Source organism: Dermochelys coriacea, chromosome 6 (assembly GCF_009764565.3).
Source record: "Dermochelys coriacea isolate rDerCor1 chromosome 6, rDerCor1.pri.v4, whole genome shotgun sequence".
NCBI classification, from domain to species: Eukaryota; Metazoa; Chordata; order Testudines; family Dermochelyidae; genus Dermochelys; species Dermochelys coriacea.
Window position 1 is genome coordinate 91,461,844 of NC_050073.1, and position 288,358 is coordinate 91,750,201.

The 288,358-nt window shown below is 42.2% G+C and overlaps 1 protein-coding gene across 1 annotated transcript; it reads left to right on the forward strand.

The window, feature by feature from the left end:
- The first annotated feature begins 131,024 nt into the window (after positions 1-131,024).
- LOC119857808 (cyclic GMP-AMP synthase-like) lies at positions 131,025-135,999 on the forward strand. Its single transcript, XM_038407238.2, has 3 exons — positions 131,025-131,246; positions 132,773-133,004; positions 135,628-135,999. The coding sequence occupies exons 1-3, from the start codon at positions 131,025-131,027 to the stop codon at positions 135,774-135,776; spliced, it is 603 nt and encodes a 200-aa protein (XP_038263166.2). The 3' UTR covers positions 135,777-135,999.
- The last annotated feature ends 152,359 nt before the right edge of the window (positions 136,000-288,358 follow it).

The following is a 288,358-nucleotide window of genomic DNA, read 5'->3' on the forward strand; positions in this document are numbered from 1 at the left end:
TATTGTAGTTGTAAGAATGCATGATAGAGATCTTGTAGGTGTTTGTCTCTGTCTGAGGGGTTGGAGCAAATGCGGTTATATCGTAGAACTTGGCTGTAGACAATGGATTGTGTGGTATGATCTGGATGAAAGCTAGAGGCATGTAGGTAGGAATAGCGGTCAGTAGGTTTCCGATATAGGGTGGTGTTTATGTGACCATCACTTATTAGCACCGTAGTGTCCAGGAAGTGGATCTCTTGTGTGGACTGGTCCAGGTTGAGGTTGATGGTGGGATGGAAATTGTTGAAATCCTGGTGGAATTCCTCAAGGGCTTCTTTTCCATGGGTCCAGATGATGAAGATGTCATCAATGTAGCGCAAGTAGAGTAGGGGCATTAGGGATGAGAGCTGCGGAAGCATTGTTCTAAGTCAGCCATAAAAATGTTGGCATACTATGGGGCCATGCGGGTACCCATCACAGTGCCGCTGATTTGAAGGTATACATTGTCCCCAAATGTGAAATAGTTATGGGTAAGGACAAAGTCACAAAGTTCAGCCACTAGGTTAGCCGTGACATTATCGGGGATACTCTTTCTGATGGCTTGTAGTCCATCTTTGCGTGGAATGTTTGTTTAGAGGGCTTCTACATCCATAGTGGCTAGGATGGTGTTTTTAGGAAGATCACCGATGGATTGTAGTTTCCTCAGAAAGTCAGTGGTGTCTCGAAGATAGCTGGGAGTGCTAGAGTGGTAGCGTATCCTTGCAACAAAGCCCATTGCCAACTCTGTCCACATATCTATTCAGGGGACACCATCATAGGGCCTAATCACATCAGCCACACTATCAGAGGCTCGTTCACCTGCGCATCTACCAATGTGATATATGCCATCATGTGCCAGCAATACCCCTCTGCCATGTACATTGGTCAAACTGGACAGTCTCTACGTAAAAGAATAAATGGACACAAATCAGATGTCAAGAATTATAACATTCAAAAACCAGTCGGAGAACACTTCAATCTCTCCGGTCACTCAATTACAGACCTGAGAGTGGCTATCCTTCAACAAAAAAACTTCAAAAACAGACTCCAATGAGAGACTGCTGAATTGGAATTAATTTGCAAACTGGATACAATTAACTTAGGTTTGAATAGAGACTGGGAGTGGATGGGTCATTACACAAAGTAAAACTATTTCCCCATGTTATTTCTCCCTCCCACCCAACCCCCCATTCGTCCTCAGACGTTCTTGTTAACTGCTGGAAATGGCCCACCTTGATTATCACTACAAAAGGTTTTCCTCCTCCCCCACCCTCCCGCTTCCTGCTAGTAATAGCTCATCTTAAGTGATCACTCTCCTTACAGTGTGTATGATAAAACCATTGTTTCATATTCTCTGCGTGTGTATATAAATCTCCCCACTGTATTTTCCACTGAATGCATCCGATGAAGTGAGCTGTAGCTCACGAAAGCTTATGCTCAAATAAATTTGTTAGTCTCTAAGGTGCCACAAGTACTCCTTTTCTTTTTGCGAACACAGACTAACACGGCTGCTACTCTGAAAAGAACCTTGATAGTTTCTTTCTGGTGAGCCACAGACTAAGTTCAAGCCAAATGGATGATAAAATATGTGGTGGGTGACCTGGTGCTGTGTTATTCTTTAGTGTGACATTTGGGGAAAGAGCCTATACTAGAGTTCAAAATGTTAAAGTGGTTCTGCTTTGAAAAGTGACTGTAAAAATGGCACCTTCTTATTCACCAGATTTGTTCCTTGTGTGTATTCAGAGTCAGAACTTGGGGGAGCTACAGAGGAAGCGCAAGTTTCTTCCTTACGAGACTAGTGTGTGTGTGTGTGTGTGTGTGTGTGTGTGTATCATCCTGTGATGATGACATATCTACACATTTAAGTCTGTTATTTCCATTGTTACTCTTTGATAACTTATCTCTGGTCTTGCAAGAACAGCCTAGGTTTGTGTTGCATGGTTTCTATTTAGACTGAAAGCTCCATAGGGCAGGAAGCAAGCCATCCTCCAGTGGCTTGTACTGCACTAAGCACACTACTGGCACTTAAACAATAAATAGTAATTAAAAAAATGAAAAGGACTATCCTAGAGGTATTATACATCAGATACCACTGGAACCAGCAAGCCAATAGGGATCCCAGAATGAAAGGAGTGTATTATTATTAATTATTATTTGTATATAAACAACCAAATTGGGGCCGTTGTGCTAGGCATCTAGTAAGAGACAGTCGCTGCCTTGGAGAGCTTACAATGCACATAGACAAGAGAGACAAAAGGTGGAAGAAAGGAACTATTTTTATACCCATTTTACAGCTGGGGAACTGAGACACAGAAACATTAAGCAATTTGTGTAAGGTCTCACAGGGCATCTTTGGCAGAGCTGGACATGATCTCAGATCTCCTGAATCCCCCAACAGCATCTTAATCACAAGAGCATCTCTTCCTCCTACAGAACTGTAGAGCATTTTCTTAGATATCAAGGTACTATAGAGACTATTTAGATTAGTATTGTACAAACCCAGGAGATTTCAGAGCATAGGAGGCTAACAGAGAGAAGGTAAATCTATGTCAGACAGAAAAGCTACAGAATTAGGATGTGACAGTGACAGACTGGTCAACTGGTGTCTGACCCATTACAACTTAACAGAAGGCACTGAAATGGTAAAAAGGGCCATTCCTTGTAGATAGTTATCAAAGCCATGTTAAGTAGACTAGAATCTTTAATATGTTTGCCTGTATTCTTAGAAAGAAAAGGAGTACTTGTGGCACCTTAGAGACTAACAAATTTATTTGAGCATAAGCTTTCATGAGCTACAGCTCACTTCATCGGAGCTGTAGCTCACGAAAGCTTATGCTCTAATAAATTTGTTAGTTTCTAAGGTGCCACAAGTACTCCTTTTCTTTTTGCGAATACAGACTAACACGGCTGCTACTCTGAAACCTGTATTCTTAGAGAATCAAAGGGTAGGTGCTAATTGTCTTTGTCTGTGTTTACCTATATCTTGTTAGAAGTTAACAGTGTAACCAGATTAGCTTTTAGATGCTAATTCCCTTTCATGTCTTAAATTGCAATAGATGCATGAGGATGAGTTAACCTTAATATCAAAGATGTAAGATACTGCAGGAAATTTAAGATACAATTTCACTGTCTTCAGTTTAACTGTCTATGCCATAATGAACTACCTTTGAGTGCCTTATCTTAATGAATATAACTAGTTACCTGTTAAATGGATCCGATGAAGTGAGCTGTAGCTCACGAAAGCTTATGCTCTAATAAATTTGTTAGTCTCTAAAGAAAGCTTTGGATCTGATTCTTTTTTATCTCAACTCTGCTTAAACTTTGACAGGGAAATTCTAAACCACAAGACTGAGGTCTCCAGGTTTACTCAGGATTTATCCAGGAATTCTCATAGGACAATTTGAACAAACTCTTCACCTGAACTGCCTATTAGACTATAACCTTTTAAACTGATTCCAGAAAGACTTTTACAAATCAGCAGCCTCACCATCTCTGCTATGAAATTAACCCAAGGACTTTACACACATTTGTATGCATATTGATCTCTTTAGCATACATAAATCTCTCTTTTTTCTTTTATTAATAAATCTTAGATTAGTTAATAAGGATTAGGTCTAAGTGTGCATTTGGGGTAAGAGCTGAAATATTAATTGACCTTGTGGGCAATGTGTCCAGTCTTTTGGGACTGGTAGAACTTAAATATGGTGAATAAGGTTTTCTGTAATCTCTCAATATATTAGACTTGGCTGGTCTGGATGGGAGCCAAAGGCTGGATAACTTCTTGTAACCAGTGTGGTATTACACAAGCAGTTTGGTTACTGGCTTGCGAATCTAATTATATAATAAGCCACCAGTTTGGGGGATTGTCTGACCTATTCCTTGCAGGTTTCCCTGAATAAGCATTCTCAGTGTGGCCCCTCCAGGCACCCACGGTCACATGTTTCCAAGAAAAAGGGTAGTATTATTTAAACAAAGACATAGGCAAACCTGGAAAACATCTGGGGACTTAGAATATCAGAATGCAGGAGTTGCTCAAACCTAGAAGCAAAATGAAGCAGAAGGAGGGATGACAATCTTGGAGAGAGATGATTATTGAGTCTGTAGAGAGAAACAGCATAAATATTTTGACGGACACAGTTTGAACAGAAGTTGAGGACATTAAAAGGAGTCAGATTATGTCTCTGCAGAGCAATTAGAGAAAGGAGAGGATCAGGAGATAAGTTTACAGATAAAAGACACCAGTAGGAAGGCCCAGGACATTGGTCATAGGATTTTAATTACTTCGATATTGATTTAGATAACAACCATGCAAAAGCTGAGGGTGCATGTTTGTAGAAGTAGTATTAAGGATTGCTTTCTTACAGAAATTTGTTGAAGGCTATCTGATCTGAAGCAACTCTGGAACTATAAGAAATAGCATTTGATTAATGATAACTTAATATCATACATGTATGTATGAATTTTCTTTGTAAACCTTACATACTCCAGATCCTGAAATTTTTATTCGGAGCCCTCCACCCTTACTCACCGTGGATAATAATCTCCTTAATTTAAATGGGACTATTGGCAGAGTAAAATACTGCTCAATCTGAATAAAGGTATCAGAATTTGACCTTCAGCTTTTACTTCATGTTCAGGAACAACTCCCACTGATTTGTACCTGAGTAAGGACCGAGTAAAGTGTTCAAGATTTGGCACCGAATATATAGGGTCAATACACATATAGGCACTTCACTCACCACTGAAATGCTTTCAGCTCAGAGATGGAAGGCAGTTGCTGTTCAGCAGTGCTGCAAATTCATCCCTCCTTTAACTCCACTGCATGCAGAGAAATCCATCTCTGATATGACCCATCATTGCTAAATAGCAAAGTCCTTTAGGTACTTGCCTCCAATGAAGTTAAATTTGGCCTGAAGTCAAAAAAGAACCCTGTATCCAATTATAATCACAAAGGGCGTTTTAGGTAGGTAAAAATATAATCCATAAAACTGGCACTTGGCCAGAAGAAATTTGTAATTGCAAGTCCTAACACTTGAAATCTGATCCTATCAACTAAGTTTATCCAGCCTGGGAAGAGAATACCATGTTACCTATGTGTCCAATCAGAACATTTTGAATGTCAAACACTGTGTTCTCTCAACAAACTGCTCCAAAAACAGGCCATGGACCAAGAAATATTCATCCATATGTTAATAAGTGACTGGATTGTATTTTAGGTTTGACGGAGCAAAGCCAGAGCAGAGGGTGAGGGCGGTGCTGGGAGGCTGAACCAAATGAGCAAGTTTTGAAAGGGGATTTGAAGGAGAAGAGTGAAGCTGAATGGTACAAAAGGATGGCATTGCATGCATGGGAGGTGGGTGGCAAGAAAGTGCAGAGCACCTCTTGTGTGAGAGAAATGGGAGTGCTCAGGGGATCTGAGCTGGGTGTGAGGGGGACTAGCAGGAGGGAAGGGAGATATAGCCAGGAGCAGAGATGCTGCTATTGTTTTCAGTATACATACAACACAGCATTTTACTCTCACATGTTTCCTTTCTAATTTAGGCCCAGTTAGTGTCCCCTGCATGTGGTAGGCAGCCTGGTGGAAGGAAAATTCTGGAAGTTTCCTCTAAATTCTTCCATCTTAGATGCAGGGCTTTCTTTCCCCTGGGTTAGAAGCAGGGCATCTAGCCCCCAAACCGCAGAATCTGAGGATCCAGCAGAAGCCCTATGCCATTTGAATGGCTTATTAGTAGACCCCTATTTCTTTTCCCATTCTCCCTGACAGAGCGGCTGCTTCTCCCACTGGCAAATGCCCCTAACATCCCATGTGAAGCATATTGCAGTGTGGAGGAGAGTAATAGCAAAGATAATACAGCATGGGGCTTTTCAATAAAGTTCCAGGAATCATTGCATATCAGTCCCAGCTCTTCCCACCAGCTCCACAGTCACAGAGCCCTGGATCCAAAGAAGGTTCTGTGCAGGGGCTGGGATGGTGCAAGAGGGATGGTGCTGTGACCTGAACCTCACCCAGGAGAAATGACATCTAAGAGGGTAGCCTCAATGCGCTGAGTTAGGGGGAGTGGAAGCCCCATCCCCTAATGATGTATTCACTTTAAAATGTTTTCCATAGAGAAAAAAAGATGGGTTGTGTGAGAGAGAGCTGGGCCAGATCCCCAGCTTTACTGCAGTAAAGAATAACACAGCACCAGATCACCCACCACATATTTTATCATCAGTTTGGCTTGAACTTAGTTTCTGTCTGGTGACCCACAAACTATAAATCAACATAGCTCCTGTAATAACCATACAGTTAAGGGTAGCCTAGAATTCCTCCTTACCTGTAAGGGGCTAAGAAGCTCAAATAACCTGGTTGGCACCTGGCCAAAAGGACCCATAGGGAAAGAAGATACTTTCAAATCTTGAGGGAAGGTTCTGTTGTGTGTGTTCTCTTGGGAAGCAGAGAAGCATCAGGTCAGAAAACTCCTTCTCCTATAAACCATCCTAAAAGTCTCTCATATTACAAAAATTGTAAGTAAAAGCCAGGCAAGGCGTGTTAAATTATCTTTTGTTTTGCTTGTGAATTTTTCCTTTGCTAGAGGAAGGTTTATTCCTGTTTTTTGTTACTTTGAAACCACGCCTAGAGGAGGTTCTGCTGTGCTTTTGAATCTTTTGTTACCAGGTAAGGTTATTTTCCATCCTGATTTTACAGAGGTGATTTTTACCATTTTTTAAAAATAAAATCCTTCTTTTAAGAACCTGATTGATTTCTCTATTGTCTTGAGACTCAGCGGTTTGGGTGTGTGATCACTTTGTAACCAATAGGTTAGGATATTATTCTCCCCAGGAAAGGGGATGTAAGGGCTTTGGGGGATATTTTGGGAGAATAGGAACTCCAAGTGGTCCTTTCCCTGATTTTTTGTTAAATCACTTGGTGGTGACAGCATACCCTCCAAGGGCAAAGAATTTGTGCCTTGGGGAAGTTTTAACCTAAGCTGGTAGAAATAACCTTAGGGGTCTTTCATGTGGGTCCCCACATCTGAGTTCAGAGTGGGAGGGAACCCTGAGAGCTCCATTGCAGTCAGTGGAGCTCAGCTAACTCACCCCAGCTGAGGCTCTGGCGGAGAGTGTGCATATAAATGTCAGGAGAGAGACTTGTCAGATGCAGCAGACTTGGGGAGCTTCGTATTTAGGACAAGTTTGCATGTTGAATTTAGAAGCAAGAGATATCAGGACAGCTAAACAAACACAAATCTCTGACCTCCTCTCTTTAATTGGTGCTCCTGTCTGATGAGCTCATTAAGAGAAAAACTGTTAACACTTGCTTCGTGTTGGCAGAAGACTAGTGTGCAGTGCATGCTGTCAACTCAACAGGAGATCAAGAGGAATCCAGCTCGGACATGACCCATCGTTGCTAAATAGCAAATTCCTGTAGTTATTTGTGTTACGCAAAACGGCTTGAGGCACATTAAAGGGGTCCTTTTGAACTGCAAGCTCATTATTTTTAATTTTTTATTTATTTAATTCTTCAAATGCACAGGCAGGCTGCTGTACAGCCTGGCTCTCTGCGTTTTCCTGCCAGACACCTAATGAATATGGATATTGTTTGTGCTTCTCTTTTGGGGCAAGGGGCCAAGTCCTGCTGCCTGTGCTTCTCTTGACTTAACAAAATTTCCAACAATTAGGGCCCAATCCAGTGAGGTGTTGAGAGCCCTTACCTCCCATTGACTACAATGGATTGGCACCACTCGCTAGTACTCAGTCCCCTGCAGGATGGGCCCGTGATGCGAATGGAAACCTTCAGAAAGTCCTGGAAGGGAATAGGTCCAAGACAGTCAGTTTTCCAGCTGTCTGCATGCTCTGATTTCTGCTCCTAAATGAAAACACACCGATAAACACAACTCCTTTCCCTCGATGGACAAATGGACAGCAAACAAACATACTGGGTTTTACTGTGTGTGTGTGTGTGTGTGTTTTAAATTATGGATATAAAAATTTGGGTCAAGAATCTTAGACCGGGGAGAAATGGTGGAATTTGACAGTGCAGAAGGGCTGAAGATCTCAGAGGATTGGTGACAGGAGCCTTAAACCTCCTGGTTGCCTATTCATATTCACCCCACCTCAGTAACAACCAAAAGTGTTACTGGTTGCCATATGGTGGCCAGTATGAAATGACATTTGTAAGTCTCACTCCAGTTTCCAGGAGACAGATGCCTTCTCTCCTCAGGGCAGCCTCAGCAGACAACCAAACGCTTGAACAAAGTGGTGACTGAGCTTGCATCACATTCCTAGATAATAAATCACACTTTCACTGTGGTCTCTTAAGACCTAGGGTGCATGTACTGTGGAAGGACAGTATAGGGGAAAATTGTATTGCCACTGCCCATGTTTTATTCTAGGTAAAGGACATCATATCACATGAGATATCAGTCCAGTACCCTTCACCAGCACTACAATTCATTAGTAAGGAAAGCAAGAAAACTGAAATACAGATCCCCCTTCTGCAAAAGATCTGTTCTATATGAACTAGAGGAAAATCTCTTGAGTTTTCAGCAGTGATGGGCCTCTGATGTACAATTAAGCAGTTCTGATTCCTTCCAGTAGAGGCAAATGGTTTGCAGGCACGCTCCGAAGTAGCACATTACAATACATTAGAGGTAGACAGACGCTTTGTCCTTGGGAAGTGCAGAGTCTGCAGGCACCACCAGTCACTCTCCTTTCACATTTCACATATCACAATGGACATATGTGGTCCCATGTTGGTTCCTAATTTGACAGGACAGGAGTGTAATGTATTGAAGACCTAACATTGATTTGATATTTGCATTGGTGATTTATGCCTGTGCTGGACTGCCCTAAAAGGTCTGACACTACTATTGGATACCTGTACAAATTGATGGGAAAGATCAGATTAAACCTGATGGTTTCTTTAGGACCAGATTTCCTGGATGATACTGTCTGACATGCAGTATCTGAGGGTCTTAGAATGGTTTTCATAGGGCTATAGCACATGAGGTCACACAGCTAAAAGCTAGGTGGCAATATATGAGTGCCCTTATCTCACACCTCAGTAGACATGAGTGCTGAGTCCCTTTGCTGTTTGCAGTTTTTGCACATCACTAAATACTCTGCCACAGCTCATCAGGGTGGGCAATACTTGTTGCTCTGGAGTGGGCCCAGGATTGAAATAGACATAAGAAATAGAAATAAGAACAGGCATGGTGGAGGATGAGAGTGGATTCCAGGTCAGCCAGAGGTAGGTAGGGGTGTTTGTGTGTATGCATGTGTGTGCGCACAGCTTGGGGCCCAGGACTGGAATATCAGCTGGTTCTGGCACTTCTGGACTGAGTAAACTGACAGAGCAGTTGGGTAGAGGGAACAGGAGCGTGAAATCTGCCTACATGATGCCTGGCAGTAGCCTGTGCTATCAGAACTTCTCTTTCAAGAGCTTGTAATGTCACTTGCAGATTAAAAAAAGAGAAATAAATAACATATAGTCCTGTGTGGTGTGGACTTTTCTTTAACATGTTTGAAGAGTGAGCACAAATCAAAGGCTCCTACACGTTTTGCTGCCCAAATTCCAGATGGTCTCGTGCACTGTGAATTATTTTTATGATTGTTCGTATTCCTACAGAAATACCTTAAAAGAACCTTAGCCAGGGATAAAGAAATGTCATACATGGATATTTATATGTAGAAGGGTTATTTTATTATAAGCACCTTAATCTATGAGCTAATAGCATGTAGTAATTTATCAGAGCTGACATGCTGCCTTTTTATATCATCTCTTCCTAGGCAGAATCTGATCTAATATAATGCAAAGTAGGAGCAGCTTTAAAATACTTTGCATTGACATTTTTCTTCACACTGAGATCATGTGATAAAAAGAAAGTATTTTAACAGCAAAGAATACAAGAGAGGGTGGTTTTATAAAGCTTCTTGTAACCAAGGAGCTTCCAGGCACTTTACAAAACAATGAGTAAGATATGGAAAACACGGCACCTGGGTGAGATGAACACCAAAAGCACGTGCATGGAGCAGCCTCAGACATTAGAACTGGCCTTAGCAAGAGAGGAAAGCCGAATGCTGGCATGTAGCTGTAGGTACTAGGTGTCCACAGCATGCTTTATTCAAGCAAAAAATGAAACAGCTCTGCCATTTTGCTGTTCTCCCTGACTCCTTTATTAAAAAGAAAAGGAGTACTTGTGGCACCTTAGAGACTAACAAATTTATTAGAGCATAAGCTTTCGTGAGCTACAGCTCACTTCATCGGATGCATGAAGTGAGCTGTAGCTCACGAAAGCTTATGCTCTAATAAATTTGTTCGTCTCTAAGGTGCCACAAGTACTCCTTTTCTTTTTGCGAATACAGACTAACACGGCTGCTACTCTGAATCCTTTATTAAAGTTTCCTCTAGTGTTCTCAAATGTGTAACGGACTTACTCACCCCATATTTATTAAATTATCAGGTCCAGAGGACTCAATCACAGAGAAAATCTCTTTTTGACACAGATTTTACATACCCATCCCTTCTATTAGGGGCTGAGAACTCACAATTCATTGCTTTCAGAGATTTTTAAGGTGAAAAAGGACATTATGGTCATCTAGTCTGCCCTACATATAAGCCAGAGAATTTCACAAAATCCGTAACTTCTGGATGAGGTAGAAAATATATTTTAGAAAGACATCCAATTATTTAGCGATCTCAAATGACAGAGAATCTACCATGTCCCCAGGTAAGTTGTTCCAATGGTTAATTACCTTCTTTCTAAAAATGTGCACTTTATTTGTGGTCTGAATTTGCCTAGTTGCAGCTTCTGGCCACTGGATCTTATTATGTCTTCTTGGGGGGTAAATTAAAAAGCCCTCAATCAGAAATCTCTTCCCCATGTAGATACCTGTAGACCTTGATCCAGCCAACTCTTAACCTTCTCTTTGTTAAGCTAAATAAAATGAGCTTCTTTAGTCTCTTGCTGTAAAGCAGATTTAGACTTCCCCAGAGGTCCTCTACAAAAACAGAGAGGGGCTGATACTCTTGATACTTCAAAGGTAAAAATACAAGAAGGCCAAAAAGCTGGGTATTTTTTAAAAAAAATCAAAACTTTCCAGAACTTATTTGTCAAACATAAATAGGCAAAAAAGACCTTTGTAGGTCACCTTTCAATCCCACTTAAAACTCTGCTTTAGTGGAGCATAAATCTTTGTTCAGGTCCTCTGCACAGGGATGAACTTAATCTGCAATGAATTAACTCAAAACACTCCATCCAGTCCAGACAAGATATGAATATATTCAATGCCTCCCCTCTCAAATACAGCATCCAAGGGGATTTTAAAAACATAATCCATGTATAAAGAGGCTTTTTAAAACCTTTGTTCTGACATGACAAAAAGGCTGGTCATGATACCTGAGATTGCTAATATCATTTCAAAACAAAACCACTGTTCTTTTCTATACAGGATAGCTTCTTACATTTAATTTTATTTGCTGTAAAACACATCAGAGTGCACTGGCAGTTATAATAAAACATATTTTTTTAATTTTTAAATACACCAAGGAAACAGCATTAACAAAAGGCCCAAAGCCTGCAGATCCCCGCCTGATCATTAACACGTACATCACTGTCTTAATTAGAATTCAATTTAATGAAACATTTTTCATTGCTCATTCTTAAGTGTTTTTGGGATAATTAAAATCATCAATTAAATTTTTTTTCATGCTTCTGGTTGCTTGGGAAAGACTGAGCTGGCTTTTTATTTTTTAATGCTGTGAAATGCAAAAGGGAAGCAGCATTGAGAGATAAGATCAAAATGTTCCCAGCGCTTAACCTATAAAAACAACAAGAACTATTGATGATTTTGTGTGTGGTATTGAAAATACGACTGAGGGGAACAGTGTTTTATAGCTCGATAGACAGAGTAATTGATCAGATACAAAAAAGCCTCTCTCGTATTCCTTTTTCAAAGCAGACCTGTCAAAACTCACACTGCTCACAATCAGCCTTGGTCTTATGGAGAATCCAGAATCAGTTTAATGGAGAATCTGCTCCTGTGCACACTCTGTGGTCTGTCAAAACTTGCAGCCCTTCCCTCTAGCCTCTCTCACCACTGGCTTCCCCCTTGGAGTCTCTTCACCTTGGCTTTCATGTAGCGGTCTGGGGTCCTAGAGTAATGTGAGGCAGACACTGCTTTTGCAGTCTTAGTAGAGACAGGTGCTGAGACAGAGAATCCTGACACAGAAAGCACCATGCATGGGATATCCAGATACTGCAAACATAGGGCCACATTCTGCTCCATTAGATAGGTGGTACCCGTCAGTGGAATTAGACCCAAGGGCCCAGTTACACAGGCTATTTCCCTTGTAAGGTCATCTCCTGATTCCTAATGGGTACAATCAAGCATCCAGCATGGTCATTACTAATACCATGGTCATTAGTGGGGACTGAATTCAGATCCAAAACACAGACCCACTTAAGTGAAAGTACAATTCCTTTTAGCTGTCCTTGGCAGTCTGTTATAATCCCTGGGGACAGCCACTAGCAGCTGACAATCACACACACTAAATCAGTATATTGCACGTACTCATAAGCTTATATCAATTATCCATTTCAACCTACCCGACTTTCCTCAAACTGCCAAATCTCTAGTACTCAATGGTGGGTGGTAATGTCCATCACCCATCTACCCCGCCCCTTTCTTAACTGCTAAACTCTGTCTCTCCCTTTACCAGCATCTCTCCCTCAGCTGCTTATACTTCCTCTTCATTCTTTTCCCAGCACAAACCCTACAAGGAGCTGCCTAACCTTCCTCCTGCATTGCTACGTGCTTCCTCCACCAGCTGCCAAAACAACTGCTTTGTGCAATAGGTAACTTCTTTTTCCCCAGATATTCACAAACACTGTTGCTATTTGTTCCAGATCACTTTATGGCCCTGGACATGTCATAGTTCCCCAAATGAAAATTTCTGCTTTGAAATCAGAGGAAACTGGAGATTTTTCATGTTTACAGTGCAAACTGATTTTCATTGGCAATAAAATTTCTGAATTTTAATACTTTGAAAATTCTGCATTTTTTTCCCACTTAGAAACAAGACTATTTTTGGAGTGAAAACCTATAAAATTTGAGTACTTGTGGCACCTTAGAGACACAAATTTATTTGAGCATAAGCTTTCGTGAGCTACAGCTCACTTCATCGGATGCATTCGGTGGAAAACCAAATGCATCCGATGAAGTGAGCTGTAGCTCATGAAAGCTTATGCTCAAATAAATTTGTTAGTCTCTAAGGTGCCACAAGTACTCCTTTTCTTTTTGCGAATACAGACTAACACGGCTGCTACTCTGAAACCTATAAAATTTGAGGCTGCTTCCCCACAAAAGGGTCATAATTGAAATTTCAACATCAAATTAAAAACCCATATTTAAGCACATCAGTAGAATCATTATAGATGCTTATAAGCCAGGGCTTTGAATAACTTATTGGCCTGTTGAATTCTATAAAAACTGATAAGCCTTTTATAAAAACATCTGTTAATGATCTATTATCCATTTATAAACTATTTATAAATGGAAGCTTCATATAAAATGTGACCAAGTTCAGCCATCATGTCCCTTTTAGTCCTGGTCATCTCTGTGTTTCTATGATATATATAGCCACTAATGATCAATGCAACTTGTTTCATATTGGTCGATAAACAGCTGTCAGATGGGAATGATTTTTGATTGCTACCATCTGGAAGCAGATCTGAATTTCTCCATGGTAGCTCGTGAGGTCAAAGCAACTGTAGGGGATCTTGGTATACATTACATTAGTATGATGAATTATTCTGCCAGAGACAGTAGTTATTGCTTTGCTGGGTGCCATGAATTTATTAAAATAATGTTCTGACATATGCTATGCCTGAATGAATCATGATTTCAGCAGTATGCTATGAAGTTCCAATTTGTGTTATTCCAAATGGCTACAAATGGGACTTCCTAACGAGTCCAGTGATTAACAAATCAATGCCTGTAAAGAAAAAGTTCATATGACATTTAAAAAAATCTCAGAAAAGTATGGAGTGATGAAAGATTGCAAAGTGCTTTGAAGGTTACTTTGCCCACCAGTGCAATACGGACACTTCTGGGATGGAATGTAACAGCCATTTGTGCCAGCAACCTGGAATAACAGTTCTCTTTGGAGAGAAGCAAAGACTAACTTCTCAAATTGAAATGTAAGATTGAATTGATATAGGCAGGTTATAATTATCCATATTGCAGTTGGCCATGACACTGGGATTTATACACATGAAAAGTGTAAGAGGGATACTGAAATGACCAGGAACAGGGGGTGGTATCGATGATGCTGAAAACTGTTTTTGGACAGGCAAAACAGCGAGCCGAAAAAGAGGCTAAGTTTGTGGAAGACATTATAATCAATTGTTCACTCATTTTTAGTCACCTTCTTAGAGGGTTGTCGTCTAAAAGGGGATGTGGGTTCAGGGCAAGATGCCCTAGGAATCCAGAAGGCTATCAGTCCTTCCCTGAAAGAAGAGATCCCCAGATAGGGTTGAAGTGTGACTAGACGGGGACACGTGGCCTGGCAAAGTCCTATACATGTTGATAGTTTGAAGACACATCAACATCTAGACCTTCTGAGGTTCCCCCCTCACTAGATATATATGGAATTTGGCTATGTAGTGGCTGGATTATAATATGCTTCCTCGTATAAATCATGCCATTATGTCAATATTGGGATTTACACTGTTTTTATTTTATTTCCATTGTAGTCATTGTGTATGGGTCATTATAGTCACTGAAGTATTTAAGACACCAGTGGAGATCAGGAAACTTGTGGGAAACACTGGTGAGATCCTGGTGGAAAGCAGTTGGGTTTATCTGGTGTCACACATAAACAACAATAATTAACATTATGGTTCAACATCAACCACAAGTTTACCTCTCTCATTCTAACTGCCCTAAATTCTGCTTTAAGTGTTCTTTGACTAGAAAGGAAAGGACCAAGTTGCCTATCCTCATACCACTTCCAAGGGTGGAACCAGAGTATTTACGTTCCTGGCCACTACCATTCTCACCCAGTTTGGTGGGTGAGTGCGCATGTATGTGATATGTTATAGATGACTTCCACATATTGCTCTATGCCTCCCTGTGTTCTCTCCACAAACAGAAATTGTAAAATATGGCTGCCAAGCTGTAACACCCAGGTAGTTTTTACTTCAAAGGGTGTACTGAGGGGTACTGAGAAGAGATTGGCCCAAACTGCAAAGTTTGCAATGACTGTAGAACCAACACTTCTGAAAGTTTAGGACTGTTTGGACCTGGAACGTTGTTTTGGACCTCTTTCTAATTGTGATCTTTAGTTATTATGCAGAGGATAATATGCTAACCATTAATAAAAATTGATAATAATCATAATAATTAATAAGAAACAATTTCTGCTATGGTGAGAAAGGGGGAAATTGTTCTGCATTGAAAGCTGAAATATCTTATATGAAAAGTGGAATTGACATCCTGAATCCAACCCATCATCCAATTAGTACAGTATTGTGTCTCCAGCAGTATCTAGCACCAAATGCTTCAGAGCAAAGTGCAAGAACCCTCCTAATCCTTAGTATTTAGAGACTGGCTTATACCCTGAAGTATGAAGTTTAATCTTTCTCTTGAGATGTATGATACCATGTTATTGGTCTGTATATTCTTGTTATCCATATAAATGTCGAATCTGCTTTATGAATTTTGCTGGTTTTGGTCTCATAACATCCAGTGCCAATGAGTTCCACAGTTTAATTACATATTGTCTTCTCCCTCTTAAATGTGCTCATCACTGGGGTAACTGGGAACCCACAAAACAAGGGCAATAGTTGGTCAAAAGGACTATATTCTCCAGTCAACACTAGGGAGTTGAAATTGCTGATTGTGTGACTCTGTGTGTGTGTAGTTTCTTTTAATTTGTGGGGAGTGTAACACATTAGCAATTCATGCTCAGTATCTAATTTACACCCTGCCCACCTGCAAAAATTCAGCCCTAACACTGAACACTGCTGCTTTATCATTTTCTTTATTATCCCCAGTGTTTTTGGCATCAGTGGCAAAGGAAATGCTTTTCAAATGATTTTTTCTATGGTGCTGATGCCACACTCAAAACCAATCACCCCCGAAACTCAGGTTTCAGAGTAGCAGCCGTGTTAGTCTGTATCTGCAAAAAGAAAAGGAGTACTTGTGGCACCTTAGAGACTAGCAAATTTATTTGAGCATAAGCTTTCATGAGCTACAGCTCACTTCATCGGATGCATACAGTGGAAAATACAGTGGGGAGATTTATATACACAGAGAACATGAAACAATGGGTGTTACCTAGTCTCTAAGGTGCCACAAGTACTCTTTTTCTTTTTGCGAATACAGACTAACATGGCTGCTACTCTGAAAACTGTAACAAGAGTGATCAGGTAAGGTGAGCTATTACCACCGGGAGAGTGGGGGGGTGGGGAGGAAGGAGGTGGAACCTTTTGTAGTGATAATGAAGGTGGGCCATTTCCAGCAGTTAACAAGAACATCTGAGGAACAGGGTGTGTGTGTGTGTGTGGGGGGGGAATAAGCATGGGGAAATAGTTTTACTTTGTGTAATGACACATCCACTCCCAATCTTTATTCAAGCCTAAGTTAATTGTATCCAATTTGCAAATTAATTCCAATTCAGCAGTCTATCCTTGGAGTCTGTTTTTGAAGTTTTTTTGTTGAAGAATTGGCACTTTTAGGTCTGTAATCGAGTGACCGAAGATATTGAACTATTCGCCGGCTAGTTTTTGAATGTTATAATTCTTGACGTCTGATTTGTGTCCATTTATTCTTTTACGTAGAGACTGTCCAGTTTGGCCAATGTACATGGCAGAGGGGCATTGCTGGCACATGATGGCATATATCACATTGGTAGATGTGCAGATGAACGAGCCCCTGATAGTGTGGCTGATGTGATTAGATCCTATGATGGTGTCCCCTGAATAGATATGTGGACACAGTTGCAATGGGCTTTGTTGCAAGGATAGGTTCCTGGGTTAGTGGTTTTGTTGTGTGGTTGCTTCAGGTTGTGAGTATTTGCTTCAGGTTGGGGGGTGTCTACAAGCAAGGACTAAAATTGGCCCAGTGGGGCAGCAGGGAAAGGGGATCTGCCTTTGGAAAATATACATTGGCTGGAGCCTTAGTTGAGAACAAAAAGTCTGAGATTCAAGCTGTTCAAAATCTGTCAGTATTAACAATAATAATAATAAAAATCCTATCAAGGTTTTAATGTTTCTCAGAGAAAATAAGGACAGTGGATCAGATCAATGTGCATATAATTCATTCTTTAAATCAGACATGCAGGAGGAAAGAGCATCACTAGGAAATGGGCTGCAGCAGCATGTTGCCCATTATAGTGGTGTTTGCTCATGCTGAGAACTCAGCTGGACTTTGCAGTTATGCTATCACTTCCTTCCTGAGCTCCCTGGGTTAGTTGGAGCCATTTATCAGTGTGCTTGTGCTAGTCATTTCCATTATGTACGTTGCAGTGTGAGGCATGTTTTGGAGAGTAAGATTTGGAGTGTTAGAAAGGGGAGGGTGGGGAACTGGGCACAGATGGCATTAGTAATGCAGTGGAGCAGCTGTCGATGTTATCTGGGAATAAGTTATTAATGACTAGCTCTCTGACTCGGTGTGCTGACAGAACCAGGCTTGCTGTTAGAAGTGGCACTAACTTGCATGCAAATCAGGAATAATATGGCTAACAGGAGAAGAGTTTCTAGCTCCTCGGAGGTGCTGAGTGCCATCAGCTCTGATCGGAACTTTCCTCATGTGATCAGCTCCTACAGTTCTTTGAAAAATGGAGAGACGAGAAAGAAAAACCGTAGAACAACATTATTTTACAATTAATTTTAGATTTTGAATTAGGCTAGACAATTTCATGAGAATTAAAAACCTTTTTGGTTTATACATTTGAAGATGAGCATGCTTCAGAGCATAATCTGACTGCCTTTGGGGTTCAGGAAGGCATTCTGCTACCCTACAGAAGCACCTATTTAGCGAAGAGAACTATTAGCATTTTCTCCTTTCTCTGAAGCACACAGTGTTTGACCAGTGCTTGTAGCAGGATATTGAAATTGGTGGACTGCTGGTGAGACCCAGCATGGAAAATCCTATGATTGGTTGAATTAGGATGCATTTTATTTTGCCCCCCCCACATTTTTCTTCTATTTCTGAAATGTTTGATAGTTTGATAAAAAACTTCAGGCAGCTCTCCCCATCTGCCCCAATTCCAGCCACCTTGTGTTGTATGTGATGTACAAGACATACTGTACTGCCTCGTGTGTGATTGTACATATTGCATTGCCTCCTGTGCCTGACTCACAAGAAAACTAGATCAGGGCTCTGGAAGCAAATACCCCTAACACATGAAAGGAATCAGTGTCCCCAAACACCTTGTGATTATGATTAGAAAGATAATAAGTGACCCTCAGGTCATTATATCTTGCATCCACCAGAACAACTGTGAAAGAAGTGGAAATGAGCAAAGGAAATGTTTAACCTTTTGAGGGAAGGAAAGAAACCCCAAAACTCGCTCTTCATTTTTAAGGAATAGATTTAGTTGAGCTGGTTTGTGCTATGTGTTTTGTTTTGCTTTGCCTCCCCAGAGGGTTTTTAATATCTGGAATTCTCCAAACTAAAGGTGGAAAATCCACCTTGCTGGGGGAGGGGAAGGACTATGCCCGCCTTCACCCAGTGCTTTGGTTTCATTTGTATAGGGGAGATTTATGATTGTGACAGTGTTGGGACTCTGTCTTGTCCCCAGTATACAAGGGATTGATTCTAGTTCCACTTACCATTCCCACCTTGCACTGCTCTGGGGGAAAGCTATAAGAAGTGCTGCTGGGGAGAAAGTAGGGGGAAAATGCCTTGGGTAAAATAAGGCCAGGTTCTGGGTCAGCCCCAGATAGAGGAAACTTTTAGTTATGTATGTTTTGTTTTGGATATGGTAACTTGCTTTGATTTATGCTGCTTAAGACTTGCTCCTGCTGATAATAGCTGATTTCTTCCTGCTGCCTCACACCTCCGGCTGACAGCAAGATCAGGAATTACTAACAGTTAACTCACATCTTAAAATGAAAAGCACCAGACATCAGCCATGCAGGGTGTATAAACCATGTCTGCCTTTTCCTGGAAACCCTTGCAAAGTGCCACAGAGAAGTCTGCCTGGTGTCCCAGGTCAACAGAAGCCCTCAGTGTACTTTACCTCAGTGTGACAATGAAGGAGGACTGAGTTTTACTCAATACATTCAGCTTTGGCAACAATCTCCCTGGAAACTCCCCAAATGTCATGTCCCAGCACATGCTGAGCCTCTGGAAAACCTAGAGTGAACTCTCAGGGGGGCTGATGGGGAGCTGTTTCTGCTGCTGTCCCTTGCAGGAAAGAATTTTCTGTAGTATCTGGCTGGTGAATCTTGCCCATATGCTCAGGGTTTAGCTGATCGCCATATTTGGGGTCGGGAAGGAATTTTCCTCCAGGGAAGATTGGAGAGGCCCTGGAGCTTTTTCGCCTTCCTCTGTAGCATGGGGCACGGGTCACTTGAGGGAGGATTCTCTGCTCCTTGAAGTCTTTAAACCACAATTTGAGGACTTCAATAGCTCAGACATAGGTGAGGTTTTTCGTAGGAGTGGGTGGGTGAGATTCTGTAGCCTGCGTTGTGCAAGAGGTCAGACTAGATGATCAGAATGGTCCCTTCTGACCTTAGTATCTATGAATCTATTAAATACATAATCCCTGTTAAATCTTACTCTTGAATCCTGAAGGGCTGGAATGACTCTCTCATCCAATAATCTCTTATTAAACCTTCACTCCTTAATTGGGTTTGTACCTGGATTCAAAGCCCTGAGCTAGAGCTGGGTCTGAGCTGCAAAGTTAAGAGCTGAATCAAACAATTCCTTAAACTTGTGTCTGGATCTAGGGTTTTAGTGCAAGTCTCTGGATCGTCCCCACAGCCACCTATTTCCCTTACGGCCTTCTCTTTTGCTGCTCTTTGATTAATCCATGTGCTCACATGGTAATATGGTTGGTGCACCCATCACTGAGACTAGTTTATGCCCACATTGGCTATTCTTTGGAGGAAGATCACAACCACTTCTGTTCCCCATCCCCAAGTCATCTTCATCTTGCTCTGGCTCCCTTTTCTGCAGGCATCAGCTAGGAGCCATCCCAATTAAATTTGATAAGTCAATTCAGCATAAAAAACGTTTTTATTGGCATTTTTATAGAAATAGAAATGCAGTAAGACCGTAAAACAGGTGCCTACACAGATTCCCTGAAAAGCAATACTGAGTACTGAACGATGACTTGTATATGCAGGATGACAGAAACTTTGCTAGTTTCTCTGATCCCCATCAGAGGAAACATCAAGGAGAGAAATTTCTGAGAGTGTGTCTGTGTGTTGTCTCCACCTTTCACTTGCAGGCCCTCTGCCTTTCATGGGAAGCTCTCTGCCTTTTCTAAGGACGGTTATTTCTTTTGATGTGATATCCACTCTCAAACGTTGTATTAAAGAACGTAGTCAGTGCTGGATAACAGCTTCTGCTACCTAGATGGTCATTTGAGTGCATTTTATTATCTGGAGACATTCATTTCCAGCAAAGTTCTGCATCCATGTCCATTGCTGCTCCTTTCTATCCTTAGTGAGTGTGAAGAACATCTCAGGGCAGGCATTGATTAGAATGTTATTTAAGCAGCGCTGCTGGGGGTGACACCCAAACTCCAGCAGTAAAAGCTATTCAGGTAAACATCGCAGGTACAATTAAAACTGGGACAGACTGGATTTAGAACAGCACTTAGCCCAATTGCAAATTCAACAGTCAGATTGAGTTCACCTTCACAGGCCCTCATCCAGCTCTCAGTCTGTTTTTTAAAACACTCCCTTCGCCCCTTATGCTTTATGTTTAAGAACGCACATACATTGACACTCCCAGCTGCTCACTAGGCTTCTCTGTTAAAGTCTTGGCCTTCTCTTTCGGTTCCTCACCACAACTCTCCACATTACGTTTCACAGTGTACACACAGAGAAGTTAGCTAAAAACATAAACTACTCTGCTGGAAGGTTGCAATGTAACTCTACTTATTTCTTAAAATTCAGAGTGATAACACACAAGAACCCCCAAAACAGAGAGGCACAATGCAGGCTGTGCCCTACAAACAGAGAGGCAAAAGTCATCCCACCTTAATCTGCAGGCTGGCTGTTTGCAAACCGACTGCTGATCAATCAAGACTTTCTTACAGAGGCCTGCAAGCAGGACCAGTGTAACCCACATACCTTCTGGGTGTGGTCTGTCCCATCTAGTCGCACCTTCTGGGTGTGGTCTGTCCCATCTAGTGGCACCATAAAATGAGTCTGCTCTATAGCCTCAGCTAACAAACAGTTGGCTTTTAGCTCACGTGGTAGAGGCTCATGCACTAAGCTCCAGAGATCCCTGCTTTCATCCTGCCTGCCAACGACCTGGAAAACCTCTGAGAATTTTAATAGAGAGTTTGAGAGCTCAGTCTCACTTGCACTACCTCAATGAACATTCATACCTCTTTCCAAGGACAGTTGAGTGAATGTGACAAGAGGTTTCCAGGCAATATTCACTTACATTTAGAATAAATTCACTTTGCCCATGCTCACACCCCTGTTGTGTTGCTTTTGGTGAATATCCATGAGATAGTGTTTGACTGGCATGAATGTTCTTGGAAAGTCAAAGTCACATGCCTGTGCATTTGAAACTGAATTTTAAATTTACTCATGAAAATGTTTGCTCTAGAAGTGCATGAATATTTATCCAGTCAGGAAATAGAAATAATTGCATGTGATATGTCTGAATAATTAGCTAACCCACACACCTTGCGCCAAAATCAAAAAAGTTCAAAATTGTCAGTGAACGGGAAAAAAAATCTTTTAATCAAACAAAACATTTTGTTCAACCTGAAACAAAGCACTTTGTTTTGATTTTAACCATTTTAAATATTTTAAACTTTCTAAAATAAGATCAAGTTAAAGGAAATTTGGAAACAGTAATTGTGAATTGAAAAATTGAAACATTTTGAGTTTTTCAGATTTTTTTTTAACTGAAGCAATTTGGCAAAATCAACATGATATTCTGGTGTCAACGAATTTACATTTTTTGCTGAAAAAAAGTTTCAGTCAAAAGATTTCACCCAGCTCTACCAGGAAATATATTTTATTATTTAGCAATGTACTAAGGTATTGGTGAGGGGACCCAATTGAGATCAGGGCTGCATTGTGCTAGTGGCTGTACAAACGCACATGGTAAGAGAGAGTCCTTACCCCCAAAGAGTGAACAATCTAAACAGACAATGGATGGGAGGGTAAAGAGAGATGGGAGTCACTTGCTCAAAGTTAGGCACCTAGTCAGTGGCAGAACCAGCAATAGATCCCAGAGCTTCTGTGTCAGGAATCAATCTGCTGGACTACACTGCCTGTCATATTGTAGGTTTCAGAGTAGCAGCCGTGTTAGTCTGTATTCGCAAAAAGAAAAGGAGTACTTGTGGCACCTTAGAGACTAACAAATTTATTTGAGCATAAACTTTCGTGAGCTACCTGTAGCTCACGAAAGCTTATGCTCAAATAAATGTGTTAGTCTCTAAGGTGCCACAAGTACTCCTTTTGTCATATTGTATTGGCTTTATGCACAAAAATGAATTCTGAGGGAGTCTTCTAGTGACTCCCCATAGTAGGATTTGCTACTAACTACAAAAAGCTTCCTTTAGTTCAGGTGGTAGCGGCCTCAGTGTGTTTTGAGCTGAAGGGCATAGGTTCAAATTCTGTTTCCTTATGTATGTGTGTGAATAATATAGTAACTGTGGCTGTTGTCTGGCTATGGCTGGATGTATTGTATTGTTACAACATGGACATCAAAACCAACAGACCAATCAGTCACCAAGCAGGTGACTAGACAAAAAGATTTCCACTGTTATCCATGCTGCAAGGCATTAGCTGTTAACCAGGTGGATGCAGAAAGCAATCTCCCCACGTTGTACAATAGTATTATGGTATATTATGTCAGTGGCAGGGCTTCCACTTTCTTCTGAAAAATCTCATATGGGAAATTGCTGGACACATCATACTAGATTAGATGAACCATTGCGTTATTCTGGTGTGGCAGTTCTTAGGCTCCTAACCTGCTTCACCAATTACAGGGATTGTTTCCTAAAGCTTTTTTAAATACCTTGGACTGATAGGTATGATCATAGGCCTTCCATCCTTCTGATGCATTTTCACAAATCAGTTGTCAGGGCTTTCCTGAAAGGGGTAAATGTTCTTTTTAAAATGCTTGATTCTGATGCATTTTTTGTCTTCTGTTAGGTTATAGGTTTCCAGCATGAATCAACATGATACATTGCCAGCCACTCATAAATAATGCACAGAAGGATTACATGGAGTGATAAAGGCTAGTGATTTATTTCCGGCAACTTTTATGTAAACCTTGTAAAGAGCACAAACTACAACTGGCAAGCTGTAGACACAGGGTTGCACTCCCCCAGCATCAGCTAACACTTGCTATGCAAAAGCAGATACATGTATACATAGACAACAATTTACTCCCTTCCCTGCCTGGAGCAGTGAGAAAGCTGTGTGGTCTCCACTCTGTTTTTTAAGCAGAGCTGAGAAGCATGAAATTAACAAAAAAAGATGGACCTGTTTTTCTCAGGCAAAACATACAAAACAAAAAGAATTATCCTTAACTAGAAGGAAATTTATACCTGTCAATTAGAAAACCAACAAAGCTGGAGATTCTGTGTATAGCTCTCTTCTCTCCAAGTTAATGCTGAACCAGTGCTCAGTACAATGCTTAGGGGCACTGCATTGGAGGAGGTGTCTTTGGCAATAAAGGTTAAATCAAGGTTTGACCACTTGGGTTTAAACAAACATCCTATGGCATCTGAGGTTTTTAGCCCTGGTGTTCTGGGCAGATTCCAGTGCTGTTCATTACGTTCTTTTCCCCTGAATTCCAACCAGTTTTTTCAGCTGGGTACAGGACTTGTCTTCATTTCCTGTCCTGCACTGGTGTGTACAGTTGCTGTTGGGTTGTGTTTTAAGACAGAAAAGCTGATTAATCCCTCTCCAGAGGTTGTTGCATGTTACCAGGGATTACTGTATCTCTCCTAACTACTATAGAAGGATGTTGTGAGACTTAGGTAGTTAAATGGAACTCACCCTGTAAGCAAAACTTTAATAGGGCCAGGAATTTGCCCTAAGTGCTGAACTCCCATTGAAATCAATGGACGAGGGGCCTTGTCTTCACGGTCTGGTAATTCCCTGTTTAAGCATCCAGCACACTTTTGGCACTAAGGAAATTAATAAGTGCAACAATATTACCTGACAAGGGTATGGCGAGGTCTTGGGATCACAGGTAAAAGGTTTTATTATTGTCCATTTCCACTTATGCTAATGTGCTTGAAATACAGTTGGAGTCTAGGTTAACTGTGCATTCCAAAGTCAGAGCTGATTTTAAATGCCAATGGCTGGGGCTTTGACTAGATTAAAAAAGTCTGTCTTTTTTAAAAAGTTCACTGAAACTCACATTCCCCAGGGAAATTAGTCCATTGGCTGGGAGGTAGAGTACATTTTTGTTCTCCGTACTATTTTTCAAGAGCATACTTTATTAGTTAGGTTTTCTATAATTATCTGTTAATTATCTCTGGAGGTAACGATTTGGCAAAGGTTAATGACTCTCCTCATATAGGAAAAATTGCAATTGAGTTTTAAATGAAGGTGTTGATTCTTGTGGGAAAAAATCTTTTCAGCTCAACTGGACTTTAAAGAGATATTGCAAAGATTGGGACACCCAACGTTTCACTTACGATATTTACCTGTGTGTTCATAAGGTCTTTGTAATTATTTTTTAAAGAATCAGTTTGTTGAAATGTCAACTTATGCCTCACACAAGAAATATAGCTTGGTTGCTTGTACATAATACTTCTTTGTCTTTCTACAGCAGTTTTCAAACACACCAGGATTGCACAGCACCTTCCAAATATTAATGACATAAGCTTCACAACACGGCTGGGAGATAGGTAACTATAGTTAGTACCATTTTACAAACAGGGAAACCAAGGCACAGAGAAGTGAGTTGTACCACTTGTGCTCTATGCCTAATCTAAGCATGTTACAGACATAAATAGTGCATTTTATGAGTGGTTATAAGCACATCAATAGCTGATGTTATAGATAGATAAGCAACCGACTGACATGCTGAACTCGAACAGTTGCTTAACCATTTATTAAAACATCTATTAATTTATTAACCTTTTATGAACTATTTCTAAATGTACACTTAATAAAAAGCGTGAGCCTATAGAGTTAATAACACAGACTTTATTTTAATGTATTCAACATTTTGACTGTAGAATGTAGATGTAGTACAATGTATAACGCTAGTCTTCCTGATTAAGTCTGACAATAAATACACCAAAAGATTCTTACAAAAAAAGGAGTACTTGTGGCACCTTAGAGACTAACAAATTTATTTGAGCATAATCTTTCGTGAACTACAGCTCACTTCATCAGATATTTTTCACCGAATGCATCCAATGAAGTGAGCTGTAGCTCACGAAAGCTTATGATCAAATAAATTTGTTAGTCTCTAAGGTGCCACAAGTACTCCTTTTCTTTTTGCGAATACAGACTAACACGGCTGCTACTCTGAAACAAAAGATTCTTGTCTCTTTTTTAAAAAGTATGGTACAACCATCTATACTTTATTTATTCAGCATCGTATAGCATTTTGACAATATGCTATTTCTTTATTTATTGATATGTCATGAGACAGTTATAAATGTATGTGACCCAATTTAGATTAGTACAATTTAAGACATTTTTTAAATTGAGTTTCACTTTTCTACTTTTTCTACTATACTCAGCTCTGACGGTTTAGTAATTCCCTGTTTTATTTCTAGTCACTTTTCACACTCTGATTCCCTAGCCGAGGCTGATTTCAAACACTGTAGGGGAAGTTAACATTGTTTTTCCAGCCTCCCTGTTTTCATAGCAAATATAAAAGGAAATTGTGAAAAAAGCTTCTGTTCATAATAGATTTTCTATTTTTCAACAAAAGCTAATTTAGGTTTGAGCTACTTGACAGTTGGTGTACTGTAGCTAACTAGGCATTTAAGGCACACTCATCAACATGGTATCTGCACCCAATATAGAATATCGCTTTCAAGATTCCAAGAGGGTGTTTATAAACCATGTTTTTAAAATGATGAAATAAAAAGAACCCAGCCCTTCACTGCTGCTGCTGTACATCAAATATCCTGCTTCCTCCTTGCCTTATTGATTATCTGGCTCCCCCTCTTCTCCTTTCATCCTGAAGGGAAATAAAAAAACCCAGCCAATAAGGTACAGTATGTTTTCATTTCAACTTGTGCTTCATACACAATTTTAGTGACAGTTTTATATATATTACCCAACACCAAATACATCCAGAGGTCAAATCAGTATTTAAACAGACATTCTAAATGGAAATGAGCTTCGAGACATTTAGAGGTGTTCGCTATGTGCAGATTCCACTCCACTCAGTAATCAGTAGTGGAGAAAGAGCCTGGAAACAAAGCTATAAATATTTATTCATTTGCCCACTCAGAAGCAGAGCTTGTCTGTTCCTCTCAATGGCCAACACAGACATGGGAGTGTTCCTGCAGGATGTTTGTCCAGTCTTGCTTTACGTTTCTCAAGTGACGGCACTTCCACCATTTGCCCAGGCAACATTTTCCACTGCCTGATATATCTAATGGTTTGGATGTTCTTTCTGCTGTCCAGCTTATGTTTTCTTTTGTTTAATTTCACCAGGGAATTGGGGGCAGCCTGGGGAGTCTCCCACTGAGGAGCAGGGATCTTAGAAGCCCTCAGAGCCTAGCTGGAGCTAGGGATCCCCCGGCTTTCAGGGTCCCAGCTCTGTGGCAGGGATTCTGAAATCCTTGGGGTCCCCAACTCTGAGGCAGTCAGCATGGCGGAGCTGCCCTGGAGCTGCAGACCCTGGAAGCTAGGGCTTCTCAACGGCTTGCCAAGTCATCTGGCAGGGAACCAGGCAGAAATCTGCCCAGGCAGATTCTCCCAGGTTTCTATTGAAACCATACCTATGTTTTGACAGAGGTTTGTTGAAACCTAAAATGTTTCTATGAAATGTTTTTGTTTTTGATGAATCTGCATTTTCTGATTTAAAATGGTTTTGTTTGAAAATTCCTGACAATCTTATTCAGATTACGAATACGACACTCACACCCCTCCCAGCAGCCTCTGCAAATTTTCATTCATATTTTTAGACAAATTGGCACTGGATATGTTTCTGCTCCTTCTGTCCTTGCTTTCCAATAACAAGTAAATTTGTCAGCGGAAATGCTCATCCGATTAGGGACAAATACTTGCCATGTGATTGATGCAGCCAATCAAAACTGAACAACAGAGCTAGACTTTCCAATAGCAAATCTTCACAGCTAAATGCTCATGGATGAGCTACTCAGAATTTATTTTGGCAAATAAGTTTGAATAGAAAATGAATTCAAGAAAATTGTGATTTATGTGCAGACAACTTACACACACAGAAACCCAAGCAGAATTTGTCAAATAACTTATTAATTGCATTTGATTTTGTCTATAACACAATTGTCCAGTTCTGATTCCATCCAGTAAAAGGCATTAACATATACACACAAGCTCGTTCACCAAAACTTTGTTTTAAATCTGTTCCTCCATCTACTTTGTAACTTTTGTTGTTCTTCTCTGGATTTTTTTCATTGTGGTATTGAGGTGGCCAGAGCTGGATGCAGCATCCTAGTTGTGCTCTCCCCAGAGAAGGAGAGAGAGAGAAGCTGCTCTGTGATACAATGTGTGAGCTTTCTTTGCCTCTCTCATATTCCTGTTTTTCATTTTTGGCCTCCGCAAGTGAGAATTGTATTCAGTGACAGCAAAGAATGACAGAGACTGCTGTTGCCAAATACATTTCCAAATCACTAAGGGCTCATTTTTAGATGTTCAGAGGAATTCACTGGAGCTTCCCACTTTCAGAATGGAGTTTAGGAATTGGCTGTAGGACTCACTCATTATTCAGTTATTACCTGATGAGAAGGTTTTCAGCTGGTCACGGGCCAAATGAAAAAACTCAAACATCTTCTCACAAACAGCCTGGAAATTTTCATTGCTCTGCTGTACATCTAATACTCAAAACTCTCTTCTTACAGAGACCATATCCTGAAGCACAATTAGAGAGTGTGTATATGCAAGCCCATCACTGCTCTGTGCTTCATCCAATCAGAACTACTCAAGTATGTGACATGCCATAAGCCCTTTACTGCCAGCAGCATCTCCTTTAGTTTGAGTGGTCAGGGTCTGATCTTTTGGAGCAGGAGGCCCTGCATTATGGCTGTAGCTGTGAAGAGCCATGGGGATACCTTGTGCTACACAATAACCACCATGAAGCCCTATGTGGCTGTAGATTTGTTGCATATAAAAATCATTGGTGAAAATAATTGTAATGAACACAGTGAGGGTGAAATGTTCTTGAGCAAGAACCCTAAAAATTCAGCTCTACTATCCAAAGTACAGTTTGGGAAGTCACCACATATAGAGGAAAGCAGAGTACCAGAGCTGAGATCCACCATGTAGATGAGGGAGCAGAATTCTGCCCTAGGATTTCTTTTGGGCATTACCCCCCACAACACCAGATGTTCAGAGTCAATAAGAATTCATTTGATTTTCGTCACTTTGTTGTCCGGTTGTTATTGTATTAATATCTGGGAGCTACTGCTTAAAGAACTACCTGATTTTTTTTTGGTTTCCTACCTATATGCCTACATGACCAAAAGCCCATTACAAGTCAAATTTAAATTGACAAAATAAGCTCCTTAAACCTGCTTTTCCAACCCCCTTAAGTCATTCACTAACTGGTAGGTGAACTGGACAGAAGAGTTTTTTATTTTGCTTACCAGGACTTTTCAGTTGTTGATTCAGATTTCCGAGGCTCTTCCTGTCACTGCCAACAAATGCAATTAGCCTCATTTGCTGTGACACTGTCAAAAATGTATGGGTCAAAAAATGCAAAGTGATTGCCCTCATTGAACCTATCTCATGCCCCCCAGGGTGAGTCTACAGCAGCTTGTCAAATGAGATCCATGATGGTCAATACATGCTACATGCTCAAGGGCTTCTTGTGTGAAAAATAAGAAGGTACAGGAAAGATCAAAATCCTGGCAAAATAATCCGTCCTTTATTTATTTTTTCATGCAGTGTCAGTATTTAGATAATACATTGAAATAGCATCTTCTGGTCTACAATAGAATCTAAGATAAATGACAAATGACAACTTTTATTTATCTATTTTGGGAGATAGAAGTTCAAACAAATATGATGACATGCACTAAATTTTACTAATGAACAGCATGTTAAAACATAAAAGCCAACTAGAGATGGACCCAAACCAAACCCCCAGATTCAAACACCCTAATCTTTGAGGTGTTCAAAATATGGATGCAGATTTTGCAGTGTGAACTGCAACTCTTTTGTAAATTAGGTACAGCTCTCAGCTTGCTGCCAAGTCAGTTAGTGTTACAGGTTTTGTGTTTCAGCCTTGATTTAGCCAACTGGAAATCAGATTGCTTATAAAATAGCAGAGAGGCCAAGATTTTTGAAAGTGTCTAGCGATTTTAGATGCCACAATTTTTGGGTGCCCAACCTGAGATACCTTACAGAGACCTGGGTTTTCAGAGAATGATGAGCAACCACTCTCTGTAAAATCAGGCCCCTTTAAAGTACATCATGTTGGACATCAAAAGTCACTAAGCTCTTTTGGAAACCTTGTCCAATTAATTTGATAGGGAAAGTATTCTACAGAGTCTTTGACTGGTCTGTAGTTGATTTCAGAACATCTACCTCTGTAACCCAATCAGAATGTAGCTTTTCAATGCTGCTGTCACTAACAAAAACCATCAGGTAAAATGATTAAATCTGTATCAGTCAATTAGTATAATTAATCAATAGGACACAGAAGATCAAGGTGCGGTGCTGATTAATTTGTATTTTAGGTGCTCACATCTCCCGCTTCCAGCCCTCCTGAGAAATACATTAATCAGTCCGGTTATGCAAACCAAAATGTGTTATTACAGGTTTGAAATGGATATTCTTTGAAGGTGATCACAAAGGGTGTCACCTGCCAGTGCGGCACCGGGCACACAGATGGCTTTAGATAAATAATAACATTGAAGCTGATCTGTTCTGCCTTCAGGGCAGCAGAAGTCCTTGGCAGGAGTGGAAGCAGATCTGGATTAGCGAAGGAGGAAAGATACTAGTATTTCCCTCAGGGTCCACATTGTGCCAAGAAGCTGTGTTTGAGATGTGGGCTTTCCTGGTACCCAGCATACAGTGGGTTTTGGAGGAGCTAGCTGCCATTATGCATCTAGGTGCTTTTCAAAATGGATGCCTATCTGTTTCTTTAGGGGCCTAGATGCCATTGAAAAAAAGGTCCTGAGCACTTACAATCTTCACTAATGCCAAAGGAAGTCATGGATGCGCAGCCCCTCTCAGAATCAGGCCAATAATTTTCTAATGTTTTAATTGTAATTTTACATTACTACTACAATAAAACTTGCAATTATTTCTTGAAATGATTAAAAAGCACATTCTTATGTCATTTTTACTTGTTATAAGTGTTTAAACAAGTCTCTTAAGATCAGGTTACACAGTCACCTGTCAGGGATGGTCTTGATAATAATTAGTCCTGCCTTGAGTGCAGAGGACTGGGCTAGAAGACCTCTTGAGGTCCCTTCCAGTCCTATGATTCTATGATCTTATCTTTTTCCTTCGACCCACATTTCTAGTATCTGAGGACCTCATAGTTTTTAATGCATTCATCCTTACAAATACCCCTATGAAATAGGAAAGTTCTATTCTTTCCATTTTACAGCTTGGGAATTGAACTACAGAGAGACTAAGAGCTAGATTAGGGATTGGCACCTTTGGCCTGCAGCCCGCTGCTTTGTTTACCTGTTGTTTGTTTACCTGCAGCATCCACAGGTTTGGCTGATCCCACTGGCTGCAGTTCGCTGCTCCAGGCCAATAGGGGCTACGGGAAGCGGTGGCCAGCGTATCCCTTGGCCCGTGCTGCTTCCCGCAGCCCCCTTTGGCCTGGAGCAGCGAACCACAGCCAGTGGAAGCTGTGATCAGCTGAACCTGCAGACATGGCAGGTAAACAAACTGGCCCAGCCTGCCAGGGGGCTTACCCAGGCGGGCCGTGAGCCAAAGGTTGCTGATCCCTGGGTCCACAAAGGAACTTAGGCACCTAAGTACAAAATTTAGATCAATGATTTGCTGCTATCTAATCCTGTAGGCACCTAAATTCCCTCGGTGCCTAAGTTTCTGCCAGTGGGCATGTGCACAGTCCCTAAGTCTTGATGCCTAGTTCATGCCTAAGCCCCAGCGGGATTCAAACATTAGTCATTCTCCTACCTATCTGGCCTATGGGTCCTGATCTGGTAGTGTACACTGAAGATTGGGTCCCCCACAAAACACAACTGGAGGAGGAAGTGGCTGTGGTCCCATTACACGCTCTAGCCCAGTGCTTAAAGCACTCACCCAGGATGTGGGAGAATCAGGTTCCCGGCCCTGCTCCAGTGAATGCTTATTTTACACAAAGTGGAAAAGCTTCAACAGGAGAGATTGAGAGAGACCTGTGACAAATGCGTACCATGGAAACTTCAAAATACTTTTGTATTGAGACATGTTAGATGCTGTGGGCTCAGTGATTACGCAAACATTTGCAGCTATAAATTTTATATGTATCTCTGAGCTAGGGATTGTATTCTAGCTCCAGAGGGCAGGGTTACCAAGCTTTCTTCAGGAATTAAAATCAGTTTGAGGAGGAGGGAGGTAGAGGCGGGTAATTACTCCAAGTCCCAGAACAGATAATCAACTCCACAGAAGAACCTTAGCAATAGTACCTCATGTGTGTCCATGCTAGAAATCTGCAGCTCTAGAACTCGGTAAAGATATCAGCTGCTAATGTCACCATCATTTCCTCACCCAGAGATTACACACCCTGTGACTGCATGATCTGGTTCAACGTCCCCATTTCATTTTATATTAAAAGAAACTCTCCTACCAGGGAGCTGCTTAGTGCTAATGTTTCTCAGTAAAGTGTGCAGTCCAAAGTGAAATATACAAAAGCCGGTTGGGCCATGAGGAGTGAAGGGAAGGGGCCCACAGGGAAAACTAGAATTTCAAAGCTTTAAATCCTTCAAAGCACCCCAGTGCCATGGCTTTCCTAGCATTTTGTGCAATGCATAATAAAGTAATACACAGTGTTGAAGATGTTTTGGTTAGCATGGGAATTAATGACCAGTGAAGCCCAAATGATTTGGCACTTCAGGTTGGATAAGCACCCTAAAGCTTGAATGCATTATCCAGACTTGCCAAGAGTTCATGAGTCTACAAAACTAGCCTGGAAGTCTCACTCTAGCAGCTTAGCTTGACTGGTGATATTAGGGCATCTGTGCTTCCAGGAGGTACCAGCAAAGGCAGAGACTCTGAAAAATGAAAGATGATTTGAAAATATTAACAGGCTACTGCTGCCTAGCAGTAAATATGAGGCCAAAGAGGAGGAGGTATAGAAAAGTGTCTCATTAGCATGAGGAGGAATTAGTGTTGACCCTAGGTCTTCTCAGACATGCCCAGTCTCCAACCACCCCACTCTTCTTTGACCCTGTGCACTTGGGAGGATCTGTGTGGGGTGGGGAGGGAAGGTGGAGAATTACTGCTGGGTGTAGAGAACCACACTAATATTTTGTCTCTCTTGTGTATTCTTCTTTTGCACTGGGGGGTGGCTGCTTTTGACCTCTTTGTAGGACTTACACAATCAAGTCCTTCATCCATAAAACATGGATTTCTGCACATACAGCAAGGAATCAGGGACAGCCCTGTGAGGCCTGGATCAAGTATAAACCGAGCCCATGAGTAAGAGTCCCCCCCAAGAAGGGGACAGTATGAAAAGGGCTCCATCAAAAACACCCTCTTTTGGCAGTGATAACAACACAGAGCTTCCTATTCTATTCTAGTCTGTTTCAATTCTTATACTTCTGTCATCACCAGAGTATCTGGGCACTCCCAACAGTGTGTGTGTGATATGTGGCTCAAGCCTAAATGCAGCCACTCTCACTCCTTCCCCCATCTTCCTCAATCCCAGACCAGTCCTCCCATCTCCAAGCTGCCACCCCCTGACCCAGGCACTGAAAAGAGCATGAGAGATGGCCGGTTTATGGCCCTGCATTCTGAAAAATGAGAGAGCAGCTGACAGGAGAAATAGAAAGAACTTTCAAGACCTCACCACCCACCCCCACCGCTCCTGACCATGGGTTTTGATAACTGCTCATAAAGCTTTGACCCAGCAGCTCTGAGTTTCATTGGTCTCTTCTGATCTAATAAGCCAAGGATAATACATATGCTGTGGAAAGAGCCAACCACCCGACCTCTCATTAGGTCATGGAATCCTGGATCTGCTGGTAATAAATTACCATTCCTGTTCACATCATTTTTTTTAATAGCAAAGCACTCAAGCAATTATCCTTCAGCAATTAGTCAGTACCAGGAGTCATTAACTGGTGTGTAGGTTAATGACCTAAGACCCCATCTGCCTGAGATCCCTCTGAGAATGGAGCAAAAGGGCTTAACGCTTCCTTCCTGATAGCATATTAATAAGTACACAGAGCCAGCGGGAAGGGGAGGCAAAGCTGTTAGCAGCCAGAGAAACTGGCTCCTGCTCTCTTTCTCTCTGTAACTATTACAGTATATTTCAAGTGAGGGACTGGATAGTTCCAGTGACTTAATGGGATATTGACTATTTCACATCTAGGTCACCGGTTCTAGCTCAGGCCAAACAGTTGGCTGAAAGTTGTTACTGTCTGATGACCAGGCAATTGCCCCTGTGAAATGAACTGATGGTCTCAGTTCAGTTCCTAATAGATGGGTGTCAATGAGATCACAGAGCCACTACCATTAGCATTCCAGTCTCATCTGGGTTGCCTATGGAGTCTCAGCTATGCCAAGGTGGTTTGCCCCTCTGGAGCTGGGATGAGATTGTAGGTGAAGCATACACTGCTGCTGAACTTCTTCTGCAGATCACTATAGGACTTTAGTGCTCAAGGAAAAGGCCAGACCTGACAGATCTAAATCCTCAGACCACCCCCTATCCTCCAGGACAGAACAATCCCGCTTTCCAAAATCAGATGGTAAAATTGTATTAGAAATGCAGCAAAACTGCTAATTAGCCTGAGCGGTTCCAGTGCTGTCATTCGTTTCCTACTAATCAGTACCCAGAGCTTTATGCTGGGGTATATTTATATTTGATATATATTGATTCTGGATTTACTGTTACTGTGCAATAGTATTGTAGAAAATAAAGTGCTTTGCTGGTTGCTCTTCCCCCTGAGTTGTCCCCAGGATGCCCTTGTAACTGAAAAGACTTAATAGGTTTTGTGGCTGTGAATTATTTCTATGCATACTTGAGTATATAACATCATGTGTATTGGAACTGCTGAGTCTATTCAGCTAATCAGTACAAGCCCATATAGCTTATTAAATAATTTGTTCAGCTTCACAATTTATTTGTCTGTTATTGTTTGATCTCAGCCCATCCGGTATTTGCAAGCCTGATACATTAGATGCTGGCAGATCTAGGCACCATTCAGCCTGAGCATCTCCACATTGGTAACTGACGGTCTTTCAGCTACCCGTTTCCTGGAGAATTTTTGCTCTGTCTGTTCTTAACCAAATGATTAATCCATATGGAAGGGCAGAGTTAAAAATCAAATATGTGATTAGGAAGACTGTTCTTTGCTCTTGCCAATCAGGCTACGTTCCATGTACTGGAGCGGCAGATGCATCATTTTCCCCCCTCAGAATCACAGTGGCTAATTTGATGTGACTTGGACGAGACAAGGTGGGTGAGGTAATATCTTTTATTGGACCAACTTCTGTTCTGTTGGTGAAAGCCAGGCTTTCAACACGGTTGCAACAACACTGCAAACGACATTGGAAAAGAAAGAATTTTCCATAGCTTGAGTCCATAATTACAATCCCCCAAAGAGGGATCAAGGAAGCAGATTTGGTATATTGAGGGGGGCAGTCATGGGCGATGGGTGAACCCCAAGCTCCAGGAGGCTAGCCCCTGGCCTGACCCTCCCCTCCTGCCCGAGGCCCTGCCTCACCAACCAAAGCCCAGAGCCCCCGCCCTGCATATAGCTGCCGGCACTCCCCGGCACCCAGCATGCTGGGCAGGCAGCGCGGGCCCCTGCCCAGCCCTGGCAGGTGGTCAGTGTCTCCCCTACCCCAGAGTGCCAGGAAGGCAGCATGGCCCTCCTCCCCCAGCCCTGGAGCACTGGGTGGGTAGGTAGCATGCCCCCCCCAAGTCCCAGAGGGAAGGTTGGCCATGGTGGGGTGGGAGAAGAGCCCTCACTGCACAGCGCTGGGAAGCAGGAAGGAGCGTGGGGGCAAAGCATGGGTAGGGCCATGAAAGGCTGTTTGGGGAGGCTCAACCTTTGATATCCACAGCCCACAGGGACAATGGCTGGGAGGTAGTGAGGGACAGGGATTCAGGCACATCTGATCAAATTATACTTTACTTCCAGAATCCCAGTCATAGAATTATGAATAGCTTAAAACTGAACACAGCTCATAACCCTCACTGACAAAGGGGGATCAAATAACCATCTACACTAGTGATACTTGAGCCACAGGAGGTCCTTCCTAGTCCTGCAAAGGCATTTCATCACCAGAAAAACAGATGCATCCTTTTACTTAATGCCTTCCAGGGATTTAGACACCCAGTAAACCCAGTCTCTGATCCTGCAGGCTGTTTCAGGAAGGTGGATCCTGGTCCCTGAGCAGAGCCCTTGACGGCAATGGAGCTCCATGTGAGTGTAGCACTGGTGTAAATTAGATTAGAATCAGACCTATTGTCTTGGTGACCTCAGGCATCCTGCCACAGGGCAGGACTCCATTGATTTTACACATTTGGCTCTATACTGGGATGTCTGGTTTGGGAGAGTGATTTGTTGTTTTACACGTGATTGAGGAAGGTGTAAACATACCGTCGCAGAACAAGACATGCCAGCTTGTTTTATAAAGTTGTTATACCAAAATGCATATTGAATATATATTTTCTTGCTTTTAAAATTGAATAACAACTATTTTATACTTTCCTAAGGGAAAATAAATTTCTCTTTATCTGTCTAGGTACATATAGGTTCCCTACCACAACAGTATCTGAATACCACACACACATCAATGGATTTATCCTTACAATTCATACATGATGTAGGGAGACATTATCCCCATTCTACAACTGGGAACCAAGGCTTATAGGGAAAGGGATTTGCCCAAAGCCACACAGTGAGACTATGGCAGAGCTAGAAATCAAACTCCAACCTCTCAAGTCTCAATCCCATTCCTTAACCACATCATCATTCCTCACTAAGCTAATATTAAATTAAAATACACTGTGCCAGGGGTGCTGGAACAATTTGTATAGTGCGGGTGCTGAGAGCAATGGAACCAAACCAAACTGCAGCACCCCATAACCCCTAGTTCCAGCACCTATGCACTGTGCCGGGGTGTTTTTGTTTCCAGAAATATAGTCCCATTTTATATCATGACAAATCCCGGCCTTATTATAAAACATTAACTACACATGCTAACTAAATTGTGTAATATAGACACTGCAGGAAGATTAGGCTCTAAGCCTCATTGTGCTAGATTCTGTACACATATTGTGGCAGACGCTGTCCCTGACTACAGTACATTCCATGATGCAGCATCCTTGGTTTGCTTTCTCACTAATTAGCAAAGTTCAGCAATCTCCAAAAGGTCATTAGTAACTTAACCGGGAGGCTGCCTTCTAGCTGTACAGAATTGCTCAACTCTGACAGACATAACATCAAAGAAGATAGAGATGCAAAAGGCAGGATTGTTCCCTGCAGTCTAGTCACCAGTGCTTTTCCAAGCCTAGTTTTATACATCTTAAGACCCAGCACTTTTCCACTATTAGACCTCCTTAAAATCTGCAATGCTGAGAGAAAGATTCTGCCTGCCTAAGATCCACCTTTTTGAATTTGTTGCTTACAAGAGCCCCAGCAATATGCTGCTTCCTAAAGCTCTAAGCTGGCCTGATTGCAGGCCTTTTAAAAATGAAGAGCAGCTCAGATGTGCTAGGGAAAGAGTGCTAATGACAAGCAGGTGTTTGTTCCTTTCATCTTACTGGTTTAAGAGGAAAAGAGTGGGAATTATCATTTTGTGCTGGAAAGGTGCAGAATGGCTTTAAGAGCACTATATGGACAAAAGGCCCCTTCTGAGGGAGGGAGATTAAGAGGGTCGTGATGGAGAGCAAGAAACAATCACCAAGCAGGCTGATTATCTGGAAACCTTGTAAATAACCAGTCCCCCTTTGAGAAGCATGTAACCGAACAAAAGACTACCCCAAAGGGCCAATTCAATCCAGCATTACTCAAGTTCTGCAAGGCTGTGACTAGTGCTCAAGTGGGGCTGGAATGGTGTTCTAGCATTTGTTTTGAGAATTAGAATGGTGTTCCCGGGCCTCCCTTGCTGGCTGTGAAAGAACCCAGCTGCTGCTACCTCCCCTCCCTGCCATGTGTGAAACAGCAGCATGGGGTAATCATATGGCCAGGGGCCTGGCCACCACAGCAGGTGACAGACTGGGGAGACCTGCGTCCTTGTTGGGTGAGGGAGCCCCTCCCGGTGTTCTGCTGCTGCATACTGGAAGGGAAAGTCCCGGCTTTTCCGCGAGCCCCACAGCAGCGGGGAAGTGGGATGGTGGTGAGCCCTGTATCACTGAACAGACTGAAAAGTCCTGGAAGGAGTAGAGGCCCCCTTCCCTCCTTTTGCTGCCTATAAGCAAATTAACCTGCTCTGGTGTCAGCCGGGCTCCAACAGAAAAGTGAGTTCCAGCACTTGTCTTTTTAGAACTGTGGCTGTGGCTCCATCAAAACTGGACTAACGCAGTGGTGAGTCAGGCCCTAAAGCTGGACTTCAAGGGGGTTGAAATCCACATGGGAATTTTATAGAGGAGGTCTGTTGTATAATTGATCAAATCAATCCCTGGCTCTGCACTTATTGGACCTGAATGTTTTAGTATGATCCCCCATTTAGTCCACATGTATGCTAGGTAGTGTAGTCTACTGCTTATAGCAAGGGACTAGGAGTCAAGACACAGATCCACAATGGGACTCAGGAACCTAGGCTAGGCTAGGGTGACCAGACAGCAAGTGTGAAAAATCGGGACAGGGGCTGGAGGGTAATAGGTGTCTATATAAGACAAAGCACCAAATATCGGGACTGTCCCTATAAAATCAGGACATCTGGTCACCCCTAGGCTAGGCACTTAGGTATTGCAACAGTGACCATTGTGATGTCTAACTTTTAGGCATCTAGAAAATCACAGGAACAACACTCTGCTTCACAGAGCTGAGTTAGGTGCCTAAGGCCTGCTGTACAATGAATGGGGTGAGAGAGGCACAAAGCCAGCACACTAGGTGGCTAGCCACCTAAAGTAGCCAATGGGAGATGCTGATCAGAAGGTTGTGTCCCAAGCCCATCCTCCTCAGTGATAGGTGCCTAAGGAGGTGAGCTTCCCTTGTAACTGTTAGCCTTGTAGCTAGGGCTCTTGTGTAGTATGTGAGATGTCTATGGTTCAAGTACCCCCTTCTCTGAGTAGGGATCTATTATCTCTCAGGGGAGTGACCTGATCACTAGGCTATTTTTTTACACTGGCTCAATGATATTTAATTAATTAAATGGAACAACTTCAATGGGACAGAGAGCGTGCCGCACATCAGCATGTTCTGTAGCTTAGTAGTTAAGACACTCACCAGACTGGTGGTCAAGCACTGTTCAGATCTTTTCTCCTCTTAGGAAGATGGGGATTTCAGCTGGAGATCTGCCACATCCACTAGGCTACAAGATATAAGGGAGCACCTTTCCCTTCCCTACCTCCATCTGTTTTATTTAAACTCACCTGAGGGTCCCGATCTGGTAGGTGTGCTTGCTCAGAGACCATCTACTGGATCAGGCCCCTGCACACGACTTAGGTGGCTGAACGCCTATCTTTCCTGGATTGTGAATTGCTCTAGGCTGGTTTAGGCTGAAGAGAGGTGTCTGGTTACCTAGAGTAAGACTGCAGTGCACATGCCCAGAGGAAAACACTTAGGCGCTGAGTGAGTTCAGGCTCCTACAGGGTTAGGTGCAGCTGAGTGGGAGTTTTGTGGATCACATGGTGCCTAAAAATGGGATTTTATGTGCCCAAGTACCTTTGTGGATCACACTCCTACATCCCATCACTGCAATCCACGAACCCTCTGAGTGGCTGCTGCCTAACCTTGTAGGTACCTCCATTTTATCTATAAAACTCCCACTGGTACCTAAGTTTCTGCCTTTGGGCATGCACACTGCTGCCTCAAGCAGGTGCCCAGATGTTTATTTCCCAACTAAGATCCAGCGCGACCCTCAGACCAGCTGAAATAGACTATCTCTCGCCTATCTCACCTTTCCAGAGCATGGCTAATTCCACACAAAATGTCCTCCCTCATAACTTTTTAGCCCAGTGGCTCAGGGACTCGCCTGGGATGCAGGAGACACCGGAGGTGAGGGTGAGGGCCCTAACCACTGGGGCTATGGCCTATTCTGATATGAAGCTCTCTTAGTCGCTTTTGTTGACACCATTCTACTACATATAAATAATTAAATATAGATTGGGCAAGACTGAAAGTGAGAATGACTGTGTAGTCCAGCAATTAGGGTAGTTGCCTCAGAGGTAGGAAATGCCATTCAAGTCTTTCCTCCTCAGGCAGAGGGGGGGAACTGAACCAGTATATCCCACATCGTAGGTGAGTACCTTAACCACTTCACTAAAGAGTATAAGAGAGGCTGGTAGCTGCTTCCTTCCCACTGCTCAGACCTCTACTGTGCAGATTAGAAACCAGAGCCTCAGAAATGGCCAAATGGCCTGCCTGGCATACAATGGCATCTCTTTAGACTTGTATGTGCTATGGGGAAAGGATCATCTTTTTGCTCTATGTTTGTACAGTGCTTTGCTCAAAGGAGGTGGGGCTTCTAGGCACTACCACAATACAAATAGTAAATAGTAACGCAATAATAATTAGTGTATTGGGTGTCAGTGTAATTTCATCCTGACACTGATTTGCTGTGTGGTGACCTTGGACATGCCATTTAAGTTCTCTTATCCCCATTTTCCCTATGTACAAACTGATTTTGACCTACTTCATAAGTTAACAATACTTTTGAAGAGAAGACTTGAAATCAATTAATTAATGGTGGCTAGGGTAAGAGGACAGTTTATACTTTTTGTTTATCAGAATGATTTTAAAAGCAAATGTATATCTATTTGATCACTTCCCCTGCCTTTAATATGTCATTTGTGTTCTGAGATTGTGAGCTCTTTAGGGAAGGGACTATATCTTTGTATGTGTTTTTCCAGCACTTAGCACAATGAAGCCCGTAATTAAGGCCTTTGGGTGCTCCTGTAATATGAATATTAAATACAAAGAAGGACACTGTGTTTTGTGGGCCCAACCAGTGGCTGAGGTGGGACTAGAACTCAAGATCTCCTACCTCCCTGCACTGATTTTTTTTTAAAAACTGAAACCAGCATTTCATATTTTCACAAACAGTCAGCCAGCAAAGACATTTTGTCAAACAATTCTGAAGATGATTCTGTAATTTTGCGGAAGCTTGGTGAGTTCAAAAACCTGGCACATTTTAATGAAAAAGCTTCAGTTATGAATATTTTTCTCAGCAACTGCCAAGCCCACAAGTGGCTGTAGAGGAGAGACAGTGGTGCCCAGTGGGCAGGGCAGTGGACCGGGCATCAGGAACTATGGGCTCTACTTAGTGGTGTGCCACTGACCTGGGCAACTTCACCTTCCTCTGCCTCTGTTTCTCCATCTGTCCTGTCTGTTTAGGTATAAGGGAGTCTCTCTCTCTTTAACTATGGATTTGTACAGTGCCCTGAGCTGGGCTGGGGTGTCCGGTACCTATAACCCAAATAATATGTATCACCCAACAGCCATATTAGCCCCATGTTACAGGGGACAGCCAGTATGGATGCCTCTCCTTCCATGATCATGGGGAAGGCATTACTTCTTCCTATACTATGTTGCCCTTAGTCACAGGTGTGGAATGTGTCAGGGTGAACACCGCTCTTTCTGGAGGCTGCTTCTCTATGTGTTCAAGAGGGAAGGCATAAATTGAGCCATTAGCTGGAGAAATGGAACCTGAGCGCACAGCAGCAAGCGTTTTTTAATGAGTCTATTTGTACTGGGCCAGCGGGTAGAACTGACGTTGAGACAAACCTGAGAGAGACCAGAGCTGGCAGCCAGCCAATGTTCTGCTGAGAAGGAGCTAAATTATGCATCTTATTTAGTACATTTATTCAAAGATCTTCTAACGTTTCCAGGCAAACATCCCAAAACAAATGCTACTATCAGTTAAGAGCCTCACAGTCCTGAGCTACATTTAATGCATTGCGATTCCCTCATAATAGCTTTCTGGTGTTTGCAGAGCTTCATCTCTTAAAGGTGCTTTATGAATTGATATTGTGTGGAGATATTAAAGGGAAAGAATTCTCCCTGGACTGGGAGCAGAGGGAGATGATTAGTGCCTGTGATAGCAAAAGATTAACAGCACTGGTTATAGGCAGACCCCATGCAAGTTTCCGAGCATCCCTGTGTTAATACACCTCCATCCTGGGGCTTCTCCAAAGCACAGACTGCTGTCAGTCAGGTAAAACTCTGCAGAGGTTCCTGTTACACAACTGACATAGACTTATACCACTGTGTCTATATTTGATCACATCAGCTCTAACCTCATAAACTTCCCCAGCTTGCAGCTCTCTAACTAGCGGTGTTGGCAGATGTCTCTCCATTCATTCCATTTACATAAAGCACCGTATCTAAAATCTCTTGGTAGATTGTTATTAATAATCATAAAGTTATTGTACAGAGCCGATAGTGTGATCAGAAGATAAAGTCCCTGCCCTGGGGATTGTCCTGGTTCCCACAACTCCACAGGAAGTCAATGGGAGCTGTGACTGTTCACCACCTCAGGGGATTAGGGCTGAATAATAGATGGACAGTATAAAATGCACTTGGAGACTCAAAAGGAGGCTCAAACTTGAATAATTCAGTAATAGAAACATAGTCATTATTATTATTACTTAATATTTGTATTATCATAGCACCTAGAAGTCATGGACCAGGACCCCATTGGGCTAGGCACTGTACGATCACAGAATAAAAGGATGGTCCTTACTCTAACGGGTTTAAAATCTAAGACAACAGATTACAGATGCATATAGACCAGGGATGGGCAAACTACGGCCAGTGGGACAGATCCGGCCCACCACCCATTTTAATCCGTCCCTCAAGCTCCTGCTAGGGAGCAGGGTCTGGGGTTTGCCCCACTCTGGCACTCCAGCCAGGAAGCAGGGTCAGGGGCCTCTCCACGCAGCTCCCGGAAGCAGCAGTATGGCTCCCCTCTGGCTCCCACGTGTAAGGGCAGCTAGGGGGCTCTGCTCTGCATGCTGCCCCCGCCCCAAGCACCGCCCCCACAGCTCCCATTGGCCGGAAACTGCAGCCAATGGGAGCTGCAGGGGTGGTGCCTGTGGATGGGGCAGCGTTCAGAGCCACCTGGCCGCACCTCTGCATAGGAGCTGGAGAAGGGACATGTCACTGCTTCCGGGAGCTGCTTGAGGTAAGCGCTGCCAAGAGCCTGCACCCCTGAGCCTCTCTCTGCACCCCAACCCCCTTCCCCAGCCCTCTTCCCCTCCTGACCTCTGAATCCCTTGGTCCCAGCCCAGAGTACCCTCCTACACCCCAAACTCCTCATCCCCAACTCCACCCCACAGCCTGCACCCTCAGCCAGAGCCCTCACCCCCTCCCGCACCCAACCCCAATTTTGTGAACATTCATGGCCTGCCATAAAATTTCTATTCTGAGATGTGGCCCTCAGGCCAAAAAGTTTGCCCACCCCTGATATAGACAGATAGTAGATAATAAGCACCAGAACATGAGAAGATAGAGACTCCCTCTGCATTCGGTCCACCTCAATGTTAATAACTTGCGTAAACTGACAGGACTGAAGGTCAGCATTAGAACTGGTGGGGGGGAAAGGTGTGTCAATTTTTCATAATTTTGTACAGGAATTTTGAAATGTTGATGACCCTTTTCTAAAATTTGGGTAGCTCTATAGCTGGTCAATTTTTAAAAAAAATGTGGATGAAAGTTTCTTTTAGAACATAGAACATAAGAACGGACATACTGGGTCAGACCAATGGTCCATCTAGCCCAGTATCCTGTCTTCCAACAATGACTGATGTCAGATGCCTCACAGGGAATGAACAGAATAGGGCAATTATTGAATGATCTATCCCCTGTTGTCCAGGGGCAGCATCTGGCAAGTCTGAGGCTCAGGGACATCCAGAACATGGGGTTGCTAAAAAGCTAAAATATTGAATTTTGAAAAAAATTGACCAGCTCTAGTCAGCGTATTGTATCAGGACTCTCCCAGAGCAAAATCTGAAAAGAGTTCCACAGATGGGGTTTGCCACTGAGAACGAGCTGCCCCCAGCAATCTCCCAAATTGCCTGATGATCACAACCAGCACATCCCTCATCCTACACTTCCTGCAGCCCATGTTGGCCTGGAGCAGTGAACCGCGGCCAGTGGGAGTTGTGATCAGCCGAACCTGCGGACGTGGCAGGTAAACAAACTGGCCCGGCCCGCCAGGGGGCTTACCCTGGTGGGCTATATGCCAAAGGTTACCCATCCCTGATTTAGATACAAAAAATCCTGCATCTTAGCAGGGGGTTAGACTAGATGACCCTTGCTATCCCTTCTAACCCTATGGTTCTATGATATTGAATTACATCCAGTATTAAAGCTGGATATTGACCAAGTATTATGCAAAATTGAGACCAGGTTTAAGGCTGGATTGGCTACCGGATATTTCACCATCCTACATTTAATTTCTACCCTGGGTTGCTTGGTTGGGTTATTTTTAACCTTTGCCTTGTTTTTTAATATAAACATATACCATTATTGCTGTTCTTTTACCCTACCTGAATTATCTTTGGAAGAGCACATTAACGCAACATTTCCCAATTCTGTGACTTAAAGGGACCTCCACACTTTTCTTTGGCCAGAGATATAATATCCTGGCTTCTACCTTGTTTCATTGCTGGCATTTAAAACCCCTCAGGATATTCAGAAATTCCAGATGTGACCCAAACATGATGGCAACCATGCAGGAAAAGCTACCATTTGTGATTTTTCATTGAAAATTGGGGATTAAAGTATGGCATCAGCCTGTGGAAAAATAATATTCCATAGTTAGCTGTACACTGCTATTCACTGAATCATCAGTCTCTCCATATGGCTCTGGATGGGGAGGGACAGGTAGCCTACAGACAAACTGACTTTTTGTAGGGGTATACAGAGGATTTATGGGCGTCATGTCCCAGATTCCAACTGCACAGTGTTTCTGGTATTTAAAGTTCAAATGTGATTATTTTTTATATTCAGTGCTTTGATCAAGTGATAAGTAAGTCATGTTAGGCCCAGAGAGAATTAAACATTACCAATTTGCATTAAATATTAGCCCAGATTTTATGAGAGCCAGATCTGGTAGCACCGCTAATTATTAAGTTTGCCATTATAAGACCCTGTTTCCAGTTGCTTATAAATTTTCCAAAATATAACAATTTGGGATGAAATTTTCCACTCCGTGTGTTTGTCTCAGTCTGAATTCTTCTGGAAAATTTCAGCCAAAACAGTTCAGCTTGTGACAGATATGGTAATTTCCTGCAATAAGATCTTACTGTATTAAGTTCATGTATCATTGTGGACCAGGGATTGTATCTAATTCTATGAGGGAGGGTGATCACAGCCATCTATGAACTAGGAACAGTGCGGTGTGATTAGGCAAATTCACTCAGGTTTTAACACCTCCAGAGAGATACCACCACCTGGAAAGGCTTGCATAAACTGGTTCAAATTGGATTCTCCAGAGCCCAACAGATGAAGGAAAGACTTTTGGATAAATACCTTGAATTTAAACTGACTCAGGGGCTTCTTTCTGATCCAGTACATTGACAGGACCTTCTGTCCAAGAGAGGGCCCCAATTCTTAGGGAAGTGTTGGAAGGACCAGCCAGAACCTGAGACTGAAGTTGAGGTGACCTCTGGTAAGCTTTTTAGTATATGTGCAGGTTCTTTCATTGTTTTGATGTGTATTCTCTGTAATGTTTCACCTTAAGAATAAATGTGCTTGCTTAGAAAGGGTTGTGTGGTAACCTATTACAGTGGGCATTTACCCTGTTTATAGCCTCTGAAGGGAAAGCAAAGTGTAGGCACTGACCTGTTTAGGCAGTCTGGCTTGTTATGAATAAGAATATAGACAAGGAACTGTGCAGCCTGGAAAAATCCTAATCAAGAGGGCAAGAGATGTGGCTCTCTGCCCAAGAGAGGCGATGGCTGAGGAACCAGGAGCCCAAAGTGGGTCCCCTCAAGGGAGAATACAGATGCATTTGCTGTGAACTGTGACACAGCTATTTCCCAAAACAAAGTTAGGGAAAATTACATTCTTTTGCCAATGCACCACCACGATGGTGACCTTTTCTTTGAAAACTCTAGTGCTTCCATGCTTTGGAGCAGGGATTTGAAATATGGCAGGGTGGGAGGTGGCATTTGTGTCAGGGATGTGCCTTTTGCCTTCCCTGTCAAACTCTACTCAGTAGAGCCTTGCTAGAACTATACAGCAAAGTTCCCCGAAGATTCCATCCACAGTGGGCATGTTCCACTTCTGGGCTCAGCAGGACCCTCCCTGCATTTGCAGATCTGAGCTGCTAAACTGAGAGAATGGAGATTGTTTCTTCTGTGCTATCAATGAGCCCTCCGTTGGGCCCATGCAGGGTGGAGGTGGAAGGAGTCTGATTCTAATGAAGAAAAGACAACAGCTGGTCCTGCCCAGGATGGAGAGAATGAGGCAGGGGGAAGGACAGGCCAATTGGATGAGGAGCAGAAGTGTGGGGGAAGAACAAACACTAGCTGGACAAAGATACTGGGACATTTGTGGGTGTCAATATGATGCCACATGATGGAAACCGTTTTAAGGTTTACTTTGTTTTAAAAACTAGGAAATTGCACACAAAACAACTATGTTAAAAAAGAGACAAACACCTACAAGATCTCTATCATACATTCTTACAACTACAATACCCACCTGCTGAAGTGAAGAAACAGATTGACAGAGCCAGAAAAGTACCCAGAAGTCACCTACTACAGGACAGGCCCAACAAAGAAAATAACAGAACGCCACTAGCCATCACCTTCAGCCCCCAGCTAAAACCTCTCCAACACATCATCAAGAATCTACAACCTATCCTGAAGGACGACCCATCACTCTGACAGATCTTGGGAGACAGGCCAGTCCTTGCTTACTGACATCCCCCCAACCTGAAGCAAATACTCACCAGCAACCACACAACAGAACCACTAACCCAGGAACCTATCCTTGCAACAAAGCCCGTTGCCAGCTCTGTCCACATATCTATTCAGGGGATACCATCATAGGGCCTAATCACATCAACCACACTATCAGAGGCTCGTTCACCTGCCCATCTACCAATATGATATATGCCATCATGTGCCAGCAATGCCCTTCTGCCATGTACATTGGTCAAACTGGACAGTCTCTACGTAAAAGAATAAATGGACACAAATCAGACGTCAAGAATTATAACATTCAAAAACCAGTCGAAGAACACTTCAATCTCTCCGGTCACTCGATTACAGACTAAGAGTGGCTATTCTTCAACAAAAAAACTTCAAAAACAGACTCCAATGAGAGACTGGTGAATTGGAATTAATTTTCAAACTGGATACAATTAACTTAGGCTTGACTAGAGACTGGGAGTGGATGGGTCATTACAAAAGTAAAACTATTTCCCCATGTTATCCCTCCCCCCCACCCCTACTGTTCCTCAGACGTTCTTGTTAACTGCTGGAAATGGCCCACCTTGCTTGTCACCATGAAAGGTTTTCCTCCTTCCCCCCCTCTCCTGCTGGTGATGGCTCATCTTAAGTGATCACTCTCCTTACAGTGTGTATGATAAACCCATTGTTTCATGTTCTCTGTGTATATAAATCCCACTGTATTTTCCACTGAATGCATCCGATGAAGTGAGCTGTAGCTCACAAAAGCTTATGCATAAATAAATTTGTTAGTCTCTAAGGTGCCACAAGTACTCCTTTTCTTTTTGCGAATACAGACTAAGACGGCTGCTACTCTGAAATCTATCATTAAGGTTGCAACGTCAAGCACTCCAAAGTTAGGACATGCCAGTATTAAGCTTGCCTGTGCAGCCTGAATTCTGTCCTCATGTGTGTATGCATTATGACACAGCCTTTAATTAGATGAAAGCATTTGATTTTTTCCCCAGGACCCCGCCTCATTCAGTGCACAGATGGACTTGCCCTGGGAGTGAACCAGGGTTGTGGAGTGAAGCTGGCTGTTGTCTGTAGACCCCTGCCTCATTTGTTGCAGGAGTCTGAAGGTCTGTAGTGGAGGAGATAGGGAATTGCAGGAAGAGAAAGAATGGTCTCATGGTTAAGGCAGTTGATTGCAGTCCTGGAGAACTGGATTCTAACCCAGGGTGTCCAATGTCTGTAGCTCTGGGGCAACCCACCATCCTGGGGAATTGAAGGCCTCTAGGGTCCATGGCTCCAGGACAGTTTTCCAGGTGCACTGCTCAAGCTCCAATCCCTTTTGTGGAGAATTTCAAAATTTGGGGGTATTATTAAAATTAGAATGAAAACAAATTTTGAAATATCAAAACTGGAATTATGTTTTCCGGACCAGATCTAAAGGCAGCCACTGCTTTATGGTTCTCTTTTATTTCCCTTCCAGTGTTGATGGCAAGTCTCATGTATCATGGAATATGTTTATTGATGGTCTTCATTCAGCCACAATCAGGGTGGATGGGGCACTCCTTTACTGTGAGGCTAATCTATTTAGATAATCCACTCACCGCTTCAGCTGTGCTGTGCAGTTCTCTAATTGCTTACTTTATTAACCTAAAAGGAAATGCTTTAGAGAGAGTTTTAAAAAAAACCTCCTAAGTGCTTCTTGCAGAGATAGGATTCACTGGAGATTGAAAATGAAAACTTTGAATAGAGGTTTATTTAAAATCATGGCACAGACAAATCCCTTATGGGAATGTTATCTACTCTATTACTATGGATGGGTACTGAGATTACCAATGATCTTTGTCTTCTCTTTACAGAGGAACCCTGAGTTATTCTGGGCTGCATAGGCTCCATCTTGTAATGGACTGAGCATTCTGTCAACTCCTAGCATGACCAATAGGAATTGAGGATGCTCAGCCTCTAACAAATTTGATTCCTAACTACACCAACCCTGATCGTCCTCGCGTGTAGTCAGTAGAGCTATGCCACTTTACACCGGCTGAGGCTCACCGTTCCCATATTCTATTATTGCATGAAGAATACTTTGTCTGCCTTTAGGAATGTAAGACTTGTAGACATTTTGTGCGACTGCAGAAATGCAGGTGCAAGCCATGCCACGTTCTCGTGTGCCTACTTAGTAGTCATGTTGCTTCCCAGGCTTACACACAGCTGCCTGTAACTTTGTAGCTATAAAGAAAATGCTACAGGGCAAGCATTCAAGCTCTTTTTGATGTTTATTTCTGTCACGCAATGGATCACAAGGTTCTTTAATAATCGTGTAATCCATCAAGACACAAAACACTGAAAGGGATATGCTTCATAGAGCTGCTTGGGTCATATATCAACTATATCTCCTATGAAAGTTCCCATGCACTGTTGCCCTGTGTGGTGTGCTATGGACCATCATTTAGAATTGAAGGATGTGATTTATCATATGGACTTTGACTCAAAAAGAATTTCTCCAGGTTTTAATATTATTGTTGATAAATTTGTGCACAGTACTTTTTGCAAGCCTCTTAGTGCTTTACTGAATGCCATGCTATGTAGATTATGTAAGGGGATCCTTTCATGCTACCTCCTACCAGAATGACGGAACATAGAAACAATAATAATTGCACCGTTCATTCATGGATCTCAAAGCGCTTTTCAAATTTCCACTAATTGATTAATTAACTAAAGTGCTAATAGGGTGCTTGCACCTGTACAAGACCAACATGTCAAGATAGTTCTTTGCTCTGGGGCTCTTATACTCTGAAAGCCTCACAACACACCTCCAAGGTAGGCAAGTCTATTTTAGCTGTTTTACAGATGGGAAACTAGGGGACAAGAAGTCAACAATTGAATGTCTTGTCCATAGTCACCCAATGAGTTGGTGTCATTCCTGGGAATGGAATGCTGGAATCCTGACTTGCATTCTCCTCCTATGAGTGCTAGAATCCACAGCCTTTTCTGTCAAAACCTCTCATTGACACAGAAAAAGAAAGCAACATTCATTCATGGTGGATATTATTATTCATTCTGCTTAGCACTGGAATGATAAGTATTGCCCTAATCCTTAAACCATGACCTCATTTGACTTTGTCCCAAAGGGACACAGTGTTTCTTTTCTAGAGACTGCCAAATCCTCTCCTCCTGTGAACTGAAAGCCAAGATGAGGTGTCTAACTTCTCATGAAGAAAAGGAGTACTTGTGGCACCTTAGAGACTAACAAATTTATTAGAGCATAAGCTTTCGTGAGCTACAGCTCACTTCATCGGATGCATTTGATGGAAAAAACAGAGGAGAGATTTATATACACACAAACAGAGAACATGAAACAATGGATTTATCATACACACTGTAAGGAGAGTGATCACTTAAGATAAGCCATCACCAACAGCAGGGGGGGGAAAGGAGGAAAACCTTTCATGGTGACAAGCAGGTAGGCTAATTCCAGCAGTTAACAAGAATATCAGAGGAACAGTGGGGGGTGGGGTGGGAGGGAGAAATACCATGGGGAAATAGTTTTACTTTGTGTAATGACTCATCCATTCCCAGTCTCTATTCAAGCCTAAGTTAATTGTATCCAGTTTGCAAATTAATTCCAATTCAGCAGTCTCTCGTTGGAGTCTGTTTTTGAAGCTTTTTTGTTGAAGTATAGCCACTCTTCAAATCAGCGGCACTGCGATGGGTACCCGCATGGCCCCACAGTATGCCAACATTTTTATGGCTGACTTAGAACAACGCTTTCTCAGCTCTCGTCCCCTAATGCCCCTACTCTACTTGCGCTACATTGATGACATCTTCATCATCTGGACCCATGGAAAAGAAGCTCTTGAGGAATTCCACCATGATTTCAACAGTTTCCATCCCACCATCAACCTCAGCCTGGACCAGTCCACACAAGAGATCCACTTCCTGGACACTACGGTGCTAATAAGCGATGGTCACATAAACACCACCCTATATCGGAAACCTACTGACCGCTATTCCTACCTACATGCCTCTAGCTTTCATCCAGATCATACCACTCGATCCATTGTCTACAGCCAAGCGCTACGATATAACCGCATTTGCTCCAACCCCTCAGACAGAGACAAACACCTACAAGATCTCTATCATGCATTCCTACAACTACAATACCCACCTGCTGAAGTGAAGAAACAGATTGACAGAGCCAGAAGAGTACCCAGAAGTCACCTACTACAGGACAGGCCCAACAAAGAAAACAACAGAACGCCACTAGCCATCACCTTCAGCCCCCAACTAAAACCTCTCCAACGCATCATCAAGGATCTACAACCTATCCTGAAGGACGAGCCATCGCTCTCTCAGATCTTGGGAGACAGGCCAGTCCTTGCTTACAGACAGCCCCCCAATCTGAAGCAAATACTCACCAGCAACCACATATCACACAACAGAACCACTAACCCAGGAACCTATCCTTGCAACAAAGCCCGTTGCCAACTCTGTCCACATATCTATTCAGGGGATACCATCATAGGGCCTAATCACATCAGCCACACTATCAGAGGCTCGTTCACCTGCGCATCTACCAATGTGATATATGCCATCATGTGCCAGCAATGCCCCTCTGCCATGTACATTGGCCAAACTGGACAGTCTCTACGTAAAAGAATGAATGGACACAAATCAGACGTCAAGAATTATAACATTCAAAAACCAGTTGGAGAACACTTCAATCTCTCTGGTCACTCGATCACAGACCTAAGAGTGGCTATACTTCAACAAAAAAGCTTCAAAAACAGACTCCAACGAGAGACTGCTGAATTGGAATTAATTTGCAAACTGGATACAATTAACTTAGGCTTGAATAGAGACTGGGAATGGATGAGTCATTACACAAAGTAAAACTATTTCCCCATGGTCTTTCTCCCTCCCACCCCACCCCCCACTGTTCCTCTGATATTCTTGTTAACTGCTGGAATTAGCCTACCTGCTTGTCACCATGAAAGGTTTTCCTCCTTTCCCCCCCCTGCTGTTGGTGATGGCTTATCTTAAGTGATCACTCTCCTTACAGTGTGTATGATAAACCCATTGTTTCATGTTCTCTGTGTGTGTGTATATAAATCTCTCCTCTGTTTTTTCCACCAAATGCATCCGATGAAGTGAGCTGTAGCTCACGAAAGCTTATGCTCTAATAAATTTGTTAGTCTCTAAGGTGCCACAAGTACTCCTTTTCTTTTTGCGAATACAGACTAACACGGCTGCTACTCTGAAACCTGTAACTTCTCATGGGAAGATAAGAAATGATAGTAAATAAGGCAGTTCCTTCCTGGTGTAGCCTTGGCCCATCAAGGCCAAGAAATGTATTGTTCATTTAAATTAAATTAATTTTGCTGTCACATTAGTTCTGCTTGAAGATTTTATATGTAGCTGAGATGCTTAGGGACATGTTCCTGGAGCAGTGAACATGCTAACACAGACAGACAGGCAGGTCCCAAACTTTAATCAATACTGGAAATTTGGACTGGAGAGGTGGTGTGAATTGTATGCCTCTCTATCTAAGAGAGATGAGCCTGAGCCCCAACTTCTGCAGCCAAATTTCCCCCAGGTTGGCAGGTGTTTGGATCCAGGCTCTTAGTTCAGGAAAGAATAGAGCAGGGGGACCCAGGTCTGGATTAAAAAGTAAGTACTGTAAACCTGGGCCTAGGGCTCCAGCTTCTGGAGTCATGTGATTATATTAAAGTCTCAGCTTTTGTTAAAAAATACATTTCTGTCTCTCATGATTGGGAAGAAAAGCTTGAAAATGTGAACTGGGTGTAACTTATGCAGTGATGTCTGCCTGAGTCACCAGAGAGCCTGCAAAAATACCTCTGAGAGGTGTTAACTTCCTCATTCATTTGAGTGGACTGGGGTCTCCAAGATCCATTCCTCTGGAAGCCCAGCCAACATGATGCCAGCAAAGGAGAGAGGAGAAGAGTGGAGTAGACCTCGCCAATCCACTGAAGCAAATACATCCCAGCTGATGGGGTAAGTACTTGGGGTCCCCCATGCTGCTGGCCCTACCTCTCAAGGACAGGGATGGGCAGAAATGACTCCTGCTGCCCCTTGCTGCTCTCAGATGGGATAAGAGGCTCCATGCTCCTTTTCCTGCCCTTCTGAGCGAGGAGATGGGACCTTGCCACTGTCACTCCAGTGAGAGGGAAGAGACATGGTGGAGTAGGGATTCCTTGGTGTGCCTACAGTCCTAGATTGCCTTAATGTGCTGCTGTGGGGACCAGCTGTAAGATTTAGATCTGGATCCAAATTGACCGAGAAGTCAAGGTGATCCACACTGGGATTGGTTCAGGAATATCTCTACCATCTGTGATTCTCAGATATTAGCTAGCAAGGCACAAATATGAATAGTTTACCCTCCATTTACAAGTCATGTCTTTGTGATTTATATGGAACCTTCTATCTTTTTCTGATCTCTGGTTACGGGAGCTCTTTGCGCTGATCACAATTTAAATATATGGCTATTAATCACTGAAGAATGAAGGAAGAGCATTACAGCCTCTTTCTGAGACCAGGCTGAGAAAGGATCAGCTTTCTTTGACTGAGTCTCAGGACAACAACCTCTAACTCATTTCTCTTTCAGGATGCTTCTCTTTCATAATGCTAGTCCTCTGCTGAAGCAGTATTGTGACTGTGGCAGCGGTGAGATGCTACAAGCTACAGCTGCACAAGTTCAATGCTGCTACCTTTCGACACATCTTTTTGTTGCACCATGTGACTCCAAAAGCACTGTATGCTGCTGCTGCCATATATTTGTCCCACTCACCTCCCTATGGAGTTATTCAAGTCAAAGGGACATTTGGGTTATAAATACAGACTTCCTCTGACAGCATCTGGGCATCCAGCTTCTCAGAGTGATGCAGAGTAGCCCTACTGTGCATTAAATAAATGACTAGATCTTTCTAATGCCAATGAAAGTTTATGGGCAAGGGTTATTTATATTTATAGCATCAATAAACCAATCTATAGTCCTACTGATGCCCATTATTTTCTGCTTGTGTGCCGAGCGGGTGATTGCAATGCTTTGGAATGCAACTCAAGGGTGCTTCAAAGGCTGAGAGGCTTTCTGGGTCAAAGCCAGTGGACGTGAATGGCAGTAATAACTACGCTGTGTTGTTACCTTGCATTTATAGTGTGTCTTTGGTCAGTGTATTTTACAAATGATAATTAAGCCTCACAACATGCCTGTAAATTAGATTCTCATGTTACTCCTCAGAAAACTGAGGTGCAGAGAGGTCAAGTGATTTGCCCAAGGTTACACAGTTTCTCAACTGCAGAGTTAGGACTAGAAATCAGGATTCCTTCTCCTGCTCTAATCAATGGACACATGTCCGTCTTGTAATTATGCTGCTCTAAGGAAGTGAGAGAATGGGGATCTCCATATCCCATTCCTGATTCATTTATCTGAAAATGCCAGAGTCAGCAATTTACAGGAAGCAGATGCCCTGACCTAACAGTGGTGGACAAAAGGGATCAAGCCAACAGAACACAATGGCAAGTGCTGAGGCATTGCAGTGTATGCAAATGAGTAAAGATATCCTTTAATAACACCCCTGATATATTTTGGGGAGTGGAGGGGTCCTTCTCCCTCCACTCATGATTGGAGTGGAGACTTCATTTCTCTGACCCAGTCTCTAGTCAATTCTATATAATTATCATACTACAATGATGTATCTAAAGTAACTCCTATGCTTCTCAAAAATAATCCTATCCATGGTCTTAGCACTCAGATGCTATGTAGATTGTTGCTACACACCCGAAGTCAGACAGATAGTTCAGTCTTCCCACAGTGCTTCACACAGTACTTTGAGATCTGCGGATGAGAAGCAGAACTATACGGACGGCAATCCTACACTAGTTGAAGTCAATGAAAAGATTACCATTGACTTCAGTGGGCTGTTGTTTCTAGCCCCTTCACAGCAAAGCAGCAACGTTTTTGTTATCAGTGCTTCTCCATCCTGTAAGCATATTGAACAACTGGGTGACGGAATGTGAAGGTGCTGCAGCTAACCCTGATAACCCTAGAGACTGGTGTCTAGAGTCAGTGGTGATGGACACTTTAGGAATGCATTTCTAATCATCACCATCCCTGATCTACCTCTGTGTGCTTGATAAAAACCTGCAAATGATGGGAGGAAAAGAAAAACCTGTTGAACAAACAGTCAAGTGCAGCTGGAAATTAATGGACTGAATAGCAGCAGCATGACAATTTCCCACTTCTCCTTGATACAGATTTGCCAGGATTGCATCCAATTGTTTCAGTGAACGTGATGGCAGAATAACTTCTGGTATCAGGGAGTATCAAGCTCTCTCATTTTAGCCTCTCAAATGTGGTACCCAAAGCATCCAGACTCTTGGGAAAAATAATCACACCACCATTAGAGGCATTCTAAAAGAAAGTGCCCTGCAAGCATCTGCCGTTGTTCCAGAAACCAGCACTGATCCAACCACTAATTCCTACCTGTGGGTCACTTCAATTTACCTTCTCAGCTGAGGGACATTTGTCTGAGAAGAAAACAAAACTGCTGTGACAGTGATTCAAGATCTGAAAAGCTACAACAATGGATGAAATCCACAAAACTGTCTCTTGGTGAAAAACAATCCCATGCTGTAAAATCAGTAGGATTGTTTCTGGAAGTATTGCATTCAGAGGACATCCATGGGTCTTCTGCACTGGAGCAGTCTACATTGTAAGCAAAATTGTCTGAGAAATATCATCACCATTACTGTAAATTTTTCCTCTTCTTATTATGAGCAGGCAGCAAAGCAGACACTCATATCTGTGGCGTCTGCCTCATATAACTAATTTTTCAATTTACATAAATAAATAACCTGCCAAAACTAATCACTTCTCTTCAGAATCTAAATATATCATTTCTCCTTTTTTCCCCCATCTGTTTTGGTTTAATTATTTTTATATCAGTTGTCATTTTAGGAGCTGGTGTGGACTAAAAAGGGATAATCGGATGTGTCTTACTGTTTTAATTTAAGTAATTAAGATTTCTGCTTTTGTCTAGGTATCTGGACAGAGAAATGAAGGCGCTGATCATACTTTGTTGTTGTTTAGATTACAATAGATTCTTTAGTAATCAAAGTAAACTAAAAAAAACCCAGTAATAGGCCAACATTTACAAAATCGGTGATGAGATTTTTTTTTAAAAAAATGCCTAAAGGAGTTAGGCACTGAGTCCCATTGAATGTCTATGGGACGACTGCATCTTAGTCACTTAGGCCCAGAGCCTCAAAGGCATTTAGTCTACTGGGAGATAGGTGTCTACTGGGAGATGATACCTTTGAGATCTGAGCCTTAGGTACTTTTGAAAATCCTACCCCAGTGCCTAAATTTAGGCTCCTAAGTGGAGATTTTTAAAGGCACAAATAGCAGTGAGGTCTCCAGCTGCTATTGACCTTCTGTGGGCCTTAGGTGCCTAACCGCCATTTCTCACTTTGAAAATCTCTTCCCAATTTCAAATGTATGCACCTAACAGTAACAATTGAAGGCCTAATTTAGGACGTTAGCTACCTGTTTTAAAAACTTGGTCCTGGCCCTTTTTTTATTTTGATATAGTGGATCAGGTCAGAAAATTTAAAAAAAATTAAAAATCTTTCAACTGAACTATTAAAATGAGCCAACAATAAGTGGCCTCCCGACTCTATTGCTGCAACCCTTGATATTCCTACCCAGTGTCTGTTACCCACACTCACTGTACCAGAGCTAAAATCAGATGATCCTGCAAACACTTATGACAAGATGTGATACTGACCACTATGAGCTTTGACTACAACAAATGCTACTCACAGTAGTATGTGCTAGATGTTTAGAGAATTGGGTCTGTAAGTTCCTCAGGGCAGAGAATGTGTTTTTCAAATGATTTTTCTAGCTGCTTCTCTCTCTCTCTTTTGGGTGCTTTAGATATACATTGCTCTTATTATTCAATAATTAATTAACAGTAGGAATTTCAACTCAGGAGCAGAACAGTGGTTTATTTAGTTAAATATCCTGCTTCCATCAATGATCCAATTGAGGCTCAGGTGATCTTTAGTGGGATCCTGCCTGTTCCTAGAGAAGGGCAACAAAGATGTGACAAGATTATGACTGTCAACATAGAGCAACATGTGAACTAGAGCTACTTGTCAACAGATGGCTTAGGCAGAGGTGCTATAAGGAGGGCTTTGGGATGTATGCCCACTGGAAGGCATTCATGAACAGAAGGCAGTTCTCTCGGGATGGACTTCATCTGAGTAGGGAAGGAAATAGACTTCTAGGATGGAGGCTGGCACAACTGATAAAGGGAGCTTTAAACTAGGAATCTGGGGGAGATGGTTGGGAGATGTCCAGGTAAACTCCACACCAGATTTTAGCATTGAGAGGGAAGAAGATGAAGTAAGAAAGGATACAGCCGTGGGTAGGAGAATGTATATAAGGAGCGAGGGCAGTGTGGATACCAGTCTAATAGGTTATACTGGCTGTAGAATGACTGTGCCTAATACTGTACAAAATGTGAGCAAGGCCAAACAGCAAAAATTAAGATGTTTGTACACCAATGCGAGGAGCCTAAGTAACAAAATGGAGGAACTAGAGCTACTTGTGCAGGAAGTGAAACCAGATATTCTAGGGATAACAGAAACATGGTGGAATAGTAGTCATGACTGGACTACAGGTATTGAAGGGTATGTGCTGTTTAGGAAAGACAGAAACAAAGGTAAAGGGGGTGGAGTAGCATTGTATATCAATGATGAGGTAGAATGTAAAGAAATAAGAAGCGATGCAATGGATAAGACAGAGTCTGTCTGGGCAAAAATTACATTGGGGAAGATAACTAGTAGAGCCTCTCCTACGATAGTGCTTGGGGTGTGCTATAGACCTCCGGGATCTAATTTGGATATGGATAGAGCCCTTTTTAATGTTTTTAATAAAGTAAATACTAATGGAAACTGCATGATCATGGGAGACTTTAACTTCACAGATATAGACTGGAGGACCAGTGCTAGTAATAATAATAGGGCTCAGATTTTTCTAGATGCGATAGCTGATGGATTCCTTCATCAAGTAGTTGCTGAACCGACTAGAGGGGATGCCATTTTAGATTTAATTTTGGTGAGTAGTGAGGACCTCATAGAAGAAATGATTGTAGGGGATAATCTTGGTTCAAGTGATCATGAGCTAATTCAGTTCAAACTGAACGGAAGGATTAACAAAAATAAATCTGCAACTAGAGTTTTTGATTTCAAAAGGGCTGACTTTCAAAAATTAAGGAAATTAGTTAGGGAAGTGGATTGGACTGAAGAATTTATGGATCTAAAGGTAGAGGAGGCCTGGGATTACTTTAAATCAAAGCTGCAGAAGCTATCGGAAGCCTGTATCCCAAGAAAGGGGAAAAAATTCATAGGCAGGAGTTGTAGACCAAGCTGGATGAACAAGCATCTTAGAGAAGTGATTAAAAAGAAGCAGAAAGCATACAGGGAGTGGAAGATGGGAGGGATCAGCAAGGAAAGCTACCTAATTGAGGTCAGAACATGTAGGGATAAAGTGAGACAGACTAAAAGTCGAGTTGAGTTGGACCTTGCAAAGGGAATTAAAACCAATAGTAAAAGGTTCTATAGCCATATAAATAAGAAGAAAACTAAGAAAGAAGAAGTGTGGCTGCTAAATACTGAGGATGGAGTGGAGGTTAAAGATAATCTAGGCATGGCCCAATATCTAAACAAATACTTTGCCTCAGTCTTTAATAAGGCTAAAGAGGATCTTAGGGATAATGGTAGCATGAGAAATGGGAATGAGGATATGGAGGTAGATATTACCATATCTGAGGTAGAAGCAAAAGTGAAACAGCTTAATGGGACTAAATCGGGGGTCCCAGATAATCTTCATCCAAGAATATTAAAGGAATTGGCATCTGAAATTGCAAGCCCATTAGCAAGAATTTTTAATGAATCTGTAAACTCAGGAGTTATACCAAATGATTGGAGAATTGCTAATATAGTTCCTATTTTTAAGAAAGGAAAAAAAAGTGATCCGGGTAACTACAGGCCAGTTAGTTTGACATCTGTAGTATGCAAGGTGCTGGAAAAAATTTTGAAGGAGAAATTAGTTAAGGACATTGAAGTCAATGGTAAATGGGACAAAATACAACATGGTTTTACAAAAGGTAGATCGTACCAAACCAACCTGATCTCCTTTTTTGAAAAAGTAACAGATTTTTTAGATAAAGGAAATGCAGTGGACCTAATTTACCTAGATTTCAGTAAGGCGTTTGATACCATGCCACATGGGGAATTATTAGTTAAATTGGAGAAGATGGGGATCAATATGAACATCAAAAGGTGGATAAGGAATTGGTTAAAGGGGAGACTGCAATGGGTCCTACTGAAAGGCGAACTGTCAGGTTGGAGGGAGGTTACCAGTGGAGTTCCTCAGGGATCGGTTTTGGGACCAATCTTATTTTATCTTTTTATTACTGACCTTGGCACAAAAAGTGGGAGTGTGCTAATAAAGTTTGCAGATGATACAAAGCTGGGAGGTATTGCCAATTCGGAGAACGGTCGGGATATTATACAGGAGGATCTGGATGACCTTGTAAACTGGAGTAATAGTAATAGGATGAAATTTAATAGTGAGAAGTGTAAGGTTATGCATTTAGGGATTAATAACAAGAATTTTAGTTATAAGTTGGGGGACGCATCAATTAGAAGTAATGGAAGAGGAGAAGGACCTTGGAGTATTGGTTGATCATAGGATGACTATGAGCTGCCAATGTGATATGGCTGTGAAAAAAGCTAATGTGGTTTTGGGATTCATCAGGAGAGGCATTTCCGGGAGGGATAAGGAGGTTTTAGTACCATTATACAAGGCACTGGTGAGACCTCACCTAGAATACTGTGTGCAGTTCTGGTCTCCCATGTTTAAAAAGGATGAATTCAAACTGGAGCAGGTACAGAGAAGGGCTACTAGGATGATCCGAGGAATGGAAAAGTTGTCTTATGAAAGGAGACTTAAGGAGCTTGGCTTGTTTAGCCTAACTAAAAGAAGGTTGAGGGAAAATATGATTGCTCTCTATAAATATATCAGAGGGATAAATACAGGAGAGGGAGAGGAATTATTTAAGCTCAGCACCAATGTGGACACAAGAACAAATGGGTATAAACTGGCCACCAGGAAGTTTAGACTTGAAATTAGATGAAGGTTTCTAACCATGAGAGGAGTGAAGTTTTGGAATAGCCTTCCATGGGAAGCAGTGGGGGCAAAAGATCTATCTGGCTTTAAGATTCTACTTGATAAGTTTATGGAGGAGATGGTATGATGGGATAATGTGATTTTGGTAATTAATTGATCTTTAAATATTCAGGGTAAATAGGCCTAATCCACTGAGATTGGATATTAGATGGATGGGATCTGAGTTACCCAGGAAAGAATTTTCTGTAGTATCTGGCTGGTGAATCTTGCCCATATGCTCAGGGTTTAGCGGATCGCCATATTTGGGGTTGGGAAGGAATTTTCCTCCAGGGCAGATTGGAGAGGCCCTGGAGCTTTTTCACCTTCCTCTGTAGCATGGAGCATGGGTCACTTGAGAGAGGATTCTCTGCTCCTTGAAGTCTTTAAACCACGATTTGAGGACTTCAATAGCTCAGACATAGGTGAGGTTTTTCGTAGGAATGGGTGGGTGAGATTCTGTGGCCTGCGTTGTGCAGGAGGTCGGACCAGATGATCAGAATGGTCCCTTCCGACCTTAGTATCTATGAATCTATGAATCATACTGTATCCTTCCAAAGAGTAAGGAGTAAAACCTCCATTAGGCAGCAGCTGGGAGAGCTGAAAAAAAAAATGTATAGTGGGGTACAGAGAGCCTTTGAATCAAACTGTAAACCCTATATATGATGAAAACTACTTCAAACCAGGAGTGGTTGTCGCATCCCCAGGACACCTAGTTCCAGCACCTATGGGTTTTAGTGATCATTTTATTCCCTAAAGTTTAAGGGCCGCAGAGCCCTTTGAAGTATAATCCTAGGTAGTGCAACTGTAGATGATATTGATATTCATATGAATGTTCTACTCCTTTTAGTGAAACTCACTAAGCTCTTTGCCTCAAAAATAGTCAGCAGCAGCAAGTTCCACAGGTTAATTTTACATTGTGTGAAAAAATATTTTTTTTATGCATTTTATGTCCATTGCCTTTTCATTTTGTCAGAGCCCTATTGTGCTCTAACCAGAAGTTAAATATAACTGGCAAGTAATACAAATTTAAATTCTGAATTTCCTCTTCTATTTTGACTCCAAAATGTGGTACCTGGACTTCTTAAACTTTTTGAAAGGTCCAGATTTTACTGATGATAAATGAACTCTCTTTGTGTTTTGGATGCTGCATTTGGTCTTTGCTTTGCCTTTCAAATTCAAATTCCTCTATCTAAATCTGGGAACAATAGCTGATTTGCAATGTGCTACTTAGCTCAGTCTCTCTAGGGCTTCTGCACTCCGTCTTCTGACAGTTCACTGCGCCAGACTTCATCTTGACACTGGTAGCTGGAGTTCTGTTATGTTTGTCGCTGTCATGCAGTCTGCAATACACTCCATGGGAGGCACCATCCATTGTGGGTCTAATTCTGCTCCGACAGAAGTCAATGAGAGCAGCACTTTTGCAAATCCCACCCCATGACTGGCTAGGGCTCATGAAGACTCTAATGGCAAAACGCTTGTTGATTTCAATAGGAGTAGGATCTCATTCACCCTGTGGTGACACGAAACAATGCAGGCTGTATTCATCAGCTTTTGAGACAGAGAGCACAATGTCAGTGTGTGCTCAGTATGCTAAAAAAAGGGTTGCCAGTGATTTTACTACAAAGAAGTATACACAGGCTGTGAGAACATTACCATCTTTAACAGCTCGAATTCTCATTCCACATGCTTTCTTAGGAGCTCCCTAACACATATTTTTATTTTCATTCAGTTTATATTTGAACCGTGTTCATTTTATTTATGTTTGAAGGCACCTTGGTACGTTTGCTCAGTAAAGCACCTTGTAACACACTGTATTTTTTAAAATAACAATTTGTATTGATTTTCATACGTACCATCATACATCATTTATCCTTCACATCTATATTGTAAACAAATGCATCCATCACTCTGCTTCATCCCCTGATATTTCCCAAATGCACAGAACTGATTGCTTCAGACCAAGCTAAAAGGCCATTAAGTAAAAAATCATAAATATTTAAAAGACAAATTTCTTTACCCATGTTATCAATACCACCTTAGATTATTAAAAAATGAAGCATTTTGAAAATCTAATTTATATTTTACTTTTTATTTTGTCTATTTTCTTTTCTGCATTTCATTCAGCTTGAGCAATGAGAATAAACTAGTCAGTTCTACTTTTAATTTAGTTGTAAATTATTATTGTTATTTTATTTGTATTGCAGTAGTGCCTGAGAGCCCCAGTCATGGACAGCTAACCCATTATGCAAGGTGTTGTACAAACACAAAACAAAAGTTACACTTAGTTTTATTCATTGCCACCTTTAGGTTCTCATGCACGGTCCCAGTGATACACTGTTTGGGCATCCGATGAAGTGAGCTGTAGCTCACGAAAGCTTATGCTCTAAAAAATTTATTAGTCTCTACCGTGCCACAAGTACTCCTTTTCTTTTTGTGAATACAGACTAACACGGCTGCTACTCTGAAATCTGAGCTCTGAAATGTTTACTTTTAAATCACCCTATTCTCCTATGAAGTTCATGCAAATATACAATATGAGCAGCAACCAGGGGGCATGGTTTCCAAAGCAGGCAGCAGTGTATTTAATACACTGGTGGTTTGTCGGTCATCGTGTTCTCCTCCCATGGTTTGCCCCAGTGATTATAACAGCCTGCTACTTTTTAAAGCTTCATTACTTCTTGCTTAGCTCAGTGGGTAGGGACCTGTAATCAGTTCTGGGTTCAATCTTCACTGATGATTATTGTGCCAGATATGGCAATTTCCTGCAATATCTTTGGGAGATCCCAGGATATTAAATTTATGTATCATTGTGGGCCAGGGATTGTATGTAATTCCATGGGGGAAGCAGCTCCTCCAGGAACTCAGAACAGAGGTGGAGGAGTGATTAGGTAAATTCTCTTAGTCTGACACATCCCAGGAGGTACTATCACCTGGAGAGGCTCGCATATACTGGTTCAAACGGGATTTTCTGGAGACCAACAGACACAGAAAGAGCGGATAACTGAGAGCAATAACATTGTTCATAGCCTTCAAAGGGTAAGCAAAGTGCGGACACTGGCTTGTTTTGGGCAGTCTGGTTTGCTGGGAATAACACACTATAGGCAAGAAACCGTGCAGCCTGGAAAAACCCTGGTCAGTAGGGAGAGATTCATATCTCCGCCTAAAAGAGGTGATGGCTAAGGAGCCTGGAGCCCAAAGTGGGGACCATGCTGGGGGAATGCAGGCACAGTTGCCTTGAACTTTGACAATTATGATGTCTCTATTTGTTACATTTGCATTAACGCTGTGAAAGCATCTTCTGCTATGTCTCCTGGAGACCCAAAACATGGCAGATTTCCTGTCTGTTAATATGCTTCTGCTGATACCAGCAGCTGCCACTACCTCTCTGCTGTGCATAACAGGGAGTTTGACATGTGAACTGATTACAGGCAAAGTGCTGAAGGTCAGTGGGAAATGGGATTACAGTTCAGAATGCCAGGAGAGAGAGAAACACAAACAAACAAGGTAAATCTGAGATGACAGAAGGAATGCTCAGCTGACTATATATGCTGCCATTCTACCTATATTTATTGACCGTTAAGTACCTGCAACATGGTTGGAGCTGTATAATACATAAAGGAAGACATGGTCCCTTGTGCAATCGAAGGCTGATGTTGTCTCTTGCCCTGTTTGTCCATGCTTGCATGGGAGAAAGGGAGTGCAAGGGCCCTCCCTGCCCTGGCTGTGTGCCTGGCAGGTCCAGGCATGGTGGGGAGTGCGACCTCTGCAGGCTCACTCTTCCCACTGCCATGCAAGTGGGTGGGATGTGCTCCCCCTCCTCCCACTGACTGGTTAAACACTGTTGAGCCAGCATGGAGTGGGGGAAGTAATATAGTAATAGATTACAGAGCAAATGGGCAGTCAGGGAGAGAATTGTGACTTTTGGACTGATCTGGTCCTGAGGCAGCCTAGTGACAGGCTACCTATTACTCCGAGTGGATCGTAAACTTAGTCTAGCCTTAAATAGATAGGCAACAAAAAATGCACAGGAAGCCCCAGCGGATGGTGTTTGCTTAGAGCTCTTTCTTTGTTTTCCTTTTCAGAAAAAATCAATGGAATGGTAATAGCTTTCAGTGACATGGGTTAGCATATGTAGTACGTCTAATAGTGCTGCCTATGCAATATTAATTTTGCTGTACCTGTACTTTCACTAGAACTGAGCAGAAAGTGCTTGGTCAAAAACACTGGTGAATTTTTTTCTCAGTTATCTAACTAACCCTACTGACTATCAAAGCAAGGCAGTAAAATGAACAGGCAGGTGTCAGTCCTAGACAAAGGCAATTTAGTGACATAAACAAAATAAATCTGTAAAGAACAGTGTGTCTCCCCTCGCTCCCCACTCAGTTACAAACATGCACCTGATACCAAAAAGCATACAGCAGTATATCAGAGAGACAGGTGAGTGAGGTAATATTTTTATTGAACCAACTTCTGTTGGTGAAAGAGACAAGCTTTTGAGCAACACAGAGCTCTTTGTCAGGTCTCTACATATATACAGCAGTATCTATCAGTATATGTACATCAGTATCACCAATCTCAGATGTTCAAGAGTCAGAAGTCTGGCACCCCAAAAACCAGGGTGTTGGCTTCAAAATCAAGAACTAAACAATACATTTATAATTTTAAAATTATATTTGTATGTTTTATTTCCCTTTTGTTTTTGAACCCATAGGATATACCTGCACCACGAGAGCTAGAAAGTAGTTGGTTTTTTTTAAAAAAAAATGAAAGCTGAGATTTTCAAGTATTCACATGACTCCGGGAGCTGAGGCTTTAAGAAAAAGACCAATTATCATGAGAGTTGGCATTACTATGTAATGCATGTAGCTATATTAAGCCAAATCCTTCTCACTGAGTTTTACTCAGGACTTACTAATAGAGTAAAATTGAGTAAGGACTTCAGACCTTGACCCCTTATCAGTGTGGCAGCACAAACGGGGCTTGAATGACACTTGTCAGCCAGTCAGTCCTGCAATACTAGAGGATCCCAAGTAGTAAGGATCCCACCCCATCTTTACCAGCAATGGTTCTGCGTATTCAGTGGAAAGTCACTCCCATCTTTTTGAGCAGACCATACGCAAAATAGCAAAGCACATGTATCACATTGTGTCCCTAGCTTGCTCATAGCTGGACATCATCTTTTTAATGTAATTTACATGATTTTAAGGTCCAGTGCTTAGCACCTACCTTGAACTGAATGGGAATTAAGGGCAGTCAGGACTTCTCAGAGACACTGAGCATCTCTCAGGAACAGTTGGCTTGGATGCTACCTTGCACCTTTTGTCACATTCATGCCATGCATCAGATGAGTAGAATAGAGTCCATAGATTTGGAGCCAGTTTGACTTGAGAATGTCCCTTTAAGTCTTGGATCCTGAATACAAATATTAGAGGGAGCGCTGGTGTCCAACAAACACATGATTACTACAACATAAAGGTGAGCAGCTACACAGCAAGGAGAACACAAATCCCATGATGAATCAATTTTTCCCCTCTATAAAAATCCTCTGTCGTATTAATGCATGATGCATAAGTCCAAGGGGCTTGTCAGACTTCCCAAGGTTGGTCACAAGCAACTCTCTGAGAATCATAACAGGCCTCTGCTATTCTCAATACATTTCACAATAGGTGCCAGATGTGCCTGAAACCTGACAGCTGTCAGGGTCTCATTGCTAGATCCAGGACAGACCATTAATAACACTTGCTTTATTACTATACCCCCCAGGCTCATATTATATGCTCCATCTTCTTTATGGCTCCACTGAACAGCAAAGAGAAAATAAACAAAGTGACTGAATTAATCCAAGAAAAAAATCATATTACAATACAGTCATATGTTATTTTATCCATATATATCACAGTATTTAACTTATGTTGTTCTGGGCTAAAAGCTCATGCTGCCCTTACTGCCTTTCTTCTGAGATTCAGGGAGCCATAACAAATCTCTCTAATTCTGATCCACCCACCAGGAATATGAGCCACGTCTACTGCTTTGGCTCAGTTCATTGGGGCCATGGAAGAAACAAACTCCTGGAACTTAACTATTTATCATGTGGCTAACCAACAACTAAAGAGTGGGAAAGACATGGCAACCATCTATGGGTGTCAGTAGTTACACTCCCCACTGTAGCACCCCGTGGCGTCAGGTCATGGCATCGCAGGGGTCCTCATCTCTAGTACCCCATCATGACCACTTCTTTGGTCAAACAATGACCTGTTTATATCTTCTGTGATCTATCCCCCTGGCTAGTCACTAGGGCTGCCAGTTTTGGTTGGACGTATTCCTGGAGGTTTCATCACATGACATAAACTTTAATTAAAGATAATCTTTAATTCCTGGAGACTGCAGGACAATCCTTGAGGGTTGGCAAGGAGGTCACATATTAGTCCAGTCCCTTTCCAGGGTAAAGAAGGTCAACTAAAGAATCCAAAATAAATGTCCGAACATAAGATTCTTCTGCCTCTCTTGGGCTATGTTGAAATATCCTGCTCTTCACCCCTACTCCCAGGCACTGCTGAGTTCCTTCTTTGTTCCTTAGACTGAACACTGCCTCCCATGGCATTTTCTCTATTGACCCTTCTTCCCAGCAGGTTTTTCTACTGCCTCTCCTCCCTGGGAATTCTGGCAACTTTTCCCAGGGACCTCCCTACTTTTTTACTGGCCCTATCTCTGAGCCTTCCACAGGAGGCTAAACTGCTTCCCATGGTTCTCAACAGCCTTCCAGAGAGACAAAGTTCCCCTTGCTCTCTCTCCTGGATATTGTCCTCTGTCTGAGTTGTCTTCCCTCTCTATGTAGTTCTCCCTGACCTTCCACAGCGGGGATCACTAATGGTAATTAAATCCAGATGAGGATCAGCTGGGATTAACTATTAGGTTAGAGACCAGGCTGAGCCTGACTCCCCTTAAAGTCTCAGTCAGTCTGTGACAATAAGGGTACAGTACCGACTTCAATTTTACTGGACTGAATGTTTTTCTGTTGGAAAATCCTGATTTGTCAAAACAAAAAGTAACAGAAATTCCCATGCAATGGCAATTCCAGTTCCTGCATGGCCCTAGAGAACAACCATAACCTTACTGAAAATACACTGGGTGTCACATCCAGGATGAGGGTAGTCATATCTAGTGATCAGAGCAGGAGTCAGGCCAAGTCAGGTACCTGGAAGTCAGGCTCTGAGGTGGACCAGAGAGTGAAATGAGAGTCAGGCGTCAGGATGAAGGAAGGGTCAGGTTACCAGTAGATCAGCGTCAGGCACCAGGTTACAGACAGCAATCGAATGGCAAAGTTGAGGACAAACCTGTGTCAGAAGCTAGAGTCTAGGGTCTATCACAAGCAGAGCCTGGAGCAGAGATAGGCAGCTAGTCTGTGTTGTTGCTCAGACAGCTCTCCTTCATGGCTTATTGATTTAAGAACTGGTTTTGGCCAATCAGGGGGCTTTAAGGGGCCACCTTTCAGGTCCTTCTGGGAGGTACTTCCTGCTGAGCCCAGCTCACAGGGTTCTCCTGTGGAAGCCCAGCCTAAGCCTCTCATGGCCATGCGGAGATAGCAGCAGCCCAGAACTCCTATGCGTCTAGCCCAGCAGGTTCTAACACTGGGATCTTTAATGACAAGTGGTCAAGGACTCTGTTTTATGGCTTAGCTAAAAGATGGTTCCTCCAGTATTACAGGACCCCCTTGCATCATGTTCAGACAAGGATTCAGCACTAACTCAGAGGGAAGCCCAGCTCTTTCTAAATCACCTGCTTAGAACATTACAGGTTAAATTGTGCCATTTTCAATTTAAATTGTGCATTGGGAGCAGTGTGGAGCAGAAGAGTCCTCTCACGGGCTGTGAAGGCTGCCCCTTCCCTTGAGTGCAACTCTTGTTCACCGTTGCACAGGGAGTGCCAGGGCAAAGAAGAAGGCTCCTTGGGCCCACTCCGCCCTGCCCATCTTCAGCAATGCCCAGGACATTCTGGCCCTGACAACCTATCAGAAGGGGCTCAGAGGATTGTGAATAAGTTATGGAGCCATTCATCAGTTTAGGTAACCCATTACAATCCTGCCCAAGTATTATCGTTTGAAAGTCAGTACTGTTCTGTGCCCTCTGCAAAACTAATCAATGCTCTCAATCCAGTTTATAGTGATCAAGTGTCTATATCCCAGTTGGCATAACTGTTAGCAGCTTCTCTGGAGATGCCAGGGATCATACCGGCTGTGGAGACAAACTGCAATCACACCCCAGATGAGGGAGCTTTCTTGGAGAGCTGAAGGGACAGCCACTGTGGAGGAATGGTGCTGCCCAAGCTGTTGTCTGGAAGAACAGAGGGTTTTCGTTTTCAGGGTTGTCAGTCCAGCACCATTCACCAGCGATAAATTCGCATAAAAATGGTATCAACTGTGCAATCAGATGTTCCTGCAACAGAAAGTGTAATAACTCTCTTTACCAAAGGAACACCTTGAAAATTGTGTACACATTTGTGTTGGTGAATCATTCATGAAGGTGAGATTTCAGCTCTCAGCTGTTTTAACACACAACAGGTTATTGATACTTTCAGTTTGTTTTACTTAGATTATAAACTCTTTGGGACAGGGCTCCTCTTTTTTTTTGTTCTGTGTTTGTACAGCTCCTAGCACAATGGGTCCATAACTTGGGCTTCTAGGTGCTACAGTAATAAAATAAAATAAAATAAAATAAATAATTTCTGCCCACACATTCTTTTATCACCAAAGAATGCCAAGAAATCACATGAGGTCTATATGCCTTGTTGGAATTGAAGCTATAAATGATAGACATAGCTACCTCTCCTTATGTTTGGTATTTTCATCCCCCACTTACACTTTTAAATGAAGCCACAGACTATTCTAAACTAGTATGGAGTTGAATAAATGTTCCTTTTCCCTGACTTCAGATACTCAGGAAAGATATGGACTCCAAGAATGGGTTATTTCTACAGCTGGTCAAAAAGTAGGTGGACTAAAAAAACCCCACAAACACTTTTTTCCTGTTTTTTTCCCCATCAAAATCTGAAATTTGAAAAATGTTGAACATCTCTAGTTATTTTTTGGTGTTTTCTGAAACACTAAGTTATGTGAGTCTAAGAGAAGCTGCATTAGATCCGTGGTTTTTGTTTTTTTCTGAAAACATAACAAAGAAGAGTATTGATGTTTCTTATTTGTGCACTGTTACCTTCATATTGGTGCTGCTAGAATGCACCCCAGCTAAGGAACCTTCCCATCTCAAGGACTACATCAGATCGCTTTTCTGAACAGTGACTGAGAATGAACATGTCATCATGTTCATGGAGAAAGCAGAAGGAGACTCCGCTGGTTGGGAGGCATGAGATGCGATGTCCTGAGGTTGGGGGTTCCACGACCACCACTCCCAAGAGGAGAAGGCGGGTGGTGGTGGTCGGGGACTCTCTCCTCCGGGGGACTGAGTCATCTATCTGCCGCCCTGACCGGGAAAACCGAGAAGTCTGCTGCTTGCCAGGGGCTAAGATTCGTGATGTGACGGAGAGACTGCCGAGACTCATCAAGCCCTCGGATCGCTACCCCTTCCTGCTTCTCCACGTGGGCACCAATGATACTGCCAAGAATGACCTTGAGCGGATCACTGCGGACTACGTGGCTCTGGGAAGAAGGATAAAGGAGTTGGAGGCGCAAGTGGTGTTCTCGTCCATCCTCCCCGTGGAAGGAAAAGGCCTGGGTAGGGACCGTCGAATCGTGGAGGTCAACGAATGGCTACGCAGGTGGTGTCGGAGAGAGGCTTTGGATTCTTTGACCATGGGATGGTGTTCCATGAAGGAGGAGTGCTGGGCAGAGACGGGCTCCATCTTACGAAGAGAGGGAAGAACATCTTTGCCAACAGGCTGGCTAACCTAGTGAGGAGGGCTTTAAACTAGGTTCACCGGGGGAAGGAGACCAAAGCCCTGAGGTAAGTGGGAAAGCGGGATACCGGGAGGAAGCACAGGCAGGAATGTCTGTGAGGGGAGGGCTCCTGCCTCATACTGGGAATGAGGGGCGATCAACAGGTTATCTCAAGTGCTTATATACAAATGCACAAAGCCTTGGAAACAAGCAGGGAGAACTGGAGGTCCTGGTGATGTCAAGGAATTATGACGTGATTGGAATAACAGAGACTTGGTGGGATAACTCACATGACTGGAGTACAGTCATGGATGGTTATAAACTGTTCAGGAAGGACAGGCAGGGCAGAAAAGGTGGGGGAGTAGCACTATATGTAAGGGAGCAGTATGACTGCTCAGAGCTCCGGTACGAAACTGTGGAAAAACCTGAGTGTCTCTGGATTAAGTTTAGAAGTGTGTGCAACAAGAGTGATGTCATGGTGGGAGTCTGCTATAGACCACCGGACCAGGGGGATGAGGTGGATGAGGCTTTCTTCCGGCAACTCACGGAAGCTACTAGATCGCATGCCCTGATTCTCATGGGTGACTTTAATTTTCCTGATATCTGCTGGGAGAGCAATACAGCGGTGCATAGACAATCCAGGAAGTTTTTGGAAAGCGTAGGGGACAATTTCCTGGTGCAAGTGCTAGGGGAGCCAACTAGGGGGAGCGCTTTTCTTGACCTGCTGCTCACAAACCGGGTAGAATTAGTGGGGGAAGCAAAAGTGGATGGGAATCTGGGAGGCAGTGACCATGAGTTGGTTGAGTTCAGGATCCTGACGCAGGGAAGAAAGGTAAGCAGCAGGATACGGACCCTGGACTTCAGGAAAGCAGACTTTGACTCCCTCAGGGAACAGATGGCCAGGATCCCCTGGGGGACTAACATGAAAGGGAAGGGAGTCCAGGAGAGCTGGCTGTATTTCAAGGAATCCCTGTTGAGGTTACAGGGACAAACCATCCCGATGAGTCGAAAGAATAGTAAATATGGCAGGCGACCAGCTTGGCTTAATGGTGAAATCCTAGCGGATCTTAAACATAAAAAAGAAGCTTACAAGAAGTGGAAGGTTGGACATATGACCAGGGAAGAGTATAAAAATATTGCTCGGGCATGTAGGAAAGATATCAGGAGGGCCAAATCGCACCTGGAGCTGCAGCTAGCAAGAGATGTCAAGAGTAACAAGAAGGGTTTCTTCAGGTATGTTGGCAACAAGAAGAAAGCCAAGGAAAGTGTGGGCCCCTTACTGAATGAGGGAGGCAAGCTAGTGACAGAGGATGTGGAAAAAGCTAATGTACTCAATGCTTTTTTTGCCTCTGTTTTCACTAACAAGGTCAGCTCCCAGACTGCTGTGCTGGGCATCACAAAATGGGGAAGAGATGGCCAGCCCTCTGTAGAGATAGAGGTGGTTAGGGACTATTTAGAAAAGCTGGACGTGCACAAGTCCATGGGGCCGGACGAATTGCATCCGAGAGTGCTGAAGGAATTGGCGGCTGTGATTGCAGAGCCCTTGGCCATTATCTTTGAAAACTCGTGGCGAACGGGGGAAGTCCCGGATGACTGGAAAAAGGCTAATGTAGTGCCCATCTTTAAAAAAGGGAAGAAGGAGGATCCTGGGAATTACAGGCCAGTCAGCCTCACCTCAGTCCCTGGAAAAATCATGGAGCAGGTCCTCAAAGAATCAATCCTGAAGCACTTAGAGGAGAGGAAAGTGATCAGGAACAGTCAGCATGGATTCACCAAGGGAAGGTCATGCCTGACTAATCTAATCGCCTTTTATGATGAGATTACTGATTCTGTGGATGAAGGGAAAGCAGTGGATGTATTGTTTCTTGACTTTAGCAAAGCTTTTGACACGGTCTCCCACAGCATTCTTGTCAGCAAGTTAAGGAAGTATGGGCCGGATGAATGCACTATAAGGTGGGTAGAAAGCTGGCTAGATTGTCGGGCTCAACGGGTAGTGATCAATGGCTCCATGTCTAGTTGGCAGCCGGTGTCAAGTGGAGTGCCCCAGGGGTCGGTCCTGGGGCCCGTTTTGTTCAATATCTTCATAAATGATCTGGAGGATGGTGTGGATTGCACTCTCAGCAAATTTGCGGATGATACTAAACTGGGAGGAGTGGTAGATACGCTGGAGGGGAGGGATAGGATACAGAAGGACCTAGACAAATTGGAGGATTGGGCCAAAAGAAATCTAATGAGGTTCAATAAGGATAAGTGCAGGGTCCTGCACTTAGGATGGAAGAATCCAATGCACCGCTACAGACTAGGGACCGAATGGCTCGGCAGCAGTTCTGCGGAAAAGGACCTAGGGGTGACAGTGGACGAGAAGCTGGATATGAGTCAGCAGTGTGCCCTTGTTGCCAAGAAGGCCAATGGCATTTTGGGATGTATAAGTAGGGGCATAGCGAGCAGATCGAGGGACGTGATCGTTCCCCTCTATTCGACACTGGTGAGGCCTCATCTGGAGTACTGTGTCCAGTTTTGGGCCCCACACTACAAGAAGGATGTGGATAAATTGGAAAGAGTACAGCGAAGGGCAACAAAAATGATTAGGGGTCTAGAGCACATGACTTATGAGGAGAGGCTGAGGGAGCTGGGATTGTTTAGTCTGCAGAAGAGAAGAATGAGGGGGGATTTGATAGCTGCTTTCAACTACCTGAAAGGGGGTTTCAAAGAGGATGGCTCTAGACTGTTCTCAATGGTAGCAGATGACAGAACGAGGAGTAATGGTCTCAAGTTGCAATGGGGGAGGTTTAGATTGGATATTAGGAAAAACTTTTTCACTAAGAGGGTGGTGAAACACTGGAATGCGTTACCTAGGGAGGTGGTAGAATCTCCTTCCTTAGAGGTTTTTAAGGTCAGGCTTGACAAAGCCCTGGCTAGGATGATTTAACTGGGACTTGGTCCTGCTTTGAGCAGGGGGTTGGACTAGATGACCTTCTGGGGTCCCTTCCAACCCTGATATTCTATGATTCTATGATTCTATGATTCATGTCATAGTGACGAGACATGAACATTTTCTCAAGATTCTTTATTTGTTTTTTCCAGAGAAGCTGAGACCCTGATCTTTTCTTTGTTAACAAAGTAAGGGAAGTAATCTTTCCTAAGTGTATATACTGGTGTCTTTTTGTTCAGTTCAATGGCAACTTTGGAAGCACTGGCTAGTGGTAGGACTTGCTGGCTTCTTATTTAGCACATACAATTGTCTCTTTTTAGTATTTTAAATCTTAATAGGCATACTTGGGATGGTAGCCTAGCAGCAATAAAGACAAGCTGTAATGGGGGGGGGGTGGAGATTGAGCCCCTTGAGTATGTACCCAGGGTCCCAGGCAGTTGAGGTTAGCCTGTGCAGATGCCCGCACTGCCTCAGCTCCACTGTTATTGTTACTCGAGTTTGCTTTGATCTAGCTACATCAAAGCTAGCTCAAGTGTTTCTACAAGTGTTGCAATCACATATCCCAGCTGCAGTGTAGTCATACCCTAAACTCAGGTGCTTAGAAAGGATAGACAAACCCTCTCAGAAGACCTACACTTTGGTCAGAACCTTCATCCATTTAGAGCATTGAAGTCAAACTAAACCTGTTTCAAGGATTCAGATCATTCTAGGTTTTGGCTCAGGCAGAACTGCTGAAAATGTCTGTGTTATGATAGGTTTCAGAGTAGCAGCTGTGTTAGTCTGTATTTGCAAAAAGAAAAGGAGTACTTGTGGCACCGTAGAGACTAACACATTTATTTGAGCATAAGCTTTCGTGAGCTACAGCTCACAGTGGCACCACTGAATGCATCCAATGAAATGAGCTGTAGCTCACGAAAGCTTATGCTCAGATAAATTTGTTAGTCTCTAAGGTGCCACAAGTACTCCTTTTCTTTTTGTGTTATAATGCAATTTCCAGCTGAATTTTGTAAACTCAGGGGTTCTGATAGCTTGCATCAGCATCTGAACTTTTTGCTGTTTTCTGTGCGCTGAATGTGACTATAGACTCTTTTGAGGTCTGTTCATCACTAGCCCCGAGCTTGCTCCCAGGCCTGCCAGAGGCAGAAAATGCACAACTATCTCCCAAAGCAGAGCTCAGACTGAAAGTGTGTCTACACTGCTGTAGCGCCATATTGGAGCTGTTTCCTACATTGACAGAAAGGGTTTTTCCATTAATGTAGTTTATCCATCTCTCCAAGGAGCAGTAGCTAGGTCTATGGAAGACTTGTTCCATTCAGGTGGCCATGCCTACACCGGGGTTAGGTTGACCTAGCTATATTGCTCAGGGCTATGAATAAACATGATGCCTAATTTTTAAGTGTGGACCAGGCCTGAGTGTAAGAAAATTCTGTGCTCTGTTTTAGGCAGGATAACCATGGGTACCTGAAAAACAGGAGGGTCACTGTTTTCATGTACTGTCAATTTTACAAAAAAGCGTTTTTGTCCCACTTTTTTGTAAACAATCCCAGCAGTCTCAGTCACCTGACAAAGCCACCAGCCAGCTAAACTTGTGAAATTGACAATAGGTTGGGCAAGTAACTCAAAAGTCGGATGTCATTCAAAGTGTCAGTGACGAGAGAGGTATAAATACCTAGATTAGCTAGACAGAGAACTCATCAAGCTCCTCGCATATTGAAGCCCTATCCTCTCCACCCTTGCAAGGCCAGTCCTACCCTGCACATGGGAATGAGAAGATAGGGGCTGGCTTGGCTTGAGAGTTGGGGAAGGAAGAAGAAGTGGAAACCATTTTAACTTTCTCTTTACTCATTGCCAAAACTCCCTTGACTAACCACCGCCAGTCTTAAGACAGCATTCTGCATCCTTTCCTTACATCACTTCTGTAAGAGCTATAACACTTTTCTGTAACAGTAAAAGTAAAAGTGTTTTATTTTTCAACTTATGGCTTTGAGAGCTGCTGATTATGCACACAAACTATCCAATATGCAAATTGAATGTATAGTGTATGAAAATCTGGGGCCTTTTAAAATCAATGTTACTAGTTCATAACAGGACAAAGGGCACTTGGTTATTCAAAGGTTACATTTTTAATACTGTGGATTTGATGCATGCAGCTCCCGTTTCTTGCTAATCATAGTGTGTCTTATTCCTTGTACATCAGTGCTAAAAATGTACTTTACATCTCAGATTCTAACTTCCTCTCAAATGCTGTAATCATTCATTAGAGCTTTTCTTGGCTCACAGGTGAGGAATATTTTTTTAAGGAACCAGCCTTGTTTATTGAGGAGATCAAAACTTCAAAGTTTTCCTGCCTACATTCTTTTAAGGTAGTTTTCTCAGGTCCATGTGATTTACAAGTGCTGGGGATGTGTGTATTTCTCTGTTGATCTGGGGAGGGTTTTTATATTGATCCCTGCAATAAGATTTTAAATAGCTTTGTTTTGTGGTCTATGTATAGTGGATGGTTTGGTTACCGAAATCCAATCACTGTCTAAATGTTCCACTGAGCCAACATGATATGAACCCTCTATTAGCTTTCTTGCTCCATAACTTACATTAGTAATAATAAATAATAATATGTTAATTTGACCACTTTTATGGTCGGTGTTTCAAAATGAGCAAACTCCATGGAATTATGCACCTGATGCTTTCTTCATGCTATAGAACATGGCTTGGTATGTTCTTTGACTGCTGATACCTTTAACAAATTGAAAGTTCTTTCTCCTCATCAGAAATGATCAGAGAGTTCTCTGCCTATCTTCATTCCCCCTGCTGTTAACAGACATTTGACTTTCATTTATGAGAAATCTCTCTCTTCTTTCTTCATTTGTAAGGTAATATCTCCACAGTGCCCTCATTTCATTCTCTCTCTTGTCTTTTCTGCCTCTCGTTCTGCCCTCTGATCCTGGAGAGGATCCTACAAGGTGTGCTATCACTGTATGTTTCAAAAACCCAGAGCTTCTTGGGTAGATCTGAGCTGCTTGATCTCACTTGTGCATCATTACTCCTTGTTTTGCTTTAACTTCCTTTTATAATCTAATTAACAAAGACCCATTTTCCAGATCCTTTTTACTTCTGTAAATGCTTCCCTTTTATGCTGATGTTTCTTCCTACATCCTGGTTTAAACCTATTGCTGCCTACCAATTTGGAGAATTTACTAGGACAAAATGTCTCCTCCATTTCTTTTCCCTAACCTCCTGACTATCTGTGGTTTTTTCGTAGCATCTGACACCATGGCATTTAGATGCAGCCTCCTAGCTTACCATTTTGTTTTTTAACACACACAAAAAAATGTGTGGACTAATGATGTGGACTAATTGTGGACTAATGATGTATGGAGACCTTTGCCTCTCAGTCACCAGTTCAAATCTTGGTGAAGTTGATAATGACCCAAAATTGCAGGTTCCATTAGAGCCCTAACCCTGACGTGACTCCTTTTCTTCCATACAGTCTAATAACACTCTCTCCAACTGCTCTTTTGCAGTATCTATCTATCTTCTATCTACGTAGACCACACGTCTTCTTAATCTCCTGGCTCTTCTACTTATCTCTGAAAAAGGCTTCCTGCTTCAGGCCCTTTTACCACCTACCCCTCTCCTCTCCTATTGTAGAGTATCTTCCAGGTCTCTCCCTTGCTGCAGTTTCTCTGGAATGCCTCTCCCTGCCACCACTCACTTACATAGGAAAGCAGCCTTGTTTTAAAATGACGACCTTAAAAACAAAGAGTGGCTTAGCTGTTTGCAAATTCCCTACCAAATGGTAGTGTTTACGTACAGGGCAAACTCCCAAATGAGATAAATAAGCATGAAATTTGTCTAGGGGGCTCTGTTTCACCAAATAATTTATGAGAGCATTAATAAAGCAGAGCTAACATCCCCGCTGTGTAAAATACAAACCCAGGATATCATCTGGTTTGCAGACTCCAAAATAATGTTCATTTTCCTTTCAACAAATCAAATACCCCAGTTTTTTCCCCCTTAGGCTGCATTTTCTTTATTGATGTCTCCAGCTGTATGCTGAGCCAACTCTTCAGGTATACAATGACCCAATGGTATGCTGCAGTAAATTCCTCAAGCTTACTCTCTCTGTCTTCAGGACAGTGGACTCAGTGAACCTAGGGGGTCTTTATTTTTATTGTAGCAATAAATTCTCCTGGTGTGATGAAGACTTATTTTACACACTTCCCCTTGATAATGGTAGCACAGTACAAAGCAAGGCCATCCAAGCTGGGAACGCCCAAGTGTCTGAAACAAAAATAGGTTTCAATAAAATACTGTGATAGCTGTAAAAGGAACATGATATTAATTGGTCCAGTTATAGCATCCCAGGAAGGTTAGTTTTTACAATGCTCATATAATCATATAGGCCCCAATTCTGCAAAAAGAACCACACAGATGAACCCCCATGCCCTCAACAAGCACCATTGAGCTCCAGGGAAAAAATTATTTCAGTGGGGTTCCACTATTGGCACAGAAGGTTGCCTGACCCGTTCTCTTTTCAGGATCATTAAGGACCCTAGATACAAACTAAGTTTCCAAGCTGCTTTGCATTACATGGTAGTTAGAGGGGTGAGAAAAAATTGCATATTTTAACATTGTGATGTAAATTTGAACTTTGCCCCATTTCCATGATTTTTTTAATGTTAGAATGAGCCCCTTTCCATCAGAGCAAGATGAATGCTGCAAAATGATGCTTTCAAATGTCCATTCAAAATCTGACAGTCTCTGTTTGACCATCAGGGTCTGTACATTTTTAAGTCCTCTGTTGGTTGCACACACACACACGCACACCATTTCACGCTGTCTTGAACAGAATTTAGAAAAAAATCACACAGCTCTAGTGTTTCATTGAACTCTTACACCAATTGTCCACAGTGTAATGTATTAGGGATGGATCAGAACCAGAACCTCCAGATCCAAACCTTGCTAAACTCTTGGGATGTTCAACTCTGGGGCCTGTTGGCCCCTACTGAAAACATTATTTCCTGCTGCTCTGTTTTTCCTGAACGTGTCAGAAGACAGACCATAGTTCTGACTCATTATGGCCGTTCTTATTTACCTAAGATATTTCTTGCAAAAGGCTCCTTTGGCCTTACACCATCCAACATATTTATTTGTACCTTGCTATTTTTCCTCCTTTAAATTAAGATCTCTCTTTTCTGGTAAAAACAAACGAAACACTCAGTAGTAAACAACACTCTGGTGTCATGTGCTACATTCTGAGGGCAGGTTTTGTGACAGGCAGGTCAACTGCTGTGCAAATGTCTAATTTGTGAGCAGCTGTCATTCCTATCTAGATATGTGACAGTTCATTTGCTAGTTAAAAAAATAAATAAAAAGGAATCAGACAAAGCAGAGAGAGAATAAAGTATGGCATCTTGCAAGGCTCACTGCTAGGGTAGGCCTTTTATTTTTCAGAAGGCTAGGAAATATAGGTGAATGGGATTCAATCACATTTAAGCCCAGTCAGATATACCATTACAGACAAGATCAACATCAGCCGATCAGTATTTTTGGTCCATTTCTGCTATAGAAATGTAGCTTTTTTTTTTTAAAGTCTTCTTTCCAAACAGGATATTTGGTGATTTACCGGTATATGCTCAGAGTATCATATAGCCATTAAAAAGAAAAGGAGTACTTGTGGCACCTTAGAGACTAACAAATTTATTTGAGCATAAGCTTTCGTGAGCTACAGCTCACTTCATCGGATTCATTTGGAAAGGAAAACCTTTCTTCCCCTCCCCCCCCGCTGCTGGTGATGGCTCATCTTAAGTGATCACTCTCCTTACAGTGTGTATGATAAAACCCATTGTTTCATGTTCTCTGTGTGTGTATATAAATCTCCGCTCTGTATTTTCCACCAAATGCATCCGATGAAGTGAGCTGTAGCTCACGAAAGCTTATGCTCTAATAAATTTGTTAGTCTCTAAGGTGCCACAAGTACTCCTTTTCTTTTTGCGAATACAGACTAACATGGCTGCTACTCTGAAACCTGTCATATAGACATTAATTAATCCTCACTACACCCTTTGAGGTAGATGACTCAAAAGGTGAATTAGTTTGCTCAAGGCCACAGACAGTCAGAGGAAGAGCCAGGATTAGAATGCCAGCCCTACTGGTTCATAACCCTCTGTTTATTCCTTCAGGCCCCACTGCTTTTTAAAAACTAAGCCTTATTGTTGGTGAAATATGCTGAATCTAAGGCTCCATCACACAGCTGGGAACGGGGAGTCTGGAGCTCTGGATTCCATTGTTGGTTTTGACGTCAATGAGACTACTCTTGGGCTTAGTATTATGCATAGATAGAGTGATTTGCTGGAAATGCGCCTTAGCGACGCATTGGTGCAAGACCAACTCACTTGTGGCCATGCTGAGTTTAAACTGATGGCTGCACATCCACAAGGAGATGTCAGAATGACAGGTTAAGCTGTGTTATTAGACCAGGGGATAAATGCAGGAGGGGAGAAGTAGATTTGTGAGGCATCGGCTAAAAGGTTCAATCTGCTGCCATTACCCAATTGTGAAACACCATGTAGGCTAACGATCAGAAGCAGAGAAGACAAGCAATAGAACAATATTGGAGCCTTTTGCAACCAGGTGGGTTGTTTTCTGCTACCATCAGTAATATTTGTTCATTACCTATTTACATTACTGATGAAAATCAAAGAACTAAAAACAGGGTGTGAGTGAAGTATGAAAGGACATTTGTAATAAGGGATGGCTGAGAGGACTTGAATCCAGATGATCCTGAACTTTGAAAGATATAACCACCTAACTAATAATCAAAACAAGGGCAAGCCATTTGGTTCCCCTGAATGATTTTCTCGTTTAGACTAGTCTGACTCCAACAGCAGCAATTCACTTGTCAAAGGGCTCTCCAAGGCACCAGTGAACATCACAAGGCTATTCTGGGAGCTGTCAGCTACCCAGCTACTGCTATTATGACTCTTTTAAGGGCCTCATCAGTGACTTTGTCCTGGACTAGCAAGATCTTTAGGATAAAGTCACCAGCTCTTAATGGTGAGAGCAGAGAATGAAACATCCTTTAGGATTTACATGTTAAGATGCTTCAGTGAAGCCAAGCATGGCTGAATTATCACTGCAGTCTACAATGCCTTGTGCATGAAAGGCCCAGGCCTGAGATGAGCCAGACCTCTGAAACTCCCATCAAAGTAAATGGGAGTTAAAGGTGCTCAACAAGGGTTCAGCACCTCTCTGGATCAGGCCCTTCTGGTGTTACATGAATTTGTAGCCAAAGTCTGGAGAAAGGTGAAGACGTTTCAGTCCTTGGTCTAGGCTCAGACTAATGAATAATAAACAGGTGGCTTTTTTCAGGTTAATGCCTGTTTTTAAAGTGCCATTGATGCAAAGGCATGTGTATTAGGACGTCATTCAGGCAAGGTGAATCAAAGGGGTTTGGGTCATGAGGAACAAGAATTAGTGAGCCCCAAGCCAAAGTGCTAGCATGTTACAATCCCAACTGAGAGAGGTCTGGGAGTCCATCCTCTGGAAGCTTGGGCTCTTCATGGCCATGTGATGCCATCCTTATGTTCTTATTAATACTAGAAATGAATGGTAAGATTATCATCTTTAGTCACCCAATGTCTTCCCTTGTCAAATCTAGATGATATGCTTTAGTCAAACACTAATTATTGGACTCAACACTGGGGTAGCGGGGTGGAATTTTATAGTGTGTTATACATGTTTAGATGATCTATTGGACCCTTCTGACCTTAAAATCTAAGCATCTTTGAAAATGAAGTCCTCCAGGTTATTATTAGCCATCTCAACCTCTGAATAGATCATTAACATTTATCATCACCTTCTGTGTATTCAGGATTATGCTTGTTAGGTGAAACCTTAGAAATACTGTAGCCTGGAATAGTCAAAATGCAATTGTGCTATTTGGATGCCAGACAAAGCTTTTATCATCTGGAACTAGACTGCTGTTGTGCCCTGGAAAATATATGTCTGCTCTGGCAGTCAATGAATCTCATCTACTTTATTCAAAGAGAGCAAGAGAGCAGAAAATATATATACATCTGAGTGCTGCATATCTGACCAGAAATATGTTCATATCTTACTAAAAGAAACGGGGCTGCTGCATATTCATGAGACAGATACATTTAACACCTTCTCCCCGACAGGCACAAAATATGTATATCAATATGAAGTTTGTGCATAATTACATGAAAGCAAATGTTCTCCAGACATTAAACACACTAGCTTAGCCAGAAAAGGTCCTGCCTTCTCATGGACATTATTAAATGAATGTAAGGGTTTCATGGGTGTCAATATCAAGGGAAGAGAGGACTTGTTTATAGCTGTCCAAGGGAGGAGTAAGAAGATGACACTGAGAACCCAAGATAGTTCAAGCTGAATTTCAGGAAAGATTTCCTAGAGGTGAAAGCTGTTACAGTCTGGAATGGGAAAACAATGGAAGCTCCATGGGTGGATCATTTAAACTAGGCTGGACTTCATTAGCATCTTCATCCTGCACCATTAACGTCAATAGTGAGACAAACAAGTAATGTAAAGATTGAGGGGATTCAGGTGGTGGGAACTACTGTATTTGCTACAGTGGGTCACATTCAGAGCTGGTGTAAGTAGATGCAGCGCCACTGAGGACAGCAAGACTCAGTGCATCTGTTTACACCAGTTCTGAATTAACACCCTGATTTAGCAAAGCACTTAAAGATTAAGTTCCATTGAAATCAATAGTTATAGTTAGGTGTATGCTGAAGTGCCTCACTGAACAGTGCTTCACTAGATAAGTTCATGTAGGATAGGTCCATCAATGGCTATTAGCCAAGATGGACTGGGATGCAACCCCATGCTCTGAGTGTCCCTAGTCTCTGTTTTCTAGAACCTGGGAGTGGATGACAGGGGATGGATCACTTGATGATTGTCTGTTTTGTTCATTCCCACTGATGCATGGCATTGGCCACTGTCAGAAGACAGCAGACTGGGCTAGATGGACCATTGGTCTGACCTAATATGGCTGTTCTTATGTTATGTTTTTATGGTGATAGATTTAAGCACATGCTTAAGTACTTTATTGAATCAAAGCCATAGCCACTGACTAAGTAAGAGATTTACATGCCAGATTGTCTGCTTGAGGTAAAGAAGTTCTCTGTTTACCCACACAACATGTACAGCAGAGGTAGCAACAGTACAAACTCCCTCTACACTTCTCCTATATGCCTCAGTCTTTACGGAAAAATCCTATAGAGAAATAAAAACAATCAGGTTCTAAAGAAATTGCCTTAAAAGCCCCTAGATTTTGCTAACTGATAACCTTTCTGTAGTTCATTTGGATCATCCTTCTATGATGGCTTGATACCAGCCGAGAGGAGAGGATTCCCCAGCTGGCTGTTTAAACCAGTTGTCCTTTCTCTTTGCCCCTCCAAATCTGTGCACGGTGGACTGAGTGGGATCAGGGATCTAGCCCTGTATGCATATATTTCCATGTCCTTTGTAAATTAGAATTTGTCGAACTCCAGCTCCTTCACAGGTTAAAATAACACCAATTAAATTGCTTCTAAGCCTCTGTATTTCCTATGAGAACATGGTGAACTTTTTCAATTGTGATGACTAATAAGGGACATCAAGAGGTCTAGTGGGTAGCTGGTCATCACCACAGCTATATCCCTAGTGTCTTTGATTTATATTCTGTTCATTTAACACAGCTAACCTAGTAACCTGTGTGACTTTTTCCCTGCAGGTGTGCTGGAGTTCTAAGCCTTGAAGTGAAAACTGTCCCATTTTACCTCTGTTCTTAGACTCAAAGCACCTTTGGGTAGCGACTGTGTCTTGCTCTAGGCTTCAATGATGCTAAGCTCCCATTAGCACTCAGTAAGTAATGGTAGGGCCAGATTGTGACGCGCTGTACCTTGGGGGAACACCCAGCATCCCCATTTTCATCCTTGTAAAATGATTGTGTGGTATCCAGTGCAAAGTTTGTCTTGTCGGGTGTCTTCGGAAGTTTTATGATGCACTGAGCATTGTTGTTACAGTAATGTTATAATAAGGTTATAGGTTATAATTTCTTGTATGTAGTTATGAGGCTGAAAATGCATCCTCATGGCTTAAAATAAGCCCAGGCAAAAACTCTCCAAGAGCTGAGAGGCAGTTCACACTTCGTCAGGGTATGTATGGGACAAACTCAACCCAGCCTCACAGGAACAAAGGACGCTGGCCTAGACAGAAACAAAAGAATCTGTTGGACTCTTGAGGGAGTCACCCCTCTTTCTTTGGTCCGTTTGGAACTGCAATGAGGTAATGCTCACCTGACTCTGAAGGAGCAAAGCCAAGAGGGAAGAAAGAACATGATAAAAGGAAGAGATGTTTTTCCATGCTCTTCCTCTCTCTTCACCTACATCTACAGACACCACCCCAAGCAACTGACGCGCTGATCAACGGGGAGTGCCTGGCTGAAGAGCAACCAGCCAGCCTGTGGTGAGAAACATCTAAGTTTGTAAGGACACTGAAAGTGTTACGATCAGCTTAGAATGTGTTTTGCTTTTATTTCATTTGCCCAAATCTGACTTGTTATGCTTTGACTTATAATCAACTAAAATCTATCTTTATAGTTAATAAATCTGTTTGATTATTCTACCTGAAGCAATATGTTTGGTTTGAAGCATGACAGAGGCTCCCCTTGGGATAACAAGCCTGGTATATATCAATGTCTTTGTTAAATTGACAAACTCATATAAGCTTGCAGCGTCCAGTGGGCATAACTGGACACTGCAAGACGGTGTTTCCTAGGGTTGTGTCTGGGACCGGAGATATTGGACAGTATCATTCAATTGCAAGTAGCTGGGAGCAGCTTACATGCCAGAGGCTGTGCGTGAACAGCCCAGGAGTGGGGGTTCTCACAGAAGAGCAGGGTAAGGCTGGCTCCCAGAGTCAAAGACTGGAGTGACCTAGCAGACCACCAGTCCAGATAACACCAGAGGGAATTTGTCACACAAATCATCACTCAGTTTTTACAATATTTGCTCAGGCCTTCTCCCAGGGGCAGCACAAGAGTTTTGAAGGGAACCTGGCAGAGAATTGGAGATGTTCTTTTAGTGTGCTCCCATATATTTCTGAAAGCAAGAGACATTGAAGAGACAGCTGAAAGGTGAAATGCTCTACACTATTAGACCCAAAGGTACTGGGGATTTGCAATATATTCCAATGGGAGCATAGAGAGGACTATGGATTCCTAGACAATGTCTGTCAAAAATTTAAAAAATAGCATCATCCATGCAAAAATGCCACTTTGGAAAGGCACATTTCCTTTACAAGAAACCAGGTGCCATGTGAGACCATTGAGGATTATAGAACAGATCTGTGCAATAAAGTTAAGTCATGTGAATTTGAAAAGTTAAGAGATGGGCTAATTAGACACCATTATTAGCAATGTAAAACCACATTACTTATAGCAGGTTGCTCAACCTGGGATTGCTCACTGCACAGAAAATGCTCTCTAATTCACTTATATTTAAATTATATAAACTTTTAAAAAGAGAAACAAAGAACTCAAGTTTAAATTATTGTAGGTTATCAAAGCTACTGGATACTGTTATGTCAAAAATATAGCAGCTATTTCTAAAGGGTATATTTTTACTCAAAAAGAAAAGGAGTACTTGTGGCACCTTAGAGACTAACACATTTATTTGAGCATGAGCTGTAGCTCACGAAAGCTTATGCTCTAATAAATTTGTTAGTCTCTAAGGTGCCACAAGTACTCCTTTTCTTTTTGCGGATACAGACTAACACGGCTACTACTCTGAAACCTGTCATTTTTACTGAAGCAAAGCAAAACTAATGTTCAGAAATGCACCTCCAAGCTCCCATGATTTGTTAAGACCATGGTGTTTTACAATATATGCTTTAGTGTAAAATTAGGAGCTCTAAATCCTGACTATTTAAACCTCTAGCTGAGACAACTGGTTCAACTAGACAGGGTCAAAAAAGTGCTATGTGACCCTCAAATTCCTGAGAACATTTAACCTCTAAAGCAGCATAAGAAGCATAGCTCCCTGGTTTGAAACTCAAATCTGTGTACACAAAGCAAAATGATTTTAAAATTAACATTAAACAACAGGGATTTTCTTTTTTTCTTTTATATGGTGACTGACTACGAGGTACACAGTGAGTGACAACGGTGCTAAAAAGTACTACAAAGTACTTAGAAACAGCACTTTTTTTGTAACGGGCATGGCTTGCTTCTGCAGATTGTCTGCAGCTTCTAGTGAATGGGCCTCTGCAGAGTGAATTACAACAATTTCAGCTGGGGAAAAGCAAAAAAAAATTTGGACAATTCATTCTTTTCCCGACATTTTGAACAATATGCAGGGATAACAAACTACTTTGCTCCTGGAGAAATTGGTCTAAGACAGGGATTGGCAACCTTTGGCACTTGGCCCATCAGGGAAATCCGCTGGCAGGCCGGGACTGTTTGTTTACCTGCAGTGTCCGCAGGTTCGTCTGATAGCAGCTCCCACCAGCTGTGGTTTGCTGTTCCCGGCCAATGGGAGCTGCGGGAAGCGACATGGGCTGAGGGATGTGCTGGCTGCCACTTCCCGCAGCCCCCATTGGCCTGGAACAGTGAACCACAGCCAGTGGGAGCTGCGATTGGCTGAACCTGAGGACACTTCAGGTAAACAAATCGTCCCGGCCCACCAGAGGATTTCCCTGATGGGCCGTATGCCAAAGGTTGCCGATCCCTGGTCTAAGAAATTATTAAAAGTTATTATTCTACATTATTAACATGTATTGCTAACTAATTGAATGGAAGATGCTTCGCATTCATACTGCTTTGCAGTGGCTAAAGGTGACTGAAACAGGAGGGGGAGCTCTCACTGCACCAACCAAGATAAAGAGGTTGTGGCTCACTAGCTTGTGGCAGATCAGCTTAGCCAAGCCAGTAAGAGCTTTCTCTGCTTTAACACAGGAGGGGGTTTGGTCCTCTAACTGCCCTCCCTTGTTTTAACCCCTGCCATTAGTGAGACAGTAATCCTTTCTCTACTTGATTGAACTTTAGTGGCATAGATAGACAATCCATTTGAAGCTTTAACCTCTGAATCAGCCACCTTGAGTCACTCCTAGAACTTCCTGAGCATCACCTGTGCCTTATAAAATAATATTCTGATCAGGTAAAGGTAAATCTGTTGGAAATAATTTATGGATGTGACAGCAATGAAGGATCAATCAGTTGTGGAGTGGTGGAAGGTTACACAGGATATGATCAGTTCCCCAGACATCGCATTCTTGGATCACTGATTCAATGCTTCTCACCTTCCACATGGCTTGATGAAAATACAGACCAATCATTCTGAGAGTTCAGTCTTGCAAGCAGGCTAACTGTGCTGTTCACAGCAGGAATAAGTTCTCTCAGAACATCTGGCACTGCAGGGAGCTGAGTGACAGGCACATTTTAGCAACAGGCTCTGTTTCTACGCCAGCCTTATCAGCGTGTGTCACAACTGTAATTCTGTTCTGAATCTATCCAGGGGTCAAAACTGAAATCTTTAGAGAAAATATTCCTATGGAGCTTTGCTTCCAAGGCATGTAACAGAGAGTCAACAAAATAAAATGGTGCCAGGTTAATAATGACGCTGAATATTTATGTAGCACTTCACATCTTCATAGTGCCATATACTTTAGTCCTCATAACACATCTCTGAGGTAGGGAAGTTTTACTGTCTGTAGTTTCCAGCTGGTGATACTGGAGCATAGAAAGGTTAAGCAGTCATTTCTTGGCTCTCACTTCATCACATCATCAAGCTTTTCTCCCCCCCCCCCATGAAAGCTAGAAACTTATTGTTATGCTGTCTGGAGTGGCTCATGACTGTGAGTGTCAACCTCAGGGCAGATTGCCAAGAAACAGGGCATGAACCCCAAACTGGTTGTGTACTCTATACTTAGATTTCACCAACCGAGTAACATTTTTTAACTCCTCAGGCACTATAACAGCTTTAATAAGAAGCCACAGACAGTCCCCTTGTGTTTTCTTATCTATTTATCAAGCCTGACTCTGATAGGTGGTCTCTATAACAACAAAATTCAGGTTACGCCCCAGTCCCAAAGGACCAGTCACTTACCCCAGGTCATTTGTCCTCAGATCTCAAACCAAAGACAAGGCTGTATCAATACTGTAGCAAACTAACAGTTTATTAACTAGGAAAAAAGAAAAAAGAAAGTAATTTACATGGTTAAAGCAGATAAGCACACACACACACAAATGAAGTACAAACTTAAGTTCAAAAGAAAATAAAAGCTTCTATAATAAGCACCCTTTTATGTCCTTTAGGGTGAACCCAAACCAAGAAACTTGGTTGATGAGGGGAGAGCTATGTCTCACTAGCAGGGCTGGATTAAGGCAGGGGTTTTAGGGCTGCAGCCCAAGGCCCCAGCTCAAGGGTGGCCCCACAAAAATAAATCACAGGCAGCAATCTCCAACTCTGGGCCACGAAAAGTCCCGTGGCACAGTGAGGTGCTCAGGCAGGCTGCCTGCATGCCGTGGCCCAGGCCACTCCCAGAAGTGGCTGGCTGCTGGTATATTTCTGAGGCTTCTGGTGGGGGAGAGGTGGCTCTGCACACTGCCCCCGCCCCCAGCACCGTCCTCACAGCTCCCATTGGCTGGAAACCAGCCAATGGGAGCTATGGGGGTGGCACTTGCATATGCGGGCATAGCACAGGGACACGCTGTTCCCCTCCCAACAGGGGCCACAGAGATGTGCTAGCAGCCAGCAACTTCAGGGAGCAGCATGGGGCTATGGCAGGAAGACAGGTAGCCTGCCTGAGCCCTGCTGCATTGCCCTCCAGGAGCCCCCTATGGTAAGTGCCTCCTGGCCAGAGCCTGCACTATGCACCTCTTCCTCCACCCCAACCCCCAGCCCCAGATCAGAATCCCCCTCCTGCATCCAAACTCCCTTCCAGACCCCGCTCCGCTCCTTCACCCCTATACCCTGCCCCAGCCCCCTCCTGCACCGAACTCCCTCCCAGGAAAAAAACTTGTATACAGGGACCCCACAAAATCTAATAGCCCTGGGCCCACAGGAGAGTTAATCCGGCCCTGCTCACTAGATCATAGTTAGTGTCCTAGAGTGTTACCCTACCCTAACTAAATAATGATAATAATGAGGGGGAAGATACTATTTTATATCATAAGTACTGCTATACTTACTTTTAGGAATATTTGCCCTTCAGTGTCCAGACAGCATAAAAATACAAATATCTCCTCAACATGCATTTTTATTTCCTTCCCCCAGCATTCAAGCTGTGATGGGATGTGAACCCTCTTCATGGGTTTGAGGGTATCAACCAAGTCTTTTATTCACAATGGCTTCTCTGATGTCTGTAGACCTCCTTTTGTTGGGGAGAAGATAATACCTACACTTTAAAGTTTTCCTGTAGTTCTGGAATATATCCAAAGGTGCCTGGTGAGTATGTTTTGATCTGAGATAACTTGCCTGTGTAATGGGATTATTATTATCAGCCACATATACCTCCATAGGGCAATCCTGGTGCCCTATGCAAAGCTCAAATAAATGGATTTTGCATATGGGACCAGATTTTCAGATCAGTGCTGCTATGATGATGTTCACCAGCTGAGGTATAGTAGTGGTTGTTGTCTTTTGTATTCCCACTATGTGGAATGGGGGGCAGGGGATCCATGTGGTCACACTACCTGTACCACACATCTAAATCCTGCATGGCCGTGGACAGTTTCATGGCCTGAAGGGATTCAGAGGTCCCCTCCACACAGCCTCTTAACTGTATCAGCTTCGTTGCATCAGCAAGAGTTCCCAGGATCGTTATTCATTATTATTATTATTTATATGTATTACCATAGTGCGTAGGGGCTGTTGTCTTGGGCTAGGACCCCCTTGTGCTAGGTGCTGTACAAACAGAACAAAAAGATGGATGGAGTGGGGGGACAGGATTGTATTATAATGGTACCATATTATACCGCCTGTATTATACTTTCCATTGTAGCTGTGTGAATAATTAATGCTTTAGCTGTTTTACAGATTTAAAACACAAAAAAGAGCCCCAGATCCCAATATTATAAGAGCTAACAAAATAAATATTCTGCAGAGATTTGCATAGTATTAATTCCATCCTGGACTTGTTATGAACATTAAGCACCATTTCTAGGTGGAGCTTTCATGGTTAAGGCTGTCACCAAAATCTCTCAGTGGAATTACTGCTTTGTAATTCTTTATGAACCATTTGTTATTCTTTATACTCTTGCTGGCTCTGTGCCTCAGATGCCCTTAACTTCATTTCTCTGAGAAAATCCCAATGGTAGGTTAATAGTAACTAATAACTTATAGGAAAATGCTTTATTAAAACACTAACCTTGATTAGACAGTGACTAATAAATAAAAATAATATACTCTGTATTAGTGTAGTATGTTTCCTATGAGGATCTCAAAGTACTTGACATATTTTAGCTGAGCAAGCCTTGCACTTCCCTAGTGGGGTATTGTATTGTATTTTGATATATTTTCTTATGTTATGCTCATCACCATGCTATCTGACTGGTAGGTATTGTTATATTAGGTATTGTTATATTCATTTTACAGATGAGTGTGATGGGATTCCTGGGTGCAACCTGGACTGTGGGACCACTGAGCCCTCTGTCCCACCAACCTAAGGTATCTCTCTCACACTGTGATGCTGTGGAAACCTACAAACCTCTGGCAGGTATTACACTTACACAGACATCCACAGGCAGGGACACACCCAACTGAATTACATGAATACTTCTCCCAGCCATGCATGAACCAACAATAGAGAGGCTCCAGCTAATTCACCCCAGTTCACCAGCCCTCTATCCCCGGAATATACTATCTTACCCTGTCAGAAGCCTGACCAATGTAAATTCACTACTCAGTCCACCCCTCCCTCGATGTGGAGAGGACACACACTAGCCTTTGTAAACTGAAGTGAGATTTCCCAAGCACTTCAACCAAAACACACTGTTTTAGGTATAATATAAAACCAATTTATTAATTACAGAAAGATTGATTTTAAGTAATTATAAGTAGGGAACATAAAGATCAAAGTCAGTTACCTAAGAAATAAAAGTAAATTCACAATCTGAGTTCTATAAATTAAACAGGATTTCAATCGAACAGTGTCTCACCTGACAGATAGTACAAACAGATCACAGATCTTCAATATACAGGCTGGAACTCTCCTCCATCAGTTCAAAGTATTTATTCTCCAGGTGTGCTTCCAGGTTTGAGTTCCAGGTTTGAGTCGTGGGGGGAGTGAGGCCAAGTCATGATGTCACTTCCCCTCTTTATAGTTTCTTCGAGCTTGCTGAAAAAATCTTTGCTTTTGACATGAGGGTCTATTCCCATTGGTCAAGCAGCCTCCACTCTATATGTGCTCTCTCTCTCTCTGAAAAGTCTCTATTGTATACAGTTCCTGGGATAGTGGATTCTCTTTAATGGGCTCTTTAATGGCTACTCCATTGTTGTACTTGAAAGGCTGGTTGTAGGTGTTCCCAACCTTACAACATATTTCAGTAACACACACATAGCAAAACTTCATAACTTCACATACAATGATAGCACATACAATCCAACAGATATTAATGTTCAACAGATCAAGACTTTCAAAATACCACCTCACAAAGCATACTTTGTCCAAACATATCATAACTTTAGAAGGGTGTTGCTTTGAGGTACAGAGTGCCACAATGGGTAAACTAAAGCATGGTGGTTAAGTGACATGTTTCAAGGCCTCAAAGTGAGTTGATGGTTGAGCCAGGAACTCAACACCAGCATTCTGACTCCAGTGCACTTTCAGAACAGAAAGCAACTGTGCTCAGACTTTTGGTATGTTATTTGGTAGTAGTTTATTCTGCATGGATGCAAATATCTATACAAGGACTACGACAGTGAAGAATCAGGACCTCTGTTATTATTGCCAAGTCTTGTTAATCTCTCATTTGGAGGGTGGGGTTAGTAATTTTACAAATTTACAATAATAATAACTAATACCCAGCCGGCAGGAGCCAGAAATTGAAACCAGATCTGCTGAGTTTACTAGTGTTTTATCCAGCCTAGTTCTGAATGTTACAAGGAATATTATCCTACACATAATCCAACGTTAATAGACTAATTGAATGACATTTGAAGTGGTGAAGACCACGTGTTCAGTAATTTCCTAAGAATATTTTTGTTTGTATTTAGAGAAGGGGATTGGGAATTAGGATTCCTGGGTTCTCCTCCTGGCTGTCACTGGGTGATTTTGGGCAAGTCAACTTTTTATTATATATATATATATATATATATACACACACACACACATACAGGGGCATTGTAAAGCTTAATTGTTGGTTGTGAAATGGATTCAGATCCTTGAAAGAAAAGTACTGTAAGAGCATTAATATTATTTTATGTAATAAGGGTAAAGAAGGACACCCTTCAAAATAATAAAAAATATTCTAGAAGAAGAAAAATGTGGTTCCAGTTTGTGTTAAAGGCTCGTTTTGGTTCACATTTTATTGGAACACAATTGCACATGCATATGAGTAACTTAGTCCTCATTGAACCAAAGGATACATAATAATACTCTGGATCATGTCTTTTTTTTTTTTTTAATACACAGAAGAAAAGCCCATCAGGTCTGCCCCTCTGAAGTGAACGGCAAAAATCCCACTAACTTTAATGGAGGAAGACCAGGCCAATTTTAGCCAGAACATATAACTTTAGTGAATAGGAGATGCAAAATCCAAGGTTTTTAATAGTCATCCTGGCTTAGTAACTTTTCAATTTCTTTTTCTTATTTTTTATCAGCCCTGTCCTGACGGATTGCTCTGGAATGTGGACACGTGCTCATTTACCTCAGTTTAAATTCATGGAGTCGCTGGATTAGCTCTTGGTTTACAGAGATATTTGAGAGAGCAGATTATGGTGCTTGGTGGGAAATAATGTATTAAATCTAGTTTGCAAACTTTTCAGGTCAGGGACCATCTCTTTATTATATATTTGTATTGTGCCTAGCACAATGGAGCTGTGGTATCAATATTTCTTCTTCTACACTTTAAAGTTTTCCTGTAGTTCTGGAATATATCCAAAGGTGTCTGGTGAGTATGTTTTGATCTGAGATAACTTGCCTGTGTAATGGGATTATTATTATCAGCCACATATACTATACATCAGAATTATTATATTTCTAAATCTCATATTCAGTCAATAGAACTGCAGACTGACATAGTGGTACTCCATAGTTTATGACCTAATTTTATGTGCTTTAATGTTCTGTGTTTGTTTACTTCACTGAGTAAAATTATATGATCCATATATCATATTAGGGAATAGAAAACACGGAAAAATATGGAAAGTTCTGTATATCCAGCATCTGAAGACATTATGATGGCATCTAGAAGGATCTAAGCCGGGTTTACATACATATATGTATCCTTGAGAAAATTATCCTACATGAAATACTGAGACATAGCCACAATATAAAAAATGAATACACTGCACTGTAAAAGCATTAATAATAATAAACAATATTAATACTTTGTATGTCTTCAGTATAGTGCTTTTCACCTGAGGTGCTGAAACTGCTTCACAGCCATTAATTAATTAAACCTTACAGCACACCTGGGAGGAAGATATTAAAGGCAGGTTTATTATATCTGTTAATTTCACATTTAAGTTAAATAGAGGCAGATAGAGGTTAAGTGACTTGTCCCATGTGACACAGCAAGTCAGTGGCAGGGAAGGATTAGAGCCCCAGGGTCCTCATTTGAATGCCACTACATGGCACAGTTAAAAATATGTATTATAATCATACACATCAGAGTGAAAAAAATAAGCTGTGTACTGTAATATTTTATTTAGACTGCAAGTTTCTGGATAACAAAACATTACTGTGATTTAGTGATGCTCATATTGTACAGGTTGAGAAATAAATGTACAGTAATGCATCACAAAAATCATCTCACATTAGCAGCACAACAGAACATTACCAATCCCCTGTGCTATCTGCTTCTGCAAGTACTTACCTGGCTTATTGTGGTAGTGGCTATACTATTCTCTCTTTAAAAAGTGTCAGGGCCAGATCTTCAGCTGGCATAAATCAATGTAACTCCATTGAAGTCTAGGGAACCATGTCAGTTTACATCAGCTAATGTTCCATACTCTTTCCAGTTGAGACCTAATAGTGCTACCTACTCCCTTATCGTCTTAGCTTGAGTGTCCTACGGAAAATCTACTTAAGTGTCATGGGGTGCATTGCTCACTGCTGGACTGGTGCCTCCTGCTGGTCATCTTGGGGATTAGCTCGAGACCAGGGCCCTTTGTCCACAGCTTGCACATTGTCACTGCATCTTCCTGCAGCACCTCTTGCAGCCTCAGTCCAGGACCCGCAGTGTCCTATTCATGACTCGGCCCTCTGGCCATGTCACTGTCTGTGTTTTCCCCCTTCTGGGGGGAGGTTAGCTCCTAGTCCAGCCACTTCCCCAGTGGCAAGTGCGGGAATCCTGGCTCACCCCACTACTCTGGGTCCTGGCCCAGGGATCCTATGGATTGCAGCCTCCTGCTGCACACCAAATTCCTCTCATTGCTTCTATGTCTCCCTGGGCCACTTCCCCACGACCCTAGCACTTTCTTTCCCCTTCCTCAGGTCCTGCAACTACCCAGTCTCAGCAGCCAGCCAGGAACTCCTCTTGTTCCCCTGGTCCCTGCCGGCAGTTGCTCTGTCCAAGGTGCCGCAGGTCTCTCATTCTGCTAAGGACAAAGTCTTCACTCCTTGAGCTCCAGGCAGTGGCTGACCCTGCTGTGTCCTGTGGCTCTTTTTATATGGGCCTGCTGGGCTGGATTGGCTGCTCCTTATAGCCCCTCTCCTATTGATTGCTTACGCGCAGCCTCCTTAGGGAGGTCTAATAACCCCTTCCTTACTAGTGTGGGGTGGACGCCCCATCAACTAAAGAATAATGTGATTGAATCTACATATATTTTCATAGCCATTGTAAGAATGGGTCTCAAAACGGGTGAGATTCTGTGGCCTGCGCTGTGCAGGAGGTCGGACTAGATGATCAGAATGGTCCCTTCTGACCTTAGTATCTATGAATCTATGAATTACAGTAGAAGTTACAAAAAGAAAAGGAGTACTTGTGGCACCTTAAAGACTAACAAATTTATTAGAGCATAAGCTTTCGTGAGCTACAGCTCACTTCATCGGATGCATTTGGTGGAAAAAACAGAGGAGAGATTTATATACACACACACAGAGAACATGAAACAATGGGTTTATCATACACACTGTAAGGAGAGTGATCACTTAAGATAAGCCATCACCAACAGCAGGGGGGGGAAGGAGGAAAACCTTTCATGGTGACAAGCAGGTAGGCTAATTCCAGCAGTTAACAAGAATATCAGAGGAACAGTGGGGGGTGGGGTGGGAGGGAGAAATACCATGGGGAAATAGTTTTACTTTGTGTAATGACTCATCCATTCCCAGTCTCTATTCAAGCCTAAGTTAATTGTATCCAGTTTGCAAATTAATTCCAATTCAGCAGTCTCTCGTTGGAGTCTGTTTTTGAAGCTTTTTTGTTGAAGTATAGCCACTCTTAGGTCTGTGATCGAGTGACCAGAGAGATTGAAGTGTTCTCCAACTGGTTTTTGAATGTTATAATTCTTGACGTCTGATTTGTGTCCATTCATTCTTTTACGTAGAGACTGTCCAGTTTGGCCAATGTACATGGCAGAGGGGCATTGCTGGCACATGATGGCATATATCACATTGGTAGATGCGCAGGTGAACGAGCCTTTGATAGTGTGGCTGATGTGATTAGGCCCTATGATGGTATCCCCTGAATAGATATGTGGACAGAGTTGGCAACGGGCTTTGTTGCAAGGATAGGTTCCTGGGTTAGTGGTTCTGTTGTGTGGTGTGTGGTTGCTGGTGAGTATTTGCTTCAGATTGGGGGGCTGTCTGTAAGCAAGGACTGGTCTGTCTCCCAAGATCTGAGAGAGCGATGGCTCGTCCTTCAGGATAGGTTGTAGATCCTTGATGATGCGTTGGAGGGGTTTTAGTTGGGGGCTGAAGGTGATGGCTAGTGGCGTTCTATCATGCATTCCTACAACTACAGTACCCACCTGCTGAAGTGAAGAAACAGATTGACAGAGCCAGAAGAGTACCCAGAAGTCACCTACTACAGGACAGGCCCAACAAAGAAAACAACAGAACGCCACTAGCCATCACCTTCAGCCCCCAACTAAAACCCCTCCAACGCATCATCAAGGATCTACAACCTATCCTGAAGGACGAGCCATCGCTCTCTCAGATCTTGGGAGACAGACCAGTCCTTGCTTACAGACAGCCCCCCAATCTGAAGCAAATACTCACCAGCAACCACACACCACACAACAGAACCACTAACCCAGGAACCTATCCTTGCAACAAAGCCCGTTGCCAACTCTGTCCACATATCTATTCAGGGGATACCATCATAGGGCCTAATCACATCAGCCACACTATCAAAGGCTCGTTCACCTGCGCATCTACCAATGTGATATATGCCATCATGTGCCAGCAATGCCCCTCTGCCATGTACATTGGCCAAACTGGACAGTCTCTACGTAAAAGAATGAATGGACACAAATCAGACGTCAAGAATTATAACATTCAAAAACCAGTTGGAGAACACTTCAATCTCTCTGGTCACTCGATCACAGACCTAAGAGTGGCTATACTTCAACAAAAAAGCTTCAAAAACAGACTCCAACGAGAGACTGCTGAATTGGAATTAATTTGCAAACTGGATACAATTAACTTAGGCTTGAATAGAGACTGGGAATGGATGAGTCATTACACAAAGTAAAACTATTTCCCCATGGTATTTCTCCCTCCCACCCCACCCCCCACTGTTCCTCTGATATTCTTGTTAACTGCTGGAATTAGCCTACCTGCTTGTCACCATGAAAGGTTTTCCTCCTTCCCCCCCCTGCTGTTGGTGATGGCTTATCTTAAGTGATCACTCTCCTTACAGTGTGTATGATAAACCCATTGTTTCATGTTCTCTGTGTGTGTGTATATAAATCTCTCCTCTGTTTTTTCCACCAAATGCATCCGATGAAGTGAGCTGTAGCTCACGAAAGCTTATGCTCTAATAAATTTGTTAGTCTTTAAGGTGCCACAAGTACTCCTTTTCTTTTTGCGAATACAGACTAACACGGCTGCTACTCTGAAACCAGTAGAAGTTACAGGTTTCAGAGTAGCAGCCGTGTTAGTCTGTATTCGCAAAAAGAAAAGGAGTATTTGTGGCACCTTAGAGACTAACAAATTTATTAGAGCATAAGCTTTCGTGAGCTACAGCTCACTTCATCGGATGCATTTGGTGGAAAAAACAGAGGAGAGATTTATATACACACACACAGAGAACATGAAACAATGGGTTTATCATACACACTGTAAGGAGAGTGATCACTTAAGATAAGCCATCACCAACAGCAGGGGGGGGAAGGAGGAAAACCTTTCATGGTGACAAGCAGGTAGGCTAATTCCAGCAGTTAACAAGAATATCAGAGGAACAGTGGGGAGTGGGGTGGGAGGGAGAAATACCATGGGGAAATAGTTTTACTTTGTGTAATGACTCATCCATTCCCAGTCTCTATTCAAGCCTAAGTTATTTCCCCATGGTATTTCTCCCTCCCACCCCACCCCCCACTGTTCCTCTGATATTCTTGTTAACTGCTGGAATTAGCCTACCTGCTTGTCACCATGAAAGGTTTTCCTCCTTCCCCCCCCTGTTGTTGGTGATGGCTTATCTTAAGTGATCACTCTCCTTACAGTGTGTATGATAAACCCATTGTTTCATGTTCTCTGTGTGTGTGTGTGTATATAAATCTCTCCTCTGTTTTTTCCACCAAATGCATCCGATGAAGTGAGCTGTAGCTCACGAAAGCTTATGCTCTAGTAGAAGTTAGGTTCAGATCAAAACCCAAAAGTTTAGCAGCTTACACACCACTGAGTCTGCAAATCAGGGCTGTACATACAACCAGAACCAGTCTCTTACAGTAGATTTCTGATGCTTCCTGGTACCTAGTACTGGAAATACTAGAGGAGCAGCCTTTGTCATGATATTTTGATATTTCCATTCTCAGTCACAGCAGGAAGCTGGAAATGAAGATACAGAGTAAAGAAAGAAAAGAAAGAAACAAAGAAAGAATAAATAAACAAACAAAAACCAAAAAAACTCATCTCTGGTTAAATAAAATTTAGATTACTTCAAACTGTGCCTAAGCAGTATAGAACCCATATGGGCTATTGGATTTGTATTCACTTGGCAATGCATTTGAAAGCCTTTGAACTTTCTAGCATTTCCAGATGGGAAGGTGCATATTGAATTTGCGTTCTTTCCTCTAAAGTGTAATTCTGGCTGTTTTACCAGCTAGCCTTTAGCCCCTTCTTACGTTAATTACTACTGTCTGCCAATTACAGAGATACTTCTGTTCCCAGCATGAGCTACAGTGGCTTCCAAAAAATAGAATTAACTCATTGTCTTCTTCATTACAAAGATGCTGTAACTATTGCTAGCATTCTAGCCCTGTGCATACAGACTGACTTCCTGGTGCCTCTTACAAACTGTTCCCTCCTGCAGCCTGTGCTCCTCCCTCCAAGTTTCATGAAGGTTGTGATATGAATACGGATACTTTTATAAGAAAATATGGCAAGGCCTGCCATAATATTATATTCATTTTTCATTTATCCTATACAATAGCTACATGATTTGTGATAATATCTTGGAACCTCAATCCTGCAAATATGGCTACTATGTTTTATGGTAGTAGCCCCGTGGAGTTCACTGGGACTATTTGTGTGAGTAAAGTTCAACACATACACAAATGTTGGCAGGATTGGGGGCCACAGATAACTAAATATTTACTAAATAAGAATATATTTAAACAAATATTCAAAACTGCCTTTTGATATACTTTGATTCGTATCTCCATAGCTTTTCAAATGATATAGTTATACCAGTATAGTTAAAGCCGTACAACCCGTAACAACTCCAGCAGTTATGCCAGTATAAATATGCTTATAATGATATAACTTATTCCTGTAAGTTTAGGCCTTGACTACACACAAAAATTGTACTGTTAACTATAATAATACCTAACTCTTATATAATGCTTCTCCTCAGTAGATTTCAAAAAGTTTTAGAAAATAGAGGTCAGTATCATTATTTGCTTTTTTTTTTTTTTAAACAGATGTGAAAACAGGCACAGAGCAGTAAAGTGATTTGTTCACAGTTAGTCAGCAGGTCAGTGGCTGAGCAAATAATAGCACCCATGTCTCCTGAGTCCCAGTCCAGTACTCTAAACTTTAGGCCACACCTTCAGCATGGATACAGTTATACTCCTACAAAAGTGCTTATACCCGTTCTCACTTATTCCTGTATGGGAAGGAGAATAAGTTAGTACTTTTGTCTCTACACCTCTGGGCATCATATACATTTTGATAGCTTTGGATGAATTGGGGTGGTATAGCAGAGGTTTCCAGGTGGTCTCTGATGAAAATGCCATGTCACCCCCCCCCCCTTTTTGACTTGTGACTCCTCCCTAAGTCTCATTTTTTGACATGTGCATTTTCAGTTCCATCGGCCATTTTGGAAAAAGATTGGTTTTTAAAATTTGTATTTAATTCATCCTTATTGAATGCATTAGAACTAAATGGATAAATATATCTATTCATGGCCATTTCCTAATTTTTAGAGGAAAATATGCTTTTCACATGTTTTGTGGAACTCTAAATAAAGTCTAGTAAACAGGTGTGCAAAGCCTGAATGACACAAGAATAAAGGAAAGTGTTAACATACATTTTTAGAGATTTTTTTTTAAACACAGTACATTTCTAAATCAAGTGAATGAATCAATAGCAGAAAGGGCACAAAGTAGTAGTGCTAGAGAAAGAAACAATAACACTGAGCTAGTTACATACAACCTGGGGCAGTCACCTTTTATAGATGGCCATGAATGTTTTGAAACATCAAGAAAGGAAAAAAGGCAGAAAGAAGAGAAAAATATCTCACCCCACAGACTGTTACTGGCCTAATGACACAACCCCTGTTCTGGGAGCTTGTGATAAACCACACGTCACTGGACGAGCCATTCAGAAGGTATTCTTCACCCATGGGGCCTCTTATGGAATCACACTTTCCTGTCAAACTGAATACATCACTTCATGTATTTATCCACTGATGTTTAATTATACCATATTTTCCTGGGTCATGCTGAACACAACACTTTATTCATTGTGACATATTCAAATGTAAATCAGATCTAAAAGAGGCATGCATGTAGATTTCTTTATCATGCTCTTGCAAAACCTGTGTAAATTTAGCAATTAGCCTTATTTGGTTTTAATTCCGTACCAGGAATCAAATACCCTCTTTCTACATAATGCCTTTAGCATTTGTCTTTAAAAAATAATAGACAGACCCTAATGAAAAACATACCTAACCTTTATACCAATTTCCCTCATTCCATTTATTCAAAGTAATGCATTCTTCCTAGCCTTCTATATTTATTAGAAATTAGCACCTAGGGACTTTTGCTGTAACATCAGTTTACAGGATATCATTTATAAAGTGTGAAGATTTTTGGGATAAGTACACTATCCAGAGGCAGATTAAGGTTTTGTGGGGCCCTGGGCCAGAGCAAGTGGGGCAGGGGGACCTCCTCACCCCTTCCACCTGTGGTCCCAGGCCTGTTCTACCCCTTCCACCTGCAGCCCCGCCCATGGTCCCACCCCATTCTGATCCCCCACTGCAGCCGTGCAACTCTTTGCTCCTTTCTGCCCCCTCAAAACCGGAGACGCTCTGCCCCACCCAACCACAGCCCCAGGCCACAGCCAGGAGTGATAGCTCTCCCAGCCCTGAGGCTGTGGCAGGGAATAAAGGCTCCTCCAGTTCTGTGGCCGCAACAGGGGACCAGGTGCTGAGGCTTCCTCCATCCCGCTCTGCTTGGCACTTCTCCTGGGAAGCAAGATCAGGGTGCTGGGGCTTCCTCGGCCCTGCCTGTCTGGTGCTTCTGCCAGAGTGAGGGATGGGGGCGCTAGGGCTTCCTCTGCCCTTCCCAGCACGGTTACTGTGGGTGGGGCTCTGGGGCTTCCCCCACCCTGCCTTGCCTGTCTGGTGCTTCTTCTGGGGCTCTGAGTTTCCGCTGCCCAGCAATAAATTTTTTCTGGGGCCCACCATTTGGCAGGGGCCCCTGGGCATGGGCCCCATCAGCCCCATGGCTAATCTGCCACATACCCATCATTTACAGAGGATTATTACATTGAAAAAATAAAAGTTTGAAAAGCCAGGCTATACTTTTGTAACTGTGTGAAGGAGAGTGATAAAGAATTTCCTCTGACACAGTTATCTGAAGAAATATGAACCCCCCACCCCCATCTTCCCCCCTTTTTTCCTAAAACCGTCATCTTTTGCAGCTTTTTCAGAGAAATAATTTTTTAATAATAGAATTTAAATGAAATAAAATGAGAAGTGTTTGAAAGCTATACTATTCCAGACCTTTAAATATAATGTAAGCAAGTTTTTACATTGAATCTGTACATTATAAGCTAAAGAGATGCCAAGAACAGGAAACTGCTAAATTTACTTCATCTCCATAATTAAATAATTATCATTCTGCCACAGAGAGACAGGCCCTTGTGACACCACAAGTTTAGCAAAGTTTTGCCTAAACAAATTGCATAGTGTGTAAAATCCCCTATAAAAATAGTTTACACAGAAATAGTTTATAAATTGTCACTTGCAAGTTAAAACTGGAAAATGGGTGGGTGAAGTTCTGCGGCCTGTGATCTGCAGGAGGTCAAACTAGATGATCACAGTGGTCCCTTCTAATCTTAAAGTCTATGAATCCAAGAACTAGGGAAGATGGTAGACCAATTTAGAAATGTGTGTTCTCATTTTAAAAGACACAAGTCATAGTTTTCTAAAGGCTTAAAGGGAGAGATTAAAAATAAGGGAATGCCAATATACAAAACCTCATTTACAAACAGAATACACCTATGAATATTAGCTTTACAATAAAAATAAAATTGATCCAGCTTCTGTTTTTTATTGCTTAAAGAACATAGACAAAACTAAGGGCAAAGGACAAAAATATACAACTCATTTACAGAGGAGTTTTATAATAAAAATGAAAATATAAAAAATATTAAATATCAAACAATATAAAATATATGTGTATACATAAAATATACACTTTAACCCCCCTCCCCTCCCAAAGGTCAACAGCACCGAAAATGCGTATATCCAAAAATGAGACCCAAGGGTGGGTTAGAAGACAAAAAGGGGATGTGGAAACCTGTCAAAATGTATATGATGTGAAAAGGTATGAATTTAAAATACTGACATTATTCCAGCATAAAGTACCTGGTAGAATTGCCTCAATACATGAGGTTATCTTTATTTAACTATTTCCTTAAAACCACCCCCCCCCCCAAAAAAAAAACCCAAAAGAGTTACATAGGTAGAAAAACTGTGGCTCAGGCCCCCGCGGATGCTAACCTCAAACTGGTATTCCCCAGCAAGTGCACCACTCTGATGCTGTTCACAAAGCATTCAGCTCCCAATTAAATGCATGACAAAGTAGGAGATTTTTCAAATTAAGGTCCTTTAACTCCTGTTAAATTAACACAAAACTTTTTTTTTAAAGTAAGTGAATGATCTTGGAATGGTTCCTACTTTCTCTCATGTTCAAATGAGACCTACATTCCTGAGTCCTACTCTACAGAATCAGTCTGTCAAGATGACCTCTTCCTAACTGGCTGTCAATTACTCATTTGAAAGGATTTTGTGTGATATTTTGGAATATCTTTTCCATCATGCTGCAGTTTTCCTTTAAGAAAAAAACAAAACAAGTCAGCCATGGCTTTTCACTGGCGTTTTCCACTGATGTCAACAGCCCATCAAAGCACTAATCTTGCAAGTACTAATTTTGTTACCTTTTTTATTGTTAGTGTATTCCCTCACTTCCCCCATCAACTACTGTAGCTCAAAGACATTCAACAATCTGGAGCTACACTCTGCTTTTTTTGTGATCTAGTTGAGATCTCAGCAGGGCATTTGTAATGTTTGTGTAATGACAGAATTAGAGGGAAAAATACAAAATCATTGCTTTTCACAAATGATTTATTAGGCATTCATTACTGCCAAACTCATTGTGAGTCCATAAATTTGCATACATTTTTACTGATGTGACCCAATTAGAGAGTGAATTGAATTTCATTAAAATGCATATGCTGGCTTTCTTTCTAATAAAGCGCTTGTTGCTGGCTGCCTTTCAAGTCTTACTGAAGGGCTTGTTTCAAGGAAATCCGCAAGCTGAAGCACTGTATGTTTAAACTCTCATCTTACCTTTCAGCATTGCAAATGCATTTTTTCCTTCTCTTTCTAGTCAGCTAGATGCTCTGCTTTCAAGTGCTAAGGGTAATCCCTCTAGCTTTCACAGGCATTATTGTCAGATGCTTTGATATGTGATCAGCTGTAACATCTGTGTGTCTGTGTGTGAGTGTGTGTGCGCACGCCCATTCCAGTGCTTTAGAAGTTCCACATTCTTAATCTTCAATCCCAAGGGATCCAATGCTGCCCAGGTCCTGCATATTGTTTCCAAATCTATGGGGTATAGTCTCCTATTGTAAAAGATTTTTTTTAGTGAATTTAGAACAGGTGAAAAGACATTGAATTGACAGCACTGGAGACTAAAGTCTTCTCTTCACAGAACAGGAATAGCAGAAGCAGTATCACTACAAGTGTCTTCACACAGGTTGAAATTCAGAGGCAGCATGCAGTCTACACACCATTCAAGTCCACTAAAGCAGGACATTTTGGTTCATAAGCTTTGGTTCATAAGCATTTCACCTGTCCTGACCTACCAATATATCCCATCCCTCTTTGTAAAATACTCTGTAGAATCAGAATATCAGGGTTGGAAGGGACCTCAGGAGGTCATCTAGTTCAACCTCCTGCTCAAAGCAGGACCAATCTCCAATTTTTGCTCCAGATCCCTAAATGGCTCTCTCACGGATTGAGCTCACAATCCTGGGTTTAGGATGCCAATGCTCAAGCATAAGAGCTAGAAACTTATCATCTGAATCTCCACGGCTTTGCATCTTGAGTACGCATTTCCACCAAAGCAGAGTGAGTTCAAAAGTGGTGTAAAACACATTTGGCAGAAACTGCTGAGGCCACCAGAGAAGTGTTGGCATAGTATGGGACACAACTCAGAGTACCAGCCTTATTGGATTTCTGCCAGCTGTGCAGTCACTTGTACTATACCTTAAAGAATGAGCTAGTATTAAAGGTCCTACACTCCAATGTCATTTTCTTGAGCTTTCCACAGCCCTATAGGCTCCTGTTCAATACAGGGTGAGTTTTCATTAACTGAAGGAGACATACATCCCCAAAGCTTCTTCTGCGTGCAAGAAGGAATAATAATGTGATTTATATTAAATGTTTCCCCAATAAAATGTTGCTTTGAAGTTGCATAAGTTCCTTATACTGTAAACAGGCATTCATATTATGATGAGGGGCATGACCAAAAACTCTTAAGATGGATGGATGGATGAAGAGATAGAACTCATTGTAAATATTTAGCATAATTCATACTGTTCCCCAGTTATATTAAAATGAGACATAGAACAAGCTTCTGCATTTCTAGCCTTCTCTCTCAGTGTCAGTGGCCTCCTCAGCTCCACATGTACTGAGCCGCAGGGGAGGAAAAGAAGCAGCAGCATAACATGATGTAAAAGGCCCATTCTCTCCCCAGTGCTTGCCTGTGACAGGGTGGTCCACTCACCACTTGACAGTGCCTCCTAATAACAGTGCTCATTTGGGGAATTAGTTCTGACACCTGGTCTGACACCCCTTCCTGCAGTTACTCAGTCTGCTATTCCTCTGAGTTACTCCATGGCTTCTCATGCACCGTAAATGGCAGCACTGTCCTTTTCATAGCTTAGCCCTCTCTCTAAGTCACATTAAAGTTCTCCCTGCTTCTAGGGTATTGCAGATCCTTTGAGGCAAACTGTCCCAGGCAGTCTGCTCTCTATTGCCTGGTCTATGCCACTCCCCCAGTAGCTGGTAGGGGAACCCAGACCCACCCTCTACACCCAGTTCCAGTCCAGGGACCCTCAACCAGCAGCTCTGGGCTTTTACTCTCCCAGCCCATACTACTCCTTCCCTGGACTGCTTTCTACTTTATCCTTGCAGCTTCCTGCTCTTTCCCCTTGTATCAGAGAGGTCAACTGCAGGTTTTTCCTCCCCCAGTCTGCCAACTTCCTCTCTTTACAGATCCTGCCCAGATCCTCCCCACAGCTGGACATCATCTGCAATTATGCCCTAGCACTCCCTAGGTTTCCTCCAGGTGCAGCCTATAGGTTATTGGCCTAATTTACCCCTACAGACCTTGTGTGGGCTGTACACTCCATGACATTACTCCTCATACAACTAGTGATAGCAGCTTTGTCTGTAGAGAGCAGAGCAAAATGGTCCATACCAGAAAAGAATAACTCTAGTTTCTTCTAAAATCCATAAACAGCAGCTGGCTGAGAACAATGGGGACCAGAAGCCAGTGTTTTGTGCTTGTTACAGTGCTGGTGAAAGATGCCATACTAACAGTCCTAGAGACTGAGGTAATCTGTTTACAGACAAAGCAAGTTCAGCATGGGAAGCAACATGGGTTTCCCTCTTGCCCCTTATCAGCCATTTCTACATCTCAGCATTCATATCCATTCATTAGCTGGTCTCTGCTAAAAGGGTGAACAAGGGAATCATTAGTAGTAACTGTGATGGTTATTTATGTATTTTTCATGAAGACACCTTTTCAACTAGGAATTGGACTAAGACCTACTCACCCATTTCATATAGGCTACTGAACTACCAGCAGAGGTAAATGATAATGACACTCAACTATCATTCTCCTGGTCTGGACTCAGACACTGAGAGCAAAATTCATCATCTTCATCGCCTCCTCCTATCATCTCCTCCTCCTCCTCCTGAAGTGCATGCTGATGCCATATTAACACCCATAGCTGTTGAAGTCTTTTATTTACTATTCATAGAACATGGAAACGGCCATTGTACCTTCTTGCACATCACTCTGTCATTGAGAAGGTAGTTTATTTGCTGGTGCCATTCAGTCCTTGGTCTCTGCTGAGACTGTCAAAAAGGGGGCTAGTTAGTGGCAGCTCTGATCAGTAGTGCTGGAACTAGGGGTGCTGCCACACCCCTTGACTTGAAGTAGTAATAACAAACACCAAATACATGGTTTCTATCACGAATACCTCCACTCTAAAAATTGTTCTTGCACCCCAGACTCTGATAGTGTTTTTGTGATGGGGGACACTTGTCCAAAGTAACTGAAAGACCAATTAACTCATGTCATATGTTCCACTAAACGTTCTCAGGTAGTACTAGATTTCAATCACTTCCACACCTGGCCCAAGCTGTAGATCTAGAGGTGAGAAGCACAAGATTCTCCACTATATTTTTCTAGCATTTGATTACCCACATATTCCAGACTTCCCTTCTCTGTGGAATTTACAGCTCCCCAGACAGCTGACTGAAATTTTATTATCCAGCTCTTGTGGCAAAAAACAGTGCTATCACTTTTTGTGCTGGTGGCCCTTCTCCTATACTCAAATTATCTCAGACTGTCCTTCTTTCCCCTTGCTAATGAGCTCTGCGTATTGATAGTGGCAGAATCTCAAAAAAGCGACAAAGCATCTCAAAGAACACAGAATTAGTAAAAGCAGGAGATTCTGTAACTTTTTAATCTCATCAGAAATATTTCACACTTATTAAAAATATTCAAGTTGTGAAAAAAAATAGGTTACCCATGTTACATTGTGATTTCTACAAAGAAAATTTTAGGACTAGATAGCAAAGAGGCCAGATTAAATAATCTTAACTAAATCAAGGCTTTACCAAGTATCATGATAATATCCTTCATTTATATACCACATTATACCTTGACAGATTCCAAAGTTCCTTACCGACTGTATATTCAAACAGTCATTTAATTCTCTGCCACAATGCAGCTAACTCTGGGAGTGGAAGATGAATACTGTTTAACCACACACAGCAATACTACAAAAAATGGAATAGGAATTAAAGAATGGTAGGATCTTGTAGCCAAAAGAAATGATTGAGAGAATTTTCAGGTAGGCAGTATGTAGTTAGCCAGGACACTTGGGTTAATACTTCTCTTGTTCAAAGCAGGATGGGCTGTGTAGTGCCTGTAAGTGTTTAAAGTCTGGGTTTCACATCACATGACAAATAGCACTTGCAGCAGCTCAGATCCTGCTGACACCACGTTGAGCATTGTTTTGAGTGCCATCCATTAGCTACCCAAGCCAGGATAAATAGTCATAAAGAATATCAAATGTCCCCATTTCAGGGTATAATTCAGTCACGGATGGCCTGGGGTTAGGCAAAAGCCTCACTTATAGGAGATATTGTTCCATAAAAGTCCATTTTTTACAGCTCCCTCAGAAATCTCTGAGACTGGCCAACAGTAGAGAACACACAACGGAAGACTAGCTGAATCATTGGCCCGCTCCAGTATAACTCGTCCTACATCCCTGTGACGTTATCTGATTAAAATATGACCATGTAGATCATTGTTGCTACCACTGTTATATAATTGCAACAAATATTATACGAAGTGTGTCAAGTAAGGTATCTATGGAAAGGTTATGATTTGCTGAATATGATTATGCTATTTGTATGAATGTATCATTTTTGTATTTGAAGTAATAAGTATTGGCTCTGAACCTGTATTTCCAATGTTTGCTCCTGTGGAAACACCAACAAGGCGTTTGGCCAGTACATTGTGAAGGAACTTTCAAGTTGAATGGCCCAAAAAGAACACTTAACTCACAATGGAAGACACCTATCTACACTTAATGGACTTTCCTTTGAATGTTCTATCTGGAGTACTGGTAATGGCTTCTGCTATGACTAAGCAAAATCACGCTTGCAGTCCTTGTTCCTGTAGTTCAGGGCTTCTGCTCCTGCAAATGGAGACTCCTTTCTGATTCCTGCAGCCAACTTCACTCAGCGTTGGCTGATCCAGCAGTCATACAGTTCCCTCTCACTCAGGAAGCACGCCCCTTTACTCCCCTGAATCTTTGAGTGTTTGACTTTTTAAATACCTGTCCCAACACCTTATTTCTTTGTTACACTTTTCAAAGGATTTTCCATTCCTTCAAACTCTAGCTCCCTACAGACAAGCTAGGGTATCATTGGTTTTACTAAGATTACAGCTACCTGATTGTTCCACTAAGATCAGTTCTTGATAGTCTTTAGTCAGAAGCAGACACTTTAGCACCATTCTCTCTCACCTTACCATAAGAAGTGTCTCTGGAAAGACATTAACTCCTTGAGACTAAGCAGGTCACAATGCAACGAGTGGGTAAACTGAGTCACGGATAGTTTTCATAAAAATAATACAGAAATTTTCATTGTTCCACACACCCAGGCAACTTGACTGAAAATAGAAAATATCCCAGTGAAATTCCTCTCTTCCACACAGATAATAACCTCTCTGCCTCCAACAAAACCACACCACCTTGGGAGGAAACATCGTCTCACAGCTTCATTTTCAAATCCACTGGACCAAATCCTGCTCTCAGTTGCCTGGTTGTTACAGGGATGTAATTAAGAGCAGAATATGGCCTAGTCAATACAGCTTAGACATGGTAAAGTCTAGATTTTATGTCACTGGCAAAAAGTGACAGCCAAATGAAGGCTAGAATTGGACTTTTTCCTTCTGAGGGTATATTGGCAAGGACGTGAGTTTTAATTTTCCTTCCTCTGGAACACTGAGATGGGAACATCTATTAGGATGACTTGGTCATGTCCCACAAAATTAATTTGGCAAGACCAAGATGACACTGGTGGATCTCAGTCCCTTCTGCTATCTTTTCCAGTGTTTTTAATCATGTGCGAAACTAAACAGGGCACAGATGTCTTCCAGCCACAAGATCTAGGATCAATCTGGATTTTCCCTCATGAGGGAAAGCAGAGAGAGAGAAAAGGAGAAAAATCTCACATTTTTAGACTGTTTATTTTCACATTAAATCTTGGCATATATGTTAAGAATTAAAATATTACTTGTTCTCAAATTTTACAACAGACTAGCCTGTGAATTTAAAAGCATTTGGGGAGGGTTGAGGAGTTCATTAGCTTGTTCCTTCAATGACACTGTCAAGTGCTTTCTTTATGGCGACCTCTATTTGAAATTTATGGAATCACTTAAGTGTCAAACAAGCTAAGTGGTGCATTTCATTAATGAAAAATTAATGGAGAAGACCTTGGGCTGGCTTGCCGTACTTGTTTACAATACGTATAATTCATTAGAAGCACATCAGTCAAGCAAGTACCCTAGCATGGCTCTAGTAGTGTTGTAAATGGGACTTTATTCTCTTTTTTCCAGTTAATGAAAGTGTGAGGCTGGGAAAAATACACATAAAAGAGATTTAATGAGTCTTCAGAAAAGTGTTAAAAATAGGGTATACAAGTCATAAATTTCAATTACAAACTCAACTCCAGCCATGCTTGTTAGCCTAAGGACAGGATATCATCTCATTTCATTAAAAATAGAAGCTTTTTTGCCAGATGGGACCAGATGATTTGGAAAAGTTTAGGCGTGTGCTTTATTATTTAGAACCGGTGACCAGGACTCTTTTAGTGCCTCTGCCATCTGAGTCACTGCATGACTTTGGGCAAGTCACTTGGGCCAAAATTTTCAAAATTAGTTGCCTAAAGTTGGACATCTAATTTCATATTTAGACACCTAAATAAAAATGGACTGATGTTTAAAGGAGCTCAGCACTCGCAGTTACTACTCGCATAAATCTTTTGGTTCTTCAGCTAATTAATTGCATATAAAATCAAACCAACCCCCAAACATCAGTTGAAAATGCCACATTTTTTTTTCTGGTTTGGGGTCAAAACTAGCACCGTTCACATGGCTCCAACTCCCACAAAGCTCACTTGCTGGAAAAACAGTCCATGCTCATAAATTATATCCAAATCCTGTGTTTGCAATGCAGCCTGATACCAGCTACGTTTCATTATAAAAGCTTTGCACAGTTTGCGATCTTTCTTTTTTGTCTGTGGGGATGGAATCCAGGATCTTCAGCACCAAAAGCAAAACCTTTAACCCTAGTATTAAAAGAGTAGCTCCATTACTTGTAAGTAGCAGACTTGTCTCCTGTATTTTGGACAGCCACTAGAGAAAGATGTGATCACACATCTAGCCAGCATGCAAAATGCCTCCTAGCATCATGTTGAGACATTGGTTCATTAATCTTAGAAACACAGAAATGTAGGGCTGGAAGGGACCTCAAGAAGTCAGCAAACTCAACCCATGTACTGTGGCAGGACCAAGTAAACCTAGAACCTGAGCAAAGGGTGCCACTTTACTGAGTCATCACTCCACTTCCTAAAGCAACTGTGTGTTCCTTGGAGGTCTCCTGTCCAAGTACTGACCCAGCCTGATACTGCTTGGCTTGTGAGATTTTCAAGGTCACAGCACAAGAGGTGGTATAGGTTTCATTGAAGAGGAACTCACAGCAGGGTACCCATAACAAATCCTAGGAATGTGAAAAAGCTTCTAAATGAGACCAAAAATGTGACCATAATATCCCCATTCAGAGACCATCAGAAATATAAAATTTGCATTCACAAAAACCGCCAAATGCACAGCAAGAATAGATATTTGAGCTTCTTTTTCAAATGCACTATTCCTCCTTCAAAATTAGGAAACTGGTCAAACTTTTGGGTGTTTACCTTTAATGGCAAATAAAGACTAAACAGGAATGCACAGTCACCTGGGTGCAATAGTGCAACCATCTGGGAAAGCAAGTGAGGGGCATTCCATTGAGTGGCAGAACTGTGAATGAATGAGATCTGCAAGAGGACTAACCAAATAGGAAAAATGTGGTGGGACCATGTTCCTCTTCACTTCCTGTGATCAGTTGCATTTTTGTATACATAACTCAGAAGGATTGGTTATGGGGTATGGAACCAGTTCCTTCCAGGTCTGAGGCTCAGACCCAGCCCAGGCATGTAGTGACCAAAAGTCATCCACTATGTGAAATTAGGTAATGGTCTCAGTTCAATTCCTATTGAACTATATCACAAAAACGCTCTTTGTTTGGCGTCACAACAGAGAATCTATATATCTATCCTCACAATAAATTATATGTGTGACACATGAGCTCATCCAGGGTTGAACATGGAATTTGGTGCAATAAGACTTATTTTTATTCATATAATCACATGAGTGTAAGCTCTGTGCATATGTGAATTATACCAAACAAGTAATAAACCCTGCTCTAAACAATGAACAAGTTGAGGGCATAAGTTAGGACAGTATGGTATAAAACAATACAGGCATATGAGTTTTATAAATGCAATGCATCTTGGAGCTTAGAAGGACCTCTAGGAACTCCAGAACAAACCTCCTTTCCTGGTTTCATGCTTACCGAGATCAAATATAGGACAGAATTCTGCTCCTAAATCCATACTGGGGATTTTGACGCTGATAATGATAATAATTTATATCACGGTAGCACCTAGGAACACCAGTCAAAGAACTGGATCCCATTGTGCTAGGCATTGTGCAGCTATTCTTCTCTCTCTTCATCCGTGGAAGTCCAGGAAATTCCTCACCCCAACTTGCAGGGAAAGCAGAATATTGGTGTCGAGATCTGCCAACAGATCTGACAGCAGGAGTTCAAGATCTTAGGACAGTTGTTTAAACATTTTTTGCCTCAGTTTTCCCACCTGTAAAATGAAGATAACAACACCCTTCTTTGCAATTTGTTTTGACACCAACAGATGAAAAGCACAGTGTCAGAGATAGGTGTTGTTATTATTATTATTTTACATTTAACAATGTTTTCACCCGATCAACCCTGATACTTGCTGCGCCATGACAAACATCTCTTCTTTTAGGACACTGCTTTCAAATGTCATGAGGACCTGGCTTGATTTAGACTGACCCACTGTATCCTATGGGCTCCATTCACTGTCTGTTTTCCATTCTAATCAGTCTGCATGGAACAACAAATGAGAAACAACTGGTAGGGTTTTTCTGGTTTTTCCTTGGCAGTGGATTAACAATATAAAATACTTTGCCAGACAAGTTATTTGTTTTTGCTGTGAGATTAAATGGAATTACTTGGAAAACTATGTGGGTTTATTACTATAATAATTTTCATAAAGTGATAACTAATACAAGCACCACATTATCATCCAAATCAGTCGTTAATGGTCACAACTGCTGTTTAATGTTCTTAAATCAGTTAAGGGAAACTGGCTCTGAGGATTATTTTGTTTAATAATACTAATAAAAGCAACAAGAAAATATCCAGATGCTGATTACATTAATCTCAGGGGGAGGAGGAAAGGCAGTAATTATAGAGCACACTGAGGCAGAACTAAGCTGACATTCACATGGCTTTTCCCAACAAAAAATCAGTTTAGTTAATCAGCTTTTAAAACAAGCTTTTCTTTTCTTTCAACAGGTGTGAAAAATATGCTCAGAACGTATCCGTATGTGGGAACATAACAGCGAAAGTCAAGCTGCTATGCTGGAACCTACTACATTTTGAATAAATCGGCATATTTGGCTGTGTTTTGGAAAATGCAGGCTCTCCTGGTGGGAAACTGGGATCAAAGGAGTAGAAAACAATCACAGTACTATCCACACCCTTCCAAAAAAAGCTCTATGACTCACTCATTGCTCAGAGGTTTGGCTTTTATGATACACAGGTAAGTAAGAATCCAGCTGGTGAGTTGCTACTAGGGCTGGTCAGAAATTTTCTATCTACATTGTTTTTCCATGGAAAATTGGGTTTTCAACAGCATGAATTTTTTTGCAAAATTTCCATAGAAAGTTTTGACTTTTTGTCAAAAACCCAAATGTCCCAACTACATCTCTGAGGATGCACCCTCTCCATTATGTACTACCTCCTCTCTTCAAAGGGGAGACTGTGCTGAATCATGGGAGTTGTAGTTTGACCAGGGAGCCTGGCCTGTAGAGGAGACAGGGAACTTGAGGAAACTGAACTAGAGCTCCAGTGAGGAGCATTTTTCAAATAGAAATATTTTGGGTTTTGGCTGAAATTTTAGTTTTCAGATGAATTATTTTTGTATTTGCATTTCTGCTGAAAATTGAAATTAGCCATAGAGAAAAAAAAATGTTCTACAATCAGTAGTATCGGTGACCTCTTATAAGAGCTCTCTAAAGCACAGGACCCCAAGTTTTCATATTACCTTGCTTGTAGTTAATGCATTCGCCTTTGATTCTGATGTCAGAATGGTGGATTGGACCATGAGATTCCTCCCGCTCTGGGTCTGATGCCTGAGGATTGGGGGAAGCCCAAAAGCACAGGTCCCTAAGCACTCACTTACACTTAAGTGCTTGTTTGTATGGCTAGTCCTGATTGCTCAGTGGTAAATGAGAAACAAAGCAAAATAAGTGCTTTCAAATCCTTAATGGTTGGGCCTCATTTCCTGAGTCCAAGTTGGGAATGTGGCCCATTGATAGACCACCATTGGCCACAAAATGAAAGTGTTCTTCCACAGTGCTCCACATAAGGGAATATTCCATCAAGAAGACCCTTTGCTCCCACCCAGTACCTTGGTTTAAAATAAACCCAGTAGTATCAAAAATTTAATGATAGAAAAAGGTATTTCATCTAGCACAGTGGTTCTCAACCTGTGGGCCACAGACCCCCTGGTTGTCCGCAGACTATGTCTAAGGGGTCCATGAAAGACTTAGACTGAAAACTGACTGAACAGAATTCAACTATTTATATGGACAATAGATTTCCAAAGGGGTCCACGCCTCCATTCAAAATTTACAAACAGGTCCGCACCTTCATTTGAAATTTTTGTGGGGTCCGCAAGTGAAAAAAGGTTGAGAACCACTGATCTAGTACCACCCCTTGTCAGACTATTTGCTACACCATATCTTCAAGTGCTTTCTCCAGCTTCATTTTAAATTACTCATGTGCCATGTCCCTTGGGAGTCAATTCCACAGAGTAAAAGATCTCAACGTTATTAAATTAATCCTAGTGAGCAGCCTAAATCTACCTCTTTGTAACCACTTCCCAATTCAGTCCCTTGGACCACCCTCAATGATTCCTCATTTATTTTTAATATTTGAGTGAATTTAATACTTGTGATGGGAACCAGATTAAAGCCCATCCTCTGTTTAGCCAGAGAGCAAGTAGATTGTAGCAGTGGTAGTGCACATTTCATCAAACTGTCCCACTAATATGCCTCATCCCTGATATGGAGAGACTTTTTCCAGAAACAAGAAGGGAATTCAGTTTGGCCTATTCAATCCTTGACTTCTCTTCTCACACTGAACCAGGGCACCCCTTGGTGTTAATTGTGATTCATTTCTTCTTCTCTTGGAATGGGGCCAGCAAAGAGTCTTTCAGCTAGTAATGGCTTATGACTGTTATTGAGTTGGGCTGGACTGCATATGGGGATCTGGAGGTGAAAGACTGTTGCATTACCAGGGTTAAGTGCCATTCAGTTACTATCCAGAATCTTGGCTGACACCACACAGTAGGCAAACCAACCAATATCATCCAGGAGCTAACATAAAGGTTCCAGAAGACTGGAGCCATAGCTGCATCTCTTCTTCATATGTGAGCTAATTGATAGTAAGGGAGTTTCAAAATAAATAATATTGATAGGACAAAGCATCAGAGAATACTACACTGGCCTCTATCCGGAGTAGATGATTTAATAGTTTATGCTTTGTTCAATTTCTAAGATTTTCAGATTCAAGACAGACTCTCAGAGTCATTTGAGAATTATAATGTTAACCTCTTGGACAAACACATGAATGAGAGGAGCTGGTATCAGGCTGCATTGGACAAACAGATGAAGGAGAGGAGCAAACTCTTTCAAGTTAACACGAGGCTCTTTGCATTGATCAAAGATGTCTAGTCTGAAATCAAAGGCACTCTAATATTTTCAGTCAAATTAACCTAAAAAATTTATAAGATTTGAATGTGGCAATTAAATAATTTCTGATTTACAGAAAAGGGTTCTGTAAATTACAACACCAATGTGAGAAGTCATCTTCTTAAACCTTGGCAAAGAATCCTGTGGCACCTTATAGACTAACAGACATATTGGAGCATAAGCTTTCGTGGGTGAATATTCACTTCGTCGGATGCATGTAGAGGAAATTTCCAGAGGCAGGTATAAACATGCAAGCAAAAATCAGGTGAGGGATAACAAGGTTAGTTCAATCAGGGAGGATGAGGCCCTCTTCTAGCAGTTGAGGTGTGAACACCAAGGGAGGAGAAACTGCTTTTGTAGTTGGCTAGCCTTTAACAGTCTTTGTTTAATCCTGAGCTGATGGTGTCAAATTTGCAAATGAACTGAAGCTCAGCAGTTTCTCTTTGAAGTCTGGTCCTGAAGTTTTTTTGCTGCAGGATGGCTACCTTTAAATCTGCTATTGTGTGTCCAGGGACATTGAAGTGTTCTCCTAGCTGCTGGTTTTTGTATATTGCCATTCCTAATATCTGATTTGTATCATTTATCCTTTTACGTAGGGACTGTCCAGTTTGGCTGATGTACATAGCAGAGGGGCATTGCTAGCACATGATGGTGTAGATTACATTGGTGGACATGCAGGGGGGATTCACCATCAGCTCAGGATTATGCTCCAATATGTCTGTTAGTCTATAAGGTGCCACAGGACTCTTTGTCACTTTTACAGATCCAGACTAACATGGCTACCCCTCTGATTCTTAAACCTTATGAATGAGGTGCCAAAGCTAGTGAGGACATTATGTTATAACTGGAGAAAAGTATCCTGTAATCTCTTTGGGTCAAGCTCAGAGGCCCTTATTCAGTTTTTATTCAGTTGTTATTAAGTGTTTATTCAAGCAAACTCCTGTTAAAGTCTATGGGATTTTTCACTGAATAAAGGTTTTGGAGTTTGGTCCATATGTCTTAAAAAAGCTCTCCAAAGGAAATTTTTAAAAAGACTAATAAAATTGCTTGAATTTTTGGGATCTAATTGTCTCCTATCTGTATTGTGGATCAAGTAATCAGACTTCCACACAGATTTTGTTCCAGCTTTGTCTCCCTTGTTTACCAGGGACCACATAGTATCTGGAACTTTGTGCAACCCAGGGCGACATCCAGTGGCTGAATAAAATACTGGAAGTAAATATATCGTTTCTTGCTTATTCAAATTCAGTTGAGAGAAGGTTCATAATTCTTGGACAATTTGTGAACCCACAAAGAAAGGCCATAGCTGATGTTCGCCGCAAATAATTGGACGAGCTGTGTTCCAATGTTTCAGCCATCCTGGCAACTTTCTCAAGACATTTGGAACATCTGAAAAAGTGATTCCTTGGGTATTTTTGTTCAGTGCTTACAAATATCACAGACATTGTTCATAATATGTATTATATAAGTACAGAGTGAAAGGTTTTATAGCAATTAGATAATCAAAACATTATTATTTCTTTTGTCAACTTCCCATTGTCCCCGAGATAAAAACAACTCTCACCCTAATTTAATCTTGTTTTGATCAGTCAGGTTTTAGAGGATTAACCTTCACTCACAGGAGTTTCTGTCTCCCTTTTCTCCTTATGTTCTATCTAGGAAGACTATACAATGGCTTAAATCTGATATGACATTTATCTTCTCAAATGATGAGTTATCATCAGGTATCATCTCCTGCCTAGTGAAGATAAATGTCATTTCAAATCACACATTATTTATTAAGCATAAACAATACAAGTCCTTTTGTGGATTTTTCTTCCATCCAGGGTGTTTTATTACTTTATTTTTTATTAAATAAAGCATTAAAAAGCAAAGCAAAGAAATAACCAAAATGTTCATACTTTTTCCAGCTGTTATTCTATTCTATTCTATTCTATTCTATTCTATTCAACTTCTTATAGTATGCCCATCACCATGGAATCTGGATACCAATAGTGCAAGAGGACTAGCTTCCCAGGCGCACCAAAGCAGCTTTATGACACCCTTTTGTGCCCTCAACCATGGGGACTGCTGGAGATTGAACCAGTTCGCAATGCATATTAGAGCTACCTCTGGGCAACGCTTGCTGGTGCCAGCGAATAGGAGTGTTTAGGAGCTGCTCTACAGGTCAGTATTACTGAAATGGACCATGCTTTGGCCCTGTCCCCTCCCAAACTTGACATCCCTCCCCCAAGCCTGGATTAGGCCCCACAGGATATGGACAGGTGTGTGGGTGTATGGACCTCAATGAGAGTGATTAGTCAAACAAGCTTGTGCTGTTAATTGAGATATTTCTATAGGTAAATCACCATTTCATTCCTTTGGGGGATTTCAGTAGTGCCTGTAGGTTCTCCATCAACTCCAGGTGGTGAAGAGGACTGTGTTTTATGCTTTCTTCAGGAGCATCCAACATTGGCTATGTCAGAGACAGGAGAGTGGAGAAGCTGGGTCATTTTTGCTAACTCTCCTTTCACTAATTTGAAATTACAGTTACATTCCATAAGTTGTGAGACCAGCTTGTAAAAAATTGCCACCTATTATTTGTGGTGTTGAGAGATGCCAGAATGATAGCCCTGAAGTCTAAAAATCTCTTTATCTACAGAGCAAGGGAGCATCCATATAGAATTATCTGCCCCATGAACAGTTCTCACCTGGAAGGGTCAGTTTTAGTAGAGATGGGGCGGATCAGTCTTCATGTTACTCTCTATACTGATCGCAGTCCATAGGCAGCTCCCATTGGCATTAATACCATATGGATGAGTGTGTCAGAACAACAAATACAAATTGATCAGTGGAAGTTCCACACATGGAGTGAAGGTCTTCACTTGCCAATCCTTACTGCTTACGGTTTGACTACCAATTTATAGGTGCTAACGCTCATGATAGACAGTTGTCTATTAGGAAGTGGACTGAGAGCAGGCCACTGAACAATTAGATAGAAGCAGTGATTAGAGGTAAAAGGCTTTGAGTAGCATTATTGATCTCCCAATCCATACAGACCCCATATATTTCTGTGTTTGCCCCTCATATTATATTGTGCCAATCACCACTGTAGCTAGGAACATTAATTTTCACAGGTTTTAAAGACACAAACACATCTGGTTTGTCCTTCTATATGTCAAAGGCCATAGAATTTTTATTACTGCCCTGTTTTGTTTCTGGTTCTAGGTTCTCAGGTGAATTGATTTAAGTGTTTCCCAGTCATGAGACTATGTCCTTCAGTTTCTGAGTGAGCTTTCTCTCCTGATAGGTATTCTCAAGTTTTCCCAGGTGAGAAGTACTCTAGGTATTGGTCGGTTCAGTACAGTATATGACAGCATACCTACAGAGGGATGAAATTGTTTTGGAGGGCAATTAAGAACACGAGAGAGTTCCAGAATGACACAAGCTCATAAAGGTATAAGTAATAAGAAGAAAATATGATTAGCTCTGATCTCATTTCCGATTGGAGCAGTGACAGCTTTAAGGTGACTCCCCCAGGTGAAGTTCTTTAAGTTAAGGAGAATACTCTAGCACATAACATAAGCAAGACAATTTCCCTATACTATCAGAAAGCACAGGAAAATAATCAAAAAATGAGCATCCCGGGAACAGAGTCACAGTGAATGCAATTTCATGCAAGAAGGTAATAAACACATGAAATAAGCTGACATGAAAGGTGACTGGGGCCAGAAACAGTGATATATGTAAGGGAGAACTAGACGAGCTTTTTACACAAGACATCAAGGGGAAAGGAAAGAAAAGAAACAGACAGAAAATGCAGAAAAGGCAACAAGGGACATTCAAAGGGGACAGGAAAAGGTTTATGGACTTGGTCACCAATGGTGCTTTATGAACAACATAATTATTTCATTTTTCTTCGATAATGATAGCAATTTACATTGAAAGAAAGCTGTGCCAATGTTAACTCATACATCCTTCCAGCACCCCTGTGATATGGGTAAGCAAGTAACTAGGCATGTCTGAATGAGGGTCACTAAGCGAGGATGGAGAGTGGAGACTGGTGGGTAAAACTGGGGAATCTGTGGGATGGAATTTGAGGACACCTGAAAAGACAAAATAGCCTATGAAATCATTCTTTGGTACCTACTAGTTGTCCATGCTACCTCTTCTAGCCCTTATCATTTCCCCTTTTGTTCTCTTTCCACACTTCCCTAAGAAGTCACCCTCTTTGGGGTAAGTATTTGGTTAAAAAAATCAAGGAGTGTATCATATGATGGTTAAAGCCAATGATTAGGAGTTAGGACTGCTGGGTTTTCTTCCTACATCTGTCATTGACTCACTGTGTGGCCTTGGACAGATCACTTAATTTTTCTGTGCCTCATTGAGGGTAATGATACTTATTTATCTCACCTGGCAGTTGTGAAAATTAAGGTTTGCTTTGAGATCTTCCGATGGAGGGAGCTAAAGAAGTACAAACTAGCATTAAGGATCATCTTCCTCTCCAGCTGATGCCAATGCTGATCTCTGAACAAATAATTTCGGGCTTGGTACACCTGCTGGGAAGGCTTAACTGCCTCATTTCTCCCCCATTATCCCCAGCCTCTGTAGAGAATCCAGGCAAGGATGCCAGATTCAAGCTCCATGTGACAGTCCATGCTGTAGTCCATACATTAATAAAAACTATTTAAACAGTTCATTTTCAATAATTTGTCTAATCCATCAGTGGACATTTCAAGCAGCTGTGTCAGATCAACCACATCTAAATCTCAGATGACCCTCAACACACATACAGTAACGGTAGAGAGGGAACCAATTAATACATGAAGAGGGGATTTGGAATAATTTTTGTGTCTATTTTTAGAAAATCTTCATTTATGGACAGACTGCATTTCACTAGCTCTCTGCTGTTTCCTCATAGGCACCCTCAGTAGTGTCTCTGTCACTTCTTTATTGCACTGTAGTCCTTATTGCACACACACTCCAGCTAGATCTTCCCAGGCCTAACGTCTCTTACAACTCACAGTCTTATGCCACCTACTGGCTTGGCAAGGAATTTCAGCCTATTGCTTATTACTAATGCCTTGACAGTACGTTAAATGCTTTTATTTTTCAATTTCTACAAAAGGGACAGTGTACTGAAATATATGTATTTTACAGGGAAGCCACAATTAATTGAACTCTTGATATTTAGAGTTATATTCAAGTTTTGTGAGCCCGAAAATACCAATTTTAAGGACCTCATTTTTGTTTTTCCCTCTTGACTATAATAGTTAGTGAGTTAAAGTTTTATCCAAACCTTGAGGGGCTATGACTCATGTGGTTTCACACTCATGTTTAGCTTAGCTTCAAGCCTTTTTTCTCATAACATGACAAATGAAAAACTCAAAACTATTTCCTCCCTAGTTACTGGAAACTCCTTTAATCAATGCACTTAGGTTCAATAGTGAAGTACATATCCTGGAATTTGTCTCTTTATGTCTACACAGCAAAATGAGGGTAACTGAGTCTGATTCTAAATCAATAAGTCTAAGGAAGTCTAAGTAACCATAAGTTGTTGTAACATACTTGGTGAAAGACTTGGGAGAAGTCATAAGTTTAACCAACTTCGACTCCCTCTAGACTCCACTAAACTTACTTTGACTCCCTTAGACTCACCTCTGAATCTATCCCTCAGTCAGGAAGAGTTTTTACTTACATTTCCCCTGTCGACTATTCTCCTGGCTACCTGGGAGGAATGGTTCTCAGACATCAGAAATCTTGGCTGACTCATCTCCTAGCCTTACCCACTTCTGATCTTAAAATATTTTAAAGGCATCTGACAAATCAGGAAAGCCTTCAAGTGGATAACTTATTTCTCCTTTCACCACCACCATTACCTTCAGTGGTCCTTCATAGCTCACCCATTAGAACAAGAGCTTCTTTAAGAGGATTGTCTCCTTCGAGAACAGAAGCAGGAAAGAGACTATAAATAGGCCAGGGAGCTGAGGGGGAAAAGTGCTGGTGGAAGTTTTTGAATTGGCTCTGTTCTGAAATAAAGCCATCTCTTTACGTTTGTGTGTATGTGTGTGTGTGTGGTGGAAGGCTTATGTTACCAACGGTTGAGATGTCACGAATAATTAAGACTGCCAGAAGGCCCAAAAGGAGAGAAAAAAATACAAATCTTTGATAGCCTGATGAGGCTGCATGTGAAATCTTTTCTCCCTCACATCAAAGCCCCAACTGTGCTCTCCAATTATTTGATAAGTTCGGTTTCACCATGGATAACAAGGCTTTCTCTCTCGCTCTCTCTCTCAAACAGTCTCATACTGATGTGCTTAAACTGCTCAGAAAACACAAGACTTTATTAACTCCTGCTTGGCTGTGGATCTTGTGACAATTCACCCTACAAATTGGAGCCGCTATGTGTTATATCTAGAGCTATGCAGATGCAGTATAAGCTTGAGGATACTAGGGGAACTTTAGGGGAGAAGAACAGAGTGGGGGGAGTGGGGACTGTGAATGTGCTTGAATAAAAGATTCAGTTGAATTCTATTGATTCCTTATTTTGGTTAAAATACAACAGAAACATTTCTTATCATGCAGCTGTTACAGAGGGTTGTATGTAAGAGTGTGAGGTGTACCATGTCCTGTGAGAGGGCTGCAATCATCTGCTGCAGACTCAAGAAACAGAAGACGTAGCCTTTCTGGTGCAATGAAATGGTCCCATCCTCGTTCTGTATATGTATAACTTGGGGATTATTATTATTTATTTGTGGTAGCAATAAATCCTGAACAGGAGTGGGGTCCCTCACATGCAAACATAGGAAGAGACAATTCCCCAGTTTAAACAGCTCACAATCTATAAATTGTTCAGGGAAATGGTTATGAAGCATGGTGCTGAAAGGCAAAGCCCTGGGCCCTCGGTGGGGGTGCTGAGGAGCAGAAAGAAAATGGTCTAGTGAGGTGTGGAGGGAGACAGATATGAGGGATTAAAGGAGAGCTACAAAAATAGTCCAGTCATAAAACGGCAGAGCACAAATGTGTAAAGGTCTGATTTTCCCTCACTTACATTGGTGTAAGCAGCAATAACTGTCCATAGTTACACCAGTGAAAAGCTGATGTGAGATCAAAATCAGGCCCTTTGACTCCATTTAGTATTTTGAAAGCATTTGCTGCCTTCCTTTTAATCTGCTACCTCCTGTTCTTGCCTCGGTCTATTGAGGAGTAGTATTGCTACATATATGCGTTCTTCCTCACACAGCTCACAGTCAACCTGTGGAACTCCTTGCCTGAGGAGGTTGTGAAGGCTAGGACTATAACAGCGTTTAAAAGAGAACTAGATAAATTCATGGAGGTTAAGTCCATTAATGGCTATTAGCCAGGGTGGATAAGGAATGGTGTCCCTAGCCTCTGTTTGTCAGAGGGTGGAGACGGATGTTAGGAGACAGATCACTTGATCATTACCTGTTAGGTTCACTCCCTCTGGGGCACCTGGCATTGGCCACTGTTGGTAGACAGGATACTGGGCTGGATGGACCTTTGGTCTGACCCAGTATGGCCATTCTTATGTTCCTATGTATACGTCTTGTTCTGGCTGTATGCAACTCCAAATTAATGTTTGGAGTTTAACAAATAACACGGACACAAAGATGTTCTCAGGAGACCTACCCTGAGTGGACAAGACACAGTCTCGCTACACTCCAGGAATATTGTGTTTTGGAGGAGAACGGAGGTGTAGAAGTCCGTGCCTTTGGATGATGGGCAAGTTTCCGGTGCCTGCAGCGAACCATTTTAACCAAAACAAAAGCTGCTTTGTTCGGGTGTACATTGCTTAAGAATTTCTAAAGGAGGGTGCCAGTGTTAGCCAAGTTATGGGTGTGTCTCAATTTATATAAAGCACACCAAATTCTAGGCATCAGTTCCTACGGCCTTGGGCTGACATAGATTTCAAAGGCCCTGCACTGTGAGAGCAGCAGCAGCAGCACTTTTCAAAATTGCACACGTCTCTGGGGAGTAGCACTGGCACTGCAGGAGACAAGACGTGCACTATAATGTTTATTTTCTCTTTAATTTTTTAAAGGAAGGCCTGTAACAGCAATAGCAATTGCTTGGCACAGAAAAACTTCTTAGGGAGCAAATTGAGGGCTGGACTTAATGATTCCTCTGCTTTGCCTCAAGCCATCATCTTTCCACTTGGTCATTAATCCCCAACCAGTGCCAAAGGCCTGGTGGTGTTGTTGTGTTTAATTCATGGAGGTTACATAGGCTGCTTCCCAGGGAAATGTTCTCATGCAAGTCGAGGGATGGGTTTACTTCTTTTCATTCTTTGCAGGAAATCTCTAGCCTCTGATGTACAGATCCATGGCAGCCAGAGTCTGAACACATACATCAGAGCACAGAAAGGGGAGAAAAAGCATATCTTTTGGTTCACCTCCATGCTGCCCAGACTGAAGTGGTGTGGCTGCGGCTTTCTGGGCTGCACCTGTTCTAGAGTCACTGCTCGCCAGGTCTCTGAACCTGGATAATGTTACAAGCACTGAATTTGTTTGTGTTTTTAAGCAGAAAATTGGAAGCTACTTTTCTTTGCCTCCCAACCTATGGCAAAGATTGGATTTTGTGGTGAGGGAAACGGCAGGTTTCCATTCTGCCCTATGTTGCAGGAGGTGTCCCGGTCATTCTTGGCTGGATTAGATGTGAAGGCAGTAATGGGTAAACTTCTGGTTGTGCAACAGAAAGGAAATAAGAGAGTGAGGGGATGACACTTTGACAGGAAACTGCTGTATAAAGAGTACTACAATCCCCTCTGGGACCCAGGTCAGGAGCGAACCTTGTCTACAGTGGTAACAAGAGAGTGGCAGTGTGTTCCAGGGCTATTTAACAACACACCGCAACACTACATAACAGTTTAGGACTGGAAGTAGAATAGCACAGAATGCCTTAGTGTCTCAGAGCTATTTCTGTGGCAAGCATGATTGGATTCGAGGATACAAACTGTTAATTTCTGCAGTACTTGTCCTTGTTTTCTAGGTGTGATGCTGGCAAACCAAGTGCCAGCTGATGCCAAGATCCCCATGCCCTGGAATCAGCCTGGTTCGGCTGTATGCTAGAATTGTTAAAACAGATATTAGAGTTGGAAAAATATATTTAGTGTTTAGACTTTATGGAACATGTGTAAGTTGCTACCTGCATTAATCTCACTTATAACTTCTATATCCCACATTGTAAGGTAATATTTGAGCATCTGCATTGTAAGCCTCTGTAAATGTGTAAATCATTAGACAGGAGAGAGACATTACTTAGTGCAAAATGCTGGCCTCCAACAGAAGATGTTATGTCCTACCACACAAGGAAGGCCCATTGACACCAGATGAACTATTGTGGAATATCGAAAAGGACTGCTGATTGCTCTCCCCCATCCTTGAAGAGATATACAAGAGAATTCCTCCCATCAGCTGGAGGAATTAACTTGAAGTAGAAGGGGGGCAAGAGATAAAACCCCTAACAAGGAGGAACTGTATCTCTTTGCTGCTTGCACTCTTGAAGGTAAGGTTTTCTAGGCAAAAGCAAGAGATCCCCTGTATTTAGCCTGGGTTAGCCCTAAAGGACATATAGATCTTGCTTATTAGAGAAGCTTCTATTACTTCTTGAAATTTAAGATTAACTAATTTGTGCATATGTATGTTTTCCTGCTTTGACCTTGTATATATCTCTCTTGTTTCCTTTTTAATGAACCTTTGAATAGTTTATTATAGGATTGACGACAAGCGTTGTCTCTGGTGTGAGATCTAAGGTGCAATTGACCTGGGGTAAGTGACTGGTCCTTTGGGACAGGGAGTAACCTGAATATTACTGTGATTCATACTGTAAGGGACCATCTACTACAAAGACAAGCTTGTCTAAGTGACAAGATAGATCAGAGTTCCCAAAGACACTGTCTGTGCCTCCATGGTTAGGCTGTTATAGTGCCTGAAGAGATCACACTTCATTCTTGGTTGGTGAAATCTAAATATAGAACTCACAACCAGTTTAGGATTTGTACGCGCTGTTCCTAAAAGTCTGCCCTGAGGATGGCATCCATGCTCTTGAGCCACTGCAGGACAGTGGGACATGAGGCTGATGATCTTATACATCTTATAAAGATACAGTATAAAATATACCAAACACAACTAAAATATTTTCATTAAAAGGCTGTTACATTACTGTATATTTCAGTTATTATATACTTGTGGGGGAATATGAAAGCAATGACAAATCCCTTCATAGAGTCCCTCATCACCAGCAAACCTCCCCATCAAAGCCCCATACATAAGCATCAAGATTAATTAAAATGACTTGTATGTTCAGTTGATGATGTGATGTGGCCAGATTGGTTGCCTACATGTCAGTGTCACATGACTAGTGCCAATTAATCATGGCTGACTTAATGGGCAACCATCTTGAATTGGGGGACTGGGTAATATCACAATATGAGCAGAGTTGAAGGTACTGTGCACCATACAGTATTGGGCCCTTCAGACATAGAACTGAGATAGGAAAGCATTTTTCTTTCACATATTCCATTTTGCAGTTGGACTCTGATCTGAGGTGCTCAGACCCCTTGGTGATCAGCATGATATAAATGGAGATAGAGAGAGATTTTACAAATTTGAGACATGATTCCACAGCCACTTCTGCAACCATAGCATCATGGATGAGGGAGATGATGATGATGATCATAATAAACAACTTAGCACTTAATAGTGCTTTACATTGCCAAAGTGTTGCATACATAATGCATTAACCAATTAATCCTCAACAGCCTGAGAGACTTTTTCATCCCCATTTTCTACATACAGGAGACCGAGCCTAGCTCAACTGATACGATATCACAGCAGCCTCCTGCTTCTTCTTGCAACAGCCCTGTGCCAAGTAAATATCTCTGGGCACTTTCGTTTCTTACTCAAGCCTCATGAAGATCCGGGAAATGGCATTAGCTTGTGGGTGTGGCCTGGAGAGATGGAGTGAGAAGGGAGGGAGGTGGAAAGATACTGTGTCTGTATGCTGCAAACTGTAGACATAATATCACTTCAAGGAAGGAAAAAAGCAGATACCTGAGACTGTAAGACTGTTCAGTTCCAGACACAGTTATTCTCCAAAAGCACTGACCAGAAGGTAAGGATGAGGCATGCAGGGTGAGTAGTGTGAATGGCTATAAATGGTTCATCACAAACATTTTATTCATTGCTGCTCTCACCCTCAAGGGAACATGGAGGGGATAGGGAGACAAGAGAAAGACGCCTCCTAAAGGGAACATATAGACTCTGTGTGTGTGTGGGAGGGGGGAATTGTGGGGAAGGCAAGAAACACCATGTTGTGCCTGGAATGAGCTGAGATTTGCTTTTTAAAAGGAGTAATAATCATGGAATGTATTTTTTCCAAGGAAAAACCTGCAATCAGAATTAATGCTAGAGAAGTAATTTGAAAACTTTTGGGGACCACACTTAAAATGTCTAAACCAATTCCTTCTGCAAGAACCAAGAAGGGAAAAGTTCCTCAGAGAAAAGCTGGGGACAGTAGAGGCAGAAACTCAAAGCCTGATGAGGGGACAGAAAACCCAGGAGTTATGGGTGCTCAGTCTGTGTCACTAGCAGCAGAATTTGCAGTCACCACATCTGGAAGAAAGTTGAGGGCACCAGAGGCTCCAAGTACTCAAGACTCAGAGTGCTCACAGCAGCCCTCAAAGACATGTCTACAGCTGAAGAGGGCTGGTTCTGCAAAACCAGTAGACGAATCTGGAGGTTAGTGCATCTCATTTCATCTGGGTGCTTGTTGTTAAAGCTCATTTAGAAATGCTGTAGACTTCATATTGTTTCCTTTCTTTAAGGCAGCAAATAAAGCCTATCTATCTATGTCATGATGATCTTATCCCCTGCCACCTGGAGCTTTAGGTAATAGTGCCACTAAATAGTTCAGTTTTTTGTGTCCTCTCTCTCAAGCTGTCCTAAGATCAGGATATTTGGAGAGAGTGTGGTGGATGGGTGAGCACAACCGGATGAGGTGAGACAGCTGCAGCAGTTGGAGATCAATGATGTGGCATTATCTTTGCTTCCCTCCCGTATGTTCTGTACTATACAGAGACAATAATTCAAGGCCATATTATTACTACAAAGATTTGGACTTTCTAGTTGTTGTTACTATGGGTTCCTGCAAACTCTTACCCATGCAAGTACAGCAGGTCCTCACTATAATGCCCTGCAAAATAGGCTTGGGCTATAGTTAGGACCCTACCAAATTCACGGGCCATTTTGGTCAATTTCACAGTCATAGGATTTTTAAAATAGCAAGTTTCATGATTTCAGCTATTTAAATCTGAAATTTCATGGTGTTGTAATTGTAGGGGCCCTGACCCAAAAAGGAGTAGTGTGGCGGGGGGGGGGGGGGGAATCACAGGTTATTGTAGGGGGAGCTGTAGTACTGGTGCCCTTACATAGGGTTGCCAACTTTCTACTCACACAAAACCAAATACCCTTGCTCCATCCCTCCTCTGAGGCCACTCCCCTCCTCTGAGGCCCCACCCCTTTTCTGAGGCCCTGCCCCTGCTCAATCCATCCCCACTCCCTCTATCACTCTCTCTCCCTGCCCTCATTCACTTACTCATTTTCACTGTGCTGGTGCAGGGGCTTGGGGTGTGGGAGGCAGTGAGGGGTCTGGCTGGGGATGTGGGCTCTGGGGTGGCTCTGGGAATGAGGGGTTTGGGTGCACAAGGGTGCTCCGGGCAGTGACCGAGGGGTTCAGAGGACAGGAGGAGGATCAGCGTTGGGGCAGGGGTTTGGGATGCAAGAGAGGGTCAGGCTCTGGGTGCTGCTTACCTCAGAGCCAGCGCTTGGGGCAGGGGCAGTGTGTGGAGCCCCCTTGCTGCCCCTGTGCATAGGAGCCAGAGGGAGGACATGCTGCTGCTTCCAGGAGCCACACAGAGCAACAGCTGGCAGGGAGCCTGCCTTAGCCCCGCTGCACCACCAACCAGATTTTTAATGGCCTGGTCAGTGGTGCTGACTGGAGCTGCCAGGTTCCCTTTTTGACCAGGCATAAACCGGACACTTGGCAACCCTACCCTTACTTCTGTGCTGCTGCTGGTGGCAGCACTGCTGTCAGAGCTGGGCAGCTGGAGAGTGGCAGCTGCTGGCCTGGAGCCCAGTTCTGAAGGCAGAGCCACTGCCAGTGGCAGCATGGAAATATGGATGGCATGGTATGGTATTGCCACCCTTACTTATAGGCTGCTGCCTGCAGAGCTGGGCGCTTGGCCAACAGCTGCCGCTCCCTGGCCGCTGAGCTCTGAAAGCAGTGCAGAAGTAAAGGTGGCACCATGGCAAGCCCCCTAAAATAACCTTGTGACCCCCCCGTAACTCCCTTTTCGGCAGGACCCCCAATTTGAGAAATGCTGGTCTCTCTCGTGAAATCTGTACAATACAGGATAAAAGCACACAAAAGACCACATGTCATGGGGGAAGACCAGATCCATGATGCATTTTTCATAGCCATGAATTGGTAGGGCCCTAGCTATAGTGAATGTTGTCCCTGGATCCCACCTCCAGCCCCACCTGCTGCGGTGGGGGGATGAGATCTCCTTCAGCCCTGCAGCTGCAACAAGGGACTGAGAGCTCCTCTGGCCTTGGGTCCATGTCTGGGTTAGAGTGCTCCTCCAGCCTTGGGGTTGCATCAGGAGGAGTTCTGCCTCCCTGCTATGGCCCTGGGGTTGAGGAGCTCTGTAACTGCCCCAGGGGTTCATTATAGAATGGGTGTACTGTAGTCCTATTGACATTAGGAGGTCTACTCATGTGAGTAAGGGACTGTGGGGTCAGACCTCAGACACTTCCCTGAACATATAGATAGGAACCAGACAATGGTAGATATTTTGCACATATCTCTTAACAATTGAGACAACCTGAGAAGTGTTTGAGCTCAGATACCACATGCTGGGTCCCTGAAATCCATCTTATTTTTCTCTCCACTTCAAATAAACCCAACAAATTTAAGTCTTTTTATCTAGACATTTTTTAAAAAATTATTATTGGACTGGTTTTGGTCCTGTATTTTTAACTATAGTGGGTCAAAAAATATTTTTGTTTTTTTTTCTCCATGGAAAATGTTCATAAAAATGAAAAAAAAAAACCCATCATCAGAATTTTCTGTGGAACATTTTTCCACAAACCAAACCACAACAAAGCAACAAGTGAAAATGTTTCCATTTGGGGTTTTTCACCCCAAATATGACATTTCTGTTGAAAATTTAATTTTATCAAAAAACTCAATTTCCATTAAAAAACAGCTTCAATGGAAATTTTTCAACCAGCCCCATTTATAGCCCTTTTCCAGCCTTTGTGCCTCCTCTCCCCACTAAGAAAAGGAGTACTTGTGGCAAAAAGTACGAAAGCTTATGCTCTAATAAATTTGTTAGTCTCTAAGGTGCCACAAGTACTCCTTTTCTTTTTGCGAATACAGACTAACACGGCTGCTACTCTGAAACCTCTCCCCACTAGTTAGAGTTAAACTTCTGGAGGCTTATTATGGTTGGGTTTTTTTAATGTGTTTTAAATGTTTTTTATGTTGAAGTAATGAAGACATACCCAGAGCTCACATTTGCAGGCTTGCTGCATTTACAGCGGTAGCATCTGAGTTTTGCACCTGCTTTGCCATGAGGTTCCAAGTGTCCATAGAGATAAACATGAAAGCCCAGCTGACCACAAATCTGCCCCACTACTTACATGCCTCACATGTCATTAGCCAGGCTTCATTCATTAATGTTTGTAGAAAAGCCAAGCTTATTAATGATTAATTACTATTGTCATTATACTGCGGTAATAGATCTGCTTTTAGCTAGATACTGCGTAAAGGATCACAGGGAATTCTGGGATGCATCTGCAATGACTTGTAACTTTCTCTATGTAAAGAAAAAAGAATCAATAAATGTGTTTGTTACTAGCAATAAAGCTAAGACCTTGGGCATTCTTTAGGAGCTACACATGAGGTGCCTGAAACAATGCCAGCCAAAAGCCGGAGAAAGCAAAGTAACTGGGCTCCTGAATGTGAGAAGGAAAGAAAGATTCCTCAGAGAACAGCCAGAGGAGGGAGATGCAAAGGAGCACAGGATGAGGAGGGGATAGAAGGCTCAAAAACGGCAGCTATTCTGTCTCCATTAGCCCCAGAGCAGCTCTCTGCGCACTGCCCACATCCCACGCACACTGGATCTGCCCAAAGAAGGAGAGAATCTGCAGATTGGTGCAGGCAATTGCTGATTGGATGAGTAATCTAGGAGAAAGAAAAGGAGTACCCGTGGCACCTTAGAGACTAACAAATTTATTAGAGCATAAGCTTTCGTGAGCTACAGCTCACTTCATCGGATGCATTTGGTGGAAAATACAGAGCGGAGATTTATATACACACACAGAGAACATGAAACAATGGGTTTATCATACACACTGTAAGGAGACTCTCCTTACAGTGTGTATGATAAACCCATTGTTTCATGTTCTCTGTGTGTGTGTGTGTATATAAATCTCTCCTCTGCTTTTTCCACCAAATGCATCCGATGAAGTGAGCTGTAGCTCACGAAAGCTTATGCTCTAATAAATTTGTTAGTCTCTAAGGTGCCACGGGTACTCCTTTTCTTTTTGCGAATACAGACTAACACGGCTGCTACTCTGAAACTAATCTAGGAGAGTGTCACAGTCACACTCATATTTTTTCACCTAAGGAGATGAAGCAAAACCTTGCTGTCTGTGCTGTGATTATGTTATCCCTTCCTGTTTTTATTACTATTACTGGAAGTGCCCAGTCAAGGGCCATGATCCTATTGTGTTAGATGCCATACAGGTAAGTAACCTGGAGATAGCTCTTGTCCCAGAGAGCTCACTGTATAGGTCTATGACAAGATGCAGCAGATGGATGAGTCAAACAAAGAGGATGAAAGAGTAGGAGTAAAATGAGCCCCCTTTGTTTTGCCACTGGGACGCAGGGGGAAGGGGGGACAAAAAAAATAAAAAACCCAAACACCATAAAGGCTACATTTTTCATAGAAAAATATTTCTTCAAAATATTTCAATCTGATCTACTTCCTCTGACATAAAATGTGTTTGTTTTTATTGCTCTTTTGCCTTTTAAGTTTGCTACATTACCTGTCAAACCTTTTCATTAACCTAGGCTGCAAGGGCTGGGGCAGTCTACCTTGTTACGTGTCCATACAGCACCTAGCATGATGTCTCCCTACCTTAGATATTTATATGCCCCCCCAATTACTGTAGTATATGAGCATCTCACCATCTTTAATGCATTTATTTTCACAACACCCCTGTGAGTTAAGGGAGTGCTATTATCCCCATTAGAATAATAACAGGAGGAGATCATTCCTGGAGCTTTAGCTAGTGGGTTGCCAATAGATGATGCAAGTTACTCTCCTGTCTCCCTCACTTGGGCTTCCCTCTTGGGTTCAGGATATTGGGGTATCAAGAAGACACGGCTTTGGTGGGTGAGATGGCTGTTACAGTAACCTTGGCCATCCTAAATGAGCATCATGTTTTCTTCCCACTGGTGGATTGTGTGCAATGGAGAAATAATAAAGACCTTTCTGTTGGTTCAGGCATCTGGCTATTTTTATTGTTGCTGCACTTGTTCGAGGAAAGAACCAGACACAACACTGGAGATGAAGGTGGATGTTGGACACTGGAGAATAATTTCATAATATCATTTATCTGGACTAAGTAAGGGAGGTGCAGCACCTCCTGACAGGGAATGCCATTCATACCAGCCTTGTTTCAGGCTGAGGTAGAGGCATCTATCATGTAAATTAATTCTGAACCATGTCAGCAGGGTGCATATATTGAAGGGATAATGTGTGGATGATATATTTCATTACTCTAGTCCTTATTTATCTACTTCAACATTTTTTTAAAAAACAAGGAGTTCTAGTGGTAATTGACAAATATCTGTACAATAGAAGGACATGATTATCCAAGGGGCTCGGGAGGCACTTGAATCCATTGGATAATCAGGTGCTATTGGGTTAGCTAGGGATCAGGGGTCAGCACTAGAAACTTGCTTGGGACTCTGATCTCTTTTACAGTGCAGTGAAGGCAACACTAAACCTAGGAGATCTGGGACTCAATCCTGCAAGGTGCTGGGACTTTTCCAAGGTGCTGAGTCCCCTCTACCCCCATTCAAGGCAGTGGGAGCTGAGGGTTCTCAGCACCTCAGAGAGGGTACATTTTGGAAAAGCCAGAACATATCTTGTCTCTTGGCCTTTGGTTTCTGTCCTCTCTTAAATGTTCCCTTGTAGGACACCTTGGACAACTGTATTCCAGGTCCGCCTCTGTTGACCTGTGTGAGAGCTCAGAGATGGCAGCAGTTGTTCTCACCACGCCAAGCCAAGATGTTGTTTTCCACATTAAAGAGAGGGTAAAAGCCCTCCCTCTGAAACACGAGGAGAGAACCAAGGCTGCTGGAATAATTAATGGGTTCATTGACCCATTCATTAGCTACCTGAAGGAGTATCCAGAGAGGCCCTACTTTAAGGAGGTGACCAAGCTGACCATGGGCAGCTACTATGAGTTTGTGAAAGTGAGTAACTCTATGCTAACTATCCTAATAGCATCATGAATTGGGATCACAATGCTGTCATTTTATCCAGCAGGACTAACACAAAGGAGAGATAGGTCTAGCATTCAGTCTGGGAAGGAGATCCCTACATTCACTGCTTTTCGGCTGATATGGCCAGTTCCTGCCCTCAGCTATGCCCATCTATCCAAGGTTTTTCTATAGTGCCTAACATTGTGGATTTTTTTATATAGCAACTTTTACCACAGCATGTTTTATATATTGTCTGTCACTGTGGTGATTTTAAGGGATTGCAAGAGTATAACTGTACTTGGCCATAGTTATAGCTTTCTTTCCAGATTTCTAAGGGCCAGAATCTGATACTCTTACTCACTCTGAGTAGCCCTTTAATCCTCAAGTAGTCTCTTTGACTCAGTGATTAGTCAATGGAACCACTACTAGAGTAATTTAAGATACTTATCATGGTGGGTTAGAGTATCAGAATCTGGTCATAAATAGTGAATTCAGTTCACTGTCCAGATGCTTAATAGTGCTTGTGCTGTGTTGGGGTCAGTTTATACACATATTCCATTCATATTCATAAATCTGAGGATCTAGCTCTCTATATACAGAGCTATACATACAGACAAAGAAGAATCAGTTTATCTACTGCCGAAGAGCAGCCTTCTACGAGGCATAAGTGGCAGCTATTTAACTGCTCCCAACTGTATTGCACAGAAATAGTATAGAAGTGAAGGAAAGCTTATATCCATAAGTAGAGGGAGACTTTAGAGCTACAGGTGTAATTAGCAAGATTGGGATTAGGCCAGGATATCATGTCTAATATCCTAACTCTTGCAAAAAGTGACATGGAACCTTTAATGACCACATTTGTGCAGGGCTGAAATGGCACATCTAGCAGCATGGTGACCCACATGCCACATTAAAGCAATGGTTTAATGCTAACTTGGAGGACAATCGTGTATTGAATCACCAGTATCAGCTCCTGCATTCTGGTGACCAAGGGGTGACTTAAAGCTGCCCTAGCTGGGCAGCTGAGGATTCTCCCAGCATGAGAGACTCTTTGGCTGATATAGAGCCAGTGTAGCCATCTCTATGCCATCCACCCCACCCTATAAAGGGGCATCTCAGAAATATGCTGGGGTAGCAGGGGTGGATGGGGGTGTGGCCAGAATTCATGGTGCTTTGGTAATCTCCACTGGCATAACAGCTCCTAGGGAGCTGTTGCAAACCAGCCTAACGTTGAGCTGCTAACTTCTGCAGGGGGCTGAACTGGCCCTTGGCAGCCCCCAGGATCGGTACAGCAGAAAAGTGCTGCCCCTCAGGCCATTATTCCTTATGGATAAGTTGACCAGCACTATCTACAGCCTCAGAATCCTTCCCTGATATGTTCTCTGGAAAAGCTCAGGAAGCTAATGTGAAATAGTGGGGACAGCAAATGAGCGGCCAGGATTCTGTCCTCCCTACATGCATGATGCTTGCCCAGTTATTCAGTTGCACAGCCTCTAATGATGAAACCTTTCCTATAGATTGATCACCCAGATGAATTTGACCTGATGCTGGCTCTGCCAGTTCCAAGATATGTTAAGTACACGGAGGTGGATGACTGTAATGGGCTCTACTACAAAGTTACTTTACCGAGGAAGCTCCGGAGCTTCCCCACACCTTTTCTGCTGGAGCATAGGAGTACCGTGTCACCTGTGAAAGTCCTGGAGGAATTCAGGAAACATGTCAGCCAGTTCATCGCATCATCCTACAAAGGTAAGCAAATGCCTTTGACTGCAGATATTCCTGGTCAACCTTTTCAGCATGTGGGCTGTGAGCAACTTTGCCTGCCATTAATATTAGTAAATAGATAAAATTGTGAATGAATATAGTGGGTATGAAAGTATGGGATGGAAAAGCACTGCCTTGAGCCGTGCACTGGGTAAACTTCACTGCCAAAGCCACCTATCCCACTATTCTATGTCTAGTCAAGCAAATGTGATATTGTTTTTGATGAGATTACCAGTTTGGTAACTGTAACTGGGTAACTGTATTGACATAATATGCTTAGACTTCTTAAAGAATTTGACTTAGTACTTCCTGACATTCTGATTGAAATTCAGCACTATACAAAATTAATATAGCACATAATAAATCAATTAAAAACTGGCTAACTGATGGATTTCAAGAAGTTATCCTAAATGGGAAATCATCATCCAAAAAGTCGTTTCTAATGGGGTTCCACAGGGACTTGTCATTGGCCCAGTATTATTTATTAATTATTTGGAAGAAAATATAAAATCATTGCTTGTAAAATTTCCAGATGACACAAACATTGGTGGAGCAGTAAACCATGCTAAGGCCAGATCAGTTATAGAGAGCAATCTCAATCACTTTGTAAGGTGAGATTGCTTGACCAACGTGCATTTTAATACAGCCAAATGCAAGGTCATATATGTGACAGGTTGGATCACAGAAACCCCCTTTGGGACTGCCACCTGATGTGCTGAGACTACCTCTGAGCCTCTTTTCCCTGCCAGCTTGGGACTTCAGTGCCCTGCCTGGTTGTGCCAGACTCGCTAGCCTGCTACAAACACAGACCCAGATGTGAACCACGTTCAATACAAACTGTAGGCTTAACTGACAACAGCTTAAGAAGTGTACCTGTCTCCAACACTCAGGTACCCAGCTCCCAGTGGGGTCCAAACCAAATAAATCCATTTTACTCATAAATTGTTCATCCTTTATAACACTGACAGAAATATCCACATCCAATATCCAAACATCCACATGTTTGCCTCCTCTAGTCCCCAGGTATTAATACATACTCTGGGTTAATTAATAACTAAAAAGTGATGTTATTAAATACAAAAATTAGGATTTAAGTGGTTCCAAGTAATAACAGAAGTTATTATTAATAAAGTGAATTACCAAGCAAAATAAATGAAAACACACAAGTCTAAGCCTAATATAATAAGAACTAAATGCAGGTAAATATCACCCTCAGAGATATTCCAATAAGCGTCTTTTACAGACTAGATCTCCTCCTAATCTGAGTCCAGCAATCACTCACACCCCTGTAGTTACTGTCCTTTGTTCCAGTTTCTTTCAGGCATCTCCTGGGGGTGGAGAGGCTACCTTTTGTGCCAGGTGAAGACAAAATGGAAGGGTCTCCCAGGACATTATACAGTTTCTTTCTTGTGGGTGGAAACCCCTCCCTGTGTAGAATCCCAGCTACAAGTCTTGGAGTCACATGGGCAAGTCACATGTCCATGCATGACTTAGTTCTTTACAGGGACGTTCTCAGGAAAGCTCAGTTATGGATTGGCATCTATCAAGGACCATTGTTCGCCAAGTACTTCCATTTACTTGAATAACCCCTTCACACTATGTTGATCAAATCTGCCTTAGGTGCTTTCTGCAGCAAACACTTTAAATACAAACACAGAGCCAACACTCATAACTTCAGATATAAAAATGATACATGCATATGAATAGGATGCATACATGCAGTAGAACATAGCCTTTGCAAAGATATGTTACATGGCATATGTAGCATAAAACATATTCCAGTTATGTCATATTTACATTTATAAGCATATTTCTATAAAGTGTTATGGGTGCAATGTCACAATGTAGACCTTGGAACAAAGAATGTAGGTTACACTTATAGGATGGGGTACTCTACCCTGGCAAGCTGTGACCAGGAAAATGATTTAGGAATCCTGGTAGATAACCGGGTTGCAGAGTAGCAGCTGTGATAGTCTGTATTCGCAAAAAGAAAAGAAGTACTTGTGGCACCTTAGAGACTAACAAATTTATTTGAGCATAAACTTTTGTGAGCTACAGCTCACTTCATCGGATGCATTCGATGAAGTGAGCTGTAGCTCACGAAAGCTTATGCTCAAATAAATTTGTTAGTCTCTAAGGTGCCACAAGTACTTCTTTTCTTTTTGGTAGATAACCAGTTAAACAAGAACTCCAGTGTGATGCTGTGGCTAAAAGGACTAAGGTGATTCTTGGATGTATAAACGGTAATATTGCATAGGAATAGGGAAGTAAATTCTATCTTTCTGTATAGTGATGTGCTCTAACAGAGTCTTGGATGAGAACATTAAATACATTAATGAGTTGGGAGTTGAACGTAGATCTCTGGAGATGATTAGAGAACTAAAGCACTGCACTGTATGGGCCTATTCAAGTGACACTGTGAATATTACAGATCTCCATCATCCTGAGGAAAGTTGTGGCTTTCATAGTCTAGAAATCCCTTGGTGGGTTTGTATAGACGTGGTTGCTGGATATTGAATTGGAGATGCTAAAATCAATCAGTTCTGCCTGATATCCTCTGTTTTTGAGCTCCACAGTCTAATTCTGTGTTTGCCTATTGGCTCCCCAGTGCCTTTCCCAGGGTGGAAAATGAAGCTAAGCAGGAAGAAACAGAACAGCCCAGCAGCTACTGTCGTGCTGCTGGATGACAAAGGTGGCCAAGTCATGTCTGTAGATCTCGTTCCTGCTTTGGAAATCTCAACCCCCTGGCCTGATTAATGCAGGGTAGGGAAGGATGTTGAAAAATGGCTGGGGAAGAAAACCAAGCAGAGGAATAAGTCATTTTATTTTGTTGCCAAGCAGCCACGTGGGCACGATGACAAAGGTAATTTAATACCTTTCCTAACAAACTCTATCCACCTCATCAGACTTCTCTGTTATGGTGCTGATATTAAGATAGAGTTTACAACTTTTCTGCTTATGGGAGGGATACAATAAACTAAAGAACCAAAATCTGCCTTGAAGCTGGGAAACCTGCCTAGTCCTGCTGTCCACCATAAGGTCTGGAGCCCACTCAGTCTGTGCTATTTCCTAGATCTTATTACAAATCTAAAAAAATGCCCTCTCTGAGTTATATCAATTTTGACAAATCAGAGAGGTTCAGAGAAGAACTAGGAAAATGATTAAAGTATTAGCAAACATGTCTTATAGCTACAGAATCAAGGAGCTCAATCTATTCAGCTTAACAAAGAGAAGGCTAAGGGGTGATTCAATTAGAGTCTATAAGTACCTACATGGGGAACAAATATTTAATTATGTGCTCGCGTCAGTCTAGCAGAGCAAGGTGTAACATGATCCAATGGCTGGAAGGTGAAGCTAGACAAATTCAGACAGGAAATAAAGCATACATGTTTAACAGTGAGGGTAATTAACCATTGGAACAATGTACCAAGGGTTGTAGTGGATTCTCCATCAATGATCATTTTTAAGATCAAGATTGGATGTTTTCTCTGAAAAAACTGCTCTAGGAATTGTTTTAGTAAAGTTCTATGGCCTGTGTTACACAGGAGGTCAGACTGGATGATCACAATGGTTCCTTCTGGCCTTGGAATCTGTGAATTTGTAAAAGGACATACAGCCAAACCGTCAACACCTGTCTCCTCTCTTCACCCAGTATTTCATACACTAATTTCCTTATTTGTTTTTTAAGAAAATAGCAACGATAACTTTAAATTATCCTTAAATACCTTTTCAATATTTAAGTAGCTTTAATTTGAGGACCTAGATTTAGGACAATGCCATTGATGTCTATTCACACCTGGAGAGCCTGGCATTGTGATGGCTATGTAATGTTGTTCTACATTGCAGAGGTCTGGAGAATTTCTTTTTCTCATATTGAAAAGGAGATTTTGAATAACCATGGCAACACTAAAACCTGCTGTGAATCTTATCGTACCAAGTGCTGCAGGTATGTAACCCTGGGGAACAAGGGCTAGGTCAGCTGGATATAGAACACCTGCTCCCTTGCATTAGTACAGGTGGAATCAAAATCCATACTAGAATAGGGCAAATAATTCGTAACAAACAATTGATTCTACACATTTTACCTCTTTTTCTGTTCATGAATTGTTCATGGAAAGAGTATTATTTTCTCTATTTACTCGTTATTTAAAAGGATTCCCCGAAAAAACATTATTCTGTAGCTGGTTATTGAATTGTTTGCTTTGAGTATTCAGTATTCAAAATACTTTGTTCCCCACTTTTTTTTTGGTTGGACATACAGGTGGCATAGTGTGATTTACATTCCCAAATTGACTAAATGTTACCCTTAAATTGAGGGTTCCACTACAGACTCTCCCAAATACAACCTAGAACTCACAAGGCCTGATCGTACTCTCACTAAAATCAATGGAAAGATTCTCATTGACTTTAATGAGAGATGAGCTGGGCCATGAGTCAGAAAGGATATTACACATACTTTTGCATCTTCTCTCCCCAGCAAACATATTTCAGTCTCGCCCTCTAGAATGAATCAGGAGTAATGTACCGGATGCAAGTTCTGCTCTCACTTACACCACCGTGAATCTGAGTAGCACTGAGGTCAGTGTAACTAAGATCAGAATATGGCCCAATCTGTTTGAACTGTAGCACAACAGAAATATCAGCAATTAGTAACTTTTTAAATGTCAAATGCTATATTCTGTAAAGCACTAGGTCCCCTGCAAAGTGCTATAATGTGGTTAATCAGGAATAATGATAAGTAGTCATGATTATGAATACATTTAACTTTTCCCTCTGCTATACATAGGAAAACCTGTATCCGGCTGATGAAGAGCCTTTTTGAGGCCCTAAAGAAAGACTATCCCAGGCAACTAAGTCACCTGTGCTCTTACTATGCAAAGACATCCTTTCTTCACACTCTGACACAGTGGAAAGAGGACTCGGACTGGAAACCTTCTGACATCGCCTGCTGTTTTCTCAGAGTGCTGGATGACTTTGTTCAGCACGTGGAAAACACCAGCTTGCCCCATTTTTTTATTCCAAACTGCAACCTGTTCTATAGCTTCCCTCCAAAGGATTTGAAATTCCTGCTAGAGCGCTTACAAGAGCAGAAAGGGAATGGGTTGCAAGCATTTGCAGCCCATGAGAAATAGTTTCTTCCCAGCCATGACTTTGAGTGAACATGATCTATTACTATGATTGTTATGGAACCAGGTAGAATTTCTTTCTCTGTGTTTTAATGATTCATATGCCAGACTCTGGAGCTCTTCGACAACAATTTCCAAAAGAAGCCACTGATTTTGAGTGTTTCAGTTTTTAATGTCCAGTTTACGATAATTTGGGGACCTGGTTTTCATAGGTGCTGAGCACTGGCAGCTCCCCATTAACTTCTGTTGCAGTTGTGGGTGAGCAGCATCTCTGAAAATGAGACCCAGAGAATCCCAAGTTGGGTGCTCAAATATAAGACACGAAACCCTAAAGGCCACTTTTGGAAAATGCTCCTTAATCCCTCTGTGCCACATTTGCCCATTTGTGAAATTGGATAGCAATATCTACCTACCTCATAGGACGCTGTGTGGGCTGGGTTAGACAATATGTGTAGAGCAATTTGAAAGTGTAAAATGCTTATAGATAAGTGCCAAGTCTAAATTCACCCATCTGGAATTGCAAGGATAGGAGACTATTTCAGGTAATTAATCATGAGGCAGAGAATTGTCACAACTCTCCCACCTGGTTGCTGATAAGACAAAAATAGTTTTTAAAGTGTTCTGCAATAAGAGGCTGATGTTTTATGTGTTTTATCTTCTTGGGGTGATTTGGGTTGCTATTGACATGCACAGAGTCAGTGTCAGTGTCAGTGTCAAGACGAATCATGCCAGTTTTCTTGTGTTTTTTTCTCTCTTTTTGTATCACAGTGAGAAGTTTACACCTTGGCATCTCAGGGAAGGACTCCTATTGCTGCTCATCCTGTCCCCCCGACATTTGTGCTCAGGCTCTCTCATACCCCAAACCTCTTCTTGACCAGTGTGGTTTTGAGGCTGAGATACCAATGTGAAATCTTGGCAGTTTACAAGCATTCTTTTTTGAGTAATAGATACATAGATACTAAGGTTAGAAGGGACCATTCTGATTATCTAATCTGACCTCCTGCACAACGCAGGCCACAGAATCTCACCCACCCACTCCTGCGAAAAACCTCACCTATGTCTGAGCTATTGAAGTCCTCAAATCGTGGTTTAAAGATTTCAAGGAGCAGAGAATCCTCCATCAAGTGACCTGTGCCCCATGCTAAGGAGGAAGGCGAAAAACCTCCAGGACCTCTTCCATTCTGCCCTGGAGGAAAATTCCTTCCCGACCCCAAATATAGCTAAACCCTGAGCATATGGGCAAGATTCACCAGCCAGATACTACAGAAAATTCTTTCCTGGGTAACTCAGATCCCACCCATCTAATATCCCATCACCCGCCATTAGGCCTATTTACCATGAATATTTAAAGATCAATTAATTACCAAAATCACGTTATCCCATCATACCATCTCCTCCATAAATTTATCGAGTTTAATCTTAAAGCCAGAAAGATCTTTTGCCCCCACTGCTTCCCTTGGAAGGCTATTCCAAAACTTCACTCCTCTGATGGTTAGAAACCTTCGTCTAATTTCAAGTCTAAACTTCCTGGTGGCCAGTTTATATCCATTTGTTCTTGTGTCCACATTGGTACTGAGCTCAAATAATTCCTCTCCCTCTCCTGTATTTATCCCTCTAATGTATTTATAGAGAGCAATCATATCTCCCCTCAACCTTCTTTTAGTTAGGCTAAACAAGCCAAGCTCCTTGAGTCTCCTTTCATAAAACAAGTTTTCCATTCCTTGGATCATCCTAGTAGCCCTTCTCTGTACCTGTTCCAGTTTGAATTCATCCTTTTTAAACATGGGAGACCAGAACTGCACACAGTATTCATCTCTGACCTGGCCACATTCCAGTCAGGCTCCCTAAATTCCCTCCATAATTAGAATGGAATAGGCTAGGACTCGCCATGTAACCCCTTTCTGGGCTATATTCTGTGAAGCACCTCCTGAGAGTTGTGACAGTGCAGGTGCTGTTCAGAAGAAAAGGCAGAGTTAGTTTGAAGCCACTCTGGCACAGCTGGATTCTGCCTGTCTTGAGGTCTGGTGCAGCAACTGATGTAAGCTAGAGTGGTTCTGGGGGATGTTTTAACTTAGATCAGCCCCCTATGGCTGACCTGAGTGCTACTTCCACTCCCCTTTCACTGCTCCCAGGATAGGGAATGGGTTGCAAGGAGGGGATAGTAAAGGGCCATGTGTGCCAGCCCAAAACAGCTGGGATAGCCCTAACATATTCTGGGGTCTATGCCAGCTTCTGGAGCAGCAGTTGGGCAACAGAACACTGGATGTACGTGCTGAATTCTCATTGCATCTTCACTCTAACTTTAAATATGCTCTCCCTTCCAGTCCAGCCTTTGCTGCTGTTGAAATGTGAATGTACACATTGTTTAATGTCTCCTAGATTCCTCATTAACTCTGTGCTTTGGCTTTACTACTCTGTAAAAACTGTCGCTCTGAGGAATTTGGCTTGAAACTGCCTTTCAGTCAGGAGCTTGGCTGATATAGGGTTCAGCAACAAAGGTTGCCATTCAAAGTCTCACCTTGGAATGCAGAGGGCATGAACGGGCTTGATGAGAGGAGATCTCTTCTGACTCAGTTCTGAAGAAAAGAAAGCAGACAATGTACTGCTCTCAGAAATGTACTTACTGGAATCGAAGGCCACCAAATTATGGAGAGACTGGGTGAGGCTAGCTTTATTTTAATCCTACAGGTAGAGGGAAAGAGCTGGTGCTATCCAATCCTATTGGCTGCTGAGCACCTTCTATGAGGTGTCATCCGTGCTAGCACCAGACAGGAATGGGTCCTTAAAGGACACAGTTTTGTGGCTGAGTAGAGGCATAGGCTGAGGCACAGTCTAAGCAGCTGTTCCTCTGTCCTTGAAGGATCTGTCCATCTAGTTCCTCCTCCAAAAGAACACCCTTTCTCTCAGTCATTTGAGGACTTTGGGTTTCAGATTTGCTCTGTCTGATAAGTTGGAACATGCACGTGGACAGAAGCTCAGCCAACAAATTTGTCATGCGGCATCACGGCATAGTTAGGGCTTAACGTAAGAAAGATGAAGAACAACTCCCCTTCCTTTGCTAAAAGCAAAAGGAGAGCTCCCCCTCCTCTCCTGACCTGGATGTGCTCTGTCCCTCCTCCTCAGCTGATGTGATTAGAGCTCTTCCTCCCATTTCAATCTTCATTGACATAACTAAAAGATACATGCACTGGCTTTCTGAATCCCCCAACTGTACCGCACGTAGCCTTCTCTCTTAACTGGCTCCTGGTTTATTGTCTGACTGCAATAGCAGCATCTCCTTTAAAGCACATGGCAGCCATTTAAAGGGTTCTGAGCTGTGTACTGGAACTAAAGCCACCTCCTTCAGACACCTGTTTTGGTGGTTGAAATAGCACAAACAGAAGGCTGAGTGGGTTGCTGAGCTGAGAAGGTTAATGGGACTCAGGCAAGCAGGAGAGCTACAAAGAAACCAATACTGACTCATGGATTTTGGGATATGTGTCTAATTTAGGAGGACAAATTGACAAGTCCTTGATGTCCCCTTGCTGGTGGAGAGTCATGTGAAATATTCTGTGTTGCTGTTGAATGTGCAGCACCTTCAGATAGTGAGCACACCGGATTGTGATGATTCTCTTTTGCTTTCATGTTTCCAGTGTGGCCTAACTGGTGAAAAGGATCGGCCGGAAACCAGGACCTCTGGAGTCTAGTCTCCTTTCTGTCTTCAATTTGCTATGTAACTTTGGACAAGTCTGTTAATCTTTCTGTGCTTCCATCTACCCATAACATGGGGCTAATACAACCTGCCTAACAGGAAAGCAGTGAATCTTCATTTGTTAATCTGTGCAAAGAGCTTTGAGAGTCTCAGATAACAGGCACTACAAGAATGCTCTGTATTATCATGCATCAAAAGCTTTTCATGCTGGTGAAATTAGGACATGGGCAGTTGCTTAAGGTGGAAAAAAAGGAATGTTTGTTTATGGAAACCTCCCTCTGCCAAAATTCTGTCTATTTGACATGACAGAAAATCTTTTGCTTTTGCTTTTGTCAAATCCATGGGAAATATGATTATTTTTTGCTGTTGACGAGAATTGTTCTTGTAACTTCTGTGGATTTTAGAGAGTATGTGAATCCTTACGCTCCTATAACTCACTGCCTGTTAGTACTTACACAGCTCTCTAAAGCTTCTGAGAGACAACAGCCTGGCAAACTTCACACATCTTTCTTTTGCATAATTCCTGCACAAGGTACAGCTCAGCTGAAGATTTTATCTGCCACCAGAGGGTGCTGTAACTATGTACTCTAGCCATTCACTCACCCAGGACAGGGTGAGTGATACAGCATATTTCTTTTATCAGAATTACTTACTTCACTGCTGGCAGCAGCAAGGCGGTTTTTAATGTAAAGCCTGTGCAGGGTGGTGCGGTGCCTTTTAACACAGTGGGGGGTTTGGTTTGGCTTTGTTAATTTGCATTGGCAGTGGCTGAATCACCACCCTTCTCAGAGCCAGGCAACGAGGAACTCTGTTTGTCAAACTGTAACAGGCCATTTATTTAGCACTTTTCGTGCAGCTTAAAGCACTTTATGTTAGACATGGAACACAGATCTAATAGGCTGTATTGCAAGCAGGGAAAATATCACTACTGGCATTCTGTCTACCCTCTCCACAGCCATTCTGCTCTCAGTCAAGTGCCAGGCTGGAGAGAGGGATATGTACCAGACAGGGCAGATGTCCACAACTGGACTAGATAGGTTAAGACATGCCCATCTCTCCCTCTTTTCCCACAAGGCACTTATTGGCTAATTAATCTAATAAGCTATCTGCATTTCTGGGTAGCATACCACCATGGTGCCTAGGCCTCCAGCTGCCCAGAGGGCAAGGTGGTACCTTCTTTGTGCCAGGGAATATCAGTCTTAACCACAGCACACATAGGCAGAGATATGAGAATTATCTTGAAATTATACAACCCCTTTCTTTCCAAGGATCCCAAAGAACTTTACAGACTGGACGTAGGAAACTGTAAATCCATTGCTGAAATGCAGCCGCCTCTGACTGCAATGCAGTAGCTGCTTAACAATTTGACAGAAGGGAAGGTAGGGAGAGAGAATTTAATTACCCAGAGTGGAATTTTGCCAGACTAATATCTCTGTTTGTATGCAAATTACCATGGGAACTTCAAGGCCATATTAAGGTACTCTGCAACACACAGTCTTCTGTTGGGGTGGCACTGGCAGGGCCTCCCAGAGCAGTGGATCTAAGCATTAATACCCCATAGAGATGAATGCAGCAGCTCCTCTCTCAGAGCTATTGTTTCAGACTGTTTGCATACTCAGGCAGACACTATTTCATCAGTTTCACATGAGCGGCTGGATTCCCTAAGCATAGCCCTACAGTGCCTATGTCTTAGTGCCTCAGAATCTCAACAGAGTACAGGTGGCTGGCTAAAAAGCCTCCTTTTGCCATCACATCTAAAGGCCAGTACCTGAGGCCTTTCTCCCTAGCATACCAGAGTGATGGGCATTTTAGTAAAGGATAGATTAGATCGTTAGCACCTGTCTGAGGCACTGGTTCACTACTGGCTTATATGAAAGAGCACTATCCCCAATAATCATCCCCAGCTCCTGCAGCTCCCCTGTATTTCCTTGGAGTGCTTCCATTCAAGTGCTGTCCAGGCCCATCTCTGTTTAATTTATGAGATCTGACAAGGTCTTCGTGCAAAAATTATAAAATGGCTGCAGACTACAGGGTATCGTTTTAATATTTGAAATGCCAGCTTTCTGACAAAGCATAATATAGTGTCACCTTGTATCTGTGTTTGATAGGGAAACCCCAGAAGTCACCTCAGATTAAAAAGGGGAGAGTTTAGACTGCTAAATGTATAAAAACAAGGAGAAAAGCAAACAGTTCAAGCACAAATCTCTAATCTTGCCCCAAAGAAGATTAAACAAAACAGGCAAATGCAGTTTCACTGGAACCCTTTACATTTTTGCCCCAGTCTAGCAGCAATGTACAGTTTGTCTGGGTTTCTGCACAGGCAGACGTACTCCATCCCCAGGATGCAGGCAGCAATTCTTCATGGTCTCTACCAACCCCTCTAACTGGTTTAGGAATGCATGGTTGAATTTAGGCAAGGAGCTGCACCGAGATCCCTCCAGTTCAAGGGACCATCAGTTTGAAAAGGTGCCATGAGGGTGTTGAAGATGGTTAGAAGGAGGACACAGGGAGGCTACTCTGTGGGGCTGGGTCAGGTACCCTTCTCTTCTCTCTGAAAAATTTTAATGATAAAACCCTTAGTATGAAAAGATTTGCGAGCCTCTGCCCTATTCATCGTAGGCTTAGTTCAAATCCTGATTAAAACAATGGGACTCATGCCACTGGTTTCAGAGGGCTTTGGATTAGGCCCTATTTGATATCCTCATTGTATGATTTGCCATCTAAGTCACAAGATATGCTTTTTGTTCTCTGACTGGAGGACCTAAACTGCAGACTAATCTATCTGCAGACTAATCTAAATAAATAATAACTCTATTGCACAAAGAACAAACAGCTTTTCAAAATGACTCTGAGTTTATGTTTGGTACAGAGACTCTCAGGAACATGCAATCTCATGAGTATTTGCATAACCTGTGTTTTTTCTAATCAAAATGTTCAGGACTAAATGGACTGATGAATTACACTAAAAGAAACTGGACAGTTTTAGATGCAAGAATATTCACAAACACGGTGCTGCTATATTTGCCCACCTACATTGTTGGAAACCCCAATGCAACAACGATACTACATGGAAATCAGAAGGTGAAACTGAGTAGTCTTGATTTATTCTCCCATCTAGGCAAAGTGCAAAAACTTAAACTGCAAGTTTGGTGAAAAGTGAATTTAATCTGCATAATTTGTACAATTTGTACCAATCTGAAATGTTAGAAAAGAGGAAAATATTGATATATAGATATAGTTAATGATATGGGGCCAGAGTATCAGCTGATAGCATTGAGTTGCTCCACAAGTGTCAATGGATTTATGAAGTCATGTATACCAGCTGAGGATCTGACTCATGATTTATTTTTTATCCTTTAAATGATGTTCCACTACAGTAACTCTGGACTAAGTAGGTATTCCTCATTCTGCCCAGAGACTTTGAAGGCTGAACATTTAAACTAAAATCCCCATAACTCTTCAGAGATGATCAGAGTTGAAAGTAAGTTGATGTATAGCCATTGATTTCAAATAACGTTATTACCTGTTCCCCTCAGTAGCAGTATGGTACCTTAGTAGGACTTGCTTAGAATAATGTTTGGTGACATTTGGCTTCCTTTATCAAATATTTCATACAGAGACACAGGACCTGATTTTTGCATGGATGTCATAACCATATCTGTCATACCTACAGGTTGTGGCCACCTATTTGTATTTGCCATATGAGGCAAATTAATGATCCTGTACTATTAATGCCTTCTATCTCTTGGGCACATTCCACTCAGATCTCCACAATACTTTATGCTCATTAACGGATCCTGCCTTACAATATTCCAGTGGGACTGTGGAGTATCGTAATTGCCATTTTACCTATGGAGAAACCGAGACTCAGAGAGGTTTAGGATTAGAACTGCGTGGGAAATGGTTTTCTGTTCCCGCAAGAGTTTTTGAGGTTTCAAAACTTTTCCCATCCTAAATCAGGATGAAAAGTCAAAAATCTCAATTTTTTTCATGATATGATCATCAAAAAAATGTTGTAGATTGGGTTGTTCAAAACATTTCATTCTGATCATTTCAAAATGTTTATTTTTATTTTAACCTTTTAACTTTTTTAACTTTTATTATTTATTATTTTATTATTAGAAATTAACTGAAATTTTGAAATAAAAAGTTGTTTCAAACCAGAGAATGAAACTTTTCATTCTGAAAAGGTCATAATGTGTTGTTTCAACAATTTTAATTTTTTGTTTCAAAAAATGTTTTGAATCAAGACATTTCTGCAAACAGAATGCAGATTCCTGATATCCCAAGGAGATGGAATGGTTGCTCTGGGATTTTGGTCCAGCTCTTTATAGAGATGGAGCCAGTGGGGATGGAAGTCAGTTGGGAGAAGGGAACAGGACTGTGATTATCATTGTGAGGTCAGACAAAATGTAGCGATTTCAGGGATCAGAAGTTCTTCAGAGCAATTGTCCTGATCAATGGAGTGTTACAGTGCTTATGATCTCACCTCTCCAGGTGTTTCTGTGAAACCAGACTTTGTCCTTCAGCCTCAGAATATCCAGCTGTGACCAAGAGAGGAGCAGCCAGAACCCTTCCCTTGCTCTACCACTGCTGATACAGAACTAATGACAAAGCAGGGGAATGCTAGGTAAGTAGTGCGGGGGTGGGGGTGTCTCTTGAATGGATGTAAAAAAGGTTTGTTGAGATGACTGTCCATTTTCCAGCTCTCCTGAGAGATCACTCCGTGTGTGTGTGTGTGTGCGTGTGTGTGTATGTGAAGGGGAAAGGTGAGGTTGGAAGGCCTCCCTGACCCCACACTGAGCGATGGATCATTAACAGAGATGGGCCCGAGGGGCAGCATTTGATCTGGGTTAGGATTTCTGACATTGCCCTGGAAAGGTTCTGGGGATTTGGGTCAGTTATTTATAGAGATGGTGTTCTAGAGGTTATAAACCTTTTTGTCCTTGTTCTCCTGCATCCCTTCTGCTTTGGTCAATTGCCTTTGGCTTCTATTTACCCCCTTGTCTCCTGTTCTTGTCCCTGCATGCACCTATTCATGCTATACCCCTCTGCTCCTTTCCCCCTCCCACGGCTCTCTGTTCCTCACTCCTCTGCATTTGAGTCAGGATGCCTCCTCCTTCTATTCCATGATGTCTGGGCATCAGCCAATGACCATTGAGAATGCAGAGGAGACAGTCTCCTTGCTCTCAGTTCTGGTGTTAGCACCACAATGGTCCCTGGTTGCAAGGTGGAGCAGTTACTGTTAAAGTCCTGCTCAGCAATTACATCTCCAGATAGAGCATGCTCAGATGGTCTGGGGGCTTGGCACACGTGCACTCTGGCTAGCATATAGAAGCTGTGAGATGCTGAAGCATGTTCATTGTCGATGGAATTTTTGCAGAATTAAGCTGCTAAACTCTAGCAAGGTTCAGAGTAGCAGCTGTGTTAATCTGTATCCGCAAAAAGAACAGTATTTGTGGCACCTTAGAGACTAACAAATTTATTTGAGCATAAGCTTTCATGAGCTACAGCTCACTTCATCCAATGAAGTGAGCTGTAGCTCATGTAAGCTTATGCTCAAATAAATTTGTTAGACTCTAGCAAGTCTCTACTGTACAAGTATCTACTGAGCTGCAATTTTTTTTTCAGACACTTATTACCTAGCCAAATTTCAGCAGGTTTTCTCTGGAATGGCAAAAGGCACATAAGAACATAAAAACATAAGAATGGCCATACTGGGTCAGACCAAAGGTCCATCTATCCCAGTATCCTGTCTTCCAACAGTGGCCAATGCCAGGTGTCCCAGAGGGAATGAACAGAGCAGGTGATCCTCAAGTGATCCATCCCCTGTCACCCATTCCCAGCTTCTGGCAAACAGAGGGACACCATTCCTGCCAATCCTGAGTAATAGCCATGATGGACCTATCCTCCATTAACTTATCTAGTTCTTTTTTGAACCCTTTTATAGTCTTGGCCTTCACAACATCCTCTGGCAAGGAGTTCCACAAGTTGACTGACCATGCTACCAGCTCTGCTTATAAAGAGTGATTTTGTGTACAGTTTGTGAAACGCTCTGAAATCGTTCAACATGAAAGGTTTTATAAAATGGACATTTCTCCTTCACAGGGTTGCCACCCCCAAAATTAAAAAATCATGAGTCAGGTCCCCCAAAATAATGAATCTGGCCCCCAAATCATGAGATTTTGTTTAATCTAATTTTTCCCTATCTGTCTTTTTGAATTATTGAGCTTCCAATGCCCAACCCCAGTGGGTGTGGGTGTGCGTGCACATCTGGAACAACTTAGTGTTGCCAACTCTTTTAAATATATAAAGTAAGGTGATTTTTGGCTCCTATTGCGGGAGCTCTCTCTGGAGGATCCAACTGAGATCACATTTTAAAAGACTGTATAAAATGACGCTTCCAGCTTTTCCACAATCCCCCAGATTCTGTTTAATTAATCTGCACCTATCCCAGCCCAATATCTGCTCTCCAACTCCACATCTGCCCCTTAGTGCATCTCTGCTCATCCTGCAGCACCAGGGGTTCTTCTCTCCCGCTCTCCCTTCCCTGGGTTGGTGTTGCAGGGATGGAGAAGGAGAGGGAAGGAGCAGGGAGCAGACTGACCCAGTGTGCACAAGAAGGGAAGAGGTAGGAGGGAGCACAGCCACTCAGAGTTGCTGAGCTCTTTCTTCTCCCTCCACCCCACTCCTGTGAGAATGATGTCAGAAGCTTCCTCCCACCCCCAAAATCTATCTGGGCCCCTGACTGGAGTGAGGGGAGAGCCCTCCTGCCGCCTGCAGCAGCCCTGATTGGCTGCTCTTCCCCAGCAGTCAGGGAAGGAATGACAGCAGCCAATCAGAGCGGGTTGTCATAGGGAAGACTGGCTACAGCAGGATCAATATCACCTTACGCATGAAATTGCAGAGCTGGCACTAATGCCTTCATGCTTTTAGGCAGTGTGTTCCTGGGGTGTCTTCTTCTCTTGTGCCCCAGGGAAGACCCAGATGCTCCCAAATGCTGCAGGTTTAGCTCAGGCATTGGTGCTCAGCTCTCATGTTCTTAAGCAATTACTGACTTGCTAACTGGCTAGTTCAACACACAGGAAGGTGGATCTGCTGTGGGTGGGGAATCCTTGGAGGCTGGCGATCCATAATCCTAAACATGGAGGGCCTCTCTAATGTAATCCTAGTGCTCCAAATTACTCCACACACATTTTAGATGTCCATATTTTAATGTATCCCAGAAATCACTTTCTTGGGAGATTTGCTGAACTACCTGATTTCCACAGTACCAGAATTACCAAAACGACAGCCCCTGGAATCATGGTGTTTCAGCCCTTCTCCTTCTAGCTGGTACCTCCCAAGTGTGGAGGGAGCTGTGAAAATAAAAAAAAGTAATAATGAAAATAACTAAACTAACTCTTTAAAGACCTCAACAAATGTTTGATGAAAAGGGATTTTTCTGATGGGGAATTTGTGTTTTATCCCAAATGATTCAGTCATTTCTACTTCAACCCCCGATTTGTAGTGCTGCATGTAGATTTTACCCATGTGAATTTCATTAGCATGGATGCTGAGTTTGATGGGTGCATTCAATCTGTGTGACTATGCTACCCATGGTATTCTTTGAGCACTTAGGGGTTAATATTGGGATAATTTGATTGCTAGGCTTTCAACATGATGTTTGTATGCAGGGAGCTGGTCTCTTTTTAGCATGATGTTCCTTGTGCTCCCTGATCTGAGTCAGACAGTTGGATGTGGAAGTCAAACCTAACTTGGGGCAATGTCTGTGCTGTCCTTCTGTTACTGAGAAACTGGGCCAGCTGGCTAATTAATTAATGATGAGCAACTTGGTGATGCACACCTGGAAATCATTAGTTTCCTGGAGTTTAGATATTCATGAACTTTTCCCACAGAATCCTAAAGGCTGTTACTTTTAGTTTGTTCTCTCCAGCCCCAAAATAAAGTTCAAAAGGCCCCCACTCACCTCAAGGAAAAATGTAAAGGTAGAGATCTCCATGAAAATCTCTAGCAAGATCACATTTTCCTCTGGCCAGGTGCAATGAGTTCAGTCTGTTGGTTCTAACAGACCATTGATTAGACATTGGCTGGGAATTAAAGTGAATGAAACATCTGAGGTCACTCTGTGCAATTCAATTTCTCTTGGAAAATAACTTCCATCAAGATAAATAAATAAATAAATAATAAATGAATTAAGGATCACACCGGCTTTTTTTTAGGTCAGCTTGGAGAGAGAATTGAAAGGTCTATGTTCCGGAGCCTTTCCCACACTTTTGAGTTTCATATTAGAGATGCAATATGAATTAATCACTAGTTATTGGCTTTTGGTTCTTTTTCTTTTCTCCATGACAGCCTGAAGCCTTTGAAACCATAGGATCTGGTCTGCTGCCTCATGATCAGAGTGTGGGATGGGATGGGTAGTTAGGACTCCTGAGTATGATTCCTGGTTCTGCCATTAACTTGTGGTATGATCTTGTCAAATCACTTGTGCCTCAGTTGAATTTACCCAGCTACTCCTTCTATTTCTCTGCCACATGGGGGATTGTGAGAATTAAAGTCTGTGATGTGCTTTGAAATGCCTGGATTAAAAATGCTACATATTGACAGGAAAAAAATTTAAATTTAAAGGATATCACCCCACAATGGTTTGTTACAAAATCATCCATTTTACATGATTATTGCTTGAAAATATTGGATGGCATTTTCAAAAGCGCTCAGCTCTGGCCTAACTCAGTTTCCACTAATGTTCATGGTAAAACTCCCACCACTGTGAATGGGAGCAAAAATTGAGCCAACGCTAGGTGCTTATGAAAATCCCACCTGTACTCTATTTATGTGATCAAATGTTTCTGAGTAGCTCTTTAATGGATTGCAGGATATTAGGGACCAAGGATGTCTTTTTGCAGATACAGACTAACATGCAACATAGCTGCTACCTTTAAAATACAGAAAGTATGATCATCCTATATATAGTGTATTTGCAATTAGTTTTCTGTTGAAATCTCCTTTGATATCAATTTGGAAAAATAATTGACATCAGAGCAATCTTGTCCTATTATTATTATTATTTATTTGTACTGTGGTAGGTAGGAAACGCCATCATTGGCCAGGACACCATTGCTCTGGTCTAAGAACCTCCTGATTCAGAAAACTCAGTTCTTTAAATATGCTAATACTTGAACAGACTTTTTGCTGTAACACGTGAGTTAATAGTTTATAAATAATTGATTATATTAGAGCTGACTAAAATAAAAATATTTTTCAAAAGACTTCCTGAATATTTTTAACTGTTTGTTTTTCAAGTTTTCAAAAATAACTGGTTTAAAAAAATTGTGAAAAATGTTCCTGAAACTTTTAGTTTTTTATGTTTTCTTTTTTCCATTTTACTACAGATAAAGGGTGGGGAGGAAGAAGGGCTGGAGAGGGAGAAAGGTAGAAAAAAAGGAAACACTGAAATTGAAAACTTTTCTACTTTATGTTTTTTATTGGGGCAAAACCACTCAAAAAATCAAGAAAATTATTTTTTCTGCAAAATTTTCATTTTTTAAAAAAGGCAAATTTTCAGTGGTGAGCAGGATCTGAATGAGCTCTCCGCTGACATCTACTGATGAGTTGAGGGAAAAGAATCCAGGAACTGACTTTGTTTGCACAGACATACCTACTCTGCTTACGCGCACAGCATGATGGAACTGCTTTGCCCACTATTGGCTGGTGTTGAATTGAAAATCACTTTGGTATTGGGTGCAGGGGTAATAAAGTGTTGTTACCCTTCTGGTGTGAGTAAAGGGCCTCAGAACTGTGCTTGGCATGCCCTGACTGAGGGAGTTACCCTCAACTGAACTCCATTCTCTAAGCAGGGGATGGGCTGCAAAAGGCCGGTGGAGATAAGAGAGAATCGGGACAAGTGTTTGTACTTGGTTTTGCCCAAAGAGCCCTAGACACAATTTGACCCTCTTCTCTCCACTGTTTAAAGACAGGGCTGCTTAAACTCAGTTGAGAGTCTTTTTTTAAATGTTTCAGAGTAGCAGCCGTGTTAGTCTGTATTCGCAAAAAGAAAAGGAGTACTTGTGGCACCTTACAGACTAACAAATTTAATAAATTAAAAATAATAAATTTGTTAGTCTCTAAGGTGCCACAAGTACTCCTTTTCTTTTTTTAAATGATCACTAGAGCTGAAATCACTGATAACCTGGACTAAGTGCTAAGCCTTAAACCTGCTGTGGGACAGCCTTTTTATTGAGAGAAAGAGACTGCCCAGCCTGCACTAGCAGTGAGGTTCCCCACACTAGCTGCTGAAATCAGTGAGAGCTGTGTTAAGTGAGGGGACCTCAAGACATCACAGGGGTTGCAATAGCAAGACTGGTGGCAGCAGAGAAAGTGCCGATGCAGCAGCCAATGGTAGTGGAGTGAATGATGGAGTGAACAGCAGTGAGTAGTGATGAGAGGGAACAGTGTAGCAGCTGAGGCATTGCTCAATGCTTTGCCCACCCCCCAGGATGGTGGGAGAAGAACTCATGTGAATACAACTTCGAACTATGTGTCTTCGCTAACCAAGGACAGCAAGTGTGAGTGGGGTGCAGTGGAGGTAGAGGGGAGTGGCATGTTAAAGGAACATCTGTTTCTAAGACTTTCACAACTGAGGCAAAAGGCATTTCCCACTATACTCTGCGGTGGGTGTTTTCCTCATGATCATATGTGTCTGAATCATGCTTGTGTTTTTCCCCCAAATTAATGCCCGTTCCTTTACCTTTTTTTTTTAAATAATAAGTTTTCTTTGCTATACACAGACTCAGTACTTGCAAGTACATTGCTTCTTGCAGGTGCCCAGGTCAGTGTTTAATTTCCCCAGATTATTGGGTGGGGGGTTTGAACGAGTTCTGTGTTGTAAGGAACCCCTAGACATTGACCCCAGCCCTTGTTGCTGCCGACTCCACTTGGCAGAAGGATTACACAATTTAAAAAAAAATAATTTGAAAAATTTCAACCAGCTCTAGATTATATCCTTTTCACTGGTTTTCAGACATTAGAGGGTGAAAGAAATTCAATGGGAAACCTCTGAATAGTTATGACCACATCCAGAAAAGGACAGTGGTTGCATGCATGCCAGGCACAACATTACAGCTAAAACTGGTCAAAATTCTTTGAAATTTCCATGTTTTCATTACTTTTTTTTTAATCACAACAAATATTCACCATTTTCAACCAATTGTACTGGCAAGCTCCCATCACAGACTGTAAACATCACAGGAGAATAGGTTGAAGTTTTTGTATTGTCATTATTCTAAGATGTCTCACTTCCAGTATTTAAGAGGAGCTCCATGAAAAATCACTGGAAACCAGACAGTCACCACCTTGACTGAGACACTCTAAACAGAAAGTCCAGAGAGTTTGTCTCTGACGTCAACCACACGAAGGCAAGACTTATATAGAGAACACTACTCATGCATCTGAAAAGTAAGGTGGTGTTGTGGAGGGACTTTCCTTCTGTTATTCCTGCTGGGTTCTATTGTATTAATTGAGATGGAATATATGGGCCAAAGGTTTTGTCATAATGCAGTCACTGTCCAACATTAAACAGTTTCAAACAAAGTTTGGGGGTTGGTACACAGAGACCTCAGCCTGCTTAGTACCATGGCAAACACACCCTTAAACATCCTTTTAACCTTTTATTAAAGAAAATAAGGAAAAACAGTTAAACCATTTGAAATGTAAAATATTAAGTAAGGTTTTCATTTTAACAACATCTTTTGCCTCATTTCCCTTTTGCTGGAGAGAGTTTTTTAGACGGAGCCCCCCTCATTTTACAGACTCTTAGATGGTATCAAAGACGGTAATAATTGTCCTTGCGGGGGAACGAAGTTAGTTGAGATGAGCTGCAGTTGTTGTTGCTGTTGTTGTTAAAGTCCGATCCCAGGTGGTGTTTGGGATTCAGCTGGAGCCCGTATAGGTGGCAGTGGCATCTGTCTCTCTCTCTTTGGCTCAGTTTAGTCAGGACATCTCTCAGGATCATGAAGACAAAAGCCTAGGTTTCAAGGAGATGTGGCAATGGCAGCCAGGATGGTGCAGCTTGCTCCAGTCGCCAACTTTTCTCCCTAAAGTCTCTTTCTTTAAGGACCCACAAAGTGCATGGTGGGCTGAATTGCCATCCACTCACTCATCTACTATTTTGTCCACCAATTAAGCCTAGTTTCTGACACACCAATTTTAGGTCACCAATTTCTGGTTCCACACCTAACACAGTCCTTGAGTTATATCAGGGGGCCTTGTTATTTGGACTCATTCAGTCTGTCTCCCTTTCGTACCTTCTCCCATCAAGATTTGTGGTTATCACAGGCACCGAGTTTCTAATTTGCCAGTGGGTGTTCCCCGCTGGCTCTACCCAGGCCCAGCCCCCACTCCACCCCTTCCCTCAAGGCTCCACCTTTGCCCTGCTTCTTCCCATCCCCGCTTCTACCCTGCCGTGCCCCTTCCCCATCCCATTTTGCCCCCTCCTCTGAGTGCGCTGCACTCTTGCTCCCCCCCAGCACCTCCTGACACCGCGAAAAAGCTGATCTGTGGCAAGCGGTAGGTGCTGGGTGGGAGGAGAAGGCGCTGATCAGTAGGGTCCACCAGTAGGCAGAAGGCACTGGGGAGGAGGGGAAGGTTCTGGTATGGGGGGGCTGCTGGTGGGTTCTCAGCACCCACCATTTTTTTCCTGTGGGTGCTCCAGCCCCGGAGCACCCACAGAGTCAGCTCCTATGGTGGTTATAGGTTATTGCAGCATCTTATGAACTTACACTCTCTTCTTACAGTTGAGTGCACAATTAGAGTAAAGCTGTAGGATCAGTTATCACAACAGTTCTGTGGAGATGAAGGGCAAAATTCTTCTTTCTCAGAAACACGGCATTTCTCTGGTGCATGTACAATACCCATATGTATCTTTGTTTGGTGGAGTATATTTCATAACAACTGTGTCCCTGATTCTGCAAATTGCTAGCACGTCAGTGGGGTGCTGCATCCATGTGAAGCCCAATGATTTCAGCTGAGCTCTGTGCAGTTACAGCACGCTGCCTACACACTGTCAATGGCATAATCAGGTCTATTATTAAATGTAGAATTTAAAAGCCAATTCACACCAGCTGAAGATTTACTCATATATATATATATGTCCTCACTGAAATGTCAACATTCCGGTATGTATGATGGCATTCCACAGTGAAAGGGTTAATTTGGAGGCAAATTTTGGAGGTGTTTCCTGTTGTTGTTGTTTTCTGCACTCAATGCTGGGATTTTTAACAATGCTTTTTTATTCCCCTCTTTCTTTTATTCTGGAGGTTCTACAAAGCTCTCCCATTAGCCTCTGATACCATCTGCTCCTCTGTCTGTTTCAGCAACCCAAAATATCCAATAGATTTATTTGTGTGGGTGCCAATATCATTGAAGAGAGAGAGAGAGAATAGTTGAGAAAGATGCAGGAGGAAAAGCTGCAGAGAGAGAAGCCTTTATGTTTGTTGACAAGTTTAAATGAAAGATCAAATATGCTTTTCTGAATACGTGGTAGTATCACTGCTATGTACCCTCAAGCTGACACTCAGGGTTTCACTTGACTATAGTCACAATGTACATTCCCTTGGTGAGGGATGAGGCGACAGAAAGATGGATAGTAATTGCACACAAATAATACCAGACTCTTTTGGGTGACACTGGTTCAATACTCCCAACCAAACATTATATTGCCTTTTATGTTTTTAATAACACAAGGGAAGAGAGACACAGATCATGAAATGCAAACACTCTGGCACCAGTTGCAACTGAAATATCTGGGTTTTTTTGTTGCTGTTGACTTTGGCCTCCTGGAAGAAAGAAGAAATTAGATGGATATATGACATCAATGACAAATATCAGTTCAGACTCTAATTATTTTATTTAAAATTCTGCACCCTCTAGTGTCTATTCATTAATTAAATGTGATGATTATTTATTATCTGTTAAGCATGGAATTGGCCCTCCATATGAAATAGATAATGACAGGATCTGCCCAGAGGAGCTTAATATCTGTAAGAAAAGATGCAGTGGTGAATCCCAGAGGAAATGCTGACTTAGAATGTTGAATATATGTGTAAATATCTGCTTGTCATGTTGCATTATATTTATTCATGCACTCCCCCCACCCTATCACCATATACTGATCAGAATTAATGTTTTCTCTTCTAAGGAGGAAATAAGTCTTCAGGAGGGATTTGAATGGTATGGAGCAGGGGCCTGATATACTGGGAATGGATAGTCCATTGATAGAGGGAAGCATGATAGAAGACATGAATATGGGAGTGAGATAAGGAACAGATGAGCCAAACTGTCATGCATGAAGAAATCACATCCAAGGTATGGACTGAGGCATAGTTTTGCAGGACTCTGAAGGTAAGGATAATACAGTGGAGGCACTCAAAAGGGAAGTCAACACCGATCTGATTCACGTGGGAGTATGATCTGACTGATAGGTGAGTGCAGGCAATCTGGGAATCAAACTTGAAATCTTATGAGCAAATATATTCTAGTCAGATTTCCAGTTCTTCTGCATTCTAGTTGTGCCGGAAATATGAAAAGAAAAAATCTTTCTTGAAGGATTAGCACCTTCTGCTTCTCATCCTGGCTGTAACTGCAGAAAGAAGAAAAAACCTGAAAAGAAAAAAAGTTAACAGAGCTTGTTCTTCAGACTGATGAAGGGGATGAAATGGAGCTTGGGAAAATTCAGCACGAATGTCAGGAAACATTCTTAATGTCAAGATTTACTGGGACTGTGGAATAATCTCCCCAAAGGAAGCTGCAGCAGCCCATTTGCTTGGATCATTTAAAACTAGACTGCCTGATGCTCTGGGGAATGTACGGCCGGGAACAATCCTGCAATATTAGGCAGGGAAGGGGAAATGGACTGGCAGATCTAATAGGTCTTTTCCACCTATAACATCTGTCATTCTGTGAAAGCCCTTTGTGCTGTCTGTTTGGTTTGGGGAGAAGGCTCAAGTCATTACTTCCTTTGAACTAACCAGTCTGCCCATTCCCAGAAGTCTTCCATTTCATTCTCTGAGAGCAGGTTGAAGCTTGACAGCTGTAATCCATGGATTTTTTTGGTATCCTCTCTCTCCCCTCTTAATGCATCAGGAGAATATATAGGCTTCCAGCACAGCTGGAAAAGAATAGTCCATTACAGTTTCTGCCTCAGTTAATGCTCCTTTGACAGTATGTGAGAAATTATGTAAGGAGCCTTAGGATTCTGATTTCCATTGCCAGCAGCATACAAAAGCCCCATAGACACATGACGGGAAAGATGATTTGTGGGGCCTCACTGTGCCAGAAGAGGAGGGAATCAAACAGTTGACCACTTCTACACTGGGACCCAAAATTAGAGAGAGAGAGAGCTTGAGTCATTAGCTGTAAATCACTTGTGCTTCAGGCCCCAAGCACTCACTGCGGGTTCAGGCCAGATCTGATGAGAATAAATGACTCTCTGGAAAACTGAACCTGCTGAGAGGAGAAAGTTAAGTTTCCCATCTGGTAGTGTCCTGGCTGTGCTCCAGCTAGGAGCACACATGCTTATTCCTCACAGCACAGAATCGTGTGTTAGCAAGGCTTTCGCAAGGAAATTTTCAAAGATGTGCTCAGATACCACCACATTGATGGGAACATTAGAAACACCTAGATGGAGACACTGACAGAGAGCAGAGCTGTTCATATGCTGCCAAGTCAGTGACGTTACTTTAAATTTACAGTGGCTGTTTACTTCACCTGTCTTCCTACTCCTTGATATTCAGGAACTTGCCTACAAATAGGTTTGTTATTTGCATATGTGTTTGAGGAAATGCTCCTCTTCATATGAATACATATTTTACTGTGGACAAGGGCATTCATGCATGGATAAGTCTATTTTTTATTCCATATTCCTTATTTTCTTACTTTAAAAGTTTCATCCATCTAGTCGGGGAACAGAAAAAAATACCATGTGACTTAGGTAACCAATCACACACTTCAAATGACAGGCAGTCAAAGTGAGCAACTCCAAGGCTCAAATTTGTTTGCAGAGATCAAGATCAATTTGCTACAACTGTCAGGTTATGTAATCACAGTGATTATTTGGATCAGATGAATAAGTGATAGATAGATTAGATAGATACCCTGCTCACAGACTCCCTGCAATAATATCTTCAGTCTTGCAAGTGAAAATAATAATCACAGATATTAATATCTGAATGAGTAAAGTTGTGATAACTTATACTGAGAGTGGCATCTTTAATTCCAAGGTATCCAAAAGGCTATGCATAAACATATTTACTAATCATGTTACTATCAGTGGAATGCAACTACCTCTGGTGAGGAATGTGGCTAATCTTTAATCTTCCTGCTTTCCAGCACTATTTCTTTCTATGGGAAATAGATTCCTTTCTCTTTCAATTGAGTCTTCAGATATGTCTATACTTAAGCTGTATCATATTCCCCCTGCCATGGAAAATGTATGAAGAAGTTATTTTCTAATTATCTGAGCATAAAATGCATGCAAAGTGGAGAAAACAAACTCTAAACATTGGTGACAGGCTCAGATACCTTCATTTGTCATACAAATGTGTTGTCAAGTTGTTCACAGTGTTAGCTTTAAAGATGAAACTCCCAAAATACAACTCTAGGCTGGAAGGACTGATTCAGGAGGACAGGCTAACAGACTAAATATGTATAGCTTGGTCAGATGATGACCCAAAAAAGCATATATAGTAACTGTTTTCATTTATTTGAAGCATACATACACAAAGGCTGAAATCCTTGTACCATTTAAGTCAGTGAGAGTTTCATCCCAAGGAGAGAAAGAAATAGTTTAAAGTGATCCTAGGATACAGGGTATAACTAGAGTAATGGGATGAAACTGAGCTTAGAACAACATCTCAAGCTCTTGGAGTTGTCAGAGAAGGGAATTCACTGGCAAGCAGCTTCCCATTTCTATTCCTGTATTGGAGAGGTTGATGAAAATGACCCATGCATTATAGAATATGAGGCACCACAAAAAGCAGGACTCCAATTGTCTCCTGGCTTTTCTTATACTTAAGTGTGGCCCTCAATAGCCCCTCTTCCTGCCAGTCACTTCATTCCATGTCATGGTTCCGCATCATTGTATCCCAGCATAAATTCACAGCTGTCCTGAAATAATACTTGATGTTTTTCAATGATCCTTCCTGAGGAGACTGAAACACCTCAGTGCATGTTGGGTGACCCATACAATTCAGGTGGGGAGAAAACCTTGCTTAGGATGGATCAGATCGGTAAGCAAAATGTGTTAACAGGCAGAGGCAACCATCACATGGAAGAGGCCTTAAATTACCCAGACTGTGTTTGCAGAAACACTACAGGGCACTGGGGGACTGGATTTTAGTTTGCCTCCTTGTAATTTAATTGGTTCTGGATTATGTGAAATAAAGAAAGGAGACTGACTGTTAAATTATCAGCAGTTGCACTATACATCATCTGTCAAGGAAGCGCTTATCCCTTTTAAAGGTGCTGATAATGTAAGATGATGGCATTTTCCTTCTTTTCATATTAACACTTTGAAGATGAGTTTTAGTGCTTTCTGTTGGGGCGGTTGAGTGCTCTGGCTTCAAGAGCCAGGGACAGTGTAGCTAGGAGCTGTGAAAGTCAATTTTGACTTAACATCAACCCTGCTGCTTTAGCCCTGGGCCTCTGCTATTTCTGACACACATTGGTGTCAGATTGATTCGGGGGCGGGGGGTTGTGAAGCAATTACAAGAGCACTTGGATACTTGGCTGAAGCTGCCAAACTCTCATGACTTTCCATCAAAGACAGAAACCCCAGGTGGGACTCCGTAGGTTTGGAAGCTGGCACCTTATCTCCCTCAGACCCCCACACCTCTCCCTGGTCTTCAAGTTCTTTATTCTTAACAGATAGTGATAACCCACTTTATAACGTTTGTTTTCTTCCTCTCCTACTGCTGGAAGAAAACTAAATTATTGACAATGACATTTCTAAAACCATACTGAGGCCAGCATTTAATGTTGTCCTGGGTCCCCTCTTAGGGGTGTATATTATCATTATCCAGTGGCTTCCTGGATAGTCTTATTCAGAGTCTCATTAAAACAAGTTGATGGATTCAGTAATGAATTGGCTAGTATAGATGTGTATCTCTTCTCTCTCCTGACCAGCTATGTGTCATAAACTCTACACAGCTAACAGCTGATGGAGATTCTCAATGTACTTTTGCAGAACACAGATCTTTGTTCTATCCCGGGTGCTACCTTGAAATTCTAGTAGACATGGTGTGTAGCATCATGACAAATATGAAGTCCTGAATAGTCATGAGCTCTTCAGGGAAGGAACTGCCTTCATTTTGTTTGCACTTAACAAATTAATAGTTAATCTATTTGGAGGGGATTTTTATAGCAACATTTACCATTTGTCACCTGCATATAAATTGAAGTCCTTTCCCTGTGGTGATGTGAAAGGGTGACCCTCCCACACCTGGATCCCTCACAGTCACTCACTGAGGGATTTCACTGTGAGGAAAGCTTTGACGCTGCCTTCAGTTGAGAGATAACAAGAATGGATTAGGACATTAATTTATCACAGCCACATGATTTTTTCCTGTGGCTACCTGAGAAGCGAAGTGTTTATTGTCAGAGCAGGAGACACTGATCCTCTGACAATGCTCTATTATGATGTTATCCCAAATGGCTGAGATAATCTCTGGTGAATGTGGCTACATTAGAATGACAGTTGCCCAGTGTCTTATCTTTTTTCTTCCGTAGGAAAGCTAACATTCATTCTCAAATGTTAGTGAGGTACTGGAGATAGCTTCTCTGTTAGGGGAGCCCAGCGGGCTCATATTCCTTATTTATACCTTGAACAGGTTCAGTCCAGGGAACTTAGACTACCTGGCAAAGTTCTCAGCCCTGCTCTACAGGTAACACCTTTAGCGGGATGTTCAGTCTCCCTGGCCTTTACTATTCCATTGAGAAAATACAAAATTCTCACCCAGAGCCATACTTTATGCTGTCAATTTTGGATTTCATCAGGGGGATACACAGGTTAATATGCCATTTTTCTCTGCAATAAAAAATGGTAAAGGGGAAACATGGCAAACATGCATGATAAATTATATTTTCACCCAGGTGTGTGTGAGTGTGTTGCTTTGAGATCCTTAAATAAAAGATCAGTCTTGCCCAACAGAGAGGCAGGATGGCTGAATGGCTAAAGGTGCCAGGCTAAGACCTGGGTCTGCTCTGCCACAGAATCCCTGTGTAACTTTGGGAAAGCAACTTAGACCCAGATCCTCAAAGGTATATAGGCTCCTAGTTTCATGAACCCTAGTCTCTGCACCTCAGTTCCCCACTGTAAAATAGAAATAACAACACTTCCCTACCTCACAGTGATATGGTGAGGGCAGACACATTAAAAAAGATCATGAGGCACTCAGATTCCACAGTATTGGGGGGTAATATCAGTACGTCAGGTAGACACCTAGAATTCCATGGGTATCATTAGGATGCACATCATAGCCACTCAGAATTATTCTGAAAGCAGGGATAGATCTTGTATTCTTCAGCGGCATAACAGTACATTTTATAATAACTAAATAAAGAATAGGTGACAGGGAAGGCAGCCCAGTGAGTTAAAGCTCAAAACCATCAGCTCTTTTAGCTGATCATTCACTGCTAAGAAATGGCCTCTGGGTGGGTCATTATTGCTTGACTAATGTGAAGATCCCTTATAGGTTTTCCTTTAGAGCTGGGTGAAACTCAGTTTATGGTCAGATAGGAACTCAGAGTTTGATATCCAAACATTTGCAAAAGTGGGCCAGAAATCTCATGAAAAGAGGTTTTGTCCTGAGATTTCTGACACCGCTGCAGACAGTCATGACCAGAAATACCTCAGAAATGATCTTTCCACAGTATTTTAGCTCTTTCTGGTCAACTGGAAACTAAGCGGAGAAAATAGCATCTGAATATTGCACTTGTCTTTAAATTCCACTCTCATTCACACCTGTGCACTGCTATTGCCTTCAGCTGACTGTAGAGACACTCAGACCATGCTATTCCTGGAACTTAGTTAATAATTGGGTTGATGATGCACAAGCCAGAAGAGACTCCAGCTCCCACCCCCAGAGCTGTGCTGGCTTGTAGGACTAACAAGAGTAACAGCTGATTTTTGCCACTATGCTGAACAGAGGTTGTATAATTCAGAATGCATAAAGCAAGTAGATCTGTTGAGCTAGGGGATGACATTTTTACATGGTGACTTTTCTAGTTAGAACCACGCTTAGGATAATTGCAGTGACCTGAGCTTTAAGGGTGAGATCCTAGCTTCATTGAAGTCAGTGGACAAACTCCCATTGACTTCAGTATGACTTGGATTTTACCTGAGATTAGAACATGCAGACATCTCAGGTTCATATGTTGAAATCCTAGCAGTGTTGAGTCACCCCGTCCATATTTCCAAGGTGGATACATTGATCTCCATGTAGTATGGGGCTTTGTGGAATAAGAGTGTCTTATATATGCATGTGCTTCATGTACATAAGATCCCGTATCACTTTGTTTAGTAGCTGGCCTTAATATCCTTGGCCCAATATGCACCTTCCTGCTCCCACTCCTGTGCAGATCTTATCTTCTGTAATCTGGTTTGTCCATCCCTAATTTCCACCTTACATTACAAGATTTTTCTTTCTTTCCAGCATTTCTTGCTTTTTGGAAGAGCAAGCAGTTAGTTCCCCCCTCTGTCCTCCAAAATAAAGTTTTCTTTGGCAATCCTTATAAGGATAAATTCAATAACTGTTTCACTCAGAAGAATCCCTAAGGAGGAAACCAAGAATCAAATGCTACAATTATTCACATTTTGGAGAGAGGAATCAAACTCCTTGAGAATCATTTCAAACAAAATGGCAACAGTTTTAGCACTGCTGGGTAGAAGCAGGAAGCATGCTGCAGGGAGCCAGCCAGACTGCTGAGCATGAACAGAAAGAATCCAATGGATGGGCAATAAGAGGAAGAGAAAGAAGCATTAATGAAGAAAAATGTTACATTGCCCCCCCTCCCTATATTAATTGTAAAATTATGTGTTAATGAGGGTGGCAATATTAATTTCTCAAGGTGCTGCAACATGTCCTGTAACATAATTGGTTAACGGAAGGTAATATGGCTGTTGTTACCTGCACAGAATGTGCCATGTTTGTCTTTCTTCCACAGGACAGAAGCGACTTTGTCTGTACAAAGTGCAAGCTGGTCTTCATATTGAAAGAGAAGGTTCAAGATCTGAAGAAACAAGTATCGACCCTGCGTTGCATAAGAGAAACTGAAGATTTCCTTAACAGATGTCAGGATATGCTTCTACTGGCACAACATTCTGAAGATTCAGAGCAGGCTGCACAGCAGGGACAGAAGGATAGTGAACAAGTTTGGCAGCATGTGACCTCCAGAAGAAGAAAGGGGAGTATCCATGCACCAGCAATGTAGATACAGGTAAGCAACCGTTTTCATGTTCTCTCCCAGGTACTAATGCGGAGAGTGGACTAGATGATACATCTGAGGGAAAGGAGCAGAAGGAGACTCTGCTGATTGGAAGGCATGAGATGCACTGTCTTAGAGAAGGGAGTTCCACGACCACCGCTCCTAAGAGAAGGAGGCGGGTGGTGGTGGTCAGGGACTCCCTTCTCAGGGGGACTGAGTCATCTATCTGCTGCCCCGACCAGGAAAACCGAGAAGTCTGCTGCTTGCCAGGAGCTAGGATTCACGACATGATGGATCGCTACCCCTTCCTACTTCTCCATGTGGGCACCAATGATACTGCCAAGAATGACCTTGAGCGCATCACTGCAGACTATGTGGCTCTGGGAAGAAGGATAAAGGAGTTTGAGGTACAAATGGTGTTCTTGTCCATCCTCCCTGTGGAAGGAAAAGGCCCGGGGAGAGTCCTTTGAATCGAGGAAGTCAATGAATGGCTACGGAGAGAAGGCTTTGGATTCTTTGACCATGGGATGGTGTTCCAAGAAGGAGGAGTGCTAGGCAGAGATGGGCTCCACCTAACAAAGAGAGGGAAGAGCATCTTCACAAGCAGGCTGGCTAACCTAGTGAGGAGGGCTTTAAACTAGGTTCACCGGGAGGAAGGAGACCAAAGCCCTGAATTAAGTGGAGAAGTGGGATACCAGGAGGAAGCAAAAGCAGGAGAACGCAAGAGGGGAGGGGAGGGGAGGGCTCCTGCCTCATAGTGAGAAAGCAGGACGATCAGCGAGTTACCTTAAGTGCCTATACACAAATGTAAGAAGTCTGGGAAACAAGCAGGGAGAACTGGAAGTCCTGGCACAGTCAAGGAATTATGATGTGATTGGAATAACAGAGACTTGATGGGATAATTCACATGACTGGAGTACTGTCATGGATGGATATAAACTGTTCAGGAAGGACAGGCAGGGCAGAAAAGGTGGGGGAGTTGCATTGTATGTAAGAGAGCCGTATGATTGCTCAGAGCTCCGGAATGAAACTGCAGAAAAACCTGAGAGTATCTGGATTAAGTTTAGAAGTGTGAGCAACAAGGGTGATGTCGTAGTGGGAGTCTGCTATAGACCACCAGACCAGGGGGATGAGGTGGACGAGGATTTCTTCTGGCAACTAATGGAAGTTACTAAATTGCAGGCCCTGGTTCAATCACCCTGATATCTGCTACAGCAGTGCACAGACAATCCAAGACGTTTTTGGAAAGTGTAGGGGACAATTTCCTGGTGCAAGTGTTGGAGGAACCAACTAGAGGCAGAGCTCTTCTTGACCTGCTGCTCACAAACCAGAAAGAATTAATAGGGGAAGCAAACGTGGAGGGGAACCTGGGAGGCTGCGACGATGAGATGGTCGAGTTCAGGATCCTGACACAAGGAAGAATGGAGAGCAGCAGAATACAGACCCTGGTTTTCAGAAAAGCAGACTTTGACTCCCTCAGGGAACTGATGGGCAGGATCCCCTGAGAGAATAACATGAGGGGGAAAGGAATCCAGGAGAGCTGGCTGTATTTTAAAGAAGATTGGACAAATGACCAGGGAAGAGTATAAAAATATTGCTTAGGCATGCAGGAGTGAAATCTGGAAGGCCAAATCATACCTGGAGTTGCAGCTAGCAAGAGATGTTAAGAGTAACAAGAAGGGTTTCTTCAGGTATGTTAGCAACAAGAAGAAAGTCAAGGAAAGTGTGGGCCCCTTACTGAATGAGGGAGGCAACCTTTTGACAGTGGATGTGGAAAAAGCTAATGTACTCAATGCTTTTTTTGCCTCTGTCTGCACGAACAAGGTCAGCTCCCAAACTACTGCACTGGGCAGCACAGCCTGGGGAGGAGGTGGCCAGCCGCAGTGGAGAAAGAAGTGGTTCAGGACTTTTAGAAAAGCTGGATTAGCACAAGTCCATAGGGCAGAATGCGCTGCATCTGAGAGTGCTAAAGGAGTTGGCGGGTGTGATTGCAGCGCTATTGGCCATTATCTTTGAAAACTCCTGGGGATCGGGGGAGGTCCCAGACGACTGTAAAAAGGCTAATGTAGTGCTCATCTTTAAAAAAGGGAAGAAGGAGGATCCGGGGAACTACAGGCTATTCAGCCTCACCTCAATCGCTGGACAAATCATGGAGCAGGTCCTCAAGGAATAAATTCTGAAGCACTTAGCGGAAAGGAAAGTAATCAGGAACAGTCAGCATGGATTCACCAAGGGCAAGTCATGCCTGAATAATCTAATTGCCTTCTATGATGATAAATGCCTTCTATAACTGGCTCTGTGGATGAGGGGAAAGCAGTGGACATGTCATTCCTTGACTTTAGCAAAGCTTTTGATATGGTCTCTCACAGTATTCTTGCCAGGTTTTAGAGTAGCAGCCGTGTTAATCTGTATTCGCAAAAAGAAAAGGAGTACTTGTGGCACCTTAGAAACTAACAAATTTATTAGAGCATAAGCTTTCATGAGCTACAGCTCACTTCATCAGATGCATTTGGTGGAAAATACAGAGGGAAGATTGATATACACACACAGAAAACATGAAACAATGGGTTTTATCATACACACTGTAAGGAGAGTGATCACTTAAGATAAGCCATCACCAGCAGCAGGAGGGGGAAAGGAGGAAAACCTTTCATGGTGACAAGCAAGGTAGGCTATTTCCAGCAGTTAACAAGAACATCTGAGGAACAGTGGGGGTGGGGTGGGGGGGGAGAAATAACATGGGGAAATAGTTTTACTTTGTGTAATGACTCATCCATTCCCAGTCTCTGTTCAAGCCTAAGTTAATTGTATCCAGTTTGCAAATTAATTCCAATTCAGCAGTCTCTCCTTGGAGTCTGTTTTTGAAGCTTTTTTGTTGAAGGATAGCCACTCTTAGGTCTGTAATCGAGTGACCGGAGAGATTGAAGTGTTCTCCAACTGGTTTTTGAATGTTATAATTCTTGACGTCTGATTTCTGTCCATACATTCTTTTACGTAGAGACTGTCCAGTTTGACCAATGTACATGGCAGAGGGGCATTGCTGGCACATGATGGCATATATCACATTGGTAGATGCGCAGGTGAACGAGCCTCTGATAGTGTGGCTGATGTGATTAGGCCCTATGATGGTGTCCCCTGAATAGATATGTGGACAGAGTTGGCAACGGGCTTTGTTGCAAGGATAGGTTCCTGGGGTTACTGGTTCTGTTGTGTGGTGTGTGGTTGCTGGTGAGTATTTGCTTCAGATTGGGGGGCTGTCTGTAAGCAAGGACTGGCCTGTCTCCCAAGATCTGTGAGAGTGATGGGTCGTCCTTCAGGATAGGTTGTAGATCCTTGATGATGAGTTGGAGAGGTTTTAGTTGGGGGCTGAAGGTGATGGCTAGTGGCGTTCTGTTATTTTCTTTGTTGGGCCTGTCCTGTAGTAGGTGACTTCTGGGTACTCTTCTGGCTCTGTCAATCTGTTTCTTCACTTCAGCAGGTGGGTATTGTAGTTGTAGGAATGCATGATAGAGATCTTGTAGGTGTTTGTCTCTGTCTGAGGGGTTGGAGCAAATGCGGTTATATCGTAGAGCTTGGCTGTAGACAATGGATCGTGTGGTATGGTCTGGATGAAAGCTAGAGGCATGTAGGTAGGAATAGCGGTCAGTAGGTTTCCGGTATAGGGGGTGTTTATGTGACCATCGCTTATTAGCACTGTAGTGTCCAGGAAGTGGATCTCTTGTGTGGACTGATCCAGGCTGAGGTTGATGGTGGGATGGAAATTGTTGAAATCATGGTGGAATTCCTCAAGGGCTTCTTTTCCATGGGTCCAGATGATGAAGATGTCATCAATATAGCGCAAGTAGAGTAGGGGCATTAGGAGACGAGAGCTGAGGAAGCGTTGTTCTAAGTCAGCCATAAAAATGTTGGCATACGGTCGGGCCATGCGGGTTCCCATCGCAGTGCCGCTGATTTGAAGGTATACATTGTCCCCAAATGTGAAATAGTTATGGGTGAGGACAAAGTCCCACAAAGTTCAGCCACCAGGTTAGCCGTGACATTATCGGGGATACTGTTCCTGACGGCTTGTAGTCCATCTTTGTGTGGAATGTTGGTGTAGAGGGCTTCTACATCCATAGTGGCCAGGATGGTGTTTTTAGGAAGATTACCAATGGATTGTAGTTTCCTCAGGAAGTCAGTGGTGTCTCGAAGATAGCTGGGAGTGCTGGTAATGTAGGGCCTGAGGAGGGAGTCTACATAGCCAGACAATCCTGCTGTCAGGGTGCCAACACCTGAGATGATGGGGTGTCCAGGATTTCCAGGTTTATGGATCTTGGGTAGCAGATAGAATACCCCAGGTCGGGGTTCTAGGGGTGTGTCTGTGCGGATTTGTTCTTGTGCTTTTTCAAGGAGTCTCTTGAGCAAATGCTGTAGTTTCTTTTGGTAACTCTCAGTGGGATCAGAGGGTAATGGCTTGTAGAAAGTGGTGTTGGAGAGCTGCCTAGTAGCCTCTTGTTCATACTCCGACCTATTCATTATGACGACAGCACCTCCTTTGTCAGCCTTTTTGATTATGATGTCAGAGTTGTTTCTGAGGCTATGGATGGCATTGTGTTCTGCATGGCTGAGGTTATGGGGCAAGCGATGCTGCTTTTCCACAATTTCAGCTTGTGCATGTCAGCGGAAGCACTCTATGTAGAAGTCCAGGCTGCTGTTTCGACCTTCAGGAGGAGTCCACCCAGAATCCTTCTTTTTGTAGTGTTGGTAGGAAGGTCTCTGTGGGTTAATATGTTGGTCAGAGGTGTGTTGGAAATATTCCTTGAGTCGGAGATGTCGAAAATAGGATTCTAGGTCACCACAGAACTGTATCATGTTCGTGGGGGTGGAGGGGCAAAAGGAGAGGCCCCGAGATAGGACAGATTCTTCTGCTGGGCTAAGAGTATAGTTGGATAGATTAACAATATCAAGTTAAAGTAGTATGGGCTGGACTGTAAGGTGGATAGAAAGCTGGCTAGATCATCGGGCTCAATGGGTAGTGATCAATGGCTCCATGTGTAGTTGGCAGCTGGTATCAAGCAGAGTGCCCCAAGGGTAGGTCCTGGGGCCGGTTTTGTTCAACATCTTCATTAATGATCTAAAGGATGGTGTGGACTGCACCCTCAGCAATTTGCAGATGACACTAAATTGTGAGGAGTGGTAGATCCGCTGGAGAGTAGAGATAGGATACAGAGGGACCCAGACAAATTAGAGGATTGGTCCAAAAGAAATCAGATGAGGTTCAATAAGTACAGAGTCCTGCACTTAGGATGGAAGAATCCCATGCACCTCTATAGACTAGGGACCGAATGGCTAGTTCTGCAGAAAAGAATCTAGGGGTTACAGTGGACAAGAAACTGGATATGAGTTAACAGTATGCCATTGCTGCCAAGAAGACCAATGGCATTTTGGGCTGTATAAGTAGGGGCATTGCCAGCAGATCGAGGGACGTGATTGTTCCCCTCTATTCAACATTGGTGAGGTCTAATCTGGAGTACTGTGTCCAGTTTTGGGCCCTACACTACAAGAAGGAGGTGGAAAAATTGGAAAACGTCCAGCGGAGGGCAACAAAAATGGTTAGGGGACTGGAACACATGACTTATGAGGAGAGGCTGAGGGAACTGGGATTGTTTAGTCTGCGGAAGAGAAGAATGAGGGGGGATTTGATAGCTGCTTTCAACTACCTGAAAGGGGGTTCCAAAGAGGATGTATCTAGACTGTTCTAAGTGGTAGCAGATGACAGAACCAGGAGTAATGATCTCAAGCTGCAGTGGGGGAGTTTCGGTTGGATATTAGGAAAAACTTTTTCACTAGGAGGGTGGTGAAACACTGGAGTGCGTTACCTAGGGAGGTGGTGGAATCTCCTTCCTTAGAAGTTTTTAAGATCAGGCTTGACAAAGTCCTGGCTGGGATGATTTAGTTGGGGATTGGTCCTGCTTTGAGCTGGGGGTTGGACTCGATGAGCTCCTGAGGTCCCTTCCAACCCTGATATTCTATGTTCTGTATTGCTCACACCCACATACCGAATTAATGCACTTAAATGCAAATGATGGACACTTTACTTTAAAAAAAAAGATACTATGACTGTATAAGGCTTTCTTTCACTCAAGAGCTATGTACTGTTTCTAGCACTACTCAACATTTATATTTGATGAAGAGAAAGTGTGTAACTCGGGAGAAAAACACAACCTTGCATCTCTCTTTTTATATAGAACTTTCATTCACTCTCCCCTGATGAAGTTACACTATCTCAGCAAAAGGGATGGAGGATACTGTTGAAAAAGAAATTATCCTGACCTTGCAGGACCTATATTGCAACTGGATCTACAGAAAAAAATATTGAGGCAAATACTGGTGTATATATTAGGCCTGGATGGAAGTAGATGACATTTTTTCCAGATCGATGAATCATTGTATTCTCCTGTGCTCCCCCAACATTATAGTATAGATGTTTTCCTGCACATGAGCTCTGTTTGGTGCAGGGTGGAAGAGTGGGGATCAGGAATCCAATGATGTGACTAGGGTTTGTCCTAGCTCTGATCACATATAGCAGTGGGTAGGCTACTCTAAATTTCACGACTAGAATAAGGTCCTTAAAGAACCCTGTGCCTGTGCAGAATTAACATAGCATAGCTCCTCTGTACCATGCTTCCTATCCCTGGAATGTCTTCTTTGCTAGGTCAGGGGTGGTGTCACAAAGGAAGAGCTGGTTGCTGAACTGGTAAGCCAAGCTGGGAGTTTTCAACCAAAAAGTGAATTGTCAGCTGCTAGGCATTTTCAGATTACAGACCTTTTGTGCAGCCTGAATGGCAAAAAGAGGCCAGAGTGAACTAATGAACCTGGCCTTTACACACAGACACACAAAGAGAGGGAACTCAAGATTCTAGCTATTGCAGTCTCTGCATGGTAAGAAACCCATGAGCACAGAGCGACAATTCCCAAAAAACATAACACTGTTCACTGTATTGAACTCTTCCTTATTTATTTTTCAGAAAAAAATCTTAATCCAAAATGTTTGATTCTAATATATTTTTGTACAACCAAAGCATGACGTGCAGCTCAAATGCAACACACAAGGATGTTTTCTGAATAAGAATTACAAAATCTGGCTCTTTGTAGTTGAATTCCAGCAATCAGAATGCCAGAACCACTGATTCAAATTCCACCATCATTTACTCAGCTCTTCATCTTTGTGAGGTGGAGAAATGGATTTTCATGCAGTTTTCTCTCTCTCTCTCTCTCCGTGTCTTTCAGATAAAAAGTTTTTAATGGCAATATGGGAGAGAAAGGGGCATTTGGGGTTATGTCAGTGTAGTGAGGTGGAATGGCCTCCCACTGAGTCAGAGGGCCACTCTTTGAAGCCTGGTGGGCGGGGCCAGGCTGTGCCCGCCCCTCCCACGGAAAGTCAGGGAGCAGAACAGGAAGTATAAAGGGCGGGTCCTGGAGCTCAGTTGGGCAGCAGCTGCTGAAGGAGACAGATGCTTTCTGTCTGCTCCTGAGCTGGGAGACTACAATGGACCCCCGCCAAGCTGAGGACTGGCCAGAGCTGCTGGAGTCGCCCGCTGACCAAAGCACTGAGGAGCCGCCTGGACTGCTGCTGGCCCAACGTTGTACCCCAACGAAACGGAGGACACCGCCCACACGGATCCAGGTACAACCCGAGGGGAGGGAAGGAAGTGGCTCAGCGACAGCCAACCCTAGTCTGGCTGTGTTGCTGTCAGAGATCCGGTCAGCATGTTGCAGCTGGATTCCTCGCTGACCCAGCGGTGGAATACTCCACCACTGTTAGGGCCCGGGGCTGGGATGCCATGGAGTTGGGAGGGCCCGTGTCCCCCGGCCACCACACACCTGGGGTGGGAGTCCACCCTCTCTAGGCCAAGAAGCCTGCGTTTGTCAGCTGTCTGCTGGAGCTGGGATGCCTGACCCACTCTCTGCCCAGCCCTGAGTATAGGCCTGAGCCATAGACCCTTTGTTACACGTCCCCCACCCTGATTGAGGGTGCTCGTTGCCCTACTAATTCCCTGAATTGGGCAATGCCAGTGACATAGTGAGGTGGAGTGGCCTCCCACTGACCCAGATGGGTAGGGACAACTGCTAATCCACTACAGTCAGACACCAAAGTGTATTCCTGCTAGTAGGGATGAATCTGAAATTAAAGATAAGGTGGAGGTTTGACTGAGGCGAGATGTGTATTGAAGAATCACAAATCATCCACTTGAATTTTCTTAGAGGCTTCACTTTTATTGAACACAGAAAAAAGATTTCAAGATGAAATCAAATAGCATCTCTCTGTTACCAACTTTCAGACTGTACTCTGCAGCCAGCACCCTTCAGCAGCTCTCAGCACAGTCCCTCAGCAAATAAATTAAACATATGTGCAAGATAGAGCATTACTGGCAAAATGAATTACCTTTTGTTATTCTCATTCATTTATAGTCCATATGAATCCATGACTCCAGCTTAGGGCATGTAAATACGCAGTAAGATAAATGAAACATTCAGTTGCCAGAATAAAATATAACACTGTGCAAAATGCATATTGACAGTTTTTTTGTTTTGTTTTAACTGTTAGTAGGACATCAGATTTAGAATGTATTAAATAAAATTGTGGCACAGTCAGACTGCAGGAAAGTAGAAAACAGAGAAAGGGCTGAAGTGAAAGGGATAATAGGTAAGGGAAGCTGTACCCAAGGTTTAATTTAGCAAGCAGGTGGTTAAGGAAAATGAGATGGATAAAGAAGAGGAGGCAATCCTTGGGCAAGAGCACAGAGGTGACATCTGTTGCCAGAGTGTTCATCTCAGAACTAAAACAAACCGCAGTTACACAGAGCAAAATTAAAAGGACAAGGGGCTCAGGATCTGTGTGAAGCCATTACTAAGAAGCTTGACAATATCATCCACGTCAAACTTCTTGATAATGGCCTCTCACAGTTCATTGGGATCCTGAGCACTTTCCCCTCTTAGGCAAATTGCCTTCATTTCAGGTACTATTAATATATAAACATATTAATCAGATATTGTTGTTTCACTCCAATCTCAATAAATACCCCTTGTCCTGAGAATAAGAAATGAGGAGAGTTGATTTTTCATCACTGACTGATGTGATGGATGATGTGCATTATTTCTCATTTGGATGCTGTGTTACTTGATTCATATTCTCATCCCTCTTAAAATCCAGCTCATCCTGGAGAAGCTGCTGCCTTGCATAAAACGGAATGCAAATGTAGCTGGAGACACACCAATGCCTAACTTAGCTGGCTGTGAAGAGCAGCAGAGGCACCGAGACACTCTTGAGGTTTCAGAGGGTAAAGAGCTAAGAGAAAAGTCAGTCAAATTCTCAGATTCATTATGACCCACAAACTGCCTGCCAGAAATGAAATGTCCATTGGAACTCGAAACTCAGCAGTGTGTGTGTGTGTGTGTGTGTGTGTGTGTAGTAGCAGCAGTAGAAGAACTCAGCAGGGTGAGTGGATTTTTGTCTGGGCAGAGGGGAGCAGAGAAGGCGATTCAAAATTTCTCTCTGAGCTTTCCCTTTATTGCTGAATTTAAGGTATTTATACAGTGTGAATAGGAGGGACAATTCAACCGTCCCACCTTGCACCTAGAGATTCAGATTCTGCTGCCTTTACTTATGTGGAGCAGAGTATTACCTTCTTTCTCAAATAGTCCCATTGATTTGAAGGTGAGTAAGACTATCAGAATCTGGTCCTAAAGGCTAATTGTGAGCTATGTTATGCACCCACACATTTAAGAGGGCATACAGCACCCCCTTAGAGTCTCTTGTGCAGTCTGCCTACATCACAAATAGCACAGTGGGGATAGAGTAGTAAAGTAGCCTCTGTGGAGCTACTATTCCCAGTTAGGTGCAGGGCCCAGACGAGGAGTGGGCATTGCCTTAGCTCAGTGGTTCTCAATCTGTGGCCCAATCAGCACACAGCTGCGGCTCATGTGACATTCTCAGGGCCATATAGGTAGTAATGGATGTGGCCTACAATGGTAAATAGGTTGAGAACCACTGCCTTAGCTCAGGTTTCAGAGTAGCAGCTGTGTTAGTCTGTATTTGCAAAAAGAAAAGGAGTACTTGTGGCACCTTAGAGACTAACAAATTTATTAGAGCATAAGCATTCGTGAGCTACAGCTCACTTGCATCCAGTGAAGTGAGATGTAGCTCACGAAAGCTTATGCTCAAATAAATTTGTTAGTCTCTAAGGTGCCACAAGTACTCCTTTTCTTTTTGCCTTAGCTCAATCTCTCTGTCTTGCTGGCAGGCTCAGCTAAGCCAGTTGAGAGAGGGCAGTAATCTGCACCAGGTATAGGTACAGATTGCACAAGTCACTCTTGAGTCATAACCTGTTTGCTGGCCAGTTTCTGGCACAGGGTCTATTGCAAAACCACAATTGGGTTTTGAGATGGAAAATCCCATGCTGTGCCAAGCTCTAGCCTAGTGGGTCTCAACCTTTCCTGACTATTGTTCTCCTTTCAAAAGTCTGATTTGTCTTACGTACTCCAAGTTTCACCTCACTTTAAAACTACTTGCTTGTAATATCATACATAAAAAATGCAAAAGTGTCACAGCACACTACTACTGAAAAATTGCTTTCTTTCTCATTTTTACCATATAATTGTAAAATAAATCAATTGGAATATAAATATTGTACTTACATTTCAGTGTATAGTATATCGAGCAGTATAAACAAGTCACTGTCTGTATGACATTTTAGTTTCTACTGAATTTGCTAGTGCTTTTTATGTAGCCTGTTGTAAAACAAGGCAAATATCTAAATGAGTTGATAGACCCCCTGGAAGACCTCTGCATACCCCCAGGGGTATGCCTACCTCTGGTTGAGAACCATAGCTCTAGCCCATAGTATCAATCCCTTATTGTCATCACCATTAACTTGTCATAAACATTTTCTAATAAATGAGTCTGTGTCTATGTGTGTGCACACGCGTGGGGGGGAATCCTAAAGTAACAGAGCATGTGGAATATTTTAATTAAGAAGCATATATGTCCCTCTCTCTCTATCCAGAGTCCTCTGGAGCAAAGAGATCCTAGCTCGTATCAATGGAGCACTTATGGGCTCAGTGACTGCAATATTTCCACTAGCCCATGAATAATTATCTCCATCCTGAGTGCTTGCCAGCATGACGCATCTTCATTCCATTAAGGGGACAGGCTAGAATGTGCAGTGGCAGAATTCATTTATCACATTTTAATAGAGAGGCAGCTTGGGAAGGGAGGGACTAATGAGATATTTCTAAAGAAATTAGCCAGCTTCTATTACAGGGTTGTCTCCCCTGAGGAGGCTACAGTGATGACGGATGGCTGGGGCCATGGCCCCCTGAAGCTTTCTCCTTGCCTACCGCCTCTCTCCCTCCCCTGCCCCCCCCACCCCAAAGGCTGACTTATGATGTATGATTTCTTTTTGGTTATTCCTTTGCTGCTGGAATATGAATATGGAATATCATTAGTAAGTGATGCCGAAGTCTGACCCAGAGATATTCCAAAGTGCTGCCTTTTGCATTCAGGAGTACAGAGCTCTCTGTGGGGATATCAGTGATCTAGGGGTGTTGCACATATCTAGCACTGAGAAGTTTGTAATCAGGCTTTTAACACATTTCTCACCACAGAGGGATCAAGCTCCAGCTGTTTCCCATCCAGTTTTAGAGGTGGGCTGACTATGGCCAGAGGCCAGCCCCATTTTTGTTTGCAGTGGTGGTGTAGCTAGGTTGGTCCCACATTGTTAGAGAGACTCATCTTGTCCTAGCCCCTTGTTTGGACATTTCCACTGACTCCTCATTCCTTTCAGGATCCAGCTAGAAACTGCTCACAGTTTACTCCCTCTTCCAGATATGAGGTCCACATTAAGCAAAGCACTTAAGCATATGAATTCAGTGAAGCACTTAACCATATGCTTAGCCGTTAAGCATGTCCTGAAGCCCCATTGACTTCACAGGTTTATACGCTTTGCTGAATCAGGCCCTGAGGCTGGAAACTGCTTCCCATAAACTCAATACTTTGCTTCTTATTCAAATTGAAATATTTTCTTTAAAAAAAAAAAGGCTTGTAAACTCAAACATTTTTGTGGAAAAAAATATCTTTCAAAATTTTTCAAATTTTTGTTTCACATGAAAAATTATGTAGTATTTATGTTTAGGTTCCCCCAATTCAAACTCCACCACTAATTTTATAACATTATCAGAAAAAGCAATTTATCTGTTCAGCTGAAACCATATGCAGGTCTTAGAAACTACAGTGGTGGATGCTCTAGAAATTCCTAAAACAGGCAGAGGGACAGATTGGACAGACAGATCTGTGGTTATGCAACTTCTTGCTTTTCTGAATAAACCCAGCCTTCCCTATTTCCTTTGGATACATATCAGCTTCTACTGCATATTCATCAGATCTCAAAAGATAGGCTTTTCCTCAGAGTACAGTATGGCCTTACAGCTTTCTCTTTTTTTACACCACATTGTACATAGCTCTTCGGTGGTCAAAATGAATGGAGTTTTGAATAAATAGAGCAAACAACAAGTGATAGAATGGCCTAATCATCTTTAAAGTCATTAGCTCTAACTCTGTATCAGTCATTCCATATTGTTAGGCTAATAATCCCTAATTATTAGCAGCTCCCAGTGCTAGCGCTATTAACTGCTTTCCATTTAAATGTAGATGTGCACTGACCTTCCACTTCCCTCTGAATGAGAGGGAACTCTATCTTTTCAAAGTCAATGAAAGGGAAAGATGATTGTCACGGCAAGCAGGGAAAGCATAATGTGGTGGGGCAGAAGGACACTTTTCTCCATGTTGTGAAGTGTTTGTTTTGTTTTAAATAATAGATATATGCAAAGTTTTAGGGAAAGGCACTGAAGAATAAGAATGCAGATTGTTTTTGCAGACATCAGGTACTGCATGGTCTGTTTATGGAAAGTTTTCATCATCCCACATTATCAGTGTGGGACCTGCCCCAGAAGAAGCACTTCAAGAGTTGGGAGGGAAGTTCAGTTTCCATGGCCTATTCAGTCCTTGGCCCCCACTAGCCTGCCACAAAAGGCCAATGCTGATGGCATTTCCTGTGACATGGACCCATTGGGAATTGTGCTGAGACCTACTGATTCATTGCACACAGGCCACCGAACAGCCCTTTAGAGATAACAGGTTTTGGTGACTATATGCAACATTCACCATCAGCAAACATGGGAGAAGTCAATGGAGCTGTACGGACCTGCTGTAGCAGCCAGTTTGATCATAGAGAATAGGAGTCAGAGCCAAACCTAGGGGAAAGAGGCTCTGAATCCCACTCACCATTATTTTTTCTATTTGTAATATACTGATAGGATTTTTTTTGTTTTTTACTTTAATTCTTCCTTGGGAGGATTACACATATTCTGAACTAGAGATGTGTATGTGTTTATGTCTTTCACAGAGGAGGCCAAAGCTTCCTTTATCTCTCTTTATTTGTGTCATAATTATCACCCAAAAGGCGGCTGGGTGAAGAAAGCACATTCACCCTGTGCCAGTATGGTCTAGTAGTCCAGCTACAGAAAATGTCCGTTAGAAATGCCTGCGTTCTTATTCCCAACTTTGACAGTGATGCTCTCTGATCCATGGGTAAGTCACTTCACTTCTTTTCATCAGTTTCCTGGGACTAAATTTTGTTTGTTTGTGTGAATGAGAGGAGAATGTATCCCACTCCAAAAAACAGAAGTGCCCCTCATGCAGATCAGTAAGTATTTCTTCAGTTTAAAGAGGTTACATTTGGTGGAGCATCTGAACATTTGGATACTTATCAAAGCCTCTTGGGCTAACGCTGTTAAATCTATAGTAACTGTATTGAAGTCCAGATCTTCACTGATGTAACAGAGATCAGAATTTTGATTCTTGGGTTTTTCATTAGTGAGCTGACAGTCTCGTGAGGACAGGCTTTGCTTCCGTATAAAATTCCTGGTGCTTCCTCTAAGCTTGAAGTACATGAAGAGTTTTCCTGAGGTACAAAAATGAAATCCAATTGGAAGAGGAAATAAAAAAGATTGTGAAACTGGACGCTCCCCAGGGTACTCAGAGCTGTGGGGCATCTTAGTATGATGCAATCTTGTCTATCCCTATTATGGTTCAGCTCCCTGAAATCAATAGCCTCTGGCCCCACAAGCACTGACTTCCAGGTCTCCTCAGACCATGCTAACTGTGGGCAGGCTAGTGCTAAGTACACATGAATCTCCAAGTCCTCAGAGCACTCCCTCCAGTATCTAGCCCCTGTCGCTGGACACTCACAGTAATTACCAGGTAAGCTGCCCACACAGAGGCAATGTGTACACAGCTTGATTGGTACAACTCAGGATTAGGTCCTTTATAACACAACACTGAAGTGTACATGTGTAGTGAAAACAATAAGTTTATTAACAAATATTCAGATTTAAGACACTGAGAAAGGATAATGAGTAGAAACAAAATATGAAATGCAATCCTAGGTCTAAACTTATTAATAGTTACCTTTCCTATTTAATAAAATAGATCTTCTCCCAAGTAGTCAGTCTTTGACAGAGCTGCTCGTTTTCACCCAAAACCAAGATCCAAGTTGTCATGAATATCCCCATGACCTTTGAGGGATTTCCTAAGTAAATGGGTATCAAAATGGCTTTTTGTGTTTCCTTATTTTCTAAAATATCATTGTTTTGGTTCCAGAGTGAGGATGTGCTGGCTTCAAGTTGCCTTCACATCCTCATGTTGTCTTGAAATGCAAATGTACCTCCCATTGTATTTGGTTTACAATGATTAATCTACATATGAATCTAAGCAGACGTGAATATACATCCTTTTGTCTGGCAAAACCTGTTTTTCAACTCTTCTTCAGTGTAATATCTTGACACAAAGTAAAAGGAGATATTTTCAGAATATACAGATAACCTTTTAAATTTTATCAGCACATACATTTGACAGCTATATTAAGGGCCAGCATGATCTTGGATTTCATTTAATAACTCAAAAAGAAAAGGAGTACTTGTGGCACCTTAGAGTTTAACAAATTTATTTGAGCATAAGCTTTTGTGAGCTATAGAAAAGCTTATGCTCAAATAAATTTGTTAGTCTCTAAGGTGCCACAAGTACTCCTTTTCTTTTTTGCGAATACAGACTAACACGGCTGCTACTCTGAAACCATTTAATAACTCGTACAACATTCTTAATAGATAAATATTATCTCAGCACATTAAGTGTCGTGAGTTTGTCAGGCTTGACAGAAGTTGGTGTTACAGAACAGTGAACCCTTTGTCAGTTGGCATTGAGGGGTTCATAGGATCACAGAACCCCAAAGAAAAGTTTGGTCTGGTTCAATATAGGTTTGGGGTGAAGGTTCTGGTCAGTGCCTGTTTTATCCAAACTCGTTTGTAGATCCTCAGGTAAATACTAGCTATGAGTCAAAATGGGAATCTTTATCTAACCCCATCCTCTCATACTTTGTTGGTTTGGCTAAAAAGGAATCAGAATCACACCTCATTGTGGCTTTAATTTTTGTAAACACACAGATGAGATTTTGCAAATCCAAACACAGCCATCTCAATCCACTTCTAGTAAACACTAATATATAAGACTGTGAATTTTCTCTAACTTATTCAGTTGGACTCTCTCCTGTTAAATAGGAATGCACAAAGGGCTGCTACTCTGGGGATCCTTACTTACACAGTCAGAATCTGAATGAGAACCAAGCAACATGTCTGTTTTGTTTATTTCTTGGTTTGGTAGTTGAATTCTGCTGGGAACTCTAGAGTACAAAACATTCTACAGTGGTTCTTACAGAAAACAGTGGTCATTTTTTGTTATTCTTAATGTCAATATGTTGGGTTATTTAAACATAACTCTAGAATCTGGAGGATGCTGAATGTAGCATAGACTCAAGACAGAGCAGAGGAATAAGCCAGTTTAGCGAGGCACTGGCCTGTGATAGGTCAGATAAACTTACAGACACCCTCCAGCAGTGGCTTAGCCGGAGGCAAGGAGAGACCTCTATGTCTATAGCATTGACATCTTGAGGATAAAGAAAATTAGGGCCTGAATCCATTATATTGAACTTCAGTCTCTGGAGGTATCTCTACTACATGAAAAGAGTAGGTATGAACTAGATATCTCCCTGGTATCCTTGGTGGTGAAGACTGATTCAAAGAAGTCATTCATCTTCTCTGCAAAGTCCTTATCCTGCTTAGGTTTCAGAATAGCAGCTATGTTAGTCTGTATTCGCAAAAAGAAAAGGAGTACTTGTGGCACCTTAGAAACTAACAAATGTATTTGAGCATAAGCTTTCGTTAGCTACAGCTCACTTCATCGGATGCATTTGGTGGAAAATACAGTGGGGAGATTTATATACACAAACAGAGAACATGAAACAATGGGTTATATCATACACACTGTAAGGAGAGTGATCACTTAAGATGAGCCATCACCAGCAGCACGGGGGGGAAAGGAGGAAAACCTTTCACAGTGACAAGCAAGGTAGGCTTTTTCCAGCAGTTAACAAGAATATCTGAGGAACAGTGGGGGTTGGGGTGGGGGGGAGAAATAACATGGGGAAATAATTTTACTTTGTGTAATGACTCATCCACTCCCAGTTTCTATTCAAGCCTAAGTTAATTGTATCCAGTTTGCAAATTAATTCCAATTCAGCAGTCTCTCTTTGGAGTCTGTTTTTGAAGCTTTTTGTTGAAGGATAGCCACCCTCAGGTCTGTAATCGAGTGACCGGAGAGATTGAAGACTTCTCCGACTGGTTTTTGAATGTTATAATTCTTGACGTCTGATTTGTATCCATTTATTCTTTTACATAGAGACTGTCCAGTTTGACCAATGTACATGGCAGAGGGGCATTGCTGGCACATGATGGCATATATCACATTGGTAGATGCGCAGGTGAAGGAGCCTCTGATATTGTGGGTGATGTGATTAGGCCCTATGATGGTATCCCCTGAATAGATATGTGGACAGAGTTGGCAACGGGCTTTGTTGCAAGGATAGGTTCTTGGGTTAGTGGTTCTGTTGTGTGGTGTGTGGTTGCTGGAGAGTATTTGCTTCAGATTGTGGGGCTTTGTAAGCAAGGACTGGCTTGTCTCCCAAGATCTGTGAGAGTGATGGGTTGTCCTTCAGGATAGGTTGTAGATCCTTGATGATGCGTTGGAGAGGTTTTAGTTGGGGGCTGAAGGTGATGGCTAGTGGCGTTCTGTTATTTTCTTTGTTGGGCCTGTCCTGTAGTAGGTGACTTCTGGGTACTCTTCTGGCTCTGTCAATCTGTTTCTTCACTTCAGCAGGTGGGTATTGTAGTTGTAAGAATGCATGATAGAGATCTTGTAGGTATTTGTCTCTGTCTGAGGGGTTGGAGCAAATGCAGTTATATCGTAAAGCTTGGCTGTAGACAATGGTTTGTATGGTATGATCTGGATGAAAGCTAGAGGCATGTAGGTAGGAATAGCGGTCAGTAGGTTTCCGATATAGGGTGGTGTTTATGTGACCATCGTGTATTAGCACCGTAGTGTCCAGGAAGTGGATCTCTTGTGTGGACTGGTCCAGGCTGAGGTTGATGGTGGGATGGAAATTGTTGAGATCCTGGTGGAATTCCTCAAGGGCTTCTTTTCCATGGGTCCAGATGATGAAGATGTCATCAATGTAGCGCAAGTAGAGTAGGGGCATTAGGGGACGAGAGCTGAGGAAGCGTTGTTCTAAGTCAGCCATAAAAATGTTGGCATACTGTGGGGCCATGCGGGTACCCATCGCAATGCTGCTGATTTGAAGGTATACATTGTCCCCAAATGTGAAATAGTTATGGGTGAGGACAAAGTCACAAAGTTCAGCCACCAGGTTTGCCGTGACATTATCGGGGATGCTGTTCCTGATGGTTTGTAGTCCATCTTTGTGTGGAATGTTGTCTACAGCCAAGCTCTACGATATAACCGCATTTGCTCCAACAATTACAATACAATTAACTTAGGCTTGAATAGAGACTGGGAGTGGATGAGTCATTACACAAAGTAAAACTATTTCCCCATGTTATTTCTCCCCCCACCCCACCCCCCACTGTTCCTCAGATGTTCTTGTTAACTGCTAGAAATAGCCTACCTTGCTTGTCACTGTGAAAGGTTTTCCTCCTTTTCCCCCCCCCCGCCCCCGCTGCTGGTGATGGCTCATCTTAAGTGATCACTCTCCTTACAGTGTGTATGATATAACCCATTGTTTCATGTTCTCTGTTTGTGTATATAAATCTCCTCACTGTATTTTCCACCAAATGCATCCGATGAAGTGAGCTGTAGCTCACAAAAGCTTATGCTCAAATAAATTTGTTAGTTTCTAAGGTGCCACAAGTACTCCTTTTCTTATCCTGCTTAATTGATCCCTTTTTTTCCTGGTAGTTCAAGAGACCACTGATTCTCTGACAGGCCTCCAGCTTCAGATATACTTAAGGAATCCCATGCTATTATTTGGTTTTATGTCTTTGGTTAAAAAATGCTCTTTAATTCCCTTTTAGCCATGGCGGTTCTAAGAGGCCAGCGCAGGCTAAGCATCCCTAAACAGCCGGCCCACCATCTTTGGAGTGTGCTGCCACCGAAAGGGCCCCTGGGCTGTGACTCTGCCCATGTTCTACCCTGAGGCCCTGCTCCCACTCATCCTCTTCTCCCCGAGGTCCTGCCCTCACTCCGCCTCTTTACATCCCCATTCCACCCGCATGGGGGCTCTGGTGGAGAGGCTGAAGAGGCGTGCGGGGGTGGTGAGTGAGCAGCTGACTGGCCAGCAGGCATGGGGCCTCGGGGGAGCGGCAAAGAGGCATGTGCAAGCAGTGAGCATCCAGGTGGGCAGGAGGGGGCAAAGAGGCTAAATGTCAGGGGGAGGAGCCTTGGGGGACAAGGCCGAATGGGGCCGGAGATGGAGCAGGAGCTGGACTTCAGGGGGAGGAAGCTGAGTGGGGGCAAGCCTTGGGGCAGGGCTCTGATCCAGGTGCACCCAGCCTCCCCAAATGGAGAAGTCACGCATTGCCCATGCGTTTAGCTCTCCTAATTTCAATATGCCATTTACAAGTCTATCTCTGTAAATGTACCAGCATGTTTGATCCCATAAATTAAGAAAAATATTTATTTATAAAGATTTAAAGGGAGGAAAAAATGAACAAAACCCTTTCTTTTATAATTCTCTCCACTTCTTTTTATCTGGTACTGTAAATAACTTTTAATAAGAAGGGGAATAAGCTCTCCAGCAATCATCTACTCTCACCCAGCTATTATTCATCTAAAATAGCCAGTGATTCTCCTGCAAGATTGTTAAGCTCCCCCTCTCCCGAGCTCCCTTGCCCTGGCATGCAGTCAGAAAAAATGTCAGCTGATCAGGTTAGATGTAACATGAATAATGAGAACAATCCTAGGAATAAATATGAGTGTGAGAGCAAAGCATAGCAAATCAGGGGACAGAAGCCCAACCCAGCATCTGACCTCCACCCTGACCAGTATAAATAATAAGAGCTCAGAATCAGAAGACACAAATACCAGGTATCAAAATCATTAATAATGCAGTTGCCATAAATATATTACTTGTACATTCCATTTAAAGGGCATGTCACGCCATTTAGTACAATCCATTAATCAATAGCTTACAGAGAAAGAAACCATCTATCTCAGTCTGTTCCTCAAACCCAGATTTTAAATAAGGAGAGATTTGTTCAAGTTCAGCATTAAGTGTTCCAAAATGGGGAGCTTGTTCCACCAAAGGGGAGCAGGGAGGGATGTCTACTTTTAGCCTGGGCTAATTTCAAGGTAATATGAATCAGCTGATTTTCCTCTCCCCACTAACCACCATGAAAATGTTAGGGATCTTTATCAAGTTACAGTCATGTTTGCCCTGCAATGAAGTTAAAATATAAATCAAAGCGAGTGAATATAAATTCAGCCTTAAATTATATATACACTCCTAAGAATATACTGTAGGAGTAGCCATGGTGGAATAGCCTGATGGTCCATTTAGTCTGGTAATTGTTCTCCATCTATAGCCAATGATGGATTTATTAGAATGTAACTCTTCTGCCAGGTGGAGCCAGCAGAAGCCAGGGCCGGGTTCAATATCTAGAGGTTCTTTTCCATCGATCCAACACAGAACTGGCTCGAGCCCTCACATCACTCCTGGGTGCCTCTGAGAGACAGTGCTTCCCCCAACTTTTAATAAAAGGAGGAAAGTAACTTGGCATTAACTTGGGAAAACACCACAAAGAGGGTTCATAAACATAAACCGTGAATAAAAGACCCATTCTAAGTAGGCTGGACAATGTCCTTTTCCCCTCAGGTTCTTAAGTCCAGCAACCCAAAAGTCCCCTTCACGTGCCAATGCTTCTCTGTACCCTACTCACAGTTGCTGCCGTTGGTCAGTGCAGACCCAGAATTCAGAGGTGCATCTGCAGAGTTCACCTCCCATCCTCCATGGAGGGTAGAGCAGGGGGTAAGAGGCACTTTACTCGCTTATCACGCCTCTCCGCCGCTGCCCTGCTGACTGCTCATCGCCAGCTACTCCCTCCGGCTGTCTGCACACTGCTTCTGCCAGCCGGCTGCCCCATCCTAGCCCGCCCTGCCAGGCCGCCTGCTCACTGCTCCCCCTGGGCAGTCTCTTAATGATTTTAGTTCTGTGTAGGCTGGGCAGAAACACAGTCATGCCACAAGTGATTTTAACTCTCAGTGATTTCAGTTCTGGGCAGAAACACAGTCTCACTGGTTTCATAACTGGTATAAGCATAACTGGTTTCAGCTCTCAGTGAGCCATTTAACATAAAAGTGGCTCCTAATGAAGCCTATTTAGCTCTATTTTTTGAACAGTGGGGAGGAACAGGTTGAAACAGTCTTACAAAGGACCCTGGTTGAGGGTGTGCAGCTTTCTGGCTGGGGAGATCTGTCTCCCACACCCCCCCTTTATTTGAATAGGGCTGGGACCTTCAAGCTCTTGTTTTATCAAGGTTATTTAAACTGAAAGTGACTCCCTCCTTTGGGACAGGTTAAGCACAGTCCTTCTTTTCTGTATTTCCACAATAATTACAAACATTGGTAAACATATTTCACTACCCACGCGTTCAGTACTAACATCATTTGTGACCCAACACCAGCCAACTGTATTACAATGAGCAAAACACCGCTCCATCAGCTGAATATCTAGCAAATCTAAGCAAAGTAGGAGCAAACTGTATTTACATAAACACACCAAGGGTCTCTTCCCCCCTCCCAGCTAGCTGACAGGGAAGCATTAATTCAAACCCTGCTTACAAGAGAAAGGAATAAATCCCTCAGAATGCACCTAATTGTACTATACTAATGGCAGGAGTTATTTCATGACCCCTGCTGGTGGTGCATAGGCCTTGAGCAGGTCATCTGCACAGAGGTGACTTTCTCCCATGTACAAGCTTGCATTGGCCCTGCCTAGCACAAACTCAGAAAGAAACTGTGCTTCAAAGTGTGATACAAAGCCTTTCAGAGACCCCTGGCCACGCTACTGCTATTATATCCCTTAATATGGGGGCAAGGTGGGCTCCTCCTCATTCCTCTCTGTCCTTTGAGCAGGCATAGTTCTGTTAGTTCCACACAGCACCATTGCAAGCACCATGATTGTGGTTGTATATATACACACCATGATTGTGATTGTATATATTGTGATCTATATGGGGGGCTCAAGGAGAGCAGACTCCTTGCAACCTTTGAGACCTCCATACCTGGATCATGCCCTCCCACACATGCACAGCCATACAGTGGCTGGGTACAAAGTGGCCCGCAACATGGATGTCTCTTCCATTTTGGATATATACCAAAAGGCAGTGAGTGGGGGGACACTTTGTTCCACAGTTCATATATCTCTCTCATGTTTTCTCCCACTCTTCTTAGTCCTTCATGTCATCGTGGTAAGGTGGAGGCCCTAGTCTCAGTGACTCAATGGCCTCACCTCTGGTTCTTTTAAGGCCTTTTATAAACCCAAATTACTGTGAATTAATATGGAAAGGGCTGAGGAGCTGAATCCTGCACCCCTCCGTCCAGCTAGCTGGGTTGCAGTGGTCTATTAAAATTCCATTGAGTTTAGTGCTGTGGCATTTGAACTTTATACTGATTTTAAAAAAATAAATTAACTAATCCATTCAGTGGGGTTTCTGTGTATAAACCACTGTGTGTCAGCATAAGGAATACAATTAACCTCAGAGAGCAATAGCAGGGAAGAGGAACAGTGTGAACTGAAGCAATAAAGCTGGCTCTGCACTCTACCATGGTGCCAGGGACAGATCATGCGGGAAAGCATCGACGCTGTGGTGCATCAGGGTGAGGGGGGTTAATTATCTCTCCGTGAAACATCCATTACGACACCTGGAACCACACAAAACTCTCCAGTGGGGTTCATTGAGAGGTTCCCAATCCTTTGGAGCAAACCCAGATCCAATCTGGCGTGAAATCTTTTTCTGTTGTGTGCTTTACTTTGTAAATGAGGCCGATGATCCAGACTGAGATTGCAGCTCCCTTTCTGCTTAAGGAAAATAACCTTGAGAGCAAAGGTGAAAAGCTCACAGAAGATGCCATGGAAGCAAGCTGCATGTGCAACATGCAGGGAGGGATGTTTGAAGGCATTGAGCTTAAACCCTTGGAGCAGGAAAGATGAATATACTGTAGCATTGGGGTGATCTGAAGAAATAAGGCAAGACCCCCATTGTCTAAAAATCCAGCAAAACTTTAATGCTGCTAGAGCCCTCACTCCACAATGGCTGCCTCTCCAAAGAGCTGGAGACCACCAGCACCACTCACTACAAGAATACTTCTGCCTTGTCTTCACTAAAGGAAAAAAGATGTGTTCTTAATTCCAGTTACATAACATGAATTAACAAACCGGAGGTAAAATTCTGGTGAAGGCAAGGCACCCTGTAGTTTTCACATGAGTTAGCATGTCAGTGTAAACCCCAGGCTCCCCAAAGTCTTTGACTCATTCTGCTAACTCATGTGGAAACTACAAACTAACCTGTCTACACTAGCATTTTATCTCATGTTAGTTAAATTAATAGCACACCACTTTTCCTAGTGAAGATGCATCCTATGTTTCAATGCTCATTCCTCCAGCTTCTCTCTCAAACCACTCCCACAAGCAACCCTGTTAATGCGGGTGGGGGGGGGAGAGGAGGGGTGAAAGGGAGCCCATGGCAGTACAAAACTTGCTTGTATTTAGTGTTCTTTATTGAGAGACTTCAGCCCCTGCTATTCCTCTACCTCCACCCAGCAGCAGCCCTACTTCCCCGTCCCTCTCCACCCCAACATGCTCTTTGTCCCTTATACTCTCTCCACCAAGGCCTCTCCCAACTCTTTCACTAACCCCTATCCCTCCAGCCAAGTGTCCCCCTACTCAGTGGGCAGATAGCCTTACTTCATCTCTCCCACTTCCTCTACTACTTCATTTCTTTGCTGCTCCCATTTTGAACTCCTAATGGGGACCATCTCCTTCTGCTAGTACCATGCCTGAGGGAGGAGTTGGAAAGCAGCGCAGGCTGAAGGAGGAGATCCAGGCAAGTGGGAAGGGCACAATTTGGGACTGGCTGTTTCCAAGAGTCCAGATCTATCTAATTTCCATGTGACTAGAAATCTCCCCTATTCTCTGGCATATGTACCCACAAAAACCGAACTAACCCATAGGGAACTGCCTTTTTCTACTAAGTCATAGAAATGGAATTGTACAGGTAGCTGAGGCAGGGATTTGGCCCCTGTGGATTAAACAATATCCTAAGTATTAGGAAATTTTCAAAAGCTTAGACAGCTACAAACAGCCATTTGGGTGTCATCTCTAGGGGCTCAAGTGAGCATTGGATACCCCAGGTGATTGGCCACATCCAAATTGTCTAAATACTCAATGACTTGAAACTTCCCAAACCCATTTTGCTTTGAAAATTCACTTTGATATCTGAATTCCCCAAACTGGCTGGCCAAATCCTCAGCAGAATACCTTTTAATGCTCTACAGCAGTGGTTCTCAAACTAGGGCTGCCACTTGTTCAGGGAAAGTCCCTGGCGTGCCGGACAATTTGTTTACTTGCCGCATCTACAGGTTCGGCCAATCGCGGCTCCCACTGGCCACAGTTCGCCGCTTCAGGCCAATGGGGGCTGCGGGAAGCGGCGCGGGCTGAAGGATGTGCTGGCCACTCTTCCTGCAGCCCCCATTGGCCTGGAGCGGCGAACTGAAGCCCGTGGGAGCGGCAATCGGCCGAACCTTTGGACGCAGTAGTTAACCAACTGGCCTGGTCCACCATGGGCTTTCCCTGAACAAGCGGTGGCCCTAGTTTGAGAACCACTGCTCTACAGCACTTTGAAGACACATTGTTATTCAAAGACTTTGTGTTAGTCTCAATTATTATTATTATATGGCAAAAATGATCTTCCAAGTCATAGCTGACTATTTTGTTTGCCTTTGAAAGAGATTTTATCCCTTTTATCTATTAATCCTTGAGGAAGTGGATGGATAAGGCCATTAAGAAATAGGGAGAGAAGGGTTAACTTTTGAGCATTACTGCCTTGTCTTGTACACTGTGGATTATAAAGAAAGATTTTTAATTATGTTTCCAGGTCTTAAACTTTAGGTTCATCTGGACATTTTTTCCCTCTATTACTTGCACACGCTGTACTATTTTAGATAATTTCTGGAGCCACTAAAATTATATGGCTGAAAGGTAAATGAATAATTAGATGCTGGGTGGCTGTAGAGAGAGAAAAGCAGCAAAATAGATGGCTAATAGTGAAAGTTTAAGACTGTGAGTCCAGACTCCTGGGTTCATCAGTGATTTGGTATTTCACCTTGGGCAGGGTACTGCACTGCTGTGTGCCTCGGTTTCTCTATTTGCAAAATGAGGTTAATAATACTCCTGTCCCTCAGAAAGAAGTTATGAGGATACTGACTGTAGAGCAGCTAGCACACTTCTTGTGCTATATATATTAAGGTTAGTTGGAAATTTATTGTCAAGACGTTTATTTTTTAAGGAAAAATGGTGAAAATGTTCACGTTGTTCCAAAATTTAACGATTTTTTGGTCAGAATGTTTTGAAATGAACAATTTCATTTTTCACTTATTTGAAAGGTTTAAAAATCATTTTGATTGAAATGTAATAGAATAAAAAATACTTTTTTTTCCTCCTCCCACATTTTTCATTTCAAAACATATCATCCAAAAATTGGGAACTTCTACCCAAATATTCAAACATAATAATGATACATCAGTTGAATGTATGTAAAGTATTTTCGAGCCTAATATGCAAGACACTATTAACAGTGCAAAGTAACAATATTTATTTTCTGACATTAAAATGAATGACCTAAAAACAAAAATCACATGCAAGCCCTTCTTTCCCTCTCCAACCAAAAAAAAAAAAAAAAATCCCTACAATTTTCTGAATCATGGCCCTGAAATAGCTTTGTGTTTTTTCCTGTGTTTGCCACAATCCTAATTACTTTATTGACTAGGGTGATGCCATTAGTGAATACCTTTTAATTTCTTTTAATTACAGGAAAAGCCTTTTACTTAACAATGGAAAATAATTATTCTCCTTAAGGGAAGGGTTTAAAAGGTTGGTTGCTTGTGTGTTGTTTGAAGCAAAATAAATAAACAAACAAATAAATAATCACTCCCTTTCCCCCTCAAACATTGTCTTGGAATGTTCAAAGATAAAGCTAGAATGGAAGGGAATGTTATCTTTCCTTTAGGTCCTCAAGATGCTTTTCTTTGTGTTTGAAAATCATTACATGCCAACTCTCTCTGGTAAAAACTCCACATTTTGTGTGGAGATTCAAACTAGAGGGGTGGATCCAACATGTTGCTAAGCTACTGCTGACATCAATGGGTGTCAAGTCTGGTCAGCCTAAGACTGATCAGACCAACAAATCAGTTGCCCTCCTATCCCATCAATCAGAAACACTTCTGAAGACCCATAGGTTTAGAGAATAAGTCAAGCTCTAAGGGCCCAATTCAAAGCCCAATAAAGTTAACTGAAAGGTTGCCACTGAACTGAATAGTCTTTGGTTCAGGGCCTGAGGAAAACAACCTTCTCTGGATGTGTGGCGGGGATAATAGTATTTGCCTTCTTGGGCAGCTACAGGATATGATCCACTCAAGGGAAATGGATTGAAGATGCAAAACACAAGATCTGAACAGAGGATCATTTCTGGAGATTGGCAAAGCGGTTCCGGATAAAATAACTACTAACCTGAAACTTTAACTCTTTCCAGGACTGAACCCAGATGGACATATTTGAAAGGTTTGGTTTATTTTGTTTTCACCATTATTCTTCATTGATGTGGCTGCCTCTGTACTTTCAGCTTCCATTGGGATCAGAATGGGAGAGTTAAAATATCCCAGGGCAGGCTGTTGTTGGGTTCTCTCCACTCCAGCTGGCAACAATAAGTGCTAGACAACTCACAGGCAAACCTCTCAAGTTCAAAAGCTCAATTCTGCCAGTTCTCCTCTGTTCTGCATAAGGCAGGCTGGCCCCAAATTTGCAGACACAAAAGATCTGGATAAGGTTGGTATAAAAACAATGGGCTGGATGCACACAAGAAGTTAGGCATTGTGACACAGCATCACAGCGCCTAACTTTTAGGGACCTAGAAAAACACTGTGATCCACAAAGCCTGAGTTAGGTGCTTAGGGTCCCTATAGAAAGAATGGGGAGAAATAAGCACCTTAAGGCTTGTCTACACTGGTAATTTTTACAGCGCTGCAACTTTCTCGCTCAGGGGTATGAAAAAACACCCCCCTGAGTGCAGCAGGTTTCAGCACTGTAGACAGTGTACACAGTTCACCAGCGCTGGGAGCCACCGCTGTTAGCTACGCCCCTCGTGGTGGTGGGTTTTTTGGAGCGCTGGGAGAGCTCTCTCCCAGCACTCTGCTACGACTACACAAATCACGTTAAAGTGCTGCTGTAGCAGCGCTTTAGCGTTGCCAGTGTAGACTAGCCCTTAGACTGCTATTCACAAAATCCATCATGCTATGCAAAGATCGGCCTTAACTAGCCAGGAGGAGATGCTGACAAGAGGGTGTGTCCTAAACCCTGGCATTCTCATGGCAATAGACACCTAAGTCTGGGCTACAAAGAGGCATCTATTTCAGCCTGTGATTGTCAGCTGAGAACCGTATCCTGGAGTTAGGTACCTGAGCTGGTGCAACAAGAAGCCAAGCAGGAGGTGGCACTGCTGCCCACCTTATAACTTTTAGCTCAGTAGTTAGAGCATTTGTCTGGAATGTAGAAGACCTCCCCTGGCCCTGAGAGGAGGAGAAAGAATTTGAACATGGGGTCTCCCATCGCTCAGGAGAGTGCTCTCACCACTGCTTTATAGCATATTCTGGTGTGGAACTTCCACAATTTCTCCTGTTGAAGCTGTTCCACTGTGACTAAATAATGAAAGCATGATTGGAGCAGAGGGACTGGACTCATGGTCTCCCACCTCCTAGGTGGGTGCCATAACTACTGGCCTATACAGTCATTCTCACACTCTCTTCAGCTCAATAGCTGTCTAAGGAGTTATCCACAGAGGAACAGTCTTGTCCATCACTAGACCAGACAGACACAAGCTACAGGGATAAATTCTGAATCCCCTCACTGAATTCTGAAGGGTTATTTTTGTAAACTTCTTCCTTCAAAACGATATTACAGGGCAAAAATGACACTATTACCAGGCAACTTTGGGCATACTTGCCATTCCTAAGCACTATAATAGTCTTTATATACATAATGAAAGACTATTAGTTTCAATGTTTGGGCACAGTTCTTTTCAGCATTTACAGTAATAACATGAACCATTACGATCACAATCCATCTGTTAATGTGGATATATAATAAAGTAGAACTCTCCAAATGAGCAGAATGTTATGTCCACTTTTTTTGAACTGTGACACCATGATTCATACTCTGTTACCGAGGAGAGAAAGGAATGAAAGACATTTCTGAGTTGTAGAAAGCAGGCTGCTTGGAAGCCAGTAGAAAAGCAGATATTTTGATGAGCTTATTTACCTCTGAGCCTGCAGCATTTGTTATTATTCTTGAAGAGTTATTCCCTCACCCAGGACCACAGACACTGACAGAGAATTGCCATTTATATCTATCCATCTCTCTATGCATCCAGTGGTTTAGCATCAAGGAACTCAAAATGCTTTACAAACATTAAAGACCTGAGATTTGCAACATTCCTGTGAGGTAGCTAAGTATTGTTGACCACATTTAGTGGGCAAGATCATGAGGCAAAGAGAGACCCACAGTTCTATTTTCGCCCCCAAGCCTCCGCTTGCTTATGCATTTTGAAACCTATTGCACTATTCATGAACTTGAGAAAATTCTATACCCATGCAAACACAATTTCAAATTGGGACAAATGGATCTTGTGAGAGCCAGTTCTATCCCTTGCACAGATTTTAAAGTGTGCATACAGGCATTTGCACCCATAAAATATCTGTATGTACATGCACACAATTTTCTGGGCACAACTGGAGGCTGAACTGAGGCCCAAAGGCACCTGCCACATGTGAGTGAGAAGAAACATGGACATCTCTTTTGGAGGAGAATACAGGCTCGGTGGGAGGAGACAGAAGGATTTGAGAAGGGCTATTTGGCACTTGCCTGTTGGCAAGTGACCATCACAGTCCTGGTATTTTATTCATGCCCCTTAGAAATGTGTCACCTTTGGTGGTCACTTACTTGTATCATTAATGATCTGGAGGATGGCGTGGACTTCATCCTCAGCAAGTTTGCAGATGACACTACATTGGGAGGAGTGGTAGGTACACTGGAAGGTAGGGATAGGATACAGAGGGACCTACACAAATCAGAGGATTAGGACAAAAGAAATCTGATGATGTTCAACAAGGACAAGTGCAGAGTCCTGCACTTAGGACGGAAGAATCACATGCATTGCTACAGACTAGGGACCGAATAGTTAGGCAGCAGTTCTGCAGAAAAGTACCTAGGGGTTACAGTGGACGAGCAGCTGGATATGAGTCAACAGTGCCGTTAACCATCTTGGCAACAAGGGCACATTTTGGGCTGTATAAGTAGGGGCATTGCCAGCAGATTGAGGGATGTGATGTTGGGTCGCCCCCAAAGTTATATAAGTATGATAGAATTATAATTATGTAGCAGTAGAAATAAAGATAGACAAAAGAGTATATAGGTATTGTAAAAAGGTATCAGTTCCATGCTGTTGAATTTCACTCTGTAACAAATGCAAGGTGCTAATTATTTCAGGCTGGTACAGGACAAAGAGTCTGTGCTGGAAAGTGATAAGAACTTTGAGGAAACAATGCTGTTCTTTAAAACAACACCCTGAAGCTCTTCTCCCGCGGGGGCCCCTTGTCATGCCTATGTAAATCTTGGTATCCAAAGAGGGAAAAATAGATAGTGGGATAAAACTTGTTAAATGAATCAAGAGTCATAGATTGCGTTGTTAAGTAAAAGAATGAATGATGAGTGCATGGAATTGAGGGTCTGAAGCAGGGAAATAATTGGTTAGTAAATGGTGTTAGCCTAATCCTAAGAATTTCAACCTTGGTATCGATGGGCCGAAGAATATGCAAAGTGGAGATAACTGGATGACCTCCGGAGGGCAAACCGGAATCCACCCAAAACGGATCAAGGAAGAACAAGAAGATAACACCTAGCCATCATAGAGCCGTCATGGATGTACCACCTGCTGATTGATGGACATCTCAATTGTAAATTCAGCATGATGAAGAAACTTCCATAGACTTGTATTGAACCAGAGACCTATAAAAATTGGGTCCAGGGGCTGTGTTCTTTGAGTCTGGTTCTACGACCACCCTCCAGGAGCATCGGATGTGCATCTGACAATGACTCAGCTCCACTCTCGTGTCCAGGCCACCTGGCCAGTGACTTGGCATGAGCAACATCTAGGCTGGTAACTATAATAACCTTTTTGTAGAACCTGTGTGTGAATGTCTGTGTGTGTGAATGGATATATATAGAAATTGCATATAGGAATGTTTTGTTGTATTTACAATAAACGTGGCAATTTGCCTTGTTCCTCTCACAGGATCCTGTTGGTATCATTTTTATTAATGTAACTGTGATTGTTCCCCTCTATTTGACATTGGGGTCTCATCTGTAGTACTGTATCCAGTTTTGGGCCCCACACTACAAGAAGGATGTGGAAAAATTGGAAAGCGTCCAGCGGAGGGCAACAAAAATGATTAGGGGACTGGAACAAATGACTTATGAGGAGAGGCTGAAGGAACTGGGATTGTTTAGTCTGCAGAAGAGAAGAATGAGGGGGGATTTGATAGCTGCTTTCAACTACCTGAAAGGGGGTTCCAAAGAGGATGGATCCAGACTCTTCTCAGTGGTAGCATATGACAGAACAAGGAGTAATGGTCTCAAGTTGCAGTGGGGGAGGTTTCAGTTGGATATTAGGAAAAACTTTTTCACTAGGAGGATGGTGAAGCACTGGAATGCATTACCTAGGGAGGTGGTTGAATCTCCTTCCTTAGAGGTTTTTAAGGTCAGGCTTGACAAAGCCCTGGCTGGGATGATTTAGTTGGGGATTGATCCTGCTTTGAGCAGGGGGTTAGACTAGATGACCTCTTGAGGTCCCTTCCAACCCTGATATTCTATGATTCTAGATCTAAAGTCATCACTGTAGTGCATAATATTTTGCAGTACTGGGTCAACTGTTTGCGCCTACTGGGTTCCTGGTATATCCCTTGGAGACTGAAAAGATTCCCATTTTTCCATGATCTACTCTTCCCCCAGGCCCTTTCAGAGGCCCAGTGTTATGGCCACCTCCCTTCTGGCTGAAGAGAGAGGGACGGGATTTCTTTTGGAGTGAATCAACACTGCTCTTCTAAATGCACCAACTAGGGACACCACTGCGTGACATAAGGTATTTTTTTCTCCTCCACCCCTTTCTCCCATAGCACTTGTCATCCCTGGAAGGGGAAGGGGTGGGCAGTTGAGGAATCGAACCCAGTTCTGTCATGGGGTAGCACAGAACACTAATTAAAGGCCCATCTGGTTGCTGGCGAATAAATGTTTCCCCTTTTATTTTCAAATTGGAAAAGATAATCTTATTTAATATTATTGCAAGAGTGACATGGAGAGCCAAGTGGAAAACGGTCTGATTGGATTGTTTCTGATCCTCCAAATTAAAGGATTTGAAAAGTTCAAAACTGTAGCAAAACAGATATATTCTATGTCTGTAGCTGCTAATTGCTTCAGACTGAGGGAGATGCATCCTAGAAAACAGCCCTTCCTGTGGGCATTTTCTGGAAATTGTATGCTGAAATGTATCCGAGAAACTAGGACTACATCCAAAAGAAAATCTATGTTGACAGAATCCCAGCAAAAATAATCTCTTGGAAATCAAAGATTAGCTGTTAAAGCCTACATATCTACAAGCCATGGGGGCAGAAGAACATGTTCCTTTATCAAGCTCTTATTACCAAAATCTAATTCATCCAGATTACTGCAGAGGATTCCAAAGCTTTATTGTTCCCTTATCATAATCAGAGATGTGATAAATGCAGTTGTAATCCTGGATAATTCTGCAATAACAATGTTTTTAGCTATGCCTTGTAGATAAGGGTAATCGGATGCCAAGCTTCAGGGCATAAACTAATTGCCTGTGGAGGTCAGAACGATTTTTAACTTCCATGTTATGCACTGCACAGTTGTGTAGGTACATTATGTACATGGGAGTGAGGTGGAGTTCTAGAACTGAGATTAGTTATTGGCCACTGCTGGAGGCAGGCTATCACACCTGAAAACTAATGGACTAATCCAGTATGAAAAATTAAATGGAAAATAATATGATCCAGACAAGCAACAGTATATTAATTCTTGGAATCTGAACTACAGACAACAGTATGGTCTGCCTGGAGACTGTGCATCTCATGAACTCTGGTAATAAATGGTTCTCTAACCAAAATGAAGGACAGATGCTTCTCTTAAGTTGTACATTAGTGATATGGTAGAAATACAGGTGTAGTCAGTGGAGATGCTATATCTTCTTCATTATCCAAGTAGCCATAAGGAGGAATTTTTCAGATCAGTCACATTACAAGTTATAAGTTACACAAGTGTGCCAACATACACATGTGCATTGGGGATTACTGTGCAGGATTTCTTTCCCAGATGGCTTACCTGAATATTTTTGCATAATTCCCATATATAGATGTATTTGGATCTCTGAACTATTACAATATGTCAAGAGCTAAAGAGGAACAACAGGAAGTAGCACATTATCTCCCAGGGATGTAGCTGGATCCTGAAAACCAATGAAAATCTTTTACAGTTAAATGCACTGTTTTTTCAAAGTCACTGATTAATCTACTTTATAATCATTCCAGCTATCAGAATCTTTGGTTTTCTGTTAGTAATTGGCTATGAATCTCGACAGAGTTTTTGCAGTTGTGGGCAGTGGACACATATGCTTGTTTGCTTAAATACATGCACTGTCTGCTCCTAGTTTGACTCATTTAGAGGAGTGAGTGGCCATGGTTAAGGAAAGCAGTGAGTTTTCTACCTGCACTGTTAATATAACTCTCTATTATGCCCAAATGTCATGACTCAGGCGTACCTCTCTAATGAGCTGAAATTAAAAACTGAGGGTTTGATTCAGCCCTAGGGCATATGGGCTTCTGTCAGTGTATCAGGTACGGGCCTCCAGCAACAAAAGTCCCCCGGAAGAGAGGCTTCAGCTGTTCCAGATACTCCCAAACACCATGACACCAAGAGTTCTGTCCAGTGCAACCCAAAAGCATGCAGAGTTGGCCAGGGAGAGGGAGTACACAGGGCACCACAGGGGATGCACTGCAGTTTAGTGCAATTATGCAATCTTATGGGTTCCTGGACTGCTAGAATCCCAAGGGCCTTCCCTTTTGGTGAATCTCTTCTTCCACTGGTGCAGGGTAGGTACAATTTACACCACCAAGTACCAGCAGAAGTTTTTCAAGTCATAATCTAAACAATCCAGACATCAGGGAAATTCAGATAACATCACAATTGAGCCTGCTTCTAATTCATACGAACAGTGCTCCAGCAGTCTGTTTGTATTACTTCATTTACAGGAACACATTTACCAGTATACTTACATTTAGTATTATATAATGAACTAGCTATGTGAATGAACTATTGTCCTCCATGAGATAGCTGTGTGTCAGAGGCCCTGCACTACTAATGAAGCTTCCCCTTTACCTCTAGAGGTAAGATTCTCAAAGGCATTTAGGCTCCTCACTGCCAATTGAGGAACTGGGCCTTTTTGGCTTTGGCATCAGAAGACTATGCGTGCTATCCCTAGTGTTGCTGTGAAGTTCCTACTGGCTACACAATGTGTAGATTAGTGAAAAGTGTGAAGCTCCGATGTGACAATCAATTTGTTAAAATATATATAAAATATATATTGCACACACAGTACAGAGCCAAACAAACAAATTAACTAGCTACAGTGAATGTTTGTCAGACTGGTGATGGATTCCAGTCTCTTAGCTTCTGCATCACTTGTTCAGCGCCTACCATGATAAGTAGGTACAGTAGATCATCACTATTATAGCCTGTACAAACTGGATTGGTGGGCTCAGTTCATCTCCCAGTGGAGAGGTGTCCACTCCTTGGGCAATATTATCACAACTGGTCCTAGTGTTAGTTGTCTTAGCAGAGAAACCAATGACCAACTGGATTGTGGAGAGTGAACCACACTCTCATGCCTTGGAGCAGCCCTCCAAGTTCAGGTGCAAGGTCTACTTTTGGGGTCAGGAATGATATAATCCACTAATACTGTGGATTAAAGGAATCCAATCTCTAGGGTTATTAGACTGTTACTTTACATCACTGCCAAATCGGTATTAAAAAACAGAGGAGAAAATAAACCAATAAAAAGAAAGTTTGCGACAAGGTGATGTTCTGGTTTTGAATGGAATCCAAACACTATTGTGCCAAATACGTATTTATACCAATTAAGTTTATGACAGGCATATTCAAGAAGATTTAAATGAGGCTCTGAATTAGTGTACTTTCCAGGGCACATTAGGTGTTTGATCATTTTAGATAATACAACAGTAGAAAGGAAAATTAAATTGACAGAGCACAGAGAGGGAAGATGATAGCTACATGTGGTACATAGCAATAAACTATTGTTACAAATGTTACTAATTAGATCATTTCTATTTGGTACTGATTTCCTTCTCTCTCTTATTTTACTTACTTATTTTTTGTATTGTGATTGACTTCCACTGCATCAAAGGAACTCTGCAGGCTTTCCCTGAGCAGGGGCAGTCTTAGCCATACAGATATCTAGCCCTCTATATTGCATTAATCAGTGCATTATCTGAGACTAGATGGGTAGCCACATCTAAGGGCACACTGCACTGGGGTATCTGGTATCTCTCACCAATAGATGAATTCCAAATGCTAAACACATATGCTTTTGTCCTCCTTACTCAGGAAAGCACTGAGGCACATACGTCCCTTTGAAGACAGCTTAAGTCCCATTGCCTTCAAGTGACTTAACATTAAGCACATCCTTAAGTGCCTTGCAGAATCAAAGGCAAAATGAGTGAGAGGAGACAGGTTCTTTAGTCCCATTACCAATGCCCCTCAGCCATCCAGTTCCTGGTTTATTGCTGTATTATTATTCAGGTCAGAAAAAAATCAAAACAATCAAATTTTAAGTAGAATTTTGAAGCTTCTCAGGACAGCTTATTCCAAGCAAGACATGCTGTCACGTGCTTGGAAAATAAAACCTCTACATTTGCATTTTCCAAAAAGGTGTTTGGTGCAGAAATCTGAAGCAAAACATGGACCTTGCTGTTGATACTTACTGAGAACATTAAATGTCTCCAATCATTGTTAGAGAATCTGTTTCACATTTGGCAAGAGCACTTCTCTTTCATTCCTTCCCTTCCTCACCCTCCACCCCACCCTCATATTCCTCTGGAACAGATAATGAATAAATTACAGGGAGATGACAAACATATTGATAATCAAGATGAAACACAAATGAACTGCAAGTGGCTATGTTTCTGCATGGAGCTGTAAATTGCTTTCTTTTCTCATCCAATAGAATAGCTGACTTGGAACCTAAAAATACTACCACATGGGGAAATTAACAGCAGAGCTCCAACAGGAAAGATTTTTCAGCAGTGAAATGTTCAGGCCCCCCCTCTCCTAACTTGTCAAGGTAGGATCATCATTTTCTATCCCAGGAACTTACCGGGAAGGGTTGAAAATAATGTGAAAACAGGGGTGTATCCAGGAATTTAAATTTCACCGCTTTTGGAGGGGCACCTTAAAAACACACAAATGAAAGGTTTATGTGACACTCCCCACCTCAGATTTCTCAGGAGGCATGTGGCGGAGACACCCAGCAGCGAGGAGTCAGCGGCTTCTCCTAGCAGCTGTGTGTCCCTGCAGCCTGGGGAGGGAGAAAGCGGCAGGGCGGCTAGCTGCTGGCTGAGTTCCTCTTCCCCCCACTACTACAGTTGCTGCTGTCTACTTTGCAAACTGCCCACTGAGGTGAGGGGGTGGAGGCAGAGAGAAAGAGGAGGAGCTCAGTCAGCAGCCAAATACCAGTGTTGCTTCCTCCCTCCTTGGGCTGGAGGGACCCACAAAGATTCATGGGGGGAGGTGTGTCCCTGCTTGCCCTCCCTTGTGCATGCCCCTGTGTGAGAACCTTGACAATTTGGGATTACTGAGGGGAATGAGAGGGTTGAAGGGTTTTATATTTCTCTATATTTAAGATCCTATGTACATTTCATGCTTCTGAACGTGAGGGACTGGTTTGAGACTAGCATAGTTAATGATTTCAGCAGATGTCTTGAGAGCTTCTTTCCCTCTCAAATTGATTTACCTCCGTAGCAAGTCCTCTCCTCCCAGACTCCATGCTTTTGTAGCTCCAATCACTGAAACCGTTTTTCCAGTGCAGCTTGTTCTTACTGGAAGCACCCCTTTGCTTTTCCAGTCATGCAGAAGGCTATGCCAATGGACCTCAGTCCTGTATTGCAGCATCCTGCTGTTCTATTCCTGTGAAATCTCCCCCCCAACAGCTCCCTGTCAATGCACCTCACTACTGACTTGCAGCACCCCATGCTATTCTCTTCCTGGGAACCCACTCACACAGATAGGCCAATACACTTCAATACTTCAATCCTAATCTGCAGCACCCCCAGCTAGTCCAGTCCAAGGTTCTCCCCAGAGCTCTGTGAACACACCTGTCTCCTTACTGGCAGCTCTTTCATTAGTCCTCTCCAGCATGAGCAGAGACACCTAATTGTTCTGAATTATTTATTCAGGAAAGATGCAAGACTCATCTGTTTCCTCAAGCCTTTCTTGAGGGGATGTGGAGTGAATCTGAGGGCATGGAAGAGGAAGGAGCTAGGTTACCACTTGCATGGTGACCCCAACACATTCCCAGGCCCAGATTTTCTCCCAGAAATGCATGTTCTGCACTGTCCAGCCCTCTCCTAGACAGTCCAGATATTGGAGATCCATTGGCCCTGTCAGTGTACAACAGTTATTACTTTAAATGGAGTTACCCACAAAGTTCAGATTAAAAACAAGAGTGGATTAGTTTTAATTAAAGACTAAAATAAGTTTATTTAACCACAAAGAGATAGACTTATGCTCACTTAAAATCTAAGGCATTAAAGTCAGAAATGGTTACAAGAGAAATAAAGATAAAATGCTTCTTAGTACTAAGACTTAACAAACTGGACTTGGTTCAAGGTGAAGTCCCTTACCATATGTTCCCAATAACATTGCTGACCAAATTCTCAGGCCAAGATCTGCTCCCAAAGTCCAAAGGCTGTTTCTTTTGTCTTCTTAGGTGAAAAAGAGAGATGAATAGAGAGAGATAGCATGGTATATTTTTGCCCTTCATTTTTATAGTTCATTTGCCCTTTGAAAATGCATTTCCCTGAGTTCCCTAAGTTAATTCCCGCTGTGAGAATGGAGACAAGGAGTCTGGTGGTAAAAGAAGTTCCATGCTGTTGTTTGCTAAAAATGCAGATCTGTTGTTCCTGCCCCACTTCCTTGCCAAAGAATGGCCACTTGGCCGGTGATTGCCCACCAGCTTTGATGACATGTGGCTAGAGGCATCAGCTTGTCCTTTGTCTTTGAGAAACTGGTTTACACAGACTTATCTGGTAAACACATTTCAGTCATAATTTCATTTTATGTTTATAACTTTACAGATAATGTTGCTGCACAGATTTCATCATGATATTATTAACCAGCAAGTTATTCGTTTTCAAATGATACCTCACAAGGCATATTTTAAACAAAGGTTATTATAAGGGTGTGCAGGATATTAATATAGGAGTGCATTTGGTCACACATGATAAGTGGCAGAGGAAGTCTGTCTGTTAATTCTCTTAAGGCCCAATATAGTTCCCACTGAAGTTACTGGAAAGACACTCAATGACTTCAGAGGACAATGGATAAAGTCCTTAATATCCCATTTAATTCAGACCATTGATTAGTATATTTTCTTCTCTTCTCTTTCTGAATAGGTATTTTACAGGGACTTCCCTATTTCTAATTATATATGCTTCTTTCCTGTATTTGTCTTATTAAGATAGGGAAAATGGGAAGCAATAAGAGAAAGAGATTCCATAGAAACAAGGCACCAACTTTTGATGCCATTGTCCAGGTTAATAAAATACACCAAGAAGGAGAAAAAAAAGAAAATATATAAAGTAGTCATTATTAGAAAGTCAACATTTGCCCCAAGTACCATCAATTACAACTATTTCTTGTTCTAAGTATTGGAGGACACTGAGCTGATCTCTGTAATAATAATAATGATACTTATATGTTTTCCTTCACTTTAGGATGTCAAATTACCTTAAACACATTTATTAATGAAATGTGACAGCATCCCGGAGATAGGTAAGTTGTTATCTCTATTTTACAGTTTGGGAAACCAACTCACAGAAAGATGAAGTGACTTGCCCAAAGTCACACAGCAAGAGTTCTGTGCACTAATCAATACATTCCTTATCATATAGGGTGAATGTATCAGAATTGTCTGTATGGAGGGCTAGATTTTCAGCCCTCGGTCTCTACTTGCAAGCATTCATATATGATCTTGCATTTCATGGGTGCAAACACTTGCGCAAGCTACCATTTGTGCAAATGGATTTTTGTGGTTGGACATTCTAATGTAACCCAGTGTGTGTACAAATGTTAGCCAGTGTTTGTACTTGTCTGGTTCAGAGGCAGGTCTGTGAGCATTCAATTTCACATGCAAATGGAGCCCAGACAGAGGAACAGCTGAGAATGTACACAAGGTTTATCAAAGCTTGTTAATGAGCTATTCAGGTATCTTTTCTAAGACAGTGATTCTCCTTAAACACTTACTGTATGTTTGTTTTCACTAGTCTGGGGATCAATCTCTATATCTGTATCCAGATAGCACAAGCAGAAAAGATATAGCTTCATTATAAACCATTTTCTGTCCCAGGCAGTCTTGGCAGCTGCACAGTGTGATGCATATATCTGCATATATCCTGGATCATTGTTTCTGTGACAGCAGAACACTTTTCTCCACTAGCTTGTCCTAATCCTCAGATGGTTAGCTTATCACTGGTGCTTAACACTGTAAATGATCCGTTTGTCATGTATGGCTATTAATCTTCACAGTTAAACCAGAAAAAAACTAGACAGAAAAGTTCTTGGGGAAGACCATTGAAATCCTGCTATACTAGCTTCCAGCAGTTCTCCATGACTTCTTGGTAGGAAGAGATAGAAGCCTAACTCAAGAGGGCTGGATGGTTCAGTGTATGATTAATAGGATGTGGAACCTTTCACCTCTTAGTCAGCACTTCAAATCTTTCATGATCCCCTAATAGCTAATCAATATGAAATAAGTTATTAGGGGTTGAACACTTATGAGGTGCTCAGTGCTGTACAAGAAGCAAAACTAAAGACAGTCCTGGTCTTGAGGAGTTTGCAGTCTCACCAAGATAGGCACAGAATAAACTTGTTACATTGATCAGAGGGAACAACTAGAGTTCTCTTTTATTTCATGTTGCTATTTTTTATTATTATTGTGGACTCACTCTTTGTGGGCATCACAACAGAAATGAGCCTTTAGGAAGGATCTGAAGGAAGAAAGGGCAGTGGCTTGGCCAGTAGGTATATGAAAGGCAATGGGAATTGGTGGTCTTTGTCCACTTTCCCAAGGGATATGATTGGAATAACAGAAAAAAAAATTTCCATTAGGTACCAACTGGCCCTCTTGTTGGAAGTCTTAGTAGAGAGGCCCAGAATTAAATCAGATTTAGTGAGACGACACCTCTTCACTTGAGAAGTTGTCCCTTCAGGCAGTGAGGGTTAAAGGAACAGTAAGTGTGCCTCTTCTGTTAACAAGTGAGACTATCATACCTTTGTGATGGGTAAATTTCAAGCTCATCTCATGTTGTTTGTCTCAGTTTGAAATGTATTATATATTAATTACATTCAATATATGTACTGGGTTTTGTGGGGCCAACGAAGCATGAAATCCTGGGACAGAGATCTTTAAACAGAGCAGTGATGAAAGTTAATTAGACCTAATATCCAATGAGGGGGAATAGTTTTCTGTTGCAGAATGTTAATCGATAAATACCTCTGTCATCATTATGTTTCTCTTTAGAATAGAAAACATTTGAAAGAATGAGCTTTAGATGACACTCTGTCATTATGGGAAATATAATAATACTTAGCATTTATGCAGTGCTTCTCAGTGCATTACAAACATGAATTAATCCTCACTGCATTCCTTTATGCTATTATTTGTATTAATAGTGTAAGGAAGAAAAATGTTTTTAAAAAATCTATTACCTGTTATACTTATAACCCGTTAGATTAAATACTGAATGTTTTCCTTCTCCAATTCTGGGATTTGTTCACTTTTTTCAGCTCCATTCAGCGGGACAGAAAACCAAGACTTGTTCCATCATCATCTTTGTTATCTGGTCAGTTTCACCTTCAATTCACCAGTGCAAACAAACCAGAGAAATCAGAAAAGAAGAGGAAATACACTTTATGTATTGCTCAAATGCAAACAATCAGTTTCTTTTCCCAGTCTCCATCTGGTGAATACCATGCTTGCTTCTGGCCAAAAGTTTTGTTATCTGATGGTTGTAAAGTGTTTTGGTACTAAGGCTCAAAGGACAGTTTCTCCACACAATTTATAGTTAACTTGTGGAATGCTCTGCTGCAGGAGGTAACTGAATCACCTACTGAAGCTGGATTCCAAGAAGAATTGGATAATTGAGCTTCTGATCTAACAAAGCATTTCAGTACATGCTTAAATTTAACCTCATGTTTAGTCCTTATTGACTTCAATGACACTACTCAAGTGCTTCAGTGTTTTCTTGGATTGGGGCCTTATCAGTCATTAATAACATGTATGATGATATAGCTCAGATATGGCTAATCAAATCCCATCCTTCAACCTGATCACCTACAAAGTCAGGAAGGACTTTGTTTGAAAAGTGTGAATTGGGAGTGTTGGTTCCTGGTGGGCCTTGAGTGGTTGATTGGAGGGAAGGCTTTGAGCCAGGGCAACTGCTTTGAGCCAGCAGCCTTATAAAAAAACAGCCAGTTGTGAACCAAGTGAGCTGCGAACAGAGGAGAAGCAAACAGAAGGAGTTTGCCTGGGAATTCACCTGGTGGAGTTCCCACAGAGTTTTTGCCTTTCAGGCTTCTATGAGCAGTAAATACAACATTTGAAGAGGCTCTTAGAAGGAAGACAATATGGATAGTGAGCAATCAGCTGTTGTGACCTGAACAGGATGTGCCATGTTTGTCTTTCTCCCAGAGGACAGAAGCAATTTCATCTGTACGAAGTGCAAGCTGGTCTCCATATTGGAAAAGAAGGTTAAAGGACTAGACACCCAAGTATTAAGCCTGAATTGCATCAGAGAAAATGAAGACTTTCTGGATAGATGTCAGCGTTTGGTAATGCAGGCATAGCATGCTGAATAATCAGAGCGAGCAGTGCAGAACGGGGAAGAAAATTGGCAGCATGTGGTCACAAGAAGAAAGAGAACCCATGTACCCCCAGTGCAGATAGAGGTAAGAAACCATTTTCTGGCTCCCTGCACAGGTACTACGGCAGAGAATGGTTTGGAAGAATCATCTGAGGGAAGGAATCAGAAGGAGACCCCATTGACTGGAAGGCATAGGATGCATTGTCCTAGGGATGGGGGTTCCATGACCACCACTCAGAAGAGGAGGAGATGGGTGTAGTGGTTGGGGACTCCCTCCGAAAGGGGATGGAGTCTCCATCTGCTGTCCAGACCAGGAAACTCGAGAAGTGTGCTGCTTGCCTGAAGCTATAATTCAGGATATGACAAGTATCTGCCAAGACTGATCAAGCTCTTAGACCGCCAACCCTTCCTACTTCTCCACGTGGGCACCAATGATACTGCCAAGAATGACCTTGAGCAGGTCACTGCAGACTATGTGGCTCTGGGAAGAAGGATAAAGGAGTTTGAGGCACAAGTCTTGTTCTTGTCCATCCTCCCTGTTGAAGGAAAAGTCCCAGGAAGGAACCATCAAATTGTGGAAGTAAATGCGTGGTTATGCAAGTGGTGTCAGAGAGAGGGTTTTGGATTCTTTGACCATGGGATGTTGTTCCTGGAAGAAGGATTGCTAGGAAAAGATGGGATCCACCTAACGAAGAGAGGGAAAAGCATCTTCGCAGGCAGGCTTGCTAGGTAGGAGGACTTTAAACTAGGTTCACTGTGGGGATGGAGACTTAAGCCCTGAGGTAACTGGGGAAGTGGGATACCGGGAGGAAACACAAGGAGCACGGTGCAACAGGGAGGCCTGCTGATTCATACTGAGAAAGCAGGGCAATCAACTAGTTATATTAGGTGTCTGTACATGAACGCAAGAAGCCTGGGAAACAAGCAGGAAGAACTGAAAGTGTTGACACAGTCAAGGAACTATGATGTGATTGGAATAACAGAGTTGGTGGGCAACTCACATGACTGGAGCACTGTCATGGATGGGTGTAACTGTTCAGGAAGGACAGGCAGGAGAAAAAAGGTGGAGGAGTTGAACACAGCACGATTGTTCAGTGCTCCAGTATGAAACTGGAGAAAAGCCTTTGGGTTAAGTTTAGGGGTGAGAGCAACAAGGGTAATGTCATGGTGTGCATCTGCTATAGACCAACAGACCAGGAGGATGAGGTAGACGAGGCTTTTTTTGGACAACTAATAGAAGTTTCCAGATCACATGCCCTGCTTCTCATGGGGGACTTCAATCTTCCTGACATCTGCTGGGAGAGCAATACAGCAGTGCACAGACAATCCAGGAAGTTTTTGAAGAGCGTTGGGGACAACTTCCTAGCGCAAGTGCTGGAGGAACCAATTAGGGGCCGTGCTCCTCTTGACCTGCTGCTCACAAACAGGGAAGAATTGGTAGGGGAATTAGAAGTGCGTGGCAACCTGGACAGCAGTGATCATGAGACGGTTGAGTTCAGGATCCTGACAAAAGGAAGAAAGGAGAGCAGCAGAATACAGACCCTGGACTTTAGAAAAGCAGACTTTGACTCCCTCAGGGAACTAAGCTAATATGGGAAGCTAATATGAGGGGGAAAGGAGTCCAGGAGAGCTGGCTGTATTTTAAAGAAGCCTGACTGAGAGTGAACGAATAAACCATTTCGATGTGCTGAATGAATAGGAAATATGGCAGGCAAGCAAGTTGGCTTAACAGTGAAATCTTCAGTGAGCTTAAACACAAAAAAGAAGCTTACAAGAAGTGGAACCTTGGACAGATGACCAGGGAGGAGTATAAAAATATTGCCTGAGCATGCAGGGATGTAATCAGGAAGGCCAAAGCACAATTAGAGTTGCAGCTAGCAAGAGATGTGAAGGGTAGCAAGAAGGGTTTCTACAGGTATATTAGCAACAAGAAGAAGGTCAGGGAAAGTGTGGGACACTTACTGAATGGGGGAGGCAACCTAGTGAGAGATGATGTGGAAAAAGATGAAGTACTCAATGCTTTTTTTGCCTCAGTTTTCACAGACAAGGTTAGCTCCCAGACTGCTGCAATGGGCAGCACAGTATGGGGAGGAGGTGAGCAGCCCTCAGCGGGGAAAGAATAGGTTAAGGATTATTTAGAAAAGCTGGACATGCACAAGTCCATGAGGTCGCATGCAATGCATCTGAGAGTGCTGAGGGAGTTGGCTGATGTGATTGTAGAGCCATTGGCCATTATCTTTGAAAACTTGTGGTAACTGGGGGAAGTCCTGGATGATTGGAAAAAGGCAAATATAGTGCCCATATTTAAAAAAGGGAAGAGAGAGAATCCAGGGAACTGCAGACCGGTCAGCCTCACCTCTGTCCCCAGAAAAATCGTGGGAGCAGGTCCTCAAGGAATCCATTTTGAAATACTTGGAGGAGCGGAAGGTGATCAGAAACAGTCAACATGGATTCACCAAGGGCAAGTCATGCCTGACCAACCTGATTGCCTTCTATGATGTGATAACTAGCTCTGTGGATATGGGGAAAGTGGTGGATGTGATATACCTTGACTTTAGTAAAGCTTTTGATACTGTCTCTCACAGTATTCTTGCTAGCAAGTTAAAGAAGTATGGATTGGATGAATGGACTATAAGGTAGATAGAAAGCTGGCTAGATCATCAGGCTCAATGGGTAATGATCAATGGCTCAATGTCTAGTTGACAGCTGGAATCAAGCGGAGTGCCCCAGGGATCGGTCCTGCGGCCAGTTTTATTCAACATCTTCATTAATGATCTGGATGATGGGATGGATTGAACCCTCAGCAAGTTCGCGGATGACACTAAGCTAGGGGAGAGGCAGTTATGCTGGAGGGTAGGGATAAGGTCCAGAGTGATCTAGACAAATTGGAGGATTGGCCAAAAGAAATCTAATGAGGTTCAACAAGGACAAGTGCAGAGTCCTGCACTTAGGATGGAAGAATTCCATGTACAGCTACAGACCAAGGACCCAACTGGCTAAGAGGCAGTTCTGCAGAAAAGGACCTCGGATTACAGTGGATGAGAAGCTGGACAGGAGTCAACAGTGTGACTTTGTTGAGAAGAAGGCTAATGGCATACTGGGCTGCATTAGTAGGACCATTGCCAGCAGATCAAGGGAAGTGATTATTCCTCTCTATTCGGCACTGGTGAGGCCACATCTGGACAGAGCCAATCACAGGGGAGGAGTCAGGAGGCCATTTGGACTGGGCCTCAAGCTCAAAGGAGGCCTCAAATTTAGACACTTGTTAATTTTTTGGCATTTGATAAGTTTCACAATTTGTTTTTATGTACATCCCTATCGGACCAAAATGTGACACACTGTCTTAGCTTGGAGCTGTAAATTTAAGCAAATAAGAGATGTCATTTGGTAAAAGACATACTTTTTTTTAACTGATATAGATTTTGTCATATTAAGGAGTTAAAAATGTTCATAAATATTAATAAAAATATATCATTTCTGATAGCACAAGATTAGACCATGATGAACGTGTCCTCTCAGATCATCTGATTATATAAACAAACCACTACTAGTGGCTGGTGCTGGATTAAATGCTGTTGAAGGTAGAAAATTGTCACATTTTAGTGTCTTTATAGTTTTATGTCTAGCTGACTAAGGAATTATTTATGTGTGAGAATCCTCATTATTATCTTCATATGGTAGCTAAAAGAGGTGACTGGTTGGTTGGTTGAGCCCTATCTTGGTAGTTTGGCCATCATCATAGGCTTTTGTAGTCTATAGGCCCAGATTCAAGGTGAAAATTTGTTACGACCATCTTGTACAGTGAGTTTCATGAGGACATACGTTTGAAATTTGTGGACATTATTCTTCTGTCTGTATCCGTATCTGTGTTTATTCTCTCTATATATGTCATCCCTTTGTCTTCAGCTCAGCCTGTTATATTATACCTTGTGTGCTTGAGTTTTGATTCAATGATAAGGATAATAATGTGTCTGACTGTTTCATTTTGTGTTCTTAATTAGTATTCCTTCGTTTTAAGTCTTGTCAGCATTAGTGTATCATTCAGCATTTGTTTACAGCAGAATATTTCAAGTGTGGATAGGCTACATATTGACTAGATAGATCTCTATGAAGAGGAGATTTGAAAGTGGTGCAGCAAGAGTTGGCAAAAACAATGGTGCGAAGCATCAGCTAAGAATTCAAAGCCAATAACTTCATTTCTCAAAACCACTGGAAAACACACCTTGCCCAACAAACAATGTTACAGATAACGAAAGTTCCGCAACTGCAACGGGTAATATTTGCAATGCCAATACCTGAACGTGAGGACAGTAGTCAAGAAGATGTGCCAACAGTAACAGATGCAGCAGAAGATCCTGTGTTTGATCAAAAACTCAAAAGCAACAGGAAGATGTAGATCTTACACAGCAAGAGCAATTCATGAGTACTACAGGTTTGACTGTGACTGACATTGGAATTATTGACAAGAGCAATGCTGCCGAAATGCAATCTTTTCTTCAAATTAGTTGTTTTGAAATTCCAAGTAACATTCCACAAGATGCTGATAATCAAGTTTCCCCTACTCGTCTGCTGACAAAAACTCTTCCAAATGGTGAGACCTGCACAAGAGACTGGTTATGCTGGAGTATGGAAAAACGATCTCTGTACTCTGCACCCTGCTTCATTTTGAACAACAGTGCTGCAAATGCATCAGTTTTCTCTGATCAATCAGGATGAAGCATCAACAGAGATTGGAGGAAGTTGAAAGAAGGAATACCATCACATGAGAGTTCAACTTCACACAAAGAAAACTATGTTGCATGGAAATCAGCCACTAGGTCAGCATGAGCTGAAAGTTCAGTTGAGAATGTACTCTTGACTGAACTCTCTACGGAAACAAATAACTGGAAAAAACTTCTGAGCGCCATCCTGAATGTCATCCTTTTCTTTCTGAGCAGGATTGGCTTTCTTTGGTTCCAGTCAATGTATTGGTGATCGTGCAAATGGAACTTTCTAGGCATAGTTGAGCTCCTCAGCAAATATGACCCACTTTTATCAGAGCATGTTAAACATGTTTGGAATCACAAGAGAGTCAAAGCGCATGCAAGTCCATTATCTCTCCACATGCATACAAAATGAATTTATTGAGCTATGTGGGTCATTCATACACACAAAAATTCTTGATGAGATTTAAAATGCCAAGAATTTTTCAATCATTTTTGATGCCACTCCAGATTGTTCTCACAAGAAACAGACTACTATGGTTATTCGATATGTTAAGATTGTAAACAGCTCAAATTTTTCAATTGAAGAAAGGTTTATTTTGTTTGATAATTTCATAAGAAAAACTGGAAAAGAAATTGCTGCTCGAAGTACTAGCAATTCTAGAAGGTTTTAAGTTAGATTTTCAAGTCTGCATTGGTCAAGCCTATAACAATGGATCTAATATGGCTGGGAAGTACAAAGGTGTACAAGCAGTTCTGCTTGAGCATAATTCAACTGTATTTTCTACAGATGTGGAAATCACACACTAAACCTTGTAGGTGTTGACTATGCTGAATCATGCAAAGAGGCAATTACTTACTTTGGAACTGTTCTGCAAATGTACAATATCTTCAGTAGCAGACCACAAAGGTGGGAAATCTGAAACAATATCTTCCTGTTTCACTGTATGGGATGTCCAAAACTAGATGATCTGCATGGGTTGATGGGTGTTCAACCAGTTGTGCAGCATTTGAATTCAGTTGAGAAAGGCTTTAAATGAGCTTGAACTCTCCATTGCACTGCACAGGCTCAAACTGAACTTCAGTCTATTCAGAAGCACATATCCAAATTTGAATGCATTCTGATGTCATCTTTATGGGTGAAACTACTTACACATAAAGAACTATCATCATTCAACTATGGGACAAGAGCATTTGAATGAGCACGTCATGCTTAATATCAACTGTGACATTGCATGAAAGCTAGATTTTTCCTCAATAATTACTGCATTTGCACAGAAAGGCTAGAAAAGCCTTGGTTAAATAAAAAAAAATATTCAAATTATTTCTCACTCTTTTTTTTTTGGAGCCTATTTTGTTTTCATGTGTCGTCATTTTTTATTTTTATTATGGTTGCGGGCCCTCAAAAGCTGGAAGTAGCCTGGGTCTCTCTGGACCTCTAAGAGGGCCTGCATCTGGAGTCCAGTTTTGGGCCCCCTGCTTCAGAAAGGATGTGGACAATTGGAGAGAGTCCAGCGGAGGGCAATGGAAATGATTAGGGGGCTGGGGCACATGACTTATGAGGAAAGGCTGAGAGAACTGGGCTTATTTAGTCTGCAGAAGAGAAGACTGAGGGGGGATTGATAGCAGCCTTCAATTACCTGAAGGTGGGGTTACAAAGAAGATGGAGCTAGGCTGTTCTCAGTGGTGGCAGATGACAGAACAAGGACCAATGGTCTCAAGTTGCAGTGGGGGAAGTCTAAATGGATATTAGGAAAACTATTTCACTAGGAGGATTGTGACGCACTGGAAATGGGTTACCTATGGAGGTGGTGGCATCTCCATCCTTAGAGGTTTTTAAGGCCTGGCTTGACAAAGCCTGGCTGGGATGATTTAGTTGGGTTGATCCTGCTTGAGCAGAGGGTTGGACTAGACGACCTCCTGAGGTCTCTTCCAACCCTAATCTTCTATGATTCTGTGAAGGAGTATTTGCCTTTATCTCATACCGTTGATGAGCTGAATTAAGCTCCAATTCATTGTCATTGAAATCAATGGAGGCTTTCCTATGATTTCTGTTGGTGCGAGATCAGGTTCTTTAGTGATTTTTTCACCTGAAGTTTCAGTTATTATTGGCAAGATACAGATGTGTGGCATCCCTGAGTGGCAAAACCTCATCCAAATTCTGCTCAGTTTCACCAGTGTAAATCTGCAGTAACCTCACTGGCATCACTGTAGTAACTGGTTTAACACCAGTGTAACAGAGAGCAGAGTTTTCCCTTACTTCCCCCAATTTGGAACAACACATTTTTTCTTTTCTTAATTAAAAAAAATAGAAATGACATGTTCTTAGTCATCACTAATTCCCAGAAATCATGGCTTGAGAGAGTTACCTTGGGTCACTGTTATTACTAAGGCAAAGACATTCATATTAAAATTTTGTTTTAAAGGGAAAAACAAATGAGTTTTAGCAATGACATGCTTTGGAATAGGACATTTCCTGAGGGAAATAATGACTGGAGGAGGTTAATGGCCTGAGGGAAAAGCTTCCAGCAATCAGATCTCCCAACTAGTAATCAATTCCCAGGTAAAGCCTTATGCTTTGGTAATTATTTCTCAAGTCAAATTCAGCTTAGTCCTTTTCAATATAATTCTCTCCTCTCACTGGGAACTTGCTGTGTGGGAACTTGCTGTGCATTTTAGTCTTCTATTAAGAGAGAAAGGATGGTCTCATGGTTATGATACTGTGTCTGGGTCCTGTTCCCAGCTGTGGCACATTCTTTCTGTTTTATTTTATCATTGTCATTAATAATGTTAGCATTATTACAATCATTTTCATATTTCAATATATATTGCGTTTGTGCTGAAAGGTTCAACTCAGATTAAGGCCCTATGGTGGTAGGCACTGTACAGACACATAGTAAAAAATATTCTCTGCCCTGGAGAGCTTACAATCTAAGAAGCAAGTTCAGTAAAACATCCCTGTTCAGGACAGCTCTTGTACATGTGCTTAACTTTTAGCATGTGCTAAGACTACAACTCAGGGATTGAAGACAATGGGATTTAAGCACATGTTTAAAAATTAAGTGTGTTATTAAATGATGTCCTGAACAAGCAGAACATAAGCCTGTGATAAAAAGAAAAGACAGACAAATAATGTGTTCCTTTTTCACATCTGAGGAACCTAAACAGACAGAGTTTAAGTGATTTGCTGAAGAATCACACAGGAAGTCTGTAGCAGTTCCAGGAATTAAACCCAGATTTCCAGAGTCCCAGCCCAGTGCTTTAACTACAAAGTTGGTGCCCAAGTTATAAGAGAGATAGTGATATTTCTATATAGTCTGTATTGGCAGTTTCATTGCTGCCACACCCTGTGCCAAATTATGCTCTGTTACACTGGTTTATCCAGGAGTTTAAAATGAGTAAGATTTTCGGTGATCAGAATTAGGTCCCAACATAGTTGGGAACTGTTATAGCGTCTGCAGTTGTCTTCTCCATGGTTTATTCCTATTACTGGGGAGTGCAACTACGACACACAGGGTGACTATTATGTCATTATTTGCACTTCTGTGGCATTTTTTAGCCATGTGTTCTACAAGCATTAGCAAATTAAACTTTTTAACATTCCTGCGAGGTAGGTAATACAATGATAGATATCACGTTACTGGTATAGAACAGTGTAATATGTTTGTGTTAGGTCCCTGATCATGACAAGGTAAACTAGGACCACTTTTTAAACTTTGGTGCCTAATATTTAAATACCCCAAATTATGTTTAGGCACCTTCTTAAGGGTCCGATTTCAAAGGTGGTGTCATAAATATAAAGGGAAGGGTATCCACCTTTCTGTCCACAGTGCTATAAAATCCCTCCTGGCCAGAGGCAAAACCCTTTCACCTGTAAAGGGTTAAGAAGCTAAGATAGAAGCTTGCTGGCACCTGACCAAAATGACCAATGAGGAGACAAGACACTTTCAAAGCTGGAAGAGGGGGGAACAAAGGGTCTGTCTGTCTGTGTGATACTTTTTCCGTGAACAGATCAGGAATGCAGCTCAGACTCCTGTAAAAAGTTAGTAAATAATCTAACTAGAAATGCGTTATATTTATTTTGTTTAATGGCCGGTAAAATAGCTGTACTGAATGGAATGTATATTCCTGCTTTTGTGTCTTTTTGTAACTTAAGGTTTTGCCTAGAGGGATTCTCTATGTTTTGAATCTGATTACCCTGTAAGGTATTACCATCCTGATTTTACAGAGGTGATTTTTTACTTTTTCTTTAATTAAAAGTCTTCTTTTAAGAACCTGATTGCTTTTTCATTGTCTTAAGATCCAAGTATTTGGGTCTGTGTTCACCTGTACAAATTGATGAGGATTTTTATCAAGTCTTCCCAGGAAAGGGGGTGTAGGGCTTGGGAGGATATTTGGGGAAAGATGTCTCCAAGTGGGCTCTTTCCCTGTTCTTTGTTTAACATGATTGGTGGTGGCAGCATAGGGTTCAAGGACAAGGCAAAGTTGTACCTTGAGGAAGTTTTTAACCTAAGCTGGTAAGAATAAGTTTAGGGGGTCTTTCATGGAGGTCCCACATCTGTACCCTAGAGTTCAGAGTGGGGAAGGAACCTTGACAGGTGCTGATATTGAAGTCACCCAAGTTTGAAAATGTTGGCTGATATGCCAGAAAACTGAACCTGCTCAGACCAAGCTGAATGCTTGCGTATTTGATAAATGGCTGTGCAGTCTCTCCTGACAAGCTGACTCCAGAGATCTAAAACAGATTGCAGATAAGTATTGTTAATGCTATTTTTATATAAAAAGAAACTAAAGCCATCAAGATTAGGTAATTTGCTGAGGTTTGTGGCTATGAACTGAACCCTGAGTCCCAATCCTGCATTCTGAGTGCTCAACAACCTTCCTGTCTAGTCATGCCCTGACCCAATCCAAAACCCAATGAAGTCAATCGAAGTCTTTCATTGACTTGAATGGGCTTTGGATCAGGCCCATAGGCCACATTCAGCTTAACTTTTAGGATTTGCTCAAGTCCATCCCTACATACCAGACAATTTGCTCAAGGCCTACTTCCTTCAATATACTAAGAAAATGCTCAAAATTATGTACATGCTTAAATGCTTTCTTGATCTGGGGTCTAGTCCTGCATCTGAAATTAATGGGGCTCTGAAAGAGTGTAGATGTCTACCAATGCTAATCAACTCGAGGAAGCAGGGCGATAAAGGGTTAATTAAATATCAACTATATCTAGAGTTATTGAAAGTCACTTACTTTGGAATATACCTTGTATATTTATTTCGGTGTCATTAGGATGTCATTCAATAAATCCATTTTCAATTTCACCTCCCAGTTCCCCTTATAAAAGTTGTTGAAAACATTTTAGATAATTCAGAAGTTCTTCCAAGCTAAAGTTTTACTAAGTAGAGGTTTTCTTTTAAATGAAAATAACGTATGAACCAAAAGGTTACTTTAATAATGATTTTTTTTCATTAGTACAAATTCACTGGCACATAAACACTTCCATTTTAACTACTTTGTCACATTTTTCATATTCACAGGTTCTTCGAAGACCAGTCTCTTATTGTTTGATTTCATTTTTACACCACTGTGTTAAAGTATATTTAAAGTATTATTTTTCATGAGGTGATGATGTTTTTGGCCTGCTATACTGAGAAAATTAGACAGTTTACGTAATCCAGGATTGCCTTATTGTGCCATATGCAAACTCATCGTCAGACTTCTGGCCTGCTTTCCTGCTAATTTCTAGAGCTGTCTGTCAGCTCCACTGCACAGAAGATACCTTCAGAGCCATGATTAGGCTAACCTATATATAATAGGTCTAGTTCACTACTGCATTCCAGCTTTAAGCTGGATGAACTCCATTAACTTCAATGCACTGGCATTAAATTGGAGTAACTCAGTGGGGAATCAGGACGAATGTATATAAATACTCATGCATATTTTGAATTACACTTCTCCTCCCTTGCTTACTTGCTTGCTTAGGGACAGATCGTGTCACCATTCTCCATGATGAATAGTAGCTTGGACAGATTGTGGAGGAAGGTACTAAATGAGTGTGTGACAGAATCTGGCCCCTTGAGTATAAAGTTATTTGGAGCAGGGACCATGGGTGGAATTCTGGCACAACTGAAGTCAGTGGGAAAATTCTGATTGACATCAGCAAGGTCAAGATTTTACCTCACATCTTTCTGTGAGCAGGGATTCAGCATAATATGGGCACTATCAGAAAACAAACAAATTAATAATAAATAATAATAATATCTTTGCAATGGCAGCTCACTTTCAAAACCCAACACAGTCCTACTCAATTAATTACTCCACCACTATTACTTATCTTGATTTCTCACTGAATCATTCATTTTAAAAGGTAAATTAACAATCTGTAATGGCCTTCACATAAAATGATTCATGTAGCTGTAATTGTTGTTGCATCAGTCAAGGTTAATTACAGGACAGACTAAAAGACAGCAGTCAAACAAGCAAACTTTCTTCAGTTGTTTGATCATAGTGATAGAACATACAGCAGATAGAACATATGTATGATAGAACATACAGAACATTGAGGGTAGAAGGCAAGGTCAGTTTCTTTAGTGAAGACATTTGGGGATCACATGAATGCAACTTTCATTGAAATTAATTAATAGATCACAAGGTTTAAGGCCAGAAGAGACCATTACATCATCTATTCTGACCTCCTTCTGTGTATCAAAGGCTATTAAATTCCACCCACTTACCCCATATTGAGCTCAATAACTTATGTTTGGCTTAAGTATATCTTCCAGAAAGGCATCTAGTCTTGATCTGAAGACATCAGGAGATGGAAAATCCACCATTTCCCTTGGTAGTCTGTTCCAGCGATTAATCACTGCCTATGTTAAAAATGTCCCTGATTTCTAATTTGAATTTGTCTGGCGTTAGCTTCCTGCCACGGTTTCCTGTTATGACTTTCTCTGCAAGAAAGCACTCAGAATTTTCTCCCTGTGAAGGTGTTCATGCACTGTAGTAGCCACCACTCAGTCTTCTTTCTGATAAGCTTAACAGATCAAGCTCTTTAAATCATTCACTGTAAGGCATTTTCTCTAGCCTCAAATCATTTTTGTGGATCTTTTTTGCCCTCTCTCCAATTTTTCAGCATCCTTTTTAAAATGTGGACGCCACAACTGTATTCAATTCTAGTACTGGTCTCACCAATATCATACACAGAGGTAAAATCATCTCCTTATGCCTACTCATTACTCCCCTATTTATACATCCCAGGATGGCTATTAGCCATTTTTGCAACAACATCACACTGGAAGCTCATGTTGAGTTGTTTGTCTACTATTACCTTAAATCCTGTTCAGAGTCATTGCTTTCCAGGATTCAGACCCCAGTCTGCAGGTGCCCCCTGCATTACTTGTTCCTAGATGTATAACTTTGCATTGGCTATGTCAGGGATTGGCAACCTTTGGTATGCAGCCCATCAGGGAAATCCACTGGCAGGCCGGGACAGTTTGTTTACCTGAAGCGTCCACAGGTTCGGCCGATCACAGCTCACACTGGCCGCAGTTCGCCATTCCAGGCTAATGGGGATTGCAGGAAGCAGCATGGGCCAAGGGATGTGCTGGCTGTCTCTTCCCATAGCCCCATGTCCATTCAAGAAAGTTGTACAATTAAGCATAGGCAACGATTTAGCATCCTTACAAATAGATCAGCATAACCTGGCCATGAGTTTCTCTGTATGCAGAGAAGGAGGATTAATAAATGGATCTCAGTAGTGAGAAGTGTTAATTACCATCCCGCCATGTGATAATGGGATGTTAACACTATGTGAGTCTACAGGATCCAAAGGTACATATGGGACCAACACTGCATACAAGTTGTATGAAAACATTTGAGCTGCCATCCCAATGCATCTTCTGTAGGTACTAGCGTCCTTCATGAAAACAGTGGAAATGCATTAAGAGAACCACTTAACAAAATGCACTCATTACAATCAGTTCTTGCTATTCTTACTTTTCATGTTGTTCTTTATAATTCAAGAGTTTTTCTGTATGTCTTGTAAAGTCAAAGAGCTGCTATGGAAGTAACTACTGCTCTTTTACAGTCCCAGAGCAAGTATGGACTCATGTCGAATGCTGACTATGCAGGGCCATACTAGAAGAGGAATAGGAGTGAGGACTCAGATTCTACAATGGTCTGTGTGCCTTCCACTCTCATTGAAGCCAAGGGAAGTTGAGGACACTCAGCATCTCTCAAGAAATGCATCTATGAATCTAGGATCAGGGACAGCCTTCTACAGATGTCAGCCTTTCAATGAGATGCTAATCTATGGACCCTGCTGCCAAATTCTGGTTGCTGCCTAGATGGAAGTTAAAAGTCCCATGGTGATGAGGAGATATGTACTCTTTTTTTAAATTGGTAGCTGTAAGCAGGAGGGGGCTGGGAAAGGTTCTGAACTAATACTCTGTAGATACGGAATAGTTTTTGGGATAATGTTGTTTTCCGTATTCTAATAAAGTTCTTTGTCAGTGAGAGAAGAAAGCTATTCTTTAAGTGATTCTTCCCATTGTCACATGGTACATTTTGAGAAATGGAGGAAGATATCCCTGATGTACTGGACAACTTTCTGTCAATAAAACAAAATCTAATGCTGTTGGATTAAGGTTCACTTACTCCGCGGGTCTAACAAATATTTATTAAGGCAAAACACTCAGCAAGAAATGATCAATTACTCACAGGTAGGAAGCTTATCATGATCTCATCATAGTCGCCTCCTGCACTGCACTATACAGCATCAACCTGCCTTTGTTACACAAACTTACTTAAAATTTGTTGTTGTCTTTTCTTATACATATATTAGTCTCTCATTTCCATGTTAACTCCCCTGCCCCATCTGTACAGGCTTAGTGTTAGTCCAATTCCAGTCTTTTCTAGCTCTTTAGTTACTTTATCTTTTCTTGTTCTCACAAACACGATTACTCTGCAATTTCTTACACATACACAGTTCTGTTTATGCTTATGCTGTTAAATATTATCAGAACAGTCTCTTAAAATCCTCAGCAGGCTTCTGTCAGGCCTAAATACGCCTTTGTTCCCAACACTCCGCACCTTGAAGTAGTAGAACCCTCTCTAAATCTTCATCAAAGCCTATACTTCATATACATCTTGTCTCTTTCCCAGCTGTCTAACTAAGCTGCAAACCTTCAAAATCAATACAATTAACATCACTACTAATATGGCTTGCAGTTGCACAATTACAAAGCCCATTAATACCATGCTTATCCAAGGATGTTCCCCTGTATTGTATAATAACTCCCAGCATGGGGCATTTCCCAGTGTAGCTATGACACTGATTTTACAATCTCCTGTCTTTAGGTCACATGATAGATACAAGAATGTTATTGTTATGTGAAAAGAAAAGGAGTACTTGTGGCACCTTAGAGACTAAAAAATTTATTTGAGCATAAGCTTTCATGAGCTGTAGCTCACAAAAGCTTATGCTCAGATAAATTTGTTAGTCTCTAAGGTGCCACAAGTACTCCTTTTCTTTTTGCGAATACAGACTAACACGGCTGCTACTCTGAAACCTATTGTTATGTGAGAAGGTTTTAATGGTTGCCATCAAGCAGCTGAATCAGAAGCCTGATTAAAACTGATGGGTGCTTCCTTCAGGCTAGATGGAAAGAGCAATTCAATATCCCTTTATGAGATAGCTGAAAACAATAGAAGCACCACCCAAAGCAGGTTTCAGAGTAGCAGCCGTGTTAGTCTGTATTCGCAAAAAGAAAAGGAGTACTTGTGGCACCTTAGAGACTAACAAATTTATTAGAGCATAAGCTTTCGTGAGCTACAGCTCACTTCATCCGATGAAGTGAGCTGTAGCTCACGAAAGCTTATGCTCTAATAAATTTGTTAGTCTCTAAGGTGCCACAAGTACTCCTTTTCTTTTCACCCAAAGCATGAGCCTCATGGCAAAGGCCTGAGCAAAAAGTAACCCAGAGAGATGAAAAGAGGTTTCCCTAGGACTAGTTGAACATGCAGGGGCTAGGGGATTGTTTGGCAAACTTTGCGTGCGAGAGGCAGGAAAATGAGGAAAAAGCCAGCAGACAGCAAGAGAAGCAGTGGTGAGCAGGTCCAGAGAAGCAGCAAGACAAAGTTCTTGAGCACAAAACTGACTAGAGGGGCAGACCTGGAAACTGTAAGCAAGGGAAAAAAACCTTCTCTTGTTTGTTTCTACTGTGTTTAGTGAAACAGGACGTCGAGGTCATTATTTACAAACAGACAGGATTGCACCAATGAATATAGAATCATAGAATCTCAGGGTTGGAAGGGACCTCAGGAAGTCATCTAGTCCAACCCCTGCTCAACGCAGGACCAATCCGAAACTAAATCATTCCAGCCAGGGTTTTTCAAGCCTGATCTTAAAAACCTCAAAGGAAGGAGATTCCAGTCCACCACCTCCCTAGATAACACATTCTCCTCCTCCTAGTGAAAACGTTTTTCCTAATATCCAACCTAAACCTCCTCCACTGCAATTTGAGACCATTTTTCCTTGTTCTGTCATCTGCCACCACTGAGAACAGTCTAGATCCACCCTCTCTGGAACCCCCTTTCAGGTAGTTGAAAGCAGCTATCAAATCCTCCTCATTCTTCTCTTCTGTAGACTAAACAATCCCAGTTCCCTCAGCCTCTCCTCATAAGTGATGTACTCCAGACCCCTAATTGTTTTTGTAGCCCTCTGCTGAACTCTTTCCAATTTTTCCACATCCTTCTTATAGTGTGGGGCCTGAAACTGGACACAGCACTCCAGATGAGCCTCACCAATGTCAAATAGAGGGGAATGATAACGTCCCTTGATCTGCTGGCAATGCTCCTACTTATACAGCCCAAAATGCTGTTAGCCTTCTTGGTAACAAGGGCATACTGTTGACTCATACCCAGCTTTCATCTATTATAACCCCTAGGTCCTTTTCTGCAGAATTGCTGCCTAGCCACTTGGTCCCTAGTCTGTATACCTGATTCATATCATCCATATCTCCTCCTAATGGAAACAATCCTGCAAGACCCCAAATACTGGCTAACTGCTTAGACCAAAGGGGCCACAGCATTGTTATCATCTGAATAAACTGAGATGCAATCTCCTTTGCCCAGACTGCACTGGTCATCTACCTGTTAAATACCAAAATACTATGGGAAATCCTCATAGTCTAGTACAGGGATTGACAACCTTTGGCACACGGCCCATCAGGGAAATCCGCTGGCAGGCCGGGCCAGTTTTTTTACCTACAGCATCTGCAGGTTCAGCCAATCGTAGCTCCCACTGGCCATGGTCTGCCATGCCAGGCCAATGGGGGCTGCGGGAAGCGGCGTTCAGCACATCCCTCAGCCCACATGGCTTCCCGCAGCCCCCATTGACCTGGAACAGCGAACCATGGCCAGTGGGAGCTACGATCGGCTGAACCTGTGGACGCTGCAGGTAAACAAACTGTCCCAGCCCACCAGCAGATTTCCCTGATGGGCCATGTGCCAAAGGTTGTGATCCTGGGTCTAGTATGTCAATGATTTTAGAGGCCGTCTGTCTCGTGCAGAAGAACCTTGCTGAACAGAGCTTTACTGCAAAGGCACTGATGAATACCAAAGTTAGAAAGGGAGAGTTTATCATTGTATCAGTTGTAAATTGTACTGAACAAAACAACAGTAATTATGGATTTATTTGTGGGGCTCAAAACACATAAAGTTATGAAATAAACGTAGAAAAAAGGATTAAAGTGTTCAAAATTAATGGCCCCTAATCCATATTATGCTTAGACACAAAGCCTGTCATTATACCTTACTGAAATACAAGTCATCACTTATCAAGCCAGAACGAAAGATACAGGTAACACAGAATCAAGTTCCCTTCATCCAGCTGTGCACAGCTGTAGAAAGCTATTAAAAACCATCTGCAGCTTAGTTGTTCACTCTGAAATCTTTCAGGAAGCAATCTCTTTTGACAACAGACTAATCCCTTACAAATTGTTGGTAAATGCTGCTTTACATCATCTGATCTCAGCCTGTAGAGGAAAAAATGTATTTTTCAAAGCCTATTTCATGTAGAATTTGTCCCTCCTCAGTACCCACCATACTGTCCAGTGCAGATTTGCCTTCTTTTCTCACCGGCAGTGGAGAAACCTAAACAATACTTTAAATCCAGCAATCTAATCTAATCTAATCTAATCTAATCTAATATCTGGCATTTCTAATTAATCCAAATTACATACCCCTTTTCAATGGCAGATTCCTTCCTGATACATGTATACTCAAGTCACGATATTTGAATTCAGGTTTTGAATTTGATTTTGAATATCCCAATAATCAAAGAGAAAAGATGGGTCAGGTAATATCTTTTATTGAATCAACTTCTGTTGGTGAGAGAGACAAGCTTTTGAATTTACACAGAACTCTTCTTCAGAGATGACCTGTGAGAGAAGAGCTCTGTGGAAGCTTGAAAGCTTGTCTCTCGCACCAACAGAAGTTGATCCAATAAAAGATATTACCTCATCCACCTAGGGTTGCCAATCCTCCACGATTGGACTACACTCTGCAGGAATTAAAGATTAATCTTTCATTAAAGATTATGTCATGGGATTAAATCTTCAGGAATACGTCCAGCCAAAATTGGCAACCGTATGGACCACCTTGTCTTTCTAATATCCGGGGACCAACATGGCTACAACAACACTGCATCCATCAATAAAAGGTAGGTTTGGCATAAAGTCTATTATGGATTGCTAGTCTCAGCTAGGATATCGGAATTCTGAACTTGCTGACCATCAAAAGTTAAAGAATGTTCAGATTTGGAATTTGGATTCTGATCTACATCTATTTCTTAATGCATTATACATACAGAGAAAGACAAAGAAAGAACATTTTATAAAATTCTTATCACAATTGGCAGAAAGGTTCATTTCCCCCAGCTGTCCTGGTCTTTCTAACTTTTTATACTAATGCACATCCCCACTGCAGGAATTGATTAAAGGATTATCTATTGTATTCCATTCCATGATGATTCTTATAAGCACTAAAATGTCAAATTGCTGCTAGCTGTTCTCTTCAATGAGATTCTGAAAATAAATAAATAAATAAACAGTCTCGTAAATTACTTAGGAAGACAGTTTTATGAAGTGATAAAACTCTTGAGGAAAAATACACCTGTCATATTATCTAATAATTTCATAAATCTGACATGCTGCACATGGCTGTTAGGGGGTTTATTCCTTCACCCACTTACTTCCCTGGTCCTTCTTGCATGAACAGAGAGCAACAATATCCAAAGTCCAAAAGTGCAAACAATTTGGTGTTTATTGGGGTGAACTTCCAGCAAGTATGATTCCAGTTTCCTTCCTTAGTGTCTCCCTTCCCAGCTCTGACACCACAGAGCCTTACCTATGTCCCTGTTCCCATTCCCCCCCTTAGCAAAACATGATTCCAATTTCTCCACTTCCATTCCCTGTTCCCATTCCCCCCCTTATCAAAACATTATTCCAATTCCCCACCCCCATTCCCTGTTCCCATTTCCCCTCCTTACTTCCTGATTGACTGCAGACTATATAGTAAAACTTGAGTTCTGCTTAGCTATACCTTAACCTGTCATTTTACTGAAATTTAACTAACCAATCCTAACATATTGTAACATGATTATTTAACCTATTATATCCCACCACCTTAATTAGTTTACACCCAGCAAAATTAATTATACAGCAGACAGGAACAATCACAGAACCAGACAGAGATTACACAGACAAATAATAGGGAAATGGGGACTACAGGGATAGAACAACAAAGAAATGAGAGTGAGCTGTAGCTCATGAAAGCTTATGCTCAAATAAATTTGTTAGTCTCTAAGGTGCCACAAGTCCTCCTTTTCTTTTTAAAGAAATGAGATTTCACATCCCAGCTATTGATAAGTGAGTTCTTGCCAGACAGGATGCTATCAAACTAAGTTTCCTCTTACATCTTCTAGGCACTTCCCTTTCTCTAGAGGCGATCGGCATTATCAGGACAGGATTGTATTCCTAACAGCCAATAGCACCTTCTTTCAATGTGCTTAGTTTGGAATGTGAGGATGTGACCGGTCGCTTCCCAGTTTATGGCTGCCTCTGCTGCTTAGCCAAAGGCCTTAGCCTAAGCACAGGGCCTCAGACTGTCACAGTAAGAGAAGGCCTTTACACCGGCAGACAGTGATTTTGATTCTTTCTTTTATGCCTCTATAACTAGCTAAGTGATAAGAATACACCTAAATTAGAGTATAGGCCTTTACAGACAGGCCTGAATATCTATATCCTAATAATGGCTATATTTTGCTTCTGATGTACAAGGAAGTGAGGGTTAAATTTTCTTTTTTGGGAGGGGAGAAAGGAAAGACACTTTCTCCTGAGCTCTTCTTCACTGGATAAATTCTGATGTGGGTGATATTTAGGGTTTTCCCTGGCTTTAGTAGTAGCCCATCATAACGAACAAATGAGATGAATATAATCATTGGTCCTGATCCTGCAGCTGCATTCACACTAGCAGTCCCTTGCACCCACAGGGATGCACTTGAAAGATTGGAGCCTTATAATTACCCCAAGAGATGACCTGCAGCCAACAGTTCATTTGTTCACACTGGAACATCTTAACACAATCATCAGATTCAGCTCTAATTCAGCCTTGCTGACAGACAGGGGGAGGCAGGAGTCAGAAAACAAAGAAATATCCTTTGTACCTTTGTAAGGGTGTTGGCATTAACTTGCCAACATCCCTTCTGGGCTGAAAAAAAAAATGTGTTTTAAGGTTTTGGAGGGCAAGTGGAAAAAATCCCAAGCTCTAAACATTGATGCATTACATTTTCCCAAGTGGTTTTCTTTGGCTGTTTTTTAAAAGATATTTTACTCATAAATCAAAAAGTACAGAATGGGTCAGGCTTTAGCAAGTGAGCCCATTACCAGAATTAAACAAAAATATTAAAATTCCAATGACTGTCCTTTTATAGGAAGTAAAAATATATTAAAAGAACACAAACTCAATCAGGCAACAAACCAGTACAAATGTATTCACTCTGTAGCAACATAGGATTCCATGTTAGAGAGAGATCCAAATTTTCACATAAGATGTAAACCACCAAGAACTTTGGGGGTAGAGTGGATATTAATCCATATCTGACTCTGGACATCAGTGCACAGTTCCATTTCTTCACACAGAGTAGCTCAGAAATGCACAGGGCCAAATCCACGGCTGAGTAAACGGATTTAACTGCATTGTCTTAAATAAGGGAGCAACAGCTTAAATTAATGGCAAATTTCATTCAAGACAGAGTATAAGATGAGTATAAGAAATGAACGGCTGGGTCTTGTGTTGTAAAACCACACATATGGCAGCTTCTTTGGGTACTAACAGTCTTTATTCAGGCAACACATATATGTCTGCAATGGTTCTGCAAGCCCACAACTTCCTGAAGTTAACAACAACAAACAAACCAAATCTAGCTGGCCCCACATTTCCGTGTTTAGCTATCTGCCCACTCCCCTGAGTGGTTGGTCTATTATACATATTATAACATTTCTCACCTTTTAAGTATTTACTACATAACTTACAAAATCAACAAGAATAATTAGTAACGCATTTCAAATAGAAAATAATCAGAAACTCAGTCTATTACACTCTATAATCTTCAAATATGTAGGTGGACATTTTCAAATTCAGAAAATCTCAATTTAAACTCTGCAAAAGATAATTCTGCCATCACTGTTGTCTTTTGGCTCAAGCCTCTCATTCTGTGTTGTGGTAACTTGAACTGTCTGTCCATGAGGTCTATCCATACTATCTTATCTTGTATGAGACTGCTGTCCCTCCGGACTTCCAGAAACTGGTCCTGAACCTAACGGGGCATTCTCCAGGGGAATTCCATTGTTACTATATTTCTATATGTTACTATATAACTATGTTACTATATAACATCTCCAAAGTTTACCACACTCCTTCTTCTCAGTTGATCCACATGTCAGTACACAATACTGCCATCCCCCAGAATTACCATGTGTGAGACTGGTCCTGTGATATCTTGAATGATAGCTGGCATCCAACTGGGATCAGGACCAAAGGTTTTAGTATAGACAGCTTCTCCAACAGTAAAACCCATTTTTAGCATGTTTGTCATGTTCCTGATTTTGCTTCCATTGTTTCACTGTATTTTTTCCATTAAATATGGATGCATAAGGGCTAACATGGACCTTAGCTTTTTAACCATTAACATTTCCACTGGGAGACAGGTCTGTAGTTGACTGTGATGTTATCCAACAATTAAACAGTTAAAGAGACATGTTCATATCTGTAGTACCTCCAGGTATTTTAATACCTCTTAAAATGAATGTCTTGCCTGTTCAGCTAACCCATTTGATGATGGATGGTAAGGTGTGAGTGTAACATGTTGAATACTGTTTTGCTTCATATATCTTCGGAATTCTGTGCTAGTAAAAGAACTTCTTTATCTGATACAAGCAGTTCACATAAACCAGGGATACTAAAAGTCCTTAGTTTTTCAATGGTGGCCTTGCTGGTGGATGTATACATGGGATAGATGTCTACCCATTTGGAATGTTATTTATTATTTTTATTATATTATTTGGTGTATGCAATCTGGCCAAGCCAAACCACAGGGTTCTTATCAACAGTGTTCAAGGCACAAAATGCTCTAGGAAGTTGAGTCATTGTGCAGTCCTCAACAATGTGTGTCATGGTTTGCGGCTGCCCACATTGACATGGTGGACTGTCTCTAAAACACCACCACAATTCTGCTGTAGCACAAATTCCATGTCTGGTATGAAACCTGTTGAGAAGGCTCCATTGCCTTCATGGTAAATCAAACCTGGGTTGGCACTGAGTGGGGTCTGAGACAAGATAATTATTGGAATGTTCATCCACTAGTATGAAAAACATTTTTCTCAGAAATGATCCAGCATAATCCATATGTACTCTCTTCCAAGGTTTATCTGACCACTAGCAAGGATGGAGTAGAGTCACAAAAGGAGCTTTTCAACTCTCTTGACAAATGAACAGGATTGCACCTTATTCTCAAAAGCAGTATCCATCTTTGGCCACCACATGTAACTTGAGTGAACACTTCCATTTTAGTAGCACTTGGGTGTTTGGACGGCATTTATCCATTATTACTTCACATCCTTGCTTTGAAATGATGACCTGGAATCCTGATAATACACTCACCTTGCACACTAAGTTCACTGTGTTGCTTAAAATAAGGCGTGTGCTCCTGATCAGATTTGGTCTGGGGTCATCCCCTTAGCACAAATTCTCTAACTTTAACAAGTACTGGATCTTGACCAGTCCATGATTCTATCTGTAGTGCCGTCACTGGAGTTGTATCAAGATTGTCCATTAGTAACACTCTCTCTTCACTTTTGTGTTTTTCATGTGTCTCCAGTACATGCAACCAACTTAAAGCATCTGCATTCCCCAACTTCCTCCCAGCTTTGTATACAATAATATATTCATAGGCTCTTCATGTCACTTCCCATCTCTGGAACCTGCGTGGTGCCATCTTTGGCATAGCTGTCATCTCATTAAACAATGAAACCAGGGGTTTGTGATAGGTGAAAATTGTAAACCTACGCCCCATATATATATACGTTTGTGAAGCTTCTGCATCCCAGTGATAGCAACTAATCCTTCTCAGTCTAGCTGTGAATAGTTATGTTCAGCATAAGACAGAATCCGGGATAGAAGTCCAAAATTGTTTCTCTGCGCCATCTGCCATCCAGTGAGCTAAAATAGCTCCAATTCTATAAGGAGATGCATCACAAGTCCATGTCAGTTTTTGTTAGCTTGACAATGGACTAGGACTTTTGAGGATTGCAGCAATAGATTAGAATCCTGAAATGCTTGTTCCTGAGCTGATTTCCAGTACCATTTAACTCCCCTTTTAAGTAACATATACAAAGACATTAGAAGTGTTGATAAGTTTGTTAAAAATTTACCATAGCAATTCAGCAACCCGAAGTAAGCCCTCAGCTCTGAAATATTCCTAGGTTCTGGCACATCCCTAATTGTTTTTACTTTATCTCTCACGGGTGTAGTCCCTGGGCATCCACTTTTGATACCAAGTATATCATTTCATGTGCTAGGAAGGAACACTTACCCCTTTCTAGGCATACACCTGCTTCCTTTAGTCTGTTGAATACGTCTGCTAAATGTTGTAAATGTTCTGTTCCTATGGTACCTGGGATTAGTATAATATCCTGATATACTGCCTGAATCAATTCCTCCATGGTCTTTGGAAAACAGGAGAGGGGAGGAAACATCAAGAGGTAAATTATTACATTTAAACAGTTTGAGTTTTACAGTTTACAGTGACATACTGCTTGGAATCTTCTTCCAAAACAATCTGTTGGTAGACATGGCTCAATTCTAACTTTGTGAACAAGCTCTCTGGCTAAAATGGCAAATAGATCCTCAATTTTTTGGAATTTGATACTGTTCTAATTGTCCCTATTTACAGTCAACTTATAGTCACCACATATGTATGTGGAGCCATCCGGCTTCAACACTTGTACTATTGGTACGGCCCATTCAGGAAATTTTATACCAGTTGCCTGTAGTCTTTTTAACTCAATTTCAACTTTTTATTTCATGACAAAAGGTATAGATCTGGTTTGAAATAATGAGGTGTGACATTTGCGTTTACATAGATTTTAGCAATAGTGCCTTTTAAAGTGCCCAGTTCATCTTTAAATACATCCTTATGTATATTTAAAACAGGCTTTCCAGAACTAGCCAAGAACAAATCATCTTCTGATTTCAAGAGACGTACTTTTCCTTTTCAATCCAGTGAAAGGTCAGCCAACCACCTCTACCGAGCAAGTTAGGGCCAGTGCCTGTGACAACTCGCAACAGTAGATGTGCATCTTGGCTCTGGTGGCAAACCTTCACATGGTGGCTCCCAGTATCTTTACTGCTCCTCCAGTCAATTTTTAATTTTATCCTATATTTCTGCAATGGAGGTGTTTTGCTATCTTTCCACAAGGTCCCATATGCTCTTGACTTATGCTACATCCTATATTAAGCTCAAATCATACAATTTTTCATTTACAGTAAGCCTTATAAGAATGGGACCTACTTTAGGAATATTTGTTTTGATTATACTATAGACAGTATATGCTACTTCCTCATCTTCTTTTTCTCTACTTTCCTCCTAAATTACATGAAAAGTACCATAGCTATGATGTTTTTTATTGTGGTTTTGTGTGTCTGCTGTTCTGGTTTTGTTTTGCCACACTCTTTGAATGTGCTCTGTCAACCTGCAAATGTGATGTTTCTCACTTTTAAATCTGCAGCCCATTGTATTTGTATTTGGATGAGTCATTACACAAAGTAAAACTATTTCCCCATGTTATTTCTCGCCCCCACCCCACCCTCCACTATTCCTCAGACATTCTTGTTAACTGCTGGAAATGGCCCACGTTGCTTGTCACCATGAAAGGATTCCAAAGTAAAACTATTTCCCCATGTTATTTTCCCCCCCCACCCCACCCCCCACTGTTCCTCAAATGTTCTTGTTAACTGCTGGAAATGGCCCACCTTGCTTGTCACCATAAAAGGTTTTCCTCCTCCCCCCGCCCCCGCTGGTGATGGCTCATCTTAAATGATCACTCTCCTTACAGTGTGTATGATAAAACCCATTGTTTATGTTCTCTGTGTGTGTATAAATCTCCCCATTTTGTTTTCCACCGAATGCATCTGATGAAGTGAGCTGTAGCTCACGAAAGCTTACGCTCAAATAAATTTGTTAGTCTCTAAGGTGCCACAAGTATTCCTTTTCTTTTTGCCTCCACAGTAACACTCTCTGTTAGGTTTCAGAGTAGCAGCCGTGTTAGTCTGTATTCGCAAAAAGAAAAGGAGTACTTGTGGCACCTTAGAGACTAACAAATTTATTAGAGCATAAGCTTTCGTGAGCTACAGCTCACTTCATCGGATGCATTTGGTGGAAAATACAGAGGGGAGATTGATATACACAGAGAACAGGAAAAAATGGGTTATATCATACACACTGTAAGGAGAGTGATCACTTAAGATAAGCCATCACCAGCAGCGGGGGGGGGGGGGGGAAAAGGAGGAAAACCTTTCATGGTGAAAAGCAAGGTAGGCTATTTCCAGCAGTTAACAAGAATATCTGAGGAACAGTGGGGTGTGGGGAGGGGGGAAGAAATAACATGGGGAAATAGTTTTACTTTGTGTAATGACTCATCCATTCCCAGTCTCTATTCAAGCCTAAGTTAATTGTATCCAGTTTGCAAATTAATTCCAATTCAGCAGTCTCTCGTTGGAGTCTTTTTGAAGAATTTTTGTTGAAGCAGATAGCGCACTCTTAGGTCTATAATCAGTGACCAGAGAGATTGAAGTGTTCTCCAACTGGTTTTTGAATGTTTAATTCTTGACGTCTGATTTGTGTCCATTTATTCTTTTAACGTAGAGACTGTCCGGTTTGACCAATGTACATGGCAGAGGGGCATTGCTGGCACATGATGGCATATATCACATTGGTAGATGCGCAGGTGACGAGCCTCTGATAGTGTGGCTGATGTGATTAGGCCCTATGATGGTGTCCCCTGAATAGATATGTGGACAGAGTTGCAACAGGCTTTGTTGCAAGGATAGGTTCCTGGGTTAGTGGTTCTGTTGTGTGATGTGTGGTTGCTGGTGAGTATTTGCTTCAGATTGGGGGCCTGTCTGTAAGCAAGGACTGGCCTGTCTCCCAAGATCTGTGAGAGTGATGGTCGTCCTTCAGGATAGGTTGTAGATCCTTGATGATGCGTTGGAGAGGTTTAGTTGGGGGATGAAGGTGATGCTAGTGGCGTTCTGTTATTTTCTTGTTGGGCCTGTCCTGTAGTAGGTGACTTCTGGGTACTCTTCTGGCTCTGTCAATCTGTTTCTTTACTTCGACAGGTGGGGTATAGTAGTTGTAAGAATGCATGATAGAGATCTTGTAGGTGTTTGTTTCTGTCTGAGGGGTTGGAGCAAATGCGGTTATATTGTAGAGCTTGGCTGTAGACAATGGATCGTGTGGTATGATCTGGATGAAAGCTAGAGGCATGTAGGTAGGAATAGCGGTCAGTAGGTTTCCGATTTAGGGTGGTGTTTATGTGACCATCGCTTATTAGCACCGTAGTGTCCAGGAAGTGGATCTCTTGTGTGGACTAGTCCAGGCTGAGGTCGATGGTGGGATGGAAATTGTTGAAATCATGGTGGAATTCCTCAAGGGCTTCTTTTCCATGGGTCCAGATGACGAAGATGTCATCAATGTAGCGCAAGTAGAGTAGGGGCATTAGGAGACGAGAGCTGAGGAAGCGTTGTTCTAAGTCAGCCATTAAAATGTTGGCATACTGTGGGGCCATGCGGGTACCCATCGCAGTGCCACTGATTTGAAGGTGTACATTGTCCCCAAATGTGAAATAGTTATGGGTGAGGACAAAGTCACAAAGTTCAGCCACCAGGTTAGCTGTGACATTATCGGGGATACTGTTCCTGACGGCTTGTAGTCCATCTTTGTGTGGAATGTTTGTTTAGAGGGCTTCTACATCCATAGTGGCTAGGATGGTGTTTTTAGAAAGCTCACCAATGGACTGTAGTTTCCTCAGGAAGTCAGTGGTGTCTCGAAGATAGCTGGGAGTGCAGGTAACATAGGGCCTGAGGAGGGAGTCTACATAGCCAGACAATCCTGCTGTCAGGGTGCCAATGCCTGAGATGATGGGGCGTCCAGGATTTCCAGGTTTATGGATCTTGAGTAGCAGATAGAATACCCCAGGTCGGGGTTCTAGGGGTGTGTCTGTGCAGTTTTCCTCCTTTCCCCCCCCCCCCGCTGCTGGTGATGGCTTATCTTAAGTGATCACTCCTCCTTACAGTGTGTATGATAAACCCATTGTTTCAGGTTCTCTGTGTGTGTATATCATCTCCCCTCTGTATTTTCCACAAATGCATCCGATGAGGTGAACTGTAGCTCACGAAAACTTATGCTCTAGAAATTTGTTAGTCTCTAAGGTGCCACAAATACTCCTTTTCTTTTTACCTCTCTGTTAGCTGACAGGATCTGTTTCCCAGATAGCCTTGCAATTTTGTGCCCCAGTACCTTGTGTGCTATTTCCACATCCTCAGGCTCCTGTGGCTTGTGTTTGTAAATCCTATACATTTTTATTTGCGGATTCCATAGCCTGGACCACTTTTAAAGCTGTTTCAAATGTTAACTATGGTTCAGACAATAATCTCTTTTGCATTTTGTCATCATCAATGCCACAAATGAAATCTGTCTCTTAGCTTGGGTGTCAGGCTCACATTTGAGAGAGGTTGTTCGAGTGCTCCTCACAAATTCCTGGTCTATCTCACCTGCTTTCCTTGACTGAGAGTTAAACTCAAATTGTTCTACTATTTCACTGGCTGTTGGGGTTGAAATATTTTCTTAACAGATTTACTAGCTCATCAAAAGTTTTATCTCCAGCTATCATAGGGTTAACAGGTGTCTCATTAGCTGTAACTCTTGGCCTCTACGCTGCGGATATGATAGCTTTCTTCTTACCCATCAATAATATCATCGCAGTGACAAAATAAGATAAGATTTCAGTGCCATTTTTTCCCAAGTTGGTGTTGTGGATTAAATGGTGAAATAGACTCAAAGGTGCAGCCATTTCCCCAGTGTTTGTAAGGGTTTGTAGGTTTTACTTACAGATTACTTCCCAGACCAATGTACATACCTACCTTCCTTCCTTTCTAGTTGAGCTCCACTTCATCGCCGCATGTTGTATCATAATACCACACATATGGCAGCTTCTTAAGTATTAACAGTCTTTTATTCAGGCAACACACTCATATGTCTGCAATGATTCTGCAGGCTCCTGCTTCCTGCAGTGCCAATAATGAACAACCAAAACTAACCAAAAAGAAAAGGAGTACTTGTTGCACCTTAGAGACTAACAAATTTATTAGAGCATAAGCTTTCGTGAGTTACAGCTCACTTCACTGAAGTAAGCTGTAGCTCACGAAAGCTTATGCTCTAATAAATTTGTAGTCTCTAAGGTGCCACAAGTACTCCTTTTCTTTTTGCGAATACAGACTAACACGGCTGCTACTCCAAAACTAACCAGCCACACATTTCCTTGTTTAGCTATCACCAACTCCCCCTCGTGGCTGATTATTATACACAGGTCTCAGTCCAGTTTCTGAGGGTATGGCTACACAGCAAAGAAAAACCCATGGTTGGCTTGTTCCAGCCAATTCGGACTCATTCGGTTCAGGCTGTAGGGCTGTTTCAATACTGTGTAGACTTGGCTCAGGCTGGAGCACAAGCTCTATGACCCTGCAAAGTGGTACAGTCCCAGAGCTCAGGCTGCAACATGAGCCTGGAAGTCTACACAGCTCCACTGCCTATGAGCCCGAGTTGGCTGGCAGGGATCAGCTGCAGGTTTTTCTTGGCTGTGTAGATATACCCTAAGGGACCAGTGTCCACATCAGCAAAACATCACCACCACAAATGGCATGAATTGCACACTCAACCTTAACAGAGAGGTTTGAAGAGACAAGATCACTCTGAGCTGAACAGAGCTTCCCTCTAACCTCTAGAGAAGGTCAAAGTTCAATTCAGAGGTGTAGTTCAATTCAGAGGTTTACACTACAGTTCTCTTTTGTAGAGAACACAGAGATCCTCAGTTTCCATGGTGGTCCATTTCAAAGAATCAGAGAAACAGGGCTGGAAGGGACCTTGAGGGCAGGACCAAGTAAGTCTGACAGGTATTTGTCTAACCCAGTGATATTCAAACCTCATGGTTCAGAAGCCAAATTAGCAATTCAACATTACCCAAAAGAGCCACTGTGGTGTGAATTCATTGTTTCATTTACTATATATCTATCTATATATATTATTCTCACAGCAAAAATAACTGACCAAGTATTATTATTGTATCAACTATAATTTGTTAATAATATAGTAAAAGCATCCAGATTGGTTAATAATTAAAGCAATAGTGTTTTAATATCATGTGCTGCAAAGAGCCGCAGGGAGACACATTAAAGAGCCACTTGCAGCTTCCGAGCCTCAGTCTGAGTATTGCTAATCTAACCTGTTCTTAAAACCTCCCAGGATGGGGTTCAACAACCTCCCTTGGAAACCTATTCCAGAGCTTAACTACCCTTATAATTATCAAGCTTTTCCTAATACCCTAACCTAAATCCCCCTATCATAAAGATTAAGCCAGTTACTTCTTGTCCTACCCTCCAAGTGGACATTGAGAACAATTAATTACTGTACTCTTGATAACAGCCCTTAACATATTTGCAGACTGTTGTCAGGTCCCTTTGTCACCTTCACCAGAAGTATTTTGGGAGAACATTATATTTATATGATTCAAAGTTCCAAGAGCTGCTCACATTGTCCCACTATAGAAAAATCCTTGTTCCTTCAGAAAGAATATTTATGACAGGGTCTCACATCTTGTCAGTTGAGCTAGCTCTTTCCTATGCCATGTGTACAAGTTCCAAGGACAGTTGTTTCTGTGATATAGCAGTGCCAATTATTGGCTTGGAAAATGGAAGTTCTCTAGCATTTTTCTGTTTCATTTGCATTCCTACGATTCAAAAGTTTGCTTTGGTTTGCAGGTACGAACAATAAACATCAGCACCATGTCACACAGCTCAGCACAACTACTCCTTTGTCCTTCATGTCTTTCTTTCAAATTTTTTTTTATTTTGAATGTTAAAGTGAACTGAGTGAGTGTTTTAACACCTGTCTGTCTTTCTCAGGTTTGAAAGTAAAAAAATATTGCCATTAGAGCATTAAGTAGATGGGAGATTTCGGGTAATCTGGGTGGTGAAAAATTCAAACCAAGTGAGTTATTTCGTTCAGAAAAGCAGCTATTGGCAAGGAGATAAACAATTTTGTGATAAAAATAGCTCTGAATTTTGAAGAAAGTGCCTTCCTTCTGTCTCAAACCATTCACATCGGTGTCTTGAGCCTTTGTATCATCAGAACTACAGGTTACAGAACCTCTAAACTGAGCCATCTTTTGCTTGGGTGTCTAAACCAACTTTTTGATATGTATGGGTTCCCTGAAAACAGCGATTGGCCTGAACCAACACCCTAGATCCTAGCACCCTCCTGACACTTTCATATTTGTAGAAGAAAAAGAGCGGGAACCTTCAGAATCAGAATTCAAGGACAAATTTAATATCCATGGGCCCCTAATTTTAAGATGGGCCAAACCAAACATGCAGATTCAACTATCCCCAAACTCTGGGCTGTTCAGCTTCTGGATTGAGATCTGATCTCTGCAGCTCAGAGCTGCTCATCCATAAAGGCAAAGGTGGGTTTGTGAAGCCTGAAACAAAGTTGGGCTGAGTTTCAAGTGATTCTGAGCTGAATTTTGGGCACTGGGGCTGACTTATGTTTTTAGTTTAGTGGAAAAGGAGGAAAACTGTGTGTGAAGTTCATGTAGTTTTGACATGAAGGAGGCATTAATTTCATTTTCTTTTATTTGAGGCATTGATTAGAACCGGAAAGTGAAATTCAAGGGGTGTAATGACACAAACTGGAACCATAATATATGCATGGACACTACGAACTGAAATGGATGAATATCACATACTCTCAGACAAAGGCTGGTCTCCAGCTCTGAAAAGCTAGATGACTTCCACAACTAGGGATGAGTGGGCTTTGAAGGTTTGATGGTAAAGAATCCTCTCCTCTCCTTTTTGATCTGGAAACTGTGGTGGGAATCTTGTGGGAATATGATCTCTTGTGAGGTTTCAGTTACTTTCTGGTCTGGTCCAGTCCAGAAATATATAGTTGTCCTCACAGATTTGGATATGCACTGTGAGTGGGATTTCAAAAACACTCAGTTTTGACCTAACTCTATTGCCATTGAAGTCAATGGTTAAACACCTGTTGATTTCAGAGGGAGCAGAGGTAGGCCAGTTCTGAGTGTTTTGGAAAATCTCAAGCCCGGGGAAAAGCATTTTATAATGTTTTTTTTTCAGTTCCTATTGTGACTAACATAACCCCCAGATGTCACGCTGTCTGGAGTGGTTCGCCACCGTGAGTGCCTACCTCAGAGCAGATTGTCAAAAATAGGGCGGACACCCAAAACTGTCAGTATGTTCTATAACAGGGATCAGCAACATAAGCCCCCTGGCAGGTTGTTTGAAAGTTAAAACAACAAAAAGATGAAAAATCTTCATATCAGCTATTTTTATTTCTCTCTTCCAGCATTCAAATCAATTGGACAGGGACTTCTGCACATACTTATCCATCATGAAGGGGCAATTCACAAAGCTTTTGTCTTATGATGGCCCACTTACTGTTTGATAGTCCTCCTAGATGGAGGTGGACGATTCCCATGCTTGGGTTCACAAATTCAGAGCAAACATCTGCAAAGTTACAAAGCAAAATGTACATATTTCCTTTATCACATGGAATACCAATATTACAAGTGAGATTAATGTCTGCAGCAATTTACAAGTATTTCATAGAGTCTAAACACTAAATACATTCTTATAAGACTAATACCAATTTGAATAAAACTAACATACAGGTGAGTTGGTTTAGTTTCCTCTATTAGTCTGTCAGTTCTTAGCTAATGCCTATGGCCTGAGCCAGAGCTGGCACTTGGTTTACCAATATCAGGGTACCAGGAAAGGGGTAAGTTAGGACCTACCACAACTTATGTGGTCTGTGCTTAAAGCAGTCCACGCCGATGTTTTTGGAATGTCAGAAAAGTTTTGGTTAATTCAGTTTGAGTTTTGGACAAAAGTCCCGACAGGTTCTTATTTTATCTGAATTCAATTTCTCATCTCCATTTATTAGATACTAAAAGCATTAGAAATTAAACAGAGCACATGTGAAGAATGTGAACCCATACTCTGCCCACTCAGCCATACCACTTAATCATCTGTCTTTCTGATACCTGGGTAATGTTTTGACACATTTGGCACTCTCAGTACTGCACAATGTTGGGATATTTTATTATCTGGGTTTTATTTTCCAGTTCACTGGAAAAACAAATTGAAAGACAATAGATCTGGACCTTTATCTTATGCTTCCATATGTTCATTTTTTTTTTTTTTTTTTGGAAATCATTCCCCTGTGGTGATGGAAAAGGGAAACATGTTCCCATCTTTGGCCATAACTATTGGAATGGAGTCTGACCACAGGCTGTTCTCATTACCCAGGAGTGACAATTGACTCTGCAATCCTTTGTGAAGGTCGCAGCATTTCTTACACCCATCCTTTCTCTGCTTTTGGTCCACTGATTATAACTTTACACAGAGACCTAACATAAGTTTCAGCAAGAAAACTACAAAAGAGTTCAGACCCTATTCTCCTTTCACATATACATATTTTCCATTGACTTGGAAAATTACTCCTCATTTACACTGGGTTTAAGTGCATGCAGAATCAAGCTACAGTACAGCTTTGCTGAACCTGGGGTTGAGTTTTGGTTCAAGGCCATGTCTATTTCTAATGCAAAGTAAATGGGCCATATGGTTAGGATGTCTTCACTGCAAGAAACAAAAGGGAAAATACAGAAGGAAAAAACTTCTTTGCTGTGCTGCTGGAGGGCGGGGGACATGGCAGCATGGGTGTGAATGTTCCAGATGTTATAGAGAAGAATCTCTATGAAGGACATTACATTCCAGAATAAGGATTGTTCGGTGCGGCCTTATACCCACATGAAAGCTTGAAATCATGGCCCCATTGACGTCAGTGGAAAATGAGCCATTGAGTTCAATAGGACCAGTATTTCACCTGCTATTTTTAAAGACAAACTGTTGGCAGGCCCAAAATTTGACCCAAGAGCTTTTTTTTAAGTCTGTTTAAAAAATTCAATTAAATCTTTAGTTTTTTTCCATTCAAAACAATCCCAAATACTCCAGGGACCCATTTTTAAGGAATAAAATCAATAGTAGCCCAGTCCTTAGGATCAACCCTCCAGTAATAAACCAGTGCTTCAGCACAGCTCTCATTAGACACTATACAATGGCAAAGAAGGAAAATGACATTGGTCGGGAAACAGATCCAGGCTTCCTGAAGTTTTCATTTATTGTAAAAAAGACCAACGGAAAAATTGTATTTACAAATTAGAAAGTGTAATTTGAGAGTGTTTGTTTGCCATCTGATGTACTAATCTACCATCCTCTGAGGTCTTACAGTGTCCTAACTGAATGCACAAAGCCATGCTATGGGCCTTCCCTGGTTTCCATAGCTCAGTGATATACCTCTGCAATTCATCACTGGCAGATTATTTTCTCAAACCAAAATGCATTTTGACTACTTATATCAGATCCAGTCATGATAAAGCACCATGAGTTGTTACTCATTTCAGACTGTCAAAGCAGAGATGAGTCTCACTGGATGTATCATTAGGCCAGAAGAAGTGAAAATGGTGCACAAATCACTGCACCTGAAATGCACTTAAAAATGAACCAGGATATTCTAACATAAGCATATGGAAATCTACCTTCAATTAATAGTACTAATGTGGTGCACTAACATAATGCCATTCATTCAAGGACTCAAAGGTCACATCGTCCAAATGCACTATACAATTTTCTGATCAAAATTCAGATCTGGAACTGGATTTTGCGCTCCATAGAATTCAACGGTGCTCAGCTCCAAAAATAGGGATTGGCCCTTACAAATACAAGGGCTGTTTGTGACATTTTTGATCCAGATCTGATGTCAGATTTTGAATCTCCACACCATTCAACAGTCTTGGTTTGGACCCATCTATGCTGTCAAGATGTATAGTTTTGCTAAAACACTCTGACTGCCACAGTGCCAACCTTCATCTAATTTGCCGTGTCCAAAGGGGGACAAATGCACAGGATTTTAAATGAGCTGTAAAGAATACTTTATTTAATGATCTGAATAAAATATTAAACTGTGATGGTTAGGAAGCGTGACAGAATGTGTGTGAAATTGTACAGACTACACACCATGTAAATGGCGATGGAAGTGTCTAATCAAGTATGGATGAATTAAGAATCTCAATATTGTGCACATTATGTTTAGAAAACAAGAGGATTTTGCTTGTTGACTCTTAGCTGTGATTGTCACTTCAGGAGGGATTAGGTACAGTATTTTCCTCCCACATTATTGTATAATTCATTTGTTGCATTTAGATTCATATTTCAAGGAGATCAAGGCCTGTATGAGAAGACTTTGCAGGGTAGAAGGTCCTGCTGCCTTTGGTATGTTTACTGATGTTGATGGGCAGCTAAAGAAATGTCTTGAAAAGAAGTAATAGGGGAGGGATCAGTAGGAAGAAGGCAGGGCCTGCAAGCATCAGGTTCTGTGGTGGAGGAGAAAGGATCTTTTATTATCGTTAGTTTAAAGATATGTTTAAACCCTAACTTGTTGGCCTTTGACAGTTTCCTTTTAATTGAAGTGATTATTTATTCAGGACATTCCCTTCCCCACAAGCATCACAGGACTCATAAAACTGTGCAAATAAAAATGTATGCATAATGGCACAAAGTGACACCCAGTGGCACATACATGTTGACAGTTATGGTTTAGGTTTTCTGTGCCAGTACTGGCCCTCATGTCAATCACTACCACCCCAGCATACGGGGATTAACGGGGGGAAAGGGATCGTTTTGGGGAGGGCAGTGCAACTCTGGCTTCCCAATTCACAGCTGGTGTATGGTTCCTTAAGGATCACAACCACCTAGCATAAATTAGCACAGCCCTTGATCTGCTCTAGCTAACATTGGAACCAGTGCAGCTTGAAGATCAGGGTGTTATAACAGGCTCTGGGTGTTATAATAGGGTCCTTGACAGCCCCAACCATCTCATACATTGAGTAGATCTCAGCATAGGAGAGAATTAGGCTCTATAGGAGTCAACGTGCTTTGGATTAGGCACAATGTGCAGGGTATGAAAGCCTGCCTCAGGGCCCACATATTTAACTTTTCACAAGATCCCAAAACCCCAGGACCAGACAAAATATGAGGAAACTAATCCTGTAGATAGGCCCACCTGATGGCTCCTTACTACTCCAAAGCAAAGTGAAATAGCCCAAGAATCCTACCAACACATCATAGGGAGAAAATTTCCTCCTTTACCGTCGGATGATATTAAACATCCAGATATAGCACTGGCTGCTAGTTTTGTCTAGAATGCAAACCCTGCTGTACTGTAGACAGCAGCCCTGGAGAAACGAAGCTCTGCCAGAAGAATGTTATGTACAAAAACAAAATCATGGAGCTTGGTATTTCATATTCATTTCTGGACATCTTTAAATAAGAAAGAACATGCAATTTTTTATGATCCATAAAGCTTTTATTGCAGTGCTATTCTTATGTTAATTCCCCCCATTGTCATAAAATTTAATATTCACACAAGCATCTTCTTTATATTTCACTAATTTACTGTGTATTTGGATACTCAAAACATTGTGGAGGTTCAATCACAATAAACACAATAATGTATCAGAAACATTCCAGACACTGCAAATCGTTACACAGTCATTTAATTAGCCTGTTTAACAAGAGCATGCTTTGATGTGCAAACAATGGCAAAATGGAATCCTGGGGTATGGTGTGAGCATCCAACATTCAATGGTTATTCGGGGAAGTGACTTTTGCTGCATTTTATAAATACTCAAAGCAACTCAAATGGCCCTTGCTTTTCAAATTTATGTATCTATTTTTGTTAATACACCAAAGGCAAAAGCATTCCAGCCACACAACTGGAAAGTAAAATACAAGAGCTGGCTAGAACACAAAAGCACTCTCTTCACAGAAAAGATCTGACCGTCACTCCCAGGGAGTGAGATCCTGAGAGGTTTACACTGTTGCCACTGACTAATGGAAGTTGCAGGTGCTTGGCAGCACAGACTAACAGGCCCAGATCTGGCACATTGGCATGTGTTGAGGCGTTAACCCTTCTGAACTAGTTCTCATTTAGGCAATTATCCAGATCCGCCCTGAAATTTCTGTGTTTTACCTTCTGTCCTAAATTGCAATGTGTTGCTGTGCACTGTTGAACACCCGAGGTGGCTGCTAGTGGTGGATAAATTGATTATATAGATCAGTGCCTATATTTGTTGGGTGCTCTCAGATATTCTGGAATGAAAAGTTCTGTATGTTTGTACATTATTAGTGCAGTTTTTATGCATATTTTTGGCATGTTGGGGAGAATCCCATCCTAAAAGACAGAGGCTGCATGAGAAGAAATAATCATTAACAATACAACCCTTCACATATGTAGCACATTCCTCACTCTTCTGTTCCAGTCCAGTACCCCACTCCCAGTTCTGCTCATTTATCTAAGTCCTGGCTTGCAGCACACCCTGCTATTTCACCCTTGGACCCCCACCATGAAAGATTCCTCATTTTGGCAGCCTATGATAAATTCTTCTATAACTGCAATTCTGGGCTTAAACTAGACAGTATTATTCATGCATCAGATGTCTCTGCTAGTCATAGGAACACTTGGAAACTGCCCTAATCATTTGCTGCTTCAGGCAGATCTGGCCTTTGGGATTAGTGTGGGGGAACTAGAAATGTAAGAGAAAGCCTCAGCTTTCATGGAAATTTTCCAATGCATCATAGGGTTACCAGGTGTCTGGTTTTTGACCAAACGCCAGGTCGAAAAGGAACCTTGGTGGCTCCAGTTAGCACTGCTGAGTGGGCCATTAAAAGTCCGGTCGGCGGTGCAGCGGAGCTAAGGCAGGCTCCTTGCCTGCCATGGCTCCACACGGCTCCTGGAAGCAGCAGCATGTTCCCCCTCTGGCTCTTATGGGTAGGGGCAGCCAGGGGGCTCTGCATGCCACCTCCACCCCAAGTGCCGGCTCCACAGCTCCCATTGGCTGGAAACCATTGACAATGGGAGCTATGGGGGCGGCACCTGTGGACGGGGTAGAGGGTAGAGCCACCTGGCCGCACTTCTACTTAGGAGACGGAGAGTGCACATGCTGCTGCTTCCGGAAGCTGCTTGAGGTAAGTGCCATCTGGAACCTACACCCTTCCTGTGCCCCAGCCCTGATCCCCCTCCTGTCCTCGGAACCCCTTAGTCCCAGCCTGAAGCCCCCTCCTGCACCCCAAACTCCTCAATCCTGCCTCACTCCAGAGCCCATACCACCACCTGGAGCCCTCACCCATCCTGCATCCCAACCCACTGTCTCAGCCTAGAGCCCCTTCATGCACTCTGAATTTCTCATTTATGGCCCCACCCGGATCCTGCACCCCAAGCTGGAGCCTTCACCCCCTCCCATACCCCAAGTCCCTGAGACAGCCTGGTGAAAATGAGTAAGTGAGTGAGGGTGGGGAGAGCGAGCAACAGAGGGAGGAGTGATCGGGGCAGGGTCTTGTAGAAGGGGCGGGTCCTTGGATGAGGGGCAGGAAGCAGACAGGGCAAGGGTGTTCAATTTTATGCGAGTAGAAAGTTGGCAACCCTAACTGAAAATAAACAGTAAATCTCCAGACCTTTTCCTTGTGAAGGTAGCCTTGAAACTATCAGCAAACACAAACCAGTCTATACCAGCTGGGATTGAAAGTTTGTCATTCTTTTGTTATTCACAGTCCCATCTTTACAGCACCCCAAGGCTGCCCTGTGGGGTCTGTAAAAACTGTGGCCAAAACTCCCTCTATTTTTGTGAAGGTCCAATGCCAGTTTGCATCTGTAGAGAACGGTGTTGCTCAGACTGCCACTGATGGCACTCGGAGCTGCTCTAAGCTCCTCTCATAAATAAAGGGAAGGGTAACCACCTTTCTGTATACAGTGCTGTAAAATCCCTCCTGGTCAAAGGCAACATCCTGTTACCTGTAAAGGGTTAAGAAGCTAAGATAACCTGGCTGGCACCTGACCCAAAGGACCAATAAGGGACAAGATACTTTCAAATCTTGGGGAGGGGAAGGCTTTTGTTTGTGCTCTTTGTTTAGGTGGTTGAACTCTCTTGGGACTCAGAGAGGCCAGACAGAAATCCATCTTCTCCAACCCCTCCTAATCCAAATCTCCAATATTGTAACCAGTATAGGTAAACCAGGCAAGGCGGATTAGTTTATCTTTTGTTTTATGTGAATTTTCCCTGTGTTAGGAGGGAGGTTTATTCCTATTTTCTGTAACTTTAAGGTTTTGCCCAGAGGGGGATCCTCTCTGTTTTGAATCTGAATACCCTGTAAAGTATTTTCCATCCTGATTTTACAGAGATGATTTTTACCTTCCCTTTTTTTTCATAAAAGCCTTCTTTTAAGAACCTGACTAATTTTTCCATTTTCTAAGATCCAGGGGTTTGGGTCTTTGATGATTTTGTAACAAATTGGTTAGGATATTATTCTCAAGCCTCCCCAGGAAAGGGGGTGTAGGACTTAGGGGGATATTTTGGGGAAAGACGTCTCCTAGTGGTCTCTTTCCCTGTTCTTTGTTTAAAACGCTTGGTGGTGGCAGCATACTGTTCAAGGACAAGGCAAAGTTTGTACCTTGGGGAAGTTTTTAACCTCAGCTGGTAAGAATAAGCTTAGGGGGTCTTTCACGTGGGTCCCCACATCTATACCCTAGAGTTCAGAGTGGGGAAGGAACCCTGAAAACTCCATCCTCTGCTACATGGGCAGCGTGGCCTTTGACCACAAAGAGCGTCAGCTGAGTAACGTAAGAGGCACTATGGTCTTGTGGTCTGAGAACAAAGGATACTTCATTCTAACCTCCACTCTGACACTGACCCCACTGTGACCTTTTTTTAAATCGCCTAAGCTCTTGTACCCATATGTAAGTCTGGAACAAAGATATTTACCTGCCTCACAGGGCTGGGGCTCATGATTTAGAAGTTAAAGTTTGCAAACATCACACAGATGATAGAAATCACTGGAGGTTACAAAACATCATTTATCAGCTGTGGCCAGGGTGGGAGGGGCTGCCTGACTCCTTAGGTTAGAGGATAAATTTCCCCTTCCAATATTTTATTTAAATACTGGCAACTGTGTGAGGATCTGAGCACAAGCAGCTACATTCTATTTCAGCACCAGAAGGCTGTATACTCACACCCCCGCACACTATAAAGTATATTAAATTTGATTGTATGCCAAATAGTGATCTTACTTCTTTTTCCCATACTCCTCAGTTTGACCCAATGCATAGCAGGGTGATCACAGTGGTCAGGAGTCAGTCATATGCTGTTGGGTATTTTTTTTCCTTGGAGGGGAGGGGTATAGAGGGGTCATTTTTTGGCAGTAAAAATATTGCTTAGCAGCCTGCCCAAAAATGCTACCACTTTGTATGGTGCAAGATACTCCTAGCAGAGTCTGATCAACAGCTCCCTGCTTGCTTACTACTAAAGATTATTAGTCTTAAAAAACCCCACACACAGCCTTCTCCCGTGTTAGACGGGGATTGCTCTGTCATCCCAACACAGCTCTGTGAAAAAACCTCTGTCACAAACTGCAAACATGAGCTGTTATTTCATTTCAGGGCCCCTACCAAGCTCTGCTGATGCATCTCAATCCTGATGACATGTTATACCTCTCCTGATGCATCTCTGCCATTGCATCTTAATATGTATTTTAACATCCCCACTGCCCCCGCACCACCACCACCCTGCATTCCATTTCTAGTAATACCATAAGCAAAAATTGTACTGATTCGTGTGTGATGCTTTTGGGATGAGGCCAAGTATCTGCTTAGGACTAGGGTGATCTTTTTACAAGACACAAGGATAGAAATCTCTTTGATTATATTTCTTTCCAAAATAGAAAATAATCTTACATTTTCTGAAATATTAAATCAGCTTGGAGCACTAATGACATCAGCATGTAGAAGCTACAAGAGAGATCAATACCAGCTCATACAAAAAGAATGCTAGGAATTCTAACACCCCAGCAACAAGGAATGCTGGGAGGATAAGACTGAGAAATACATTTTGTAGATCAAAGGACCGAGAATCAGAACATCAGCAGCTCTCTCCACCTACTGTGAGTTATGCTAGCAAGTTCTATCTCTGAATATTTCCCTTTAATTTGCATCAGAAAAGCATGATCCGTTGCTGAAGTAACAGAACTTTAAATTATATCAGCCTTCCTTGAAACTGATAGAATATATGCACAGTTAAGCCATCAAACTTTCACTAGATTGGAAAGTACATATAAGGGCAGCATCCAAACCTCTCTGCATTGTTATCTCATTTTACATTTAAAAACATATAGTTATGTTAACTGTACCTTCCTGGGTGCATGAATTTCTTCACTGGGGTTGCTATAACGCCAAAGAACCTTGTGAAAAGGCATGGTGTGTGTATGTGTAAATATATATGCTACTAGCTATGTAGCAGACAAGTTAGAGCAGAAAAATATTCACCCAGGGAGAATTTAAATATCATGGGCCTAAATATCCTCTTGCAGCAGACTCCATTGATGGCAGTGGCATTACTCCTGTTCTAACTTACATTGCTTTAAGTGAGAGGAGAATTACACCCCTTAAGACTGCACTTCTTTTTAGGGTAATCATCAGGTGAAAAGAATGGTTTGAAAAAATAAAAAGCAAGTATAAAGAATGTACTGCCCTCTCCATGGCCAAATACACGAAGCTTCTCTCAGCCAAAAGCCAAAGCAGTGGTGTAAAGTGTGGCTAAGTAAGAGAACAAACATGTCTCCAGTACTCCTTTCAGCTTTTGCCCCCTTCCTAGCTATCCTTCAACACCCCCCAAACACATCCCTCTTCTAACGTCTTAGGGGGGTTAACTAATGCCCAGAGCTGGCAATTAATTCCCCACAGCTGACCCTGTTCTGCTAACCTGCAGATCCTTTTACTCAAAGCTACTGACATTGGGCTTTCCTCTAGCCAGGAAAAAAAAAATTCCCTGCCAATCTCTGGGGGTGTTTTGCATACCCAGTAACAATGTACTATACGCACACAAAGTTTGGCTTTGGTGTTTGGCAAAGCAAGCTATGATATTAACTTCTAACTGATCAAAGAAATCTGACTTACAGCAACGTTTTTCAAGTCATTGTTCCCAACTGTTTATTGCTGCTTTTCTTTTGCTTGGACAAAATCCTGGTGTTATTTTCCATAAAAATTCATATGGGACTGGATCCACCACTTACTGAAATTAATGGCTTCAATGGGCTTTGGATCATATCCTTATTAAAAAAGTCAAAGGCATCTACATGTCCTGTTGTATTGTTCCAACTCCCTAAAGCTAAGGGTACGTCTACAGTACAAAATTCTATCTAATTTATAGAAGTCGATTTTTCAGAAGAGATTTTATACAGTCAATTATGTGTGTCCCCACTAAGTGCATGTAATCGGTGGACTGCGTGTACAGTACCGAGGCTAGCATTGACTCTCGGAGCGGTGCACTGTGGGAAACTATCCCACAGTTCCAGCAGTCTCCACCATTGGGTTAAGCTCCCAGTGCATGATGGGGCAAAAACCGTCTTGTGGGGTTTCTGGGTGCATGTCATCAGTCACCCCTCCCTCCGTGCAAGGTACGGTAGACAATCATTTTGCACCTTTTTTCTGCCATCATCAACCATACATCACCATTTCCGCTGCCAGTCTGCTCCCCTGCTTTCCTGCCGCAGACGGTGCAGTAGGTCTGCAAAACTCTGCTGTCCTGCAGCTTGTGCAGTATGCCATCGTAAACCGCACACCGCTGCTTCTGCTGCAACTCTGCTTACCTGCTGTCTTTCGTTTCGCACCTTTTTTTCCTGGATTACCCATGCAGGCGCCATAGCATGGCAAGCATGGAGCCCATTCAGCTCACCGCTGCAGTTGTGACCATTGTAAATATCTCACGCATTATCCAGCAGTATGTACAGAACCTGCAAAACTGGGCGAGGAAGTGACGACAGCATGATTATGATAGCGATAAGGACATGGACACAGACGTTCCTAGAAGCAAAGCATGTGGCGATTGGAACATTATGGTGGCCTTAGGCCAGGTTCATGCTGTGGAACTCTGATTCTGGGCCCGGGAAACAAGCACAGACTGGTGGGACTGCATAGTGTTGCAGGTATGGGATGATTCCCAGTAGCTGCAAAACTTTCGCATGCATAAGGCCACTTTCATGGAACTTTGTGACTCACTGTCCCCTGCCCTGAAGCACAAAGATACCAAAATGAGAGCAGCCCTCACAGGTGAGAAGTGAGTGGCGATAGCCCTCTGGAAGCTTGCAATGCCTGACAGCTATTGGTCAGTCGCAAATCAATTTGGGGTGGGCAAATCTACTGTGGGGGCTGCTGTGATCCAAGTAGCTAACGCAATCATTGACCAGCTGCTATCAAGGGTAGTGACTCTGGGAAATGTGCAGGCCATTGTGGATGGTTTTTCTGCGATGGGGTTCCCTAACTGTGGTGGGGCGATAGACGGAACACATATCCCTATCTTGGCACTGGACAACCAGGGTGGCCAGTACGTAAACCGCAAGGGATACTTCTCAATGGTGCTGCAAGCACTGGCAGATCACAAGGGACGTTTCACCGATACCACCGTGGGATGGCTGGGAAAGGTGCATGATGCTCGCATCTTCATGAATTCTGGTCTATTTGAACAGCTGCATGAAGGGACTTATGTCCCAGACCAGAAAATTACTGTTGGGGATATTGAAATGCCTATAGTTATCCTCGGGGACCCAGCCTTCCCCTTAATTCCATGGCTCATGAAGTCGTACACAGGCAGCCTGGACAGTAGTAAAGAGCAATTCAACTATAGGCTGAGCAAGTGCAGAATGGTGGTAGACTGTGCATTTGTCCAGTTAAAAGTGCGCTGGTGCAGTTTACTGACTCAGTTAGATCTCAGCAAAATCAATATTCCAATTGTAATTGCTTGCTGTGTGCTCCACAATATCTTTGAGAGTAAGGTGGAGATGTTTATGTTGGGGTGGGAGGTCGAGGCAAATCACCTGGCAGCCAATTTCGCACAGCCAAACACCAGTGCAATTAGAAGAGCACAGCAGGGCATGCTACTCATCAGAGAAGCTTTGAAAACCAGTTTCATGACTGGCCAGGCTACTGTGTGATGGTTGTGTTTGTTTCTCCTTGATGTTACCTGCCCCCTTTCTTGACTCTAATTGCTGGTAAACCAACTGCCCTCCCTCCCTTTGATCACAGCTTGCAGAGGAAATAAAATCACTATTATTTCAAAACCATGCATTCTTTATAGTTGATTAAAAGTACAGGGAGATAAATCACAAGATAGCCCGGGTGGGGGGGAGGGAAGGACAAGGCCACACTACAGATCAAAATTTAGGATATGCCAGCCTTCTGCTGCTTGGGCAATCCTCTGGGGTGCAGTGGGTGGGTCCCTGGAGCCTCTCCCCCCTGCCCCCGCGTTTTTGGGCATCTGGGAGAGGAGGCTATTGAACTTGGGGAGGAGTGAGGGCGGTTATATAGGGCTGCAGCGGCTGTCTGTGCTCTTGCTGCCTTTCCCTCATAAGATCCCCAGACAGCAGAGCATGTCAGTTTGTTCCCCATCAGCTTGAGCATGGCATCCTGCCTGCTCTCATCGTGCGCCTCCCTCCTCTTATCGCAGTCATTGAATGCTTTCCGGGACTCTGCCATTGTTTCCCTCCATGCATTCAGCTGTGCCCTGTCAGTGTGGGAGGACTGCATAAGCTCTGAAAACATATCGTCCCGAGTACATTTTTTTCCGCCTTCTAATCTGGGCCAGTCTCTGGGACAGAGTTCATAGGGGGTGCATTGAAACATTTGCACCTGTGGGAGGAGAAAAAGGGAGGGTAGAAGTTTTAAATGATACATTTAAGAGAACAAAGGGGAGATTGTTGCTCAGTGGAACAAACAATTCATAGTACCTAGCACATTATTTCTGTACAAGGTTGCATTTTGCCGTTTATACTGAGTGCCTGCCAGTTTGGTGTGACTGCATCACACGCGGCTGGGCAACAGCATTCCGCTTGCAGGCAGCCATGGTAAGCCCTAAGGGTACGCAGGGTTCTGCTTCTTCCTCATTCATTACAATGCTTTCAAACTGCAGCCCCCTCCTTTCCCATATCAAGCAATGCCTGGTCGGTTGGTCATTTAAAAGGAGGGCCTGCGATCTGTCTGGGATGATCGCTTCACACACACACACACACACACACACACACACACACACACACAACACTCCCTTTAGGCCAAACGCCAACAGGCCAGCATGGACGGATTTCCCCTCACCCCCACTGCGGGGGTCTGAACCTTTAAACCAAACGCAAACAGACTTTTCCTGTAGCTGTACTGGATGCGAATGCATCCCAAGTCTTCAGGGCAAATGAATCTGTAAACATGCTTTCTTTTAAACCCTGTATTGTATTTACAAAGGTACACTCACCAGAAGTGTCTTCTCTGGCATCATGGTCCTGGAGCCTGCCTTGGAAGCAGGTGGAAGGTATTGGCTCCAGGGTGATGAACAGTTCCTGGCTGCCGGGGAGAACGGATTCACCTATTCACCTCTTGCTGCCTGTGCACTGTCCTCCTCCTCCTCCTCTTCCTCCTCCAAAAAATCATCCTCCCCGCTTTGTGAGAGTCTCCCCTTGCAGGTGTCCATGGACACTGGTGGGGTAGTGGTGGTGCCTCCCCTCTCCCAGAATTGCATGCAGCTTATTGTAGAAGCAGCATGTATGGGGCTGTGACCCTGGGGCACCCGTTTGCCTCTCTAGTCTTTTGGTAGGGTTGCCTGAGCTCCTTGATTTTCACACGGCATTGCTGTGTGTGTCTGGAGTAGCCCCTGGAGATTTTTGCAAATATGTTTGCATTCCTTTTTTTGGAACGGAGTTCTGCCTGAACAGATTCTTCGCCCCAAACAGTGATGAGATCCAGTACCTCCCACTTGGTCCATGCTGGAGCTTGTTTGCGGATCTGGGACTGCATGGTTTCCTGTGCTGGTGAGCTCTGGATGGTCACCTGTGCTGATCTGGTTGCCATGCTGGCTAAAAAGGAAATTATATTCAAAAGTTCCTGGGGCTTTTCCCGACTATCTGGCTAGTGCATCTGAGTTGAAAGTGTTGTGCAGAGCGGTCACAATGGAGCATTCAGAGGCCAATACCATCAAATTGCGTCCACAGTACCTCAAATCCAGAACAGCGATGTTGATTTTAGCGCTACTCCCCTTGCCGAGGTGGAGTACAGAAACCAGTTTTAAGAGACCTTAAAGTTGACAAAACTGGGTTGGTTGGATGGACAGATTTAATTTTAATTCTATATAATGCAGCTAATTTCAATATAATTGCGTACTGTAGACCAGGCCTAAGAGTGTATGGACTGAGTGAAGGTCTATCTACTGGTTCAGTCACCTGACTGAAAGTCAGAACTCAAGCATGATAGTCTTAGATCTGTCACTGACTTGGGTTTATGTTAGCAAGCCAATATACCCCTGCAATGTTCCTAAGTTTATGGAAAATAGGTATAACACTCACCACCCTCAAATGGGTGCTGTACAAGGGTGTATGCAGAAACTTAACTTTGACCCAGCTCCAGCAGGACCTCACTCTTCCCTTCCCCCACCCCCGGGGCTCGCTCTCCTCCCCACAGCCCTGGGTCCAGGAGGAGCTCACTCTCCCAACCATCGTGGCCCCAGGGCTGGAGGAATTTCGTACGGGGGGGCAGCTGTGCCCCTGCTTGCCCCCCTTTGTGCACACCCCTGGTGCTGTGGGAACTAATTAATGATTACAAAATGCTTTGAGAACCTGGGAAAACAGGTGCTATAATAGAATCATAGGGTTAGAAGGGACCACGAGGGTCATTTAGTGTAAGTACCGTTCTTGCAAAGTACTGATATTTTATAGGTAAGTTGTTCTATGTGTACTTTTGAATGACCACATATTGGGTTGGACTTAAATATTTAAGGCCCAGATCCACAGAGGTACATAGGTGACTAAATCCTAGATCGGGGTCAGCAACCTTCGGCACAAGGCCCATCATGGTAATCTGCTGGCTAGCCATGAGACATTTTGTTTACATTGTCCGTCCGCAGGCACAGCCCCCTGCAGCTCCCCGTAGTCATGGTTTGCCATCCCCAGCCAATGGGCTGGGGGAGATTTAGGGAGCTCTGGTGGGCAGTGAGGGGGAGGGGCTCAGGCAGAAGTGGCGGGGCCACATGGCTAGTCTCCCTGAAGGGGTGGCTCATGTGCCTCCCATGAATAAGGGTCTCCCAACTTTCAAACAGTGGACCTGGGGCCACAGCTGTGGCTGGGGGCTGGAGTCTGGGCCAGAGTGGACCTGGGGTCAGAGTGGGGCTGGGTGCTGCTCCTTCCCCGCCCTCTGTGGCTCCTGGATGTTTCTCCATGCTCCTCTAGGGGGCCTGCCCCACAGTTTGGGGACCACTGTCCTAGAGTCATTCTCTCTGATCCAATGACTCTTAAGTTTTTAATACACAGTGGAACAGCTTCAGAAGGAGAGACTGACAGAGCTCTGTAGCAGGCTATCCCATAGCTCTGTGGTTTGAGCATGCTCCTGAAAGGCAGGATGCCCCTCTTCAAATCCTTTCTCTCCCCTCAGGCAAAGTGAGGAATTGAACATAGGTTTCCCACATCTCAACTGAGTGCTCTAACCCACTGGAGCAAAAATTAAAGATGGGCACCACCACCATCTTCTTCTTCTGTGACCATTTAGTGTGGAGCGAGGCAGGAGCTGCCCACCTAGCATGCTGGGTTTTGTGGATCATAGTTAAAGGTGTGTATCTCTCTCCATTCCTTGTATAGGGAGCCTATGCACCTAACCAGGCTTTGTAGATCACAGCATTATTTCAAGGATTTTCTAGGTGCCTGAAGAAGTTAGGCCCCCTGGTCCTCAGTGTCACAATGTCTAAGTCCCTTTGTGAATCCAGGCATAAGTATATAGGAGTGAAGGTACGCTCCCCCTTGTTTAATGCTTTGTTTCTCCATCAATTTATTGAGCTTATTGTGGTACTGCATTTTCCCCCTAGATATTATTGACCTTTCAGATAGGCTTTGAGAGAAAACACTAGTTCAGTGTATTTGGGACACCATATTATGTTAATATCAAAATTGATGTTATTATTTATTAAATCCCTTCTTTTAAAACAAACCTCGTGGCGATGAAATATTAATGCATCAGCTAGCAGGGGCTATAGACCCTGACTGCACATGCACGTCCATGTTTTCGGAAATAGCTGTGTTATCAGCTGAGACCTGAAGACTGATGTTAAAAAAGGGTTGAGAAGAAAGAACAGGAGTACTTGTCGCACCTTAGAGACTAACAAATTTATTACAGCATAAGCTTTCGTGGGCTACAGCCCAATTCATCGGATGCATAGAATGGAACACATAGTAAGACGATATAGATAGATAGATAGATACAGAGAAGGTGGCAGACAAATGCAATTGAGTCTCAAATACCTGCTCCATTAAAATGTAAAGAAAAGAAGTTGACTCCTGTTCTTAGAGTTTAGTAACCCTTTACTTGTAGGCACGTGAATGAACCCAATGGCTCTGACCATGGGTAAAATGGTCATAAAATAACTGTATCCAAGAATGAGTTCATGTTTCTAGGAGGAGTAACTATTGACTGGGATACTTATAAGTTAACTGGTGGATGATGGGTGAAAGAATGAAGCAAATTAGGAATTTTTAACTGAATTGGTATTTCTGGATAGTCAAAGAAAATTTTAGCAAGTGAAGTCCTTTCTCCAGCATGTTCAAAAATCTATAGGACCTATATCTGCTGTACTCTCTTATCCCATGAAAAATATATAAAGCTTTCTGCAGAAAAGGATCTGGGGCTTACAGTGGACGAGAAGCTGGATATGAGTCAGCAGTGTGCCCTTGTTACCAAGAAAGCCAATAGCATATTGGACTGTATTAGTAGGAGCATTGCCAGTAGATCGACGGAGGTGATTATTCCCCTCTATTCGGCACTGGTGAGGCCACACCTGGAATACTGTGTCCAGTTTTGGTCCTCCTAGTACAGGAGGGATGTAGACAAATTGGAGACAGTCCAGTGGAGGGCAAAGAATATGATTTGGGGGCTGGGGCACATTACTTATAAGGAGAGGCTGAGGGAACTGGGATTATTTAGTCTACAGAAGAGAAGAGTGAGGAGGGATTTGATAGCAGCCTTCAATTACCTGAAGGGGGGTTCCAAAGACAATGGAGCTAGGCTGTTCTCAGTGGTGGCAGATGACAGAACAAGGAGCAATGGTCTCAAGTTGCAGTGGGGGAGGTCTAGGTTGGATATTAGGAAACACTGTTTCACTAAGAAGGTGGTGAAGCTCTGGAATGGGTTACCTAGGGAGGTGGTGGAATCTCCATCCTTAGAGGTTTTTAAGGCCTGGATTGTCAAAGCTTTGGCTGGGATGATTTAGTTGGGGTTGGTCCTGCTTTGAGCAGGGGATTGGACTACATGATCTGCTGAGGTCTCTTCCAACCCTAATATTCCATGATTCTATGAAAAAAGAAAACAAAACAAAAATAAAGTTTTGGTAACTTTATTAGTTACCCATCCAGTCTTTCTAATGCTTCTTGTCTACTAAAAGATGCATTTTTTGAAATCGTAAAACTATGAATAATGTTGTGCTTCTATAAAGCTTTCCATCAGAACACCACCAAGTGTTTTATAAAAAATAGATGTCCCAGAACATTCCTGTGGGACAGGAAAGTATTATTAACTCTATTCTACAGATGGAGAAACTGAGGCACAAAAACATTGAATGACTTGCCCAAAGTCACACATTTAGTCTGGACAGAGCCAGGAATAAAACTCAGGAGTCATGGAATCTAGTCCTGTATTTTAATGACAAAACTATTTTCTCTCTAAAGTACAAGATCAATTTCATTTTTTATGAGCTACATACATATTTTATTCTACTTAATTGGAGATCTCTACCCTGCACATTTCAGATAGCTATTTTTTTTTGTGATTTAGTAGTTATAGTACTGAATTAGATGAGCAAAAAAATGTGAACAAAGAAGCCACTTATAATTTATGGATCAATAATATGCAAAATGATTCAGTCCCTCCTAAAATGCAAAAAGTTCAATTTCCCTTCGTATTAAAGTAACTTTATGAATAACTAGGGAGTCACTACAATGTATACAAAACAGGACACTGACTTTCTCTTCTGTCGAAAGAATTGATAGCTAAGAATCTAAGTGCAATACCAATATCATCACAACTTCATTCTGTCCGTTCCAAGACTTAGCATACCCAGACATCACCGTTAAAAGCAAAATACAACCATGTGATTCTTCCAAGGCCTACCCAGTTCATCTCCTCATGTAGATCACTTGTGGATCTTACTTTATTTGCAATCGACTTGTCTCAGTTTCAGCCTAAAAATATAGTCTATCTTTCATCTTTTTGCCTCGGAGACACTAACGCAGTATTAATTAGACCTGTAAGATGTGTGGCAATCTTAAGACATTCAAGGACCTGTAAGGATATCTGGCTAAACTATCTTTCAGTGGCTAATAAGTTGCAGCTCCATGGACATTTATTTTGTCACTGCAAATTTTTCCTTCATTTTGACTTTCCTGGTCATAGCACAGTCCTCATCACAGGACACATTCCTGCTGCACTGTAGCTTTCTAGACATAAAGACATGAAATTTCAGTCTTCTTTTTCCTTGACTTTTTTTATCCTCAAAAATGACAGAAACCTTCCCAGTCTCTGCAAGTTAAAGCTCCCTGGGCAGGTACCACACTGATCACATTTATTAGATAGCAATCAGTTCAAACAACAGTAGTTTCATAACATTTTCCAAAAGATTATTGACACACTGTGCGCGTTCCATTTTTTATAAGTGGATATTCTTTTTAGAATCAATCTTCCCCACATCATTTTTTCAGGGCTTTAAAACCCAGCTATATATGAAACCACATTATTATTTCGACTCTTTGGCATACCAGAGGCCTCATTTTTTCACCTCTCAGAGAATTTTTTCCCTTCCTCAGCGGCAGGCAAATATATAAGCCTTTTAAAATGCAAATACTGATATTTAAAATAATAGAGTCTTTTGTGTAATAGAAATGCAAGGTCTGAAAGGAAACTGAAATTCACAACTTTGGAAGCTCTGTCAGTAGCAGTGTGATTGATATAAACCAGGGCTACAAGGGGAAACAGAATGGGTTAGAGAAACTGTGAGGACTTTCTATTTTTTTTTTTTTTTTGCCTATAGCATTCTAGGCTGGTGAAGACAAATAAAGCTGATGTTCAACTGGCTGCACATACATCTGATGTCACTAAGCTCTGTGCTTTCTTATCCAAACATCCTTTATTCAGTATTTTTATTCAGTGGGTGAAGTGATTCTTACATGCACAATTTGTAAAGTGCTTTGGGATCCTTTGGCATAAAAGGCACCACAGACATGTAAGATGGTGATGCAAGGTAGGCATTGTATTTTACGACAGTAACAACGTTATTTTATTATTCCTGAGCCCTACGCTGACCAGTGCTTTATCCATGTTGGTTGTTTTAAAATGTCTTTTATTTTCCCCATCTGTCCTATAAAAGAACTTCACAGCCAGCCATCTCTTTTCAAGTGAAGAGCCAACATGCTTTTTTTTTGTTGACATCAGCTATGTCCTCATCTTGGTATGATATTTAACATTGATACACAGGGGACAAGAACCTCAGTGCAAATAGCTAATGTATCAACCAATTCTTGGTCAAAACGATCTTCCTTATATGATTTCTAATTGGTTTCCTAATGTTAGTCTTTGTTTCATGATGTTGATGCTGCAGTGGCATAAGGGCCATCAGTCCTGTGTGACATTATTATGATGGATGGGTAACTAAGACTTTGTAAATGATGTAAACCTCCCAACCATATTAAGAAGTATAATTCAAAGATTTATTGCCAAAGATCCATAGTGTGTCTAGACCTAACAAAGTAATAAAGAACTGCAGAGAATGAAAATTAACCCAACTGGAGTTCAACTTGCAGCAAACACATTAAATTGGGATGAATCACTACTGTTAAAATAAATGGAAAGGACACGGAATAAACCAAAAACTCCAGTTTACTGTTTAGCTATTCAGCATTTGAAGTCAATTCAGCATGCCGGGGGGGGGGGGGGAGAGTGAATCAGAGTGGCAACTGATTCATCCTCTGAAAGGGTGCAGCAGCACACACTCCTCCCTGGGCCAGCTTCAAACTGAGAACCAAGCTTCATCCTCCTTTGGGAAGAGGCTGTGATTCTTACCCACCTGGATCTGTATGAGCCAGTTCCTCCCCTGGTTTAAATCAGAATAGTTTAATTAAAATCAGTGGAGGTATGCCAACTTACGCCAGCTTAGAACCTGCCCCCACCCTAAGGAGTGCAAGGGCTGAGCTTATGGCTGCCCATTAGGAAAAATGTAGAAAAGCTCCCTGAGCCCTCCCTGCATCTACTGCACGCATGCAGGGCCATACACAATCTGTTCCTTACAGATAAAGGATATGAATACTGTACAGGGCCTGATCCAAAGCCTATTGAAGTGAATGGAGAGACTTCAAGGAGCTTTGGATCAAGCCCATATTCAATACAGCTGGGTCACTAATTTCCTGAGCTACCTTTGCTTGGTGGTTATTCTCTCACCACCAGAGCTCTTGAATGTGTAATCTAATAGTTCACAGTTGCCTCTCTTTCACCTCTCTTCTTTCCATTTTTGGCTCTCTCCCCTCTCGCCTTTCCTCTGTTATCTAACATGTTGCTATAAACCAGGGAGAGATGCTCAGCGGCTTCTCTCCCTGATATATATATATACACACACATAGATATAGATATGTATATACAAACACATTTAATTTTCACCTTTCAGTCACTGGCAGTGTGCAAACAATATGAATGAATATCTTCTAGCTGAAATTTTGAATTGGAAAGAGGATCCTAACCTGTATTAGGTAAGTATCATGAGATCTCCTGGAAATGAGCTCGGGAAGACACAGACATCAAGTTTTACATTACATTTCACAGCACGAGATGGAGTTTTAATCTCTCAATCTGAAATATCCAAATGACCCTGGGATGCTCGTTTTAGATTAAAGCAGTAATGATCCCATTTCCCCACAGCAGTGATGTTCCATTCTTCACCATGGGCAGCCTTAAAGGGGCCAGGGTTAATATTTAAGGAAATTTAGAAAAGGAGGCTGGTACTGCCAGATAAACACATTTAATGAAGTGGTATTAGTGTAGACACTAGGGCTCTAATCAACCGTAAGATTAAGAGCAGCAAAACAATTTTTTCTTGTGGCCTCTTTGGCCAGTGTTTCCACAGCATGAGAGGAGGTGACCAGCCCTCTCTGGAGAAAGAAGTGGTTCGGGACTATTTAGAAAAGCTGGATGAGCACAAGTCCATGAGGCCGGATGTGCTGCATCCGAGAGTGCTAAAGGAGTTGGCGGATGTGATTGCAGAGCCATTGGCCATTATCTTTGAAAACTCATGGCGATCGGGGGAGGTCCCGGATAACTGGAAAAAGGCTAATGTAGTGCCCATCTTTTAAAAAGGGAAGAAGGAGGATCCAGGTAACTATAGTCAGCTTCACCTCAGTCCCTAGAAAAATCATGGAGCAGGTCTTCAAGGAATCAATTCTGAAGCACTTAGAGGAGAGGAAAGTGATCAGGAACAGTCAGCATGGATTCACTAAGGGCAAGTCATGGTTGACTAATCTAATTGACTTCTATGATGAGATAACTGGCTCTGTGGATGAGGGGAAAGCAGTGGACGTGTTATTCCTTGACTTTAGCAAAATTTTGATACTGTCTTCCACAGTATTCTTGCCAGCAAGTTAAAGAAGTATTGACTGGATGAATGGACTATAAGGTGGATAGAAAGCTGGCTAGATCGTCGGGCTCTTCTCTTCTTCAGAAAAGGACCTTGGGGTTACAGTGGACGAGAAGCTGGATATGAGTCGACAGTGTGCCCTTGTTGCCAAGAAGGCTAATGGCATTTTGGGCTGTATAAGTAGGGGCATTGCCAGCAGATCAAGGGATGTGATCGTTCCCCTCTATTCGACATTGGTGAGGCCTCATCTGGAGTACTGTGTCCAGTTTTGGGCTCCACACTACAAGAAGGAGTGGAAAATTGGAAAGCGTCCAGCGGAGGGCAACAAAAATGATTAGGGACTGGAACCCATGACTTATGAGGAGAGGCTGAGGGAACTGGGATTGTTTAGTCTGTGGAAGAAAAGAATGAGCGGAGATTTGATAGCTGCTTTCAACTACCTGAAGGGAGGTTCCAAAGAGGATGGATCTAGACTGTTCTCAGTGGTAGCAGATGACAGAACAAGGAGTAATGGTCTCAAGTTGCAGTGCGGGAGGTTTAGGTTGGATATTAGGAAAAACTTTTTCACTAGGAGGGTGGTGAAGCACTGGAATGGGTTACTTAGGGAGGTGGTGGATTCTCCTTCCTTAGAGGTTTTTAAAGTCAGGCTTGACAAAGCCCTGGGTGGGATGATTTAGTTGGTGATTGGCCCTGCTTTGAGCAGGGGGTTGGACTCGATGACCTCCTGAGGTCCCTTCCAACCCTGATATTCTATGATTCTATGAATCCAGCTGGAGAGAGGAGATGCAGAATTCCTCACTGACTCAAAAGTCAGGCTGCTGAGATATATTGGCACCTGGCTGTCAAAATACTATCTGAAACTTGATAAGTGAGGGGAGAAGGGGAAGCATGCATATGAGAACTGAACGGAAGCGTCTCTTTCATATCACAATGGGCCAAAGTCCTGCAAGCTATTGGAGCACTTGCTATTCACACCTCAGCCAAATGGAGTTCTGCCCACTTATACCAGACCCACATATGACCTGAAGAGTCTATGAGATTGAAATAGACGTCTCTGAGATTGAATAGATCAGAGTCTATGACATTGAAATAGATCAGGCCCTTAGGTGGGGCTTCGTGAGATCTTTGCAATGAACTCCGAAATGCTGGAAGCAGGAGACTTTTTCATTACATTTCAATTTCATGGAATTGACAATCTGACAGTAAACGCCTATGGAAAGAGTTTGTTGACTTAAAAAAAAAAGAAGGAAAAATGTTGGTATATATTTGGTCCATTTTTACCCAAAATGATAGGATTTTCAAGCAAAAACCTTCACAGTTTCCAACAAAGCATAAGAAATATTGAGATTTTTGATACAAAAACTGCCATTTCACAAAACGTTTACAAATATGGGGCCATACAAATGTGAATGTTTTGTTTTGGTTGGCAACAGTATGAAAAAATGTTTTCTTCTTTTTCAAAGATGCAATTTTCAGTGTGGTGTAGTGTGACTCACTGAATTGCTCATCTAGGGGCTACGACATAGATACAACCCAAAGAGCACATGGGAACATTTCATAAGACTACAAAATAGGTGACAGGGATGCCCTTTGAAACAGAGAAAATGTGTTATTCTGGCACAATCCAGATTAGTTTAGTTTGACTCCTTACAGTAGAACCTCAGAGTTACAAACACCTTGGGAATGGAGGTTGTTCATAACTTTGAAATATTCGTAACTCTGAACAAAACGTTATGGTGATACTTTCAAAAGTGTACAACTGAACATTGACATAATACAGCTTTGAAACTTTACTATGCAGAAGAAAAATGCTTCTTTTAACCATCTTAATTTAAATGAAACAAATGCAGAAACAGTTTCCTTACCTTGTCAAATCTTTTTTTAACCTTGCCCTTTATTTTTGTAGTGGTTTATGTTTAACACAGTACTGTACTGTATTTGCTTTTTTTGTTTGTTTTTCATTTTTGGTCTCTGCGACTGCCTGATTGCATACTTCCAAATGAGATGTGGTTGACTGGTCAGTTTGTAACTCTGATGTTCATAAGTCTGAGGTTCTACTGTATTTAAGGAACCCAATGGTTCACAGATATGGCCCCCAGTGTTATTCAGATAAGAGGTAAAACTAAACCAACCTAGAGTCAGAATCATAATGATCATGCCCAACGATGGCCAACGGAGAACTACCCCAGGCAAGAGAGCTGTCCATCAGTGCAATTGCATCCTGTACCAGCTGCCTCCCTATCCCAGCATAAGGGAAGGGAGGGTCCAGGTTGCATGTGTTCTGGGAGCAGGATCAGATAGTGCAGAACAGAGCTTTGCTATGTCCATATCTCCATTGGTGTGAGACCCCACAAGGATCCTTGGAGCTTACACCAGTGAGATCATTCAGAGTTGCTCCTGTGCAGGGCTGGGTGGCTGAGGATTAGGAAACTATCATCAGCTCCATACACCCCATGCCTCACACTTTGCTTTCTAGCTCTCTTTAGGACTGTATGGAAGTTCCTGTAGCATCCATCAAGTAGGATCTTAATAAACCAGTGGATTAGCTCCCAAAGAAAGTTTGGTCTCCTAAACTGCTTTTTTTCCCTTCTAGAATAAACTTGCATGTCACAGCATTATGCTGTTTATGTCATGGGACCTCATGATATTTCATTGGCAGGTCATGATGCGATGACATAGCATCATCTTGTTGTGCTGCATGTCACCACAATTAGAACACATCATTATGCTACTGAGACACAATATTGCTGTTGTAAATATATTGTATGGGTCCCAAAAAGTTATTTAATATTCTTCGACAAAACAAGGTAGGTGGTAACCTGTGAATCATAGGCTTTCTCTACACTGGCAAATTTTGCGTGGCAAGTGGTAGTGTAAACAGCGCGTTGTCGGCAGGAGTGCTCTCCTGTCGACTATGTGAGCCCCACTTGAAGGGGGTGGAAGTATTTTGTCAGCAAAAGCGTTTACAAAAACAGCGTGTACATTGCCCGACTTTTAGCAAAACAGCCGTGTTGCTAAAAGCTGTGTAGTGTAGACAAAGCCTTAAATAACATGTTGGAGAGACAAGGTGGATGAGGTAATATCTTTTATTGCACCAACTTCTACTGGTGAGAGAGACAAGTTTATAGCTACACAGAGCTCTTCTTCAAGTCTGGGAAAGGTACTGCCAGCCTGACAGCAAAATGCAAGGTGCAACAGATTGTTTATCATAAGTAGCTAGCACATATTGTAAGGCGCCCTGTAAGGTAGAGTGGCCTGTTAACACCTTGAATGGTCCACACTCTACCTTGAAGAAAGAATGAGGCGTATCTGTGGCACTTTAGAGACTAACAAATTTATTTGAGTATAAGCTTTCGTGGACTAAAGCCCACATCATCAGATGATCAGATGCATGCAGTGGAAAATACAGTAGGAAGATAGATAGATAGATACATACATACATACATACAGAGAACATGAAAAAATGGGGGTTCTCATACCAACTCTTAACGAGACCAATCGATTAAAGTGGGCTATTATCAGCAGGAGAAAAAAAAACTTTCGTAGTGATAATCAGGATGGCCTATTTCAAACAGTTGACAAGAAGGTGTGAGTAACAGTAGGGGGAAAATTAGCATGGGGAAATAGTTTTTAGTTAGTGTAATGACTCATCCACTCACAGTCTTTATTCAAGCCTAATTTAATGGTGTCCCATTTGCAGATTAAGTCCAGTTCTGCTGTTTCTCGTTGGAGTCTGTTTTCGAAGGTTTTTTTGTTGAATAATTGTGACTTTTAGGTCTGTAATTGAGTGTCCAGGGAGGTTGAAGTGTTCTCTGACTGGTTTTTGAATGTAATAATTTTTGACAGCTGATATGTGTCCATTTATTCTTTTGCATAGAGACTGTCCGGTTTGGCCAATGTACATGGCAGAGGGCATTGCTGGCACATGATGGCATATATCACATCGGTAGATGTGCAGGTGAACAAGCCTCTGATAGTGTGGCTGATGTGATTAGGCCCTATGATGGTGTCCCCTGAATAGATATGTGGACAGAGTTGGCAACGGGCTTTGTTGCAAGGATAGGTTTCTGGGTTAGTGTTTTTGTTGTGTGGTTGCTGGTGCGTATTTGCTTCAGATTGGGGGGTTGTCTGTAAGCGAGGACTGGCCTGTCTCCCAAGATTTGTGAAAATGAGGGATCGTCCTTCAGGATAGGTTATAGATCTTTGTAAGAATGCTTGATAGAGATCTTGTAGGTGTTTGTCTCTGTCTGAAGGGTTGGAGAAAATGTGGTTGTATCTCAGAGCTTGGCTGTAGACTATCGGTTGTGTGGTATGGTCTGGATGAAAGCTGGAGGCATGTAGGCAAGTATAGCGGTCAGTAGCTCAAGCATTCTTACAACTACAATACCCACCTGCTGAAGTGAAGAAATAAATTGACAGAGCCAGAAGAGTACCCAGAAGTCCCCTACTACAGGACAGGCCCAACAAAGAAAGTAACAGAACAGCACTAGCCGTCCCTTCAGCCCCCAACTAAAACCTCTCTAGCGCATCATCAAAGATCTACAGCAACTAGGCACTGCAGGTTGTTGGACTGGTACTTCGGTGTGTGAAACTCTTCCCTCTGGATCAGCACTGAGCCAGTGCCCCAACATGACACTTTCTGTTGTTAGAGCAGCCATCTGGAGTACGAGAAGCAAAGTTAACAAAAGAGCCTTTGGCATGTATAAAATAATTGGGTTTAAAAATAACTAATTTGGAAGTATAAAAAATTATGTACTGAGAACTTTTATCACTGAACTTCTAAGGTTGATAAACTGAGTTCAGTGCCATTTATGATGTTTGGATCTTTGAGATTTTAAAATTTGAGGCCCTCTGTGCTCTACATTGATATGAAAGATCTCTTGGTATTGTTCTCAAAAGCAGGGGTTTACCCCAATATGCTCACCCAAAAATTCTCCAGCCATTGGTGTCCTGTGCTGCTGGGTACCAATTCCATTACTTTACAACTCTGCACTCCAAAGATGGTTGCATTTCAAGGGTGCTGCGTGTGTATATGGTAGGACCTGATTCTGATCTCACTAACACTGGTTTAACTCCATTCTTGTCAATGAAGTTATAACAGTTTAAGTATCAGGATTGTAGGGAATTAAAATTTCTGGCATCCTTCAGAATGAAAGGCGTGCAATAAAAGTTAAATAGTATAATTTTCCTATGTTTATTTGAACTTGCAATCAATCATTAGATCAAGAGATATTACCATATGATGATCATTATATCCTTTCACAGCCTTTTAAGATGGGAATATGACTGAAGAACACAACCCAACTTTTACCCATAAGACTTTTACCACATACAGTGAATGGACTTATTTCAAAATTTACATTTATATTCCTGAGACTGATCTTGCTAGACTAAAACTTGCAGTACTATCCCACAAGCCATCATTTGGATTTCTTGCATTATTCTTTTGAGTCTAATTCTAAATCGTTAGGCAGTATAATCAGAAACCATAATGACCTTCACTGGCTTCATGGTTGCAAAATAACTGGATTTATATCCAAAGGATGCCCTATTTTGCTTTGGCAATATCCTTAATGACTTCTGGAAAAAACTATTCTCATGTTTCACTTGAAATATTTTTTGGATGGGAAACATAAGTACTGAAACATACTTCAGTGATGTTTGAAAGGGGCTTTTAATGAAAAAATGCCAGGTAACAGTGCTGGTTTGTTCTTTTTGGAAATGTATGTGATAAATATCAGAGACTGAATGAAGTTCATGATAAGCAATCACAAGATCTCAAGCAGGAAAGCAATCTCTGATGCTGCCGATGGTGTACTATAATCCTATCCACACTCAGTCAAACTGAGAAAGACAGAAACATAGGTGGAACATTAGAAGACACTCACCATTTCAACTTTTCATTATACAAATGAAACTTCTCAGTGAACCACAGAAATTAGAAATGGAAAAGACTTATTGGATGTTCTGACTGTATGGTGATGGAAGCTTTTAAATATGCAGAAGGATAGATAGGTCTTTGTTCAGTGCGTTCCCTGGGGTCAATGTGCAATTATTCTTTACCATATGCTCTTTAGTCCCTTGTACAGCCTAGTTTAAATAACTCAAACTCTAGGGCTAATTTCTGTGTTATGCATTGATATAAATGATTACAAACATTGAATATTTTAAGAGCTATACAAGGGGTTCTCAAACTTCATTGCACAACGACCCCCTCCTGACAACAAAAATGACTACAGAACCCCAGGAGGGGCCATCGAAGCCTGAGCCTGCTCAAGCCTGGCCACTCCAGGTTGGGGAGGGTAAAGCCAAAGCCCAAGGGCTTCGGCCCCAGGCAGGGGGCCTTTAACCTGAGCCTTGCTGCCTAGAGCTGAAGCCCTCGGGCGTGAGGCTTTGGTCCCAGGTCCCAGCAAGTCTAAGCCAGCCCTAGCGATCACATTAAACAGGGCCCTGACCCACTTTTGGGTCCCAAGCCACAGTTTGAGAACTGCTGAGCTATCCCCTAGAGATGGCTGGCACCCATCCAGGTCTTACCTGGCTGGTGTCTGCATCACAAAAATCCCCACTACCCTCACCAATAGGAACAGCAGTTTTGTTGGTTTGAGTTTCAGCAGAAAGTCCAAGAACTGAGAGCTGACCTCCACTCTCCTCCCTAGATGTGGTCCTTTCAGATCAGGTCTGGGATACTGAGGGGAATCTTGCATTGCCAGGACCCATGTTGTACCTTCTTTGTGGATATGGAGAATGGCAGTCTTCAGGCACCCTTTCCCAGTTCTAAATTCACTTTAAATAAAATTTACTGACCAGAAGTAGAACCAGTAAAACTAGACACACAGGATCAAAGCTTGAAACTCTTGGAGGTAATGTTTATGGGGACAGAATGTCAGAGGCAATGGATGGTGTTTGTGGTTGATTAAGTGCTGAAGTAACACTGGGGTTTTTGATTAATGCAGACATACTTTATTGCTAGGATACTGGTCTTAAGCACCAGACCTGTGGAAAACATCCCCAGGATAGGGCAAGAGAAATGTATTCCTCTACAGCATGGATTCTACTTCTTCTCATTCCTCTATCCTTAATTTGACACCCAAGTGAGGCAGCCCAAATAACTCAGCCTCCCTCAAGAGACAAGTAGATATCAGCAATCACATCTTATTTCACCACTGGTGCTTTCTGCCTGACTTACTCCTGAATCTGAGCTTCCTCTGACTTTGGGGGCAGAGGCTTAAGAATCTGCTTAACCTATCCCTAGCCAGAAGAATGTGCTACTGTAAGCACAAACATCTTCCATAAGAAGGACTTTACAGTGCTATATGGAACTCATAGGTTAAGGTACAAAGTGCTGACCAGGGGTCTTGCCCTGAGAGGCACTGAATATTTGCCATGATGATTGATGTGACATATGACAATTGAGAGGTGCCTACAATAATTTATGATTACTTTATCTTGACCATGTTATTGTGGTGTTTATTGTATGCGTATGTGGAGTTACTTCACTGGCAGGATAATCAGGAAATGCACCCAGGAAGGGGAAAGTGAATCCAGATATACCTTTCTCTGAGAACACTTGAGAGACAATGCAAGAATCCTTCTTTCTGATGCCCTGGCTTGGTCCCCTACTGGACCTACCAGTCAGGTTTCCCCAAGAGGGATTCTGTCCTGTGTGGAGGAGGTATCCAATGGATCCAAGAGGTTTTAAAGAGTGTTACACTCCCTCAAGGGAAACTGGGCAGTCTCTACCTAAAAGAATAAATGGACACAAATCAGACGTCAAGAATTATAACATTCAAAAACCAGTTGGAGAACACTTCAATTTCTCCGGTCACTTGATTACAGACCTGAGAGTGGCTATCCTTCAACAAAAAAACTTCAAAAACAGACTCCAAGGAGAGACTGCTGAATTGGAATTAATTTGCAAACTGGATACAATTAATTTAGGCTTGAATAGAGACTGGGAATGGATGAGTCATTACACAAAGTAAAACTATTTCTCCCCCCCCCCACCCCACCCCCCACTGTTCCTCAGATGTTCTTGTTAACTGCTGGAAATAGCCTACCTTGCTTGTCACCATGATAGGTTTTCCTCCTTTCCTGTCCCTGCTGCTGGTGATGGCTCATCTTAAGTGATCACTCTCCTTACAGTGTGTATGATAAAACCCATTGTTTCATGTTCTCTGTGTGTGTATATAAATCTCCCCTCTGTATTTTCCACCGAATGCATCCGATGAAGTGAGCTGTAGCTCACGAAAGCTTATGCTCAAATAAATTTGTTAGTCTCTAAGGTGCCACAAGTACTCCTTTTCTTTTAGTCTATAAGTACATACATAAGGCTGTGGTGGGTTGTCAATCACTGACAATTTTTAAATCAAGCTAAGATTTTTTTCTAAGAAATCTGCTGTAGGAATTATTTTGGGGAAGTTCTATGGCTTGTGTTATACAGGAGGTCAGACAGACAATTATAATGGTCTCTTCTGGCCTTAGAATCTATGAATAAATAATAATAATAATTTGTCCACATTCACATCCGTGGCGTAGTCAAAACTAGAAGTCAGGTCTTCTGACTCTCACTCAGCTGCTCAAAAAACAGACCTATAAGTACACACAGGCACCCCTTCAGCCTATTGTGAAATGCAGCTCTCTCTGAAGTGGAACTTGTCAGCTACATAACATTACACAGCAACATTACATAATGACTAGGAACAAAAATGAAAAAGCAGCCCATAACCAATTGATAGTGTAGGATCGGAGAAGCTAGGGATTCACAGATCATTTTTTTCGTCCATTTCCAGGTTAAAGCTGAACTTTCGTTAGATTCTTTGTTATTTAATTGTTGTTTAAATTAATGGGTGATTTTGCTGCAATTTAAAAAACAAACCAACAAACAAAAACCCAACAACTTTTTCTTGAGTTTCTTAATTAATCTGAGCAGCAGGTTGGTTGGTCTAATTAACTTGCCAAGAAAAGGTCATGAAATATTGAGGCAAGGCAATTGTTGCAAGATGTAAAGAAAACAGGGAGCATGCCTGCTGCTGCAGGAACTCTTTTGGTGTGAGGGACAAATTTTGAGGTCTATGTGATTAATAGATATAATTAGTTTACAAAGGCTGGGAAGCAAGGTTATCTGATTTTGTGATTTACCTTACAACATCACTAGCCAGAATCAATGAGATAATGATCAGTCTCTCCTCAGCATGGAGTTGGTGGAGAGGAGCAAGGAAGATGATACTTGTTGTTTTTTTTCTTTTTGCCACCAACCACAGAATAACTGAGAGTTTTTAACTCCAGCCTCAGGCAATGAGGATTGTCTTACTTACAGTTAGCCCTGGAAGGATTAGATTTTTATTGGTAAACGTCAATTTCACCGTACACACACAAACAGACACAAAAATATTTCTGTCAATAATAATAGAATTTTACTGCTAGGCAAAGTAAGAAAAATGCTGCTTGAGAACTTATTGGAGTTTGATTTAAGGATATTTAATTTGCATATTTTGGTATGTGATGTTGACAATTTGTGCTTTAACTGGTATAAAGCTTTAACTTTTGACTCTCAGTGTCTACTGTCATTAAATAATTATCATTTAACCCCCCCCATTATCTGCCTCTCCTTAATTTCCCACAACTGAGAACATTTAAATGGATAAACATTTTAAAAATGCTTAAAACCTATAATTTTGCACAACTGTGAACATTTAAAATAGGTAAAAATAGAAAAAAATACGTAAAACTAAACATTGATATTATCCATCAAAATTATGGAAAAATAAAAATTAAAATTCTGTCAAGCCTACTTATACTATGTGTGATTTCTGGATTTCCAGAATCCAGCTGTCAGACCATCCTCCAAGGTATAACTACATCAGCCACCTCAAGGTAATACATCACAACCATCCTTGAGGGTCAGTGCTACTCCCTGAACAGAAGACATCTAAACAAAACCAAGAAGAACATGGGCCTTTGTTTCTTGAGTATATCTAGCATGTTACTGATATAGGTCACACAAGAAAAGTAACAAGGCCTACCCTGTCACTGACAATGTTAACCACAAGGAAGAGCAATCAGGAAGAGCTGATCCACCTTAGCAGTTAACAGGTCACCGTAGAAGGAGCTTGTCTGAGAACAAGAAGAGTCAGTATGATCAGAAATCTACAGAGCCTCAGAGATAGTCATTACTGACATCCAATGAGAGAAAGAACAATCTCGTGTTTTCATGTGAGGTTCAGGCCTCCATCCTAGACATTTCCATCGGTATGCTTCATTACTTGGTTGCATTGGCTTGGGATTTTGCTAACATTATGTTTTATTTGCATTTGATTTTCAGGGGGAAAGGGCAACAAACACACAAACAACAACAGAGGGAAGGTATAGCAGCAGCCATTGGAAGCAGTGGATTTTCACTCTGCCATGTGACAAGGATATTGTCCTTCTGCCCCTCTGACTCATTTGATGTGTGAATTTGCCTGATTTGGTAGATGACCTACGAGCACGTCTCCTGGATAGAGCCTCGGCTCCTGAGTTAGGTTGCTGGACATCTATTTTCCCTGGTTTGTGAATCGCTCTGGAGCTCAGGTGGGAGATAGGCACCTAGAGTGAGGCTGCAGTGAATGTAATTGGAGCTGAAACATAGGTGTCTGGGGAGCTTTCACTGCAAAAATGTAGGAAATGAGTGAGTTTAGGTGCCTATAGGGTTGGGCACTGAGTGGGAGTTTTGTGGATCATACTGATGCCTAAAAATGGGGCTAAGGCACCTAAGTACCTTTGTGGATAGCACTCCAAATCCTCCAGAACAGGACCCTTATCAGCTGGGACAAATGTTGTCTTCATGCTAAATTATTTGCTGAAAGGAAGGTACAAGCTGAGTGTTCATTGTATGAGTCTGCATTGTTTGCTAATATAGGGCTGTTGGGGTTTTTTTTCCCTTTCAATGTACGCAGATGTCATGCAAAGCTTCCCCCCACCCTGAAGGCTGTTTAATGTATTTTGTTGACCTATCCTCACAATGGTGAGAAATTGTCCCTGAATTATTCACTTGACAGCTGGAGGTGCAGCTGTTAAAATCAGCTCTTTAGAAAGAAAAGAAATTAAACTGGGAAGGGGGAAATAATAATAAACCGAGGAAATGGGGAAAATGAAAAAAGGTTGTGCAAGTCAGAGGCGCATGCACTGTGGAAATGTACTTTAAAGAATGCTTTGCAAAGGCAAATCTTTTCAGCTTTTCTTCTCTCTCTCCCTCCCTCTTTCTTTTTCTTTTTTTTTTCCTCCTGTAACTTCTGCACATTCAGGGGAGGGAAAGCAAAAAGCAATTTATGCAGCTCAGTATCAGATTGCTTTTTCCTGACGTGGTCCGTCACCCTCAGAAGCTGAGAGTGTTTGGAAAGGTGGTGATGTTTGCAAATCAGCCAGTAGCAGAAACAACACTTAGCAATCTGATTTAAAAAAAAAAAACTCTAAAAGGAAACAAGCTGACAACATGCAGCTTGGGTGGTTTTCACATTTTCTTATGTTCCCAATGCATTAACAAAATGCTACTGTATTATTAATTATTATTTGTATGATGCCATTTAATTTGCATTGTATTTGGATAATATCTAGGAAACTCAATCAAGGATTAGGCCTCCATTGTACTAAGTAACACACATGACAGTCCCTGTCCCGGAGAGCCAAGTGTCAGGCAAGCTGTGACATGTGGATGAAACAGACAAATGGGTCTGGAGTAATTTGGGCAGATGAAGCAATAATAAAATGAACAGAACTGAGCAAAACAGCAGAATTCACAGCTTTCCCACCTGCCTAATCAATGCCAGACAGGAGTGATTTGTAGGCATTACAGCAGAGGGAGGTTGTGAGGAAAGATTCAAAAGAGATAAGTAAAAAGAAAAGGAGTCCTTGTGGCACCTTAGAGACTAACAAATTTATTAGAGCATAAGCTTTCGTGAGCTACAGCTCACTTCATCGGATTCATACAGTGGAAAATGCTTTAGATTTCCTTCTGTTTAAATGGCTGGTAAATAAGCTGTGCTGAATGGAATGTATATTCCTGTTTTTGTGTCTTTTTGTAACTTAAGGATTTGCTTAGAGGGATTCTCTATGTTTTGAATCTGATTACCCTGTAAGGTATTTACCATCCTGATTTTACAGAGGTGATTCTTTTACTTTTTCTTTAATTAAAATTCTTCTTTTAAGATCCTGATTGCTTTTTCATTGTTCTTAAGATCCAAGGATTTGGGTCTGTGTTCACCTATGCAAATTGGTGAGGATTTTTAACAAGCCTTCTCCAGGAAAGGGGGTGTAGGGCTTGGGGGGATATTTTGGGGGAAGATGTCTCCAAGTGGGCTCTTTCCCTGTTCTTTGTTTAACACGATTGGTGGTGGCAGCATAGGGTTCAAGGACAAGGCAAAGTTTGTACCTTGAGGAAGTTTTTAACCTAAGCTGGTATGAATAAGCTTAGGGGGTCTTTCATGCAGTTCCCCACATCTATACCCTAGAGTTCAGAGTGGGGAAGAATACATTTTCCACTGTATGCATCTGATGAAATGAGCTGTAGCTCACAAAAGCTTATGCTCTAATAAATTTGTTAGTCTCTAAGGTGCCACAAGTACTCCTTTTCTTTTTACGGATACAGACTAACATGGCTGCTACTCTGAAAAGAGATAAGGTGATTGCTTTAGAATTCTGACAGGGTGTTTTTCCTTGCATGGGAGGAAGTGTGGAGGTGATTGAGGGAGAAGTGGACAAACCTACACTTAAAGCTGAAAACAGGCAGTTGAGGCTGACATTTTACAAAGACATTTAATACAGATCAGAGTCTGATCTCAGATATACTGGCATAAATCCTGAGTGACATCACAGAAATCAAAGGATTATTCCAGCTTCACACTGGTGCAAATGAGATGAGAATCTGGCTTGTGATCCCTGCCCCAAAGAGGTTACAGTAATAGTCCAAGACAATATTGCATATAATCATCTGAAAAAATGACACTAGTCCTAACCCCACTTTCCCCTATTCAGGCAAACAACTAAGCCATTTGTGTGAATTTGGTATCCATACATCATGCCTGCTCATATTAAAAACTCCAGACACTGCTGTACCACCCTGGAAATCTGGTAGACAGAGAACGTAATCCCCTCAAGGTATATCCTAATTACTCAATTCCAGCTATGACTGACTCAAGAAGACTTTACCTAATGGAAAGAGTCCCCAGGAAAGCAACCCAACATCAGACAATAACTACCTCTACACTGACCTCAGATACTACAACAACCACAACAGCATCAGCACAGGCCTACTGCCAGATCCTTGGGCTGATGGAGTAGTCATTAACAAGACTAGCAATATCCCTGGCCTGATCATGGATTAGGCTCCCAGTATGGATTTTCAGTGCTAGCCCAGGTAATTCCCAAAGGATGCTTATTGCATTTCCAGTCAAAAGTGTGCAAGGCAAGAAGCCTAGTGGCCGTATTTATTTATCCAACATCAAATGCAATCAACCAACCAACCACCCTACTCACCGATAAATGAAGCCATTTGTGTGATGTGTAAACCTAATCTGCAAGACCAGAGAGGGTAAAAAAATGGTACTACTACATACTTAGGCCCCTTGACAAGACACCAGCCAAGATGTCACTATCTTCTGAGAAGAACTAACAAAACATCCACCAAACCTTGCAGTGAATGGACCAAGTGTCTGAAACATATAAGTTTGTGGTAACAGACTAAAGTATGCACAAATTCCAGTGGCTACTGATACACTAATGTAATCCTAGTGTAAGCTGGAAGTTCTCCCCAGTGGGAGGGATCCTCAGTGGAATACACATGGCATTATATCTTTTATATACCTCATCTTCCTGCTGTTGCCACACAGGTGTGGTTGGAGGAAAGTGGGTGTCTCCATGGTATGCCTATGACGCCCGATCCATTGCTGCTGGCAGCAGTATAATTTAGGGAATGTCCACCTTACCGTGGATCAACGCTGTGGTGACCGATCCTCCGGGGGTCGATTTAGCGGGTCTAGTGAAGACCCGCTAAATTGACTGCTGCTCACTCTCCCGTTGACTCCGGTACTCCACCAGAACAGTAAGTCGATGGGAGATTTTCTCCCGTCGACCCAGTGCCGTGTAGACACTGCAATAAGTTGAACTAAGCTACATTATTCACATAGCTGGAGTTGAGTAACTTAGGTCAATTTAATCCCGTAGTTTAGACTTGCCCTTAGAGCAGCCTTTAGCATGCTTTAAATTATACCGGGGGCTGGTCCAGCACAGTCTGGGATGCATATGGCAGGAGGACAAAGGCCACCTTTGTATCCATCCTAGAGAGCTGTGCTGTGCTCTCCTCAACTGGAGCTGAAACTCTGGGCTTATATTTCTAGTCTTCCTCTCTAGTTATTGTGTTTTAAATACCACCTCATACAGCAGTCAAATCATTGCAAATGGATGGGTTTACACACTGGGATCCAGACCCAATAATTAACAGCTGAGAAGTATTTAAGTCTCTTAAAGAAAAGTTGGCGAATTGACAATTTGCTTTACTCTTCTTTTCCCATAATGTGTCAGAAGCTGGTACCCTGGAATCCTATTAGGGGATTTTTGCAGAAAAACCTGCTTTTGATAAGCAGTAGACTGGAAAAGGGGAGAAAAAGGAGAAGATATAGAGCTAGGAGATAGAAAGAAGTAGTGCTGTTGGGGAATTTTCCAGTGAGGCATTTGTTTTTGTTGGAAAATGTCAATTTGTTGAAACCAAATCTTTTCAAGGGAAAGTGTCAGCTTTGATTAATTTTTTCAATTCAAAACAATTTTGAGAAAAAAAGTTTTGAAATTGTCAATAGGTTTTGATTTGCCATATTTTAAATGAAAAATTCTGGTTTTCCTGTTCAAAATGGCTTTTCATTTTGAAATTTAAGCTAATTTTAATTTTAAAAAAATAAAAAAACATAAAATGATCAACATGTACATGAAGCATTTTGATGGAACTGAATCAAGGTGTGGTTTTTTTTGGATTTTCAGTTTGTGAAAATGTTCAATATTTTGATCTTTTGTTCTGATTTTTTTAAGGCACTTCACTAATTTTTGTGCAATGTAAAATCCATTTCCTGCACTGCTCTAGGAAGACACTGTCATCAAAAAAGCTTTCCTATGAAGCCACTGTCTCTCTATGGGAAGCTACATTGTAACCTGGATTCACTATTGGCATCATGCTTACTCTTCTCTGAGACTCCTTCCTAAAAAGATGGCATGTCTGAAAACACAGCCATCCCCAACTCCAGATTAGGATTCAGAGAGGCAGCCCAACCCAGGACTTGGTAACTCTCATGCCATGTTTCATATTCAGGGGGAGCTGGAGCAGGCAAGTGACAAGGGCATTTGGTGGGACACATCTTGCATATTAAAGCCTGTATCTAAGTGAGAGAATGAGAAGCCCCAAATGGTTCAGGATTTAGAAACAAAAACAACCTTTGGTGAACTTCAGGAGACGTGTGTGAATGTGCTGTTTCAGGGATGGAAGATGGGAAGCCATTGGGATAAAAAGACCTCTGGCAGCCATCTTCAGGTCTTGATGAGCTTATTTGCTTTAAATGAGATCTTAATTTCAAGCAGAGGTGGGAGGTTGCACATCAGAGAGGGAGGATTTCACATTTGCTAAATTAAACATATTTATCCCCATGTGCAAATAACAATCTCATCCTCTGATGGGTTTTTACTCAGTAAAGTTTACAGGTGGATAGCACATGTTCCACATACACCCCGATCACTGCTGTTAAAATCTTCACCTATGGACAAAGATTAAAGAAGAAAGGCAAATACCATACCCCAAACCTACCAGCTTTTAGCAAGTAACATTACGGAACATATATTATCGCTGAGTCACAAGCAAGACTGAAAACAGAGAGTAAGAAGTAATGTCTTCATTTGCTTAGGACCTCTTCTAAGGTCCCTGTCAGTTATTCAACAAACAAACATGGATTGCTTTGTCCTGGTTACTGTACATTCCTGCAGACTCAGGCTCCGTGAAGGAGCTGCCTGTTGGCTGAGCTGGGTGAAACTGATCACAGGAGGGCTTAGCACTCGTGCAGCCCCAGGGATTCCCTGCGCCAGGCCTGTGACATCCTATTCTAGCTTCAAGATTGGTTCCCTTGCCCTAACACGAGCCTTGGATCAGTTATGTGCAGAGGTAAATCCCCAAGTTGGCAGCAAAAGACAGGGAGGAGAGAACATCCTGTTTTCTCCCACCCTTTACATCATGTTGAAATTTTTCAGTGTTTCACTTTCAGCAATGTTTCACAACACATTTCAACATTTTTTGACCAGCTCCACCGTTCACTCCACCCTGATATCCACCAAAACTATCCCCGTCACTGACTACTTCATCCCCTCTTTCCCTCCACTTCCAAATAGCTGGCCCAATTGCATTTTGAAAACCTGGTCAGCCTACAGTCTGCCCATGGTATGACAGAAGCAGCAAGAAGGAGATCTGAGTGCACAGACAAGATTTCAGATTTCACTGACTTGCTTCACCACCCTTGCCCAGTGTCACTGGCCCTTCCATTGAACCTGAAACCCAGAGATGCAAGCATTATTACTAAGCTGCTGGCCCATTCATTGCTTCAGAGAATGGCAAACTGTATAGAGGTGGGGTTTATTTTCATTAGCTAGCTGCCAAGTACAGCCACTTCTGAGCAGGTTTGCAGACAACATTGAAATGGATTGCAAAGATGCTTCACTGGTCAGGATACTAGATTGGATGTTTTTTTCCCCAAACGATCTGCTCTAGGTATTGTTTTGGGGAAGTTCTATGGCCTATGTTATACAGGAGGGCAGATTAGATGATCACAGTGGTCCCTTCTTGCCACTGTATCTATGAATAGGGACTGAATATTAATTTATTCACCCAGTTACTAATTGGAGACACCACACACTTATGGTGACCCCATGAGAATGAACACACGACCCTGCTCCCATTGAAGTTAATGGCAAAATTGCCATTGACCTCAGTGGTGCACAGTTGTACCCTAGGAATCCTGTTTAGTTTCAGACCTGGGCGGCAGGTATAATAGGCCAGGGAAGTCTCTGCCTTCTCTGGCTACAGCCGCTGCCGTGGGACACTGAGCTGTGGCTGCTCTGGCCCCAGGCCTGCTGGGGCTGCTCGGGCCAGGGCTTGGGTCAACCAGCCAGCTGGGGCCAGCCCGGGGCTCCTCTGGTGGCGGGGGGGAAGGGGGCAGCTTGAGGTTCTGCTGGCCCGGGGTGGGGCCTCATGCAGAAAGGGTGAGGCCATGGGGCTAGCCTCCCTGAACGGAGGTTCCACCTACCACCCATTGTTTCAGAGACCAACAGGCTAAAGGCTGAGACCTGCCATCAGTGCAAATAACCTAGGGCTCATTGGACCTACTGTGGGACATGTTCGGGGTACCCTAAGACCTCTTCCACTTGGTTCCCTAAGAACTCAGTTCGACTTCAGTCTCATAATTCAGATCCCTTTATTTGGCATATGCTGAGGTGTTCAGATTCAAATGTAGGGGTGGGTTTAGGATACACATCTAACGTTACACAGCAAACCTCTTCCTTTATATACATAGACACATTATATTGCATTTACTATGCATTTCATTACACATTTGGGGTTTGGATTGGTTACTTTGTAGGAACCAATCCCTGTATAGAATGCTCTGTCCATGCATTGCCCAAATATGACTTATTCTTTACCTCATCTTCAGGTTCCTGACTTCTCTTATCCATTGTTATCTTGTCCTTTGTAAATGGTTCCCTGGCTGTTCCCCCTTATCTTAGCTAGTACAGACATTTTGTTTCCAGCCTGCTGATTCATCTACCTTCTTAATCCTGTCTCCAAAAATTAAATAATGTCTGATTAATCATGTCAAGCCAGGCCAACAGGGCACAGAGCCATTTGAAGAGAGGGAAGTAAATGCAACACATTTGGATTGAGGTCTTACACAGTATCATCCACATTGTTATGCTAAAGGAGAATTGATCAAGTGAAATTTGCACAATTTCTGATTCACTTGGAATGATAGCTTCCATCTTTTGCAAATATTTAATAAAGGAACTCCTATTCCCATCACTGAAGTTGAAAGATGCATTATAGTTTCCCTGAAAGTTAGCATCATACAGTAACTACTGATGTTTTGCTCAGCATGGTACACGAAAGATAAATACAATCCCCGCCATGAGAAATGTATAAGCAATCACCATCTAAGGTCCTGATCCTAGAGTGTCCATGAGGATCTGTGTAAATGCAGTAATCATATTGCAGGATTGGGGTCTAAAATTCAGACACAGAGAAGGTAAGCCATCCCAGGAAATCCAAAGGAGGGGATTCTGGGAAAAGAAACAACTGACTCACCAGTTACCTCACATACCTCCATTATTAAAGTAGTAGCAGGTGTGTGATGAGTCTACCTCAAATGAGTAGACTGGAATAAGTAGTGTACAGGCTGGTGCCGGAGGGTGTCTACTGACAAACCAGAGAAACCGTTCCAAGCTGTTCCACACTCTCTGCCTCTCCATTTCACTGCATCAGATCCTCCTTTTGAATTGATTTTCATCCTGGGCTTCTATTCCTGACTTCAGCAGTTTGTTCCATGTTGTGACCTTCCTCTCTGTTCCAGTTGCTCTTGGATTAATCCCATTCCTTAGATTCAGTCTGTGATCTTCTGTTTCTGAACAAGTTACTTTGTCTGGGAACAAATCATACCTTGGCATCATTTCATCTCTCTCTTCAATTTCATATAGATCTAGTAATCTGGCAAATCTCCACTCATAACTCACACCTCCAACTGCAGCAACTAGAACAGATGTTCATTTGACTTCTCTGCTGCTCTTGACCGCTGAATTGAGCTGAATCAGGGTTCTGAGAGGGTCGGTACATGTCTTTTGTTTGCATTTCCTGGCAGCATCCTGCCTCATTGCCTTGGCTCTGAAGGCAGCAGGTGCCAAGATCAGAAGAGTAAAAGGGCACAGCCTGTCCATTTTGAATGGAGGTCACAAAGGCTCTCTAGTCAAACTGGTGGGATGGGACGGACATACACATGACCTTTTCCTTCTATATATCAGGCTGTCATGGAAATCTCTTGCTTGCCAGATAAGGTACTTTCATTACTTCCTCTTTGCTCCTTGTCTCTTAAAGATGGAGAAATTCAGAGTGATTCTGCTTTAGATTTTTATTTGTAGTTGTCTAGAAGCTGTGGGGTTGTTACTTTATTTGCATTATATAGAGTCACTTAGGAAGAGACATCAAGTGAGGTGCTGAATGCTTGTGATCATTAAAGATCTCATGGCACTTTTCCTCACAAAAGGAATGTTAACTACAGTTTCCTGGCTAAAATTTCATGAATAACTGACTTCTGTCAACTAAAATCCTCCCACTAGTTTCAAAGGGATATAATATTATTCATTTCCTGTCTTAATCTGCAGTGGTGTTGTCTGCTGTTAAAGAGCTGCTGCTGTTCCACCCAGGAGGTGGCAGCACTTCAGCAGCAGCCGCAGCACTACTGATCCTTGTGTGAAGTTTGCAAATCAGACTGTGAAGCAACTTGAATAAAGTAATTAAATAAAGAACTTCTGGAAGAAAGCAGCTAAATAAATATAACATAAATTTCTGGTGGAGCTGTTTGAATTACTTCCAGAGATTATTTTAAAATGCATCAGCAATGAAGAGAAATTCTCTCAGTAACAAGACAATGCATCCTCAAAGCCAACCATTATGAACAATGTAATTGATCCTATCCTGAGGTCTGTTTCCAGGACCAATCCCTCTTTTCACTATGTACCTTGCAAACCAATACATCTTGAATTTCTGAATGCATACATATGCAACTGATCTGGTGTATGTAGATACCTGAAGAGGAAGAAGAAAGATGCTGACTATCCTACTGGGACTCAAAGGAAAATGTAGAGTATGTATTAAAAAAAGGAATGAAGGAGTTAATCTGATGTCTGATCCCAGGTGTATAAATATAGGACCAGACTCTGTCCCCTTAAGCATGTTGATTTGAATGGCATTACTCACAGAGTAAGGTACTACTGAGTGTAAGGATCAGACCTATAACTGATAAAGGTATCCCTGGGGAGACTCAGTAGCAGATGTTTCATAATAAGGAACAGAAGCTTTCATTTCCAGGTGATTGGTTCAGATACAGAAGAGACATAAATGATCGATTAAGCGACACATTTGTGAACTGCTTTGCGAGTCAATGTAATTTATACACAGAGTTGATGTATGCTGTTAAAGAACAGCTGTGTTCCACCCCAGAGGTGGCAGCATTGCAATGATGGATTAAGTTAGTTTTGTACACTTGTGGGCCAGGGGTTAGATTTTCAAATGTTCAAAAGGCAGTTTGGCATCTCACTACCATTGAAACTTCAGCTAAATAGCTTACAGAGCACTTTGGGATGAAAGGGACTGGAGGAAATGTAAGATATAAACTAAATCACCAAATAGTAGTATCACCATCTTCCCAAGTCTAATAACTCCCAATGGAAAAACTTCATGGAAAACTTAAGAGCAAGCAAAATGAGGGGGACAGCTTTTGTCTGTTAAAATAAATTAATTAACTGTTTAGAGGCATTAGAAAGTCTACACAAGAGTGTAATGAAAAATGCAACATGATACATTCTGGAGTTGGATCAGAATTTAAAAAAATCTAATATGGCTCCAGTCTGCACTGCAAAATGCAATTTAGTTAAGCAATTAGTGGTTAAGGGATCCTATAAATTAGATCAGTCTGGCAGCAACAGAAATGTAATGGTGCTCTTCCACTGCATCTTTCCACTACTGTTCTCCGAATAGACTTAGAAGGAAGGCAAGCTCACAATAAAAAGCTTATAATAATACACTAGATTAAATCCACTTACCGCAGCTCAAAGCTGTTTGTATTCAGCATTTCTGAGTTGCAATAATGAACAGAACTACACACAGGACCTTTTTATTTTCACATCCCTTTTGTTTGTAACCCAGTTTGGGAGTTTTAAAATAGGAGCTGATAATTAAAGAGGGAATTTCACACTGGAGCAAACGAATTGGAAAAATAAAGAGAACGTTTATATGATCTGCACTGGCTGCCTATGGATTTCCAGTGCTAGTTTTGACCTTTATCTATCTATAGGTACTCAAATGGGCATTACTGAAACATGTGACTGCCTCACAATTAGAGGTGGGCGGAGAAAGGTAATTCCATTTTGTGGAGGATTTTGACATTTCAAAATTTAGTTTCATTCTTATTAGGAACAAAATCCCCAAATTTCAAAATTATCAATGAAAAGGAATGAAGCCCCATCTCTCGGGTAGTACAACTGGCAGGCTGCCCCAGAGCTGCAGCTGCTGGAAGCCAAGGTCCCTGCAGAAGCAGGAGAGCTGGCAGAAAACAAGGCAGGGTTCTGCCAGAAACCCTGTCAGGCAGGGTTCTGCCAGGGTTGTATTGGACCTTTGATGACATTGCTCCACCTCAGAATCAGCAAATTTCCAATGAACATTTGATTGGAATTTTCCCAACCACCTCTACTGACGGTTTTCAATGTATTTAGCCTCAGAAAGCCCTGTGATGGTAGGGCAGTGCTATAGCCCCATTTTACAGTTGGGGAACTAAGACACAGTGAAACTAAGTGACTTGTCCAGGGTCACACAGGAAGTCCATGACAGAGCAAGGAATTGAACCTGTCTCTCAAGTTGTAGGCTAGTGCCCTAATCATTTGGCATCCTTCCTCTTAGGAACTGCCTATCTGAGAGACTACCTCTGTGCCCAGGCCACACAGCCACAGTTGAGAGCAGCAGTGGCTTTCAAGCTGGAGTGCCATTGTTAGAAACAAAGTGGGGATTGTTGCCAGGGTGTTCGCTACGGGAATGTCTACATTGCAATAAAAGACCCACAGCACAGCCATGGCTGGCCCAGGTCAGCTAATTTGGGCTTAGAGAGCTTGGGCTGAGGGGAAAGAAATTGCAGTGTAGATGTTTGGACTTGGGCTGGAGCCCAGGCTCTGAAACAGATGGGGATTTCAGAAACCCTGAAGATCTAGACTGCAATTTTTCTAGGAGCCTGAGTCAACAGGCCTGGGCTCTGAGACACAGTGCTGCAGACCTTTTATTGAAGTATAGCGTACCCTCTGAGGCTTTGAAATTCATGTTCCACTTGATTCAAAATAGACGAAAATAGGTTCATCTTTGGAGCATGTTGCAAATCTAATTTTTTCTGCCACATATTTGAAAATGAGAGGGGAGATGTACTTCTAAAGGTGGGGAATTGTTCAAGGGAGAATGGGGGAGTTGTAGGGGATAGCTGAAATTAAGATTTAGGACATAATTTTAAATTATGTTGATAGTACATATAGCTCAGGGATCGGCAACGTTTGGCACGTGGGCTTCAGGAAGTGGCAAGGGCCAAGGGTTCTGCCAGGGTTGTATTGGACCTTTGATGAAATTGGAAGTGCCATCAGGAAGTGGCAAGGGCCAAGGGATGCCCTGGCCGCCTCGTCCCGCAGCCCCCATTGGCCTGGAGTAGTGAACCGCGGACAGTAGGAGCTGCGATCGGCCGAACCTGTGGACACAGCAGGTAAACAAACTGACCCGGCCCACCGGGGGGCTTACCCTGGTGGGCCATGTGCCAAACATTGTCGATACCTTATAGCATATAGATAGGTGACATTTTTTGCATTTTTATAAATGTATATCATTAAATAAAAATTATGGAAATAAATGAATTCTGATAGGAGATATGGACAATTCTTCTCTCTTTCACCCCATTTGTCCTCCTGCTGGACATAGGGTTGAAGGCCCAACTCAGTGACTTACCAGGGGATCTAAGTTACGTGGGATGTAAGTCTTTTATAAAATGGGCCTAAACTGGTGTAAGCAGAAAAGCAATGTAATTCGCAACAATTTGGCATTGGGTGGATGTGCAAAACTAGTACAAATTTGCAGACTAAGGGAGGTATAAAGGGGTGTGGCTAGAAAACAATGAATATTGTTGATATACTGGCCTAGTGTCTACCCCGTGGGTGATTCACAAAGGACAGCCACCTGCTACTACTTCCAGCAGATAGATACACAATGCTGCCAACTCTCATGATTTTATCATGAGTCTTTCATAGCGATCTTGCCTGGGGAACAAGGGGGCATGCAAGTGGCAGGAGAGGAATCCCTGCAATGCACACAATTATAGGGATTCTGGCAATCTTGGGCCCCAGAGCTGGGTGCTCAGCACACAATCTCACCCCATTTCTTTTGGTCTAGATAATCCCTTATTGCAGTTACAGAGGTATCAGATTTTTTTTAAAAAAGTTCTGTCATTAGAAGAAAGAATTAGAAGTAGTCATCTTTTCAATTTCAGTGGCTGCCACATCTGTCAAAATCTTTTATGATCTAGGTGACCCCCCTGTACTCAAAGTCTGGCTGTATATTTTCAGGATCTAATGAGGAGCTGTTATGTTGTACTTCTAAAGATAGGAGCAATCTCACATTTAATATCAGGGGTTAAACTGGATGAGAGCATATGCAAGATGAAAACGTAGTTTTTGTCTTCTCACAGTGAGTGATCTTATTACTTTTACCTTTCCGCTCTAAAAAAACACCTTAGAGATGATTTTGAACTTTTGATAGTTTGGATGAACCTTCCTACCCCCAAAAGGATGAGAAACTGTTGAAATTGCTTCATTGATTTTAGTTTGAAAATCTAGACTAGTAAAGCAAGTTCAGGCACTTCTCTGTCTGAACATGGCAGGATTCGTATATGTCTTTTCTTATGAGAAGCTTCCTCAGCAGAAATAAATCCAGCTCTTTTTTGATATTTAAGACTGATTAATGGGAGGAGAATGCAGGTAACAAGTAGGGATCATTGATATGAAAGTTCATTTTCTATTTGGAACTGGACAAAGATGTGTTGCAAATGTAAATGATCATCTCCTCTTTATCAAATAATGTATTCATCTACATTTGTGGATTTTAAAAAATGAATTAGTTGATGAATAGTTGGAGACAGACAAAATTTTTTTTTTTTTTTTTGCATCTCATAATGCTGCTTAGCAAGATGGGCTATACAGAGCAGTGGCCTTAATATTCTACATGTTGTGCTGGGGATTTTCTGCTCTGTAGGATGAGTTCCATTCAGTCCCATTGTGCTCATGCAGTAAAAAAAAGGGGAAATGAGGGACTCTGCTCCTGAATGCTTTTTAAAAGACACTTTTAAAGGAGGTACTTAGAGGAATTCAAGGGTTTACTACTGCCACTTTATGTCAGCGGAGCCAGTATAGAGCAATCACAGAGCCCTTCTACAGACTATCCATAGTGAGGGAGACCTCTCCAACCGTGCAGAACTGGCCTTGCCCCATGAGGAAGCCCTGAGTTCAGAAAGGATCCAGGGGTGGGGATGGGCATGACAGAGTGTCTCTATGCCCCAGTTATTCCCTGGCTGCTGCAATGTCCATAGTGGTCATTGTAGCCAGGGTATAAGAGAGCAGCTGTAATGTGAAGCGGGGACTGTACTAGCTAGCTGCAGCAATCACAGGATAGAGTTTCACCTCACTTCTTGCACCAGGTTGCACAAAAGCACAGGGATGTATTTGGACCGTTGTTTTATGATGAGATGTAGAATTGAGGTCCTGACCCCCTTTTGGTAAGAGTATTAAGCCTGGTCATTGGCTAAATTCTGATCTGGGTTGTTAAATATCTGGTTCCCTGAAATCCCTCTGCAGCTGCACTAGAGAGGGGATTTTTCTGCACTTCCTTTCATAAGCTGTTGTGTATAGTCAAAGGCTATGTCTACACTGGCAAGTAAATGACAAAACTTTTGTCTTTCAGAGGCATTAACCTCTCCTTTCCCCACAAAAGACAAAAGTTTTGCCGTGATAAGCGCCAGTGTGAACAGTGCATTGTCGTCAGGAGCGCTCTCTTGCCAGAAACACAAATGCTGTTCGTTGGGGGTGCAAGTTGTTTGTTGTCAGGAGAGCTGACAAACAGTGGGTACACTGTGCGACTTTTAGTGGCACAGCTGTAGCAACCCAGCCATGTCGTTAAAAGCTGTGTAGTGTAGACATAGCCAAAGAGTTGCAGCCTTCCACTCCAAAGGCAGCTGAATTCCAGGGATGGAAGAAGCAATTTATATATATATACTCTAACAATAAGATTTAAATTCAGGAATAAGGGCTCCATTCCTATTCAACAAGGGGAGATCCTTGCAATTAGCAGATCATATATATATACATACTTTTGCAGATCTTGCCTTTCCAGGTCATTATTTAAAAGTCATTGCCCAGATTCAGCTTGAAACCTTTTATGTCAGCTTTTAACACAGAAGTGGTACAACAAACTCCTGAAACATCCTATTGTGACCTTGACATTCTTGCTATCTGGACCTATACAGCCCCCACTTTCACCTGTTGTCTTCCAGATCCTCAGATAATGGTTTACACAATTGCTGTGACGCTTCTTGCAATTCTGTCTTTATTCCTCAGGTGACAAAGGGCAGGTGATGCTCTGTCCCCTGAAGATTACCCCATAGGAGACTTTCTACAGTGTATTGTGATTCTAGTTGACCCTTGCCACAGCTAGCAGGGCTCCCCGCCCCCTTTTCCTACATGCATGTTTGAAGTGGATTAAAAGGACAAAGTTGAATGGTTCTATAAATATGGAACTAACTTTGTGGCCAAGATAGAAACACTTGGATGCTGTGGGGAAATAGGCCTTTGAAATATTTGTAATGTGCCCATAAATCTAATTAGCAGTTCACTGTACTCCTCTACTTTCTCAAGGAATGAATCTCTGACTCATATGGCATTGATTGCATTTGTACTGTTCTCTCCGCTCTTAAAAACACCAAGGTATTAGCCCCAGCCTGGAAGGTGACTGGATGAATAGCCTTGGGCAAGTCAACTAGCCTCCGTGAGCCCACCTGTAAAATGGGTATAATATATTCCTCCTTCACTGGGATGTTCTGAGGATTAATTAGCTATTATTTGTACATTACCTTGAAAATGTAAAGTGCGATGTAAGTGCTGGCCTATATAACTGTTAAGTATTTGTAATTAGTGTAATTACTAAATTGTAATACTCTACTGAATAGACCTCAGGAAAGATTTCTGTTTTGCTGAATATATCTAGGCAACAGAGAAGACAACAATTAGGGCTGAATTCTGCTCTTGATTACATGGTAACAATTCCTATTTAAGTCGACAACTTATTGACTAGGAAAGCAAGACATTTTAAATGTGGCCTTATTTTTAGTAGGCAAAAAGTTGTATTTTTAACAAGTGGTTACCTACCACATTAATTAGCATCTGTTAAAATCTTAGTGTAGACAAGGCATAGGATGAAATTCAATAAGGACAAATGCAAAGTACTCCGTTTAGGAAGAAACAATCATACATACAAAATGGGAAATAACTGTGGAAAGGGATCTCCGGGTCATAGTGGATCACAAACTAAATATGAGTCAATACATTCTGGGATGTATTAGCAGTTGTATTGTAAGCAAGCCACAAGAAATAATTCTTCTGCTCTACTCCACACTGATTATTCCTCAGCTGGAATATTGTGTCCAGTTTTGGGTGCCATATTTCAGGAAAGATGTTGACAAATTGGAGAAAGTCCAGAGAAGAGCAACAACAATGATTAAAGGTCTAGAAAACATTACCTATGAGGGAAGATTGAAAAAATTGGGCTTGTTTAGTCTGGAGAAGAGAAGACAGAGGGGACATAACAGTTTTCAAGTACATAAAAAGTTGTTACAAGGAGGAGGGAAAAATTGTTCTCCTTAACCTCTGAGGACAGGACAAGAAGCAATAGGCTTAAACTGCAGCAACGAAGGTTTAGGTTGGACATTAGGAAAAACTTCCTAACTATCAGGGTGGTTAAGCACTGGACTAAATTGCCTAGGGAGGTTGTGGAATCTCCATCATTGGAGTTTTTTAAGAGCAGTTAGACAAACACCTGTGAGGGATGGGCTAGATAATATTTAGTCCTGCTCTGAGTGCAGGGGACTGGACTAGAGGACCTCTCGAGGTCCCTTTCAGTCCTATGATGCTATAATTTTATGATGCAGTTTTAACTCGTGTTAGTTGACACTTGACCATAATACCCGCAATACACTGTGAACCAATTCCTAGAGTGGCTCAAGTTAATGAGGCACTAAGAAGCCTGGGTTACATCCCCACAAAATTTAGTGCCAAACCCATGGAAATGCTGCACCACTGTGGATATAGCTACATGTGTATGGATTGTGGGCAGCTCTGCATTGTGGTCACGTGGGGCCACACCTGGCTAGCATATGCTTGCCCGCACGTGAACCAGTACATGGGTAAACTCTGCAGTGCAGACATACCCAGAGAGATCAGCATGGGAAAGTCTACAAGGCATTAGGCAGAGAAAATGAAGTGAGCAAGAGAGGAAAGTGTAGCAATTAGGTCTTTACCAACATGGCTGATATAATGTAGATGGGATATTGCTATGTTTGCAGATGACAGCTGGAAACTAGACTATGAGAGATAAGTGAGCTGACTTCATTCAACTCAATGGGAATGTTAGATCAGAAACCTAACAATGGCAATTTAATTGTCAATGCCTGGGATCTTCAAAGGATTTTAAAGGCTTTGTATTCATGGAGAGGTTTTTTTTTAATAGTGAGATAACTAGTATGTGATACTTATTTTGCTGTAAAATTGTAAGTGGAGACAAGGTACTGGTAGTGTCTACCACAAGGTAGATAGTCCAGGTCAGCACTATACCCTCCCACCCACCCTGCCTGTGATTGTGATTGATCTCATCTAATTTATCTAGGTAAAACTAATATGCCCTGTTTTTACAGCAGGAAAGCTAATGCACATTAGTTATCCTGAGGTAAAAATACACTTTATTTCATCAGTGAAGACATCACCCTAGGAATTTTGGTGTCCAAATCCAGATTTGGGTACCAGTTTCCATTAAGTTCCTTCGAATATCTCAGCCAACACTTATAACTAGTTTTCTGCTGACCATTCTAGAAAAATGATCCAGCTATTCTGGAACAGGATAGAGGGCCTCTATCCTAGGAAGCAGTGACTCTCAAAAAGATCTGGAGGTTGTGATGGATAATTTACTGAACATGAGCTCCCAGTGTGACTCTGAGGCCAAAAATGCAAATGTGATCCTGGGATGCACAAACATGGGAATCTTGAGTAGAAGTAGAGAGTTTTTTTACCTCTGTATTTGGCACTGATGTGATTGATGCTGGAATACTGTGTCCAGCTCTGGGGTCTGCAGTTCAAGAAAGATGTTGATAAATTGGAGAGCGTTCACTGAAGAGCCACCAGAATGATTAAACGATTAGCAAACATACCAAGTGATAGACTCGAAGAGCACAATAGATCTGGCTTAACAAAGAGGTTAAGGGATGACTCAGTCATAATTTATAAGTACCTACATGAGGAACAAAGATTTGCTAATGGACTCTTCAGTCTAATAGAAAATATCCAATGTCTGGAAGTTGAAGCTAGACAAATGCAGACTGAAAATAAGGCACATATTTTTAACAGAGAGAGTAATTAACATTTGGAATAATTTACCAAGGTCATGGTGGATTCTCCATCACTGACAATTTTTAAATCAAGTTAGGATGTTTTTTAAAAGATATACTGTAGAAATTATTTTGGGGAAATTCTATGGCCTGTGATATACAGGTCAGACTAGGTGATCACAATCCGAACATGTAACCCACACACCTTCTGGGTGTGGTGTTCTGTCCCACCTAGTGGCACTGAGACCACTTAGAGAAAGAGATTAATGAGTCTGCTCTACAGCCTTAGCTAACAGTCATATGGCCTTTAGCTCATGCAGTAAAGGCTCATGCACTAAGCTCCACAGGCTCCAGGAGGAGTTTGCCTGAACTATCTGCAGATCCTCCAGCAGGATCCTGTGTGTTGTCCCTAAATGGTGAAGAGACATAACTATTCATATGGCCTATGCTTCCTAATGTCCTCACATAGTGTCCTCCCTTGAATTAGGCAGAGAGACAAAGTGGGTTAAGCAGTCATGACAAGGACTGGTGGCTACACTACAGAATGCAGTTGACTCTCCTGCCTGCCAGGGGTCCCTCTGTGACCTGCTCTTTTCTCCTCACCATCCAGAAACCTCCTCTCTCGGTGAGCTTTCTCACAGAGCTGAGAGAATATTGCAAAAACAAACAAAAGTCAATGAATATACTTTTGATTTTTAAACACAACTGCATCAACTCTGTTCTCAGCCCTTTTGTATTTGCTCTCTGTGAATATTATGGAAGGTGGGTTTGCTGGTATGAATGTGGAGAAAGAGGTGAATTTGTTTAGCAAATATTAGAGATAATTCATGGAAAGCAAATGCTGAATTATGAACGTATCAGCACCAGAAACCTGATTTTAAGACTTACTCTCTGGTAATCAGGGAACAGAAGGAGAAGTGTAGGTGCAATTGGTGCCAACCAACGCATCTAGAGTTTTGTAAATTGAATTCTCACAAACAAGCCATGGCCCAAGAGTTATTCACCAAAAGTCCAAGTGACTAATTCTGAAAAATGAATACATTTGAGATAATCACTAACTGTTCATGGAAAATTTGAGAACAGACAAATCAGCAAGATTAATCACATTTATTACTGCTGAGAATGATTCTCTCAGCTTGACTTCCTGAGAGTTACAATCTGACATAACTCTTTTCAAAAGATATATATGCATAAGATTATCACATCCACTATTACAATGTAACTGCCACTGGCTTGGAATGTAGCATCAGTTCTGCACCAACATTGCAAATAATGTTTTTAGAAGAAGAAGTGAAAATAGCTTGCCCCACCCCACTTGAAATCATATGGGGAATTTTAGGTAAGCAGAATACAGTTACTCAGTTGGAATCTGGCCAGGTCAGTATTTCATCTGTCTCTGTTAACAGAACAAAAGAAGGTACAAACAGCAAGGATGAGATAAAGCAAGGGAAGATGTAGGGTACAGTAATACCATGAAGCACTGACACACTTGGGGATGTGAACATCCTGAGTGCTCTGCTAAATTGTGCTTTGTTTCTTCAGTAGCATGGAAACATAAAGGCCTGGATTCACAAAAAGGAGTTAGGCTTCTAAGTCCCTGTGTTAAGAACCTAAGTCCCAGTTTCAGGACACCTATGATGCACAAAATTCCCACTGAAACCTGTAAGCACCTAAATTCACTCAGCAACTAAGTTATTGCAATACAAGTTCTGTTAGTGTCTATATTTCTGACTCTGCCCATGTGCACTGCAGCCTTCCCTTCAGGGTCCAGATGCCTATCTCCTGCCTAAACTCCCGAGTGATTCACAGACTAGGGGAAGATAGATGTTTGGTCACCTAGATCGTATGCAGGGCTGATCCAATAGGTCCCTTCTTAATACGCTTACCAGATCAGGCCCCTAAGGTGAGTTCACACAAAACAGTGAGGGGAAGAGTCAGCAGCCCTCCCCTATAACCTATAGCTCAGAGGTTAGGGGTACTCACTTGGGTTGTGGGAGACTCCTGGTTCAAGTCCCCCCTCTATCTGACAGGGAGATGAATTTTGAACCGGAATCTTCCACCTCCCAGGTGAGCAGTCTAACCATGGAGTTATGGGATATTCTGATGGGGAAATCTCTCAGTCTCTCCTGTTGAAGGTGTTGCATTCTGGACCAATTGTGTTTCCAGTTTGGCTAAGCCCAGATGCTTGAGCCAGATTTCAGTGTGGGAGAAAGAAGGTACAGGAGGGGGTAACTATGCCTGTCTGGCATCTCCTTAATAAAACATCCATCAGCTCGAACTCCCCTATCTCCAGCTAGCAGTTTCAATTCCTTTCTCTGCCAAAAGAAAAGGAGTACTTGTGGCACCTTAGAGACTAACAAATTTATTAGAGCATAAGCTTTCATGAGCTACAGCTCACTTCATTGGATGCATTTGGTGGAAAAAACAGAGGGGAGATTTATATACACACACAGAGAACATGAAACAATGGGTTTATCATACACACTGTAAGAAGAGTGATCACTTAAGATAAGCCATCACCAGCAGCAGGGGGGGAAAGGAGGACAAAGGAGATGCTGTCGTCATCATGAATAGGTCGGAGTATGAACAAGAGGCTACCAGGCAGCTCTCCAACACTACTTTCTACAAGCCATTACCCTCTGATCCCACTGAGAGTTACCAAAAGAAACTACAGCATTTGCTCAAGAAACTCCCTGAAAAAGTACAAGAACAAATCCGCACAGACACACCTCTAGAACCCCGACCTGGGGTATTCTATCTGCTACCCAAGATCCATCAACCTGGAAATCCTGGACGCCCCATCATCTCAGGCATTGGCACCCTGACAGCAGGATTGTCTGGCTATGTAGACTCCCTCCTCAGGCCCTACGTTACCAGCACTCTCAGCTATCTTCGAGACACCACTGACTTCCTGAGGAAACTACAGTCCATTGGTGATCTTCCTAAAAACACCATCCTAGCCACTATGGATGTAGAAGCCCTCTACACCAACATTCCACACAAAGATGGACTACAAGCCGTCAGGAACAGTATCCTCGATAATGTCATGGCTAACCTTGTGGCTGAACTTTGTGACTTTGTCCTCACCCATAACTATTTCACATTTGGGGACAATGTATACCTTCAAATCGGCGGCACTGCGATGGGTACCCGCATG

Bases quoted from the DNA above. Each gene is read 5' to 3' on its own strand.
- LOC119857808 (XM_038407238.2), top strand. From the start codon at position 131,025: ATGGCAGCAGTTGTTCTCACCACGCCAAGCCAAGATGTTGTTTTCCAC. The intron at 131,247-132,772 runs GTGAGTAACTCT...CCTTTCCTATAG, and splicing joins GCTACTATGAGTTTGTGAAA to ATTGATCACCCAGATGAATT. The intron at 133,005-135,627 runs GTAAGCAAATGC...TTGGCTCCCCAG, and splicing joins CATCGCATCATCCTACAAAG to TGCCTTTCCCAGGGTGGAAA.